We start from the raw sequence: 288,358 nt of genomic DNA on the forward strand, positions 1-288,358 counted from the left end.
TTTTTTTGAAGCCTGAATGCATGTGTGTGTGTAAGACTGTGGGGATGGAGAGGGACATGGACCCCTGCTGAAGTCACCAAGAAGTCTTGCCATGTGAGGAAAGGAGGTGAACGGTAGTGGGAACCATTTGGTCAACCAGAAAAACTTAGCTTTGCTGTGATTCTTAAACTGATGCTCATGAGTTTTAGATGCTAAACAGATTTGCCACTGCATAGGGCATTGCTGATTTAAAAGAAGAATATGGCAAAGCTTTAGACCTATCTAGGTGAAGGTTCACCCTGAGCACTGTTTCTTGGCATCTATGAGCAGTATGCTTTTTTGGAAGTGATGTGTTCCAGATGTCACTGGTGATTTTGCACATCTGGGAAGGAGCACGCTCCAGGGCTGGACATCTGCCCTGTCAGCCCTGGAGCAGGGTTTTGCCTTCAGAGTATAACCTCGAAGACTGTAGAGAATCTTAGGCTACACAGATGGGTACAAAAACCTGTTAAATGGGGATTGTACAGTAGGTTGTGGTGCCATGTTTGGTTCCCTAAGCATGAGTCCCTGCATGCAGGTCCCCAGCTCAGGAGGTCATTCCCTATGGAAGAGCCTGCCCTAGGGCTCACCAAGTCACAGAACCTCCTCCTCCAGCTCATCCTGGCCCTGCCCACACTGGTCACCCATAGCACCCAGAGGAGGCAGCCTGAGAGGGAGACCCCAAGCACTGTGACCCCTGCTTTTGCTCCCTCCTCGCCCCATGCCCCAGGCACAGCACCACTGGGCAGGGTCCACCAACTCCCTGGAGACCAGCTTGGGACATGCCAGGGTGGTCATCCACACAAGCCCTCTCCATCCGTTTTTCAACCCTAGACACTTCCCTTTCCTCATTAGTTCTCTAGTCTCTGTTTTCGCCTCCCCTTTTCTCATCCCCTGAGGGCTTAGGAGTTGGATAGGAGGGCGTGAGACCCTTGAAGGGCCATGGCAGAAGATCTGTGCAGATTGCCAGAGTAAAGCTTTTGGTCTCATTAAAATCACATCTGAATCACAAGTGTGCTTTCTGCTTGAGGATGAATTTTCCCTCTTTCCTCCTTTCCCAGCCCCTACCTGTGAAATAGGATGCTCGACTCCTCTGCTTTTCAGTACTGCTGTAGGACCATCAAGACTTTTTTATTACCCATAACCTTCCCCCTGCCCCACTCCACATGTCCTGGAGAGCCTCAGACCACCGCTATACCACCGTGGCTTCAAGTCGTGCTGTTTCCCTCACCCTCCGCTGCCTGGCTGGCTGTGAAGGCATATTAGTGACTCCCACAGCCTCCGAGTGCAGCAGGATGGGCAGAGCTACCGGCAAAGTTTGCCTTCAGCTCTCCGGGCTGAAGTGGTTGACAGATGTTTGGAGGATTTCTTGTCTCCGGACCAGCGCTTCGTCTGTTCTGAGTTATTCAAAACACAAACAGTGGGTTGGCAGGAATGAAATATGCTCAGAACTGGGACGTCAAAACAGAAATATATTTTTAAAAAGACAAGTGTCAAAAAAAAAAAAAGGTGTTCATGCAGTTTATAGCAAGATAGTTGAGATCATCTTCTTTTAACCCCTTGGGCTCCCACCTCCTGACATGCTATTCTGCTGTATCTATAGTAGTTTTCATGCTTAAAAGCTATCAAGGGCAATTTGGGTCCTTGGTTCCTGCTCTGCTGATGGATAGATTGGCCCCATTTCCAAGGTGTTTGGAGTACTAGCTAACAATGTAATTTGGGACTATCCTGTCAAGCTGTTGTAAAACTGTAGTGTGATCCCACAAATATAGTGACTTATACTGTTGAACAGAGTGGTGGAGGGAGCATTTAGTGAGAAATAAAATTACTCAAAAACCAGAAAGGACTGGGGGAGAGAGAGGGAGGAGAGGATGGCAGAAGTTAAAGGCTTGGATTTAGAGAAGAGAGGCAGTTCCGCATATTTTAAAAAAAGTAATCGGTATAGGAAGAAGAGTTTCAGGGTCCTGCAGCAGATACAACTTGCCTGCAGCCTCCTTTGGCTGCATGTGCATAGTAAGGCAGGGGTGGTAGCTGATAGCAAGATGAATCAGCACCAGAGCCCTCTGAAAAGGGGTGTGCTCCTTTTGGCTGAGTTACTGTCAGCAGGCTGGGTGTTAGTAACTCCAGTCGCAGGTAGAAGAGTAAGTATTCCTCTGTGATCTCTTTGGAAAATAATCCTAATAAAATTCAAGAAAAAACATAGGAAGCAAGTGTTTAAATAAGCAATGGAAACAAAGTCCAAAAACCAAGGATAAAAGTGAAATTATTTCCATTATATTTATGTTTTCTCTTCTTTTTTGAGCGTGATGATTATTTGGAGGGGGAAAAAAAAACACAACAGCATTCCCAGAATGCTGAAAGTTGACATGTCCTATCCAAATGTTATTTGGTCAGCATAAGAGCTGTTTCTGTTAGAATAAGGGTAGCATATGATAAGGACATAGTCCCATTATTGCTCTGCACTAATAAATCGGCAGAGTGCTGCTTTGCTGGCTTTCACCAGTTGCAGAAATAATTCTTTCTTCAGCTATTGATGCTGTTTATGTGGGTATCATCCACATCACTTTCTGTTCTGGTTATAATCCTTGTCATCAGAATCATGCAGTAGTATTACCTGATCTCATGATAAGTCTTTGACCTGCAAATTAATCTGTTGCTGTGCTGTATTTTGAGAACATTTTGGTGACAGTGGATTCTTGCTCTGTTGTCACTGCTCATTGTCATGACAATGTGCTTGGTAGGAACTTTTTTTTTTTTTTTAGAAGCTTTCTGTTCTCATGGCAAATAGTACTGATGCTCTGGCGTTTTCCATTTTTGTTGAGATCTGATGTGAAACTGAAGGCTCCAAATGTACGTGCATGGTGGATTTATGAATTCTAGTTTTGAGCTTGCAGCACTTTTATTACCTTTATAACAGTCTGGACCATGACTGAGTGCCCACTCCTTTTTCTTTCCAATAGATGGATGGCTGTGTGACCAAGGCCCAAGTTAAAAGCGATGGGACTGCTTTTCTTTTTATATTAGCGTAACTCAGCTGACTTCAGCCCAGATGAACTTGACTGATATTGATGTCAGTGAAGAATTGAGCAAAATCTGCCTGCATTCAGTGGATGTTTTGCATATTTCTTTTACATCCAAATTTTTTTTATGTTAATGTAAGCAGATTTTATGAATTCTTACCATCCATAAAGATAGCATGTAGCCAGGGAAGATAGTGCATTTTTTTTCTAAAATGAAAGTGACAGTATTTACCCATGTTAAATTCATAATGAAAGTCAGTTTTGATCTGTTTGTGTGCATTTGGGGGTGGACAATGCTTAAACATTCATACTTAAAGCATTAAAACACTTTGCAAACTATTGTAGCCAAGGGCATAGCCACATCTACCCAGCCAGCTTAAGAATCGGTGAGTGGGTATGGAGAGGGACGGGACAGAAAAAGATTAAAAAGCAAACCTGGGCAATCTGTATTTCACATAATTGGATCCATAGAACGATCTGCCTTTATTCTCACTAACCCCCAGGTTTAAGGTGTAATTGCTTTCTATCATTGGAGGTATTTTGGCTTGGAGTGTTGTAAACCCGATGGAGAGATAGTCTGTAACTGGCCGTGTTGCCTGTCTGCTGGGTGATCCTAGAAGCATCCTGCTGCCTCCGGCCATTCCCACTTGTGTTGCTGGATGGCTTTTGAGGCAGACCCAGCAGGCTGAAGCCTTGATCTGAGTCTGAGTATGGAATGTGAACCCATAATGCTGGGCAGGGGCTTTTAACATGGGAAGTTAGAAGACTTGTTTACTGTGAGAGGACACTTTAGGAGAGCGCAGACACGTAACACCTGCTCTGCCATGGAGCTGGAAGCTGGGGGCGCTTTTAATTTCTGTCTTGGTGGCCAGCAGTACCCAGCTGAAATGTCATGGTCCGCACTTAAAGAGCATTCTGATTTTTTTTTTTTTTGTTCCCTCTTCATTCATCTTTCTTTTAGGAACACTTTATTTTAAATTGATTTTGTTATTAGTGGATCTGCTCAGAGGCAGTGCACCTGTTACATACATTGAGAACCTGACTCCTGACTTTAGCAGGAGCAAGTGACAATGTTTTAAATTAAGCTGCCCTCCCTGCAACTATCCTTCTTTCCTTTATCTCCCCACCCAGCCATAAATAACCAGGCAGCAGAAGGCAGGTAGTGTTATAAATTGCCAGGGTACACAATTGCCTCATGTTCTGCATTCTGTTCTCTTTCCCCACTATCATCCATTTTAAACTAAAAGTTCATCCATTTGTGGTTCTGCCATGAGAGGATGTCAAATAAATTGATATTGTAGTGTTTAAAAAGTATTGAAGAATACAAATATATAACAATACATTGATAATGCTCAGCAACCAAAAAACCTACTACTAACTGGACAGTAGTGCTTTATTACTGTCATTTAAAGACCAAGGGGAGTGAAGTATAATATGGGGAAGAGTGATTATCACTCATAGTCTCTCATTTTAAAAGATGAGTGCTGGTTTCACTCGCTGTAGTGGCCCATGATCTATTAGCCCTCTGTTTCCCTTATACAGTAGGTGTTCTAATAAAGAGCTCGCTGTTTACTTCTAAAACGTCAGTATATCATCCATCCTGGGTCTTCATGGTGGTTCTACTAAATAGTTGCAGGCAGGAATTGTAATGAGATATGGCCCTTTTGCTTTCCTAAATGCTCAGCCAGAAATGCGTGGCACAGTATCTGCCAGGCAGTGGATGCAGCTGGCAGGGGCAGCATCCTTGGCCGGCCCCATCTTGCTTTTGGGTTCGTGCTCCCTCTCCGTTTTTTATCATGGCATTTCAGACTGCCTCACTCTATTCCATTCCCCCTTGGCCAGTGCTTTGCTGTATTTCCAGAGGCGCTATAAGAAGCGTAACCTGTTTTGCATTGCAGTTACTTTCTTAAACACGGCTTCGCTGTCATGTAATGTACGTGGATTCGGTCTGAGTTTAAGAAATGTGTTCACAGTCGTACTTAGAGCTTGTTCCCTACACTGGGGCTGTGAGGCGAGTGTGACCTCCCGGGGCACTGCTCCCCACACCAGGCTGCCACATGCATATAAAAAGGACAATGCCAATTCCTCACGCCTGCCCTAGGTTTCATCTTTATTTATTAAAAAAATGTAAGGGTGTATTTCAGTGCAACTCACAGACTTCTTGAAAGAAAGAGGCAGAACAACAACTACCCCTGTCAGAAAACTTTCCACACTTTCACTGTCCAGACTATGACTGGCATCTTTCATTCATGTCTCAATAAATGCAAGAAGACAAAAAGGGGGTCAGAACCTGCTGTCGACTGTCCGCTGTTTGCGCTAAACAGTCCCTTTCCCTGACACAGCAAATGCACGGCTGAGCCAGCTTATAGGGGAAGGGGACTTAAGGGGGGAAGGTGGGTGGAGTTTTTGGGGGGTTATTTTGTTTGGTTTTCTTTAATCACTAACAGCTTCTAAAATGTCTAGTCATGCATTAGGAAACAAAACGTTTATCTGCTGCCAGTTTCCTCATAGATTTGTCTGAATGTTTCCCATTTTCGATAACCTTCAGGCATTACGCAGAACCCCACAGACTGTATCCTGCTATCAGTTTTAGAGCTGAACTCCCCTCCCATTGCCACTGAAATTTAGATGGAGGGGGGTGGTTTGCATAAAAAGCGATGACACAATATGGTCCATGATCTTGTTTTAACAAAGCAGGCCGACTTGCCAGATGGGTTTCTACTGTTGAGAGCAGACAATGCAACACTTGTTATGTCTGATTTTTGGAACTCTGGGGATGGAGACCAAAAGTGCTGTCCTTGAAAGTAGTCCGGCATTGGTCAACTTCCCTCCCCTTTTCACTCTTCTGAAAATCTTTAGAGCCATGTTTTTGACAGTGAGCATTTTTGCATAAATATTTTGTTATGCAAATTTGAGAATGCAAAAAAAAAAAAGAGAAAAAGAAAAAAAATCTGCTACATACTTGAGCCAAGCTTTCAGGATCTCTTTCATGCCATGCTTTTTTTGTAGTTCCAATCTCAAAAAATTATACAGAGCTAGTGCAAAAAAAAAAGCTGTAATACAGTGCTGCTGCTGCTCTACAAACCAATAACATCTGAGAGAGTGCATGATAAGTTGGGCAGCACGACACTCTTCATGTTTCTCCTTTTCTTATCATTTCAGTGGTTAAATTAAAGCCTTCAGAAGTGACTTTCACAGAAATAGTCACTAATAAAACCAGCTTCAGCAGGAGGATGACAATGAACTTTATTATGTTTGTGCTGCAACTTCCAGGAGAATACAGGACTATTTAAATAGATGCTCTGATTCCATGTAAGGAACCACTGGCCATGAGATATGAATACCAGAATGACAGCAATGATGTACTCCAGGCTGGAGACTAATCAGAAGATTAATATGTGTTTGTCCAGTTCAGTGTTAGTCTTGCTAGTTAAGCTGACTAGTGACAGATATAGATGGGGGTAGGGCAACGGTTTGTTACCCACTATAACAAATCAATCTATAAATAAACATGTGACAGAATAAGCACCATGAGTTGGGAAAACTGATTTTTTTAGAGAGACAAGGATGTCTTACTCTGTCCAAACCTGGAGGCAGTCACACTAATGAGTGGGAGAGGATTGTGAAGATCAGAAACAGGGATTGGAGTTAGTAATAATCTTTGTTTGCTCTGTTTCTTGCTTGCAAGTAGGAAGCTTTCTAAGACGGGAACTCAGTGGCAAAATGTGAGTTGGCCCTGGTAAGTGATGCTAGGGGTGGATCTGGCAGCAGCATGGGATGAGCCTCACACATAATTTGGGGGTGGAAGCGGAGCTGTGAGTGAAATATAATTATGGCTTGCTTCGCTGGTAATGCTGCCTTGAAGTTCCTCTCCTCCCTGTATCATGAAGACATTTTCAGTGCAGCTGGAAATGCTGTTGCTAACCCACATGCGAATGTGAACACTAAGAATATAAAACCACTGGCACTTTTAAAGAGAAAATGTAAAGGCTCTTCATCTAGAAGCTATTTGTACTTGCTAATAGCTTCTGACAGTGATAAACTTGTGGGTAGTATCATTTCACAAATGAGAGGTTAAAAATTCCAAAGGATTTCTCAGACATGAACCCAGGGTGTTTTTAAGGTTCCTGGCAGTGAAGAGGTCTAGCCCAGCCTGCCTTGCCATCCAAAGATGGAATTGTTCATTTCATTGCAGACCTTCTTTTCTGCTGGCTAGGAATGAGGAGAAAAAAAAATAAATGGGAAGCGGTTACATTTCAGGAAAATACATCTTGCTTACAAATAGAGGAAATGCTGTACTAGCCATAATGATGCATCTAGTCAAGCATCCTTAATAAGCTCCTGATGCTCTGCTTCACTTGTGCCAGACAGCAGCCCAACACAGGCATTGGAAATTAAAGTTGCCCTTCAAAGCTGGACCTCTGACGACTGGCATTTCACCTGCGTGTTCTGCCAAACAATCGTGCTGTGCAGGGGCCCACCTCTGCAGAGGAACTGACTTCTTGCTACCCTGCTAGTCTTCAGTGTCACCTCTCCCCTCATGACTTATGGAAACTCATTCTGTGTTACCAAAAGAGGAATGACGAAGGAGACTATTGCAGTATATGGATGTCTGAAGAGCAATGGGAGAGATATGTATTCCTTTTTTTAGCGTTGTTTTCAAGTCCACATTCTTTTAAGAAGAGACAGAAAAGCCTCAAGGTTCCCCCAAATCATCCTTGAAACCATTCAAACATATTTTTCTGAGAGACTGAGAATTAACTAGAATTGAACTAGGTTTGGCTTGAAGTATTTTTTAACTCAGTCAGAATAGCTTCTTTTTGCACGTGTTCCCTTGTGTCAAGCAGAGCACTGTACATGTAAAAGCAGCCAGAACACAGATAAACATATAACAATGATTCAGTCCTGTTTCCTACCAGGCATATTTCAGATGTAACTTTTCTTGTTAATCTCTAATCGTTAGTGCCTCATCCTTTGACCCTTTGGCTTTGCTGGCAGCCTGTATCAGTCAAGCGTTGAGGCCAGCAGCTCTCATTGAGCTCCTGTGCCACACTTGTGCTTCCTACTCCCTCTGCTCGTCTCTGCTGCCTCTTCTCTTCAGCTGGTGCAATTCGACACACTTCCTCCTCCTCCTCCTCCTCGCAGGACTGCAGTGCTCACTAAATCCAGGTCTAAATAGCAATCTGGGATAGCATCGCGGCGCCTGTAGTGAGAGCAACCAAGTGGCCTTTCCCAAAACCTCTGCTGCAGCAGCCTGCCTGCCTGTTTTCTGGGCGAGCTGCTTTGTGAATGGGCCAGTGCAGAGCAGGCAGGCTGGATGGGAGCTCTTCTCCGGCTGTGGGGGTGCATGGGAATGGCCGCTTAGGCACCTGCAAGGGGGCTGTCTGTGCCCTGATCTCTGCTTATTAGGACTTCTTAATTCTTCCTCTTGCTTCAGCAAGGCTCTCGCATCATTCAACAGCATTTTTAGGTACCTGTCTCATGCCCAGCTGCCATCTGATTTTTATTATTTTTTTTTTTTTAGAGAGCAATCTTTTCCGTTTGGGGTGAAAACAAGCTGTTCTCGAGCACTGCTTCACGTCTCTAAAAATAAAAGTTGGCTTTCTAAGTGCACAGCACAACCCTTTTCTTTCTGCCTCTCCGTCTCCCCCTGCTTCCCTCTCTCTGCTTGCTTCTTGATGCTGGAGAGACTGGGAGGGGGGCATTCTTGGCAACTGCAGAAGATGGATCCTAAGTGGTGCACAAGCGCACACACAGCAATTTGGCACACAGCAGGGGCTGGGGGCGGGAGGGATTTTGGATTTGTCAGCTCATCGGCACAGCGAGGTTCTTGTCAAACAGCAGAAGTTGCACGAGTCCCTGGTGGCTGAGATGCAATTGGCAAAGCTGTGTTGGTCCGGAAAAGCAAAGATGTGAGGCCACAGGATCGTTTCTACCCCCGTGCTGCATCACAGTTTACAAATCGGGTCACAATCCGGTGTTACCTCCTCAGCACCTATTCTCTTTCTTGTCTTGCGTGCCCCAAATTTTATGTCAGTTTTGGTATCTATTCTCTGCCTGTGTATCTTCATTTCCCTGCCTTCACATATCAGCAATTCTGTTAATTGTGATTCTGTGATACTAATTGCTAGGAAATTTTAGAGACCTTACTGGTCAGCACAAGCTTGTGCCTGGGAAGGTTTTTGTCAAGCACAGGGATTTCCAAAAAGTGATATATGTACCTTGGGAGTTACATGAGCTGCTGCAAAGCAGTACCCAATACAGGGCTGAACCAGGAGTTGCCTTTGCCAATAATGCTGTTGCCATTGATGCAACCTTGATGACCTGTCAAAAAGTATAGAAAAATTAAAAGTGTATTGCATTCCTGGTCTAGGATCTGAATATACTCCACATAGCATGATATGCCTTACACTTCCCTAAACTCTTTTTCTGAGTTAAAATATTTTTTCACTGTATTTTTGCATGACTCAGAGAGGCCTTTTCTATTTGGGCTTGCAAGCAAAAAGCATTAGAGCTTTTTACCTCTGTGCTGTTTGGGAGATGCGCTTTCATCTGCAGGTAAAATATACAGTGTAGTTTTGAATACGCTTGTCTTCCTTCCATGACTATCAGTTGCTTCAATTCATGCTATATAAATTTCTTTAAGATATCTCAGTAACAGGCCCATGTAACTGTGCGATTCGGTTCCTGCCTTGACCTCTGCTGCTGTAGGAGATGTTGAACCCTAATGAAGGGAGCATGAGGAAGCTGACAGATCCCTGCTTTTGTGTTCACAACTACTACCCCTGGTGCAGCGCTGCACTCTGACAAAGTGAGGGGCTGCTTCTCTGCGAGTAGGTGCAGCAAAGTCCTGAGGAGTTATTTTGGAAACCATTAAGCCAATCTGTCCCATAAGGCTTGGCCTGGAATTAATTTTGTGTTAACTTGATGATCAATCCAGCCTTCCCCAGAGTGGTAGAGATGGCATAATTACAGACTTCTGTGGGAATGGAGCTAGGACATTCTGGAAATCTCACTTCAGGACTCGAGCAGTTCAGAGGAGCTACTGCTCAGCCTTATCTCCCACAACACAGCCCTGCACATCACACAGACCGTTCTGCACACCGGACGGAGAACTGCGTGTATTTTCAGATGAACAGATATACTTAAAAAACTGAAACCGAAAAAACCCTTGAAGATTATTAGTAACCAAAGATGAGAATAGATTCGTGTGCATTAAAACATTCAGGTTTTTGTTTGGGTAAAGGATGGCTGACAGAGAGTTCAAAATTAAGCTTCTAGTCTGGTGATTAAGGCATTCTGCCAAGTTAAAGTCCTGTTGCGGAAATATGTGAATATTTCCTTGTATATACAGACTGGCTGGAAACTTGCATAATGCTTTTGTCTTAATCATAAGAATTTATTCTACCTATTCTACTAAAACAGCAATAGTTTGAAATTGCTGGTGTCTCCCTCGGAGTGCTTTGTAGCTGTAGCTTGGTGGGTAGGGCTTTTTGTTGGGTTCAGTTCCCTTTAGGCAGGGAAGGGAACCTAACTTATTTTTTTCATATATCGGGTCACAGATCTAACCACCAGGTGTTTTGGCAAAAAAAAAAAAAAAAGAGGGGAGAGACATAAGCTGTGACATTGATTGGCCTAATTTTCAATGTAAAATACAGTCCTAGCTGTTTATTGCTCCTGCAATGAAGTATAACCAAGTACATCCAGTTACAGATACTTGGAACAATTGTAGTGAAGACTGGAGGCACCTCTACAACAAGGCAGAAGCCAAGTGTGGCTTTTGAGTGTCCAACTCTTGTGGATCTGATTGTATCTATTTTTGTTGTCTCATATCCTTGGGTGTACGTTTCAAAGTACAGGGGTTGGAAGAGCTGGACTGAAAAATGCTTTTCCTCTCATTATTGTAATATTGATTCTTGTGATAGTGCATAGCAAGATAGGTCGACAACATCGTGGGAGACCATACACTCACTAGAAAATCTGTGATACCATTAAAAAAAATCAACATATATGTGAGAAGACTCAATAGTAGCGTAAAATCTCTTGTGGGAATTGCCTGCAGGCACATCCAGGTCCAACACTAGCATCATGCCAGAGTCTGAGCAGCTTGTTTCATGTTGTAAGTGCTTGCGTAATATTGAGTGATGATACCAGCTGTGCGCAGGTTCTTGAATTACAGCTAGTTGGTGGCCATAAGGGGACACACGGTGCCTGCAGGAATGGTTGGCTTGCTGCTAGACCGAAAAGCAGAGGGCTGGAAGCTGAGACTGAAAAAGAAATAAGTAGTTTCCTGAATCTCTCTGTTGTTTATTATAACTCTCGGAGAGTATGGCTTTGCATGTTAAATTTTTGTTCTGATATGCTTACCTTCTAATGGCATATGCTGGCATATTGTCCCATATATAATACAAGCTTAAAGTGGACAGCTAAATCCCAGTATGCTTAGAGATGAGATAGTCTCTCACCTGCACTTAAATTTTGCAGCTAGATTTGGTCTTCACTTGATCTCGAATTTTTTATGATGAGAAGTCTAAGGACACATGTTTCCTGAAATGGATATGCAACACATGCCTCAGCCACAAACATCCCTCACTAAACTGACGTCTGCTGCTTTCCTCTTTTAAGGAAATCTGTATGTTCTTCCTCAGTAAGTTTAATGCCTTTGACAGAAACCGAACAAAGCAAAGAACTATTAAAGTTACTTGTTTATGTAGGTGGCTGCACATGGGCACTTAACAGATTGTGTCACATCAGGACAAAACAGGCTTCTCATGTTCTGGTTTGGTACATATTATAAGTGTTGGAAGAAGTGGATCTGAATCCAAATTCCTTAAGGGAAATATTCCTTTCTCTAGTGGGCTGGATTACGTAGCTTTCATCACCTGACATCTTTTCTCTGAAAGGCTGTAAAATAAAAAGAGAATTTTCCAAATCTACCAATAATGCTGTTTAAGATTTAAACGTTAAAGATTTGTTTTAAAGATATAGTGTAAAGATAGATGTTCTGGCTAAACTGAGACATTTCTTTTAAACCGAATGACTTGAATGGTTAGTCAGGGAATGAGTAGAGAATATTTGGCTATTGCAGTCTGGCGAGCCCATCTTGATTTGGTCGGATAAACAAACAATACAGCTAGCAGGGAAGGAGAGAACCTGCCCAGGTCTTGGCCTGATCTATACACTGCTATCAAAAGAGAGACTTGGCTGTGGAAATTAGTCAAGTTTCTTTTCCCCAGGGATCAAAGAGGTTACTCAGGATGCAAGGGGAATGTAGGGATTCAGCTGTGTCACACTCGCTCTCTAATTTAGCTGTCTAGGGAGCCTCCCACGTTCTGCAGAAGTGGAAACATCCAGTTTCATCTTTCTCAGACTGCAGCAGCTTTCTTCTTCAGAAACCCAGGTTTCTCTACATTTACTTTCGGTGTTTGTCCCTTTAATTCTCCTACAGTTTCACAAATGCTTCTGGTGTGTTTTTAAATTTTAGCTTATAATCACATTTTTTTAAAAGGCACCATCTGGTCCCTGACATGGTTTAAAATAATGATCCAGCCAGCACGAAGCCAGCAGTGAGACTTTAGACCTTTCATAACCCAGTATGAGAGTTTCCCCACCTGTATTTCTCCACAAACACTGCCACCATCGGGTCCCGTTCCCTCCAGATAGGTCTTGCAGAAAGCAGGGCCTTGCAGCTCTTGCTTTCCATCCCTTTCGTCTTGAACACAGTCTTTTTACGGCAACAAAATGGATGCATCAAAGAAGCTTACAGCTAGGACTGTGGAAGATCTGCTGTACACTGCTTGGTCAGAGAATTTGGAGTTGGAGCTCACGTTTGTATTTAAGCTGCCCTCTGATGCTTATCGCTGCTGCAGTGCATGCCTTCATCGCGTCCCCCGGTGCCTTGAGACCCCCGCAATATCCAGGGAGCGGGGGAAATCGAGCGCTGCAAAAATTCATTTAAAAAAAAAGTGGCCCAGTTCTGTGGGTGTTTTATTTTAAGCGGGACGTTAACATGCTCTGTTATCATTGCAGGTTATGCTGGGCGGGAAGGTTTTCTTGATTTTGGTTTTTATAAGTAACTTATAGCACCAGCTTATTTTACCTTCTTGCTAGATGCAACAGCACTGTCTGTGGTGCTTTCCCAGTAGCTGCAAATCAAAGCATGCCACTAAGTATCGTGCGACCGTCACCCTCGGCACGGCTGAGGCTCAGCCTGGCGTTTCTCTTACGGCTGTTAGAGGACCTGAGGTTGTCAGTGCTGAGATAGCAGAGACAGTAAATACGAATATATCCTTTCCTATTTGCAGCCAGCAATTTTGGAAGGACCAAAACTGCTGGAGAGAAAAGCAGGCTACTGTGGTGAATGGGAAACGACCACATGGGGCTCTGGGACTTCTGTGCAGGTTGTCCATCCGGTGGTGCATTCACTCTTTTTTTTGTTTTCCTTTTAACTAAAGGCCGAGCTGGACAATTGTTTCCCTGCAAGCTGCTCTGTGCCTGGATCACGCTCCCGTCCCCACCGTGCCGGCGAGGCGCGGGTGGTTAATATTAGCTGCACAGCTGATTGTCCCGGTTGGTGCCCTGTGACAGGTGCGGGACGGCCGCTGCGCTGGAATCCCGCCCGGACCGATGCCGGTGCTGGCACCAGCCTTCCCATTATATCAGGAAGGGCCTCGTCCCGTCGCCACGATGCCCCGGCCCCCCGGGGTGGCCCCAGCTGTCCGTGGGACGTGGAGCGGGGTGGCGGGCGCCCAGGGAGTCTGCTGCGGGGAGAAGCAAACCGTGACTCCTCCGGCACGGAAAGACAGGAGGGAGGCTCCTGGATGGGACTACTCCTGCTGTCTGGATGGGGTAAGGAGAAGGTCTTAGCAAAGCCCTGGGCTGGCTGTTTTGCGGCGCTGCTCTTAGAGGAGGGAAACGCACGCAAAAAAATACTAAAAATCAAGTATCAGCACTGTGAAATTAGCAGATACGGGTTGTGTTTGCTCATCTGTTGGCCATTCTTTCTTTACAGCACAGCACTTTGGGTTTGCATTAATTTTAATCGGCGTTCTCTAATTTTAGAATGCTCCTGTGCAAAGTTACTTTCAGTTCCAGTGGTGATTAGATTGTGATGATGTGTTTTAATAATAAACATGGGAGAGATATAGAAAAAGAAATCAAATGTGCTGACTGCACTTGTGGGGAGGGGAGAAGTGCTATTGCTCTGCTCTAAAAGTATCTGATCTGTCTGCTCAGGGGTGGTATCTTAAGGTCTCCCATCTTCTCTTTTTTTTTTTTTCTTTTTTTTTTTTAAAGCCATAATAGCTTCTTTTGGTAAAAACCACAAAATGTCTAGGTAGTGCTTACTTAGCATAGAGGCTGGAGAGAGGAAGGGGGAGCTGAAAGGCTTGTAACACTTCACAGGATCATTTCTAGTGTCCCATTCCCTTTATGTGACCCCTCTCTGTTGACTGTGTGAGGAGAGGCAGGGCCGTCAGGCGGATCAGAAGAGATCTGTGTGCCACAGTGTGACTTCTGCTGAACAACATGTATGTGTGCCTGCATGGTGCCTACGTGCAAGCTAACGGATGGAGTGAGGCAGGTTTGCTTAGGGAGTCGAGCAGGCTCTGTCTGCAGTGTGACAGTCTGCTGTGTGCTGGAAGCCAGACACGACTGCTGCTTCTAAAACAAAGGAAAAAAAGCAAAAATAAAAAAAGAGACTCATGTCTGTAATTCAGCAATTTCTGCTTTGGATTGGTGTACTACCAAGGGCAGAATGTCGGCCTCAGCAGTGCTCCTGGAGACTTAGATTGATGCAAAAGACACTGAAATCAGTGGGAATCCCTCCCTTGACAGCGGTAGGCTTTGGATCAGCACCGTCCTTGCTGTTTCCGTCTACAGGTAGTGGTGAAACGATTTTCTGGGAGTTGTGGAATAAATAAGCGCTATCTGGGCCAAATAAACACAATATGGAACTGATGAGGAAGGTCCAGCTTAGCAAGTGTCAGGTGTCTCTAGGTGCAGCCTAGGTCTACGTTTCTTCCAGGAAAGGTTTTTGGTTGAGGTCATTAAAATTTGAACATGGTCTTGACAAGAAAGAGAGGAAATGCCTTTTCTCAGTGCTACATGTGACAATTGCACGTGGGGCCATGCCTCCAAGCGCATCGGCGGCTCTTCGCTGCAGGAACCGTAACGTCTTGGGGGGGTGCAAGATCCTTCCTGGGTCGGTACCTCTGACTGAGGACACTGTGCTACTGTAACACTATTGCTGTCCTGCTGCTCGTGACCTCTCCACTGCCAGCACAGCGATGGGGACTTGACGTGGTTGTTTGGCAATGAGGACACTATGTAAACTATGATAATCCCATGCACCTTGTAACGCCCTGACTCATGCTTCCAGCCAAACCTTTCTGCAGCTCCCTCTCTGCTTCCCACCACCCATCCACCCCGGTTTCTATTCCTCTTATTTTGATACGTGAAGCAGAATTCCCTGCGCCTCAAACCAGCGCTTCAGCCGGGCCTGAGCGAGAGCTCCCACGTAGGGATGGGCCAGCGCTGAGGGCTGGTGTTTTGCTGAAGGGAGACGTGCCAAGGCACAGGGAAAATACACGGCCATCTCCCTCTGAAAGTCGTTTATTTGTGACTTTGAAAGTGCCTCTCTAAGCAACTCACAGAGAAGCCATTTGCAAATTTGATGCCAGTTTTTAAATACGCGATGAAAGTGGATGTCACTGCCGCTAAACTCGCAGCTGAGAGTCCCTCAGGAGAGGCGCAGCAGTCTGCCTCTCTGGAGAGCCAGATCTGTTGCCTTGCAAAGGATCTTGTGTCCAGGTAGGAAAGCATAAATGAGCATGAGGATCTCCAGCAGTGCTGGGGACAGCACAGAATGTTAATAAAAAGTTTCATTTATTTTTTTACCCATTATGAGAAAATGCTCAGAGTTACAAAATTTTGGGAAGAATAAAATGTTTCTCCCACTTTGTACACAATTTACTGATCTTGGATAGAAGTTACAGGGCATATCCAAATAAGTTTTACAACTGACCTTTCATAACGAACCAGGTCATGCAGTCATTGCTGTATCTGCATTATTTTTTTTTTTAATAGTTAAAATTATGTATTGGTTTCATAGGAAACTGACATTATGGGTTTATGGGCTCCTATATTACTTTATGTAGTATGTCATACTCATAACTTACCTTCCCATCATTCTAGTCATTTCTTGGGCATTTAGCTTGTATTGTCACTGCAACTGACTATGAGAAAATCCAGTTACATTTCTAAGCAGTATGGGAAATCCCCGCTGTTACTGTAAACACATTACCTGGTCAGAGTTATTTTAATTTGCTGTTAAGGAAACGGAAGAATATACTCTAATGATGTACACATCTAGCCAGTGAGGAAGACAATCCCTTTTACTATTACAAACATCTGCCTTTTCCTGTGCCCTAGGAATATATATACATGTATGCATTTGAGAATGATTTCTGTAACATACAAAAGCATGGGCTAGCTACTCAGGATCCTGACAGGGTCGGTTTTATGACTTCACCATTGCTGGTGAAGCTGGTGATAACCAAGCATGCAAGCATGGTATCCCTCGATCATATATTGACAATCCTGAACTTCTGTGAATTTGTAAAGAAACACTTCATTCCCCTTCTGGCACAGAAAATCTGATGATGGCCCGTTCCTTCCTCACCAAGGTCTAGAGACAAAGAGCAAGGGAGAAAGGCTGTTTGGCAGAGAGACTGGGAAGAGAAGACTGGGACAGATTTTCTACCAGGTGCTCCCCAGAGCAAAGGCAATTTCCAGACAAGTTTGTTTACAGCTACAGTTGTGTATTGTTTATAAACTCTCACCTCCTAAAAACCAAAAAAGGGAGGGGAAATTATTGGAAGCACAGAAAAAGAGTGCATGAACAATCTTACTGGAGGCGATAGAGGTACTTAAGTGGACTACTTGACCCATTCTTTGGGGAGGTCTGAGGAGGACATACCCACGTGGAGCTGAGTCTGTTGCTGTCCAGGTGCCTCCTGTTCTTGCCTCACTTGTTATTGATGAACTTCACTGGCAAACTGGGGTAATGTTAACATGTTCTCACTATAAGTGATTACATTTAGATGTCTTTGTCTTCAATTTAGATCTGTCTTAGATCTATCTAACACTGGATTTCCCTTGTTACTTTCTTGGCAAGTTCAGCCATCTCTCCCTTGCTGCTACAATGGCAACTGCACCTTTGCTTACACTCCCACCTCTTCCCTGCAGTGATTAAGAAAGGTTGGGGAAAAATCTATGTATCCCAGTCTTCAGGCTGAAGATGTCTGTATGTGTGCATGGAGGGGAGGGTGGGAAAGCAGCACGGTTATTCACAGGGAAGGAAACCTCCATCCGTATCTTCTTAAAGGAAGAAGGAGGTGAGGTGTTCCCAAAACAGGCAGGTTGACATCTCCTATATTAAGGGGATGTTGGTAGGGAAGGCTCATAAAGAAGGTGCCCTACTGAACCCATAGCAACATGTTGGCAGCTCCAGGCGGGCCAAGTGGTAATGGAAGAGTGACAGAATGGAAAACGGCAGGCCCCCAGCGTCCGCACTGGTGGATCCCCGTGCAGCTCCTGCCCGGAGCAGGAACAGGGTAGGTGACTACCAGTGATGGATGATGTTGAGACCTCAAAGAGAAATGATATAATAAATGGTTGGTCTGACACAGTAGGAAATGTTTGCGTAGAAGTGACGGGTAATAAATAAGATCATGTTGTTATAGATCCTCCAGGCAGTGCCAGAGCAAAAATACTTTCTGATTTTCTTTCTCTAAGGGAAAAAGGTAGGGAGGCAGGGACTTTTATTTGTAATAGCCAGGCATGAATAAAACTGTGTTTGCTGCACACAGTTGGTGTAATCTAAGGCTGATCCAGATCCAAGCCAAGTACTGCTGCAGCTGTAGGTTCTCAGTTGTCACAGCTAAGGTTACAAAACAACTTCCCTTTCGCCTTGTCTAACGTCGCTGTCTGGAGCTGAGGCCCCACTGCTGTATCCATGGTTAAAACGCCGCCTTTTCTTGCACTTGTTATCAGGGCTGCCACGAAGATGGGGACAGTCAGACAGTTTGCCCCAGGCATTGACTCATTATATGTGATACATAGTAATACATAGAGGGCCACAGGCTCAACTTGTGCCCTGGAGTTTCCAAGTGTTCCTGTTTCTCATTTTCTATAGCATTTTACTGTTTTTCCCCGCCATTTTTGAATGAATTTTCCTCTCTTGCTCATTTTTGTTTGAATACCAGAAAACAGACCTCTGTTGCTGCTCCTGCAGTGGTCAATTAGGTAAGCTCTCCATGCTAGTTTTTGCTGGGTAGATAAATATTACCTGGATGCAGCATTACAAAATTAATAAAAACTTTGATTAAGAAATCTATTAATTGATTTAGCAATCTGGAAGGGATTGTTCAAGAAACAGGTTAGTATCTCTTGTGGTTTTTTTTTAAAAAAAAGGAGTGGGGAGAATACACTGGCTATATTTTTAACATTTTGAGGTAGCTTAAGAAGTCTCACCCACAACCCCCTAAAATCAGTGAAACAACGTCCCCTCCTTATTATTTTCCTTATAAACACCTAAGAAGTTTCATACTGAAAACCTTTTTTCAATATATGACTGAATGTTATTGAGCAGCAAGGGAATGAGAGTATTAAAATTATCTGCCTAGACTCAACTTTTAAGGTCTTGTACATTGCATTTCAGAATGCTTTCGTTTTTTTGGTGGCTTTTTTCCCCTCGAGAATCCCACTCCACGTAATGACAGCTATCCAGCTGTCCACATTTGACGGACAGTTATCCTGCAGAAAAAAAAACACCAAAAAAATAAAGCCAAACCTCTTATACAATCAAGCTCCAAAGGTTATGCTGCTAAAACTGTGAGGTTTTGTGAGCCACTGGTAATTAGGATGGATGGTGTTAGTGAATAAGGGAGGAACCAGAAAAGCATTTGATGACCCCTCCCAGATGGGGTGCCGGTGTCTACAGCAGGACTGCTAAGACTGTCCAAGAGAGTTACTGTTCATAAAATCAGCATTGAAGTTAAGTGGCATAGTATGTGTGTTTTCGTACATTTGTAATTTTAGAAGCTTTGTCATTTCAATGCCGCCTTGTGCACCTGATTGCGTATCTCCCATTTTCTTATCCATGGTAAGGGTTTCTGGGACTTAGGACTTGGCAGGGAGGGAGGATTATTTTGGAGCAGGCATGTAGTGACGTATGATTTGACTTACAATATTAGGCAATGGCCCAACAGTTGCTATATAGACCCACTGAGTACCAGCATTTGGAAAGTGAGGTCTGCAAAACTAAACAAAGCATTTTTTCCTGAACATGTCCTGTAATTATGGTAGCTCAATGTAGCTGGATAGATTCTGGCTATTTCCTGTGCTTCTGCAGTACACTAAGCCTAAACTAACTGGATTTTAGGATTACTTGCTGTTCAGTAGAGCACTGGCATCATAGGATTATAATGCAGGACTTTCTAACCATGGGAATATAGAATATTAAATCTTGCAATATAGTTTCCATAGTATTGCATTAAGTTCCCTCCTCATTAATCCGTTGTTCCCTAAGCCCTGTATTTTTAATAATTAAATAATTGTTCTATTACAGATAACCCTAATAGGGCTAAATCTAGTTGGTAAGCAAGACTACCAAGTTTTACATAGAAGAAAAAATAGGGTGGAGGAAATATGAGGGGGGAGTAGATAATTATATACAACATATATTGGTTCCAGCATCATATTTATCTTAATTATAAGGATCTGTTTGAGAGATAAAGAAAGTTTCCCTAGAAGACAGCTAACTGATAGCAGTGGGGTTATCTGGTTTGCTACTGTTCTTTTTATTTCTAGATTTTATAAGCTTTACAGAGTGGTTGTGAATACGGTTATCCCCACTTTACAGATGAGGGATCCAATTTCTTGAAGATCAGAGAAAAAGTTAAAGGGGAGCACCAGGTCTGCTGCCAGGCATGCTATGTCCTCTTTGACTTTCTGAAGAACATTTTTACAGCCACCCATAATACTGCTCCCCATTGCAGGCTCCAAACAGCGCACACGTATCTGGGGGTTGAATTTCAGCCCTACTGCTCTCCTTTTGCTGACAGCGCAGTAATGAGCTGAAATAACAACACGCTATTCCCAGGGCTGCGTGGACATTGCTAATGCCAATGAATAAGTAAAGCTTATTTGTCGTGACAAGGTGATACTTGTATATTATGCCAGATCTTATGCTGTTAAACAAGAAAATCTCTACTGATTCTCATTTCACTTGGAAAAAAATACTGAGGAGGGAAAAAATCAATATTTTCAAACTGAAAATGTATGTTTAGCAGGTTTCTGAGAGAGACTGGAGGCTAAATACAAAGCTTCACATAACAATTAAGTTTGAGGAATTTTGCCTTGAAATTGAAATCCTTTCCCTTTTCACACTTCTAGACACCAAGGGCATAAGAGCAGTGTCAAGCCAATAAGCTGGGGAAGGGCAGGGAGCTGAGTTGATTATTACCCTCCAAACTGTTTGTCAAGCCCTCAGCAACACCCTGAATTTAAAGCCCCATTGGGTATACGAGAAGACGACATGTGGAGGGGCAAGAGCAGTTTCTTTGGTTGGCACCGGTTATTTGTGGTGGTGGTGTTGGCAGGAGACAACGCCAAGTTTCCGGCCGCAGCTCACTGAGATGAGTGAACAGACGTGAAGAGCATCGTTGGCTTCAGTGTGGCCCAGGAGATAAAATCATAATCCCAATGTCCTTTGGTAAGCCAGGCTGCCAAAAGGTGGGAGGTGTGGCTGAGATGATTTTTTAGAGAAGGATGTAAGCTTGTACTAGAAGAAGTCGGTCAGGAAAACTCAGGCTCCCTCTGTGGAGGTTTGAGCTGTGTTTGGTTACAGGAGAGAGGAGCTCTTGGTCTGTTCGAGCTGTGTTTGGTTACAGGAGAGAGGAGGTCTTGGTATGGACCCTGCTTCTCCTTTGCTAGCCCAGGGGATAAAGAAGGGACCCGAGAAACTGCAGTATATCAACCATGAGCCGTTAGAGCCTGAACTGAAGTCCCAGGATCATATAGCATATTTGGATTATTAATATTTCTATTACTATTTTTCCTTTTGTAGCAGTATTTACATCAGGGGGTCCATATGCTTGACAATTTGCAGAAGAGATTGGTATGTCCGTTTTACAGGATGGGGAAACAGGCAAGGCTCCCGCTGGTCACCAAGGCAGCCTACTTAAAGTCTTGCTCTTCTGCATTGCAAGGATGCTTCAGTGAACATCACAGCTGAGATGGGGATGGTTTTAGGTGGCAGGTTATGGGACAAAATCCTCCAGCCAGAGCTTTCATGAGCAACACTAGCCAGAGTAGACATACTTGTGTCTGGCCACTGGAAAGGGAGACAAATCAGTCTTAAATGAGCAATTTTATTGGCAAATAACTCAGTCTGTGATGTGTGAAAGATCTGGTGCTTTTCACCGAGTGAAAGCTGATCTGTGCCGTAGTAGCCAGATGATTCACCACACAGAAAAAAAACAGAAGTCAGAAAATGCCTTCTGACAGATGGTCAAATGCAGCACAGGGCTGATCCCATTGGCGTCCTGGCTGTTCCTCTTTGGGCCATCAACTAGGGTCAGAGGCATCTCTGTACTGCTCAGATTTGGAGCCATCAGCTCTACAGTTCATCCCAATTTTTTCTGTTTGTTATGGATGGTGAGGAGGTGGAAGACTATGTGTTCATCTAGCTTGGGATCCTGGGGAACAGCAGGGACTCTGGGAAAGAAATAAGACATAAGCACAAAAAACTCTTCTCCATGCTACAGCTCCTCGCCTTCAGGCGTTTAGGAGGGGCTTCCTCAACGGTGTGGCATCCCAACCATCCTGATGGTTAGACATGTCTCTCATGAATTTATCTAGTCTCCTTTTAGGCTTATTTTATACTTTTTGGCCTCTGCAGCATCCTGTGGCTGTGAGTCACAACTTAATTACACCTTTGCGAATAGGTTCAATGCCGCGCTGGAACCAGCAATTAGTACTTGCAGTGGTGATGCAAAGAGACATTTTCTGTGTGAAATGTACTTTTCATCAGTGCTACCCCATGAGGGGAGCTGCCTGTTGAAGCTTGCAGGAGATAACGGCTTTGAGGGGGGAAAGGGCTGGTGCCAGCCATCATGTCGCCGATGAGCAAGAGGAGATAGTCAGGTACTGTCAGCGTGGTGCCGCACACCTCGTCCTACCTGGCACTGGAACAATTAAAAAAGCCACATTGCTTGCTGAACGCCAACTGCGTATTTGGTTTACTGTGGCCATGGAAACACCTGACCTATTTACACCTTCAGTGGAGCGAGTAGCAGTTGGTGGAAGTGAGGTGGGAAAAGAGGGAATGCTTTGAATTTGGATTTTGGAGACTTTTAATTAAGATGATGTATATGAATGAGTATGCATGTGTGCTTGTGAGGGAGAGTCGGAGGAATACGGCCCGAGCAGGCCAGGGGTTCCTACAGCAGTGCAGCTGCGGCATCGGGTGCTCCTTGAGCAAACACGATTTCCCCAGGGCCTGTGTTTTGCATACGTAAAATAACATTTACCTTCTTGCCCACCATTTCCAAAGGTTTGTCCATGGCTTTCTCAGGTCTTATGGGAATTCATTCTTCTGTCACTTTGACAGCAAACTACTTCACGCTCTCTCTGTAGCGTTCATCCCTGAAAAGGCTCCTGTACGTGGGAATCAGCTTGCTCTACCCAGGAGGGAATGCAGAGGAGTCTCGTTCTGCACAAGCGTTGCCTGTGCACCTTACAACTCTCATCTGCTCCTTGCCCATCTCTCAGTGCAGCCGGGAAGATGGAAATGAGCAACATAAAGTAATTTGGCCACATGAAATGGAGCAGGAGATCTCATTTAATTGCAGCTGGGGCTTTTACTTAGGCTTGCAGATTCCCGTGACAGGATAACACCGTGTAAGTTGGTGGAGCATGGGCAGAGCAGATGTCAGGCTGAGCTTCCAAATTCTGTTCTTCTGAGGCCACGTATTGATGTAAATGGGCAAATTAGGTTTTAGAATAGCAGTTACCTGAAATGGAGCCCTAGCTAAAAGAGGAGATCTGCTGGAGAGGGGAAGATATTAAACTCTGGCTGTAAAGAAGAACTCTGCAGATACAAGATAATCTTGGTGTGTATTAAGAATGAAAGGAACTCTAAGACTTTAAAGATCTGTTGGGAAATCTTGAGGAAGAAAGGACGTTTGCATTTGATATTAATGAGAGAGAGTTTTTAATATCTCCAAAGCATCTGATTAATAACCATAGCATCAGACCTCAGGAATGCAAATGTGGTAGCTCTTTAAGATGAAAGCTCCCCCTCCGCACACTTTTTTAATTTTTTTTTTTTTTTTTCTGATTGCATGTTTCAAAACCATTCATGTTCTGGCAGGTAAGAGTTTTTTATCCTGAAAGTAAGGGTTGACTGAGGAACAAACTGTGCAAATTCTGTTCTCAAACACCAAAATTAGAGAGAAAATACCATCTGTCTCCTCTCCAGCCTGCTCTCCCTGGTCCCAGTAATGCCTTCTAGTGGAAAAACAGTCATGATGCTGCTAACATGGCACACAGCAATGCACCATCACGCAATGGTTTGTGTGTGCAGAGGGAGTGCTGCTTCTCCCCAGAGGAGGCAGGTGGAAGCGCTGTTCCTGGCTGGATGGGGAAGACGTTCTCGCTGCCCTGTGCTGCTGGGCCCCTGCCTGGGCTTGGTGGGACTCCTCTTCCACAGCAAAGGCTTTCAGGTGGCATTCCTGAGAGCTTTCTCTTTGCCCTGCTACAGCAATCAAATTGACGGAGGAGCTTTGACAGCAGCTGTGACTCATTTCAGGAAGAAATCCACTTGAGTGCTCATTATCACTTCAGCATCATTTACATTTTTCCCAGTTGGGGTGAATATTTTGTCGTGACAGGGCACAGGCTCTTTCCTTTGCCCTGGGAAGCCTGTGCAAATAGGCTTTCTACCTGGAAGCTCCTGCCAGAAGCTTTGCAGCTGGCTGTCTTTTGTTTCTGACTTCTTTTTTTCTTCTTCTTGTCCTTAATGGCTGTCTGGGTTTTGGAGACCAGTTACACAACACTGTTTTTTCCCCTCCTCCAGCATCGCTGAGCAAATTTCAAGGCCGCGGAGGAGGGGGAGGAGAGACTGATGTGCTGAGCCACCTTTGCCCCTCCACTTGTGACTGGGGTATAATAGGTACCGTTGATTTGAGACTGCCAAGAGTTCGCTGCCAAATTGAATTTTTCATAAACTGATTATTGCAAAGTGCTCTTGGCAGAGGAAAGTTTAACACCTTTCTAACAAGCTCAGCCCAGCTAGTAAGAGGGATACTGTAATACTAATCCTCTTCTGGATCCTTGGCCAGGATTTTGGATTTACTGAGAAACTGTTTCCACCCCCATTCCCTCACCCATGAGTAAACCCACTTAAGGTTTTTTTCATAGCTATTATTGGTGCAGGCATAGGAAGACTTCTTCTCTGCTGGTGTAAAGCAGCCTACCTCTATTGATTTCAGTGCCCTGAGTTACTTTAGTACTGTGGGGGTGATCATATGATTCAGACACAGTCGATAAAGTTGATGGTAATCTACCCTCAATAACTTAATCTTAGCATTTTACTCCAAAGAGAGCTATGTAGCCAGGGAAAGGGCCTGGTTGAACCATTCAAATGATTTATCTGACAATTTCTGCCTTGTGTTTTCTGCTTGCAAAATATTCATCCATAAAGTTTTTGGTTTATAAGGTATTTATTCTTCATTTTGTGTCAGTGGGTTATAAAATAGGTAGGTAAATTTGGTTCCTCAAGGTGCAATGTTGTCCTTGTTGCCCGATGACTGTTACCCTACAAGCAGAGAGAGATCACTTCTGAGGAAGCAGAACAACCTCCTACCTACAGATCAGTACTTTTGCGCATTCAGAGACATGTGCTAAGTGGACAGAGTACCCAGAATATGCTTAACTTTCATGAGCATTCGGGAAGGGAAAAACAGAAAACAGATTACAGTTGAAGCAAAGCTGCTATTTGCAATTAGCCCAAATCACATTCAGAGCTCAAAAAATACACACCAGGAGTATTATTTTGGACAAACTACATCCCTTCAGTTTAGCTACTGGAGGCTGTGATCCCACGGTGCAAGCACATCTGCTTGGCAAACATGGCAGAACAGATGTCGGGTGTAAGCGATGCTTTAAAAAAATAATAATTCATCATTTTAAACCCCCACGCTCAGATCACCTTTGTAGCAGGCGCTCCTAGCTTAAAATAAATAGTACCTTAGCAATAGCAACAGGGGGAGAGCATGTCCTTATTTATTATTCTATTTGCTTTGCCTTTCCTTAATATTTATACCATTAAAACATGGCAGGGCTTCACACACACTGGTGACATAGATGCAACAGAAAGCCCACACTACTCCAACGGGGAGATGTTTATGGAAGCGCCAAGGAGCAGAACAAAGGCATAACGTGCTGCTGGGTCCGCCACCAGCAAGCGCTTGTGAGGAATAATCCATACGGTATATGGGACACACACGGACAACGCGGTCACCGTTTAAAACGATACCATCTGTTTAGGAAATCTGAATGTTTTTGATCTGTCCCTGACACAAAAAAAGAAGTAGGAGTACTGGGGCTTTGATTCTCTTTGGTGGTGCAAACAAGCAAGACGTTTCCAAATGTCCAAGCAGACCATCTTCTGCTTGGGAGAGGGCGGCTGTGCTGGTCTGTGGAGCAGGCAGGGGAACTGTTCTCCCATTTACAAGATTTGTGAATTAATTAAGGCAATGTTGATACTTATAATTCAAATGTTTCCACTATAATTTTTTTACAAAGATTGAACAACTTGAAAATGTTTGTGGACCAAAAATCTACAAAGCTAGGGGAAAAAAAATTGCGTGAGGTCAAGTCAGGGTTTCTTTTTGTTTTCATTTTACTCCAGGAAAATTTCTTTTTGCTGTCCATTAGCATCCATTTTGAAATGAAAAGTCATTTTGATTTGAAAAATGAACCTTTGTAATTAAAAGTGAATTTCGGTGACATATTTTAAATGATGTGGGATGTTCACTGAAGATTACCTAAAACCAATGCCAAATCTTCTCAAAAAATGCTTCATCGAGTACTTTCATCCAGCTCTTCTCAGCACATGGACATTATCTATAGCAGTAGGAGTTCTGGTGTTAAAACAGAAAGCGTATATAATGAAAAACTGTCATTTCAGTCAGATAATTCATAAATATTAAGAATAGTTGTTTGACATGATAAATTATATTGAAAATCACTATGTGGTAGGAGGGGAAAAATGGCAGCTGTGAATGTGCTATAGTTACGTGGCCAAAGACTTTGGCAATAAAAATTTATGTATTCACTATTTTAACAAGAAAAACTATGTCTTATTCTGGTTTTAACATTTCAGACATTGAATAATATGCCAGTAATGAAGAGCTTTAAACAAACAAGAAAGCCAGAATAATTAACCACTAATGTTTTTCTGTCATTCCAGGGCCTAAAATATCAGCAAAGATGGGTGAATGTAGGTTTCCTCTTCTGGGGGATGGGAAATTAAAAAAAAAAATCAAAAGCAAGCAGTGTAGGTTTTTTTTACAAAAACATGAAAAAAAGTTCATTTTATTTTGGAAAAAAGTTTTGGATTTTTTTTCCTGATTTTCTCTTACAATCAACTAAGGAGGAGAGGGAGAGAGAAGCTGCAGCTGCAAAGTTTGACAGTTTCATTAAAAAAATAATTAAAAAACCTCTTTCATGTCTTCAAAAAATCTAAGCTACTCCTAAACAGCAGTATATGAAGATGGCCCAGAATAACCAAGCCTTCTGTTGCTTCTTTGCAAAAACACTTGTATCTGCAATGTAGCTTTAGAGAGTTGCATCCGCCTCTTTGAATTGGGAGTCTGTTTCTTTTGGTGAGAGCTGGGCGAGGAAGATTATGGCATGTTTCACTTCTTGTCATACCTTCCTCCTAACCCTTGCGTGCATATATATAAAAAATGCATTTTGAATTGGCCTCCAGGAGCGTGACTTTTAAGACGCAGATGTCAGGATCTGCCCTGCCTGGTAACTACACACCATGCAGTTCTTGCACGGAAGGAGAGGGTAACATCAAAGGCTAAGATGCTCTTTCTCTTCATCTCCAAACCTCCTTACAATGAGTGCACTGCCGGAGCAGAGGAAAACAGGTTTGTGAAAGGGAGTGTGACTGCAGTGGTTTCCATAACCTGTTTTTCATCCTCACTGCTTTCTCCCAGCCTTCTCCCTCTCCCCTTACCGTCTCCAGCAGGACTGGGGACATGGTGCCTGTCCAGAGCCACCCAGGCATAGGTCAGGTGAAGCAGGGACCATATCATTTTGGGTTTTCCCACTCTGCCTCCACTAGGTCTGGGAGAGAAGAAAGAGGGGGATTTGGTTCTTCAGGTTCATTTTGGTCTTTTCACCTTTGTTAACACAGATACCAGATTTGGGGGAAAAAAAAGCTCCACATTTATTTCAGAGAAAAAAGCTGAAGTGTTGTTTCCATTCTGAATTGGGAACAAAAATGCTCTTGACTTTCTCAAGGCACAGAATTCTAAAAATTCACTTAATGTCCTATTTTACTGGCTTTTCAGTTCTGAATTTATTTTCTGTATTCTCGTCTGGTATGTCAATAGCACACAGGGCTGGTTTTCGTCTTTCATTTGGTCTTTTTTGCAATAGCTGAAATACTTATTTTAATTGATTCTTTTTTTAAACCTTAAGAGCAGCTGTTACTTGGTGTTGACTAGCACATCTTAACATTGCTTGTAGATCACAGAGTTTCTTTTTTACATTATAGCTGAAAGTGTTTTCCACTTAGCTTAATCTTTTCTTTAGGTATCTATTTAGATACCATTCAGTTGGATTTATAAAAAAAAAATGAAGCAGGCTCTGTATTTGAATTTGTGTGGCATTATTCTGTTAGACCATATAATCAAGCATCAAACATTTCTTTAGACACATGCCTTGCCTAGTTTCATTCAAAGCATTCCTCTGCTTGGAGGCATCAGGCAGACCCCTTGGGCAATTTGTTTCCAGTCAAGAGATATTAATGCTTCCGTGTGATCAAGTGTTGTTGTTTTCTTCAGTTTCATCTTTCTATGGCATTAAGATTGTAAATGCAACAAGTGTTGATGAACGAGGTGCTTGCAGAGCCAAACAGCAAACCCACATCAGTGAAAACGGAGTGACATGATGTAGAGACAAGAGTCATCTTTTGATCCATTAGTATATACTTTGTGTGTACATATAGGTTGCTGTACAGTGCAGTCTCATTTACTGGCTGGCTGTGTGACAGATGTGGTGCCTGTGTTATCTCTGACCTATGCCTATGGAAAATGAGCTTTTAAAAACATCGTCTTTTATATATACTGCCCAGTTTGCTGCCAGAGGGTGTTGCATATATGTATGGTATCATCACCTGGTAAACAAATTGTTTTTGCAGTTTGGCCAGCATCATTAGTTAATTAGACCCTGGCTGTTTAGGCACCTGGAACAAGCAGTGGGAATTTAAATTCTTCTGATAAAAGGATTTATTTATAATGAGTCTTGCCACGTAATGAGTTCCATCCAGGGGAGACTGACCATTAGCAGATGACTCACAGCATTACCGTAAAGATCAGAGTCACATATTTAATTTTATAAGGCTTACATATACTCAGTGAGAGCACGGATTCTAGAAACAAATCTTTTGGCTCCAGTTTTTCCCACTGTGTTAAATTTGATACAGTCCTCCTATGCCTGAGAGTAAACAGGCGGGACACAGCAGACTATTTATTTTATTTCATTTTTTATTGCTCTTCCTCTCTACAGTTGCAAGAGCTGAGTTTTTAATATTGCGAGAATGCTCAGCCCGTTTCAGCTGGGGGATGTCAGAAGCAGCTGCAGACCTAAATGAAAGGAGCTCATCTCTGAAAATTTGCTATGCTGTAATAAATGCAGAGTTCTGCTGGTGAGCTGCTGATGGCCCTTTAATGTCTTTATGCTGTAGCAGTACTCGGAGGCACTGTGGTTCCTCCCCCTCCCTCCCTGGCCCCAGCAGCTCCCTTCCCCCTCCCTGCCCACCCAGGCTCAGGATTTCACCATGTGAAGGCGAGAGTTCACCGTAACATTCAAGGACTCCACTGAGTTTGAAGACAAGGGCCGTGCCTGGTTTTATCATCCAGCCAGCAGCTTCCCTTCAGCTCAGATTGATTTTCTCCTTTACTGGCATATTTGCTTTAAACATTCGGCTCCCTGAGTTACGTCTGTATACTGCACATTGTTGGTATGCAACACGGGGGTTGTTACCTATTTATTTTATTTAAGTAGCATATGCTATGCAAGGAAGAATATGTTTTCCCAGTATCCTTGTGATGTATTTTCCCAATTAGAGGTACACAGCACATTAGGATGAAACCCAAGAACTACCTCCCAGTCTCCAGGTCTCTGCTCTTTTTGTGCTAATCTGTGAGCATTGGCATCTGCCAGTCTGGAGACTGGCAAAGTGTTAAGAGCATGACAGATTCCCAAAAAACACATTTACAGCTGGGGAGGTGAGGATAGTGTATGCAGAGCTCGGTGAAAGGATCTCAGAGTTTAAAGGAAGCTCTGGGAAACCGTCTGGATGTAGTGTAACTCACAGCGTAGAAACCTTAGAAAGCCTTTTCTCTGAAGTTTGAGAGATGTTGAGTCTAGTTATGCTGTGCTTCATCATGGGGTACATGAGGCGTAGTATTGTGGACTGGTGGGTGAGACCCCAAGGAAAGGGGGAAGCGTGACTGACGGGCAAACCAAACGCTGCCTGGAGCAGCTCTGGCTAACATGGAAGAACTTGGGCTACCAGGCATTTGCAGTGGCCAAGAGGGTCACTTGCATATGCAAATGGGCATATGCAGACAGAGGATAAAACCACAGGATAGTTTAGATTATTTAGAGATTATCACAGCTGAAAGGCAAGAGTACTGTTCACTGCTGGATAGCAATGGGACTAAACACAGCATAAAACCCAAAATCTCTCTGACAGAGGAGGAAGGAGACTAATTGTTGGGATCCTTCTCAGCCTAGCAGAATACAGGGACGTTTCTAGGCATTGATGAAAATATGGTTAGAAAAAGAGCCGTATGTGGTTTATGAGACTGTAATGAAAGTGGCACTTGGAGCCCCGCGGGAGGCACTGAAGCTTGCAGGGCTGTGGTCATGAGCTGTCACTGTGTTCACTAAAGCTCAGTGGATAAAGGCAACAGTCCCAGTTGCAGCAGGATGCTGGTCATTTGGAAAAGTCATGGTTGCAGAGACAGCAAAGGATATGGTACCAAAAGCAATTGTAGATTTACAGCATCAGTTGACCATCTCCATCAGTTGACCTGGCTCGAGATGGCATGAGTGAGAACCTGCACGGTGAGAAGGCATCCCATGTGAAGTCCTGCAGGCCACAGCGCAAAGGAAGTATCAACCCATTTCCTCATAGGAAGTAATGCTCTGGTACCCTCTGACTCTGCAAGTCAGCCCATGCCTGCATGTCAGACCGAGCAACAACTGCTGAAGAAAGAGGTAGTCTCTGGAGTCTGGAGGAAAGGTGGGAAGACTGCCCATGTCCCCATCTCCAGCAGGTGTAAGGCAGTTGGTACCTCATGGAAAAAGATCTCCCGGTAAAAAGCTCATTTTGTTTTATAAGCTCGGAGTCCTCACCTGAGCTTACCCAGCACTCGGCTGGCAGGTGTAGTGCTATAAAGAAAAGAATCGGCAATCATCATTATAATGAAACTTCAGTTTTTCCATAGCTTCAAAATAGCAGTAAAATACTTGCAATAGCACTAAAATACCACCAAAAAGCGAGTTGCTGTGACGGACAAGGAAAGTATTAACACTGGGAAATAATTTTCTGTCTTAAAGTTCCCTTACGCTTTTTATGTCAGATGTTGTTTTTACATTAGTTTGATTTTTTCAGACAAAATAGTCTCTTATATAAGACTTTAGCTGTCCGTTGTCTTCTGAAGTTGCTCATTTGTTCTTCTATTGTAGGAAACCTGTTTGTAGCTAGGATATGCCAAGAAAATAAAATGGTCCTTTTGCTCCTTTTTCCCAGCATGGTACCCAGCTGTCCCAAAATCTCATTGCTCTTTAATACGGAAGACTTCAAGGCAGAGAGAGATAAATAGAAAGAGACTAAAAGTACCTTTATATGGGGCAGTTTGCCATTTGGCACAAGCCTCAGTCTGAGTCAGTGTTTAATTGTGTTTGCTGATCATAGTTCTGGCCCGGATATTTTAAAATAGATATTATCTATTAAAAAAAAAAGAGGAGGAAAACAGAGGAAAATTCACACTGTAAGGTGCCTGAATGCTTTTAAGATTTTATTTTTCCTTTTAAAATAGAGAGGCTGGGAAATTTAAAACATCCACATTACGTTAAATGCAAGTAGAGACTTTGGAGTGCCAGTTTACCAAATATGTGCAAAATCCAGATGTAATTCATCCCTGGTGTTGCAGCCAGGATGAATATATTCCAAGATCTATACAGAAACCTTTAATTCCCTGGTTTGACAAAGACCGGCAAACAGCCAGGCTGTATTAGATGTGCCAAGCATTGTAGGCTGTGGTTACTTTTTGCCTAAAGTGCTCTCAGTGACCGCACTGTTGTCAAGTATTTTCTATGGTATTGTACGCATGAGCAGCCAACGTAGCACCTTCAGCCTAAAATATCATAGCCATTAGCTAATGGTGACATGTCTTGGGGGTTTTTTTGCCTGTTTGTTTCAGGGTTTTTTGTACCCCTTTAGCCTGTGATCCTGCAATGTGAAATTCCCCTGCTAACCACGTTGTGAGAATGGGGTATATGTCTGTAAAGTGGAAGCTGAGCTATAGAAAAAAGAAATCTTTCTGGGGTCTCTTTCTCTATATAGCTTATTAAAGGAGTAATGCAGTATTACTCAACCTGGATGGAAAACAGCCTGCGAGTGAAGAACCGCGGTGGAGTGCAGGAGAACAGGCAGGCTTAGAGGCTGATGCTCCCCCCTCCACGCTGCCCGGATAGCTGGCACAATTCTCCCGAAAGTTTGGCGGGTGAAGCACGGTTCCCAGCAGCCTGAAGTTTCTTACTAGAGCGGTTCGTCTGCTCCCCCGTCGGGGGTCCCATGCAGGTGTATCACACTTGAGCAGAACAAGAATCCAGCTCTTTGCGGCTAAACTGTTTCCAGGTGCAGGCGGCAAACTCTGCGTTTGGCTCCTCATGCTCCACCTCCCCCAGAGCAGCCTGCAGCAGCTGTGGCAACACTGCCAAAGAATAATATTAACAGGGGAAAAAAAAAAAAAAAGCTGTTTTCCATAGCTCGTTTTCTCTCAGAATTAATGACGATTGTAAAAAAAAAAAAAAAGCCCTCCAAACACCATTGGGAATTTGGTGTGGAGCTCGGCACGGTTGTGGGCAGGGAGTGGGGCAGAACATCAGGCTCCATATCATGTGCGTGGGTTTGATCGGACAGCTTTTCTCTGTGAGAGTGATTCCTGGCTTTTTCTTATTTTCAAACTTAGTCTCCAAAGGAAGTACGAGAAATAGAATAGATCACATATAAAATATCCAAGTGGAGTGTTGCTGGTTTAGGTCTTTCATCCTTAAATTGACAAGAATGTTGTGAGTTTCATAAAATCTGAAGGATACATCTGTGTTCCACCGGCAGCGCAATAATAAAATCAGCAAAGGCTGATGCTACTGTGCGGATACATCGCTCACAATAAACATTTGAAAGGCATTACGTCTCTACAGTAAAGGAGGCTGTCAGAGAAGGCCAGTTTCAACAAATCATACTAAATTATGGCATATGAAAAGTATTGCAGATTAGCTACTCTTAGTTCATTCAGCGCTTAATGGCCGGCCTTGGATGGCAGGCAAGAAGAGGGAAGCTGGTAGCATTCAGCGATGCATGAGCTATGTAAACACAGGGGAGAGGTCATGAACCCAATTCTGCTGCCTGCCCTGCACCTTTGAAATGTAAGGGAGCTTCAGCACGTCTCCAAGGAGGTCGGCAGCAAGCGCTGGAGCAGACTCGCGGTGGCTGCAGCACGTTGTGCCACTTACTGCGCTCCCTCTTTGCGGAGACATGTTGAGCGTTTTCCTTTTCCCTGATCTCATTGAAGCCATTCAGGCTGAAAACGTGTTTTGCTCTTTCTGTATCAGTATGACAACCACCATAAATGTCTCTTGACTCTTGGCATTAGCAGCTGACTAGCAGCCACCCACCCCTGCCTGCGCCTCTGCCCCCTCCCCGCTCTGCCACCAGCTCTCCCTGCAGCCTTGGTCAACTCAGCTCCCTCTCTCTGCTTGCAGCACGTACCAAATGGCACTCCCAACACTTGCTTCCATTTGTGTGTGGATCGGATGGATGAAAACCTCAATGGAAAGGAATTATTAGTATTTGTAGAGTGAATTATTAGTATTTATTAGCGCCTCTGGCAAACTCTGCCTTTTTAAAGGAAGTGCCAATAATTAGTTACGATGTTTTAATTAAAGACAGCAATCTGTAATTAACAAAGGGATGCTGTATTTTATAGCTGATTTTTATTATTTTTATTTTTATTAATCAGCAGTACTTCACAGATGTTATATTTTCAGTTACTTGTAATGCTCTTTTGCATATTTTTTCCACTTCAAGGTGGAATAATTGAGCGAAATATTTTTATCACAGTCAGCCTGACAGGGAGACTCTGTTCATGTGGCAGTGTTGTACAAGTTACTTTGGATGCTCTTGAGAGGAAGTAAATTTCAGTTCTTGTTCTTTAAGGTTCAATGCTTTGCTTCTTCTATGGTGTAAATCACCTGCTGAACTTAAAACATATAGGCTATATAGAAACTTAGTTTGCTATCCAGTTTCTTCTCACGTAAGTGGTCATTTCTATTAACTGAGTGATTTAGACACCATTGTGCAATAATTAGTCTGATCAAAATATCTCACGTGTAATTGACCACAGAAAAAATATTCCTCTGTTGTTCTCTTTATTTCTTTTCTGATAAGAAAAAAATCACCTAAAATTTAGCTTTGTAACACTGGTGAACTCGGATATTCTTCACGATGGCAACCATATATCCCAAATGACCAGTTTGAACATGAAATATATTTTGTTCTGGTAAATGGTTGTTCTTTGTGTGGTTTTATATTAGGCTGGATAGCTGAAATTGGCATTAAAGCCTGGTAAGGACCCAGTGATGATACCTGAGCAACTTTCAAAGAGCCTATATTTTTCTGTATTCTGCCTTGGAGACGTATGTATTCAATTGCGAGTGTCTAGCTCAGAATGACCATAGACATTAATTTCCTACAAGATGTACATGACCATTCATCTGTTTGTGTGTACTTTAGAGACAGCAGGAGACACACAATCTTGAGGATCATACACTCCTTAAATAGGTTGCTTTGCTGCAAAAGCTGGCAGAAAATTTCCTGAACAGCTTCACACTGTTGGCATTAGCAGTTAACACCCTTCTTGTGTATGACAGGGCATGTGAAAGAGGTGTATGGCCACCTAAGCTCACTGTGAAAAGCAGAATAAAATGGTTCAGAGCTGTCAGTACTACAAGATTTATATTTGTTCCTTGCTGTTATGTCCTGCACGCACCATGCAACCTCTAAGCTGATAGCCCCCGGATTTTAATTTTCAGGCTGAGTCCCTCGACACTTTTGCAGTCCTCACAGCTTTGGTGGTAGAGCCGTCCCTGCAAAGTGTAGCCTGATGGAGAGGTTGTAGCTGCAGATTTAGTCTGAATGTTAATGGGACGTGGAATTGATACAGATGGGAAGGGGGAGGAAGATATTTTCTTTCCAACCAGAGATGCCTCTAGCCAGGTGAAATTGGTGTGATCCCACCAGACTCCTGCTTAAAAGGCTCCTGCTGGGGCTGGCAGAAACACTGACGTGGCCTCTGTCTTGGAGCACGAGGCACACGTATATGCACTGTGTATCCATCCAGGCTTCACAGTGGGGGCCAAAAAGCCTTTAGCTTTTTTCTGCTGTCTCTCCCTCCTCTTCTGCCTTGCCTCCCTCCCACAACTCTACATCTGGATGTAATTGCTATTGTTTGTTTTGAAATCATTTGGGAAACTTTTAAAACAAAAAAGAGGTTAGCATACCACTATTTTGCATCAGCCTTAATTTCCTTATTTATCCTCAAAGATACCTTTTGAAAGAGTAGCCAGGATTTAGGATCCCTACATCCACTGTAAGCTGAACCTTCTTAGCTATGCTAGTCACCTTCCCTCCTACCTCCCCTCCTACCTAGTGATTCAAAATAAGAGAGACCTTCCTTGAGGGGGGTGCTTACCTGTGCTTAATTAGAGATTTAACTATAGCCTTAAATGCTTTCCCAAATAGAAATCATCAAGTGAATCACAGCCTTGTGAAAATCCCTGGCAGGGAAACGTTAGTTCTGAGGCTTCCAGATGGTTAACCATGCCCTTGTTTTGAGCTTCGCTGAAAAGTGCATGAAAAGACTCACAGCTAGAAATACTAGTGCTTGTATTTATTTATTTATTTTATTTTGGCTATACTCCTGTGCACGCAGGTTCATGATTCTCTGGAAATGAGAGTTAGTGAATGTTGGCATTCACTAAAAAGGAAATGCTTTATTGCGTCAATGTGTGTATAAGCTAATGCAGATTTCTAGGGTAGTGGAGAGAAGGTCCTAGAAGTCCCTCTTACTTATTGTTGCTGAAGGGAACAATGGAACAGTAGAAGGAAGACAGCAACAGATAGAAAGAAGAAAAAAAAAAAGAATTAAGAAGCTAATAGTGGTGAAAGCTCACTGCCCGGGCTATGTCTCTTGCTGCGTTTGAATGATTTTTCTTTGTAGACAGCTTTGTACGGCACTATTTTTAGAATCTCTTTAATAATTGAGCTGTAGCGATTGCGCTCAGCAGTTAGAACAGGCAGGGAAAATAGCATCTCAAAGAAACCGTGCACCAGGGTAATAATTTAAATCAAATCGCATTATACTGCACTCCCCTTTCCCCCCTCCCCCAGAAAGGTGAAATGCTGCAGAACACTGAACACAGGGGGAAAATGAAAATTGGGCAAGTTTACAGCACGCAATAAAATCCATCAAGAGAGTTTATGTTTTAGAGGTGGAGCACAGGAAGAGGAGATCTGGTCAGCTGTTAACGAATTACTGTTACTAGGTGGTTTACGAGGGGAGCGCCTCAACTCCCCACCACTGGCAATGAATTAGGAGAGAGCAGCCTGCCTCCACCTTGCGATGAGAGATTTGTCACAGAAGAAAAACATTTGTCAAACCACGCCAAAACAAGCAGAAAGCAGCTATCCAGCGAAATACAGGAAGGTCCAGTGGTACCATCCCTGTTTGATGAGTTTGCAACCAAGCCCATGGCAGTCACCAGCACAGAGCTCAGCGCCTGCTTAGCTCCTACCAACTGCGCCGTGCAGGCAGGTTTGCCCATACCGATTGCAACATGTTGTCCCTTACATCTCTCCCTACAAGCAGCAAACCCGGGGGTCTCACAGGAGAATGGCTGAGGTGCGGACAATAAATCCAGGATAAATGAATCACTGTCTAACATCTCTTGAAAATACAAGGACAGCAGCTGCTATGGCAATTTGTAGATTAATACCACACTGTTTTGATTTTCAGTGAACTCTGTCCGGCCAAACACTTAACAGCATTTGAAAAGGTCAGCAGTTGTTGAAATTTTCATATCTTAGTGCTATTAGCGTATCATAATACTGTTATTTCAAACACAATTTGATAGTATTTTTATTTTTCATTATATTGTGGTAATATTTTTATTACTGATATGGCCAAGCCTGATGGCATGGTTAAGTCCTCTTTAAGGATTTCAGGCATTTACTTTGCAAGTCCAAGCTGGTTGTCTTGTCTTATATTAATATGCTTCATTACTATACAGACAGAAAACACTTTGAAACAGAAAAAGAATATAAAGTATTATGGTTAGCACTAAGCAGTGGCTGGCTTTACAGATACAAAAATAGGAAAATTTCAGTTGTCTCACAATGTAATATTACAACACAGTAATAATTAGAATCCATTCCTGAACAAAACCATGGGAACTTGTAACGAATTCAGAATTTCAAAAACGAAAATTTTACAAGCTCCTATTCTCTAGAATCTTCTTTTAATGTAAAACTCTTCCTCTTAAGAAGACTGAAATGAAGATACTGAGAATTTCTTATCAACCAAAGAGTCTGAGTGTTGACCTGGTCTGCTCAGGATGTCTGAAAACTGGGTGTAAGCTTGAAAATACACAATGATCCACTGTGTGTGGGAGTAGAACCTTTATAGATGATGACTCTAAAGAAGCTATACCTGCCTCTTAGGAAGTTTGATTTTCCTATCAGCACATGGAAGATTCCCCTCAGCATTCCTTTATTCAAACTTTTTACAAATACTAGAATTTATTCTTTAATATTTGAACTCAGATTCTTCTCTCATAACACCTTCTTCCAGTTCTGTGACAGTTTGTATAAAATAATAATATTGACAGTTTGACAGTGTGATATGAGAAATATCCCTATGATAAGAAGCTGATGTTGAAGTTACTGGGTTCCCTTCAAGTTTCAACAACTTGTCTGTTTTCAAAAACAATTATAACAGCCTAAGTCATAAAGGTCCACTAAAAATATTAGAAGTATAATTATATGGCATTAGCCTTCTCTCCTGTTTTGACCTAATTTGGAAAGGAGTCCCTTCTTTGAAATTCAAGAAGAATATTAAAGTGAATTTACTTCTATGTGTTGTCTTTGTTAGTTGGGCTTTTATTTCCTTATTGAAAAATATCATGCACTTTTTGCCTTGCTTGCAATAAGACTGTTTGTAAAGATATTCATTTGCAACTAAATTTTAAGTTCCTGTTTTTTGACCAAACTGGAGTTGTTGTATCCTAGTTCATGAACTGTATGTTGACCTGGTTCCCAGAATATTTAGTTTAATTTGGGAGCTGTCAAGAAAAACAAAAAGTAAGGAAGGCTACATCTCCAGATAAGTTGCTCTTCAGTACATGTGTAGATAGGGTCCAAATTGTTAGTGCTAAAGTGTCTATTGCCTATCTGCAGGCAAACTAATTTGAAAATTAAAAACAAGAATGTCACATTCATAAATAAGAAAGTAATCCTAGCAGACTTGTGGAAGGGGTTGTGTCAAGAACTGGTAGTTTGTAGACTAGGCTGAGAATGTGATCGCTGGATCCAACTAGTACAGGCTTGCCTGGGCTATCACAAGGCAGGAGGAGGCACTGAAGTAAGACCAATGTGTACTTGAAGACAGATTGCATATTTTCCAGATATCTGTAACTGTCTGATTGCTTTGAGACTGTGATGTGACTGAAGGACTCTTTGTTAAGCCTGTGATCCATACTTTTCTGACACGTAATCATGGGAAGATTAGCCTGACAAAGCCTAAGTCCTGCACCCTGGTGTTTTCTGGAGGCTGGACGTGAGCAAGATGAGGTGCAGAAAATGTCTAGGACGTGTTGCTGCAGCCTAGAGGATCCACACAGAGAAAGCGCATGAGGGGTCTGGGCTGTACTTGACAGATGTCCAAGAGGTCTGGTCCCAGGGCTGAGACCCGTGATCACTGACAGCAGACACAGTAGAACAGCACAGGGGAAAGGCAGAAGTGCACAGGGCCAGTACTCTCATCTTCCCAAGAAGAGATCGGGGTTAGACTATAGCATGTCCCGCCCTTGCAAAATATGAACTAATTTTTTTTTTTTTAATTTAAAAATACTCTATGCTTTCCAACAGCACCTGTGCCAACTCAGAAATGGAAAGATTGAGCCTAAAGTGTTTGGTATTGCAGCAAATTCATTAATACCTGAAGAGCAGAATGGCTTTGCTCTGGATTTCTTCTTTTACCCTCTGTCTACTTGCCTCATCCCCAAAGTGCCCTCTCTGTCCTCTCTGGTGCTCCCAGCAGGTAAGGAAGAGATGTGCTTGGGGCTAGCTGAGAGCATTGCATGCACTGCTCGGCTGCTTGGCCACTACCCAAAAGAACAGACAAGAGCTGACTTTTACCTATGTTTTACTCAACACGAGCGGTGGCTTGGGCTCTACCTACCTGCCCTTGTCTATGAAACTTGTAGGACCTGAAAAGTTTGAGAGCTCTGTCCCAGTGGCCGGGAGGAATTTGTCAGTTCTTTGGGGAGTGGAGGGAAGAAAGGGCATGACACTAGGCAGTGTGCAGGCAACACAATCGCATGCGCAAATTGGTCTCAAAAGTACACTGAAAGATAAATTTGGCTTTCAGTTTTAAAAGAAAACTTTTAAAACTTGTTAATGTCATATATAACAGAATATTTATAGCACTCTCTAAAAGTTAAGCAAAGGGAAGTATCATTGCTAGACAGTGGACTTTTATAACAAAAAAGTTCAACTTTTCTTTGGAGACTTATCAGCTGATCAGGAAAAGTTACCAATGTAGTAACTGAGTGATAGAGGAGTATAAATAGGCAATAAAAAATTAATTGTATTGTTCTCTTTTCAGCCTCATACTTGATTTCATGCTTACTGAATGTTGGCTTCTATTTATTGTGGAGCATAAGTGCTGGAGTTATATCTAAATATAAAATATGTATTTTTTTAAAAAGAGTGGCATGAATTCCTTGGCACAAAAAATTCATTGTTTATGGTTTACAGGTTGGCTGATACGCAAAGAATATGTGTGAGCAACATCTATATGCAGAAAGATAGAAATATACATATATCATTATACTTGCAGGCATTCAGCAGAATGGCAATTTTCAACTTCACAGACTTCCCTAAAGCTCAGCTGCATGAGCCAATTGGACTCATGAAATTGAAAATGAGCTCAGATTGGTTTGGGGGGATTAGAGCTACAAAGAGCATCCACAGAATGGTGAACTTGGCCTCTCTGAATTATCTGAATCCAACCTCAGAAATTCTAGTGGGAAACTTCATTTGATGGAATTTGCAGTGTGCTGGAGAGAGTCAAGTGGACCTGTGGTCCCAGAGTCGGCTTTGTGGCTTAAATGTTGTGAGCTCTCAGCTCAAGTCTGACTCCTCCGAAGCTTGAGCAGATCTATTTAGTATTTGGGGGTATTTAGGTGGATTATATGTCAGCTGGAAATCCCATGAGTCCTAACTGCTCATGTAAGCTTGTAACTCTACTTCTGTTCCTCTTAACCTTCCTTTTCTGAATTATGAGTGATGGGAATTAGTGTTTAATTTATTAATTTTGTTTTCTGTGGAGGGAGAAAAGGAGGAATTTAACATTTAATTTCTCTTAACTTTTTTAAAAAAGAAAGAAACAGAGCTATTAGTCAAATATATGTAAAATCCTTCAGGTTTGACCTTGTTAGCATTTCCAGTGTTCTCCGTGTAAATACAAAGATATCTTCAACCATAGATTTCTAAAGTAACAACAGTAATTGCTACATGCTGGTGTCCCAGCTTTATGGAAATTAAAGTGACAAAATATCTTCAGTAAGAAATATGGTGGCTGAAACACCTCTGTCTTGGTGGCAGAAACAAAAGCTACACGCTCTTGGGAAGGTGCCCATTGTCTTTTATAGCGTATGTCTTTCTCATCTCTTCAGTGTTCAGCCACTAAGGTGTAATGAACTTCTTAAAGTCTGTTCATGGAGACAACTCACAGACACATCATTTAATCTGGTCTTCAGTGTGTTTTTTCAGAAGTGAAAGCCTACCACTCTTCCTACTGAGATCTTTTCTTTGTGCAACTAGCAAAGGCTACTGTTCTAGAGAGAAAAAGAGCTTTTACAGATTTTAGGATCACTTGATGCATGAGTTAGTTTTTAAATTGTGACTCTCAGCAATTGTATCAAAGCAGAAATCTAGTCACAATCTCATTGCACCATGATAAAAGACATGTTCATTTAAGGATATGCTGAAAGTGAAATAGGTAAGAAATTAGGCTCCTATATTCACGGACACTAGACTGCAGTACAGTGCAATGGTGTCTTTGTACCTAATTTCTATACTAAATCCTGTCATCAGTAGTTTTATTTTTATGACAAAGATTAAGTATTAACAATAAAATATATAACAATCTTTTTCACGTGTAGCTGAATATCTATCTCTGTACAGGCTGATGCTTTTTTTTTTTCCCCTCTGGAAGCTTGAGAGAAGCTCCTGTTTTCATAACAGCATCTTTCTGCCATTGTTTTTAATCAGACTGTCCTTAGCTAACATGCAATCTTTATCCTCTTAAGATACCCATTACAAAATGTTCACTGCTTTCTGTGTCCATCTAGAGAGACTGACATTGGTGTTAGTCTGATTTTTAGTGGTCCCATATTGAAAAATAAACCTTTAGAAATGGAGAGTAATGGGAAAAAAAATGACCATTTCATTCTAGCCAAGTAGATACAGCAGAAAGCATCTGAGTGTTAATTATATAGGAAATACAAAGTCTATCCATTGTTATGTTATCAATATCGCTTGGGACAAGGCAACAGGCAATTGTGAGATGTTAAATTTACTGAAGGATCCATTTCAAATTATATTTTAATTTAGAAACTAATTAACAAATTTACTTGTAAACACATGGAAATATCGATTATGTTCTGAAGGTGTAAATGCATCAATATTAGGAGACTGAGCAGTGTTTTTCATACACAGCAATCTAGTTAAATCCGGCTTGAAGTGCAAAAGTCAGTTCAAACATATCAAGGGGACATACACATAATCTATACATATAAATATATATTTGCAGAGTATATACAAATGGATATTCTGGTGCTTTATATGTATTCATTACTCTACTCTCAAATGTGTCTTTGAAATAAGAGGGCTTTATCAGACTAGTTAAGTAATTTAAGACTTTGTATTACATTTGGGCAAATATGTAGTTCTTGATAATTTATTTTCATTAGATACTCAGATGTATAAATGCTTTTACAGCAAACTTGCATAGCTCTCAGGAAGCAAAAATTGCCTCATGTTGAAGAAATTTTATGGTACCATTAAGGCTGACCCTAGATAACTGGTTAGGAAGGTTTTCTGCTATCACTGCACCATTCAAGGTAAAGTGCTAACCCAGCATTTTTAGGGCTTCTGAAGTTAAATGGAGTTCCTGATAGGTCTTTGCAGTTATTTTACAGTTGTTATTCATTAATATGTAATGGTCAGATCTTGTATGCTTTACTATCATTACTTCAAACAGGAACAAAAATAAGGGATTTAAGAGCACTATAAATATCCAGCGCTGACATATTACAGTGCTAATACATTGTGAGCCAAAATTTCAAAAATATTTGACGTTCAGGTTAAATTCTCACATGAGCTAGATCCCAGTTCTGCACTTCAGTCAGACAGCAAAGCTGCAGGGGAAAATCTAGCTCCAGTGACTATTTTGGGGAGAAAACCAAGCATGCTGCTCCGGTGCAGTGACCAGCAGCATCACCTTCCATCCTGGGGAGGAAGGAGAAGCACATGATTATGTAGCACTGAAGTTTCTGAAGTTTGCTGAAGTTTCGTCATTCTGCTAAGATCAGAAGTACCTGCTTACAACCTTCAAGTTTGGAGAGCAAGACTGGATTATTAAGTATTAAATATAATACTAAGTATTAAGGAGCAATTACTTCCTAATTCAGCAAATTCAGGAAGTTTGCAGAAATATGAGGCTTTAGCCCTAACTGTTTTTTTGAAACAAATATATCTTTAGACAGTGCTTGAGATGGATCTGTATATAGATGCAGATCATGAATATGGCAGGATGGAAGCAAGGCTTGTAGAAAGAACTCTAGATCCCTACACTAGATTGTTGTCTATACACATATTCATGGAATATAAAGGGTGCACATGCTTATATTTGCATCATCTTTATCTGATGCATCCTGGGAAGTGTATAGGGACGCTGCCGGGTTGTTTAGGTATGGGGTCAGGAAGGACAAGGCACGACTGGAGCTGAACTTGGCAAAGAATAATAAGAAGGGCTTCTACAGGTATGTCAGCCAAAAAAGGAAGGTCAAAGAAAGCGTACCCCCCCGATGAACAAGACTGGCAAACTGGTAACAATGGGCTAGGAGAAAGCTGAGGTATTCAATAACTTTTTTGCCTCAGTTTTCACTAGCAACCTCTCTTCCCACACCTCTTGAGTGGATGGACCGCAAGATGGGGACTGGGGGAGCAAAGTCTCTCCCACTGTAAGAGAAGATCAGGTTTATGATCACCTGAGGAACCTGAACATACATAAGTCTATGGGACCTGATGAGATGCATCCCAGAGTCCTGAGGGAATTGGCTGATGCAGTTGCCAAGCCACTCTCCATGATTTTTGAAAAGTCACGGCAGTCAGGTGAAGTTCCTGGTGACTGGAAAAAGGGAAACATTGTACCTATTTTTAAAAAGGGTAGAAAGGAGGACCCTGGGAACTACCAACCTGTCAGCCTCACCACTGTGCCTGGGAAGATCACGGAACAGATCCTCCTAGAAGCTATGCCAAGGCATAGCTGGGAGGGCAGGGAGGTGATTCCAGACTGCCAGCATGGCTTCACCAAGGGCAAGCCCTGCCTGGCCAATCTAGGGGCCTTCTATGATGGAATGACTACATCAGTGGACAAGGGAAGAGCTACAGATGTCTTCTATCTGGACTTCTTTCTGTAAGGCCTTTGACACAGTCCCCCACAACATCCTTCTCTCTAAATTGGAGAGATATGGATTTGGTGGATAGACTGTTCAGTGGATGAGGAATTGGTTGGATGATCGCATCCAGAGGGTAGTGGTCAATGGCCAGATGGAGATCAGTGATGAGTGGTGTCCCTCAGGGGTCTATATTGGGATCAGTACTGTTTAATATCTTCATCAACAACATAGACAGTGGGATCGAGTGCAGCCTCTGCAAGTTTGCAGATGACACCAAGCTGAGTGGTGTGGCTGGCACACCTGAGGGACGGGATGCCATCCAGAGGGACCTGGACAAGCTCGAGAAGTGGGTCCATGTGAACCTCATGAAGTTCAACAAGGCCAAGTACAAGGTCCTGCATCTGAGGTGGGGCAATCCCCGGTATCAATATAGGCTGGGGGATGAAGGGATTGAGAGCAGCCCTGCCAAGAAGGACTTGGGGGTACTGGTGGATAAAAAGCTGGACATGAGCCAGCAATGTGCGCTTGCAGCCCAGAAAGCCAACCGTATCCTGGGCTGCACCAAAAGAAGCGTGGCCAGCAGGTCAAGGGAGGTGATTCTGCCCTTTTACTCTGCTCTGCTGAGACCCCACCTGCAGTACTGCGTCCAGCTCTGGCATCCTCAGCACAGGAAAGACATGGACCTGTTGGAGTGGGTCCACAGGAGTGCCACAAAAATGATCAGAGGGCTGGAACACCTCTCCTGTGAGGAAAGGCTGAGAAAGCTGGGGTTGTTCAGCCTGGAAAAGAGAAGGCTCCAGGAAGACCTTATTGCGGCCTTTCAGTACTTAAAGGGGGCTTATAAGAAAGATGGGGACAAACTTTTTAGCAGGGCGTGTCGTGATAGGACAAGGGGTAATGCCTTTAAACTAAAAGAGGGTAGATTCAGACTAGATATAAGGAAGAAATTTTTTACGATGAAGGTGGTGGAACACTGGAACAGGTTGCCCAGAGAGGTGGTAGATGCCCCATTCCTGGAAACATTCAAGGCCATGTGGGACGGGGCTCTGAGCAACCTGATCTAGTTGAAGATGTCCCTGCTTATTGCAAGACGGTTTGGACTGGATGACCTTCAAAGGTCCCTTCCAACTCAAACTATTCTGTGATTCTCTGATGACTAACAGAAAAAAAAAGCCAAAATCAAACTTCCGACATCTGCAACACCTTCTCTAGTACAATCTTCAAAATACCAGCCTAAAACTGTCATAGCATTTCTTCAGAAACCATATCTCTTGTACCATGAGGAAGACAACCCTGAAAGTTTATGAGTGACCACTGTCATCCAGTCAGATACTGCTGTAGGTGGAGCAAGTAGCACAGGTAGACACTACCCTTTAAAATAAACCCAACACCTAAATAAAGCCCTCTCTTATTTCAGTTATTAATAGATCTGCCTAACCCTCTGCAATTCTCTGGATAGAAACCTTCCAAAGTGTATGCTTTGGGCTAAATTTCATTGAAATGTCATCCAATGCCATCGGCTGTTTCTAAGAACAAAGCTAGGCAAAATGCTAGCTGTTTTTCCTTTACTAAAACCAAGCAAACAGAAGAACCACTCTGACAAACTTTCCTGAAAAACCCTATTTCCCCAAAGACCTGAATCAGATCTTTGAAAATAGCAGTTGTTTTGGAGATGTGCATTTTTGCTCTTCCCATGAGCATCTACTAAAATTACAAGTTTTATAACTACTGCTCAGACACGTGTAGTAGAGATCTATTTTAATGCTAGTAGCTGATTTTCCTCATGCTTTCACAACGTTTTGTAAACTAAATCCTCTAAACAATTTAACTGTACAAGGCTGCAGCTATACAGTGAGTTTAAGCAGCCAGTCTTGGCACTGCTGGGGATCTGTTAAGGAAATACCAATGGACTATTGATTTTCTGCCCCTCTCAGTCTTTGGGTCATAATATGCTGCACAGAGGTTTTGGCTCACACTGTTAATGTCTGAAACTATCTGACATGCACAGACCACGTATGCCACATTTTTCATGATGGTCTTTTACATGTCATGGCTTTCTCAAGAATATGATATGTGTGTTTTATCAGCTCTTCAGCATGTGTTGCTGCCTATAACATGTTTAATTATCTGCACAGATTTTCAGTTGGTCTTCAGTTACTTGAAATGGTTGATAAGGCAAGTCACTGACAACCGAACAGCTGTGTTTACTTCTGTTGGTACTTTGTTTGACCAATTTGCTTTGATCCCTCTAACAAAGAAAAAGCCATTTTGATTCTGGTTTTGGCTCAGAAAAATTGAGTTTGGTGTATACAGGCCTCTATTCTAGCTAGAGCTCTGTCCTCCAGGCATATTTCAAATTATGAGGAAGGTGGGTCTCAGGCCCCATCCCACTCAAAAAGGTGTTATGGGAGCTGAGTGGGACTCTCTGGATCACTAGCAGTGACAGAAGGGGAGCCAGTGGGGGTACAGTCTGAGTGACTAGAAATCAGGCTACAGGATAAAGCTGAAAAAGAGATCTGGAGAGAAAGGGAAAAGACCAGGAATAACTATATAAATGGCATTGATCAGTGTACTCTAAGGGGTGTCAGGATAAGCTCGCTACACTTGGGATTTGATGAAGATTAGGATACTAAGGAAGAGGAACGGATCTGTGATAAGTCTTAGGTTTGGAGGCTGTGATTAACTATGCAGGTAGAATGATCGTGGGACAAGGAGTCTAGCTGGATGAGAAGTAAGTCAAGGTCACAATCAGGAGCTTTCAACAAAGCATCACGCTTCAATCAATGCAAATGCACTACTTCCAGAACCCGAAGTGGTTCTTCAAGGACCTTGGATGCAAGCTTTGCTTTTAGAAACTTCTGTGAAGTTCCACCCATCCCAGCAAAGTATGTGTTTAATTCCCTTTCAGTGTTGTTGCACCTGAACAACACTAACCTACTAGATCTCCACTAGGAAATAACAGGATTAGCTTTGCCTGTGTCACTTTAATTAGGCCCTCCCTGCTCTGCACATAAATAATTTACTCTTTGTGAAATAGACTTTAACTGCATGATCAAATTTTTCCATCTGGACTCTGGCTTCTTTTATTGCAAAGAATAGATCCAGTACAGTGACAAATACATATTGTTCAGCAAAGGATGCTCTTTATCTACAGATCTCCTGCCTTATCTGTTGCAGAAATTAGGGATTGTATAGATGAGCTGAAAAAGGAGAAAGAAAATTATCATAGTGAAATGCTTTCCTGAAGGCTTTTTTTCTTGCTTCTGCCATGTTGTTCTGATGCAATATTAATTAAAACAAGAGAAAGGCAGAGAAGCTTTTACAAGTCTCATTTGAATAGTTCCACAAACTGTTGCCTTAAAACAGAAAATGTTGTCCCCTTAACTAAGATTCAGTCACTGGCCATGTGAAAGCTACAGTACTGTTTCACTGGTTGCTTCTGTAATGGATCCAATGAGTCTTTTCTACATTAAACTGAATAGGAGCCAGTAGTGCTCAGGTGGTCACCTACTCTTTCTTAGCTGAAGGCGCAGTAACTTCTGTGTAAGCTGCAGTAACTGGGAGTTGAGAGGCAGTAACATCAGAAAGACTTTCAAATTCAACTGCAACAGCACCTCACTGAAACCAGTCTTTCAATTGGGAGTGAAAGGTCTTCATTTTAACAGAAACCTGAGGGTCTCATCTCTATGAGCATTTGAGGACTCACAGCATCAAATGAAATCAGTGGGAGATGTGCTTTGGACATAAAAGATGCCATTGAATGCTAAGTACACTTAAACTCTCTAAGGAACTTGAACCTCTTCTTTTAAAATCTGAGCCTCAATGCCTGTAATTTAAAATGGAGTTAGTACTGCCTCTTAATCCCACAGACTTTTGAAGAGAAAAATTAGTATTTCCAAAACTGCTTGAATGCTATAGAAAAGAAAGCCCAAGAAAAGTCTGTAAGCAAATTGTTATATTCAGAGCAAGGAGTAAAGTACAAAGCTGAACCGTTAACACTGATGAGAAACGAAATACTGAACAGCTTCTCATAAAGTGAGTACGATCCATCCAGTGTGTTGTATGGTGCAAGAAATCTGCAAAGCAGTAGTATGTGACCATGTGATTAAAAAACTCTTAGCTAATGCATTTTCATAAAGGGAGTAAACTGAAGTTACACAGGCCATTTGAAGCTGCTCAAAAAAGCAGGGGGTTAGGAGTAGCCTTGAAAGTGAAGTGATCAATAAGATGCAGGTGAGCATGCTATTTATAATACTTCTCTGCAGTTTATTACATGGCTGTCATCACTGCACATGCAGACTTACCTGTAATTGCAGAAAACTCTTCCATAAGATCAAGTTTCTTTCCTTATAAGAATGACTGCTATTTGTCTTGTCTATTGGTTTTTGCTAATTGTGACTCTTCATGGAGAGTTTTTAATATGTGCATCCTCTCAGCATCACTCAAAATAATTTTTCTAAATGGAATTTACTGTTATATTTGGAAAAATAATAGTTGTCCAAATTTACCCTTTATTCTGAGCATGAATACTGGAACCTGCTCCATCTCTGCTGTAGGACGTTTTGTAATAAACTGTTTTAATTACAAGTAGTCTTGCCGTCCATGAGAAAATTTCATAATTGTGCTGCATTGTGAGCTGTGACTGATATCTCTGCCTCTTTCTTTCCCTGACTTTTTCCTGCCGTGAACTGCACTTTTGGCAAACATCATGTACTTGTGCTCAGTTGCTTGGACATGCTGAGCAGCTGGTGCTAATGATTAGAAATAGTGAAGTAGTTTATCCGGTGTGTGGGTTTGTTCACGTGATTTTGGAGTTCAATTTGGGGGGTAACACAAAGGAACGTGAGGTACATGAGCAGAAAGAAAATCTCACAACATCACATAAAAGCATAAGAAGGAGCAGATGTGCAAAAGCGGACGTTCTCCCTTACCTCCTATGTCAAGTCAGTGTTAAGGAGGCAGTCTTGAATGGTATGTTACTGGCTGGAGCGCAGCAGAAAAGATTAATAAATTTATGAAGTGCTTTAACTTGCCTCCCAGCCTAAGCTCAAAATCTTGTTTAGCTCCTTTGAACTAGGAAGGGCCTTCTACTTTTATTAAACAACAAAAAACATATTGGTACTCATAGTGTTGGATTCTTATAACCAGATGTGTCCAGATTACTCAATTTATTGAGTAATCTAAAGTTTTTGGTTTCTCGAGGAAACAGTAATCCAAATACAATAGAAAACAGCAGACAAAGTTATTCTGCATTTTTCTGGAGCTCTTCTGAATCCTCTCTTCCTTTTACACAGCTCTAATTTCTTTTGTGGGAATGTGTCAGAACTTAATGAAAAGGCTAGGAGCATTACAATTTTGTTTGTGATCTAGGGAGACAAGCAAAGCAGGGGTTGATATGCCAGGAGTAATAATAGCCTATGCCTTTCAGTGAAAGAGCCTTAAGTAATACTGTCTTTCAAGTGAGATGTAAGTTTGTTTTAATTCCCAGTCAGGATCACCTGCGTATTTTCTGCCACTAGGTCTAGTGATAACAGGGAAAAATAAACAAGGCAATAAGAAACACCAGGCACTGTATTGGTATCATTGGTAAGCCAAAGCTTCCTTTAGGTGTTTTTTTCTCCCCTAATAACTGTCTTTTCTCATGATACAGAAAGCCATCTCTGGTCATATGAAGACTATTTGAGAAGCCAAGTCAAAGAAAAGCAGAGCCAGGGTTTTACAATGAAATTTGTTGACAACTGAAAACACTTAAGAGAAAAAAGGGTCTCACAAGGAATATATAAAAAAGTACTTCTATTAAAGTGTTTTATTTGCAGTTAGCACCTCTTCTGATAAACTATTTCTTTGCATAAGACCTGATTGTGCAGAAGGCTTAGGTATCTGACATGCTCTCTGATGGTCTAGTATTGCCCACAGTACAATTGTTCATTAATATGGTTGCATTTTAATTATGTTTTAAGCGTTCACTGTAATCATAGAATATCTTGAGTTGGAAGGGACCTGTAAGGATCCAACTCCCTGCTCCTCACAGGGCTACCTAAAACTAAACCATATGACTAAGAGCGTCATCCAGATGCTACTTGAACTCTGTAGTACACATTTACGTTGGGACTAAGGAAGAATGCATGCAAAAGACTAGAAGTTACCAGCTTACAAGATACGCTGAATGTTCTTGATTTCTTTCTAGGGAATTTTTGTATCTTAATGATATGAAGATTAGTCAAGTAAAAAAAAAAAACACGAGTTATTTTTCTGTTATAGTTAAATCTCTGAACAATTTAGACAACGAGACCTAGTTTCAGTTAACCTGAATTGTTGAACATCATGACAGAATTCAGCATTCCTCATGAGGAGGTTGCATACTTTCATCGGCAAGTCTAGTTTGAATATGATCTTTCACCCCTTCTATGAGAGACTCCACATGTGGTGGAAGCAGTGCTGTTTAACAGCGAGAATCATGTAATACAAAGGATGTAACAGTATTTGGATTTTCTGTTAAAGGTCTTCAAAAACTAGCCTTTAGCAATGAGTCTTTACAACAACCTCAGGATACTCTAGGACCTCTCGTTTCTCTGACGTCACAGCTCTAGAGATTGCTGTCAACAGCAGACCATAAAATTTGGCTCGTTCCTGCTCCTTTTGAGTTGACCTCCTCTTTTCAGTCAGCCCCAAATTAGACTTCTGTTTGGCAGTACTTAGGGACTCTACTGGAAAATCTAGCCCATATACAACATAGCTTTGGCTTCCCTAGTAGTGCGAGACAGAGCGAGCAATTAGGATCTATCACTGAGTTTCTGTAGGGCTTCCTTGGAAATTGCAGATTGTATTTAGGCAGTCAATGGTGTTCTGCAATGCATGGGGCCATTTTAGATCCAGAACTTATGCGAAACCAGCTTTCACCCTTTTTTTTGTCACAATTCAGGTTAATACGTAACTTTCTTGGACACCCTCTGACACTTGGCAGTGAAATTCATGTGTAGCAAGGTTTTTTCCCCTCTTCTTTTCTGTTGGAACAGCATTCAGGGAGGCTGTTCTTCTGTCCCAGAGCATCTCTAAGGCTTCCTGTCCTCTGGTATCAATACTCCTTTCCCTTGGGGCTTACTTATCTCGGCAAGACTGGTGAGCTACATCAAGTAACCTTCATATCACCATTCAAGACACATCATTTGCTGTTTCTGTCTTTTTTGTTGGGGTTTTGAAAACAGCATACATAATTCATGTAGCAGGTGCAATTTCTTGTTGTCATTGTGCTACAACATGGTGTGTAGTAGTAATCAGCAAATTAAAGAAAACGTTGGAAATGAAGAGGCCATGGTGGGAAGTCAAAATATGTGGATGTTCTTAATAGGTAGGCTGGAAATTAAATGCTGTGGTTGTATGCTACTACTGCCATTCACGATGTTCTCTGTACTTATTTTTCCTGTGTGCCATGCATTGAGAGCCACCTCCATCAATTAGGAGTTTAATTGGAACTGGAAGGATCATGTAATAGAGTTGCAAGCTCAAGTTAGCCACAAATGTAGAGACACATGCTTAAAAGTAAAAACAAAAAAGTTAAAAAATGGATCACAGCTTAAGATGCTTTTCAGTTGCTCAGGGAGGCAAACCAGTTTTACAGTATTAATTAACATTTTAGAGCATGCTATATCTAAATAGCAGGAGACTTTATGTGTGTGGGAGGCATCATTTCACCACAGAAAGATAGAAATAAATAAAAAAAAAGTGGTCATTTTCTGGAAAGTAAGATTTTACTTGTGTGGTACAATAAAAAGGTGAAAAGCATGTTTTTACTATCAAATGAAGAATTTGGGTGTTTTGCCAAATGGCATTAGAAAAGTGCAGCACTAAAACAGTCGAGGAAGAACATGAGGTGTACGTGCATGTGCTCTCTCCTTCTGTTGTTAATTGCCTCTCCGTGTCTCTGGCAATCAAGCTGTCCCTCCTCCATTTCATGTGCAATAAAGATGCCAAGAGAAGTTGCCCGGCCCTTTCCCCCTCACTCCACAGTTACAAACCCTGAAGCCCGTGGTGGGGGTCCTCCTTCGGCACAGCGAGTTTGGGATTCTTAGTGAAGCCTCCCTCACGCAGATCTTTTATCTCCCTGTTCATTGCTGGTGTTTTTTGTGCATTGCTCCCTTGCATCCCAACTGCACGGCCACGGATGCCAACCTCAGGCCCTCCACGCTGAGATCCCTCTTTCCAGTGCCTCCCCCGACGCATGGAACCTACGTAACGGTGGGGTTCACACAACTGATCCCCTCTCTGCTCCTGCCTCTTCCCAGTGTCTTGCTTCATAGATCTCTTCTAGATGCAACATCTATTTTCTGGAAACGTTGCAGATAGATGAAGAAGTATATCTGTGATGGAAAAATACCATGAAATCTTTAAAATACTTAATTACCATTTAGTTATAGTTACCATCTTGCCACATTTGTTTGCATGCCTCTTTTGTGTGTGTGTGTGCTTTTGAGCCCTAAAACTTGCATTTCACTATGCCAGGATAGTGATTTACAACATAAAAAATATTTTGTAGCTGTTCTTAATGGAGAGGCTTGATATTTTAGCATTTGGACATTGTAATGATCCCACTCCGGCAAATAAAAGGAATTTGGCATGAACTGAAAAAAAGCTGTGACTAAGAAAACATCAGTAACAATGAGCAATTGAAAGCAATGGATTGTAAACACCAGGAAGGAAATTTGTCTTGCTGGAAAAAGGAAAAAAAGAAACTAACTTTCTAAGGAATCTTAGGTAAATAATAAAAATAATGCTGGACAGAACAAATACTAAATAAAATGCCTGAGGAGTAATCCTGATATCAGCAGCAATTACACATTTTAATGTGTTATTTGTAAGATAACGGAGATGATTAGGACAGGTGTCCAATTATATATTCTGTTTATAATTAAGCCTTTATTTGATATAATTTTTAAACCAGACAATAACAGAAATTGAAGAACACAGCCACAGTTTTTTGTAGAAGTCTATTCTTTGTGAATCTCTGTGGCCAACTGTGTATTGATGTCTACAGTTCTGTTGTTAAAGAAATCATCAATCAGCCATTATTATACAACGCTGGATGTACTTCAGCCTTACATTCTGACTACTGCAGGCCAAAATATTGATATGATTTATTTTCTAATGTTATGTGTTATAGAAGTTAACTGACAATTCAATAACTCACCAGCCTCCTTGAATACAGCTTCTTTATATTGTCCTGCTCTCATGAAGCAAAATGGAAGGAGAAAAACCCAGCTGAGATGCACAGTTCCAGGTAGCTTTTCTGCATTTTTCAGGAAATACTCCAGTGAAGTGTATTATAAAGTTAAACGATAGAAAATCTCATCAACTTACACTCTTGGCTCTGCCATTGTTTGTGGCAGATTTGGGTATAAAGTGAATTTTCCACCTTCTTGCAATCCTGAAAAAAAAAAAAGAAGAAATAAATATTTTTAGTTTAACTGAAAATGTATGCATATAGCTATCTATTATCTATCTCTGTGGAGGACGGATTATGAAAAAATAGAAGTTTCAAGTCAGATTGCGTGTTTTGAATTCAGAAATCTGAACACATTTTAATTCTGAATAGTACAAGAAATGTTTTTGAGCAAAGATTGTTTAAAGACAAAGCAGTTAATTTAAAAGATATGAAAAACTGTTATAATTATCTTTAACATTTCTGTTGTGTTGGACTTTTTAAGACTGATGAAAGCTAAAGCTCTTGTAAAGTTTTCACAAAAGGTGAATTTTTTCTTTAAAAGATAAATAATAAAGGAGGTGGCTATTAAAAAGCAGGTCCAGAGATACATCCCAGCAGCATGACTCATTCTCCTACAACTCATTCTGTGCCTGATACATCAACATTTGCTACCCTACATAAGCCTGTAGCTTGCTTTCTATTGAAAGAGGAAATAAGACTTTTAAAGCAGGAGATAGGAGACCAGACTTTTGCGACATGTATGGCAAGATTTCCAGCTGATAGCGTCAGCGAAGATTTACCGAGAGTTTAGGAGGACTGCTGCCTGCCTGTTAGCACCGCTCAGCACAGTGTGTTTCTTGTCTCAGAGACGACATTGCACAGCCATGCGTTAGAAGCACCAGCCATGAATAGTAATCCCGGTTCTGTGCTTACTGTGTTCAGGGATCCAGAGAACCAGGGCTTCTTTCTGGATGGAAAAGATAACATAGGGAGGCAGCTGTGCTGTGGTGCCAAACATCTGCATGGTGCCTGGGATGATATGATTAAGCAAGAAAAGGAGCGGGAGTTTGTAACTTGTGTTTGTGCATGTGTTTGTGGGTACGTATTCACACACATTTGTTTACACAAGCCTTTAAATGCACTCCTGTGCCAAAAGATTTGAAAATCAGAAAGTAAACAAAGATGCATTCTTTTATCTAAAACATCATGAGGTTGTTTGAAATACTCTCATTTTGAATCTCTGAACATCTCTTTAGGAGGCTGCAGCCTTCAGACATATCCGTAAGCACTCCACTGAGTTGCTATTCGTATTACTAACTGCTTTTGGTGAAGAATATGTTTCAGCAAATCATAAAAAGGAGAAAATAAATGAGTATAGCTTCACACCAGTTTTTTTTCCTAAGCTGTTTCACATGTTCCTCCAGCCTTAAATGAAGGTTACCTAACATATACACCATGATTATGCACACAAGATTTTAAAATGTCATTTAGCAATAATTAGTTTTCATGAAACAGTTGAAAGCTAGCAGAATTTTCTCAATAACTCTCTGCGGAGACAATCAACTGCTTCACTAGAGCTCAGTCTTTGCTGTGAGTTCGTTTCCCTTTCATCTTGTGTCTCACAGAATGAAACAAAAAATTGAAAAATACAGAAAACTGTAATGTGAAAAAGTTACAAAGTGAAAACTTAGCATACAATAAGATTATATGAAAGGCTATTGGCTTTATGTTAAGAATATCACTGATTTCTAATTATCCAAAGCAAACTGTTTTAAGAAAAGGCCATTTTGACTATTTCACTTAAATTGTGTTTTGTATGAAGGTTAAACTCAAATCTTACTGCATTTTTAACTACCCTGTATTCAACATTAATGTATGTACATGAGTATATAGACAAAGAAAATACTTGTTCCAAATATTTGGGTTGCAATTACAATATATGCCACATAATAAAATAGTAGGAGGTCTGTGAAAGGATCTAAACAACTATTCTTGAAAAAGAAAATTGCATCTTAATGATCTGTTAGTCTTTATGACCAAAGAAAAAGAAACAAAGTGGGATGGCTTTGCTTGATTCAGGCTATGATCCTCTACAGCTGAGCTACTGGTGGCTTCACGGTCCCTAGGAGACTGTGAAGAGCCTAAGGAGAGCATTCAAGCTTTTGTGTGTGGTTTGTGCACACTTTCTCTCATGTTTCTGCCTTGAAATATTTGAGATCCTTGTTTTGAAGTGGAATGTTGAAATCTTGGCAATCTTTCAAAAATTGTCTCTTGTTTACTAGCCAGCCCTTACAGGATTTTTGCATTAACAGTAGATGGGAAAATGGACATCAAAATACAGACTTATTGGCAATGTGCATTTATAGCTAAAAATATTAATTAGGAATGTGATGAATTAGGAGTCATTAGGAATGTGATTGGGAACAGTAAAGGTAAATGTTGATATGTTGCTATGTGACTCATAAATACATTTTCACCTCGAGTAACCTGTATAGAACAGGTCACTTACTCTTAGAGAGGATTCTGTGGTGTTAGAGGGTATTTCAGAAAAGAATGACAGCAATGAATAAAGGCATAGGAAAGCTCTCATATGAAGTGAAATACTTGATTACCTTAGCAATAAGAAGACTCAGAGATGACTTAAAAGTACATAAAGCAGTGAACAGTCGCAAACAGGTAGATGAAGAGCCTCTGTATTGCAATGCTGGTGGAAATTATAAATGGGGATGTTTAACATTAAAAAAGAAATACTCTTCGCCATGACATCAAAGTTCTATGGGGTATTGTTAGCAAAATTTGTACTCTTGAATCTTGGTCATTTATATGGATAAAGAAAAATATCTCAAGTTTAGTGCTAGGAAAGAGCTTGGGAAGAGTTAGTTAAGTATTTCTTTTAGTTCGCTTCAGGATCAGAGGTAGGATTCTGGTAGGATCAGATCCACTATGGTGATTTCTATGCATGTGTTTGTGTGCACATCTCACAATTGCCCCTTCCTTTACAGGAAATATAAGTGCTGCAAAAACAACACAATTTTTCTCCCCCCTAACCCTAGCAGAGTAGACCCCAGGAGACACCTTATTTTTGTAGGCTATTACCTAGAAGAAGAAATTTCTCCATTGAAATTGTTCCTGAAACTAGGATAAAGCATGCTATAGGGACTGAAGTTGCTGGCTGTAGAAAAGGCTGGATGAGAAGAACAGTACAACTTACTCCACTTACGAAATCCTTTAATACTCCTGAGTTGGTAGACCTTGGGAGTATGACTGATAGCATCTACATAACACACAGAACTTGGTCTGAATCTTCACAGACCTTCTATGGCACCTCTGTGGCAGAGAAGTACCTTTTTCTTTCCCTTTTTTTTTTTTTTTGAGGTAGAATGGATCACCTGAAATGACTAAAATAACAAGAAGGCAAAGTCACAGCTAACCAGAGTGGTAGTTTTATGGCTTGATGCTGTGTGTGCGCAGTGTGCCCTGGCATGTGGCATGACAGTACGATGAGTCTGTGGAGCACAATGACAGCTGAGATGGTTTTGGAGCTTTTCACACCACTCAAATTCAGTGCAGTGTAGATTCACGTTCTCCGTCTGGAGCAGGCACGGGCTCCGACACGGATCCTGTAAAAGGAACCCATAGCTGTTTTTTTTCCTAGAGGGAAGCAGTTAATTCACTCCAGGATAAAGCCATCCTTTTTCCAGCCCAGCAGAGAAGGCTTTCCTGGTTTTAGTGGTAGAAATGGAGTATGTTTCCTTCTATTTCACAGTCCCTTTGGACAGGACAACAGAGAGAAAAAAAAAGGAGATGGAAGTTCACAGCAGGCCCTTTGCAAAAAGGAACAGATGGGGGAAAACTTTCTTATGGCAACTGATACCAAATAATAACAACACTTTCAGGAAGGCTTTGGATGCATCAGGAAAATGAACCTGTTTGCTTTCTCAATGAAAATGTACAGTCTGTGTTATATCCCGTGAATATTATGACCTTCTTAGAGTATGAGAAAGGGGAAGGCGAGACACAAATAACTGAATGTTCCTTTTTCTGCAGAATTACATGGAAAACACTAGGATTTCCCACAAGCTGTGACAACAAAAAATATCTTTTTTTTCTATTGTGCATTAATTGCACGGATTGTATTTATATTGTATGCATGACATTCCAACACATTGTTCTTTTTTGTTCTCAAATTGCTTTGTTGTCTCAGCAAAGCTTGGATTGTTAACAGTGACTTCTCTTTCATCTGAAAGTCCTTTCTAACTTCATGAATGGTCTTGTCTGCCTTTGATTAAATTATATTTTAAAACGTACTTTCACTTGGACTTTTGTAATTTTTCCAGCTGCTGTTTCTTGTCTCACCAGCTTGCTGAGGCTATTTCAAGTGTTTTTACTGGAAAATAATTCTCCCAAAACGTATCACATAGCTAAAAAGCAAAACAAAAGAGAATCTAGTTTACCTGAGGGAATAATCCTAGAAGAACACCTACCGCTGAGTATCAAATAATAGTTTAGTAGTACTCCAGAACAACAAATGAATGTATTCCTCTGTTCCTGGGACTCCTATGCACAGGACATCACTTGGAGAGCTGGAACTTGAAGTTTCTGATTCCATCAGAAACTGGGGTTTGTTTGCAAAACAGATAGTTCCTCTAGATAGTTCCTCTGTTGCCAAAATAATATCACCTTCTATTCCTGGTGCAATAAAAGCAGTTGAGTACTGACCTGCAAAAATTAGTTATTGTGCCTCCAAAGTAAGCTGCTATAAAGCAACATTTTTACCTCACAGTCCACCTTCATGGACATAGTGTTTTACTGTTGGAATCGAGCAATTGTTTTGGCCTGTAATCCACTGCTTTGCTTTCTTTTATTTTTCCTTCCGGCTCTCAAAGAGACCAGCAGTAACATCTGCTAGAGTTAAGATACACTGCAATGACTTTTCTGATACTGGAGCCCTGTAGCATATTGGCTATGCAGAAGCAAGAAGATAGGCTTTTCTGTCTACATGATCTACAATACTATGCTGCTAATTCAAGAAGAGTGAACTATTTTTAGAGGTTACCAAATGACTCAGAATAAAGAAGCAATTGTGTAACAGATGCAAACCCGAAGAGTCAGATTATCTGGCTGTTAAAAAACTGGAAGAAATCAACATAATTTCAGTTCAGCTGGAGGGAGTAGGCTTCTTTAACAGCACCCCAAGTTAATTTAAAGCATGTTCCTGAATATAGAACCTTTGCTATCATGAGCTACAGATGCTTTAAAAAACAAACAACCCCTTTCCCCCCTTTCGGATGACAAATATGAATTTTAGTGCAAGAGATTTATGCCAGTGTTTGATGTTGACTGCATTGCACCTAGAGTTTTAAATCCCATTAGAAACTGCTTATCTTATTAAATGAGGAGTTTAATAGCATGCTTGGATAGTCGACAGCCAAAACAAGATTAGCAGTGTTTTCACAGAGTAGGAAAAATGATAAAAATGATGACGAGTGAGTATGTACTAAGTGTCAGCTCTGTCAGGATCATGGGCTTGAGATTTAAGTTTTAATATAGTATTTCTCAAACCTTATTGATTGTCACTACTTAAAATTCACAGGTTCCCCTCACAGTGCTTCAGGAACATTGAAAATGTCACTACAAACTCAACACCTGGAAAGTTTTGCATTTGAGTTAAAAAAATAAAAATGACAGCAATGTTTACTCTTAAAAACTGAGACAACCTAATAGCCTTATATTTCAGCAGTTTTCTATGGCAGTTTATTAGGTGCACTGCATGAGGTTAAGATAGAAGTTTTTCATTACACAACAGGAAATAAGCAATTTTTAAAACTTAGACGATGTTGTATAACACTCCTGAAAAGATGGGTGGTAAAAATTAGGCTCAGGTGAAATCAGTGGCATGATTTCAGCAGGGCTTTGATTTCACCCCAGCTGCCAAAATTCTACTTTCTTCTACCAGATGCTGGCTTTAGAGGAAATACTGGTAGTGAAGTGACTCTTAGTGTATTGTAAGATAGGGTAACCTGATGTGAACATGCTAAGGTGGAATCACAGGATGGAGTCAGCAGTGGTTACCTTTGCATATTCAGCTTTGGGAAAAAAAACACATGCACAGAATGAACTAGAAACACTGGCAGACTGAAGGAGGGCATACCCTATTTTGGCTGAGATGAGGGCTGACAGCAAATTCTTGCTGGTTGAGTAGAGAGGTGGAAATTTTCCTGCTGTGTTGGATTTTTCAGGTTAATATGATGGAGCTCCTTACTGCTTCTGTGCTAGAGGCTAGGTGTTAGAGAAGCTAAAGCTTGCAGGGCTGTGGGAAAGGAACAGAGCTGTGACAGTTACTAGAGCTGATCTCGGTGTGTGTTTCTCGAGTTTGTGATACCTAAGTCCAGAGAAAACTCTGCTGGTGAAAGGGAAACAAATTCAGTTCCACTGCATTTTTTTCTACTTGGCTTTCCAACTCTAATGAATGAAAATTCATCTGGAGAAAAACTAATTGGGTTTGACACCACAAACACAGCAGTAATGGAAGCAGGTTTCTCAGCTAGGGAGTCTGATGATCTAACAAGCTGTCTCAATGAGATTAGCTAGTTTAAGGTCTTGTGACATTATTCATTAGTTTTCTAACACACTAATCTTTACAGTACACTTCCCAATTTGATGTTGTATCTCCTTCTCTAGCTATGGGCTCTGTCCTTTTATACCCAAGATAATGCTTCTCGTTAATTCATTGACAATCAGCAGTAGAAAAAATAGCACTCCCTGGCACTTTACCCTTCTCACAATATCTCTGGGGATGTTCGTTTCACATCGATGTCATTTTATCGTCAGTGGCAAGGTGACCAGATGAGTTGATTAAGAAGGCATCAGTAAGTTTTTATAAATGGGTATCTGTGAAATTTGTCAATGCTGAAATTAGTTTTATGCAAGAGAACTGGTCGAATATTATTGTATTTTCAGGAATGGTGAAAGTGCAGCAGTGTAACAGTTGATTGCCCAGAGGAAGTATCAAAATTCTGTGATTAGCAAGTTCTTTGTTCATGCCAGCACAGGAATCTGAAAAAGGCAAAAGGGTCAGAATGACTGCAATTCCATGCTATGTACATGAGCGTGGCAAGAAAAGAATAACAGAACTAATGTATGTGTCTGTAAATAATACTGGACATGTTTAGGCATCATTAGGATTGCAGCAAAGCATCCTCTGTATATTGTCAGACTTTAAAATCATCTACAATTCTCCTTGTGATTAGTCTTACTGCTTTTTGTGTTAATTCCTTACCAGTGTGAAAAATTCTTATTATTCAAAGTAAGTAAGTTGCTTTCACATCAATCTAAAATAAAACTTAGTTGCTATCATTGAATAACTGCATTTAACTGAAAGGGCAAATACTAGCTTCAGTTGCAGGGACACAGGAGTTGAGAAAATGTGCTGTGCTACTCCTTTGCTCATCACGAAATTGTAATGTGGAAGAAAAAGTGTTTCATATGCATAAATAAAAATCAAAAACCGAAATGCATCTAACACTATTTGTCTTGGCAGTTTCACACATTTCTTCTTTTATAATGAATCATAGTATGAATGTAAATATCAATTCCCAACTTTCAAGAATTAGAAAGTTTCAACCATTATTTTTTGTCATTCACTGTGCAAATGAACACTTTGAGTATCATAGGAAAAGCTGTTCACAAATGGAGCATTTCTCAGTTTGGGAATACTTTGTCCTATACTGTTTTATTTAGGCTATACTTATAAATAGAAATCAGCTGCCTAGAAATGAGTTTACTGTGCTAAATCATGCTATTTTATGTTGCTACCCAGCTAATCCTGGTAAGGCTAAAAAATGGTTAATAGGCAATCTGTAAGATCTTATAAGATGGCATTTGGAAATCCCGCAGTCATATTAGTCATTAGCCATGGCAATATTCTGCCATAAGGCAATGAGTCAGACGATTGATTAGAGAACCTCATCATGATATACCCTCTGGCGTGAATATGGAGAGAGGGAAAAGGAAAAGGAGAAAGGAGAGTGCATGGGACACAGGACAGGAACATGGAGGAATAGAAGGGCAAAGAAAGTCTGAAAGAGCTTAATTTTTAGAGCTAAAGGGTAATGGAGGTAATGGAGAAGAGGCAGACAGCATAACCATGAATCTTGAGGACCAACAAGGCGTGCTACCCTCGTGCTTTGTGAGTGAAGTCCACTATCACTGGAAAACCTAATTCTTCTTGCACTCTTAGCATGGCATCTTGCTCTAGACACAAGGCAGCTGTCAGCTACCTTCCTCAACAGGTGTTCAATAAAAGTTGTGGAGAAGACTGGCATTGAAACATTGTCTGTTTTTAATTCTGCCCATTTTCTCAAATGGATGTGTGGATATATATGACTTTACCAGCTATCATCAAGTTTGCTGAGGAGCATCAGCAAAACAACCAAGAGTACACAGTAGCTGACAAAAGGCCTACAGGAGACACTGGAGAAATGCTCACCCTTGAAAAAATTGCTGGGCACTGCAATTTAAAGGAAAGAGCTCTGCTATTTAGGGATTTGTGATGCTTTCACTGGTGGCCATGCTACGACTCCCCTGCTGCTGTTTTGGAAATAAGCACGCCACTTTTGGCTGTGCTGCTCAGGTATGCAAGGCTGGGTGCCTGCCCCATCCCTGCAGTCAATCTTAAAAGCTGCCAGCTCCTGGTAGGAGAAAGGCAGGACACAGAAAATACAAGTATTGTACAAATAGTAAGAATGATAGAGGCAGGAAGAAATCACTTGTAGAGCTAAGATTTTACTGCAGAACCTATTTTTTCAAAATTCATCTCCCTAATGTGTGCTTTTCTCCATAGCAGGGTGTGATGACTTAAGGACCTTATTTGCATTTTTTCTAAATGTCTGGGTCTATCTTGATTTGTCCTGAATCAAATTCACCTAGGTCCTCAAGTGCTACACAGTTCTATCAAAAATTGGTGAGCTTTGTAATTTTACTCTTGCAGATTAGTACCATTTGTCCAATATACTTGTATTTTAAATAGTCAGAGGCACGTGTGCCTTTAATGCAGGCGAGCTATTAGTAAAATATTCTCCATGAAGGCTCTATCTTTTATGGGGTTCACTGGCTTTCTTGATATGCAAGGCTCATCTCTTTTCTTAGGCATTTCAGGAAAGAGGTTCCCAGTTTTGTTTATGTTTATAGGAAAGTGATTACAGTTATAATACAAGGGAAAGCTGATCTGTTGGGGGGTTTTGGCTTATTTTCTAAGTATTCTGATTTGTATGAAAATACTCTGCCTGGGATAAACACTTACTATAACTACTTTATAAATCAAAATGAATAATTTATTGTTTGGGCTTTTAAAAACTGTGTTAATCAATACCAAACATTTCAAAAGAATACATACAGATGATATTATTGGCAAATGAGATTGCTGCTGAGATCAATGTAAAATTCCCATCATCTTCAATGAGACTTTTCAGACTGGGATGTAGGATGTTACATTTTTACAGACTGCCATTACGTAAACTCATAATGATGGATAGTCCTTTCTGGAGAATTACAATAGCCACAAGAAAGATCAGAAGAAACAACTGTGAAGAATAAACAAAGGCACTAGGAGATGGGGTGAATTGCTCAAAGTTATCCATTAAATAAAGGGCAGAATCAGGATCAGAGCCCTGATATTTGAAGTCAAGACCTGGCTCCTGCTTAATGACATTGCTTCACATGCAGCTTTCTCAGGTGATGCATGGCTCATCTTTCTTGGGCTGTGGAGATCTCATATAGCGTGTAACAACAAAATCAATTGTAAGAACAAGCTTCAGCAGATTACTCCCCACCGCCACTAATTACTTGTCATAGTGGCATCTAGCCTTTCTCTCTACCCTGTCCCCATGCATATGAAGCGCTTCCCCTCTCCATCATTTACTTCTGTGAGCCATGAAGCTCTCCTGACATTGACAGAAAAGGCAAGATAGAGAGAAGGCTTCACGCCTCACATGCTCATGTAAGCAGTGGATCACAGGGCCATGTAATACAGTTACAGATTTGAACATTTGAAATGTTCACCATGCTTATCTCACTTTCAGATTGTTTAATAAATCTTTTCTTTTTCATAAGGAATCTCAGAGGGCCTGTGTCTAACTCCTTTTTGGGGGAATGTTGTGATGTAAACACATTGAATTATCTTAACAAGAATTTCATAACATAAATATTACAATAAACAAAATACTGTTGAAAGCTACATAGCATAAGGATAATGCCATATGTCATTAAAATACATTTATCTTTTAATTGCCATATTAATCAGTGGGCTGTAAACTTACCATAAGTTTGGGCTGCATTAGGAATGGGTCATAAAATTGTAACTGCAAACCCTCATGCCACTTACTAAACTGTGACTAATTTTACCTGTTCTGACATTATTATCAACCTTCTCCAGTTGTTTTAATATCTTTGTATAAAGGTTAGCTCGACTGTTTTATTATGTTTGTGTCTTGCTCTGTGATGTCTCATTTCTTTTGTGTAAGTGCTATTACTAATAGTCAAGTACGTGCAGAAGTCCAAGGACTACACCATTTTGTTTAGGGTACAATTATTCCTGGATAACATTGGAAAATGCATAGGCTTTCCAGATGAATGTGTCTAAACACAGAAACTATTTTACATGGAAACAATCATCAAGATTAATGGCTACTGTGGTTCATTATTCACTGTATTTTAAGGAAGATGGCAACATAAACCAACAACAAATAAAACAGAGGTTAGGGTCATGGTCCAATCTTTCAAGAGCATGTAGGACATCTCTTATGCTGTTCAAAGGACTTCTTGTGTGTGTGCATTCAATTGACTCTCAACAGGATAGTTCTGAAATTTCTTGATGGGCATGTAAATGTGACTGAGGAGTATAATCTGGCCCCTTGTGAAAGCCTGACACTCTCTGCCCAAAATGTCAGGAGGCTTTGAATGTAAACTTACATATCCTATAGATATCTTAGTCCAGTGCTCTTGACCCTAGAGTCAGCAACAAAAGATGAACAACCACAATAGCCACAGAAAGCAGATGAATCTTGAGAAAAATGGATTTCAGGAGCACTCTATCTATTTACACAAAGCAGTTATACAATATCTAAGGGCAAATGGCAAATCCCTGAATCATATGTTGATTAAAGGCGGAATAGCACAGAAGTTGCCAGTTTTTTTGAATGCCGAGCAAAGGAACTTTATTAGAATCCGAAAAGTAATGTTATTCTGAGACGTACTTTCTTTCTGCATCTGTCTCTCTTGCTTCCATTTCTGCTATTTGTTAAATTTCTGCCAAGAGCCTGCCTGCCCTCTAAAGCCTGGCTTCTAGCTACGGATTTAAAGAAATAATAGAAGTGGTTTATACTTTTTGCTTCATAATGTACTCCTAATAACTTTTTTTAAGATACGCAGCACGCAAGACAACACTAAAGAGAATGGAAGGACTGATTTTTCATTCCTTCAAGATTTTTTTTTAAACTACAAGCATGGTGTCCCATGCTTGGTTTAAGTAAATATGCCGTTCATAGCTGGCTATCCAGTGATTCAGTCAGGATCTGATTTTGTCCCATTTGGGACTATATCCCCATTTGGATTATGTATATATTTGCATAGACATTGGCTCCTGCTTTACTAACAGGGGAGAGGCATAAAAGGGAACTTCCTTTGAAATGGCAGGAAATAATTTTTTTATATGCACAGGTTCCCCTTAACCTTAAGGTCAAGTTTACTAGCCAGCAAATGGGGTAAGAGTAGCCATACTTTTTAAGTAACCCATTTTTTTCCCCCCGCGGCTGTCAGTAAATTTACATTTGGCTGCGAGAATCCAATTTCTGTTGGCAGCACAGGCATTGAGACATGTACAGCTTGTGCAGATTGCAGCCTGCATCAGTGCTTAAATACTGAGCTCTGAATTTCATTGCGAGGCTGTTCGGTGCCCCCACAATGTCTTTCAAAGTCTTCTAGGCTCTGGTTTATTGTATTACCTTTGTCAGTCTGAAGTGCAGTAATTTATATTTGTCACGACTGCCCTTCATCTGGTGTGGTGCAACCTTGGGCTTTTTTGTCTTGTCTCTTTATCAGCGGAGGAGTTCGGTATTTTGAATAATTAAAACCACATAAATAGTTGATCTTGGTGATACAAGCATACAATACTAAGATGTCTTATGTAAAAGCCATGTGGTTATACTTCTACTGTCTCATTTGCTTGAACTAGATTAAAAAATTGTTGTCATGAAAAATTAAAGATGATAATAATAGGCATTATTATCCTGTTTACTACATGCTGCTAATATAGAGAGATTTAGATTTCTCCTGAGGAATGGTTTGATGTATATTTGTTTTCAATTAAATTTGCATATGCTGCTTTAAAGAGAAAGATACTCTATTTATCTCTCTATTTGTTTTCACTGAGGAGGGAATAAAAGTTCCATACTTCTCCCCCTTTGCTGCATCACTGCAGGAGAGCCCTGTATTGTGTATCATAAAGAAACTGGGAAGCTGGGTAATTAATCATGAGCTTTTATGTAATAGAAAGTTTAAAATTCATTAGCTTTATATCAGAGTGAGTGTTATGCGGGAGAACATGTTGTGAATGAGAGGGAGAGCCTTATAATTAAGGAAGTGTGTAAATAATAATGAAAGTCATTAGTGCCATTCAGTTTGTAAGAATGTCATAATGTAATTGGAGCATTAAAGTGAAATTTGCGATGACAAACATTAACGATACAAAAGAGAGAAAATGTGGTTATCTTTAGTTTGACAGATAATGCCAGCTTTCTTGCAAGGCCCAGATGGTGCACAGGAAAATGTTATGAACAGTTTTATTTTAATATTTTTATGATGTGATATTTGGGAATACAATGTCAGAAACACACAAGGAGGTTTGCATTTGTGAACCAATAGTGCCTTGCAGAGTACAGAGTCCAGTGCTGGGCGATCGAAGCAATACATAGGGAAAGTCCTGTCATTGATGCAAGATCATTGTTGCAATAAAGATGAGGTGTGGTGTAGCACGGCATTACGAGGCTGTTAAGTCTTCTGCTGTCTCTCTCTGGATAGGCACTTTGAATCTTTCTTTCCTTCAGGAAAAAAAAAAAAAGAAGAGAGGGGGAGGGAGAAAAGGAAGAAAATGATTTAACAATTATAGAGGAAATTATATGATGCTAAAATTGTACCATGTTCTGCTCTTTCAATGAAGGGACTTTCTACAGTATTGCACATTGCAAAGGCTGTAATTTTAGGGCGTGAAAAAATGTAGATTCCAAACAAAGGAAAATTTAAATATGTCTAGTGGATAAGGCAAAGCGAAACAAAAAGAAGGCAGCTGGAGAAAATTTGGGGGAACTATATTATTTTAAGGGCAGTGACTGAGAAATAACTATGCTTAAGACTCTAAGATCTGAAAGGTCCAAGGCCTCAAAGTGCTGGAAGCTTAAGCATCTGTCTTTGCATTCTGTCCGTGAACTACAGCGTTATGGGGTTTCATGCTGCCCTCATCACTTCGAGTTGAATGAACCTAATTTTTACATCAGCAGTCATCCATTCTTTACTGTCTCTTTTCTGTAGCCCACTAGCCAACACAAAAGTTGGTTCCAAAGTGTTCAAGAGAAACACTGCAGATTGCTAAATTGGTGCTAATCAAACTCATATTCTGCTAAGAGTCTTAGGAAATGAACAGTGGTCCCGAATGAGTGAAACTGGAGAGGTGAGGGTGTGCTGGGAAGCAGTATGCTCTGCTCACAGGTACAGGACACCTGCTAAGGTTGTGATGGCAGTCAGACGGGGGAATAAAGAGCCCGTTGGGCTAGTGCAACATAGCAATCGCCACGCATTATTGAATGATTACCTCAGTAGGATTTTAACCCATAGCTCCTTGAAAAACCTCTAAGACTCCCCAATTGCATGACAAAGGCCACATTTTTGCTAGTTTTATCACCACTGACAGAACTTGAGAGGGTTTTCAAATGACACATAGCAGGAATTATTCTCTGCTTACTGTAGAGCTACTGCTACTGTTGGGGTTTTTGGGTAGGACAGTCTAGAGTCACAGTGACTATGCTAAATTATGGTTACATCTGTGCCTTTTCTGGTCATTGTTATAGAGCATAAACAAAACTAATGTGATGATACATAAGCTGTAAAAAGAGGCTGCCAGATATATTACCTCCAGTAGTTTGTAAAGGGCTGGTTTTGGAAAGCATGATTTAGCACAGGTTGGGGTTTTTGTTTTGTTTTGTTTTGGTGGTTTTTTCAGGTTGCTCCTGTTCTTTGGCACATCTGCACACTGTTTTGCACATAAAGCATGATGTGGCCTTAAAGGGGGCAACTACTTCATCTCACATGGATTGTGAGGGGAACTGATCTGCCAGCAAATTATGTCACGCTCTTAACACTGTTGTGAAGGGTCTCCTCATCTACTCTTGGGTTTGAGGCCCATGTTGGGTGCCAAAAAGGACTGTCATGATTTAACCCCAGCCAGCAACTGAGCACCACACAGCCTCTCACTCACTCCCCCCTGGTGGGATGGGGGAGAGAATCAGAAGAGTAAAAGTGAGAAAACCTGTGGGTTGAGATAAAGACAGTTTAATAGGTAAAGCAAAAGCCGCACCCACAAGCAAAGCAAAACAAGGAATTCATTCACTGCTTCCCATGGGCAGGCAGGTGGTCAGCCATCCCCAGGAAAGCAGGGCTCCATCATGCGTAATGGTTACTTGGGAAGACAAACACCATCACTCTGCATGTACTCCCCTTCCTTCTTCTTCCCCAGCTTTATATGCTGAGCATGATGTTATATGGTATGGAATATCCCTTTGGTCAGTTGGGGTCAGCTGTCCTGGCTGTGTCCCCTCCCAACTTCCCGTGCACCCCCAGCCTACTCGCTGGTGGGGCGGTGTGAGAAGCAGCAAAGGCCTTGACTCTGTGCAAGCACTGCTCAGCAGTAACTAAAACATCCCTGCTTTATCAACACTGTTTCCAGCACAAACCCAAAACACAGCCCCTACTAGCTGGTATGAAGAAAATTAACTCTACCTCAGCCAAAACCAGCACAGCAGCATTCATGACCAATGTTTGTTGTTTGTGCTTCTCTAACTGAACGGGTTAATAAAGCTGGGGGCTGGGGGGGGGTAAGCACAGATAGTCACAATTTTACAGAATAGGAACTAGCCTTTCTTTTCTTTACCTTTAGTGCAATTCCAACATTTATACACCAACTTGTGTATAGATTACAGATTTTGAGAATTAGTCTGTGATCTGGCAGGTTCATCCCTGTTTAGGTAAGACATATTTTTTGTAGACTTCTCTTTTAATTATTCCCAGTACAACAGTGTTTAAGATGTGACTATCCACAGTACTGGCGGCCACATCTTGAAGCCATTATACTGTTTTTACCCTGTTAGGCTCAGACAGTATCTCTATTAAGTTGAGTGGGAGTGGCCTTAGCAAAGATAAAGCCCAACCTTCTTCTAGAAATAGACTTTGGATTGGGGATCCTAAAAGAGCAATAATTTCCGAACCTCTTTATGGTGATGTACTGAGCTCCACCACTTCATGTTTATGGTCCTGAGTTACCAACCCAGCCTTGCAGTTGCATCCACATCCATCTGGATGAGGGGATAGAGTGCTCCCTCAGCAAGTTTGCAGACGACACCAAGTTGGGAGGGAGTGTTGATCTGCTTGAGGGTAGGAAGGCTCTGCAGAGGGATCTGGACAGGCTGGATCGATGGGCTGAGGCCAACCGGATGAAGTTCAATAAGGCCAAGTGCCGGGTTCTACACTTCGGCCACAACAACCCCAGGCAACGCTACAGGCTTGGGGATGAGTGGCTGGAAAGCTGCCCAGCGGAAAAGGACCTGGGGGTGTTGATCGACAGCCGGCTGAATATGAGCCAGCAGTGTGCCCAGGTGGCCAAGAAGGCCAACGGCATCCTGGCTTGTATCAGAAATGGTGTGGCCAGCAGGAGCAGGGAGGTGATCGTGCCTCTGTACTCGGCTCTGGTGAGGCCGCACCTCGAATACTGTGTTCAGTTTTGGGCCCCTCACTACAAGAAGGATATTGAGGTGCTGGAGCGTGTCCAGAGAAGGGCGACGAAGCTGGTGAGGGGTCTGGAACACAAGTCTTATGAGGAGCGGCTGAGGGAGCTGGGGTTGTTTAGCCTGGAGAAGAGGAGGCTGAGGGGAGACCTTATCGCTCTCTACAACTACCTGAAAGGGGGTTGCAGAGAGGTGGGTGCTGGTCTCTTCTCCCAAGTGACGAGTGACAGGACTAGAGGAAATGGCCTCAAGTTGCGACAGGGGAGGTTCAGGCTAGACATTAGGAAAAAGTTCTTCACTGAGAGAGTGGTGAAACACTGGAATAGGCTGCCCAGGGAGGTGGTAGAGTCACCCTCCCTGGAGGTATTCAAGGAGCGTGTGGATGTGGCATTGTGGGATGTAGCTTGATGGACATGGTGCTGTGTGGTGTTGGGTGGGTTGTGGCTTGTTATTGTTGTTGTGTGGCGTGGATTTTGTGGTTTGTTTTTTTTTTTTTTCTTTTTCTTTCTTTTCTTTTGTGGGTTTTTTGATGTTGTGTGTTTTTTTTGTGGTTTTTTTTTTTTTTTTTTTTTTTTTTTTCCCCCCAGGTTGGACTCGATGATCTTACAGGTCTTTTCCAACCGTACTGATTCTCTGAAACAGTACGACTGGTATCTCGGTGGTTCTCGACTTTGCCTTTTCTCTCCAATGAGAAAAATTATTTTAATTATTTAAAACCTGTGTTTGCTTTGTCAGTTATTGATGACAATTTCCAAGAAGTTTCCTTGTGTGTAGAGCGCACAAGAGCTTTTTAGGAATCATCTTGGTTTTTGGTGTGTTGTGGTTTGTTGTTGTTGTGTGGTATGGTTTGTTTGGTTTTTTTTGGTGGTGTTTTTTTTTTTTTTTGGTTGGACTTGATGATCTTACAGGTCTTTTCCAACCTTAGTGATTCTGTGATTCTGTGATTCTGTGAGGTCTGAGTTGGGAGCAGCTGTATAGAAGTCAAGGCCAGTGCCACTCTCTCTGGGAGGTCCCCATTGGATTCCTCTATATTATAGTTCAAACACAAGTCAACATTTAGGCATTGTGGGTGGCAGGAAACCTTAAAGTCCCGGGGTTAATATATGTCTGTGTTCTGCTCATTCGTGGCCAGTGCTGTGGCTTCCAGGCCAGTGTGAGCCTCAGAGCATACTGCAGTGAGGTAGGGTGGGCTGCAGGAAAGCAACACATCCAACTTACACAGATGCTGTGGCCAGGATCCCTTCTAGAGATTCTGATGGGAGAGGTTAAACATTATTATTAAAAAAAATTAAAGGAAAACAAAAATGGTGTCTCAGTGAAGAATATCAAGATACTAGTATGGTATCGTTATTTGTGAAAAATATGTGCAAGGTAGATCTGGGCCTCATGTCAATGGGAGTCTTCTCTTAATCTGTTATGTTCAAAATATGCATTTTAGAGAAGGCTAGATGTTTCTTGAAGCAAAATTTAAGAGGGCAACATGTTCAGGGGAATTTCAAAGGGGGAAATTGGCATTTGGTAAGTACTCTGGGTTATGGGGGCTGACTGGCAAGTCTTCTTTTCTTCACCTCCAAATCATTTGCCAACTTCAGTCTCTAAGTTTTCATATGGTATCCAACCTACACAGTGGCACTGCTTATTTAACAGACAATGCATTGGGTTGCATCAGTGTGCCCTGATCGAAACACAGAACAGAGATATGCTGAACATTACCAACACCCAGACTCCTCAGTATATGAAATAAGTAGCTGAATTGAAATACCTCACAGTCTGTTTGATTGTTCTCTGTGTACTTACAGCTGGGATGATGGTCTTCTCTAAAATATACTGGTGTCACTTTTTAATGTTAAACCAAGCCTAAAACTCCGTAACAATGGTTTACTGCTATTCTTAGTATTGCCATGGCAGGATTTCTTGAGGTTTTTTCTTTTTTCCCCTCTCTGTCATTTCCTAGATCCACTTGCTCACTCAAGCAGTGGACTAGTCCCCCTGCTTCCCTTCTGCCAGGATACCTTAAGGACAGATGTAGGTCTAGTGATGGGTTAGCAGAGAGAGAGAGGCACCATGTACTTTTGAAAGCCTGTACTACCCACATCTTACTGTGGTAGCTGAAAATTGTTACCAAAGCTTGTCTGCTCTCTAGGTGTGCTGGGAGGAAACCTATGCTTTTATACTTTGCTTTAGACAAAGGACTGCAAAAAAGGCTTTTCTGAGATCTTGACGGGAAACTGCTTTGTGCTAGTGAAGTTGTTTGTGATTCTTATGGCTCCTATGCCGAGGACTGTAACTACCCTTCTGCAGATGCTCTGTTTGTCGTATGTCTCCTTAGAGCCACTGGTAAGCCAAGCAGTTCCTGGGCTCTTAAGTGACCCTGAGCTGTTGGATTATTAAAGCTCATAAATCCTATTGAAAGACTTCAGAATTTCCTCAGCCCGATTTCTCCCCTACAGTACTCTAATATGTGTAGGTAGTGCACATTCCCCACAATGAATCACGTATCTCAAGATAACCAACTCATTGCTTTCCCTGGGACTCTCCCTCCTCCTCTTTTTCTCACCATTTTCTGTCTGGCCCATTCTAACACCACACCTCACAACATTCTTGCTGACTTTCTCTTCTTACTGCTCTTTCCCTTACTCACCACTGCTTGTTTTGTCTCTTTGCCCTAATGTGCATGCTGCACATATATATTTTAAAAAATACCGCGATGCTAAGTTCCATCAGAGATGTGCTTCTGTCCAGAGCAACTGAGAGCTGCCCGCTGCCTGAATTTCTCAACCTGCCGTAGCTCTTTGAATGTTGCGTGCAATATGGCTGAGTCAGAAGGGTACTGGGCTGAGCCCTCCGTGTGGCCTTTGGCTTACTTTGGATCATCCTTTTTGAGCTGCCAGCTGTGCTTTAGCCCATGAAACAGTCCACTGTCCCTCCAGTGCTGTGACCTGAAAGTCCCCCGGTCCTCCTGCCTGTAAATATAACTTAAGGAAAAGGCTACAACAGGAGAGCCCATTTGCACCAATGCTAGCTGTCAAAGCTAGAGTTCAAGTTCCTGCTCGTTCTCTTTTGAGAGTCGCAGCTGAGCAGGAACTGCAGTTTCTGGTCTTAGGGGAGACCAGATGACTTATTTTTTGCAGGGTGAGGAACTCCACGCTGGAATATCCTTTTCAAGATACACAGATATGGCACATCAAACACTTTGGGATTTCTAAAAGAAACTAAGAGGATATTTGAAATGTCAAACACAAAGAAATGATGCTTAGCTTTTAGTGGGAAAAAAATGCCTTCCTCAGCCCCTCTAGCAACAGATTGTATTTTTAAAGGGTTGCTCATTGATCTTCCTCCAAAGAGAGAGTCTTAAGTACCTGATCTTAATCCTAATGAAGTCCATTGCAAAATTCTCACTGACTTCACTGGGAATAGCATAAAGCTTCATTTTTTTATCAAATCTGAGCTACCAGTACTAGCTGTATGCAAATTGCTTGGTTAATTTTCATTTACTTGTGATGTTGTAGCTGGAATAAATATTTCAGCTCTTCCTGAGAAGTGTTTGAAACTTGAGCAATTTGGCTATATTTATATATTGCCAAGTGCCATTTTAAATAGAAGTGCAGTATTTTTAAGTCCATCTGCAAATTATGCGTGATTAATTTGTTTGTAACATGTAGGACATAAAAATGGAAAAAAAGTTTAAAAACTAAAAAAACCCCTAAGACTGATCTCGTTCACAGACGATTATGATAAAATACATCAACAGTTAGCTTATTGTACTGTTGTGCCTCAGTCTGAATCATTCCAGAACTCCAGAACAGAATAGATTTTATATGCTAGCTTTGTTTCACTGAAAAATGACTAGAGGGGGAAGAAATGTGCAACTAGTCATGCAGCTTTTACTAATGTATTAAGTAACACTGCATGCCTTCTATTACAAGCATCTCCTGCGATTGCAGAACTGCATCAAGCTCTGTATGTCTGTCTGACATCACATACTTCCAATCTGAGCTCGGTTTTTGAGAGCCCACTAAGGTTTTCTTGATTTCTAGGTGAAATCGAGATAACACAGTTAGAAAGTGTGCTCGCAGTGAACAAGTAATATAACCTGTTGTCATGCTTCGAAAATACCTTGAGCTGAAGAGTTTGGTGTTGCCTATTGGAATTGCGTGTACATATAGCGCACATATGCTTCACTGCTGTAGGGTGGTCGTATTGCGCAAGGGCACTTTGCAAGACCAGAGTCCTAGAAAGCATGCACTGGGGGGTTAATTAAATGCTTTACTCAAGAAAGTATTTGGAGAAGTAGGTCTTGTGGGGTTTTTTTCCAATTGTCCCCGAAGTCTGGCTACGCAACAGACAGAAAAAAGGTGTCAGAGGTCTGAAGAATTTAACAAATTCTGCCTCTGTTTAAACACACAGCTTCTGCTGACTTCCACCAGGCTTAAATGGACAGTTATCCCTGTGCATGTTTACAAATCAGCACAGGCAGCAGCAAACCATTGACATGGTTCCCCACCTCTTAGATACTGTGATTGTGCAATGATTGTGATTTTTCTTTCTGCAAAGAAAAGTCCCGAAGAGGGGATGTGGGATGCATATTCCATTAGATTCCTATCTGACCGAGAAGGTCTGAGGTGACTTCTCAACAAAGGGAGGCAATTTCACCTCCTTGCACATGCTGTGTTTGGTGCTGCTCACCATTCTGAGCTGAAATACTAGCTTGCATGATAGTGGGGCGATACTGGTATTTTTTTCTGAGTATCTCCTTTGTTGTTGCTATAGCTGACGTCTTTTAGCATTTGGTATCTTGTCCCAAGCACATCCTGGCACACAGGAGAGAGTGGAATGAACTGCCAGGACTACAGCTTGGATGCGTTTTTATCTACTTACAAATCTGACGTATAGCTTTGACGCTTCCCACTCTGAAGACACTCCAGTATCCCAACGGTTGGGAGACAAGCTGTGGACACGTGGCTGTTTTACAGGTCCATTGTGTCTAGTGACTGGGGTAAGGTTTTGAAGCATTCGCTCCCCTCACCCCCTTTCCTACTCAGGCAGGTGAGTTGCAAGCTGTCTAGTGAGGGCATGAGTGAGTACTGCTTTCATGTCCCGATGCAGCCTGCATTCTCTCCCTTAGCTGGGTAGCCTGCTTGGGAGGGAAGGGATGATGTGCAGCAGCCAGGTGAGGTCCATGGCATTTCAGTGCGTGTTCAAAATAGTTGTGATAGCCATTTTGGAAAATAAACTTTGGTGGAGATGGCTGAACGAAACACTTCAAAAGCAAAGAACTGGTCCTTCCCCCGTTGCCAGCTGTAGCATGCTTCAGTGTAGTGCCTTTTATAGCCTTTCTGCCAGTCTTCCTGCTTTCAGATGCAACTTGTAGCACACAGCATGGGGATATGTTAAGTAATGAAATTAAAAGTAGACAGAGCCACACGCGACCATCCTAGGAGTAAGCCACATCAGGAGGTGCATTAGCAGAACAGGCTTTGGTGTGCCTGGCTGAATGCCTCTCATCACTTGAGGCGTGCACCAGGAGCCTGCTAATGCACACCCTGTTGTGGTTCATTGCTCGCTGTATTCTTCCGGTCCGATTCCAGTCAGCGGTCCCTGGTAAAAGCAGGTGTTGGCTTCTGAGGGGAAAGAGGGATTCCAGGGGTGCCAGCATAATGCCTACTAAAGCAAACGCTTCCCCCCCCAGCCTTCTGTATATTTGTCCGTGTTTGACTGTACACGAGTTCTTCTACATCCGTTAATTGTGGCAAACTATCTTTTGTAACAAGGACTTTCTGAAAGTACACAATGAAAGGAGTACATTTTTAACTGTATATTTTAAATAAGAATTGTCTGTCTGTGGGAGTCGGGTTATTTGTATCGCTGTAGACAGAAATGATCACTGTATTTCACAGGACCTCGCTGCTTTGTACTTATTGACTGTTTATTTTTCATCTATAGGATTACTAATTGCAGCTAGTACCAGACGCTTCTGTCTCCTTTCAGGTTATTGTAGTAGAGGGCATTGTACCAGATGCATGGTTATTCACAGAGCATGCATTTCCAGCAGCTGAATTGCTGGATCTGCTCTAAATGATCTATGGCAATTACATTTGGCGTTGTACAGCTATAATTTTACTGCATATTAATAGCCACCTAGCAAAGAGGTAAATGCCCTTTTCTCGGCTGGGTGCAGAATGAATGCCTGGATGTATTCAACCGGGCGAAACGGGGCTCGGTTTTTAAGTGGATAGCAGGGGTTTTATGCATTGGAAATGCCTGTGCTGGTAAAATGCCCATTTCCCTCTGCCTTGATGGTGTGCAGCGAGGCTCCGGGAGAAATATCATCAAGCCAGATCCTCGATGGAGACATGCTGGGAAGGGGAGGGGAGGGGGAAGGGGATCATGTGCCCCATTTTAAGTGGCTCATCTGCTACCACCCAAAATCTGCTGCAGTCTTTTTTTTTTTTTTTTACCCCTTTCAGCAGCTGGGGTGAGCAGTGTGGATGCTGTCAGGTTTCACGCGCAAAAATAATTAAAACCACCCTCCCCAGGCCCTCCCTAAAGCTGTCCTCTGGTGTCAAGGGCCCGTTCTCTTCTCTCTCGGGGGGGGGGGGGGGGGGGGGGGTTGGGGCCGACGGGGAGTGGGTGGAAGCAAGAAACAATCGGAGGAGATTCATCAGCTTTCTTCTTATTAGCGCTGCTCGGGTGCTTTGTCTCTGCTTCGGGCTGGGGATGGGCTGACGGGGAGGGCTTGGGGCGGGGGGGGCGTGCGGGAAGGCACAGACACGGACGGACGGACGGACGGACGGACAGACAGAGCGGGGCCGGGCAGCTCCTCGCCCCGGCCCGGCCGCAGAGTCAGCGGGCAGCGCGTGTCTGGGCGGGGTGGGGTGGGGTAAGGGGTGGGTGTTGGGCGCGCGCAATGGCGGCGGAGCCAACGGCTCCTGTGAGGCGGCCGTTGGCGCGGCCGAGTCAGCACGAGCCGGAGCGGCGGCGCTGAGCGCAGCGAGCGCGGAGCCGGCGAGGAGCGAGACGAAGCGCGCCGCTGTCTCCGGTCCGAGGCGCGCCACGCTGCGTGGGCGGGGAGAGAGAGAAAGGGAGAGGGAGAGACTCACAGACAGACAGTACAGCCGGGGAGCGCGGCAGATAAAGGACAGAGGACAGGCAGAGAGAGAGAGAGAGAGGAGCGAGCGAGAGGGGACCCAGTCAGGCACCGAGAGGCACCCAGGGAGAGCAGAGGCAGCGCCGGAGGCAGGGCAGGCGACGGCAGCCCGGCGGCGGACCAGGGCGACGCGAGCGGAGCGGGGAGAGGCGAGGCGAGGCGAGGCGAGCCGGCCCGAGGCGGGAGGCGGCCGGCGGGTCGGGCGGCGCCGCCGCGGCCACCGCGCCCGGCCAGCACCGCGCCGCGGCGGATCTCCTCCCGCGGAGGAGGCGGAGGCGGAGGAAGAGACCATGTCTTTCAGGAAGACAGGCACTGTACTGTAACAGCAGCATATCTGCAGCAAAATAAACAAACCAGCCAACCAAAAATACCAAACAAACAAAAAAATAACCCAAGCCACCAAGACGCTGGGGGCAGATCCCGTTTTCAGGCAAGGTAAAAAAAAATGGGAAGAAAAAAAAACCAAAAACCAAACAAAAAACCAAAAAAGCCAAAGCAGAATCTGTAGACATTTGTGTGGCGTGTTCTTTGTTGTTGCGATTTTTTCCTTTTTTTTTTTGTTCTTTTTTTTTTTTCCTTCCAGCATGTGTCTTCTGTCATTTTGTTGGAGTCATTCGCCCCCATTCCCCCCCCCCCCCCCCCCCCCCCCCCCGTGATCTTTTTAATTTTTGAGGTCAGGGCGGCTTGAGCATGTGGAGCGGAGGGACAGGGAAATAGGAGCTGTGCATGGCGCTGGGGCTTGCGTTTGTTACATGCGATGTGCAATTATTTATAGCAGCTGCAGGATTCCGACTCTTAAGATGTGGTATTTACCAGAGGGGGAGGGAAGGAAAAAAAAAAAAAGGAAAAAAGGATATCGTTCCTAGTCTAGTGGGGCAGGATGATATCGGTGCCGAAGCCGGAGCCTCGCACGGGATCTCGGAGCGGCGGGGTGGAGGCGGTGAGAGCCAGGTAGGGCGTGAAGGGCTTTCGCCGCGGTTCCCGGCGGGGTCGGCGGGGCCGCCTGCCCCGGCGGAGGGCGGCGGTGGCGCCTCCGCGAAGTTCCCGCCGTCGGCCGTAGCGCCCAGAGGCGCTGCGGGCGGGAGCCGCGGCCGAGGGGCGCCGCGCCGCCTCCCCCGGCTCTGGGCGCGGAGGGGCGGCGGTGGGTCGGGCTCGGACGCGGAGGTGAGGCGGCCGGAGCTCGGTCCGCGGGTGGCGGCGGTGCCTTCGCCTCGGAGCCGGTGTCCGGGAGCCGGGCTAAGGCTGGGGAGGCGAGCGCCGAGGGGGGATCTGCGGGAGGAGATCTCCCTCCTCCCGACGGCCGTTTTAGCTAAAATGTATCAAACTGTTAAAAACCCCCCAACTTTTACTCGCCGGTTTGCGAACGACGTCGAGGGATGCGCTTTCGAAAGCCGTGCTTTGCTGGACGGAGAGCCTGGGCTGGTTTGACTGGCATTGTTCTTAAGGGTGGCGATGTGCGGGTAACAGATTTACTTGATGCTTCCCCAGCATCTTTTCTTTGCATGCAGTGAAGGAGGATCACAGTCCAGGAGTTAGAGTCGTGTTGTTAGTACCCTAGCAGTCCGTTTTCATAAAAAAATAGTTAATGGTACTCCCCTTGGTGTAATTCTGCTTACTTGTGAGTGCGTTTCAACGATACCGCTTGTAGAACTAACCGAGACGCGCTCATCCAGTGCAGCCATTGCGCAGCCTTGTTTAATTGTTGTCATTTTTTTGCACTCATTTACCGTTTCAGCCAGCGGGGGGAACACGCTCAAATTTCGGGTGCGTTTCTCCGTGCTAGGTGTGTCTTTGCGCCTCCGCTCTCCCTCCCGTCTTTGCGCTTCCAGGTGTGTGCGGTTTTGCTTAAATTCATCCCGCTGTCGTGTGACATTGCTGCCAATGTGCCGGGAGGGGAAACAAAGGCATTAAAGAGCAGCACAAGTGTTTGCTGATCACCTGTTTGACTTCTCCACCATTGCGCTGAGCTAGCCGCGTGCCCGGTGTGCATTCTTCTAAGTGGCATATGTAAATTTTAGGCAAGTACAAAGCAATTGAAGCTGAGGGTGATGGGGAGGGGGGGAAAAAAAATACTGTAAAGTGACCTGCAACTTTTCAGTCGCATAATTTAACTGCACGCTGATTTTTGTTTTAGCAGTCTTCGTCACGGATCGAGGCAAGTTTGTGTGCACAATTAGGCTTGCAAATTGCTAATCTCGCATTGATTCTGCTTCTCAGTTCCCAGCTGGGCATGGTTACCTTGAGAGCACTGTCAGAGCATGCTCCGGTGGGGAGATCGGGTGTGTTCTATTTTTAATACTATTTAATGAAGATGCTTCTCACTCTGCAATATACCAAGCATAATGGAAGAGCAGAGCGATGATTGGTTATGGATACTGGAAAAGGAAAAATGCAAAGGTAAAAATGGTAAATCCCTCAAATATTTCTATTAGGTTAATGAAAGAAAATGCAGCTGTGCAGAAAGGTGATCGATTAGCTGGTTTTAAATCGAACTGGTTTGTGGTGTCGAAGATGATTTAAAAAAAAAATCTTTTTAAAAGTTGTACAAAACAAACTGTAGCTAGGAAATGATTTTGTGCTGTTGATAAATTTGATTGTATTTGGGCATGCTTACTTGAAGAATATTTTAATTCTTTTAAATGTTAAAATGTCTTACAATGGTGCTAAGGAACGTCGTAAAATATTTATTTTTTTTCTTGTACTAACCAGTTCTAACGTTTAACTACTTATATTCTTATTGGTAGCCTCCTGAAGCGGGAGTTTTGAGGTTTTATTCCTTGCAGTTAAAAGTTAATTCCGTTGGTATTAAAAATCATTGTTGCAAGTAATGCTCGCACGATGCAAGCAGCTGTAAATCTCTTGCGATATATGTGTAAAGGAAAATACCTATAGATAACTACAGTGTATGCTGTTACACTGCCTTGTTTAGTTCCATGTATCTATCTGTAGTCAGAAATGCATTTATTAGCTATTTGCAACAATCCATGCACTCAGAATCGTACTTGCCTTGATTAAAGATATCTTCCATAAAACAACTGTATTTTCTCTCTGTTGCCTACAGTTTTACAGGATGGTGGTCTAAGGAATGGCTGAGCACCCCTCCTGCAAAATCCTTTTTCAGGCAATAATTTTTCTGCTATATGCTACTCCTTTTGACTACCCCAGGGCTAAGTGTGCAAGTGAGGGTAGCTCAGACGAGCATTGCACTGCATCGTATCCTTGGAGGAAAAATTACGTAAGGAATGTATAAGGATGATAGAGGAAACATAATGAGATTTTTAACACAGGTGTAATGATAGATCTCAGAGAGAGATTAAGAACAGTGCAACAGTCACTTTGAAACTTTATCCTGCTGGAGTAAAACTGTGGGCCAAATCATGTTTCTGCTGGTGCTGCCTTTCCTTTGGGCTTTACTGGGGTTATTTGCATGATTACAGTAAACTGGACTTGGCCTGATAAGTCACTGTTATTAAACAGAATTTCTGGGAAAAATAAAAAGAAACCTAAGAAGCTTTAGAATCCGCTGCGCTCTTGGCTTCCTCCCAGGTTATGATTTTAACAAGTAAGTTTAAACTTGGAATGAATGGGGGGGGGGGGGGGGGAAGTGCACTAATTCTAGGATGGCTTACTTATAGTCTGCCTTTCCTCCTGTAGGCATCACTCTCACTACAGTCAGTAGGAGCTTTAAATTTGGAAGTGCGTCCAGGATTTGGTTCAATGGTTTTAGTAGTGCTAAAGAGAGACACAGGGACAAATCTTTAGCAGCTGTAAATTGATGTAGTTCCATTGGTTTTAAGAATGGTATAGGTTTACACCAGCTGATGATACGCCCCTCTGCTTGTAACATACAGGATCTGTAACTTGCATTGAGTGGTATTATCAATTTTGATGGCATTAATTTCAGAGTAGGAAAATGACTTTGGTAAATCCTTGTTTATAGGGACTACTCGCAAATGAGTGGCTTGATCCAGTGAGTGCTCCCAGCTCAATTTATTTGCTTGGTTGTAAAGAGAATTTGTAACTTACATGATTATTTAAAGGAAATGCTATTCATGTTAAGTAATCTATTTTCAAAAATATCATTAAAGATTGGCCAGTTGAGAAGTAATGTAACTACAGTGCAATAAACTTGCAAAATGCATTTGTCCCCTGCTCATTCATTTATTAGATTTCAAGTTCTGTATTACTGTTCTCAGCAGGTAGTAAGTCAAACAAATAAGTCACTTTTTCTTCTAGAAGATTGAAACATTCATCAGACAAGTAATACATGGCAAAGACTCTGTACATTCCAGTGGAGAGCATTTGATTCTGAAGACTTGAAAGTACTGTGTATGAACATCTTTGTATCTGTATGGTAACACGCATTTCTAGGGCGCGTTCTGTTTTGATGACAAACTGCAATCCAGGTAAGTAGGATTTTCCCCATTTTGAGGCTGAGTAAATTGAATTGCGGATAAATGATGCAAACCATATGAGGTCACGCATCTGGTTTTTGACAGCCATCAAATGAGACCTTCTCCAGTCTTACGGGGGTCACTCCTGGAGGATAAGGCTCCCTGATTAGTTGCTGGTTTCTGTTTTGTTTTCTAATTTTTCCACTTCATATATGAATTGGTGACTTTCAGAAACATGTAGATGTAAATAAATTTACATGTTTGTTTATAACTATTACAGATACTTCATTTTTACGTAATAATTTAATGATAAACCCTTCTAACAAGGAAATACCTTGCAAGTGCAAGGAATGACTCATGTCTGGTCCTGGTTTTTTGGGTTTTTTGTTTTTGTTTTTTTTAAATATATTAAACATGCCTGTAAATTCAGGTAGATAATACTGGTTGCTCTTTGTGGATAGGATATGTTTTTCTTGGGGTCTTGTTTAAGAAGGAGACTTAAACCCAAATCATAACAGCCGCTATGGTTTGCATGAGTATGCCGGTGTGTGCGCACACACAATTTATTAGAAAAATAAAAAAGACGTTACACTATAAAACTACAATACAAAACTACAATAATTAAAACTCATTTTTTTTGATCAATAACACCAGTGATGGGTTCTTGCCAAGTAAGCCCTCATTTGTCGGTGAAGGTCCAAACCACTTAGTTATAGGACTTAAAATGATGAGCCGTTCAGCTCTTCTCAGATGTTTGAAGTTATTCCAGTTTTAGACTCCACGTTACCTCATATGGTGGTTTTACAGTAGGTAAACTTGATGATGCATTGCCAAGGACCCTATGTAAGAGTGCTCCCTATATAGAGGTCTCTTATGTTTTTCCTTAGCTTGTCTTAATTTATAAGAATACATAAATAATCTATATTAATATGTGGCATATGCAATCCAAAGTTATGAATTGCATTAATTCCAGGGGAAGAGTATTGGAGCTCTCTGTCACCTTTAGGGAAAAAGCCCGGAGCAAACACTTTCATAAAGTCCTACCGCAATTGCCCTCTTCTACTTGTTAATAATGTTGCCAATATTTACTACTGCTTCCTTTTCCCCTGTTGTGGTTTCCAGGCTTTCAGGTGATCCATCATCAGTACACTTCTTTATGGTTCCTTGGAAAAAGGAGTTGTGGAAAAGGTCTCCTTTCATTCAAATGTATCATTTTTTAATCATATGGTGAGATCTTTAAGCCATGTTAGATCATTCCAGATTCCTAAATAAGTAATAAGCTGGTATATGAAAGTGTTGCATCACTTCCCCTTCCCCCCGAGGAACTTAGGAACACCTAAACACCTAGAACTCTAGGAATTTAGGAACACCTTAATTCCCTGTTACTGAGAGGAAGAAGCGGACTAAATATGGGGAGAAATACAGAGAAAGAAGGAGTAAACAAAACAACATATTTTACAGGAGTGAGTTCATGAGGGCTGTTGAGAGGAAGTAATTGCTACTGTAATAAACATGGGGAAAAATACTAAATACTCGACAGCCCACAGGTTTTTCTGTTAATGTTGAAGCTATGAAGTATGAGAGAGGGATAATGTCATACAGCATGACTTAGCTGAAATGCAGAAGGCATAGTTATGCAGTGACAGCTGGGAATTTGAAATTTATGATTTGGATATCCAGTGACTTTCTGAAGCAGGGGGTTTAGAGTGTTTTCTAGTCACTGGCAATATGTGGAGGCAGTAACCACGTAAGACTGTTCTCGGGGTAGACATTCACAGAGCATATGTTGAGGAATGTAAGGTGAGAAGTGCATTTTTATAAGTGAAAGAAAATGTTCACAGAGAAACTGGGACACTTTTATGCTTCTTTCTCCAAATCAGATGTCTGCTCTTGATCTTTTCAGGCCAAGAGTCACAGTTAACAAGAAAAGTACCATGAGAAAGCCAAGTCCTTTGTAAAGTATTCTTGTAATTTAATGCTTTCTAGTATATTTCTCATTTAGTCTTAGGCAATACTATGATTTATTTATGAGCTGTTTATACAGCATCCGTGTTAAAATTATAGAAGCTTAGTAACATCTTCCAACTGATAAAGCTGCATTTTCTTCCTAAATTGAATGCCTTGAAGCTTTTGAGTCAAAGGAAAGCTTAAATGGTCAGCAGGACGGTGTTAAAAAATGGTCAGCAATAAAAAAAAAACAACAAAGCAAACAAAAACTCCCACACGCTTTCCCCCACTGTTAAATACTCTGTTTTTTATTTCTCAAAATTTTTGTCTCCTGTCTGAAACCTATGCTAAAACATAAAAATCAAATATATACGAATCAACTACTTTCAGACTTCTGTTTCATCCCAATTTTTATGGCCACACAGCAGTGATTTTTACTGGATTCATAAAATCATCAGAGCTAGTCTTATATTCTAGGAATTGAATTCTGTCATCAAAAGCATGCCTGAACAGCTAATAGTTTTGTCATTAATTAATCCTGTTTCAGTATTTGTATTTTTATTGCCTCATGAGTTGAAGTCTCCCTGTGCCTTCAATAGAGAAAACATTTTGTAAATTTTCATTATGTAATTAAATATGAGAGTCAGACAGTGGTGCTTTTCTTCGCAGGGAGTGCATGCATCTTGGTTTTGGTGCCTTGCAGAGCTTCTCATGGTGTAATGCTTTATTTACTGTGAAGAAGTTATCACAATTTGTTCCTGAGTAAAAAGGGATGGCAAGGCTTTTTTGGTTGAATGAAGCTAATGCAGATAAACTGCAGTGATTAGAAGCATGTTATAAATACAGTTAAATTGTTGTACAGTTAAACGCTCCAGGCTAATTAATATTGAATTCAATGGGAAGTTTTACAGAGGAGCAGACTTTGGTGCCGATGTTCTCATGTGAAATAGGTACAGCATGATGCGCTTCTGGAGAATATGCCTACTCTGCTCTTTGGGGGTTTGTGCCACTGAACTTAATTTGAAATGCTTTGCCTTCAGTTGCACAAAAGTAAATAGTAAATTGTGGTGGTGCAAACTAAACTTTAAGTTTTTTCCATTTTCAAGTGGCTATTCCATTTCTAAATACATTGCCTTTGGCATAACATTTATAATCGTTTGAATGAGCTTGCTTAATGTATTATAAAGTATTTGTCATGGAGTCAGAAATGTTTATGGTGTCATAAAAGCTTTAGGAGAAACACATCAAATAAATGGGTCCACTCTAAAGGCTCACTACAGATTTTAATGTAAGCCCAGGAAATGTCTGATAGCTTTATAATTTGTGTACTTTATAAGCCATGAAATCTGAAGTGAGGAGGTCTGACTTCCATGCTTTTGTTTTTTGTTCCTTTAAGAAAAATTCAGAGCCTTCTCCTACCAACAAAAAACTGGAAAATTGTGAACACAGGTCTAAAAGGAAAGCATAATGAGTAATTTAGGGCATCTTAAAGTGCCTTATTTCACCATGCATACTGAAAAAGATAACAAAACTATTTTTGATTCAGGTATGATTTTTGGGGAAGCTTTAATTGATAGAAAACAAGTCTGTCTAAATTGGAAAATGCATTGTATTTACCATCTTTATGTATCTCAATACGCTTTTCCACTACGGTACAGCAATCTGTTCTGCATCTGAGCAGCAAAATGGAGTGGTCTCTAGTGACAAGAACTGTGCCAAGCAGCCTAAAAATCCTGTTAGATGCTGAAGACAATGAATTATTACTGATGGATAATGTAACTTTTGTTTAATCTGTGTACTGAAGAAAATGACAGTATTTGAAAGAAGTCCTTGAATGACCCGCTTCTTGAAGTAACCAACTCAAAATTGGAGGCTGAGATAAGGGAGTGGTGGGGTAAGGGGCGTAATGGAGGATTAGCAGCAGTAGTATTGCTTGTAATGTGGAATCAGGTTATGGGGCATCAGAATTAGAAGGACAGCAAAAGAAAGGAGGACTTTCAGGAGATAATCCCTGAAGATGTAGTAATTGGAGTTTTGGATCACCCAGAGAAAATATATACATGTGTAGCCTCTCTTCAATAGAATTTGTTTTCCGATTTAAAAAAAAAAAAAAAAATATATATATATATAGAGTAAGTAATAAAATCCTTATACATGCGCTATGTCTTTGCATGGGGGATCAAGACAAAGTGAGTACTCCGTTGCGATTGCACTTGATCTCAACTCTGAGGTTGTAGGAATTGTAAATGATCTACATCTTCTGAATTTTACTGTTGCTGGATTGCTCCTCTCTGCCACCTACCTGGCGAAACAGAAAGGAAGATAACTAAATTGTTGCCAGGATCTGAGGGCAGCTGCAGGGCAGCATGCAGTAGGGTGATGCTTCTTAGCCTGGGTTAATGTTGGTGCATGAAGCTGGTGGGTGAGTCCTGGGGAGGCATGCAAGATCATGGGCTCTGTAGTATGTAGCCAGTTCTTCGATGAGAATAAATTGGTTTCTATCTTAATAGCTCTTGTCTCGGCACGCCAGCAACCTCTTAAATTAGTCAGGTATTTCCTGAAATAGCATAATGTGCCCTGTGACTACATAAATTCACACCTTTCTGTAAAGGGTTTTGAATGAACGGAGAAGGATTGGTAGAAAAGAGCAGATGGAGACAGAAACCTTGATGCAGTGTTTTGGCTGCCTGCGATTATGCTACCAGTAACCATATAGCCATAGCTGTGGGGCTGTGGTTTCTGCAGACACCCTGTCCAGTCATTCTTTCGTCGTGATCATTTCCGCAATGCGGGAGGAAGATGCGGCAAGCACCTACCTCTTTCAAAGCCCACATGTTTCTTTGATATGTTTGTTACTCCTCAGGGTTTTTGTCAGGAAGGAGAACAGAGAACGTAATTTGTACTCATGAAAGCTAATTATAATTTTTCCTCTGTAGATCATTTCTTAGAGAGCTGTATGTTCAAAGAATTGCTGCTAACTCTTTTCTACATTACAGTTTTATGTTCAATGTCCAGGCAATGAAAGTCAAAATGTAGATTCTTTTGGCACCTATTCCTGTTTGTGTTTAATAACATACACTTGTATCACATCTTTATTTATGTTGTCAGGCACTTCAAAGCCATCTGTAATAAAACTACATCAGTGTAAGAGCGTGTCGGAAACCAAGACAGTAAAATATTGGCACTTCTTAACAAAACATTTTATTGATTAAACAGCACAATTTCGTTATGTGGAAAAATGAAATCAGTTCTGATTACTTCAGTAATTTGAGAGCAACTGCAGTAATACCCGATTCTTTGACTTGCCTAATAAACGACAGCAGACTGAGCAATTCAGTTTTGTATTAGGAGCAAATTCTATGGCACGGGAATGTGTTTGCTAGATTTGCATCAACTTGAGATCATAACAAAGGAGGAACCTAAGTGATCCAAGTACTTCTGATGCACAGTGAAGTGTTCCCCTGGAATGTATCATTTATTACCTACACTGGGTAGTTGGAATGAGGCTTGCAGGTGATGGTGTAACATCCTGATGCACCTCAGAATATCAACTGCAGGTACAAGCAATTTAAATGTCTGTTCACTGTCAGATGGATTATTTTAATAAAAGTAATTCAGAGGCTCCATTGTTGACCTTTGATGGTTTATTTTAGGGCCAGTAATTGAGGTGCTGTTGTTAGTAAGCATTGTAAAGTGGGAAAATGGAGATAATTTCAAGTAGCCTTGCAACTTCAGCAGAGAAGATAAAAAATGTGGAGGGGAGCTAATGTTATTCTTCTGGCAACAGCAGAGTGTGTGAAGTAAAGCACACTGAAGTTAGGAGACTTACTGTGTCCTTAGGTGTAAGATACAAACAAGGGATCTTCCTTAAAACCAGTCCATAGCCCTGACTTAAAGGTTGCTGAAAGCAGAGGAAGTTAAATATTAGAGGAATTCACTGCAGTCCTAATATAAACTCTTTTCTTGTTTTGTTTCTTGACGCATGTATTTCAAGCAGTCTCTAGCATTTATGTCTCTGCCTCTTTCCTGGCTGTTTTCACGCATGCATCATTTGTCTCTTCTGCTCCTCACATTGTCTGACCGTTCTTCATACTGGGCCTTCGCTTTTGTAAGTTGTGCCCCTTGTGTGAACCTCCTTTTGTTAAAATGACCCTTCTGACTTTTCTTGGTTTATCATCATTTGCTGACATTTCTCAGCTTTTGTTTCTTGCCTCTGTCTACATCAGTTGCTTGCCTGTGTTTGAAATGGCTGAAAACTTTGATTTATTCATCATATGATGGTGCACTTTTAAAAATAACGTAATTCGGTAGATATTTGGACAGTTGGTTTATAATAAAATATGTTATATAAAGCGTACTATCATCATTCAAAATATGCCAGTTCCCAGATCTTTTTGACTTAGTTTTGGTATCTCTTAGGGAGGGAGTGCCAAAACAGCTCTGACTGCATCTGTGAAACGGAAGGTTTTGTGGTGTAATCTAGAACACCCTGTGCTTTTGAACTTCTCCACGTATGCAGCTCATATCAATGTGCCTGAGTCCCTTTGGGGCCTCCGTTTGAATTCAGTAGCTCCGTAGAATTGTGTGTGTGTCTGATGCTCCTGGAAAATGTTGTATTCTGAACTATCCGTCTATTTATGTAGGTTGTTTTTTCTTGGATTAGTAATATTTTCAATAAATTTCATCTTTGTCAGTTGCTTAGAAAATAAAGTGTAGTGGAAATGACACAAGATTAAATGCCTTTGACAGTTTGTTGTCAAAGACTTTTTACGTGTTGGCTCTCTGACCTTTCAGATGGACTGCTGTCTGTGGTGTGAGCAGGAGATCCCAACAGCTAGCGTAGCACTTAATGCGTTATATTGGATGCAGTTTACTGTGTTACTGGGTTGTGCAATGAAAAGAGGAGAAATGGGTGGAGTTCTTATATGGAGAATTATTTTGTATTTCATGTCTGTACACTTCTTGAATAAGCTTGGAAACTGCACCAAAAGCTGAAGGTTATATATTCTTCTCATAACTTTTATTATAATGATTGTGTAGCCACAGATCCTGTTCAAAAGTGGAAGAGACTGATTGATTGATTTTAAAGATAGTTACTGTCTAAGATATCTAGCTGTCTACATCTGAGGACCTATACTAAATACATAATCCATTTTTGTGAAACGCTTATATAGAAGCTCTTTGTAAAGGCAGGGAAGTAAAAACTGTTGGCTGGAATTTCTCACTGAAGTGGAAGACTGATGTGTTTGAAGGAGCATGGTTTGCTGCCATCATCTGAAAGCTGAAATTCTGTTTTTCCTGGAAATCTAATCTTTATTTCGTAGATTTTGTTTCTCTTTTTTAACCTCTTTTCATTCACTCTTGCTGAGATACAGCAGGAGAGGCGGCTGTATTCAGCTGCCAATTACAGATTTAATTCAGTTATTTGTTTTTCAGTAATCTGATTGCCATTAGTGCCTAGTTCACTAATTACCCGCTGTACTCTCTCAGTTTATTATGAAAGTAACATTCTGAGTATTCTGAAACCTAATAAAGAAATGATGGCAGCAGTCTGAACAGATGATGTATAGTAGTTTATGAACTGATTTTTTTTTTATGGGTTAATCTTCAGACTGATGGACAGTCAGCTTGGTTATCTCTCACGCAGCATTGAACTGAAGAAATTTCTCACCAGTTTAAAGACAAAATTCTGTGTTGTATGGAGTCATTCCATGTTTTAGAGGGATGTCATACTCACAAGCCGTTTATTCCACAAATGATGATGCCAATAATCTCCTCAATGTACTCACTGATAATTGAATTCTTGAGTTCAGTTGTTTGCTAAGGAGATGATTTGTGATTTTTTTTTTTTAAAAGCATGTGTGTGAATGTCTGTAGTAGCACAGACTTGGAATGGAGTGAGATGGGCTTGTTTTTTCACGTAGCCTAGGTTTAAGTTGACTGAAGGAAAGCTCTTGCTTTTATTGACTTAATTCTCTAGTCTTCATCCTTGCAAATAAAGGCATGAAAATGTTAGTCCATATAATCCTATTGCTGCAACTCGGAGAAATATGCAACTGGATTCTGTTTCTGTAGCAGGAAGCTGGTGTGGCTAGAAGATACTTCCAAAATGTGCATCCACATATTTCGTGGTCTCTTAAGTTTAAGATCCAACATTTATATTTCTGACCAAAACTAAGTTGGGATGTTTCCCAAGTGACTGTATTACCGGTCTGCTGCTAAACTGCCTCTCCGGTGCAGTGGCTAGGAGAACAACTAGATTGCATTTGGAAGATAGACAGGCAAAACACTTGTTTTCAGCTTTCTGCTAAATTCAGACATTGGAACAGGTGGACTCCTCTTATGAGGTAAGGGAAGCTGCTATAAAAGTAACTTTGTGTTGCTTTGTGTTCTTCAGCCCACCAGAATGACTGTAGATGCAAAATGCAGGCTTGACAATCCCCACTCTTCTGGTCACTAATGTCAGCTAAATGAAAAGAAACTTTATTGTTGAAAACTTACTATTTTTGCTGGCATTCCGGTATAGACAAGATGTGGGGAAAAAAAACCAACCAACCAAAAAAAACCCCCAAGCTTAAGACGAGGAGGATGACACTGGTCTAATACTGTTACCATGAATGAGAGCACATGGCTCTGTAGGAGAGCTTCTTCCACTGATGCCGGCAGTGGTCATGGGCCAGTGGAGACCTGTTCCCTCTGCCCTGCACAGGCAATAGGTGATGGGTGTGATAGTCGTAAAATGCCTGTTTATTTCAGGAAAAAAAGACCCTTTTGGCTAACTAGTCTGCCGAGAGAGAGGATGCATTCACTGAGTCACTAGTGGGAAAAAAGGGCTACTGCCTTTTAAAGAGTATTTTGTGGTACAGACAGTGAAATACCATGACAGGTTTTTTTTTTTTTTCAGGAAGGGAACAGATTTTCAGTACTTCCAAATGCCTGTCTGAGGTTATTTGGATAATTTTGGGTTATTCTTTTTCCACTGAAGGCTTTTAAAAAATATTTATGTCTTAAAAAGGGTCCTTTCTGACATTGGGAATAGCTACAAATCTGAATGCTACAGATAGTACCAGTTGGTGAGCTGTATGCTTTACCAATATCCTCACAAAAAACAGCTTTCCCAAAAAATGCATTTTCTGAAAAGCAAAGACAGGTAAATGGGTGTGTTGTGAGCGAGTAACATGAAACAGTTTCAAGAGGGGAATGGTTTACCATGAGACAATAACTCTGAGAAAGATAGTTGAGCAGCAGAAATCTCTATTGTTCAACTTTCATTATTTTTTTTCTTCCTAACATTCTCCAGCACTGAATTTCCCTTCCTCATGCTCAGCTTTAAGAAGTGTGGATGTCCCCTGGGAAGGAGAATAGGCAGCCAGCCATCTCTCATCAGTGTGAAACTTTTTAACAAAGATTAATTTGGGGAGTGAATAGAGGAAGAAAACAAAACAAGAGGAATTGTTTTTAACCAAAAAAATGCACTTTCAGCATCATTTGCACTCCCCAATGAAAAGTAAGCTGTCCAACTGCTAACTGCGGTGATCTGAAGTACGTCTGTACAATATGTTGGCGGTTGTACTGTGTGGTAGATAGCGAGGATAAAACCCGTAGTATAAATGAATATTTCCTGCAAGGCTTTGAAAAGCGCTGGGAGCGAATTCCAACTCGGGTAGTGAAAGCAGACGAAGTGAAATTGAGCTGAGTGTCCTTACTGATTGCCTTGTTCAGTTTGCGTTGATACTCTATAGCGTACTTTGGGTGTGCAGCTGATGTACTCAAGCCTCAAGATACCCCAGAGAAATACTCTTCCCGTGTAAGTGAAATATGAAAAGACGGTTTGAGAAGTGTAGGCACTGCTAATCAGGCTAGTGGAAGAGATATGAAGAATAGTAATCCACTTTCAATATTGCATTTGTTGTAAATAACTAAAATGCCATCACTTCAGTGTTTAGATGCTGATATGACTCCCTGTTTTTCCCTGTGTTTATCGTCATACACAAAGGCAAATACAAACATTCACTTTCCTGTTGCTGCTGTTACTCCCTGCTGTCAGTGTGGGGTCTTACTGCCTTTAGTGATTCTTTTCCAGACTAATCATGTGATAACATGTTTCTGGTAGTTTTAGTAGGTAATAATGTTGAAAAATTTGAACAGATACAAGATAAAGTGAATTTGAAAAATAAAGTCACCATATGTTTAAAAAAAAAAAAGTCACAACCATGTTAAATTTAAAGAATTTTAGTACCTGAGGCAAAGCTTGAAAGATTTGATAGGCTTCTTTCAGCTGGTTTATTTTATATACTAAGCCTAGAAATATGTGCTTATGCGTAGCACGTGTTCAGGGTTAGCCCTTGCTGGGGTAGTTTTTCAAACAACGTGGGTTTTTTTTTTAAACCTGATGATACGTACAAGTAAAAAGAATGCATCCACAAATGCCAGTTTTAAGTGTTGCACACAGCTTTCACGTAAGTAGGTAGATTTTTATTTTGCAGGTCAAAGTTTAATAGACCAAACAGTTTAAAGGGGAAGCTTTTGAAAAAGTTGCAAAGTAGACTTGACCTGTTTTGTTATAGGCATGTGAATTCCCCTCTCTGCTTTGTGTAGTGTTTATAAAAGGTCATCACCCTTTAATAAACAACAATTATTTACAATTCCCTGTGCTAAGTTCCATTCAATATTTCAAAAATACTCGTTTCCCTTAGACAGATGTGATTCTAAAATAGTTACTGTTTATGATTAATTCTTTGCTTATCTGTGTGTTTTATTCTTAGAATGTAAATATTTTTCTAAGCAGCCTTTTAATGTGTATCATGAAAATGTATGACATTGTAATGATTGTGTGGGTATACATAAGAATTTAATTGCCTTTTACATCTCTGTATGGACTTTGTAACTTCTGTCTTGACTCTTACTTTGCATTAGAATCTGTTATTTCTCACTTGACAGGGTTTTTCTGGAGGCTGGCATACAGAAGTGACTTAAAACCAGACGTTGTCTGGTTTGCTGGGCTCTGTTTGTGTGAGAGGTCCTGGCTTTTACCTTTAAAGCTTCCATTGACTTCTATGGTATCACAGTTTCACTCTTGCGTGTGGCCTGGATATCACTGAATTTTGTGTACCGTGAGATAACCAGTTCTCCGTGTCACTGGCTTGTACGCGTAGGTGCTACTTACATCAGTGGCTCTTGGATAAAAATAAAATTTTGCTTTCTTCTTATTAAAGCACTTACTAGTTCTCATATAACTGCTGCATGCCATTAATTTTAGGCTTTTTTACAGTCTTTTTGTGTTGTTGTAGGCTCATTTTGAGGAGTAATTTTGACTGCTGTGCGGCAAGTACCCTCCTTTGTGCATCCCCTGTTTCCCTGCTTATCCAAGGAGGTACCAGCCATGGATGAGCGGCTGGGACAAGTGTGTTAATTGCTTTTCCAATTTTCTTCTTTTCCAGCTGCCCTGGAGCATTGTGTCTCTCCTGGTCTCCAAGTTTTCTCTTACTACTGGAAATCTTACAGTTTTCTGCTTGCTGCAGCTAGCTCCAGCCAGTCTTTCTGTCTTTTAGTAACACCCTGTTTCTCTGACCTTGAGTTCCTTTGAATGTTCTGGTATCGTGAGATTACCCAATTTGCACACCTCTGTGAACCAGGGAACACCCCTGTGCCTGTTCTGTCTTCCCTGTCCAGGGAACACCCCTGTGCCTGTTCTGTCTTCCTTGTCTGTGCACAAGCAGCTTCCCCGTTACACAGAGTTCTTTGTTCACTTCTTTAAGAGTTTCTTATGTTGTTGAAAATGTGTAATGCGTTTTAAATTTTGCAAAAAACCAGATGGCTAGAGGCATAAAGTCTAAAGCCAGATTTGGTAATAAAATAAGCCTGTGGCAGCAGTAAAATGTTAATATATTTAGCATTAATTTGCTCTTTGAAAGGTAAGATTGCCTGATAAAACCTTTTGTATCAGCCAGTAGAGCCAAAAGACAATGTTTTCCTACCATGGTGAAGTATAGATTGAGTTACAGACTATTGTATTGGTTTTCTGATTGTCTGATGAGAATGTATATCCATTGCCTAAGCAATTAAAAGTACCCTTGCATTCAGGAAATTTATACATAGAGTAAGTTAGAAGCATAAATTCTTTCACGTGTGTCACTATTTAGTCTGCATCCGTGTTTCTTTAGGACTCAATGCTGCAAAAGCCTTAGGTCTGATCTGCTAAAACAGTTGCGAATATTTTTGTGTTAAATTATGTGTGTGTGTTAGTGGTTATTATCCATTTGTCCCCAGTAGGATGATACTCCGCTGACATTAGTTTCCACAGAACCATGTGAAAATAGATAGGACTGCAGTCATTGTTCAGTGACTTGTTTTGCCTTGTTTTACTCATGTACAGATTTCTTGTGTATGCATACACACATACAGTGCTCAGCTGTACTTCACTGCAACTAAATTTTTGCATTCACTGTGGTCATGAGCAGTAAAATAGAGCTAAGATAGAAGGAAGGAATAAAAATTACTAGGTTACATTTAACTAGGTAAACTAATGGCACTTCTGGTTCTTAAAAATCACATGTACACACCAGTTACATACACGTGTAATATGGTGTTTGGCGAAAAAAGAAAACAAAAAATCAGTTTAATATCACTTTTCATTTAACAAAGAAGGGCTGTAGTCAGGTTGTTCTTGTTTCTTAATTTTCTAAAGATAGTCAGTCAAAGGCTTTGAAGTATCACATAAGTATTTGGTGATTTCGCCAAACTGGGACAGTAAGAAGTGTCCGCAATCATGCATTTCAGGAGAGAAAGAGGTCTGTAAGTTTTATGGTACATCCTTGAGATTAGACTTCCCCAAGAGACACTCCATAGACGAAAAGCAAATTGACTCCCTTCAGTTCCTGTAGAATCTCTTAAAGGACCAGGAAAACAAAACTGTGGTAGTTGTAAGGCTTTTTACTATCCCCAGTTCACATCTGGAACCAATAATCTATAATATAGGAGCAAACCCAGAAACAATGAAAGAAAGCTCCAACCTGAGATACTCTCCTGGGAGGTAATTTTGAGTTTGGAACATGCTCAGAGAAGTGCTTGGCAGAGGAACTAAAGACCATTGAAAGAAGTTTTATGTTGTGTCTCTTGAAACAGAAATAAATCTAATGTACTTAAATTATCCCTTCAGACCTCAGGCTCTACATTACTGTGTAATTCTTTTCTTTTCTTTTTGTTTTCTTCACACACACACCCACACCCCCCCATTTGCCAGAGATTCCAACTCGGTATATGAAATTCATTCCTGCACAGTACTAGTTCACATACTTGGATTGATATGAATATTTAACGTATTAAGTCAACAAGCCTTTTTCATAAGAGACTATGAAAACTGAAGAAGTGGATGTAAAAGAAAATTATGTGGGCATTTTTACTTTCAGAGAATTTGAAAAAGTTTTTTAAATGCTTTGTCATATCTTGGTAAGTTTTGTCAGGTTGCTTATGCAAACTGTTTAATGTTTGGACTTAAATGAGAAGAGGTTTAACTTCAGTAGAAGGCAGAGTATTTTCAGTATAGAAGAAGGTAAGCTGATCTCAAGGCCCCTAATAAGGTGTACAATACATGGGTGGAATGACAGCCAGCAGCCACACAGGACTGTGGTGTGGGAGGGTTGGAACAGTAGCTGTGCTGAAATACTGCTAATTCTGCTGGGGCAAGGAGTTAATGCAGTCTGATGTTTGAATCAATTGTTACAAGATACTAAATGTTTGCATATTGAGAAAATTACTTCCACTGAAATTGAAACAGGTTTCTCCCGCTGTGTTTGAACCTTTGGCAACCCAAAAGAAGTGGCTATCCAGAAGTTAAACACTTAAGAGATACTTCTTACAGTACAAAGGATAATAGTAAGGCACCTGATAATGAAGGGAAGGGAAAGAATATCCTCTAGAGGAGGGTGTGTGCACTGCCAGCGGTATGCAAGCCATCTTACAATGCTCTGTGAATGATGCTTGGACAGCCAAGTGTTTTGTCCTTCTCCAGGGAGTAGCCTATTAGTTGTTACGATGCCAGTGGTGGTACCCACCAAAAATATGGGAATTGCTTCTCTTAATTATCCCTGCTCTGTATGAGACTTCATCCTTCAGAAGTTTTTGTATTGAGAAGCCCTTTGAGGAGGAGAAAAGTCTTACAAATTGTTTTAGAAGACTGTTTGTAGCCTCCCTAATTGAGTATCTGTAAGTTATATTTTGCAGTTGTGCCTAGAGTTTACAGCCAAGATCAAAGGCTTATTAAACTCTCCCCTTTTTAGTCCCACACACTGAAGAAGGGGTCCTTTATATTGAACAGGCATAGGTGGGAGGCAGATGGAGAAAGAGAGGCAAGGATCCATGTTCGTACAGCCAAACAGAGCATGGGAGGCACATGCATTTGTAGCACCAGTGTTTTTTTTAATGAAGGTAAGTCACATTCTTCCTAACAGTGAGTGAGAAAGCATTTCCCAATGAATGTATGTCTTCAAATTGATACCTTCTGTTATGATATTGATGAACCTAAACTTAGTTAATTGATTTGTGGAAAGTTACAGGAGTAAGAATACCTTTGAAACTCTAGGTTTACTTTGTGTTTTCTTTCCTGGTTTGCTTTTTTAATACTGCCTGATATTCCTGTCAATAATCTTAGTTCTGTACACCATTAAGACGACAAGAGTATTTTTAGGCAGCTATGTAAATTGCAGACTAACGTGTCCTACTTATGCATGTGCAATGTACTGAAATATCAGATATTTCATTTCTTAGGCTGTCCTAAGTATGAAAATGACTATATGCAAGAGCCTCCGGAACAGTAATATTCTTGTCATGCTCTGATTGTAGCCAGAGCATGAGAGATGCAAGATTTTTTGGGTAGAAGACAAGATAGCCAAGAATCGGGCCAATCCTGTTAAGTATGAAAACTTCTCATTGTGGCACTCTGGTCTCACCAGCTTCAAGCAGTGTGGATCGGAATCACACGTGGTAGACAGAATATTTACAAGTGTTGGGCCTCTCCTTCGCTGTTGGTTTTGAAACTACCATTGAAAAGATCCATCATTGCCTTTCTTCTGCCGTGGCTATCCTTTCTTCGATTTTATAAAATTGGTGACAAGCCACTTGCGGTGAAAGAAGCTTGATTCTGTAGATGTTTGTGGATAGGTAGGTAAATATTCTGGGACGTGTTGGTTTTCTGAAAGTAGAAGTTTTATTGCATTTCAGAGAGATGTTGATTTTGGTAGACTAGAACAGGTTTCATTCAGTTGCCCCTCCAATGAGTCCTGCCTTGTTTCATTCTGACTCGTCAAGCAACCAGTGTGGATGCTGGAGGCTGGTTAGTCTGTCTCAGTATTTTTCCACTCTGTCAGTGCATTGGTTGCCTTGGTATTTTGATTTCGTGAGGCCTAAACGTTTCCCAGAACGAAGGTTTCCAAGAAAGGAGAAAGACCCTTTGTTGAACTTGACAGTTGAAATTCGGGCAGTTCTATCAGATAATATCTTTTAGGAGACCATTAATCTTTCAAATTCTAACCTTTGGTTGTATAACAAAAAATGCAACCTTAGGCATAAAGCAAGATGCCAGCAATTAGATTTGGCAGCCTTTGTACCTGTCTTTGGCCACAGCCATATACAAATGTAAAGAGCCTCAGACCTTTTATTCTTAGATCTCCAGTTAGACTAGAGGCAGGCTAAAACTTGTCTGGATTTAAGATGGTAATGATGCGGACAAGGGTTGGGAAAAGTCAGATGAAGAAAAAAAAAATGAAAAAGAGCAGTAAACTGCCTCTCTATTCCTTGCTCTTCAAAGACACTTCTGAAAGAAAATCAGGTCTGTCTTAGCCTTTTGTGGCTTTGAAATTTGAAGTTCCAGAAGGCAATAGCGCATTTGGATATTTTTGTAGGAGAAAACAGACAAGGGAAGACTCTTCCAGTGGCTAGAATTTTCCGTTCTTTAATAATTGCTCTGTGTGTAAATGGGTGGGAAACTCGGGTTTGGGAGAGGAGCTGCAAAACTTACACATAATGTAAAGCTCTTTCTCAAAGAGATGGTGGGGGTTTGGGGAGGTTTACTTGTTTTTTGGGTGCTTTGTTGGTTTTTTGGGGTTTTTTTTTGAGGATGATCTCCAAAGCTGGAAATGATAATTATTAGTATTCAGAATTGTTGTAGTAGTGGGACCTGACCAATCCTTTAAGTACTGATTTAACCGTTGTGCAGTCTCACAGGCTTTGTCTATACTGAGAAGATGAAAAGGGGATGTGAAAATAATAAACATGCTGCTATATGGTGTTTATTCACTTTGCAAGTGTCATAAGAGTTACAAGATAATGTCTTTTCACATGGCTTTTGAGGATAGGTTAGGCCATAGACCTCATAACTCTCTCCTGGGGATAAGGAGAGAGGGAACATTGTTTCCCTTCAGATTGAATTTGTCCATCTTCAGAACTCATTGTCACTTTGTATTATTTTTGGTATCACATTATTGTAGACCAAAGAATTTCTCTTTGAGCAGAGAAGATCTTACTATGACCTCTTAATGGAAAATGTGAAGTCTTGAAGTTGACTGAGAGACATAGGTCTTTTCTTGGCTGGCCGCATAGTAACTGGGATCACGATAAAGGGATCTAACTGTATTGGTGTTAATGCACATTGGACTTGCCATAGCAAAGTAATATATACAAGGCATAGTGGATTCGCCTGCATGGTGTTTTAAAAGTGTATTAGTGTAAGCACTGGTTTTCCTAATACTTGACACTCTCAGCTTTCTTTAAATACCAGTTTTACCATGGACTTAAATAATTGGAACACATAGAAATGGTAGTATTCCTCCTCCTTTTTCTTGCCCTATTTCTCTGTATCTTTTCCTTTCCTTTCCTCCCTCATTTTTGAAACAAACAAGGAGATTAAGTACCAAAATTCCATTAGTACAACACTGCAGTTGAGAATGAAATTATCAGGATAGCTGCTTATGGTTCCCACCACAATCATAACTAGGCTAAATGGCACATATGCATTAAGACACAAAAAATACAATATAGCAATACGGAATATTCCTTATAACACATTATGCATGCTGTGGGAGCCATCACTTTGAAAATCTTGAATTCTGTGTTTTTAAAATCTCTTTTGAAATGTAACATTAATGTATTTTTTCCTTTTGCATGTAAATTTTTTCTGTGCCCACTGGTAATAAAAATCAGGTCATGAATGCCATCTTGGTTTCCCTGTGAACTCTGCCTAGCAACCAGTCCTTCTCTTTTATTTAATGTTTTTGCAATAAAAACTGATACAAGAAATAAATAACAGCATGCAGTGAATTGAAAAGTGCAAAACAGTGAGCTCCCATTACGGCCACATTACATCTCAGTAAGTTCCAAATGATCTCTGATAACTGTTTTTAGAAAACCAGATTAAAATACTACTTTCTTGGCTTACAGGCACATGTAAAGGGACACTTAAATTACATTTCTATTCCTCTGACTGGTAAGCGTTGTACCATTTTCCAATCTAGCCAGCCTTTATTTCTTGTATTGCAGTATTAACAGTTCCCATGCCAAGGCTACGCCATGTAGATGTCAGGGGGTTACTAAAACCCTAAACTGGGCAGAAGTAAACCCGCAGTGATTGCTGAAGCTAACATCACCAAGCTGCTACGGCAGCACAGCGAGCCTTGCTCTGTTCACTAGTCCAGTGGTGGGACTCCTGGGCTGTTGTCATCTCCTTTTAGCCTGCTTCCAGTGTCATCCTTCCTTTAGCCTGTTTGATTTGGTTCTGATGTTTGAATGTTTTAGCTGTCAGCCCAATGAAGACTTTCATATGTAACTTACAGGGCCGGGAAGATTGACCTGAAACTGGTCATGCAAAGGTCTGATTATTTCTGCTCAGTTGAAGAAGATAGCTCCATTTTCACTGTCAGCGTTACTGTCATGCTTCAGGCTTTCTACCATCATCCTCCTCTTACGACTCCCATTGAAATCAAGAGGAGCTTGCATGGAACAGCAGGATAGTTTGTAATCAACAGCAGGGTATTGCATTTACAATGATTTTGTTTAATTTGCTGTAATTGGAGTTGAAGTGCAGAAAGCATGTTTAGTTGTATCTTATTATGCTAAAAAGCTGAAATTTTCATAAGGGTCTGTGATATTTTGGTGTCCAACTTTCCTTGGAGGTTAATGAATGTTTAGGAGTCTTTATTGTCCTAAATTTTGAGCAACTGCAGTTTAACATTGATTAACAGAATGCTGATAAGACTTTTACAGTTTTAATAGATACTTGGTTTTGTCCCTAAACATACATACCACATTCTTGTCTCATTTTGACTGGTGGACTTGTTTTCTGTATTAATGGTAGCTCCAGCAGCTCCTGTCAAAATGTGGAGAGTGCTGGATAAACACAGATTAAAAAGTATTTCCCTCATCAAACAGGATGCAATCAATTTCATTTTGTTATTCTAGTTAGAATGATAAATTAGACTTTAAAATGATGGTGTTATCTGAAATATTTGAAAAGCAGCTACAGCTTTTCATGGTTTCACAGGTGTTATCTTTGCAGCTGCTGATAATTTTGCAGTGGTGTTGGAAGATGTACTGTGAGACAGTAGCTCTGACAGCCACAACTTCAAGGCTCCTTGCTTATACATCAAGATGAAGTTGGCTGTTAATAAAACCAAATATTTTTATGGTCATATACTAGCAGGGAGGTCCTAACTTGTATGTTCATTTTCCGTGAACTGGCTGTCTAACTGAGCAGCTCGCTTCAGGAGAACCAAGATTCACAAGAGGCGTAGAAAGAAAAGAGAAATATTACCGTTCTTTAGGGTTTTATCTATTTAGTTGTTCTCTGATGCAAAAAGTATCCCCTAGATCTCACACTGAGATCATAGGCTTGAGGTGGGTTCAGATCTCCATGCACGCAGGAGTTTCTGAGGATCAGGGTTTTTCTGGCACAATTCTCAACTTGAAATAAACCTAGCTTTGCTGGTGGTGTTTAGTTGAGCCTTTAATGTATTGGACTGCATGCTGCATTTACATGAGTTGCTGGTGGGCCTGTTCTTGGTCCTTCCTAAATTATGGAAATTTCCTGAAGATAAGTTACTTAGATATTTAGAGGACAACCTCTACCGTGCCCACAAGTTTTCTGATGCATGACAGCTATGGACCTACCTAAAAGTAAATTACAGCACTGAACTTACTGCTAGATACTTTTTGTTTTTTGAGGTATGCAACAGTTTTAATAACTTTCTTTTGTGCTGCACTTTTAGGGGGAGAAAATTAAACCTGTCAGGTTATTCTGTATATATTGCACATGCATATAAAAGCCAATGCTCATCTGTAAGAGCTGTGAAAAATCACCTATGCAACATAGAAACCTAGAGAATAGCAAAAGGAAAAAACTTCAACCCAGTTAATCCTTTTCAGCAAAAAGAAATCCAGCTGACCTTCTGGAAGTCTTAATTTTAAGCAGAAGATAGAGAATGTTGCTCAGAGAGACAACTATTTTAACTGAAGTATTTTGGAAAATAAGTAAACTCTCTAAGGCAGCTGAAGCTAATTTAAAATGTATTTTGTAATAAAATTATTTTTTCAAGTCCTCCCTTAAGTTTGTTTTAAAATATTACTGTAACTTTCATACTATCAGGTGATTACTCATTTAGTCACAAAGAGAAATTTCTTATGGTAATAAAAGTCTTGGTATTTTAGACTGGGATTTTTTCATTTCTATAATGGGGTGAAAGATTTCACTCAGTCGTATGGATTTGTTTGAAAGTCATGCATTATTGAAAGTCCAGTGATCCTCTGCAGAGTTGCTAGTGTTATTTACACTTGCTCCTGCTGGTATCTGCTAAAACTGGGAATATTTGTAAGCTTGCTTATAGTCGGCACCTATATATAACAAGTCCCTAGGTGTTTTGACCACATTTTGAAATGGAGCATATTTACTAGGGATTTTTGGGGGGCTGGTGGTGTTGGGGGTTTTTTGTGTGTGTGTGTTGGGGTTTTTTTAATACTTATAAACCAAATTTCATAATTGTTTTGTGTGATTTTTGACATACTGTAGCACTTGTAATACCATTTGTGGAATAATTCCTTTGCTTTATTCTTCTGAATGAAACTGTGATTCTCCCCTCTTTCCCTTTTCTCAGTGTTCCAAATTGTATGGTAGATTCAGGTTTTTAATCGGTATTCGTTCAGAAGATTTGTTTTGCTATAGAGTATGTCATAAATTAAGCAAAACATACAGTAAGCTTTTATTGTCTTTTGCAGAAAGTTCTCAGGCAGATAATTTTTAATGTCAGAAGAAAAGACAAGGGCATAAATTCTTGCCATTGCACTTTGACATGGTACAATAAAACATGCAAAGGATAAGGTCTTTTTTGTTAGGAAGGGTGATTTGCAAGAAGGATCGCAGTTCCTCAGAACTGGACTTAGAGTGACAGGAGTGGTTATTGACATGCCCTTTCTTGTAGTTGTGTCATGTTTCATCAGCTTTTGAAAATCTTGAAGGTATCAAAATAAATCCTGAGGCTGAAATAGCATAGCATTATATATTAAGAAGTATTGACCAAACAGATTTTGTGTCTCACACAAAATGATGATTTCAGTCCTTGCAAGGGGAGGGTCAGCCTAGACTCAAAATATGGTTGAAGAGGTGAAAAATACTTCATTCACAGGTGGACTTTTTAAAATGTTTAGCTGGGGGGAGTCACTGGATTATGTGGTTGAATACCACTAAAATATTCATAACCAGCCAATATGAAATTTTAGTTAAAGAATTTAGGGCAACTGAAGTTCCAAAGTACTCATTAAATTCTGAAATCTTAGAGTTACTTTCTTGAATTTTTATGAAAGCCTTTTGTTTTTCCAAAGACTATTAAATGAAGGTCGCATTTAACAGTCTTGTTTAAGGTTCAGGCTGGGACCCAAGCCTGGAAATACATCTTTACTTTAAGGAATCTGTAGCACAGAGCTGTCTTTGATATATATGAATTTGTCATAGTCTGTTAAATCTTACCACCTCCATTTTTCTTCTTCAAATTTCATAAAATACATTCTCCTCTACCATTTCAGTGTTGTGCTTGATAATCATATTTTTGTTTACTCCATGATACTGAGCAAAGCAATGAAAAAATGTGATGATATGGGCATTCTGCAGTGGAAATTGAATATATTACAGACAATAGAACTTTGGTCTGCACTTCTCTCCTGTAATTTAAATCTCAGTATTTTTAGATCATTGATGTAGTTAGTGGTTTCTAGTGCCAAGCAAGACAGATTGTTTCACAGCAGGTAAACACAATTTTGGATATTATAAAAGTTTTCTTAAAATCATATTTGAACTTGTGCAGACTTCAATCTGTGTAATAAGATTTAAAGTACTCAAAAAAAAAAAAAAACCCCAACAAAACTCCTCACTGTTTTTCTGATTGTTTTTGAATGTTCTTTTTTGATTAAATATATTTTTTTTCTATTTTAAATTTAATAGGACATATTCCTTGGAGATAGTGGCTTGAATATTTGATTTCTGCTGTGTATTCATTGCTCTCTTTTATTAGTTCGTATGTCATGAAGCTCTCTGGCTAGGCGTATGTGGAGTGGCCGATTACTTTTTTAACAAAACCGCTTAGCTCTCTCACATATGTCATAATTTCTTCCCTAAAAACACAGAGAGACATCAAAACACTTTTTCTGCCTCTTCTTTTGTTCACAATATTGCATGGAGCCTGGAATTACCCACTGGAAAAGGCTAACATAATGCAGAAACCACAGGGTTTCTGGCAAGGTATTTTCAGAAGCCAAAGCTGCAAATCTATGAACGGGCACCGCTGGTTCGGGAAACCTGGGTGTCTGCCTTTTCTCTCTTGACTATTGTAACTGCTTTTGAAGAGGATTTCTTCCTCTCACTGAGCATTAGGGTGAAAGTGTAAGATACCTGATTGATATTTTATAGTTGGATTTTTTTGTTTGTTTCTTCAGGGATTGATTGCAATGTCTATTATATTGTACTGGTGCTGCTCATGAGGAAAGGTATATATATTGATGTATATCAGTACATATCTTAAGATGAGTTTTAACATAATGGTGGAACCTCTAATTATTTTTAGAGACGGCAAGGGAATTGACAAAAGATCTAAATGTTTCTTTGTTATTTCTACAAGTGAGCATAAGCTGAGGATATTTGGCACTTAAGTGCTTGGAGCATTGCACAGAAGAGTGTGGTGGTTTCACTGGCTGTTATAACATGCCATTCTAAGTTCTAATTTATATTTATAATTGGCATTTTTCTTTTTTCTTTTGAAACCATGGCAATATAGAGCACTGAATACAATCCATAGCATGCTTAAGGCTTCCTTTTGTAATGTGTGCTATTTACTGCTTAACTGTATTGCCTGAGACCAGGCAAAATGAGACCAACAAAATGGAATTAATGTATTTAGATTTTAATATATGCATATTTGTATTTTATGTAAAGATACATATATTAAATACATAAAATGTACAATTTTTAGATATAAATATCTATATATTTATATCTATTATATGTGTTTATAATTTCTCTCAAGCATTTGTATTCCAATACATTTTTCTGATAAACACGATCAAGAAGAAATTTTAGGAGTGTTCCTATGTTGATAAAGATAAATTAATAAAATAATATATTGAAATCATAAAATAATCTTGTATTGGGAACTCTCAAAGGGTCTAGCCTTTGTTGCCTTTAGTAGAGGAGACAAGCTATAACTATACAAAATGGTTAGAATATGAGCTTGGAAAACTTACTCTGCATTAAAACAAGCTTGATACCAATTGTCTTTGAGTACGGAGAATATAATTGCACAGTTTCTGAGCAGCAAAGTTAAATGGGGGGGAAGTAGCTCATAATGTGTGATGGGTTTTTTCTTTTGTTCTTTTTTTTTAAGCCTTATATAGATTTATAGCTTGCCTTTTTTTTTTTTTTTTTTTTCCTGGGAAGAAGAATTTTTCTTTAGCTGCAGGCTAGTTTTGTTTCAGAAAATGGTATTAGGACAAATAGGGATAGCTACTATGTTTAATTCCAGTAATCAAAAGAGACTTTTGGAGGGAAATAATGTTGGGGTTTTTTTTTCTTCCAGTTATTATGTGAAAGATTTTTGCTGTTTTGCAGTCGGTGTTTGTCCGCTAAGGCAATTCTAGTGGTTAAGTGCGGGTCTGTTTCATCAGCATAATGCTGCTTTGCTGTTAGCAATTATTTTCTTTCAGGGTTTGGCAATTAAGCTAGCGCTAGTGAAAATGCACCTAATTTGTCAAGAAATGGCAGGATGACATATAGGGGCCATTATATAAATTGGGGAAGAAAAAAATCAGGAAAAGCATATGTGAGACACAGTGACACTTGGTCCATTCCTTCTGCATTTTTGTTCTGGTTATGCCTCCATCCACTGGTGATGTTGGAAGACATGTAAAGCAATTGGTCATAAGTTAGGGGCTATCCATGTCCTGAGTATTATGTATTTAAAAAAAATAAAAATAATTTTGCTTTGGGAGAAGATGCCTAGAAAGTTTTGTGCAAAGACTATGTTAGTTTTGTTTAGGGTGGTTTGTTGTTGGTGTTTTTTTGTTTGTGTCCGTGTCCGCCCCCCCCCCCCCCCCCCCCCCCCCCGGACTCAACTGATTTGGGTATGACATAATTGGTTATTAGTGAATGAGGCATGATGGCTTAGCTGGCCACTTGTTTACTACCTGCAGTCTGCTTAGACTGAATTCGTTAAAGGCATGTATGCTCAAAATGCAGACTCATGGTGCTTGGGTTTTCTGGTAAAGTCCTTAAGCTTTAGGATGAACTGCATAGAGAAATAGGTTAAGTTGAACTTACAGTTCCTGTGTGTAAAGCAAAATGGACTTAATCCGTGTTTACCTGAGAGGATAGAAGTGTCAAAGAGAAGGCATTGAAGGAAGAAAGAGCAGGGATAGCTTGACTGAAAGAAACAAAAAATGTTTCGAGAACTCCTGCATTAAACTAAAAATGTATATTTTGTTCCAATTCAAATGAATGCAAGCTATATATTATTTCAGATTTCATCATGTATAACAGTGTATCACAGTGTACCACAAACAGCTTGAATTTTCTCACCTTAGACTGTGCTGGATACCTGTAGTCCCACCACTTCAGCCTAAGATAGCTCCCAGACTCTGCAGTGGCTCTGACTGCTGAGACCCCTCTGTGGGAAACCCGGGCTCATTTATGCTGTGTTGTTGACCAGCGTTTCATACTGAAACGATAGTATTCCTTCTGGGGTATCCTTATGATGCTCACTGTCTTTAAACTGGTTTTAGTGTTTGAAAACAGAGCTGCTCTTGTGCATTCACCACTGTGCGTCAATGGGTGGAGGAACATCTGTCTGCACAGAGTGCAGTCCTGGTGGGGGAAGAGTGTGAGAGAGATGTAAGGGAATGTTGAAGCAGACCATCGATTGATAAAAATTAGACTAGATATAGATAGTAATGGAAATGGTGTATAGCTGTTTAACCAGCAATTAAAAGGAATTGGCTTCTTTACATCACTTCATTATTTGCTGTTAGGTTTACAAGTATTTCCCACAGGAAGAGAGAACTATTGAGAAATCAGGAAAGCTGATTAAAATGAAGAACAACTATTGGCACAAGAAGAAAAATGCACAAACTATTTGATGTATACAATGGGGTAATGAAGGAGGTGTCCTGCCAAGGCAGTGAGGTTCTTGAACATCCTTACAGTAAGATTACTAGAGAATCCTCCCTAGATCCCCTCTGATCTTTATAAAATAAAGTTATCTGTCTCTAAAGAGGACTTTGTAATACAGTTGTCTTTGATAGCCGAGAAATAGACCTGATTATCTGGGAAGATGAGTCTCATCTCACCTTTCCCTTTGAATTGTGTATTTGCTTGTGTTGGCTATTGTTCTCATTATAGGATTTGAGGAAAATGACTTTTGTGTATTGCAAGGAGACTTGTGTGCATTGAAAGGATGGCTGGGAACTGCTCTGTGTCTATGTGTTTGGAGTCATGGGAGCTGTGCTGTCTTCCACCACCTGACAATGAGACCAGTTAGTTTAATGACTTTGATTTTAGGGAAATACGTCAGGCTTATGTCTGTGAATGAGATACAGTTTGGTGTATGTGTTTGAAATCCATGAGGCGGTGTTGAAGGCTGGGCTAAAGCAAACAACTCATTCCAAGGCTGCTGATTTGTACATCTGATTAGCTTGTTAAAAGTTTGGGTGTTACTCGGTTCCTAGTAAACTTGCGTGATTGACATTTATTAGCCAGATTGCTCAAAGCCTCATATCTTTTCATGCTGATCCTGGAAGACTTCAAATGGTCATCGTGACAGATAAAAGAGCTTTTTTTTTTCTTTTTTTTTGAGCCTTTTGTTAAGTATTAAAACAAAACAGGCTCTCCCTATAGGCCATCTATATTTATTTTCCTGGGCAAAGCTTCTAGCTTTGCGGAAATACAACGAGCTAAAGGGAACACCAGCATTATTACTTGGCTGAAGATGATGATATTGACATGAGGTCTTCTGACAGGGGATTGAAGTGGGAAATATTGGTGGTAATCCATTAGGAACAAGAGGATCCCTTTGAAAAAAGGAGTTGGGTGTAAACCACAAAAAATTGCTTTGTTTCTGGTTTGGGTTTTTTTTGGGTTGTTAGATTGTTCTCATTCCTGCTGAAATTTGTAAATACTGGATTTCACGTGCAGGTTGGGAGAAAAGCCAGTGCTATTCCAAGATAGAGGCTTCAACTGGGATGCTGCTCCTTGTATCATCTAGTCATCTCTTTTACAAGGCAACTGGTTGTTGCGTAGGATCTGAAATCTGATCCAATATATTTCAATCCGCCCCGTTTTCGTCAGATTTGACCACTGTTGCCACTGAGGGTTGTTCGCTGCCCTGCTTAAGGTGGGTCAGTGGCCTCTGCGCTGTTGCTTGTGCACAGATGCTCACGTTTCTGTAACTCCTGGAAAAAAAATTGCATCTGCTGACAGTCTCTGTTAAAGTGCCAACAGTAAATGAGTCTAAATAACCTTTTACCCACAAAGGTCTGTGGCACGTAGGAGCAGAAAATGTAGGCAATCACTATATCTGTTTTTGTAGTGATGATGGAGAGGGGACAAAGTGAAGACAAGAGGAGGTGGGAAATAAAATAAGGCTTCATACATTTCCTTTAAAAATATTTTTTGCCCTTGTTTTTTAAGGTTTAGTCTTCAGTCTTTTAACAACCAGTGAACTTGTAGGATTCCATGTATTTCACAGCCTTATTTTATTTTTAGGGCTTTTTTTCACACTAAAGCATTTTGGTGTGAGAGCTGGCATGCATTATTATCCTCCTATGCTAATACGCAGCAGCAAACTTGGCTTCCAAGTGCATACATGTATTAATGTGGGAAAACGGTGAGAAGGAGCACACGGTACCGCCTGTCTAATGATGTAGGTCCTGAGGACTAGGACTGACAACTGAGTAGTAGTGTGTTCAAACTAAAACTCCAGGATTTATTTTACTTACCTTTTTTGGGTTTGGTGGTGGGTTTTTGGTTTGGTTGGGTGTTTTTTTGGTGTTTTTTTTTTTTTTAACAATAGGTTTTACATCCTGAAGATTTTCTTTGAAGAGAAGTTGAAGCTTTTGTTTTCAGTGTGAAACCTGAGATTTTTTATAGATTTGCTTGGTGGTAGGAACTGGAATTGTTAAGTAAATTTCAAGTAACAGGAAATTTATGCTTTAAGCCACGAGAGTTTGGCAACATTGAGGGCTGTGTGTACTAATAATGTTAAGATAATGCCATAGTCCATTTCCAGTGGTTTCCAGGAATCTGATGAATTAGTTAGCAATAATGAGTCAAAGCTATCTTTATAGGTATGTATGAGGTATATATCGCATAGTGGAAATCATGACTGACATCTCTGCTTCCAGCTCATGGGCTCGTACCTGCGAGCCATTCATGTGAGTGGAGAATCGCTATGGGATGAGAAGGATCTTGACGTGTAGGTACGCCAACATCAGCCAGTTTTCAGTTATAGGAGCCATTCAGGCTCAAATGATTTTACCTCTCTGCTTAGCAGCTTTATTTGGAGAAAGAACTCCGGGGTTTCACTCTGGCAGGGTTCAATCCTGCCTGCGGCTGCTGCGTGCTCTTAGTTAAGAGTATGCTGTTTGGCCTTAAAACCTGCTCATCTTCTCTTCTGAGGGAGGACATGTTGATGCTTACTGGGAGCATAAGGATCTCAAAATTCTGGCTTCGGTATGTGACGCCTTTGAGACCATCAAAACATTTCCTGATAAATAATACAGAAAGGGCTTACTCTCCTGTGGTGGGCTCTTAGGGTTTTGTCAGATGTCTCTCTGTTTAATTTCAGTTGATGGTCAGCTGTCAGATGTTCATTGAGGAGGGCTTTCTAGTATCTTTGCTCATTTTTCTGTTCTGTGCTTTTTTGACAGCTCTTCTTCTGGATATAGTTTTTAAACTGTTGCATTAAATTAACTGTATTCCTTCCCACAGACTTTTCTTGGAATCTGCATGGTATGTGTTGTACAAATGTATGTTGCCATATGTGCCTTCTTCCATCCCTTTCTCTTCAAGCTCTGACAGTAGCAGCTCAAGCTTGGTAGTACCCTCAGCTTTTAAAGTGAAAATCCTGTTAATAAAGTAAGCAGTTTAAGAGAAAAACAGCATTTCCATCCCACAGTCTATGCTGATCAGCTGGTGTTTATAAATTCTGTTAAAGTCGTTCTACAAATGGCTTGTTGGGCATCTGTATTTTCTGTTGTGTTGCAGCATGTGATACTCAAGTTGCTTTAAGGAATTAGAGGCTGAAATTTTGCCGCATGCTCCTGTAGACCGCTTCTAAGATCCCAAAACCCCGATGAAATTTTGCTCGCTTGCAAATAAAGAAGGTGGTTTTTGCCTAGCAACAAGCTCGGTGGTTTCTACCTGAGGATCAAAAACACAAGTGCATTTGTTCAGCCTTTTGTGTCACTTCGGTACTGAAGGTTTTGACAGTCAAATCATCGCTGACATTTCTGTTGATGTGCAAGAAAGAGAATAATCCAGTATGTTTTTCTATAGCAGTGCTGTCACTGCAGGACTGACAATAGTAAAAAGTGCATTCATCACTGAATAACCAGATATCCTGGAAACACGCGAGAAGTGGAGACATATTTTCAATCAAAATGTCTCACTCTTAATGGCTATTCTCTGACTAATTCCTTTTTGCTATTTATACTCCCCCTGGAGTATTTTATAGAAACCTGAGTCCCTTTGAAAACCCACCCAAACAACCAGAATTGTATTTTGCGTATTGTACTATGTAAATGATTAGTCATCACTTGTAAATTGCTTAATGGAGGAGGAGGAAATTTATGTTGAAGGAAGGTGAAGAGCTCAATTGTGACTGCTATATGTCTCAGTTCTTCCTGCCTTTTTTTTTCTTTCCCCAGAAGATAATTGTGAAGGATTTTTTTTAAAAAAACATCCTAAGAAACATTGTCATTGCGGGTTTGAAAAATGGGAGTGGCACACTGTAAGCTTATTTTCCACTTGCTTATGTTTTCTTGGGGAATTTTATGGGTTTTTTTTTTGTTGTTGTTGTTTTAATTTAGGATTCTACGGTCTTCTCATGCATTGCCAAAGAAAAATGATGTTGGCATCAGAAGATCTTAAGTGTAACAATAGGGAACTCAGTTTATGAGGAAATATGTCTTTGGTAAAGCATGATAAGATTATGTTGTGCATTTGTGGCACAAGACCAGAAATGCTGTTTATTGGATTCTTGGCAGATCTCTCCCCTTGCTGGATATGATACCCTTTGGTTGTTGTCTGTTTTTTGTTTTGCTCTGTTGTTTGTCTTATGAATAGTTAATTCACAAGACATGGTAACACTGAAGAATCCTGAAATAATTTTTGTGTGTCGTGATTTTGGTACAAATACCTATTTCTCAGTTCGTTTTGGTGGGTTTTGATTGCAATGGTCTATCCCCTGGCTGGCTCTTTTCCAGGTGAAACTGTAATGCACTGTATTTCCTTGGGTTTTTAGGTTTGTGGTTGGTTTTGATATTTTTTTTTCTCTCTCTCTCTCTTTCAGAAGTGTGAGGGAAAGGGTTAATGGAAGATGGTTATGAGGAAAGGTTTTTCAGTCAGTGGTTTATTCACTCTTTTCTCTGAGTATTGGCGCCATGAAATACATTTGCATGTGCTTGAGTGTTTAGGCATAATTTTCCATGTTGTTCCTCCACTTTCATCACAATCCTATAACTATGTTTGTCAATGAGATAAAATATCTGAAAATGTCCTGTGAGAAATACTAAAAAGCGAGTGGGAAGATTTACTTTGTATTACTCTGTACAGATGTACTTTGTATTATTCTGTACAAATTATTAAGTGGTTTGAGGAAAAGAAATGTTTTTATGTGTATAAATTTGCAGGCTGGCAGTGGTAGTTTATAGAACTGCCTGCTGGTCTCCTCTGTCCACTTGAGCTCCCAGAGAGAGCAGGACTTGGATTTTTGTGAAAGGCTAAATTCCATTTCTGGCACATGAAATTCAGCTCTTTTAACGTGGTGAGTTCCAGTGTGTTGCCACATACTGTACAGCAATTGCAACCATGCGCAATTTAAAATGTGCGTCAGAAACAAGTAGTTGAATATTAGAGTGAGATGATTTTCAGCTTTGGGTTCCCCCGCCCCCCTCAGTAGAATGATATGTTTCCTCCTATTTGCTCTTTTTATGTGTTTGCACTAATTGCTTCAACCGTGATTCATATGCAAGCCTTGAGAAGAGGTGCCTGTTGTATCAAGACAGTTTAGCACACGTCCGTGGCTTGTAAATCAGTCCCACTCATCCCAAAATGCTCCTTTTCTGTCAGACCAGCTATTCAGCTGGCAAACACGATCCTTATGAACAGCGTATATTGCATTGCTGAGGTAACTCGTTCTTCAGGTGTATTTTCCAAAGCATAACCTGGAGATCTCCTTTTTTCTCCTCACATAGTGCCTCAAAAGAAAGTTTTTCTGGGGGCCGTTGTCCGGGGAATAGGATTTCTTCCTTCTCCTCCTCCCATTCTTGATCATTTCAACAGTTATTCGGCTTATTAAAAGAACATCTCGATTCACTACCCTTGCACAGGAGGTCCCCTTCTAAAAGCACCGACCTAGCTTCTTTTTCAGTAATGCTTGACGATTGAAATTTTAGTTGGAGCAGAAGCCGTAGTTAAAAAGCAGGCACGTCCTTTTTCCTCGTTGATTTCTGTTGAAGCAAACAGATGAGCTTATATATAAATATGTATATATGCTTTTTTAAATGAAAAGTGCTGGAATTCACTAAAAAAGGTTAAAATTGAAGTGAGTAATCTTCAGTGCATAATGCAATTGTTAATTTTAGCTCCTTGCGTAGGAGCTGTTATGACTTGAACAGCCGGCTCTAGCCTTCATTAGAGAAGAAGCAGGCAGTTTTGAGACAGGTGGAGCTGGATCAAGCTGTGAAAGTGATTTGCTTGAAGCTGGTCATTAGTGTTAGAAATCTGGTCCTATCTATTGCATCTTTACCTTGTACCATGATCGTTACCATTGTTATTATTTACTTTTCGTCTTTTTCCAGGTTGACTATGATCCGTCAAGCTGTCTGAAGGACCAGCATGGAGATTGGCACCCTGAACTGTTAGTGGGGACATGGGACTCATGTTGTCATTGATCATTTGTGTGGACTTAACCAGCGAAGAGCAACAGAAGACGCTAGAAAGACAGTGGGAATTATAGCAGTTTTTCAGGTAAATGGCTTTTATTGGTGCAGCTGATAAACTATGAGTGTCATTGGTTTTGTGAACACCGTGTAAGCACGCAGATGAGCTGCGGGGTAATATGCGCATGAAGAACTTGTGCATGCGCGTGCATTTCTTGATGTAAATCCTTAACAAATTAACGGTTGTTTAACAGACCAGTTTCAGATCTTGCCATTCATTGTGTTTTGAATTTTTAGCAAAGCGCTTCAAGTTTCAGTTGTAACTGCAGAGCAGCCAGTGCCGTGGGACTTCCTGGGGAGGGCGGGGGGAGGAAGGAGAACAACCCAAACCTTGAATTGACTTACTGTGAGCTACATATTCCAGTCGGTTTATTTAGGAACCATGTAGCTTCGTTTCTTGTGAAATCCACAATCCTTCTCAAATGGGAAGATTATGTAGGAAAGGTTTTATTATCTTATTTGCTTACAGTGTCAAACCAAAAGCAAAAATTGGAAGAAGTGAGGTTTTAAAACTCAGTAGGTCTTATTTTTTCCACTTAAAACATAGCTTAAAAAAATGAAGATAATTGTTATCAGATCTGTTGAATGTTAATTACAACCTGTAAAAAGAAACATGGCAAAGTGTGGTTTGGCTTAATAGCCACTGTTTCGTTGCTGAGAAGTGGCAAGGTATTGCAAAAGACCCTTTCTGAAAGAACTCTCTTTCTCAACTGCAGTTGTTTTTCCTGAAGACGCTTCTTAAGCCAAATGGATGGGGAAAGAAAAGTTAAATTATTCATGAGTCTCATTTGACAATTGATCAGTGGGGGAGGCTTCAAGAGGGAGCTGGGAGAGAGAGGAAGAGAGAGAAAATAATAATAGGCTTTAACTTTGAAAAGCCTTTAAAGCTTCTGTACAACAACCCATTGTGAGCTGAGAGTAAATGCAGTTCAGTTAAGATATCTTCATTAGAAATACCTGCCAAGGGCTTCCTGCAGGATTTTCATAGTGCTGGAGAGTGACATCGGGTTTGGGAAGAGGCTTAGGATTTTAATAATGGAGCTGTCAGTTTGATGCCTGAAAACGTTGACCCCAAGAGCTTTATTGCCAAATTTAGATTTCATATTTATATTGAATTAATACCTCTTCAAATACATATTTTTTTTTTCTTTTTAAACTGGTAGTGAGCACCATGGGCTTATGCTATGTACAAAAACCATGGCTGAGTGCTAAAAACAGTGTTGTTGCTCATGCTTGGGTTTTATTTCTGTTTGTTTGGCTATTCTTTTTTATTAAAAAAAAAAAAAGGGGGGGAGTGGAAATCTAGAGAAGGGAAGCACTGAGATGCCAGACACCTGGAAGTCTGAATGGGTCCATCCTGCCTGGTGCTGATGAGCTCTGTGGCGGAGAGTCCCTCACCGTTCCTGCCTGCACCTTGGCAGTCCCAGGCTGGGCTGGGCACTCACAGCACCTTGCTTGTTTAACCTGACACAATTCTGCTATCCAGTATTGTTGATTCAGTACATCTCTTCAGCTGGGACATACATAGCTTTCCTCTCCTGAGCTGAATATTTTGGTTTGCTTATGAAAGGAAATGAAATTATTTACTTGGGAATTAAAAAAAAAAAAAAAAAATTCACCCCAGTGTTTTTTTTGTGTGTTTGTGTTGTGATATGTTGACCTTCCAGGTCACCAAATCTTGTTATTTTAATTTCTGTCTGGAAGAATGTCTGAGCAAGGTAAATTGAACCAGGAGACAGCAGAGGAAGCTGTGAAAGAGCAGGAGACTGCCATCTCCGAAGCGAATCCAGACAACTGTATCCTTAATAAATCTGAAAGCTCGGAAGTGGAGGAGAAGGAGGAGAAGCTGAGCGATGCCAAGACAGAGCTGCAGGTAAGACAGGAATAGTGAATAGGCGCATTAAATATCAATGTGTTACCATTGCCTTTCCATTTCTATGATCTCTTTCATTGCCTATGCTTCCCCTATTTTTTTCTCTCATAATTTTGAGACAGTTTATTTCTTTTTTTTTAGTTTTTTTTTCTTTTGGATCCTTTTATCTTCCTATAAAATAAATGCTGTTATTTGTTATACCTTTCAAGCTCTTTAGGCTGCTGTCCATGTTATTAATTTTTCTGAGAAGTTAATTCCTAGACGTCTGTGTTAAATCTTGGTGAAATATTTGACTGTTTTCCCTCTTTGGGGATTTAGAAAACTACCTTGATCTCATGAATTTACAGGTAATACTAACGAATAATTACTTAATGTGTGGTTTGGTTTGTAGGTGTTACTGCCAACAAAAAGTTGTTATGCAAAGCCTAAGAAGGTAATTTGATAAGAAGACTTTATCGGATGAGGGGGTTTTAATCCTTTTTGCTCAATCGAATATAAAAATAAAGGGGGAGACTACAATTTAAGAGGAATTTGGAGAGGGGGAACATTTACTTAAGTATGCCTTTTCTTACATTTTTATTATATGCAAAATTACAGAACGCTGTGCAGTGTGTTTTTTGTTGTTTCTATCTGTTCTTAAAATGAATAATGTGAGAAGAGATGATTCTTGATTTTTTTTCCTTTTTTTTTTTTTCCCTGCTTTCCAGACTGGGTTTGGGGAAGTTGTTTTTGCAGTCAGCAACAGATTAAAATATTATTTAGGAGTGATTTAATATCTTTCTTTATTGGTAATGCTCTTGTCATGTGCATTTTCCACTGAAGTGATAACTGCTTCTCTTTTTTTGCTATACCCAGAAACGAGGTGCAAATCAGAACCAGCAGAAAAAGAGATCCAAGGTAAGGGTCCATCTCTGTTTGGAATTGCATGCCATGGTAAGGTAAAGAATTTCAATCAAATGTCTGTCTGCGATTGGAATGATGGACCTTTCATCACTTGTGTGGTGGTTGGGGTGGTTTTTGTTTGTGGTTTTTTTCTTTCTTTTTTTGTCCTCCCCCTTACCCCATAATCTTGTTGCAGAAAGGCAGAGGACTTCCTCTAGATAAAATGTGTCAGGCTCCCCTTTATTTATCCATCATGCTTTTATGCTGCTGGGCTCGCTGTGTGCTTGTGTTAGACAGCATGTGTGCTTGTGTGCACCACTGGGGAAGAAAGAAGCTCGTCCCTTTTGCTTTAGTAATTAATGCTTTTGTTTGAATTTTATTTTAATGGACTAATCTTGACATAAAGAAGCAGAGACTTACTAGGTCCCTAAGGGAGGGGGGGGAAAGGAGCTTCTAGGAACATAACAAAAACCCCAAAACCTTATTTTAAACTTCCAAGTGCAGATCCATAAAACTTGAACGTTTTATTGTCGGTGTTCCTTGGATATAATACTAGTAGAAGAAGAGAGGGGAGGGGAAAAAACCCCCACAAACAAACAAAAAAACCCAAAACCAAATGACAGAAGGAACTTTTGAGTTTAACTTTATGTTAAATTACCTTCAGTATTGGATTATCTGTTCTTTGCTATTATGATTTTTGGTGGAAGTGAGTGAACTGTAGCAGAAATTATTAAAAGCAAAAAGAAACCTACCACCTCCCCTGTGTGGCAAATGGCTCGTTGCTTGGAATCCTTTTCTATCCGCATCGAAGGCAGATCCAATTTTGCTGGCTGGGTGGGTAGTAGTTATTTGGGATATTTAGGGACAGCTGTTGTGTGCAGCTTATGTGACTTGGGGTCAGTAGTAGTGTTCTCTGTTTTGTTTTCTCTCTCTCTTATTCAGTCAGGAGCTAAAGGAAAACTCGTCCGGAGTCTTGCTGTGTGTGAAGAGTCATCCCCTCGCCCGGGAGCGGAAAATGTTCATGATAATCAGGTACACTTGCAATCATTGCTGTTAGCTGCATGGTTGACCTCCATGTTCAGTTGCATGATTATGTTACTTAATTGGGCATTTAACAATGTCTTTCTTGGGGGAAAAATTACATCCGACAATGAACATATTTTTATGAAGTTATCTGGTTTAGCGTGAACTTTATTTTGAAATATTAGTTTAATACTATATCACAGGGTGTTGTTTGCTTTTTTTTCCAGACCCCCTGAAAATTTCAGCAAATGGAAAAGAGTTCAAAAGAATTCAGATATTAAAATTAAAAAAAATAGTTACAATCAAAAAGAATATTAATATGTTCTTTTCTCTAAGGCTATCTCTTTCGAGGCTGCACCAGATAAAGTTATGAATATGCTCTGGGTTTTGGTTCCTCTGAGACTCCAGTTCATATCAGTGTGCCCCTTCACATAAAATTCGCAGGTCTTTTGCTCTCTAAAATACCTTGGTAGAGCCAAGGATACCTCCTACTTAGTGGCATACGTTTTCTAAACTCTTGATGTAGATTTTTCCGGTATCAAAAAGCGTGTATTTGAGTTTATCTGTACTGGTAGTGTTGTATTCCCAGCAGCTGGTAGAGTTCTGCCCCTGCACCCCTCACCTCAGACCATAACACTGGTGGCAGTCTTTGTAGACTAACTTCAAAAGATACCCCAAAAAGCAAAAATAAAAACCTTAAATACTCTTTGCTTGCCTGGTAAGAGCAAGGCTTAAAAAAACTCCAAAACCAAAATATCATGAGCGCTGCCTATAATTTATGAGATGTTTATGTGCAAATGAGATCAGCCATTGAGAGAGCTTGAGCAAGTGACTTTTTGTGAGCTTAGCACAAAAACAAAAAAATCACATTTAAGTGTACTTTCTCACCATTTCCTCTATTGACTTGAAACAAAACAAATCCAGCTCTCCTCTTAGTTCATAAGTATGGAGAGGTTTTTTATTTTTTGATTTTTTCTTTTTTTTTTTTAAAGACCAAAAAACAGGTTGTTTAGCAGGGGGACATCTACATGTTCTACTGCTCTACAATGATGCTTATGCAGTAGATGGGCAGGTTATTTTATCAGTTGTTCTGTTGTAGGTATATGCTTTCTGCTTAACTTGCGTTACTCAAGATGCGTGGCTTTTGTTCTGCTTTCATTTGTATTTTCTATTGTTTAATGGAGAATGAAAAGGAGAATAATATAAAGAGATTGTATTAAGCATCACATGGTAGTTTATAATGTACTGCACAGGACCTGTATTAGACATCAGAGAGACTGGCAGGTTTTGAGGTAAAATCCCTGTCCAGATTGCACCCTGATGCCAGGCAGAGGAGGGGTTCCTGTTACACACAGCTTCTGGTCTTACCTGACTTTGACCAGCTGTGGCAACGATTTCTTTCACCATCTCAAAACATTTATGGGAGACAAAATGCCTCCCTGGACCCCAGCATCCATTTCCTAAAGGCACAATTGGCTTGGTGTAATTAATTAGATAGGAATTGCACTTCTGCTATCGCTGACCTTTTACTAATGAATGCGGCTTAGCTTTGCCATGGAAAGCTGGACCTGCAGGCTCCTCCTTGGACTGGCTGAAGGATACAGGGAAGTATTGTGCCAACCGAATTGCTTTGCTTTCACTTTAGAAGAGAAAAAGCTTATTTTCGGTTTGGAATTTTTTTTAAAATTATTATTTTTATCTTAATGGTTTACAAAGCACAGGGAATTAATTACCAGAGAATGTACAGTACATTGCCAGAACTACTGAGTATGGATTGTACTGCAGACTTGATGTTTGTATTTATATTTGAATACTTGCCTTCATTTTCCTGTATAGGGAAAAAACTTGTTTACCTGTATTACTTGATCTTGAACGCTTACCTGATGATTCACTATGTCCTTACTTAAAAGGAGTGTTGCCTTTAATGTTATACTATTGACCAAGAAGTGTATTACTGCAATTTGAAAATTTATTTTGTTGTTCACTATACTTACCTTGTATCAATGTATTTATTAACATTGTATTTTATTATTGAGAAAAATCAATAAAAATCTAAGAAAATATATAGTAGCTTGCTTTCACGACTACAGCCCTTTTGTGTGTTTCTTCTAGTGCAAATATATAACGCTTATGTTACATGTAAGAGAGTATCTACTGTATGTTCATATGTGTGCTTATGTGTAAAGTCTGTCGATTTTCTTTTCACAAGTGCTTTTTAACATCCACTGTGAAGGTTAGGATTAACATCCTGGGAACAGCATGGCCAGTTACATTTTTCTCCTGTTTTGAAAAGCTAGCGGCACAGTTGCTCTGCTCCGGGCAGTGCAGGGGATGAGAGTTATCCTTCAGGGTCTTTTGGCAGTGGTTGATCCAAAGTTTGTTGTTTGAATGAGAAGTCAAACTGCCATGTGAAGTGAAAGCAAGCAGGCATAACATTAGTCTTCTGAGTGCGACTGAGCAGGTTAGCAAACATTTTTCAATGTATCCTTGTCTCAAATGACCAGGAGTTCCCACTCTTTCCCTCTGTATGCTCCGTTTTTCGCCAACACTGTCAGCCAAAACCAAGAGAAGTAGGGATTAAGGACAGTAGTTTAGGTTAAATTTTGGCTCTAGGTCTTTGTTTCTCTTTTACAGTGCTTTTCATTTCAAGTCTTTTGTGCCACATTTGGACTTCACAAAAAGACAATAATGCTTAAGCTGAGAAATTACCCAATTTCTGTCTTACTGTGGCATGTTTATGCTGATACCTTGTTCTGTTAGGATCTTGTCTTACATGTGTTGTGGTGGCTGAATTATAGTTCTTTAAAAAATTCAGAAACCTAAGGTTTGTGATAATTATTGAAAGCATCTTTTGAATTCATAATGGTCTGGTTGCTTAAAAACCCCCACCCCTTAGTTTAAAGTTTTGTATTGATCTTTTGGTAAGCTAGTATTCTTTGAAAAATGGTGGAGGGAGGGATTTCACTAGCATTGAAGAAACTCTGATTTTCTCCAGTATTGGTGAATTTGGTTTTCATTAACATGATGCCAAAAAATTATCAGGCACGCAGGAGTCTTTTCTATTCGAGAAAACTGCATTACCAGGGAGTTTCGTGGCTGCTTAATTCAAATGTGCTTTTTTACACTACTTAAGCATATAGTAGTATTTTGGCCATTTTTTCTTCAAAAGAATATGAACACAGAGGTATGCTTCCTTCAATTTTGTCCAACCAGACTTGTATTTCTTGAAATATATAAATTATGCCATGGTAACTTCAAAAGAAAACAATTTGTGTTTTGTTAAAAACAAAGCCAGTATAAAGCAATGTTGTAAGTGGGAAATAACAAGTTCTTTTAAAGCAAATCGGAAAACGCAAACCAGCTTGAATTCTCAGTTTTAATTAAGTTTTTAAAGCTGAAGCATGCTTTCAAAGGGACTCATAGTCTCTGAAGTACTGAAATTTTGAGGATAAAACTTGTGATGCTTTGGAGAAGTTCACTTACCACAAGTTGTTTGAAAATCGAAGTGCACGTTTCACCCCTTTTGCTAAAGGCGTGTTTGCATATGTCTTTAAATGTAAAGCACCTGATAAGTTAGTAAGCCCTCTTGTATACAACTGAGTTTATAATTTGCTGGCGCTCCTCTCCTATCAGAGCCTGAAGGCTCAGTCTAGCTGATACTGTGCTTGCCCGTGCAAAACAGTTCATATGAACCTGCAGGATTTTTTAGTGAGGGGGGAAAAAGTTATGTTTTTCAGACATATATCCATCCATCATCACTTAATGTGTGTAGTATTGATTAAATTATAGAATTACTTAAGAAAGCCCATATAGAAATGTATTTCACTATTCTAATAAGTCTTAAGTGAGGATTACTAAAATGTGGAATAGTACAGTGCCTTTAATATAGGTAGACTAAAAGTTTATAGTATTCAAATATTAGGGAAGAAATACACTTACCACTAGAATTTGGCCTCTGGGATGTCATTATTCTCCTGGAAAAAAAATCATTTTTTCAAATAGGAAAGAAATGTATCTGGCTTCAGCTTTTCTAGCTACACATAGTTTAACACAAATCTCTGCAGATTGGAAGCCATGGGAAGCTTACTGAATCTGGCCCTAAATTTTTCTTTCTTTCTTTTTTTCCCCAACAGGAATCAATCCAACTACAGCTTTCAAGTTTTCCTAGCTTGCAAGAAGAAGATAAATCTAGTAAAGATGACTCCGAGAAAGAAAAAGAGAAGGATAAAAATAAAGATAAAAACAGTGAAAAAACCAAGATCAGAATGTTATCAAAAGGTGAACTTTAAAAATATTTAAATTGCTATAATTACTGTTATAAGAGGATTGTGTCTTTTTATAAGCATGTGTTTCTTTATTTGTATATATTTGCATATACTTGTTTATACTGTGCACACACAGTAGAAGTGTTTTCATACACTGAGAAAATTCAGAACCTGAAATGTATATGCGTGAGAGTGTTCGTCATACAAACATTGGGCTTTGAAAGTGGAGAAACCTTCCAAACTGAGGTTTGATATTGGAGGTTATTAATTTTCTTTAATGTAAAATCATTCTTCTGAATACTTAACCGTGTTGGTATAAACACATACATATGTAAATATATGTGTGATTATATGATAAGAACAAGTGTAAGACTCTAATACACTTTTTTCTCCGTTAATGATAATATATTGGCATGTGATTTGTGCAATGTAGACAGTAGAGAGTAATCCTCTTAACAATGGTTCCTCTCTCATGGAGAATTTCTCCTAAATGCTGTAAGGAAATCCATCCATGACCTTTAACCTGCATTGCAATCTGCTATTATCACCTACTAAGACTTCTTCAGAAAAGTTTTTGTATCTAAATTTGATATTTTAAAAAAAAAAAACCTATTTATTAATCCACGGTACAAAGTTGCAGTGTAATCTCTTAAAAAATAATCATTGCCTGCCTGGGTGTGGATGCACAGCTGGTGTGAATTGTCAGTTGGCTTCAATGGAGCTCTCGCAGTTCACGCCAGCTTGAGGATCTGTGTGTACTTTTGAGTCAGGTGATATAGCAATGCTGAAAAATTAATTCTGACTAATGTCACGCATCCCTATTACCTGCCCACTCTCAGACGTCACTGGATTTCAGTCTATTAATGCAAATATAATTCCCACTGGCACAATGCCTCATTTTTCGTGTGTACAGTGTTTGTTAAGTGATGCAAAGAGACATTGATGAATAAAACTTCTTTCTTTTTTCTTTTGATTTTATTTAGTAGTTTAAAGGAAGAACTTGGCAGGGTCTTGAGTGGCATTGAAGGTCTCCTGTGATTTTTCAAATGACCAGCATTTTCTGTCAGCGTCTAGTTTTGGTGCTGCGTTCTCAGTAGAATGGTATAGAGGAACTGTGAACGTCCACCCAATGCTTCCGAGTGTAGATCTTTCTTGACTGAACTCCAAATGAACATTTTCTTTCAGAGCATATGCTTTCACATTGTTGCTGGAAAATGGATTTTGATTTACAGCATAGCTTAATCATAACTGTTGAAATGAAGTAATTGGGGTGGTGGTTTTTTTATTTTTCAGATTGCAGTCAAGAGTATACAGACTCAACAGGCATAGATTTGCATGAGTTTCTCATTAACACATTAAAGAATAACCCCAGGTAGGTATTTTCTGCATTAGAGCTGGCACTCCTGAAGTTATAACTGGCGGTCTCTGAGTTCCCGTAACTGTACGCTGCATTTTATTAGTTCTGGAGATGGTTATGAGGGAAAATGTAAAGGAGGTAGGCTGTTAACTGAGCAAAAAGCTATAAAAAGTCATCAACTTCTACTCCCCTGTCCAGTCACCCATTGCTTAATTTCACTTTCAGTGACATCTGGTCTTTGTCCTTACCTTCCTGCATATAGCTCTACATGATTTTAGCAGTAATATATTATAATCTTTGCAGTTGGACATTTGCATATGAATATAAAGTAGCTTTCTTTTGGCAATGCTGTACAAAATGAATCCTGTGCACAGTGCCAAATTCTACTCTCAGTATTCCCATAGTTTTCATTTGGAGCAGCGAGCTCATTTTAACATGAAATTTGCCTCTTTAACGTTAAAATTGCCTAAGGAAGGATCTTGTAACGTTTTTATACATTGTGATTTTCAATATTCATTTCAATTGAATCCGTTAAATAGATCTCATGTAATTCTGCAATTATAGGAGAACTAGGAATAATTGGGTACCTAACAGTTTGCATAACCTCTTGTATAGATAACATCAGGTCCTTGAATTGTTTTATCTGCACAAAATGAGAAAGTTAAAAAGAGCCAAGGAGTGATGGACTCTGTCAAGCTTAGAAAAAATGTATGTGTGGGAATATGCTGGGGAAATTTTTGAATGTTTTTGGCAGGAGGTGGAGGGGTGGGGAGGAACATCTGAGACCTTCCAGTTGAAAACAGAGAATTTTGACTGAGAAATGCTGCAGCATTGCCTCTTGGGAGACACAGTTCAAAGACTTTATTCTCCATTGTGCTCTCTTTAACTAGATTAGATGTGCCCGGTCTTCTCGCCTGCAGATCAATGCCTGGTGGAAGATATGTCTCAGACAAAATGTTGAAAATTTCTGTGGTAGCAGCGCTTCTCGTGAAAGAGCTAGGTTAACTGGAAATCTCATTTTCCATCAAAAGAAGGGTGAAAAAGGACCAAAGCTATCCATAGCAGTCAGAGCCTTTTTGTGCAAGGTGTTGATCACAGCCCTGTGTGGCTGGAAGCCCTCTCAGACCATACTTGAGCTCAAGGAAGGGCTAAATCTGCCACGTGGGTCAGTGATGGTGCAGCAAAGCAGGCTGCAATCTTCTCCAGATGTGCCAGGGCAAAGTATGTTTCATTTTTAGTCGACATGGCTGACAACCCTTACATAATTGCCTTACAAACATTGATACATTCATTTTTTCATCTAAAATGTCTATTGGTAGTTGATGGTACAAATCCTTGCATTTCTTTTTGACAGGGACAGAATGATACTCTTGAAAATGGAACAGGAAATTATTGATTTTATTAGTGACAACAAGTAAGTTGTGTTCCACACTTGGTTATTAAGTCACGTGTGCATGTAGCAATGCGAGCTGTGCGAGGGGTGTGCTCCTATGGACCACAGAGCTCCCGAGTGCTGTTACTGGTAGGCTGCAAGGTCAGGCTTTTATTTCCTGACACATGGTGGTACTGCTTAAAATACAGTAGATGTAAATGTAAACCTTTTGCTTTTCATTGTGTCATAATTGCACTGGTTCTGCTCATTTAGGTCCAAAAATATAAGTAACGCTTTCAGTGCAGAGGGTGATCAAATATGCTACCACGCAGGTTTCCCTGTGTGCTATGTTACTCTAACGCATTGGAAAATAAAGCTGAACTTGGGTGGAGGGATTCTTGCTACCACGTGCTCTTTATAATAAAATGTTTCTGCAGCTTTAAAAAATAGAGAGTCAGAATAGCAGCAGAGGAAGAAATTATGCTGACGGGAAATAAGCATTTTCTCAGTAAGAGAGAAAAAAAGGAGTATTTACCAAACTAGATCTTTCCAGCATCACCCTGCATCTGACCTTTGGGAAAAAGGCGGAAAGCTGTTGCCAGTATCTCAGCAAATCTGCAGGATTGTTTGTGCAGGGAGCGTGAGTGTGTGTGTGGTGTTGGGGGACGAGTTCTTCCCAATATACAGAATACTTAGTCGATACCATAAAGCATGAGCTTTGTTTGTCCCAATGTAGCGCATGGAAATGTGCTTATTAGAAACTCCAAAAATAATTCTTTTTTTCTGCCTTCTTGTAGCAAACATTTATATGTAAATGCACAAAGGAGGAGTTTTCAGTTAGATTTCTGTCCGCTGAATTATCAAATGTATTGCTATTTTCATTTAATTATAGCTCAGAGGGAAATGTAATTATCAGTGCGATCTGTGTTTGTTTGGTTTTTTTCTCCAGTAATCACTATAAAAAGTTCCCTCAGATGTCGTCGTATCAGAGGATGTTAGTGCACAGAGTGGCAGCTTACTTTGGAATGGATCACAATGTGGATCAGACTGGAAAGTCTGTAATTATCAACAAGACCAGCAATACAAGAATGTAAGTAGCAACACTGTTATGTTTTTCCTTGTTCCCTTTCACAAGAGCTGGTTTGTACCATGACTGTGTGGTGTAATTTTTATTTATTTATTTTTAATTTTTGTAGCAAGAGTGAGAGCTGTTTATTGCTTTCTAGGGTTGGAGGGGAGGACAGGACTCGCATTGTGAGGTTATTTAAGGATATAAAGATGCATAAGGAGAAATCAACCCAATTTGTCCCTTGCAAGAAACTTAACGTTCCAAGATACTGTGTTACTTTCCCTGACTCCTTAGTGCCACCACTTTGCTACAGCAATGAGCTCCTTGCTTTACATATCACCTGATACCATACGCTATATCCCTGTATACCATAGGCTATATTCCTAAATAACCCAGATGTATTTGGAAGATTGCACCTTCCCTTGTTCTGGCTCTCCCTGCTTCAAGAGTCATTTTCTGCCCAACCTGATTATTTAGGATTTGGCCCCCCTCCACCACCTGCCACTGTTCATGCCCTTTTCCTCCTCTTCTCCCCTCCTCGTTCCACTTTATTTTCTGTTCAGATCTCATTGTTTCACCACACAGTTTTTCTGGGATAAAAATTCCTTCTGATGATTCAAATGCATTGCAGAATTCCTGGCAGGTTAAACTTGTGCTGGCATGCTTTATGCTCTCCTCCACGAACCTGTATAAAGCTAGCAAAAGCTCGATGCGGAGCTTAGTATCGATTTGCCTAGCTAATTCGGCAAAGATGCAGTCATGTGTCCTTGCCTAATCAGCATCACTTCTTCTGCCAAGTGCCACGTGTGTATTAACCACCATGGAACCGTAGCCTTCCTCTTTACCTATAAACTACATAATGAAGAGGAAGTAATTACAACTGGGTAATGAAGTTTTGGTCTCTGGTATTGGAACTGGAAAGCCCCATTTGAAAATTGTCTACTTCCTGTATTCAATTAGTAGCAGAAATAAAAACATTTATTTTATTTACATATCCAGTAGTTAGGTGATTTACTTAGACTCATTTGCAGAGAGTATTTTTTTTTTTAATGTTATTAGCTTCTCCCGTGGAAGGCTAGAAGGACTACCTAATTTTTCAAGATCAAAACTTGCAGCAAATACGTTGGTATCTGTCATTTCACTGAGTCCTAAAAATCTTCCGTATGTGAAATAAATTTAAGATCACGGACAATTTATTTTAGATTCTTTTTGTGAGCTATCCCTGAGATACTCAGGCATCTGTAAAACAACACTTAGACATCAATGTTTTTAAAGGTTTGACTAAAGCGTGCACTAACAGTCTGATTTTCAGAAGTCAAGAGAATTACAGTAGCTCGATAATACTAACACTCAGGCTGCTAAGGCATAGCCTCAGGGTCTGGGAATACCTGCCCCTGTGCAAGGCCTATGTTTGGGTATGAATAAGAAAAAGCGGGGTGTGCAGCAAACTGGTGTTCATTTTTGAGCTGTAAGTGGAAAAAATTAGTCTCCTCTTAAACAAAACATAATCAATCATATTTGAATGCTTTTTAGGCATTTCTGTCTCTTTATAGTTCCTCCTTTTCCCTTCACATCTCTGTCACCTCTTGCACCAAGTGCTACAGATCTTTCCTCACAGTATTGCCTTCTCCTGGTTGACTTGATAATGTGAGACTATCCCATTAATATCTGATAATGCCTTGCTTGGTTGCGTGGCTGTGCATCACAGAGGTGGGTAGCACTGGGAGTGCCATTGGAAACGCTTGCACAGCGCTTCTGGAGAGGACACGGGAGTCATCTTCGACAGTCAAAACTTTATCCGAGTGCTCTGGTGAAGCTGTGGCTTCTTGCGCGGTGGGAATGAGCGAGCAAGGCTGTTTACCAGGCATGAACTGGCATCCTTGTGGGCAAGCTCAACGGGCAGGACGTTGCAGGGGTATAACAGATCCAATGACCCTTCCAGCTGTGGTCTTGCAAGCTGGAGATGAGGCACAGAGCCTGACAAATTGGTTCTGACACCATTCCTGTGTAGATCTTCTAGAAATAAATACAGGGCTTTGCCCCTCTGTTCGCTGTGAGTACAGCTGTTTTGTAAGCACCATACAAACTGCAGATTTTTTTCCCTTCTGCAGTGATTTGGTGGTAGGTATTGCATCGTGGTGCTTCCAGTGTGTTATTTACGTTATTTTGATACTGCTGTAAAATAAAGCTTTGTAGAAGTAGCTCTTCCTTTTCATAACTGAAGGAGATGGCATGTTTTTTTAAAATGTCCCTGGCTCTGACAGAAAATAGATTGTTATTATCCGGCTTGAATAAGGGCTGATGAGATTTTATTATCTGCAGCAAATATTGTGTAAGTTCCACATCTGAAACCATCCGATGTGGTTTCATGTGTTCTGCATTTCAGTACTCTCAGAGGGAGATAATTTTGTGCAGTTCAGAATCAACACCAAATACTGGAAATGTGTTGACTCTATTAATTACTACTTGGAAAGTATCCAGAATACTGGAGAATCTGGAGAGTGGCTGAAACACTGTTCAACATGGTTATGCTGTGCTGTAAGCCTGAGCCTTGATAGTTTTATGCGAATTTATGGAGAGGCCCCATAGACAGATATTATGAAGATTTGCATTTTGACAGTACATTATCTCTTTATGGCATATGGTTTCCAAAGTACTTTAGCTGCATACTGTGGAGAGGGAAGAATATTCTTGCATACTCAAGAATTCATAGATTCTGCACTGGCTGTGGCTTCTGTGTATGTGTGCCTGTTTGGGAAGAGGGTATGACTCTGCGGAGTCGCCGTGTGCCCTTGAATAAGAACCGTGTGGCTTGAGTGAGGGTTCGTGTTGCACCTCTGCTCACACTTGCCGTGATGTGTTGTTCCCTGGCTCCAGGCAGTGAGGTGTGTTTATTCTGTTCAGCAGAGACCTCCTGTGCTCGCTGCCCGCAGGTGCGTGGAGGCACAAGTGTCAGGAGAGTTAATGGCTTTGAGATGAACGGGCTGGGTGGGAAAATCTGGTAACGCTTCCTTAGAGGTGCCGCGGTATGGAGTAGGGTCTGTCAAACGGGGGACTAGGGCATGAATGGAGTGGATGGGGACATTTAATTTCTTTCATCAATTGGCAGTCTTAGGGCAATGTAAATCCACTTCTGTGTACCTCTGCCTATAAAAGTACCTGCTTTTTGGGGGCTTGGAATTTGAGAAAGTGCTTATTGAAGAGGTTGCAGCTGGAAGGAGGGCTGCGGCTTGTCTGGTCAACCATGCTGCTTTACAGAGAGGGGAAGATGATGGTAAAAGTGCACTAGGACTTGAATCTCTCCAGGATTGCAATCCTGGAGCTTTAGTGAAGTCTTTCTTAAAAGTACAGTCAGACCATAATGACAGTTTTGCTGTCTGAAGACTATTAATGATGAGGAGCTTAATCTAAGGTGCCTTTTAAAAAAAAAATAAAAAATTATTGGAATGTGAACAAGTCATACTGTTTTTGAAGTTTTTTTATGAAATGAAATTTTAAAACTCAGAGACATGACCTCAACTACCCAAATGTTTGTTAACCTTCATAAAGTTAAGTCTTTGTACTCTAGCTCTTGTTACAGAATAGGGGATTTTAAAAACATATTATCTTTCCATATGATTTTTGGAATTAAGACTAGGTTAAAAAAGAACAACTTCGAAAAATAAGTATAATTTTTCATGGTTTTATATCTTACAAAGTCTTTCCTAACTAAATTGTCCAACTTTTTAAATGTTATTCTCAGCAGTATACATGAGAAAAGTTGATCAGAAAATGAGGGAGGGGTTCTTGTTTTGTTTTTATAGTCAAAGAGCTCAAATACTACTTAAAATGGGAAGTCTGCTTTGTTCAGTATGAAACTGCTCTTGTGTCACCATTGTAATGTATATTTGTCTGTCATCCGTGTCTGCCTGTCATCTATCTAAAGATATGCTGAAATGTATGGGGAACTTAAGACAGTGAAATATGATAGAAACAGAAGTTTGGAATTGAGGCAATATGTTGGACAGGGCATCCCAAATTGGAGCCAAAAAAAAATGTGTATGTGCCACCTTCTATTCTATATATTCCTCATAATTCCTATCAAACAACTGGAAGTCCTTCAGAGCTTTTTGCAGAACTGTTCATATTATTATACATATCCGTTCAATCAGATTCATTCATTTGATTATCTGTAGATAGGTGGAGAAAGGTAGGGGAGGCGTGCTTGGTAAATGAAAAGGGTTTTAATTTGGTTGAGATCATCACCGATATGACAAGTATGTCTGTACCACAGCCCACACATGCATTCATGTACGTTTTTATATAAGTGTGAGTGGCAGGGCTCATCAGAATTGAGAAGGGGGGGTGCTTATGATATGTAATGGTTGTATTTAGACATTTTCATACATTCTGAGGGTGTAACATACCTATTACAAACGTTATACCAATACTCACATCTTCAGTTATGACTAATTTTTTTTCAAGGGCATCATGAGTTATGATCCTGGTAATATTTGGGTTTTTTCTTACTCTGTTAATGTAAATGTTAGTATAATACTGGCCTAGTCAGAAGGGTTTTTTGGTGCCATTTGAGATGCATAAAAAACTTTGGGCAATACTAAGATGGTATGTGTATTACAGGGGTTCCTTATAATCTAGGGGTGAACTGTATCAGCAGAAGGAGGTGTAATGTACAGTATGTGCTTCGAATAACCTGCAAGACCTCCGTAGTTATGACATACAATCTGTGTTATTCTGTCCCCTCTGTATAAGGGTGGTTTGAATCACAAGCAGAGAAGAAAAGTTCTCATTAGGTTTCTATTGTGTATACACTGAGTGATCTTGTGGTAGATTACATCTCTGCTAGCAGAGGTGTATTGTGCCAATTCCAACATCTTAAGAACAGAACCTGAACTTTGGTACTGGATCCTACAGACATGTCAGTAAAATGGCATTCATTGAACATTGGCAATTTCAATGAGGAATAGTTTCTAGAAATTGCTTTTACCCTAGGCTGAAGTGCCAGGAAGACTTCCTTGAGATGCCAAATGTTACAGCCTTTGGAGCATGCAGAAAAGTATGCCTTTTCCCTTGACTGAATAAGGTATTCATGGTTGCTCAGTGTAAATGACTTCACTTTCTTTAAGCAGTTGTTTGCTGATGGGAAAGATGGGACATTTTCCACATGCAATTGGTAACGGCTCTTTTTAGTTAGGTATATGGAAGTAGTTACAACTGTGTATGTGAACGCATGTATCTTATTTTTTGTAAAATCTCTGTCAAAGCAATTCAATGTTTGCAAGAGAGTTTGAAGCACAGTTTTGGGTTTTTTTGCCCCGTGGAATAGTTAATCTGGCAAATGGTTTGCTGTATGGTGTTGCATCTACACTTAAGCACCTTATGCTGTTCTTCATTATCATGTATGTACACAGAGTAATGATCTTATGACAGTAGGATCACTTTTATGAGCCACATGATGCAGGAAAACATATGTGAACACCATTCTTTCTGGTTTTATTTTTTTTCCTTGGAGTCTTGCATTACCTTTCTTCAAGGGACTATGGAGTCTGCTCCATTTCTCTGGTTCCTATTGTATTTACCTGTTTCCCATCTTCACTACAGAATATTTGCTCCTTGACTACTAAGAAATAAGTAGAAACTGTCTACACTTTCCCTCTGGCTTACAATTGCTGTTGCCCAATCAGTATATGAGTGTCATATGTTACAAATGTGTGGAGAAATATAAAGGTGCATAGTGGATGTATGCAACTAAAATGGAAAAAAAACTGTATAACTGAGAAATAACACTGTAATTGTCTGAGACGTGACATTTTGTTCCAGTTTAAGCTGAACTAATACATTATGTGACTAAGAATTTAGTAAGAACATAATAAAGCAATAACGTGTAATAATAACTATGAGCTTATGTAGCTACATAGTAACACATGTTGGTTTTCATTGATTTTATTTCTTGAGTTTTTCATACAAAAATAATCTGTTTATTTCAATCTGGGATTAAATTAGGAACGTGATCAGAAAAACCTTTTTTCAGTGCAATAGTAATCATGTTTAGGATGCAAGAGCCCAGTGCCCCAGTAGTCATTGCTGCGATGCTTAGGTTTTAGCCTTTAGCTCCTTCCTGGCCTTTCCCGCTGCAGCGCGGAGCTGGGCAGTGCATCCTTGCATGCCGAGCAGGGAACGGCTTTCACATCCAAGAAGGAATGGGGAACTTTCCAAAAAATGCTTCAGAAAAGCATTAAGAGGAATTAGACGTTTTGCATTGAGGTTCAGGAGATGTCTGCCCCCAGCAGTGGCCTGAGCCTCCTCGTGCACTGCAATGCCTCAGCTTTTTGTTGCAGGAGAGAGCCGCCTGACGCGGAGGAATTGCTTCTTTTATCCAGTCACGCAGTGATTGGAGAAGTAATTCAGGGTGTATGCATGTTAATAACTGGTAGGAATTTTAGAAATATCTTAATATTATGCTACAGGCATTTGTTTCAGACATAAAGTTGCTACTGTTCTGCTAAATGCAGTATTTGAGGTTGTGCACATCCATCATTTCACTGCTTGATGCTCGTCTGGAAGAGATTGAGCTTTTTTTCTCCTAGTTGTAGGGTTGGGGTTTTTTTTAATTATTTATTTTCTTTATTTTAATGATACTTTAATTAGGACAGCCTTTTTTCTGAGCAGGCATTGTCTCATTTTAGTCACATGCCTGTTTTACATGAGTGATACAAAAGGAAAAAAAAAATACTTGGTACTCTTGAGCTTGAGCTGAATATGCCCCTTAAATACTGGCTTCATTCTTACTTTGATCAGTGTAAGGCATATACTGGACCCATGGAAATTACTTTGTAAATGAGATGTTAGGGTTAATGAACCAGTTCTAATAGCTCCAATATTAAATTTTCATCTAATGTAATTTATCAAAACGAAATTGTTTATAATTAAGGTGGACATGTACTTTACAGCTGTTCTATACTGTAATGAAATATTAGTTAAGCATTAATCAAAGGACATCTATGGTATTTTTCTTCTTCTATTTTTTTTTTTTAATCCTTGTAATCAGACCACTGAATAGTATAAGTTTTGATAAACGTGGAAGGTTATCATCACTTGGTCTGTGTGGGCAGATGGGAGGTTACCCAGGAAGAGCAGGCTATGGAATAGCAAGTAGGTAATTTGGTTGAGGGAAGCTCTTCCTTGCATGAGTAATTAACCAATGTCTTTATGCGCTTGTCCAAGCTGTAGCAGGAAAGTGCCCATTAATCAAGCTGCTGTTTGGTCATTTATACTTTCAAATCATTGGAGGCAGATCTGGAAATCTGAAATAGCCCCTGTGCTTTCCTCAGAGGTACTTGTACATCAGTAGTAGGTGAAATAATGTCTGGGCATTTCAGGAATGAGGTGCTGATATATGAGCAAGTGAATTTTAGAGGTGGTCCAAATTGCTTTTACTAATTGCCTTTTAAACTTCTTTTGCCTGCCTCGTGTTTAATGTAGGAAATATGACATGATCACTAGAAATGAAAAAAGTACTGTCAATTTTGAGGAATTTCTGTCTTTAGAAGCGCAGTCAGTTGCTTCTCTTCGCTGTTTCCAAGGGAGCTTTGCAAGGCTGTCTCTGACAGGTTATTAAAAACAGGTGCTCCTTCTTCAGGCCAGTGATTGTTCATGGGATGACTTCTGATCCATGAGTCTTCCTTCTGGAGATGGAAAAAATGCTCATGGCCTGAAGTAGCAGTAAGCACACAAATTTATTATGGTATTAATTGGCATGCATGGGGCATTTCAAGAGGACTAATGGTTTCTTCACTAGACAGTTGGCTTTTGGGGAACCATCTTGCCTTCATTGGGAGTCTTCAAATCCCGAGTTCGCTTCCTTTTTCTTTCTCTCTTCCTTGTTAATTTTTGAACTTCTAAGATAGAAAAATGTAATTTTAAATAGATTGCAGCAGTTATGCAACACTGTGATTTTCAGCCACTTACAGAGTATGCCACATCCTTAAAATCAAATATTAATGAATTCTGTAATAAACTATGCTACCACTTATGAGCCTCTACTAGCTGGAAATAAATGGTCCTGTGCAAGATGTTCAGTCTCGATAGACATCCTGAATATCAAGAACTAAATCCAATCCAGGGGAGTGGGAGCAGGAGAAGCAGTTCCCTTGGGTACAGAAATAATCTTAGTTTGATCGCAGGAGGACAGTGGAGCATTTTGAAGCTCCTAAAATGGTCCCAGCCTGAGAAAGGGTTTTGCGTTTCAGACCCGTGTAGCAGAAGAGCTGGTATTGCAGTGTACCCTTGCCCTGCCAGCTTCTCTCCTAAGTTCAGAGCTAGATTCCCGTGTTCTGGCCCCAAAATACGGGGCCAAATATTGAAGCCTGTACTCAGACAAACTCTCAGGGAGTCAAGATGTACTGTTTTTGCATCCATAGATTAAAACAGGATGACTTTCTGGAACATTAGATCAGGTTCTTTTAAATACTTTATAGTCTGAAAGTCTTCAGGACCTGGCCCTCTGCTTGGTCCTCACCCAGAATAACTTGGCATGGAAAAGATTCAGTTTGCATGTCTCTATCCATCCCGCAGCCTTCAGCTTCACCATTGTTTCCATAATGGGAAACGTTACTGGTGCCAGCCCCACTGAAATTGCGTTGCTGGGGTACTGGGTCTGAGCATCTTGAAGCGTGAGCAAGAGTGACAGAATAAACCTCACACTCGCTGAACAAAAACCCAGGTGGATGTAGCGTCCATGTAGCGTTACCAGCTCCTCATTTCAGTCCTGCCAGATTATCTGCAACGCCAATTAGAAGGAAGAATGCCTGTCAAAATAACTTGTGACTTTCCACATCCTTGTTGTTTAGTAATAAATACAGAACATGTTTAGAGTCCAGATGCTGTTCTGAAAAAAATGTTAAAGAATATACAGTCTTCAACCGGGGATAAAAGTAGCATTTGGTATTTGAGGGTTTTTTCCCCTGTGCTACAGAGAAGGTAGCACCTTGAAGGAACTGGCTTGTACAGGATTGACTTTTTTTTTTGATGGCTTTCAATGTGCTTTTATCATCATAACAGCAGTTCTTAGTGACTCATACCATAAAAGCAGCAATCTGTTAATGAGGCATTTACCTTCAAATGCCTGAAATGCCATCTTGAGTGGTTTTAAGTATCAAGTTGTGATAATATAACTGCACTGTACTTTAACAATTATCTGTATTTAAATTCTGACTCTGACTTTTTGAAGCTGTGTTTTAGCATCCATCAGGCCCTAAATACATGAAACCTATTTGAAGGATGTAATTCCGGGCCCTCATTCCTGAAAAACATTGTTCTGAGAGAATTTAATGAAATAATTTAACCTGTAGGGCTGGAATTCTGCCTTCCGTCATTAAGTTGGCACCTTTTGACAATGATGGTATTTGCTTCCAAGTTCTGTAGAGTCTCGAACTCTCAGAATATATTCCCATGCCTTCATGATCAAAACAGTAATTTGTACTGCAGATAATAGAGTTTGGTCTGCAAAGTAAAGCAAAGAAATAGTAATGCTTATGTAGTTTTACTGTGGTGGTAATGGAGAGCACTAGGAGAGCCTCCAGCATAAAACCAAAAAAAGCACAGCGGGCAGATGTAGTAGATGTTCACAAACTAGCAAGGCAAGTAAGGCCACCGTACTGTGTCACAGCGTGCCCTCAATATAGAGGCCAATGTGCTGTTGGACCGAGCAGTTGGTTTAATTAAAGACAAGTGCAAATAACAAGAAAGCACCGTTAGACCATCAGAATGCTTGCATAAGAGTGCCCTAAATCTTCACAATTTCTGTGCATCCTGTTGGCAGCAGCACTTCTCCCCCGCTCTCACTGTCCCGTTGCTCTCCTGATGGCATGGTAGCGTACGAACGTTTTGTTGGTTATTCGTTTTGTTTGCCAGATGATGATCCTGCGGGTACCCAGGGGTGCTGTTTTGCCAGTTGCTAGCCCCGTTACCCTACCACTCTTTCACTCTGTGCTGCCACTTGTTCAGGAGAGGAGTATTAACATGCTGGCTCCCATTAGGTGCATTAAATGAAAGTCACATTGCAAATGCAAAATTAATTGTTTTAGACTCTTGCACACCGCTGCTATCTCCACTTTTGAACTTGCTTACCTATACTGCCTTCCTACAGACAGCTGCTTCACTATTACCTGTGAGGCATTTGCAGATGACACGCGCTACAGCACTTGCTAGATTTTTACCTACATCATACACTCTACTGGCATACCCATCTTTCCCACACATGGTGAGGTGGTTGCTTCTTTTGAAAGGCATCTTGCGACAGTCTGTGTGCTGCGGTGCTGTCAGAAACATATGCCTCATAATGAAGATTTATGTGCTGTATATAAGTCAGCCCTGACAATCCCAGACTGTTTCTGTGCTCTGCTAATACAGTGACTGAGTCTTCAGAACCATAACGTTCAAAGCTTATGCTTGTGTCTTTCCATTTGTCCTTTTGGTATGGTATCTGTGTTTCCTGTTTCTTAGCCAGTTATTTCAGAGCTAATTAACTCATTTTAAATGAGTGCAGATTCCCCCCCCCGCCCAGTATTTAATTTCTTATTTCCCATGTAAATAGAGGTCTATGAAAGTGCATTAGTTTGCTTCTAAACATGACACATACAAGGAAATGCCTTGTGACTTCCTTAGTCTGTGTATCCTGATAGCTATTGCCACTCTGCAATATGTTTTTAAAATCTGTAGTTTGATTAAATAGTGAATACCTGGTAAAGGTACTTAGGGTTTTGGGTTTTTTTTTTCATTACTACTTACAATGGTTGACTCAAAATCAAAAGCATTAAATGAGAATGTAACGGGGAATTCTCTTTAAAGAGTCCATGTAAAAAATATGCCTGAGGGAGGAACACTGTTTTCTGTCATACTGAGATAAATTGAGAGGAACTCTACTGAAGTGAATGGAAGTAGCTCACATTAAAATCACCACAACAATAGTAGAAAACAATCTTATAATAAATGTTGCTATCAAAATCTTAACTCTTTTTTTCCTTTCTGACACACAGAAATGTTTGGCTGCTTTTTCCAGCTTTACCATTTCCAAAATACAGGCTTCATTGTAAGGAATGAGTCCAGAAAAGTGTCTTTTGTTGGGGCCTTGCTTAAGTAAGGACTACAGATGACTTTTAAGTAACTATAAAATGAGAATAGTCAATGATAATGGCCAATTTGCGAAAGAAAAAGCAAACGCAAAAAACTTCTAAAAGATGTAGTGGTGGAGCTTTGTTCAGCTATAGATTTGTTACTATATATTTCACTCAGTGTTTCGCAAAATGGCAGCACGGTTGAGGTTGGAAGGGACCTGTGGAGGTCAACTTGTCCAACCCCCCCCTGCTCAAGCAGGGTGACCTAGAGCCAATTGCCCAGGATCGTGTCCAGACGGCTTTTGCATATCTCCAAGGATGGAGACTTGACAACCTCCCTGGGCAACCTGTGCCAGTGCTCGGTCACCCTCGCAGTGAAAGTATTCCAGGCACAGAAATAAGAAACTTGACCCATATCTTGAAGTGACCATTACAATCATCTCCCAACACAAAAATGAGGCTGAAAGGGTCAAAATGATCACTGGCTGCATGAGAAGGAGCACAGCCACTAGAAATGGGAAAGCAGTACTGCCCTGAGACTTTGCCGGAATACTCTCCCCAAGTCTGGAAGCGATAGTGCAGTGGAGTATGCAGAAATGCTCCTAACCAGGGAAAAACACCGGGTGGGAGGTTGAAGGATGCCTGTTACATACTGTGTCTGGCAATTGGGTAAGCTGATCACTCACCAAAAACTTATTTCATAATCCATCCTCTCCCTCTTTTCACTGTGAAAGAAAATGGGTTAGGGAAAGGTTTCCAAAGACTTTGAACGATGTGAGCAGACTTTGCAGAAGTCCACAGATGCTCAGGGAGTTTCGGGAAGCTTTTCGTGGTGAAAGGTTTGGGTGCTGGAGGGAAACTGGCACCTACCTGAATAGCATGGTGCTACTTTGGTGGGCAGGGTGGAGAAGAGAGGCTGTCTTGGCTGCTGAAAGGGCCTATGCTTTCTGGCAGATCTGGGGGTGAGAAAGGGGTTGTGCGGCTGCCTAAGGATGCGCAGTACAGAGCACTGACTTGCTCTGAGAAGCAATTTTTCTTTAACAGATTCATAGCAACCTGATGAAAGGCTTTACTGGGAAGGAAGAAATGTGCCGTATGTTTTGTTCTGAAACACGTTGCCAGAAAGATGACTAACTGAGCTACCTGACAACTTTCATGAAATACCAAATGAGTTCACGTGTGACTGTGAAGTTGGTAAAGTTGCATTTTTAGGGCACAGATGTTTTGCTTCCACCCATACTGTCAAGCAATAAAAAGTTGGATGATCAAAAGCTTATATTAAAACAAACAAAAAACCCTCAAAACCCAACCTTTTTTTTTTTTTTTTTTTTTTTAGTCTGTGTGATTCCCCCTTCCTGTGTGTTGGTTTCTGAGCCTTTAAGGTATAATTGGGTCATACTTCCTGGCTTTCTCAGTACAGTCCCAAAATTGCAAAAATCCTATAGGCTTAAAGGGAATTGGCATTTCCTCCTTCAGCTTTTTTGGAGTAGTGGGATTTGAGGTTCTCAAGTGATCCACCGATTCCAGATATGGGGGCTAAATGAAACACTGAATGTCGTACAGGTGGGCAGCACTCTTTGTAAGCATACATTTGCGTGTCTGTTTTCTTGCACGTGGTTGTTAACATGTAGATGGGTGTACTGTCTGACCAGGGTCAACCCATCAATATATGATAGGTATCATATGCTGTTGTTTTGGGGTTTTTTTGCAGAAGATTCCTAAATAGTTAGAGTACTCAAGTTAGCGATAAGGTCTTTAGAAGTACTCAGTAACTCTTCAAAAAAAGCTACGCAAATCCCATTTTTATCACATTGTATTAAACTGAGATGTGGTTAGGGTTTGAAGGAATAAATTAGGTAACCAGTGTGGTAATAGTGAATAAGTTCCTGATTTTTACATGTGTTTGTGATAGTAATTGTAATCTATGCTTTCACTTGACTAGGATCTTAATTTATGCCATTACTGAAAATAAGCTTGATAAATTCACTCCCTTACGTGCATGAACACAATTTGGTATATTGTGCAGACTCTACTACTGACAGTATCAGGGCTAGAAAAGCTTAGAAGAGATGTAAATGTGATTGTTATTAATTTAGGACTCGCATGACATGAATTCACTGTGTCTGCTATATTACTGTAATTATATGCTGTATTAGTATATTGACAGTATACTCCATCTTACTCAAAATTACATATTATTTTCTTCCATTTTCAAGCAGTTGATTCTCCTGGAAATTCATAAACTAATGCAACAGATTTCCCCAGAATAACCACAGTGTATCTGCTTGCTTTTAGTAAATGCATTATACCGTTATAGGGGACTTCAAAGCTGTGAATGTGGAACTTGCACTGGCTTCCATCAGAGGACCAGACCCAAATCTTTGCAGAGTCAACCTCTTCTCTTCCCAAATGATTAAAGCATTTGGTTCCACTTACTGGTTTTAAACTTTTTTTGCTGTCTGTATCCTACTAATAATATATTTTTGCAATAGTTGTTAAAAAAGAAAATGTAGTAAACAGTATTGAAGAAAAAACTCCACAACGCTATATGCAAATATTGCTGGACTCTGATACCTTCTTTAAAATAGTCCTTAGTTTCCATTTCTCTCAATTGAATGTCCTTTTCTGACTTTGAACATTTGAGCACTGACTGAGGAGGCCTGAAGATATTTGTTGCTGTGGTATCCTATTTCTCACTTGACAGTCTTTCCTCAGCCTTTGCATCCTTATTAACTGAGCCGGTCATGCTGTTCGCAGCCTAAGTGGTAACAGTGACCTGGAGCTGCAGTGACAACTGAGAGGGAAGGACCTTCTCATGGTGCTCGTAGTACTGTGGTGCTCCATAGTGCTCTGCACGTTCACCCAGGCAAACTTCTTTTCCACAACTGTGGAGATTAATCATCTCCTGGGCTTGTAGATTAATTTTGTTAACAGGCACATACTGGATGATTAGTTTAAGCTTGTGGCTTGATCTCATGCTTCTCCTATTCTCTTCTGACGAGTAGAAATATTTTATTAATAGTAAATGAAGTGAAAAATGGGATTAACAAATGAAAATAACGCTATGAAGTATGAAAACCATGTTGTTAAAATAAGTTAGTAGTTGGAGGAGACATTTTCCCAAATTGCTTTTCCAAGCTTTTTTCCCTCTCTAATTTTTGATTACTTTTTTTTTTCCTCTGCATGAGGTGGGTGTTGGTCTCTTTTCCCATGTAACTAGTGATAGAACGAGAGGAAATGGCCTCAAGTTGCGCCAAGGGAGGTTTAGACTGGATATTAGGAAAAATTTCTTTACTGAGAGTGGTCAAACATTGGAAGAGGCTGCCCAGGGAGGTGGTGGGGTCACCATCCCTGGAGGTGTTCAAAAAATGTGTAGACGTGGTACTTCGGGTCATGGTTTAGCGGGCATGGTGGTGTTGGGTTGATGGTTGAACTTGATGATCTTAAAGGTCTTTTCCAACCTTAAAGATTCTGTGATTCAAATCCTAGTTATATATTATGCTCGGTACATAGTTTATTAGATGCTCAGCAGATAGTTTACAACCATAAATTTTACACTGATAGTACAATTGTAGAAGCTTTGTTTGTGTGTTAAAGTGCAAAACCAGAAAAATAACATTCCTCAGCTGGTCTTGTCAAAGCAGACTATTTGAGGGAATGAGTCTTCGTTCCTGGCTGTGCAGGCACATTGCTTGTTAATGGGAGCAAAGGCAGAACAACCCACCTAGCAATTCATTAATTGGACTTTCTGTGTATAAGCAAATATCACTAATGACCCATTAGGTTAGAAGACTCTGCAGAGAGCCATGCTTCTCTGGGCTTGCCAAAAAGGCGGCTAGTACGGCATCCAGAGAATCTGCTAACTTTCATCTGTTGGGCCCTTTATCTGTTAGTGCTAGCACTTACAGCCGATGGACAAAGGTTTCTTGAGTTGTCAAAAGCTGGGGAAATCAGGCCAGTTTTGTTGCTTTGTCACAAAAATACAAAGTGTGAATAGAAGTGGGAGTCCTTTAAAATTCATAGACAAAGTGAGGCAGGAGAGCTGCTGTCTCATAATACTGTATTTCTAACAGTTCGTTACAAATGTTTCCTGCACATCTGACAATGAATTGTAATGGGCTGTAATTATGGCATGAATATGTGCTGTATTTTGATTTGAAATCCATTGCTAATTAGTTAAGTGGAAATCTGAATGCTGTAAGAACAAAATGGTGGCTGGTTTATGCATTTAGCTTTATTTTCCATTCTGAAATAAGATGAAGCTGAGGTTTTTATTTTATAGTTTGTAGAGGACTTTTATTTGCAAAGTCACTGACTTCTGTAAATTACACCTTTTTGATTTCTTCACAATTGGTCCATTACTGTCAGTGGAAGCTTCGTGTCTCCTTTATGTAGCTCTCTAGACATGAGCATCTCCTACCAGTACTGCTGTTAGCAGCCTCCTCAGCGCAGAGTACAGGGTTTGCGTTCCCTGATAGAAACCTCACGGCGTGACACAGCGTATTACTGTTTTTAAAAACCAGCTTGTGCGTTAGCAGCGCCTCAGTTGGGTGACAGCAGCGTGTGAATTCCTGCTCAGTTCTCGAGGCCATTGGTCGCCCTATTGACGTCAGTGGGGCTTAAAACGTTACGGGTTTGGGTCTGGGAGTGGTGCAGGCTGCAGGGTTATTTATTGACAGCTATGAGGCGTTGGCAGTGGCACGAGATGCTTTTTAAAATTTGCTTTTTGTGCAAGGTGAGGTGATAGGAGATGCTGCTTTTTGTTCAAGGTGAGAACGTGGAACAGCATCCTCCCAGCTTACAAACCTGAAAATGTTGAGCTTTTAAGCAGTGGTGTTTGGCTTTTAAAAAAAAAAAAAAAAATATCTGGATGGGTTGAAATCTGTGATCTAATTGATACTCTCTGATTGTTCTGAAGTATTTTTCCCACTTAATGGTGATGAGATAATATTTTGTTTAAGGAAAACACCATCAGTCCCTCCCATTACTGGTCTTGTTTATTAGGAGTGAGGAAATTCTTGGTTTTGTTTTTAAGATTTCTGTCAGGTTTTCCTTACTTTTAAAGGTGGATAGTCTTCACTAAGCAGCAGTGTTGCCGGAGGTCACAGCTACTGAAGGAAGCAAATTAACATACAGTATGTTAATTTGTTTTCCCTGTCCCTCATCACAGTGAGGAGAGTCTAAATATTTCAGTGACTGAGACTTTAGATTCCCGCTCCTTGCTACACAACAACAACAAAAGCTATTTATAGCAATAACAGTTAGCAGCAATACAGCAGCCTCAGACAGCTATAGGCAGCGTCTCACCATGACCACAAATGTTAACTGCTTTTGCACTGAATGCCTCTGTGAAAACAAAGAGCACTAAGAAATAAAGATCAAAGCAAAACCAAAAGAAAGATTTTTTTATTGCTATGTTTTACTTTGCTGGCAGACCAGAGCAAAGGTTTTCTGAACATTTAAAAGATGAAAAAGGTGAAGAATCCCAGAAGCGATTTATCTTGAAGCGAGATAACTCTAGTATTGATAAAGAAGACAATCAGGTTGGTTCTCGGTTCGAGAGTTGCTGAAATTTGTTCTGTTTTTGAAGGTGGGCTGACTGATGTTATTGTTGTTCTTTTGTTGTTGCTCTCCTCCTCCTCCTCCTCCTCCTCCCCTGCCCTCCTGCCCCCTCCCCGCCTCCTCTGGCGTACGTACCACCGTGGGTAGCATCGAGCCCCGGCGTGGCCGCTTCAGCCGTGGCAGTGTGTGGGTTTGCATGGGTGGTTTGCTTGGCGCAGGACTTGCTGCATGCCTGCGGGAGGGGGAATGCCGGCGGCTCCGGGCTGCGTGGAAGGCTGTTTCAGTCGCATTTCTCAATGTCTCGCCTAACTATGGCAGTTGTTCCGCTTCCTACAGCTTCCTCCTTCCATTGTACCCATTCAGAGCTGGATTTCAGTATGGACTGATGATAAACTGTTGTAGCCCAAAAAGGAGAGAGGGGAAAAAAAAAAAAATAGAAAAAAAAAAAATGCCCCAAACATACATGTGATGGTGAGGCCAGGTTGATTTTTTTTTTTTGTTTTAAAACCATCCTGAATTAAGTTTTGACCAAAATCAAATAAGTTTCATCTTTTAGTTCCCTCCCTCTTCCTGTGCCCTCACCACCTTTTACTGTCTGTGTAACTTACTTGCTTGTCGTGCATGTACTGTGGCAGACGTTCCCCCTCTGTGTTGCCTGTGCCATAACACTACCTTACCTTAGGTGAGCCCAATGAGTAGGGGAGCGCCAGGGAAATGTGTGTGTTTGTGTTGCCTTTAAAAAGCGGGTGTTGTGCTGTTTCAATCCAGTGCAAGCTGTGTATGTGGAATATATTAACAAAAAAAAAAAATCAAAAAGGGTTCTGACGTGAATTGCTTGTATGAGAAAATTCTCCCAGGTAAGAAGACAGAGTATGCTTTCTTTGCTTAGGTTATATTTGTTGAGGTACCTGCCAGTGAGTCTCTCATTGCCACTTTCCTTCATGTTTTCAGTAAAGGATGGTTTTTCCCTTTCATTTTTTCTTTTTCCCTTTTTTCCTTGACTTTCAGTTGTACATAGCAGCCTTGCCAGTTATGCTGCATCTGAGTTGGCTTCGAAAACAAACCCCAAGCACTTTCAGGGTGTGGTAAACATGGGGATCAGCCAAAGGAAAGCAGCATGACCTATCTCACCAGGTGCTGGGGTGCAGGGGGAGCAGGAGCAGCGCTTGAAACCCAATTGCCAATGAAGCATTTCTTGCTGGGGGTCCTCTTCTCTCCTCCCTCCCATGGCACAGCCATTTCCCGCACTGTGATTTACTGAGAGGCACAAATGACCGTTCTTTTCCCAGCAAAACTGAAGTGGAGGGTTCCTTTATGGTGTGGAAATGGTTAAAACTGTCGTGCCGAATATTTGGGACTTCTCCTCATACACATAGACTTCGGTGGGTTTCTTCTAGGGTTTGCAGCTTAGCTCTTACTGCCTAGTTTCCCTCTTTTCTTCCTCGATTTCATAGGCGGCGCAGTGCTGCCTACCCTCCTGCTGCTTGCAGCTGGTAGGAGAGTCAAGAGGTCTTAGCAGTTGAGATCAATGGCACTTAGGCTTGGGGTGAGAACACCTGATGGTGGGTCCGCAAAAGCTGTGCAGAAAGCCTTGTTTTGGCCACTCGCTCTACGAACCCGTGCGCAGTCTCTAACTGGAAACTCTTGGGTGCCCAGCCTTGCCGGGCGCTTCGTGCAGGAATGACAGCTATCGTTTTCATGCTTCGTTTGTTTAAGTGAACATTTATTATTCTCAGCTGACAGTTACTTAATGGCAGTTTTTAACAGCTCAACTTATATAACCCTCCTGGTTTTCTTTCTGCTCAGCAAAACAGAATTCTTCCATTTAGAGATGACAGACGAAGTAAATCAATTGAAGAGAGAGAAGAGGAGTATCAGAGAGTGAGGGAGAGAATATTTGCACAAGATGTGAGTAGTTGTTTTAATTGCCTCTTTAGTGCCATACCTTCACCGGTAGTCAGACAGTCTTGCTCCCCTCCGACACGAACACCGCAGCTGGACCTGCCCTGTGGAGCTGGAGGCGGCAGGGAAGGGCGATTGGCGCGGAGGGTCCGAGAGGAGCTGGAGAGGTGCAGAGGTTGGCTTCTGGAGAAGGAGGTGACGAGAGTTGCAGGGAGAAGGGTAGAGGAGAGATCAGGCCCAGCATGTTGTCTGGGGAGTGCTTACCCCGTTTCTTTGAATGTTCGTGTGGTCTAGGTTTCCTTCTTTTTTCTTTCTCTTTTGCCAACCAAAGAGCAGTGATTTAAATGGACACTCTCAATTTCAAATAGCTGTGTTATTTCAGATGTGTTTCGAGCTGGATCAAGTTTTGTCAGTGTCCTTCTGCAGAGCCTCCTCATGGTTTTGTTTCTTTGGACCAGTGCTGTAGCACTAAGAACAAAGAAAAGCCGGAGTTTAAACATGGAGTTGCACGGGTTTTTTGAAATGACTGATTAAGAAACTGTATTTCTGCCATCAGAAAGAGTCAGTCACATTGTTGATGGTTTTATTCTGAAATGAATAACGTGAAACAGGCATTATAATTCCTGCCTTAGCAAAAAATCAGAACTTGCACAGCGAGCTACGCTGCTAGAGGAAAACATTTAAATATGAAACATCTGTGAGCAATACCTCATGTTCCTGAAAAAGGAATAAAATCATAATTTGCTATAATACCATAATGACAGGGTCCTAAAAGGAAAAAAAGAAAACAGTCAACATTTTATTTTTGTATCTCGCATCTCAGTGGGAGCTCTGCCACTCGGAGGAATATGGGAGTGAACCCAATTAAAACTATTACTGAAAATCATACTTGGCAGTGTCCTTTTAAATTAAAACTGTTCATAGGTTGCAGGGCTGATAGTATTATTTTAGATACCCTTTTATTTTGCTCGGGTTTTGGAGTTGCACACATCCAAGTTGCTTTTCTTTAGCAGAACACATCGTATAGTTTTAAGGTGTGTGTTGTCTCATTTGTGATGAGTAATTTTGCTTGTTTATAAGTAGCTTGCCACATCTAAATGTTTTTAGCCTGGCTTTTTCTTTCTTGACTGAGACAATTCCAGTAAAAGCAGAGGCCTTTTGGTTTACGTTTTGCTTTCAGCATTTGGGTCTGATGTAAATACTGTCACAGTATATACCCTGGAGTTAGAGTTGTTCAAGGGCTGCAAAAGCCTCTTTGCAACCTGTCTCCTATATGAAAGTTGCTGTTTCTGGCTTATTACAAAGGAGCTTGTACAAAACAAAAAAACCATTGGGATTTGAAGCAGACTTCAAATGAGGCAAAATGTTGTTTAAAAATACCATATGGAAGGTTGTTGCCAAAATAATGCAGTTCCTACCACAAGCAGCAGCTAGAAGTGCCAGGCTGGGAAACGGCGGTGGCTGGGAAAGTGTGCTGAAACTAGCTGCACAATGCGCTGCTGCGTTTGTCTCTAGATACCTGTGTTTTGAAGACAGGCAAGCAGTGAGCATTTTAATTGCTCGCAGCAGGAGGTTGTCGTGGTCCGTTGGGTTAGCATCTCCGAGCAGCAAGACCTAAGTAACTGTGGTTTGTGGCAGGCATTTTCAATGGATTGGGAGTGAGCGTTTTTTAAAGATCAGCAATGTTAGATATCTCTCCCTCTCTCTCTCATATCCACTCATTTGCTCTCTCTCCCTGCTATTGCAGGTGTCAGTGAGCATCATAGTGCAGTGAATTCAGCAAGCTGTACTAATAATATTAACAGGAATACATGTCTTAGCTGAGCTTTTTTGAGTGGAGCACTCCTCACAGATACGAGGTGTTTTTAGGATGATGTCAGTGGTTGCGGTGGTGGACAATGTAATTTTCTTTCAATTTGAGGAAAGAGAGCAATGGTTTCCTACTGTAGGTAGCCACTTACTGCCTGTAAGACTTCATAGTTTTAAAGCCCTCTGCAGTCGTTAATTAATCCAGTTCTCCCCCGGTTTCTCTGAGGTAGGTACCTAAGCCTTGTCATCCTCCAAATTATAGATGGAGAAAGAGAGACAGGGAGGGATTAATCATGTGGTATTTTTATTATCTCTATACTGTTTACACTGCTGTAGTCAAGCCTTTATCAGTGCCTTGCTTATGAACCTTAGCGAATGGATTATAGATACTTCACTTCTAATTAGAGTACACATGAAGAGAGCTTGCATGAGAGGTCTCCAAAGGACAGCCAGGAAGGTCAAGAGTACTGCCATAACTTGTTGCACCTAGCACCCCTCTCTAAACTTGTTTGGTGTACCCAAAACACTTTGGATAACGTTATCAGCCCAAGAGTCAGAACTTTGAACAAAATTTAGGAGGAAAAGGCAGTCTGGTTACAGGGGCAAAAAATTTTGTGCATGTTTCAAATGCTGTGAAAAATGTCTTAGCCTGGACTCCACATGCCAGCCAAGAGACAGTTTGCTTGCCCTTCCTTTGATTTTGCAGCACTGTAGTGCGCCAGATATCTTCATTTCCAAGTGGGAAGGTTTTAACAAAATAAGTACGTTCATGAATAATGCCATCATTATGATAGTCCTTATGATGATTAATCTGATATTAGTCAGTTTAAATTATACTTTCTGGCAAGTTTTCCATCTGCTGTGTTGGCTATCATAAATTTTGACAAGGGGAGCTGGAGGTTTTAATGACTCCTATCATGTGTAGAGTCATAGCAAGTAGCAGGGATTGAGAAGCACGTTAATGTGATATCTTAATAACAGGATTGGTGAAGAAATAAATAGTTAATAAATGTGATCATTCCAGCTCACTCAAATAATAACTACAAATTTCACCTCAAATTTTTCAGGCTGCTAACAGTAAAACAGTGCTGCATGAGCTCTGTTACACTCAAAGCTATTTTAAAGGTTATTTTTTAATGGCAAAGCCTACAACCTTCCTTTTTAAAACATGTTTTTATTGGAAACTTAGTTTTAGAACAATTAGTGAATTTTACAACCAAGTGCACTGGAGCAGAGGACCTGGAGTATCTGGGTTTTGCAAAGAAGTAGTTTCTTGTCTGAACTGCTTTAGGTGCTTTTAGCAGGTTGAAAAGTAATTGTCCAAGAAAGACAACGATCTAAAAGAATAAAAAAAAGTATATGTTGTTTTTTCCCTGTGCATTAATTCCAAGTGTAGATTTAACTGAGAATCCCAAATGCATGCATAAATGGTACACTACGTTTGGCTTTTAAGCATGCAGAAAATTGATTCTAAAGACTAGCAATCAAATTACATAGAGGAAATTTCATTCTTCGAGGTTAATGCAATGTATAACCTCATGAGCCAGAATCACGTAAGGACCATCCATTGTTCATAAATGTATTCTCTAGTAATCATTGTGTATTCACTGAAAAATGTAGATGTTTTATTACTTACACAAATGCTAGAATTGCCCATGGTGCACATGGAACTTATTAAATGAAATACACATGCTTTTTCTTTTTTGTTGTTAATTGTAATGGCTATTTTTGACTAAGGAGTGTATTCTGAAGAGCCAGATCCTTTAGATAAAATAAATCATGATTCCTCTACTTAAGAAAACACTGAGGATCTTTATCACTCTCTGATAAAAGAGAGTCACGAAAGAAATATTTGAAAAGGTGGCTTCAGCCTGTCCTATCTTTTCCTACTGGAAGGATTAGAAAGAAGAGGGTTTAAAATTAATAAAAACAAAACAAAGACACGCCTTGTGTTGGCTACCATAAACCCGTAGGTACTAAAACTCCCGTACTGCTGTACAGAGCCTTTGTTTGTGGCTGCAGATCAAGCAATAAGCATGAGTTGGAAGCCCGACATCTATCATGTCTTGTTAACTGACGTGAAAATGATTACCTGATGGTATTCACTGCAGGATATTGCTGAATGTTAATAGTTATCTATGTTGGCTAACGTAATTAAAAAGAAGAGCAGCAACCCCCAATATAGGTAGTGCACTGACAGAGCTGATGCGTGTTTTCCAGTTGAGACTTTAAAAGGTTCTGGGAAATTGGAAGAGTGAAATACTCGTTTCATAAATGACAATTAGTCATACAGAGCACCCTAATGGAAATCTTGCATGCGGAGGTCTCTGAGGAGGCAAATTTGTAGGTAATCTTGCATATCTTTTTTCCTTTTGCAGATTTGTTGTCAGTGTCTTTAAGTATACAAGAGCCAAGTGTTTTATGAATGTTTTTGGCAACAGCTGTGCCATGTATTTAAGCTTTCCTGGTGCTTTAAATTGAGCATTATTGATGCTATAGATCAGGAAAGTAAATCCTGACCTTGTAGTAGCTAGACTGCTATCCAGAGCTGCTTAGCCGTCTGACTTTTGACAGTAAGAATAACATAATAAAAAAGTGCCTGTCTTCTCTGCCTCTCAGCCTCGCACCTGTACTGAAAAATAGTTTCCAGGGATTGGTGGCCCTGTGCCAGCATCGTCAGCCAGGAAGATGAATGGCGTTATTACAAATGCTGTCTTTAAGTCTATAATGCAGTTGATAGTGGTTCCCATCAAAACACTGAAAAGGGAGCAGACCTCTCCACTTGCTTGATAAAATATAAATCCCAGGTATTTTTTCTGCTTTATGCCCCAGTCTCTTTAAAAACTTGAAAAAAATAAAATTAACTTAAAAAAAGTATTCTAGGCAGGTAAGTGTCCCTTTGCTTTTGTAACTTTGGGGACACAGACCAGTACTCTGGTCTAAGCAAAGGTTTTTACTTGCTTGTTCTGGAAGAGTAGCTATAGCACTGCTTCGGAAATGTGACTGCAGTGAAGTCAATGCACAAATGCCTAGTGTGAACCTCAAAGTGAAGACATAGCCCCACAGCTGAGGTTATACAAGCCCACAGGGTGATTTCACTGTGCTCGTAGGTAGTTAGACTATGCTGAAGTCTGCACAGCCACATTCGTTAATGAAACCTTGTCAGTAAGGTACATAAAATGAGAGAAGAGGCAGTGTTGTAGTTGAACAAAAGGTGCCAGTGGTTTTGGGTGCAACAGTTTGTGTCTCCTCTTGGCCTGGGGTGAAACCCTAGGTCTGCTGTAGCTGGTGGGAATTTGGTCCCTGGTAATGGAGAACTTGGTCCTGATATCCTGAGGCTTTGTGCTAAGGAGAGACACGCTTGCCACCAATGCAGCCCAGAGCTTTGCATGGTTAGTTGGAGTGCAGGGTGGGAGCTCACCTGGGAAGGCCACGGAGCTGTCGGATGTTCCCTGATGTGGACACTGGGTGGGCAAATTACAGCTTTAACGAGAAACTGCATTGCCTTCTCAGGGCTAAATTCATTCCTTGTGTAACTTGATGGGATGGCACTGGCTGGGTTGCCAAGGGAAAACTTTGCCCATGCATCTGCTGGAGCACTGGGAATGAGCAGGGTGTTGCTTGTGGTGTTGGCCAGCGCTCTTTGAGTAGGTCATTAGCTCAAAACAGCAACATTCCAAATCTGTGAATATCCCATACCATTAAAATTTGACACAGCTAATGATGGCATTGCATTATTCTTAGAGCTGAGTCCCGTTGTTACAGAAGTAATGGGCAGGATCTCTGGTGCCCTCCTCCCTTTGCCTGCCTTTTGTTTAAATTCAGTGAAAGTACTAACTGTCCTTTCTTCTGTACCTCATGGAGATATAATCCAATGACAGCTACGAGGCACTTTGTGTAGTGAACATGAAATAGGAGGGAAATGAAAAAATCAAAGAGGGAGTATTATTCATGGGAAATGGAGCACAGCTTCATTTCTCTGCATAAAAAATTAAGTAATGCTAAAAGAATTACACACTTGCCCATAGGATTTATTTCTTCCGAGCCCTTCACCTCTCTTGGGATCTAAGTCCTGTAGCAGAGAGCCTTTTTGCAATAGACTATTATTGTTGTTAATATTATTATTAAGATGATTACCATCATTTTATATCTCAATGTGGGTATGACTGTTTCGTCTCCAATTGTAAAACGTGAAATCACATAATATTTCTAAGTATTGCAGTATCTTCTCTCCCTTTGAAAAACTTTGTCAATTCTGCATGCTTTCCTCCTGTTTGTCCTTCCTACCTGCAATTCTGTGCTATTCTGCAATCTTAATCTGAGGTGGTAGGGCAGACGAGTGGAACCTTATATTATGTAGGAAAAACATTTTTCCCTTTTGAATTGCCAGTATTTTACACATAACCGCCACCTTCTGATCTCAGGACTGAGAAGTTTCAGTTTGTTTCCAAACTGAGACCCCTTGTTGGCACTATGTTGTAATGCATGGAATTTATTTTACTGGCCTGACCTTATTGTTGACCTTTTTTCCCTCTTGTCTTCTGCAAATGCAAATGGTGCATGAATTGAAATCCCCTTAAGCCTGCACAGGGGAGATAATTCTAAAATCAAGGAAGGAATTGGAACAGCAGAGCATATCTAGAACGTCTGATACAATGCCTTTTTTATTTTTCAGTCAGTTTGCTCCCAGGAAAACCTTTTTGTGGAAAACAGGTAAAAAATAGCTTTTTTTTTTCCTTTTTTTTTTTTTTTTGGTGGTAAACTTAGCTGTTTCTCTCTCTTATTTGTTTATCTATAGTTCTATAGTTGTTTATCCTAATGTGGAGGCTGTTGAGCAAATTTGTAATCCATATTATCTGCAGTGTTTTTCTGCTTTAAGAGGGTGGAAAAGAGATTGCCTTGCAGTATTGTATCTGAGCAGATAAGGTATTACTGTTGCTTTCCCAAGACTTGGCATTTCAGTTTAAAAAGCAGACTGGGTTGCGGGGGGGAACCCACCTAATGTTTCATTCCAAATGCTCAACCTGTCTCTGGAGTGCCTTTAGAATTGATCTTTAAAAAGCGCTCCAACAGTGGCTTTTTTTTTTAATGAAACACCACACTTGTGTTTCTGTTGTTTAACCTGCTGTCCTGTGGGGCTGAGCGGCAGCACTGACTTCACTTCTTGCTTGCGAAGGCTCACAAGTCCCCCAGACCAGACCTGCTTTACTGCTGCATTGTAGTAATGAAATGGGGATATCTGAGCCAACTGTTACTTTGCGTTACTGTGTGATAGTTTTTATGGATGTTTGTTTTATCATAATAAATGCATTTAAAGCAAAGGGAAGAAGAAACTGTCCTTAATTAAGATCTACAAAATACAAGTGTTAGCTCCGTAGCAGCCATAAATTAGCTTAGCTGTGCTGAAGATCTTAGAAATTGTGCACCTTTGTGGCAGATAAGGATTTTAACCAAAATGCTGAGAATTTCACTGGTGAGTGTTTGAGCAGTGCTAGCCCAAGTCTGTCCTGTTTAAAACTGTTTATCATCCCCTTGAAGAAGGGGAGGTTGTCTTTCACAGTATTTCTGTCCATCTTTACATCTGTCAGATGCATTTATGGGTAAGGCTGTTCCCATAGAAAATGACTGCACAGTAATGGTACAAACCAGCTTTTCTGATGGACAATCCTGAAAGTGGAATGAGGGACGTCCCTCAGGAGGTAATGGCCACTGTCACCTAACCAGCTCGTATTCTGAGAGCCGAGGATATTTCCTCAGCTGCTTCTATCATGACTGTGGAGATATGTTTTATCAAAATAAAGAAAAAATGCAACAGAGGAACCCAAAAAGCAAAAAGAAAATCCTCCCATAAACCTGCTTTTCCCTTTCTGGAGAGAATGGGACAATAAACATGATGTAGTTGTTCACGTTCCCAAGTCAGTACGGAAAGTGCTCAGACACTGCGCTGCTGAGGGTAGGGTGGGGACCCTTATGGGATAAGCCATGAACTTCATAGCCAGGCCTCCATTGGTTTATGCATTCAATCTCACACCTGCATGCAGAAGAACACGGCCAGTTCTGGTGTTAGCACTTGGTTCACTTTGCTCAGACGCGTGAGCTGGCTGACTGGCTTTCCTGGTGTGAGGATGCATACCCAAGTGGAGACCAGTAAAAGGCCAGGTTGGAAACTGGGTTTCTGGTCCTGCCTGCACTGTTGTCAGGAGGGAGGCTTCAGCTGCATTCCTCAGAACACTGCTTTTTCTTGCTGCATGCCTTACAGCTTTTGATCAGGTGAAGCACTTAAACTCGTACTTAGCTGCTTGCACATGAGGAACCTTGTTGATTTGCTGTGTTGAAAGTTAGGTATGTGTTTAAGTGTTTTGCCTTTCTTTTTCGTCAGAGAACCTGAGCATTTCTCTGAGCTGCAGAGATTTCCAAGCAACTTAGCAAGTGCTTAAAATTATATATGCAGTATTTTGCTGGCTTGCATTTTTTTATGTTCTTTTATTATGTGATATTTTTATGAATTTTCTTTTGGATGTAAATATATGGTTCCTTGGCTTCTGAGAATTACCTTGCTCTGTAACAGGAAATGTTAAATGGCCTTCAGCCTCCCTGGCTGACATTTCTTATGTTCAGTTGACTGTGCACAGTTATGGGAGAGGGAGGGGGGCAATTTTAGCCTTGTTTTTTTAAACTATGACTCTAGCGCAAGTTGGAAGATGTTGCTAGAAATCAAATATAGCTTTACAGATAAGAGAAATTCAAATTACCATGTCTGTTACCATAATCTTTCTTTTCATTTTTCAGTAGGCTGTTGGAAGACAATAGTATATGCAGTGATACCCATAAGAAAAGACAGCTGTTTAGGTTTGTATGACTTCATTTAATATTCATTTCCCAGTACCTCTCACTTGTGATTCTATCCAAGCCCTTGCCGAGGGAGACCTTGACGGGTGTGGGTATGTCATTTTTCTGGTTGGAAAGGAGCATGGAGAACAGAGTTCTTACCCCGCGCATCCCACGCTCTCTGAATGGGGAGGTCACAACAGGACCCTTTCCTTTGGTTTTACGGATCATTGGCTCAGGAACCGTATCACATTTTCAGCTGCCCAGCTGCTTGGACTGCCACAATTTGGGGGTGGCTGTGACTGGTGGAAGTTCATTATGCTCTTGTATATGTGACAGGCACGTTTCACAGACTAGTGCCCAGACTGACCGTTTTTCCTTTCGTTGGTTTATTAAAAACTGAAGTAAAAGTATGATGAGGTGAAACTGATTGAAGTTCCCTTATCTAAAGCAGCAATGTTTTGAAACTTTTTCTCTGTGACCTTTGTCTTCCAAACTCCAATTCCTTCTGCCCAGAGAACATTTAGATGTATCCCAAATCGCGTCCCAAGCCACAGGGAATCAGTAGGAGTCAGTCCATATTTTCATGGAGAACTCTTTCATTAGTTGACACACTGGATCAGTGGAAGACCCAACCTGGTGGTGACAGCATTCCTCTGTGAGGCTTAGAAAGGCTCTCTTCCTGCATCATGAGCTCCCACAGGTTCAGCTCAAATCAACCGGAGTGTGCCAAGCTGCTTTTAAAGTCAGTCAGCTGCCACAAGTCTTAAGCAGAGCAGTCAGAAGTAACGGATGCTTTCAGAAGCATGTCCTTCGAACAGTAAGGCACGTGGATAGCTAGGCAGAAGTAGGGTGATCACTAGATGTCTGCATGCATTTGGGTTTGCATATGTAGCAATGATAGTTTGTGTCTCTTCAAACCTGTATCACCTATATTACCTAAGTTTTACTGAGAGGAGAAAAGGATGCGGGATTATTTGACATGTGGTTGCTGACTGTGCATGTCAGCGCAGCAGCCATGGAGGAGGTAAGGAGCAGTGCTGGAGCATCTGGAGCTGCGTCCCATGGCCACAGGCAGCAGGCAGAAAAACTTTCCTTCATGCTTTGGGCTAGCCTTGATGACCTGAGAGTCTTGGATTGGGCATGCAGGAGGAAGGAGGCATCTCACACACAGAGACTTTTAATAACTAATATCTGTTTGAGTTTGAGGAACAAAAAGGAATTCTGTGTAACCCAAACCCACAGATAACTGGGATACAAAAGCATTCTGTTTCTCTTCCTCTTTTCCACTAGAATGTAAATATAAGAGAAATGTGAATTTCTAAGCACAAGAATACAAAAATATTTGTAAATAATATACTTTGCTTTTCTCTTTACAATTAAATCATAAGGACAATTTCTTTTTAAAATCTTTTTCCTTTTTTTATGTTGTTGCTTCTGTGCTGTTTCTCTTCATGCTTTCCCGGTGTCTGGGTCTAGCAAAGGTCAACAGGTTAATACTGCTAATCACATCTGTGAGAGGCTCTGATCACAGGCAAGGAACGCACCAGCCTGATCCCGTCTTTGACACGCTGCTCCTTCACGTCCTGTGTGGCACAGCTCGCCAGGTTCTCCAAATAAAAAGCAGGAGCCACGTTCGCAAGGAGAAAGGGGACAAAAAAAAAAAATAGATACAGTCCCATCCTTTTGATATGTAGAAAGCGCTTTGAGCCTGCAAGGTATTATACTGTAAAATAAGACAGAGGGGTGGCAAATGTCTTCTAAAAGCCTTCCAAAAGCCAGTATTGCTAGCATCGCTTGGGATAATGGTCATGGTGCACTAAGCTATAGAAGGCATGCTGGTGTTGTCATTTTAGCAGCACGTTGTAAGCTGTTCACTATAAATAAGCCAAATTCTCTTCCAGATTGTGTTCACAGTTTACTGTGTTGTCACTCACAATACACTGGCTGCTCTGTGGCCGTCCAAGGGCAGGCAGTTTCTACCCCTAGATGTTTGCAATTGCTGTATGCAGAGGGAAAAAACAAATGAACCCCAACTGGTGGGTCCCTAAGTAGAGCGTTAGCACTAAAGAGTTTGGGGTCACGCTGGGAGGACACGTGTTTAGGCGAAGGCTTTGGGTGACACTGCAGAGCAGAAGAAGAGGCAGACGAGTGGGGACAAGGTGCAATAGAAATAAGGAGGATGGATATGAAGACAAAGGTAGAAGGTGAAGTCAGTGAGAGAAACCTTACAGGTGATGGACATCAAAGGGAGAAGTAGTGAGGGGTTTGCTGAGGGAAGAGACCGGTCAACAGGCAACAGAAATGCTACGTCAGCGCTGCGTAATATTGCTGCATCAGCCCCATTCGGTGAAGTGCTCTTAGGATATATGCAAAAGGGGAGCAGTGGTAAGTGGTGTGCATGTAAAAGGGTATAGCAGTGTTTACTTGCTGAAGGCAGATGAGTATTGGGGTCAAATCCCCTGTTTCAGGCATGCTTTCATAAGTGCAGAGTATTTCCTTTTTCATTATTAGGCTCGCTGCAGGGTACCCAAAGATAGACTCTGCCCTGACATGGTTTTGTTTGTGTATAAATCTTTGTTTCCTGATGTCCGTAGGGGTAACAGAGACAGCACCGGGAAGGCGTCTGGCAGTCGGCAGAGCAGTACGGAGAACGAATTGAAGTGGACAGACCACCAGAGGCCATGGAGCAGCACAGACTCGGACAGCTCAAATCGAAATTTGAAGCCAGCCATAACAAAGACAGCCAGTTTTGGTGGGATAACCGTCCTGACAAGAGGAGATAGCTCATCAAGTAACAGAAGTACCGGCAAACTGTCTAAAACAGGTAGCTAGTACTGTATTGGGTTCACAGTACTTCTTGTTGTGCAGTAATAAATGGCTGTACTGGTGCTTGTGTGAGTATGGTATATCACAGAATGGTTTGGGTTGGAGATCATCTAGTCCAAAACCCCCACGGTTGGACTATGTGGTGAATTCCAGGAACAGTTGTATTTCCTGTGCAAAGCAGATGTGTATGTCCATCTCTGTATGCTATTATCTGGGTACCTGGTATTGAGTTTTTAGGAATCAAGAAGAAAACCTGGTGCCTGAGGTCTGCAAATCATAGGTGAGATAGGCTTTTCCTGGAGTAGACTATGTGCATGTCCTGTTTGAACACTGCATTTGTAGCCTGTAAAGGTGGTAGTCTTTTCAGACAAAGCACAGATTTTACCTTTTTATTCATCTTGCTTTTCTTGAATCATGAAGAATTAAATGTCGTGTATCTGATGAGAAATCCAGGAACATTTTGTTGTCGTTGCTAAAATGCAGACCATCTGTATCTTGGAGTACAGCCTCTCCGTTGCTGCTGGCAGATGAGGCAGTGTGCTGTGGTGGAAGCAGGCAGAAGCGCTGGATTCACAGAGGTCCTGCAGTCTCTCCATTTTCTTGTTTAGTTCCCATTAAATGAAAGCATCGTTTAAGGGGACTATGAACCTGGTGGGAAATCTGCATTTATTTGCATTAACTTCACGAGTACATTAACATCTGAGTGAGTCACAGGGTCTGGATCTAAGTAATTTCAAGCCATGCCATTAAGCTACTCTATTATATTTTTGTGTAAAAGTGCATAATAAATAATGAGCCCATCAGATGATTCCATCAGTTTGGTTCATTTGATAAATATAGTACAGGACAAGTGGTAATCAATATTTAGCACTTAGTGCTTGTTCAGTTTGAGTGTGTTTTATGGACAGTACTTAATTTAAACCCAGTTTATCAAACCTGGGTTGGTCAGATTTCCCTCTTATTCCCAAAATTGTACGGTAGCCTCTGCTGTGATTCAAGATGCTGGGGAATGGACTTTTCAGAGTAATTCGAGAAAACTTTTGACTTTGTAACTATGTTCTGGACCTCTGGATCTTGAATATAGTTAAAAATTTTGTTGTATTTCATAGCTGGAAAGGAACCCGGCTGGTTGGAAAGCTGTTCTTTCAAACTCTGCTGGTCATAAAGCTGCTGGGAGCTTTTGGAATATCCTGCTTTTTTTTCTTAATGCTTCTATTTTATGTTTCTTTTGAGACCCTAGACAAATATTGGGTTTTTTCTCTTAAGATTCATAGAATCATAGAATATCTCAAGTTGGAAAGGAACCGTAAGGATCCCTTCCTAAGAGAAGATTCTCCTTCAGTTTTACTCCATCCTTATGTATGTAAAATTCTATGGAAATAAGACATGAATTTGACTTTGAAAATTAGTACAGTATAGTTGTTTACATCTGGCTTGTTCCTGAGCATGAGCATATGCAACATAGCAAAACCAGTGCATATGTAGTTTTGAAACTACACTCCTGTGTTTTTTTATTTGTATAAAGGCTGAATAGGCTATACAGTGGGGCCTGAAGTACAGAGTAGACAATGGTTTTGCCCCTAGATTTCTTTGCCTCCTGCGAATATTTTAGTTGCATCAGAATTCAATTTGGTATGTACGGGTTAGGGAGGAGGCACAGGTTTCTGGTATACTTTTGTCATATCATTCACCTTCAGTAGAGTGCAGGTAAATTTGTTTCTCTGCAGCATTGTATTGCAGAGGTGCAGAGCATTTAAAATGGTGTAAGGGAAATCAAGTTTGGAGGGTTGAGACATGTAATTGCAGAAGAATAGTACTTTTAAGTAGCCATTTTAGTGTTAAAATCAAGCATATTAAAGGGGGTGCACTTAAAAAATGTATTAAAGGAGAGAGCTCTGAAGCATGCCAATACTTGTAAATGCATCTGCACTCCATATGCACCAAACCCAAAACTGCTTTCAAATGAAAGCCCTTATAATACATTTTTAAAACATCAGTGATATTAAAATTCCATGTTCTTTGCAGAGCAATTACATGTGATAACTGCTTTGACTTTTTTTTAAGCAAAGTGTTTAAATTTGAAAGCTAGTTGAGGCACAGAAAGAGTAAAAAAGAAACAAAATAAAAGGAAGAGATGGGGAAAAAGAGCAGGGCTGGATGTCAAAACAAACTTACACCTTCAAAGCCAGGACACAAAGTCAAACTGTCAGTCAGCCTTAGGAAAGCCATAGGAAATAATATCTGAATCACTATTTCTATCCTGCTCTCTAAAATGTTATTGAATGGCATTAAAGCAGAAAAGCATGACTGGTCAAAAAATAATAGGGAAATATGCCTTGATAAAGTGTTTTCCCTTCACCAAAAAATGCTGAGTGCATTCCTACAGCTCGCATATGTTTTCTAAGGTACGTTAGGTACCAAGCGACACTTCATTGTGCACGTTTTGCATTAGATCGTCATTACTCTGTACTTCAGTCATAGGCAGCGCTGGGTGTTCTGTAGCTCATTATACATTTAAAGCTCGATCATGTTTTTATTTTGGGGGATTTTGTTTATTTTCTGTTATCTTTACTACAGTGATTGAAATGGGGTTGCAGAGGTGTAGCTACAAACATTAGGCACGCTGCCCCGGTAGTGTGTCAGAGCCTGATGGGCACCAATTCTGTCCTGGTTCTCCTCTGCAGAAGGTGCTAATCTGTTCTCTGAAGTACTTTATGATTCACTGTAATAAATTTAAAGCATTTTTCTCCTGCATATAGTATATATGAAATCAGTCTGAAGTCAGCAGTAGGTCAAAGTGTTCTTCATTGGCTAAATGATGGAAAATGTTTGTGACCATTTTACATGTGAAAATTATTCTGCATATCTGACATTCATCCAGAAGCATTGTCAAACATGTGTCTTGAGCATGGAAATACTAAAACTTCAAGGATTTTCACTGATGGCTCACAGCTGCATTTGAGAGCATATATACTGATGCAATGTTAGCCTCCCCTCTAGATCATAGAACGTGCTGTACTCCGCAGTAGAGTCCAGTAGTGTCAATTAGTCTTAGACTTTAATTGCATTCAGTTGCATAGGAATTAGAGCTTAGCAAAGGAATTATGTTACTTGATTCTTGCAAACTTCACAAAAGGGGCTGTTTGAAACCCGTTACATGGTTATCTTACTGGTTCTGATGGTTATTTTCATGCACTTGTTGATTGTTTAGAAAGCCCTGTTCCACTAAAAAGCACAGATTGTATATTGCAAATAAAATTCCTGTTCTGTTATTCTGAAGCTTAGTAGATATATAGAGATGTATTAAGCTATGATTCAGTATTGAGTGGGGAGTTAGTAATTTAACAAATTGCAATCAGATTGCATTCCTGTGACTTAGGACATCATACAGAACCTTGGTTATTGTACATTTCTGGTAATATAATGGATTTTCCAGGATTGACTAAGTATGTAGAGTCCTAAGTGAAATAGATGTCCCTGTAGGCATCAAAGATGTACCTATTCAGTCTATAATATATACATGAAAAGAAAATCTAGCTTATCAACTACCATGTTGTTTTCACTGACACATTGCAACAAGTTTTAATATACATTATTAGGAGGGAAGACGAGGTGTGTTTCGAAGAAATGTCCTCCGTGTATCTACATATCTGTTTAAATAATTGTTGGAAGACTTAAAAGATGTAACTATTGCATCTTTAGCTTCTCTTAATGCATTTTCCATTTGGCGGAATGCACATCTGTTGGAGTGTATTTCTTTCCCTCCTATTTACGAAAAGCTGGCTGCATTGGGGTATCAGCTGTGTTGATATAGATCTTAGGGATCGTTAACTTCCTTGGCGGGGCTCCAGGTAGTCTGAGCCACATTCTAATCTCTCCTGTTAGGTGTTCATTGCTATCCTTGTTGGGAAAAGACAATTATACTGGAGGCATTTCAATACAATAGCTTTTTTTAATATAAAGTATCCTGTAAATTATACTTTTGTCTCTGAGTTTTGGAACTGGATTTCTGCTTCTTTACAATTTTCTTAAATTGGGCATTAGCCTGATGGATCTTGTGAGTCCAAGAGAAACTGTAGGAATGTTGATGTATGGGCAATAAATCATGAGCCAACTGCTTCCAGTCATGTGCTTCCCGCCAACTGACTGTGCTGAAACATCAGTCTTATTTTTAGAAGTGCAACTTCCAGAGGAATAATTGCGTTCACATGAGCACGTACCATTATTATTAAAAAAAACCCCAAAACTTTGTAATGTACGGAAATGCTAGTGACTTATAAAAGTAGCAAATAAATATTCCTAAGCCAAGAAACTTTATCCAAGACAAAAATACTTCCAGAGGTGATCAGCACTGTACTGCTCCTAAAAAATTGACTGGAGCAAGTAGTGGGTAGATCTTGAGAGTCCAGTTGATAAGAAAGAAAAAATTTACCTCAGACTTGGAAGGTGGGATGAACAGAGGTGTTCAAAGTCATCAGATACTGAATGCCGACCCAAAGAAAATAGAGTAAGATGTGTTGCATCGCCCACTAGCACTCAGGATATTGGAAGATTAATGGTACCTCTGTGCTGTCCCTCCGCAAACCCCCATAGCTATTAAGACTTTGTGGTGATCTTCTGTCTCTTTTTCTTTTACCACTCTTTGAACTGCTGTATCTCTCAGAATACTTAAAAAAATATATTAATGGAAAGTGATGAGAATATGAAGGTTATTATTATGTCAGCTGTGAAGCAGCAAGAAAATTATAGAAGATTCTAGAAGAAGTAGCCATCATTACATACTGAAAAAAAGAGGTTGGATTGTGTAATGGGGGCAGAAATCTCATTTAGTCAAAGTTCCTTTCAGAAGTCTTCAGCAAGACATCTCTTAATGTGAATATGAATAAAGTCAGATAGTTCATTTTTTATTTTTTTTTCATATGCTACGGTACTGAATTCATTATGTGGTGATTTCTTATTCCAAATTTAGACACCGTGAAAACAGCTAATCAGAGCTACAAAGACAAGATTAATTGGTGTTAATTTCCAAACATTAGGGTTGGAATTTACTTGGCTTAATATGTCTAGACTTAAAATGATAGGAAATAAGTTGTAGTGAGGGGAAAAAAGTTAAAAAGATCATTCTTATACAAGATAAATGGGGGCCAAATCGGTTAAGTAGACATTTCTGGCTTTTTTTTTTTTAATATTCAGAAAATTGCTGAAATGGTTTTATGTCTTATTTGTGTTCTTTCAAAATCACCAACTTGATCTACTGACATAGGAAAGCAGATCTCTGATCTTTTAAGGCAGACGTTTCAAAGCTATCATCTTGGCCAATGTGTGGTGATAGCTCCAGAGGTTGTTCCACTGCTTCTGCCTACCATTTGATGAGTACATCTGAGTTCATTGTAGTCCTTTGGCTTTTATAACGTTCAGAAGCTGGTAAAGATCAGTCTGTGATTCTGCCATAAAAACAGCTGAAAAGGGGGGGAAAAACCCAACCCCACCCCACCCCCCTCCCCAATTGAATGTCAGAGTTGCAATCTTCCTTTACCCTAAGGGTGTTTCTTTAGAATAGCACAAAACGGGGAGAGAGAGGTCTTGAACTCCGGCTTGGTACTACTTACATGCTTAGAAATAATACTGGGGGGTTTATGAAATCTGATCATCGCTCCTGCATCTCCAGGTAGCTTTCTAACCTGCTGAATTCAACAGGTGATGGAAAAGAGGAGAAAGTAAAGCAAGAACTCGAAGCAACAATGTTAAGTGCACGTAGAAGGGCCAGAGAAATGCAGGAAAGGACCCGGTAACTGTTGTAGAAAGAAAACGAAAACTCATGCAGTTGCATTTATCTTAGGGAGGAAGATGCCAAATACAGCTTGCAGCTTGATGAGGATGACCTCCAGGAGTAGATCTGTAATTTGTAGAAACACCGAAACCTGAAATGATCCAATAAATCAAACTATCCCTGCAGGAATAATCTTTCTAAATTTCTAACCTCAGTCTACAAGGAGGGGAAAAATACAGCAACTAATAAAACTTTGAAGTGTATTTATAGAAATTAAAAATATCTTCTGAAATCTCTATTACTTTCTCGACTAGATACTGAAGAAGCAGATTTAGGGTCCTGCTAATGGCAAATAGTGCCCAGTTCATAAAGAGGACTGTCTTTCTAGTAGCTGCCGTATGGATATGAAGTTTGAAGATGATGGCTAAAAATGTGTTTTACACAGCAATCCACAGTAATCTGTGGAAAAGACCCTCTATTTGTTAAGTAGCAGCATGTTGGTGTGATTTCTTCAGAGGAAACCTGTTTTGCTCTAATTATGAGGAAATAAATTAATTCCAATATGGATTTGACTGAAAATGAATCTGAGGCTTTAAGCAGTCTACTGCAGGGTCCTCCTGTAGTATCCCAAATATGAAGGGATGTAATTTTTCCTCTAAGAAAGAAGTTTGCTAAAAGCTAAGTCTGAGTTCTGTCTTTTCTTTTAATCTATACCTGTGGGAGGGCACTGAGGAGGTTAGTAATTAATGTCAGATGCATAGACAGTGCACAGAAGAAGTAAAATAAAAGAAGTTGCAATTCAAATATACCTTTTACTTTCGGGAGGAAGCATCCATAAGAGACATTTGCTTTCACACCTCCCTTGTATTTGCCTTAACACCCTGCTTTAAGGAAGCCGTTCATCTGAGCCTGACATTCTCAAAGAGATTTTTGTAATTTTTGGATGAAGCAAATTGAAATCTAATCAAGTAAAATCTTTTGAAGTTTGGAAATTATATTTGGTTTTTAAAATAATGTGTCTTCCCATCCTTCCAGGCACAAATGTGTTCTAGTACATTTGGTTTAGCTTGATTGATCAATTCTAATAGGCTAGGTGCTGAAAAGTCAAAGTGGCAAAAGTCTTAGGTAGCGTTTTAGGTAGCTTTAAGTTAATACCACGGATGGCACAGCTACCTTGTTACTTGACTGACAACTCAGTTGCTGTTTGGTTTTTTTCCTTACGGAAAATATTTGGTGGTTTTTTTTGTGTTGGTCTTTTTCATTTACAAACACTGTGTTTAGTTTTTATACCTTATGAACCAATACTTTGGCATTATAAATACATGCTAAGTATTTTGTGTTCTGTTTGATAAAGCTATTTACTGGCTGGGGGGAAGCAGACGTTGCAGGAGGAAAGTGGCCTTTTGAATTGTAGAAATGCCATTGGATACTGAGCTCAGCAGGGAGTGAAAACCCCACTCCTACTAGCTGGGCATAGACTAGTGCTTGCCTTTGCAGTCTGTGAAGGCTGTCCTTGCGTACGCGCCGTGCACGGTGGGGACTGGGGTCCCTTGTAACCCCCCGCTGCGGTTGTGTCTCTCCGTTAGGCTCAGAGTCTTCCAGCAGTGCTGGCTCCTCAGGATCCCTGTCGCGAATACATCAGCCTCTCCAAAGTGCATCTCTTGTCCCCGGGGTGACGGCCAGCTCTTCAGGCAACGTGTCCTACCCTGAGAACGGGATGAGTGGCCAGGTGGCCCCCAGCAACACCAGCTATATCATTCTTCCACTTGAAGCTGCAGGGATACCTCCTGGCAGTATCCTTCTCAACCCCCACACAGGTCAGTACGATGCTCTCCTGCCCGGTACTGCCCTTCAGTGTTTCCAGTGTCTTCTGGGGAATTGGCAAATTTCATGTTTCTAGAGATATTTTCCTTGAGGCACTTTTATGAGGAAGCAAGCAGCAAATATACGTAGAAATGACATTTGGCAGGTTGTTTTTTCGAATCTGCAGGCAAAGCTGGATTGGCTTTCTGAGGCTGTTGTAAAGTCCTGGCACTCCCTGGCTGTGAATCCTCTGAGATCCCGTTACCTTCAGTAAGGACAGACGCTCTTCCATATCAAGCATGCTGAGATACAGTGCAACTGAAATAGGATGCTCAAAGCTTTAGAGATTGTGCTTAACAGCAGAAGAATTTCAAAAGGCTTAGAAGCTGCATTTGAATTAGCACTTCAGAATTAATTTCCTCATGTGATTAGCAATTGTATTTAAATTGGAAGTTTTGTGATAAGAGAAAGAATGGCCCTGCAGTGCTTGAACAAGGCATTCGCAGTCACCCAAGAGCTGTGGACACTTCAGAAACCACTCAGCTTGAACTTGAGTGCTTGCTGAAAGTTTAAGGCAATTTGTTACCTCCTTGGTCCAGATGAAGTCCAGATAATGTTATGCTATTACTCCCCACAGTATTGTTCTGACAGCATTAAAAAGGTTCAGGGAGGTTGAGACTGTGATGCTTCTTCAGTGATTTGGACTATTTCAGTGACCATGACTAGCTGTGCTGTCAACCTTAGCTGAGTTATTCTGGGTTTAAAATAACAAAGCCTACAGTGCAATGTATTTTCCATTATACTGGGAGCTGAGAGTTGAACTCCAAAATATTTTTTTAAACTCCTTAATAGAGCATTCAGGAGCTTTTTATTTGGGGATTTTTATTTATAATCAGTGTCTTATGTATATTACACCCCTGTGTGCTAATATTTTGGTGCAAATGTGTAAAGCTTGTTTGTGAGTCCACTGCTAAAAATATTTTTTTTTGTCAGAATTCAGTCAACAAAAACTGAAAGTTGCATCATTTAAGAAAAACACAGCCTTGACAAACTATTAAACCAAGCTTTCCACAGACGTTTAGAGATAGTAGTATCTGGGGCTGATCAATATATATCAGCGTAAATAACATCAGGGAGGAGTTCTTGTTTGTTTAGATTCAAATGGGAGAAGTTCTTTCCAGAGAGACGACATAGAAAAGTACATGTTTGTGCAAGTTATGAAAACCTTTACTATTTCTGTGTACTTCTTACCAAGCTATTGCGTTATTGACATGAGAGCCTAATACTGTCAGAATAAATGAGGATTTTAGTTATTTCTTAAAATGACTCCTGGGAGAGGATAGAATGGGAGGTGGGCATAAGACAAAACCCATCATTATTAATTTACTCATTTCTGTTGTGGTGGTAGCTGACAGTTCTGTCTGTAACACTGAAATTTCTTGGTCAATACAGAAGAAGGCATTTTGTGTGCTATGTGGTCTACTCCCGTACAAAACTCCACAGGCCTAGGCAGAAGTCCATCCATAATTCAGGCGATAGGACTGAGAGAAACAAATGAAAGGAATCGTTGCTGCTTCAAGCCCACCAAGAGCTGAGAGGTTGTGTTCACTCCTGGCCACGGCAAGGACAGAGGCTGCAGCTCACCACACTTGCAAGCCAGAAGAGCTGATTAAGAGGAACATCTACATCTGTTTTGTTAATTTAGCAATCTGCAGCAGCTAGCTCATATTTTTCCCTGGTACCGAGGGAGTCTTTCTCTGCTATAGGTATAATGCCTTTCAGTACTGTCACTAGACCAGAATACCTGGTCTTCCCTCCTGGTGTGCCTCATTGTCTGCAGAGGCATCATCAAGAGCTCCATGTGTGTTAGTACGTTTAATATTCAGGGAGCAAGTGTTTTTTGTGTACAAATAATTTTGCGTTTCTTTCAAACCGCGTGTTTTGTTTCTGTAGCTCCCTTGTAAATACATACATAATAAAGAAAATGGAGGGAGCAGGTTCTTCTAAAGACTGAAATTCTTGTCTCAGATGTATAGCTTCACGTTGCTACCTGTGCTGGAAGTCAAGCTATACTGTAGTGTCTACTGTGTTTTTAACATGCAGCAAAATACATGCTGCAAATTTGCCACTCTTTGGGCTCAGAATCTTTGCATCTTATTAGGGTAATTTTACAAAAGAAGCTCCGTAGGGAGGAGACTTAGATTGCTGGATGCTGTGATCTGCTATCAAAGTGATGGATGCTGTCAGAAACAGAGATGAAGAGAAGACAGTTTTAAAGAAAAGGAAAAAGGAGCTTTGTTTCCTCTAATGAATAGATTTTCTTTCCCTGTGTAACACCATTCTTTAGCTCTTTCTTCTCCTCTTGCAGAGTGGCTACTTCCAATCTTTTCCTCTCTTTTGATCATAACACCATGTCTTTTAAAGATCTTTTCTTCCTTTCACACTACATAGTCACTGACTGTGTAAGCCTCTAATGACATCCACAGATGCTGTCAGTATCTCCTTGCTCTGATTATACCTCTCAGCGCCTTCTCAGGTGTTGGCAATCCACGCTTTCTTTTCCATATTTGCAGTTTCCTTTGTTTCTTCTCCTTCTCCAGATAGAGAAGCTTCTTGCTTGTTTTGGAAAAGGAACATTTACGTGGCTATGTTGTTTTACTCTCCATTGCACCCGCTTCACCAGTCCGTTTTACCCTTTAAAGGATTCCTCTTGACATGTTCTGACTTAACCCCTTTGACAATTTAAGAGCATTTACGTTTCAGTCTTACTCCTTTAAATGACGTGGCCATTTTTGCCCTTCTAGCAGGGCCACAGTTCATAAATTACAAATGTCTTCCCTGTTACCATCTGATCTCTCCTTTTCATTTCTTATTTCAAGATTTCTTCATGAAAGGTCTTTTTTTGCATCTTTACAAGCACTGCTGGACGTTTTCTCTTTCAGTTCTGCCATCCTTCACTGAGCCAAGGGAAATGCTCTTTACGGCTTCCCTTGAGCGTCTGCTGCAGGCTTCGGGACCCTGTTGTCCCGCTTACCCAGTCTGTTTTCCCCAGGCTCCTCAAGTACTTCTGGAGCCTGAGACTCCCAAATCTAGGAAGTCTGTGCCATTGTCACCCAGTGTGTTCACAGCAAGAAGCAGGAAATCAGCTAGTGGACAGAACTGCCCCTTGCTTCTCTTCCACTCATTCTAATCATGACCTTTCTCACTGTGAGTGTAAGACATGCCCAGTATAATACGGTGACTTCATCCAGAAAGTCTTCGTGCTTTTAAGAGAGAAGGCAAGGTTTCTTTATCTGGTGCTCCTCAAACATTTCTGACCATGGTTAATAAGAGGGAGGAACTGAAAGGCTCAGGAGTAGATAGAACAGGTAGAAACACTTGTGGTATACAAATCAGAAGTTCATTATTTCACTATTGCTCTCAGTCACCGATTTCCTCCAGATCGCCCTTTTTATCTCAGATATTCATACTCACTTTAGTTACCTATTTTAAATGTTATCACTTCATCGCTAAAATTCATTTTTCTCATGGAAACATCTGTGATTTCCTTTGATTTATGAATTTATGAAGGAAGTGAAAAGAGAACTGAGACCATGGAAAACATTTTCCCTACAGAGAAACATTATTTCTTTTTTGTTTGAGAGAAAATGACTTGGGTAAACTTTTTATTTTTTTTTTTTTTAAACAAACGTTGCTTTTGCAAGGTTACTTCCCCCAGCTAAAATACCTGAAGCAAAAAGAGTTTAGCAACTTAGTAGAACTTTGGACAGAAGTTGTCCTGTATATGAGAGATTTTCAAAGACATCTTAAGTGTTTCTTCCTTGATAACTTCCAGTGCTGCCTCCTCTAATTACATAGGGCACAGCTCTCAAAAGTACAGCACTATGTTATTAGAATGTGTAAATAAATTAGTAACAAGGGTGGGGTTGTTTTTTTTTCCTTTCCATACAAACTACTGTGTGTCGTTAAGTAGTTGTGTACATTTGACTTCTATTGTGTGGCAATAAAATGTACATGAATATTTTCTACCTCCAGTCTTTGCTCCAGAGCTCAATTTTTGTATTAATTGATTCATTATTGAATGACTTCAAGTAACCATAGCACCTGAATCATCTTATAGCCATGGTAACCTTCCACCCATTCCTTGGAAAGTCATACTGCCAAAACAAATATCTGCTGTCTGCCTTGCCTGCAAAAAAAAAAAAAAAACATAGATGGCTGATACTGTAATGAGGCATTGAGAGGGACGAGCACTTTACTGTTGTAGCAGGTCAGCTAAAGAGCGATCAGTTAAAGCAAGGTTGTATGATTTCGTGCAGAAAAAACTACATTCTTAAAAGTGTTCAGCAAAGACAGGGTGTTTTGTTTCAGGTCAACCATTTGTAAATCCTGATGGGACTCCGGCAATATACAATCCTCCCAGTGGCCAGCAGACGATGAGGAGCCAGATGGTGGGACAGTCGCAGCAGCAGCCTTCGTCCCAGCAGCCTCAGCAGGTTCAACAGCCACAGCAGCAAATGGCAAGTCACCTTGTCACACAGGTAGGTGTGGTGGCCATTGGAAAAAGAGAAGCAGCTCTCAGGGATATGAAGGATGACCTAAAGGGTAGGAGGGAAGGATGTAGCTAGACGAAATATCAGGATGTTCTTTTCTTTTGAAACAAATCTGTGTTTTCAAGATGGATGAAACAGATGGAGAGGGAAGATTCCTTTTTCAATTCCATCTAAAGGATGGTTTCATTTTGAAAAGGACTGTTAAGCGAGCTAGTGTATGTCTACGTAAATTTGTTTTGTAAAAATCACCCGTAAGTGAAAGCTGAAGCATTCATCCTCAAACTAGTGCAGTCTGTAATTCTCGCCAAAGAGCCGGGGACCTTTCCCTGTCGCTTTTGACAGCAGTGGGGTTGAGTCAAAGAATCAAGTACAACACAGGGCTCTACAAACTCCTCCATGTCTGGTTATATCAGGCCCGAGCTGCGGGTGGCCCGCTCTCCAAGCACCCCTGCCCCAGACCGTGGGTCTTCTGCCTGTGCCCCGTCTTCTGGCCGTGACCCTGTTCTGAGCTAGAAGCTCTGGAGCCACAGCAGGAGAGGGGAAGAGCAGCGCAGTTTGGGGACAGTGCCACGGTATGTTGGCTCGCTGGCCGTGGCGTGTGGCCAGCTGTGGGCAGCATGGGCAGCAGGGTTTGGGTCTGGTTCAAACTTAATTTTGTGGATTGTGTCCCTGCTCTCCCAGAGTAGAGCAGGCGGAGGAAACTACTCAAGCAAGAATCCTACATCCTGCTTACTTGCAGAGCAGCCAAGATCTACTATGGTTCTTGTGTGGCTTTATAATTGGGCACAGTTTCATCCCCGGTTACCCAGAAATACAATGTTTAAATTCAGTGAAGTTGCTTTGGTTTTACTGGGACTTACGTGTTTGTGGCTCTTATTTCTTGATTTGGTCTTAACAGTTTTAGAAGGCGGACGTAGTACCAAACCTGTGTAAGACTCAAGTTAAATGAGAGATTAACACGAAAGGAATAGTAAAGCTATTCCAAGGTAATAGTGCTGTAGAAAATTGTTCTTTCACTTAGATAAACATCTGCTCCAAGCTGACAGGCCTGTCTCTGTTGTTAATTCACAGCCTGTTCTTTGTCAATTTTTTTTAGCTATTGTGTTCTGCCAGAGCAGCTTTAAAATCATTGTTCCTTTGCCTATGACACACTCGGAGTTAAATCAGTCATTATCAGCAAAATTCAAATATACACTTACACTGTGCTGCTCTTCCATTTTATCTCTGTAAATTAAATGTAGAATCATAATTTGGCTTTGCCTCACATCAGCAATAAGAAGGTGTAGCTGTGGCTTTATTTAATCTAACAGCCATCAAATATATGAAAATAGGCAGAAAAATCTGTAATAAAGAATTGTTTGGTATAAGGCTAAAATGAAGGCTAAAATCGCAGTACCTGACCTCCTGTATCTGGGCTGGCAATGAGTAACCTGCATTTTCAGAGCTGTGTTTGTGATCTTTGTTCTCAGTAATGGAATTTGTTGTTATTGTTATCTATCTCTAAGGAGGTTGTATCTGTTGTCTTCCACTGTGTTTATTTTGCAGCCTGTTCAGGCAATGCAGCCATCTTCTCAGTCAGTCCAATATCCAGCAGTTTCTTATCCTCCCCAGCATCTCCTGCCAGTCTCTCCAACGCAGCAGTTTTCTGTGGTACTAAAGATTTTCTTTTTTTCCTTTCCTTGAAGTTGTGTGTGTGAGCATGAGCATGCCCAAGAGTCCCTGGGGAGCACTGCGAGTGGTGTCCCACATGACAGCCCCATCTAAATCCCCCTTTGCCTTAACACTTTTGGCACTGACAAGCATTTTGTAAGAGCATTCTCACTGATTCTGGTTATCTAATGTGGAGGATGATGTTAGGAGAAGGGCACTCTACCTGGTTAGCAGAGCCTCCAGAAAAATGTTTTGTTGTGCCTGTGATAGGAGCTTGTGTCTCCCCACTTCGTGTCAAGGGAGCTTATATTGCTAACTTAGGAATTTGAGATTTGGGTTTTTCCCCCTTTTATGTCCACAAAGACTGGAGAAGACACCTCTAGAAATCATTATTTTTAATTTTATATTATTTTATCAGTATACTAAACCCACTGCCTGGATTTGTTCCCTGATGATAACAGAGCACTTGGAAAACATAGTAGCGGTGAACCAGCTGCAGAAGGTGTGGTACGCTATGCATCATGACAAAGCACCCATGGACACGTATAATAAAAATAAATAGAGTGCTCTTCTGGAGTTTGAATCTGGCTTGGTGCTTACAGGGCTACGATTATACTGTTGTAAAATGAAGCTGGCATTTTAAGAGGCACTACAAGATTTTTTTTCTGTTATTTTTCTCTCTTGCTCTGGTAATCTTGCTTATGACTTTTTTTTTTTTCCCCAAGGTAGGGGTGTCACATAGTTATAGTAAGAGATGGAAACAAAGCTGAACGGATCCTTGCAGCTAAAATAATGTTATTAGTGCCTGGTAGATGAGCGGTACCATTTAAAGGACAATGAAAAATATTCCGTGCTGAACAGAAGTTGCGTGTGTCAGTGCTAATTCTCTTGAAAAGTGTCTTGCAGGCCTCTCAGGTTGTTCTGGTGATAGTCATAGGAAGGCTGATATTTTTAGTGGACAATTTAATAGTGAAACTGCACCTGAATTAATGTCTTCAATGTACATTACATTATACACACAATGTACAAATTACAGGGTTTTGAAGCTCTTGGTCTCTATTGTGCAAATCCAGAGACATTCCAGGCTCAATGAAGTTTTTCGTAGAATCTCTTTGCAGTCATTTGCCATCCAGGTAACAAATATCCTAGCTTTTTAAAGAAAAAACTTCAGACAGACAACTTATGTGCCTGACTATGGATGTAGGATGATGGTAAAGTTAATAGCATTACTTCCTTACACCACCTGAAGATGTGCTAGGTGTTTTTAAAACGTTGGCCCATGTTATCTGCTCACAGAGTGGGAGGGTGAGTCTCTGTGCACTCTCTGGCAGTGCTTTCCACAAACAAACATTTTTTTTTTTTCTGTTTTGAAGTTTCCTGCCAATAAATACATTGTGCAGGATGGTTTTGGAGAATGAACACCATAGGGGTGCAAACAAAATCAAAGAGGCTCCTTTTAAAAAATAGCATGGATGTTCGAAGTGAAAGACATCTTTATAGTGCTTATTCCCTATCCGTGAGGGGGTATTAAGGAAGGGACCGTAATCTGCATATTACACATGATGGAGTTTTATGCTGGATTTATTGCCTTGTAGAGTACATTTTAATGTTGAGTATTTAAAAGTCTTATGATATGGGCACAAATGAAGATACATAGAACCACATTTGTAAATCTTTGACCTTCACAGAACAAACTTGAGGCGTTGATTAGTATTGATCTTGTTGCAAGACTGAACAGATACTCTCTAGAATCCTTGTATCATTACCACCATGTAATGAGGCTTAGGTCCATTGACTTTATTTGGTACGTTCATCCTACCATAGTTGGTTTTTTTCCCTCTCCAGTCAAATAAAGTACTTGTTTCTTTCCAACACTGAATAAAAAGCCTTGAAATAGCAACTGAAGACTTAGGGGGTTTTTACATGCTCTATGTTTACAACCTTGGATTTTCAAAATAATCCAAAAAGGAAAAGGTCTGCACCTGAATCCTACTGAATTCCTCTTGGGATCATTTTGAAACACAGATGAAATTACCAGCATGTGTTTGGCTGAGGAATTATGTGTTTGGGCGAAGAGGTATTCATAACATTATTTTCATGCCCTTTACGGTGTTCAAAAGACGACATTTTAAATATAAAGTTTACTTGTCATTTTGGAATAAAAGGGGGGGCAGGGTAAAAGCCAAAATAATTGGCTTTTGTGCCAAACAATGCCATTCACCTTGCAGTCTGGAAGTCTTTGTCAAAGCATTTATAGTGATTTTTCATTTCAATTGCCTTGTTTTTGTAGATATCCATGCAAAGTTTGGCACGTATTTGAGCTGAGTGATTCCTTTCCCCCTCATGCTCTGTTTGAACCTATTTTGTTTCGCTAATTTGCGTGTCTACCGCAGACATAATGACTACATCATTTTCTACTGCCTTTTGCCCTGCAGCGAGATGACATGACAACGCAGTTTAACCAGATGAGCTTAAGTCGTCAATCATCAGGAGACAACCCCGAATCACCTTCTGGTCCTGTCTACCCATCGCCTATCTTGCAGCAGCCTGCCCAGCAGACGGGTTACATTATGGCTTCCCCAAGTCAGCAGCTTCCCCCAGGAGGCTTTACAGGTTCAGGTCCACCAGTATCCCAGCAAGTGCTGCAGCCGCCGCCGCCACCCCAGGGCTTTGTGCAGCAACCACCGCCACCTGCTCAGGTAGGCAAAACCTTCCTTTGGCATGGTGCTCGTTATAACATCAGCTAGAGAATATAAAAAAATTATCCAGATTCTAGATATTTATTTTTTTCCCCCACTGGTAAAAGCTTAGCAGATTTTTTAGGCAGCAGGAAACTTGCAAAGCCTCTATCGTTTCCTGGGTTTTAGCAGTTTCTTCCCTATCCTGAAACCATTTTCTGAACATATGTTCGTACTCCAGGACACATCTGCACAGGAATATGAAGGAGGAGGGTGAGTAAATATCCGTAGTCCTTTTTCCCTGTACATATACACCAAAAGATCAACATGCACATCAGCTCAGGTAGACGTTAATCATATTTAATTGACTTGAACATGTGAGATGTCACAGATCAGTAATTTTTACTGTCTTCCTGAAGACTGATTATGTTTTACTGTTCACTACCAAACATCTCTACTTGTCTCCTGGGTGCCTTTACAGAATATTGAAAGTGATTACTGTCAAGAAGTAAAATGCACAGATGACTTCTGGCCCATTTTCAAGGCAGACACTTTAAAAAGCCAAATTTCTTTATCCAATTATAGATAACTTCATTTAAACTCTTTAAAATGGTATTAATAGTATTTCTCCTGTTTTCATTTTATCCTTTGGAAGAAAATATTTTAAAAATAAAGTAAAAAACCTTCACTATTTCTTTTAATGTAAAAGTAGTGTAAACCCTATTGGTTTTTTTTGTTTGCTGCTTCTTACTGAGAACCTCCAATTGTGTTTGTTACTGGGATGCTGTATTGCCCCAGTCATGAAGAATTTATACTGTTATAATGCTTTAAGTGGGCTAGATTAACTAATTAACTAGATTGACTAGATTACCTAATTAACAATAAAACAAATCTGAAGGCTACTGGATGCTCACATCCCACAGAGGACTGTGACATCCATAGTTCCTCTAGTTAGAAACTCTGCAGGCATTTTTTTCTGAGAAGAGAAGGCTTGCAAAAAATAATTTTTAAGGAGCTGAAGTTCAATATAATGTGATCTTTTTTTTTTTTAATTGAAAATATTGCTAGGAAAAGATTTCACTGTTTGCCAAATGTAGCATTTTAAAAAAATTTTGGGAGGAAAAAATGACCTGAAGCGCAGAATCCCCTGATGAATCCATCTCCCCATCTAGACTGTGTCTCCTGAGTGAGTGAGCAGAGGCTGTCCAGGCTTCTCTCCTCATGTACAACCCCCCGGTGCCCTCAGTGTTTTCAAGCGTCGTTTAATCAAACCTCACGACACTTCTAGTGAACCAGATAAACGTGAGCACCTCCATTTCACAAGCTGTCACCGCAGCAGGTGAAGCGCCGTGTTTCCCAGCCCTGCCAGCCGGGGGTTGCTGCAGGAGCTAAGGGGGTGGCAGCATCCTGCTGCCCGCTGTGGCGGGGGACCCCGTGCCGCTGCCTCCTCTCCCCCCTCGGGTGAGACCAGCTTTGCAGCCCACCCTGGGCTCTCTCTAGACCCCTCCTTGGTTGACTCTGCAGAGGCTGCTTCTGCTCCTGCCTGCCTGCGGCTGAGCCTTCATCACCTGGGGCGGGAGCGTTGGCTTTCACCCTTGCGTGTGCAGCGGGGTGCAGGGTTTTCGCTCGGTCTGGTGTAGTGTTACTTTGTGAAGCTGTTTTCCCTCATTAATACTTACTCTGCTGCTGCTGGAGAGGCAGATAAACTTCTTCAGAGGACAAGTGATGAGGAGGTGCCTTTTCATACATAGGCTGCTGTAAGCCCAGTACCGTACCGGTGTGTCTTACGGCCACTGTGTCTCTGTCCGTAGCCCAAATACAGCACCTACGGGTGCTTTCCTCCTATGTTCTAATAAAGTGGAAAGTTACTGAGGGCAGAAAAATATCTTTTGGGTTTGCACAACTTCAGGTTTTTCCCTGGGGAATGGCTTGTCCTTGGGGGGTGTAGAAAGGTGAGAAATTTGGCGCTGCCAGCTTCCTCTGCATCCACTGCACTGTGCGAACCGTTCGTCTCCAGCTTGCCGCTATTCCGAAAAATCCTTGTCTCATCCAGATACTTGTGTGGAAGAGGGTGTGGGGTGGGGGGTATCAGTCCCTGCTGCCCGTGTGAAAGCTCAGCCACCTCAGTCTGCCGGGAGGGAGAGGGGGGCAACAGCTCTCTGCATCCGCGTGTGCAAATGAGAACTTCTGATCGACGTTTCAAGTTTTGATTCATTCTCTTCAGCCCTAGAAAGTGGTACAGTGGTTTGGATACTACTTGTAGCACAGGTACTGCAATAGAGGATCCCTCTTAGATAAGTGAGGCCTTGGGAAATAGTAGTTCCACTGCTCTAACAGCTCAGCTTTCTGTGCAGGGCAGCTAGACCCCGACTCCCTGTCCTGCCCATGGCAAAACTTCACTGTGGCAGTGGCTATGGGCAATCTGAATCACCCGTCACTCTTTTGGGCTTAGATGCAATAGTAAAGCTGCTCTCAAATGCCAAAGCAGGTGGTCTGAGACAGGCTTAAAAAAAAAAAGTTAATAAAAATGGTAATGCGTGCAAAACATTATGCGATGCATTAATCAATGCAATGCAATCAATGTAAAAGCACTTTTATATCTTAAATGTTGCTATTGAATTTATACCAGCAAAAAAGAGGCTTGACTCTAATGGCTAATTAGTTCCTGTAAATGCATTGCTGATAAGGTTCTAGTGGGTTGCCTATGGGGCTCTGTATGCTGTTGGAAAATATCAGAGCAAGGAAGACTTGGGTGGAGGTCCTGTGAGTATGATCATTTCCATTGGGAGCTGAAAGGAGGAGAAAGAAATGCTCTCCAAGCCTACAAACCCGAAGGTACTGCGTTTAAGGTATTAGCTTTTGTATTAAAGTTCAATTAAATGTGGCTCTACAGCTGCTCTCCAAGGTTCGCTCTCCCAGTCTGTATCACAGAAGCAGACCGAGTTTGAAATGACACGCCTAAGAAGTGGTGAGAGGACCCCTTGCATTATTTTTGCTGCTTCTTTCATCACAGCTGTTCCCCAGCTTGACAACAGAGTCATGATTTAATAACCTGAAAATAATGACCTGCCTTTTTTCAGCCAATTGGGGAAAAAAAGAACCAAACCCAACAATTAGTCTGGGTTTGCTGAAAGGGACTTTTAGCAGCAAATTCCTGTTTGCTTTTTGTATCACAAACAGCAAACATATATCTTTACTTTCACTGTTTTTTTCTATTTTCAATTTTTTTCTCTTTCTGATGGTTCTTCTATAGCAGTTATGGGCCCAGGCACTTCAACAAGGGTCCACATTTGGTTTTTGCAGTGCTCTGTCATTGGTGCTTGTCATTGCTCTGCCTCCGCGAATGAAGAAGTGGGAAAACTGCGAGTACTATGCCAATGGGAAAGCATACACTCCCTTTAAAGTTATTTGCACCTCTGACTCGTTCTTCGCGGAAGCTGTACTGGCAAAATAATGTCCAAAAAAGAGATGGCATGAATTCTTGGAGAGTCTGAGAGAAGTAATGCACATGTTGAAGGATTTTTCACCCAAATTAATTTTCCGTCATCATTAATTTTAGCTGTCTCTTTGCAGAAGCCCCCTCCTAGAGAGTCCACAGCTACCATAAGATAAAATCTTTATTCATAGCATGTCACCTCTAGGAAACTTGTTATGAAAAAGGTTGGGGAGTCACTGCAAGTGAGTGGGTCTTTCCTTGATGATCTCAGAAGATGAAATTGGAGGACATGCCTGCAGCTGTTGTACACAAGCCGTTATTTTTTGTTACTGTTATTGTAATTATTATGGAGGATTGGGGTGGAAGAGAAAAAGCCTTGAAGAATGATTAATCCCAGTCGGTTAGATACTGGGAAGAAATAGTACCTCCATGTGTCCATACATTACTGTGGTTTCTGTTGTCTTCACTCCTATTTATGCAACTGTAGCTGCCATTAGCAATAGTGTCAGCATCACTAATCAGCTGGATGAAGGTGTTACTCTAAACCTAACTGGATATCAGCGATGTTAAAAGAAGGTAGAATACCTGTCCGATGGCAGAATCGAGCTGTAAGTCAGTAGAGACATAGCTTAGGAAAGTAAAATCATCCTGAAAGATGTGTGAAATCCTGTTCCCACCATGAGGAAATAAACAACATACCTGTGAATTTAAGGGATGCTGTTAGAGAGCAGTCCAAGGGAGACCCAGCCTGGTAATGGGTTTTGAACTGTATGTGGACATACAGTTGTATGTACAGAATGAAGCAGAAAGCCAATGCTCTATTGAGTCTCTGCCCATCATCTAGAGACAAAGCACATCAAAAGGAGGAAAAAGTAATGCCTATTAATGCCATTTCATGAGTGTCTCTGAAGTGATGTGCTTAGTCTGGTTACAGTTTAAGTTAAAGAAAATGTTGTGTATGAGAGAAAAAATAGAGATGCGTTGGAATGGTCAGAATACAAACAAGGAGGGTATATACCTTCAAAATAAGAATATCCACGGGGGTAAGGGTCATCTGTCAACTATTTTCCTGGTAATTGTTAAAAAGAGGGCATTTTTCACAGTGTCAAGGATTAAGATCAAGAAATAATGCCTTTAGACTAAAGACAGAAGGTCTTTTTTTTTTTTTTTTTGTTTTGTTTTGGGGGTTTTTTGATAACCATATAGCTGTGTTGGCATGCTTGTTAGTGTAATGCAGACTTCCTGGTTCTGTAAATGAAATATGTTATACTTGCAAAAGGTCTGAGGTTAGATGGTACATTCGCATGGGAAAGCAATTCAAATATAATTTTGCATGTCAGTAGGCTGCTACAGAAATGTAATGTTTTTTGTTGAAGAGCATATAAGCAGAGGTGTTAGTAACACTGATGTAATGAGAAACTAAAAAATTCAAGAGGGTCAGAGTAGACAGTGTAAGTGATACTTGTTATCTCTGATCCCTCTAATTCCACTGTTCACTAAAGTAATATCAGAAAGGATAAATAACATGTTTCAACTACTGACATAGAGATGTACTCAAGATAAATGAAAATGGATCCTTCCAAACCACTCAACCATGAAAGACTTATTTTATCCATGTCTGTATTTTACACCAAGCCCTTCTTTTAATGTCTGGTCTCTTAAAAACAACAACAACAACAACAACAAAACCCCCAAACCAAACCTTTTCTTTGCAAGTCATGTGTGCATGATTACTAGAAAATTCATCCATTAATCTTTCTAAATGAAATTATTTAATTTTTTTCACCAATACTCCTACTCCTAACATTTTTCAGGCTGATAGATTGCACTCTGATAAGCTTCTAAATGGGGCATATAACAAATGTATTCCAATAAATTGAGAAAATAAGAGAAAGGGAGAATACCCTTTGGTTAACTCTGAGGTATTTTCTGTGTGACTAAAAATAAATACGTGTTTCCAAATTATTCTGAATGCTTCAGTGTATGTATATGTTCTTGTGCTAAGCATGTTCAACTCTAAACCTCACTTCAAAACCTGTAGTCTTTAGGCTATATTTTAAAGTTAATACCTACAGAATCTTTCCACAAGAGATAATTCACATTGTTCTTATATGCTTGTATATTTTCAAATATCTAGGGGCTTGTCTGCACAAGGGAAATAATGAAGTTGAGGGTAAATCAAATGAATTTAAATCCTTTAAGTTAGATTAAGCTTCAGCCAGGAGAAGTGAGGGTATTTCCACAGGGGTTTAATATTCTTTAATTTGTAGAATATGGTAATAGAAAATAAAAAATATTTGAGAGGATGTCTACTCTGTGCCCCTGCACCAAGGCAGGATCAACTATTTGTGTGATTTTACTTAGGCTGAGTCTTATCGCTTCTTTCAAGTCTCCTATTGTAGAGTCTTCTTGAGAGCAGTCAGGTTTCCACAAGGTGAATTTATCACACTAAACTTTCCTGATCCCTTATTTACACTGCCATGCTGTTTGAAGAGTGATTTTGCACCTGAAATGTCTGGGTCAACTTTCCTATACCTTGTGGCTTTTCTTTGCAGAGAAACAAATTCTGTATGGTTTTGTCCATTTTACAAAGACATTTTGCTTTTGTTACTTTGGTGTAACAAAACAAATGACTCGGGGGCAGGCTTGTAGCCATTAGGTGTCACTTAGTATTGTCTGGAGGGAGGATAGCTTACAACATTTTTCCAATCAAGATGTTCATGGTTTTCTGGTACTGGTTTGAATCTGGCTGATATTATTGGGAGGGGGAGGGGGAAAAAGAAGATTTCCGTGGATTGAAGAGAAAATGAATAGACCTTGAAGAATGAAAGGGTATTCAGCCTTTTGATTGACAGGTGATATTGACTGTCAGTTGGTCTGGGGATTTCACTTCACCAACAAGTCCAGCTTTGTTGTACTTTTCCCACCACAGTGACTCATTAAGTAGTCTTCGACTTGCCCAATTAGCCATCCATACCCTCTTCTTGCCCTCTTCTTTTGTATCTGTGCCTGTTCTTTCTCATCTGATATCATCTGTAGGAAAATTTCTGATCTCTGCTATGATGTCCTAGCAGTATACAAAAGGATGCAGTTACCTTTACTCTGCTAATACTTTATGGGTGATCAAGTTGAATGAGCTGTTCCAGGAACGTTTCCTCCATGCAAATACAAGTGGCAAAAATAGTTCTTATTTTTGCATGAAAAATCCAAAAGCATTTGGTATGACTCTGTGTATATGTCTGAGTAGGATAAATGCTACATACAGAGGGGAAAAAAACCCAGTTGTATGATTTATAAAGAAATGCTGACAGATGTGGCAGAAGTCACGAGAGAAGCAACGTTCTCCCAAGCCTGTGTCCCTCTGCAGTTTATCGATACCATATGCTGCCAAACGCTGTCAAGTACCGACAGCATCCACTGCAGCTGCAAATGAAAAATTCTGAGTGCTTTGAATTTGCCAAGGGTCATTTGAAAACTGTTTAACTCAAATGTCTCAGTAATGGTGCTATAGCATGTATAGGAAAAATCTTTAGCTCCAAGTCACCCTCAAACTTCCACATTCACCTGCGTGATAAGGTGATGTAGTACATGTTGCTCTATAATGACAATAATAATAGGAAAAAGAAGCCCACCTAGCAGAACTTGCTGACTCAATGCTTCCCCTCAGCTCCTGCAAGAAAACAACCATGATTGGTTTTTGAACTGTAATTGTATTCACACCAAGTGTGAGAGAGGCTTTACAGGGAAACGTTCATGTAATGAAGGATGTAGCTTCTAAACAAAAGTGTGAATTTAATAATAATTTCTTACAAGTGTTAAGGGTGCACACACTCCATCTTTCCCTCTATCTCACTTCTATATATTTTTATTCCAGGCCATTCTTTGTTTGCTTCAAATTGACCATTTTCTCCAGAGTTCACTTAATGGTTCAACATGCTGTCTATATGTATTATGTTGATATGGAAGGTGTTGTTTGCATCCATTTTTCTGCAGGATTTGATATTTTACTGTGATTTTTTTGGTATGTACATGTAGCTTTTTATGCATCCTGTATGTTTTTGTCTCTTTCAATTAAAATACTTCTGTTTCTTAAAGTATCTGAGAATAAATTTGGGCACTGATAGCCCTTTTCCTAGCAAAGCTGAAAGCAAGCAGCAGTTCTTGAAGAGACACAATGCAAGCCTTTCTTCTTGATTACTGTTATCACTAATATGCTTGACTTGAACTCTTGATCCCCTTCCATTTTTGTTTTATTTTGTGAATCTTTGCGCTTTAGAGTCCGTAGTTAGCTGCTGTTCTCTTTCTTTGCAGATGCCAGTGTATTATTACCCATCTGGTCAGTACCCTACCTCAACAACTCAGCAGTACAGACCCATTGCCTCAGTTCAGTACAATGCACAGCGGAGTCAACAGATCCCACAGACTGCACAGCAAGCAGGTATTTACATCTGTTACTCCTTTCTTCAGCTGCTTGCAGTGCCTTTGCTGGTGAAACCTATTGGTTGTGTTTTAATTTTGAACTTGAGCAGCGGGTGAGAAAGCTGGTTGCTGTTCTGTTTGGAAATACGGTGAAAATTACAAATTGAGAAACCCTTTGCTTGGAGATAGCAAGTGCTGGAAGAGCAGAGGTTGCATTCTCCACCACTGCTGTCCTGCACACAGTGCTGTGTCCTTGGTGTCCATGCTCCATGCGATGGGGCACAGAGAGAGCCGGGAAAGAACCGGTGTGAGCAGTCACATTGCATGTTCAAGGCAACTGTTGCGGTTTGTCTTTCATCATGTGAACTCCCCAAACATTTGTAAGACTCTACACAGTGGACAGGTTTGCAATGATGCAGAAGGGCCGGTCGTGCTCCATCATCTTCTGCTCTCCCGGAGCCCAAGGAGTGGCGAGGTGGTCCGTGTGGTTGGTGCTCGTTGGGACCAGCTCCCTGCAGCGACGTGCAGCTGGAAGGGGGGCCGTTACACTGTAAGAGAGTGAGTAGCAGGTCTCACAGTGAACCGGTCTCTTTTCCTGCTGTGTCATGCCACTCCTGATGACACCAGAGTAAGAAGGACGTAGGCAGAGCTGGGCTGGTGCGTGTTGGGGAAGGGCAGGGTTTGTGCTCATGAAAGGGTCCTTGCATTTCAAGGGAATAAACAGTTCTGGTTTTGGAGATTTTTTTTTTTTAAGTTGTTGATTGTGTGTTTCTTTAGTGCACATCTCCTCTCATAGGGTATCTCAAACAGTAACTCCAAGGTGTGAGGGGAGCGTTGTTTCCCAGGAGGGCTTGCAATTACAGACATGCCAGGTAGGACAAAGCATTCCTCTTTCTGTCTGGGCTTGGCAGAAATCCTTCTGAATGGCAAAGCAGGTTCACTGCAAAGGCATTGACATGAAAGTCTTTTAAGATGCAAGTCAAGAGCCCTGATGTGAGACGTGAAGAAGACTTAGGGGGTCATGCAGTCCATCAACCTGTCTCTGTAATGCGACTGCTGGCAATTTTGTTCGCGCTCTCTCAGGCACTCAGGGAAACAAAGACACAGCAAACACAGCTATAACTAAGCAATTAATTAATTTTTCTTTTTTTTTTTAAGCTGCTATATGTTCTAATAAAATGAGTGTTGTTTTGGTTAGTGTCAGCGGTGGCTGGCTGTGTCTGCTTTCATAACTTTGTATTTATACTTTCCTCAGAGAGAAAGGGGTGAGATATTGCACAACGGTCATCTGTCTCTTCTGACTTCTCCTGCCTGACAGTCTGGTACCATATTTATTGTCTCTATATAGTGGGTCTTTGAACCTAAGTGCAAATCAACTTAGATGACATTATCTGGGTATACTGTGTTGTTATAAAACCATATTTATCAGTTTAATGCTACATCCATAGCATAGTGGAGATTATGGTAAATCAAGTGCACGAGAGATGGTCTGAAGCACTTGAGTGATCTTCTGGAGCAGATCCAGCTATTTGCTCTTGAGGAAATCCTAGTTTTAAAAACACATGGTAGCACAGGAGCTGTTACGTTTGAGTACATACAAGGCAGAGGTGCAAATGCTAATTTTGTTTCTGTGTTTACTGCGTCATTTTCCTTACATGTTTGGAAAACATGAGTCAAGGAGTTTGTGTAAAATCTCTAGTATATCAGTCTTTTCCTGCAATTTGCTCTTTCAGCTGCCTGCTCAGTTGGAAACATTATTCTTATCTCTTGTTTAAAAATGAAAACATTGTGACTACGGTTTAGGCTTCCTGCTGTGGCGATGATTTTAAGCATTTAGCTATTCTCAGATCTTGAGACTTGGCTGAGAACAGATTCCTCAAGCTGGTTCATCCCTTTGGGCTCAGATAATTCCTTTCCCATAGTCGTCATCCGAGTGTGTGATAGGTATGCTAGGAAGCAGCTTGCAGTTTCCTACAGATCTTTTCCTGGAGATGGTGTAAGGTTCATTTGAATTTATGTTCCACTACATCCCTTGGTGTTTAATGACTACCTTTCCAAAATGTCACATAATATGTACTAAAATAAACAAGAAAGTAAAGTATAGGAAAGTATATTATTTATGCTATGGATTTATTGCAGGAGGTTCGCTATAAGCACTGAGACACCAAAAAATCAAATGATTTGGTGATGGTTTCAGATGGTTTCATGTCCAGTGTCGTTGCATCTGCTTTTCTTCCCGTCAGCCTGCCCACACACATGCATTTTGCTCCTCATGTGCCTCAGCCCACCTGCAAAATCCTCATCTCTTTTGGCTCCTCTTCGATGCCCAGTAGCTGCTCGCTGGGCAGGAGACGATGTTTTGGCACCGCAGCAGATTGACTGGTGGCACCTGAAGGGAGCAAATAACGGCCAGCTCGTGGTGCAGCCTTTTGATAGTAGGGCAGGTGAGCTGGGGTGCACCTCTCCTCTTTCAAGCCACTGATTTTTATGAAACTTCCGAAGTGTCATGTCTTTGCAGCTTCCGTCTCCATTTCAAACGTGATAGAAATTAGGTGATGAGCTCAAAAAGTTACTCTGAGGGAAGACTGGCAGAGTAATCACACACATTTTTCCTTCAGAAACCAGTTCTAGAAAAAAACAAAAAAACCCAAAAATAACTTCTAAACCTGCCTAGAAACTTGTATGTGACTGGAAAAGAGCAATCAACAAGCAAGTGTTTCAGACTGCAATTTCCCTTCCCCTGCAGACTTAGCTTTGGATCAGCACGTGAGCAGGTTGTGCGGAGCCAGGGATAACTAGGCGCAGGAAAATGAAGACGTGAAGGAGAATAGCGCTGGCGAAACAGAGTGCAGGTCAGGAATATTGAGGATGGGAAAGGGGAACAGATGGGAAGGAGGGAGATGAAAAGATGATTTCTGAAGCAGTTTCCCCGAAGACCTCCCAACACTTGCTGCTGCTTTGGAGAGAGGACGGCTGCAGTGCAGGCAGGCCCATGGGATCCCAGGCTGTCTGCCCGTACCTGCCGGCTGGCTCATATGGTAGCGTGAACAGTCTCAGCCTGGCAGCTCAGAAAATGTCTTATTAAAATAAAAAAGTTTGCCTGCTTGGAGGAGCTTTTGGAAGCTTTCAAAGCAGCAGCAAGGAGTTCAGATGTTACTTTCCCCATTTGGGCTGCAGAGGTCAAAGTTTGATCTAATGCCAGCAATTTGTTTTCATTTTTCTTAGAAAAGGTCTCTTCAGGAACGAAGGGATATTGATGGCTTTTACAGCAAACAGCTAAAGTAAAATGTCAGTATAGCATCTGTGGTGGCTAAGGGATCCTGTACTCTCTCGTGGCTCTGGAAGGAGAGCAATATTAACTTAAAATGGCTCCAGGGCAGAAAAAAAAAGATGAGTTCACCTAAAGTTAGATTAGAGCTCTGGCAGAAATAAATCACTTGGAGAGAAGGATAAGAACTTTTTTTTGTGTTTATTTACCTTTTTTATTTTTATTTTTTGTCCTTAAGTGCTGGTTTCTGTGAGAACATAAGTGACCCATTTCTGGCAGGAGCCTGGTACAAAAACAGTTGTCCATGAAGATTTTATAGAAACCTCTGCCATTTGCATTACATTTTTTTCTGTTAAAGCCAAAATGCAGTATCTGACGGCATGGTAGCATGGTCTGTAAACAGAAATATTTTTCTTTCAGTCAGATACATGCCATTGTTGCTCTTCTTCGTTATGCTCCATTCTTGCGTCCAGTCCTGTGCAATGCAAAGTTTTTCGAAGTGTTGCCATTGACTGAGTGGGGACAAGGTCAAGCCGGTGTCTGTCACACCATGGCATGCATAGGACATGGTAGGTGGATTCTGAGACCATGTTCAGGCAGCTGTTCTCAAAAACAGTATGCTCATTTTTCAAACTATTTGGGTATGTTGCTATTACTTATCTCTGCACTCTGTAACAAATGATACTTAAGATAATGTGAAATGCCCAGTAAGCACACAGAAGAAAATATTATTTCTCATCTAGCAGTACTCTATAAATTGCATGTCTAGCATCACCAGTATTTCATTCTTCAGTAATTATCTCTATATTGATAGTTTTGAAAGCTTTCAATCCTAGTTATTTTGTTTGAACAGAAAAATAGAGATATATTGATGATAAATCAGTAATGATTTGTATTTTATCATGATAGAAGAAATCAACAATGTGTTATTTTATTTCTGTGTCTCTGTATTTGCTTTCATTATAGCAAGTGCTGTGCACTTTGAGGATTTTTCATTTTTCAAGTGCTTCATAAACATGAGCTGGATAAGTATAGGAGTATAACTTTGGGACACGCAACTGTTCTTATTGCCGTTTACAAATTAACAAGCTGCAACAAATCACATTACTTTTTCCTACTTTGGTTCATTGTTGTACGTCTGCCTCATGTGTTCCAGATAAAATTTCTCTGGTGCTATGAAATTATGGATAAAATACTATTTAGATTCTGGTTTGGGCCATAGTTGTAAAAGGCAGTTAGCTTGGTTGATCACACAGTTGTAAAGTAAAAATCTGTGGTGTGTATTTTGCATCAGTAATGAAGATCATCTTTTGAGGAGATTTAAGCTAAGAAATACAGTATTTGGTTGAAAAATCTTCCAGTCAAAAGTTTACGCTGTAATATTTCCAGAGACATTAAGATGGTATTTGGCATAATTGGATGGTCTTTAACTCCTGCAATTAATGTAATGATTTTTGGATTTCTCACACATTTGAGAATCAACAAATGTTGCCATTATAACTTGTTTCAGTGCCCAGATAGCATGGGAAGGCTCAGATTGCATAGCAAATCTCTGCTTTTTCCTAGATGCAGAATAGTTGGTAGTGTGCAGTAGCACCTTTAGTAAAAGGAAGTCGTTATGTGAGGAAAGTGTATATCTGAACACTGCCTGGATGTAGAGTCCTTTCTTAATAAATGTACATGGATGTTCTGTAAACAGCAAATGTTTGTCTTGAAGGAAAGGTAATATTTCTGATGGAGTACCGTATCATTAGCCTTTACAGCTTCCAGTAAGGAAAAAGAGGTCATTGTCTTTTTAATGCATCTGTGAAACAAATTTTAAGCAAAGACAAAATGCACCTTAACAGAGTCCATAAATTTGCCTAGCTGAAACTCAGAGTCAAATTAACAATGAAATACTGAAATTTTGCTTAATTTAATCATTTAGGTGTCAGCATAATTGAAGAGTGTTATCTCCAAGTCTCTTTCATCCTCTTTGTCTTCTGAAAGCATTTGTCACTATAAACTGATACTGAGAGGAAACAAAATGGGGGAAGGGAAATGTGCAGCACTAAAAAAAAAATTGGTTTGTTATCATGGTCATTAGAGAACCTTATAAAGAAAGATTGCAGCTTTCTACCTTCATTAGCAACATGACAGGAGCTCATGGTCCATGATAGATTTGTTTGCATAATTCCATCTATAATTTCTGTGCTTATATAAACATAAACAACTTCAATTTTTAAGTATCTAATTATCTGAAGAAACTATTTCTCCTACAGTAATTGCCTACTGCGCTATTGAAACAGATTTGTTCTGAAGGTGTCCATCTGTGTTTAATGCTGTATTATTTTTTTTCAGCAGATACTGCTGCTCCTGAAAAGCATTGCAGTGGGGGTGTCTCTCATTTTTACGGGGGCTTGACAGGAACAGGATGGACAGAGCCCTACTGTATTAGATACTTAAGCGTGGTGCGACATTCATTGATGTTGATGTAAGGCTTTGAGATTTAAAAGCATTTTATGAAATAGTGGAGCCAGATAAAGAAGTTTGCAGCAATTGCAGTAGGAGGACTAAGTTCAAAATCGTGATCTTGAAGTGAACTACACTGACATTATTAGTTTCTGTCCAAGTATTTTATGTTTAAGTTGCCCAGAAACTTAAAGTTTTAACTACAAGCACTTCCATTTTGACAGTACTGAGTGTCTCAGACCAGGAGCAACTGTAAGGCAGAGCTAAGCGCTCCTCCTGCCAGCTGCCTTAGAGACTTCTGATGGCTGTGCCATGGAAGTGCCTGTAGCAAACCTAGGGGACTGCTCTTCAGGCTTGTTCTTTTATCCCCCCCAAATCACATCTAAAGAAGAAGGAGCCCTTGTTGGGTTGTTTTTTTTTTTTTAATTTAATTTTATGGTCTGGTTCCAACTTCAGGCATTTCCATGGTATGAGAAACCCAGGTGCCTTGGCCAGAGACGGTCTTAACCCATGTGGTGCACTGCGGAGGAAATGCTCACCCGGATCTCTGCTCTTCAGGGATGTTCCCCATCTTTCTTACAGTGCTTTCCTTAAAGGTGTGAAGGAACACAGAATTAAGTGCATGAAAAAGAAAGGCATAAAGCAAGAAACTCGCTTAGTTCTGATTATGTATTTTATGTTCTTTTTTTTTTTTCAAGTTTAAAGTCTTGCTTTTATAGTATTTCACTATTGTATATGGTGTGTGGTTAAGATTAGCTCCAAGAAACATCCACCTCCTCAGAGTTTCCTACCTAGAGTTTTGCACCTATATTTCATTTCCTTACTGCTAGAGGAGGATTTTGTGACTGAATATTGCATTCAAGACTTCTCAGAAGCTTGCTGGGTTACCCTGGACTAAGGCTTAAAAGTTTTTAAATTTCTAGTCTTAGAAACACTAAATCCTGTTGTCCTTCTGACATTAAGCAATAGTGCTGCACCAGTACTGAACCAGCATTCAGCTTTACAGAATATCTGTAATTTAATAGCAGAATTAATACTATCACACTCCCTGTAGCATACTTCATTCTGAAAATTAAAAGGCGAAATCACTTTTGTCAAAAAGCTTTGTTCTTCCTCAAATGACTTGTTTAATTATTCAGCATTCACACCAAGAGAGAGCAAATATTGAGGGAAGAGAACACCGCTAGGCTCAACAGCCATACGAGTCTTAAGGCAGGCATTTATTTGTGGTTTTCTTTCAAGGCTTCTCAAGTTTTGTTCAACTTCTCTAGCACTAATTAAAATCTAAGCCATTTCTGACAGTGTTCCTAGGGTTTCACGCTAAAATACAGATTAATTTTTTTAAAATGTTTTTTCTTTAGAGAATTAGTATGTGTTAATCTCATGTCAGTTGATGTACAGGAGCAAGCACAGAGAAAAAAGATTTCTAACAGCATTGTGCAGTGGATAGGACTTCAAAATAGCCTCTGTAAAAATTGCAGAGACCATACTAAGATGTAGGGAATGCTCTAAGGTATTCAACAATGTCTACAAAGAATCTTTATATTTCTGTCTTTTCTTTGCCAAAAAGAGTCATACAGGATGCAGAAGTGGAGGAGGGCTTTTGGGTCTCAGCTAATTATTGAAGAAATACTCCGAACGTACACCAGAGATCTGCACTGTGGTGGAGGGGGGCTTTTGCCTTACAGTTGCTATTGATTGAGGATTTAAGAATCAAAGCACACTTTGTAGTTGTAAAACTTAATAGAACAGGACACTTATTTAGATTGGGACGTGGCAGAAGAAATGCATGTGCGTATGAGCTGCCTGGAAGATGGGCCACAGCATGTGTTGAGTGTTAGGGCAGAGGAACTCAAGAATGATGTCCCAGTAACTGAAGCGGTGTTCTGCTGACCAGCCCGGATAGGTAAAAAGGTCCCAGTGCCTTTACCTGAATTTTGTTCAACCTTTGTTACAGACAGTCATTGTTTGCCTAAACCATCCGCCACAACAGCATGCCTCTACAATTGTAAGGACATTTTCATTTTGACTCACCAATGTTAGCTATATAGAATGTATGCATTTATATAGCAAGTGAACAATTGTCTTAATTTCTCTTTTGTTTTTTTTACAAGTGAAATAAGGCTGTTAGTGTGGGTGCGTGAAGGAGGCAGCCCTTGAGTCTTCCCAAAGAAAGGGGCTGGTTTCCTTAGCAACAGGCGAGGATGCCTGATACCTCTCCAAATAGTTCTTCACCTCTTCCCCAGGTCCTGCTCTCGGTTGCAGCTCACTCATTATGCGCCAGAGCAGATAGCATTCCTGCAGCATGAGCTAATTGTAATGCGGGATCGCTGGTAGCTGTCATTGGTGTTGGACAGAAAATTTAAAAAAATTTAATTTGCTGTCTGAGTGTCTGGTTCTAACAACAGCTTGATTATTTCTGTTATTACTAGTGATACATAGTCCCTGCTGGGGTTTCACTTCCAGTGGGTATCGCTGGCATTTATCATTATGAACGATAAGAATAAACACAGGTTTTCTTGCTGCAGAGTCTGGTGAGGGTTCCCTCATGGCTGATAGGATGTAGACTGAGAAGGGAAAGAGGTGATTCTTTACTCAGCCTTTGCTGCCAGTCTAAAGACCTAGTTGTAAATGCGAGTCATTTTACGTTAATTCACTCTAGAACTGACAAATAGACGTTGGCTAATAGTATTCAGAGCTTCTGTTTCTGCATCTGTTTATGCATTGGTGGCAAGATGTGACTATATCCTCATCAGGATTGTTATTTTCAGGATGGAGAGACAAATAAGGACACTACCCAATACGTTGAATTGAAATTCCTTTTTACCTAATGTTTTTTTTAGAGGTTTGAATCCCTAACCTAACCATACCTGAATAATGGGAAGTCAGATAAGCTTTTACTCCAGTTTATCTGGAAGGAGCTGAGATTAGAAGTATTTTAACACAAATCTTCCTTCTGTATTTTTACATACTGAATTTAATTTTTACTTTCAGTGCAGTTCCCAGGATCCTAATGTTTTAGTAACAAATACCGTCTTTTGACTACTGTCATATAAGCACTTAAGAACAAGGAAAGAAAAAGAGGCCAATCTGTGCAATAACGATTTTTGTACTAAAGCCATACCAATGAGCTACAGCTAGCCTTGAGAGCCCTCTGTGCTAAGAACTGTATATATAAAAGTGAAGAGATTTTCTTTTTTCACTCCTGAGACCCAGCATAGAACTTGCATCAGGGCTGGAAGAATATTAAGGTAGGCACTGTGGTGGCCATCCAATTCAGGACTGTTGTCCATCTCTAAAAAGTTCTTTAGACAGCTTAGATAAATCAGAAAAAGAAAGAAAAAGCTTTTACTGTGGCAGCTGTTCATTCATTCACTACCTGTAAAACTTCGGGCACTGGAAGTTGCCACTAAGTGCTGAAAACAGTAAGTAGCTTTTGGGATCATACATGTAGGATCCCTAAGTGTGCTTTCCTAAATATTACTGTTTGGAATAATTATGGTTTTGCAAGTGTTTGAATTTCTCACTGTCTTCAGTCTTGGTGTTCCTTATATTTGCTTATACAATGACAACCCACAACCATCATGAGAAGTGAGTAGTGGACTTTGCTTGTAAATAACAGTAGTCTTTTGCATGTTGCAAATAATTTCTTTCTGAAAGACCTTAGCCCTGTGGCATTACTTAAGGAAAAAAAAAAAAAAGGAGCCATTTCTGAGCAAGGAAATATTTAGAAGAGATATATATATAGATATATATCTATATCTTCTTGCTCTTTTTGTCAGCCTGTGTTATCAAAGCAATTTATTATATGCTTCAGCACTGTCCTCAGGGCTTCCAAGTAGCACGCTGGTAAAACAGAACATCAGAACATCTTCAATAGCATCTGCTCAACAATGCTGCATTTCCAGTTTGCTCTTTGTTGAGAGCTACCTTTCATCAGGTACTGAGTCTGCAGGAGTGCAAAAGACTGGATTTGTACAGGTCCTACAAAGGAACCTCCACAAATTAAATTTTTAAGGTTGCCAAGTACCGCTTTATAGAATAAGCAAAAGAGGGGAAATGTATTAAATTATAAGAAGCAATGTGCTACTTCAAAATGATTGCTGTGTTAATAGTTTGTATCAAATGGCAATTTTAATTCCATCTCTATTGGAGAAATAGAAAGCAATTAATCTTTTGTAGCACATTGTGAAAAATAAGGGCTTAAACAGGATCTCAGTGAGTCTGTTCCTTCAGTTAACCTTGAGCTAGGCAATAAATAATTATAAATGCAGCTACATTGCAAGGCAAAAGTAATTTGGTGAAATAGAATTATCCTGTAATGCAGGAATTAGAAATATGAATTCAGTTTCCTGATGTCCTTTGTTCCAGAAAAGTATGAATTTGCCTGTGATTTGTGTGTAAAAGAGTGGAGCTGGGTTTTACAAAGCACCTTTTCTACCTGAGCTGTCAGCAAATGATGAATTATATATTTGTATTGCAGTGCTGGCATAGGCAAATGCTCTTGCACTCTCTCAGCTATAACTCGTGTAGAGCCTTTGACAATAGGGCTTGTTTTATGGAGGGAGAAGTTGATGTCCAAGGTGCAGGGGTGCCTCAACGCCTTTCGAATAATTTCCTGCTCTTCACTCAGGACATCACATCATCAGTGCTGCCTTCCACAAAATTTTCAGTGGTACCGCATCATATAAACTTTCCACTCCACTGTGGTGAGCTGCTGAGGAGACTAAAGATACAAGTCAGAGCTGCTTTACCTTGAGCCTCTCTCTCCTGCCCATGCAGCTCCAGGGGACCCCTTTCCCCTCAGTGCCACACTGTTGTTCCTTACAGTTCCCATGCATGCCTTGCGGATCCCAAAGCAGTGTTGCTAACCTCGCTTCACCTTGGGGCTTTTTAGCCAACTCAGTGGCAGCTGGTCAGTGAAAGGATCAATGAAGTATATATGATATGGGTCATCAGTTCGTATCATAGAGCTGTGTGCAGGATGCTCTGATAAGGAGAGGCAAAGGTGGGGGGAACCAAACAGGTATTTTTCTGCTCCAGAACTGTGCCTCAACACACTGGCTGACTGGAGCAATAGGCAGGAGCCATTCAAGCCCCTGGCTAGCTCCCTAAAAATGGCAAGCCATGAGTTTGTTATGTCAAGGTCGTGCCAAGGGAGAAAACATTCCTAAGTAAGATAATACAATTATTATTCTGCTTTTCTTTGAATTGATCATCTCTGTCTCCAGAAATATGGCCTTGTGATATAGGGAGCAAGAAACTTGTTGCTAGGAAACATATATAGCAATAGCAGTGGGTTTGTAGGGCATTGTCCAAAGTCCTGTTGAGTTTGCACACTGGTCGCACTAATTTCAGGGAGATACTGTATGTCTGCAGTGAGCCATATTTATAATTCCATGGTGGAAACATCACAATGATAAAGACTCATCTGCTTTTATCTGTTTTGTCCATGTGTCAATAGTGAGCTATGGAGTGTTTACAAACTAAACTGAGGAGATTTCTTAGTTTTATAAAATGTAAAAACGTAATGTGTAATTGTGCACACACTCCTCGTTTCTTCTATGCAAATTTGAGACTAACCAAATGGCTACAAAAGCTGACATGGTGTGCTTCAATATAAAAGGAAGTGTAGCTTGTACTTTTTTTCCCCCTTTTTATCCCCCTTTGATGTATTTACTTGTTACATTATAAGAAGGAAAGTGGAAGTGTGGAGCTAGTAATTTTTATTAAGAGTTGTAGTCAGGTAAGCAGCATGTGGTAGGACTGAGTCTTTTTAGTCCTCAAACAAATCAGTTTTCTGTCCAATTTGAAGCCTGGAGGAGGGCACAGTTAGTTCAATTTCTGTCTGCTCCTTCTACTCGGTCCTGATTAATATGTTACATGACTTTACAGTGGTGGTTGAAATGCATTAGGCAGCTCATTTGTGCTATAATGTGGCCCATTGTGTAAATATAGAATGGTATGATTTATTGGAGAAACAGGTGTGGGCACGTGGAAATACAATTTTGCCTTGGAGAGTTGGTTCTAATTGACTAGTAAAATGCTGTTTCCGAGTAGGCCATAATTAATCAGCAAGAACTCTCTTCCTGAGTTTCCTCCTGTAAATGAACAGACTCAGCACATCCATGAAGTAGAAACTGAGAAAATGAGAGGGGAAAAAGCCTGAGTCTTCAGTGAGCAAAGTGGTTGTATTTCCGTGAAGCAATCCCAGCAGGGCGCTTTGCTGAGTGATTGCAACATTGGCTTTGAAAAGAAATCCTAAATTTCTCATTTATTGTAGGTTTGTTAAAGTTTTAATACACTTGTGGTGGCTACTGCATGCCAACAAGGTGGCTGAGGTGGGTCAAGAACAACAATGGCTCAAAAGATGGGCTGGTAAACCAAAACCTTTCTCTGACCCTCCCTTAAGTGGTCTCACACATTTTCTCTCATCTTCTTTTCATTACGTTGTAGTGTACAAGTACATCAGTAGTTAATGTAATAGCTCTAATCATGCTGAGCTCACTAAGCACAAAAGCAAATGTCAAAAACTTGTGTTGAATACCCATTTTACAGCAGCATTGTTAACAGTGTTTTCAAAATCTTTGGGTCTGGAGATATTTAATCTGGAGGTGAAACAAGTGATAACCTAGTTTTTATAATATGTTGTAGTAATTTGAAAATCTCAGTAAGTCTTGATCATCAGAAATGTCATCTAGCTTGATTTTTGTATGTATTGTGTTGGTGACAGACCTGTGACACTGAGAGGTAGGACTTCACCACGCCCACTATGCTGGTTATGGAACAGGGGTGGATGTTGGTAGATCTGTTGTGCAGGTGGTTGATTTCAGACTCTCCTTTAGTAGGTTGAAGAATATCTCATTTATCTTTGTTCAGCAATTTGGGAATGAGATTTATTTTTTAATACCTGGAAGTCAAAGGACTCCCAGCTATCCATTGTTTAGTGCAAGGTCCATAGGGCTTCCTGGTTAGAGAAGGATCTTTGCAGGGAAGGCAGGGCTTCCTGGGTGTGGAAAAGTGGGAAATGTTTGGGTGTCCATTACAGGAATCATCCCTCAGAAAACCACTAACTTAATTTGCAAGAGTTGACTTCTCTTCAAAACTCCTAAGAACTAGCTTGTTGGAGTGAAACCCAGAAGTCCAACAGTTAGGTGGGGTCGTGTGTAATTCCATAGTTGGGTTGTGCTGTAAATGAGTAAAAGCCATAATGTTCCAAATTGTTGTTCAATTCCTTAGGTCAAGGTCATGTGTCATGTCTTTCCAGTGGTTTTGAAACTAGGGATAATTTTATATTCGTTTTCCAAGAATGCCCATGAGTTGTGTAAGAAACTGCCTTAGTCTTGCTGCACAGTGAAGGTACTAAAAGCGGTCTTTTAGGATTCAGTATATCAGCTGAATTTTTACCTTTGCTCAAGAAGTGGCTAACCAAGCATTTTCTATTGCTTTCTAGTGTCTAAAGAAGGGCAGAACTATGATACTGAATCTGTGCTTTTTAAAACCTTCCTTCTCTAAACATCTGCAATTTCTACAACTCACTGTATCTATCATACTAGAAACACAGCCTGCAGGTCACTGGTGTCCTTGGGAAGAATTGTGTTGGCCCCGAGAGCTGCCCCTTGTTGCATGAATGTTGGGGACTTCCTAGTACCCACAGCTCAATCTTGTTTAAAAAGTACTTAAGATTTATTTTTTTTTCTTGGAAACAATTTTGTGAGGTTAAGAACAGTCACTGTATGATAGAAGGAAAGGTGAAATAGGCAAGGCTTATTGAAATCCTTCCCCCAATTTGACAGCTTTCATGTGAAAACCAGCTGACTCTTGACTTGTCCTTTTTTCCCCTGCAGTGGAGCTGTGGCCACTGAAGTGCATACTTGCATCCATTCCTGTTCAGGTAATCATTTCAGGGATATGAGCCCCATCTTGCTCAGTAGGACTTGCTTACGTGTTTAAAATGCTTTCCTATATAAGGATTTTTTTTTTTCCTTATCTGAAGCAAAAGCATGAGCCAAACTGAGCAATGCCGCTTCCTAAGGGACAGCGGATTCTGTTCTGATCCCAATTGACCAACAGCTGATTTCTTAACATCTTCAACACCTATGCTTTGGGATGACCCCAAGACCAGATAAGTTTGTGTGGAGTTTTTTTTGCCATTTATTTTTCAGTATGCTTTGTGTCAATCTCTCTCTCTCTCTCCAAAGAGGAACATCCTTTATACGATTAACAAAAGCCCCACATGTATGGCTTCCGAGTATGAGGAGAACATGTGTAGGCAGGTACATTCTTCCTCGTATGATTAAACAAGGAGGAAAGAAAACTTCTGGCTTCAAGTGCCAACTCTCCCCAGGGCAGGAGGTTAACATTTGATAAGATGACTGCCCTTTTGAGGTGTCCCAGCAAAAGCAGATGCAGATTTCATCAAGGCTTGATCTTTTGAAATTCACTTTGCCTACTCAGCGTACTTCTCACAGGATTTTTCCCGCAGCTCACAAAGGAACCATCTGGAGAAAATTGCCAGCAATGTATACAGATCCATCTGTGTGTTTGAATGTCTAGACCTGTGTAAGGGCTGAGGTAAAGTCTTCATAAGCTGTCATGCTCAAAACCATTTTGAAGTCCTCCTGTGGTTCACAACATAGGAAATACAAAGGTTAGGAATTCTGCCGGGCGGCACTTCAGCAAAATTGCCCTACAAAAGTAGGGCAAATTCTGTTGCAATATATATGATTATTAGGTAATTAAATACTGCAACTCATTCATATATGCCTAAGCTGCTGGAATTAAGGTTGTAGGGGCTACTTTTGCATTGCCTTTTCTGGATTTCTGACTATTTAACCGTGCCACCCCGGTGCTCTCTGAGGCTGTATGGACATGAATGCATCAACGTGTGTTCCTCTTTTAAAAAACTAGAAGTGTGACCCCTTAAGGCAATTCAGCTGTAGCCAAGCAATGACAAATTTCTCACAGTTTTCAGTGCCTGACTTTCATTTCAGGGACGTGCTTGTCTCTGTACAGATGTCTATGTGTGGTTTGCTCCAGATTTATTTCTCAAGCGTTTTCTTACAGTTCGTGCATCCCTAGCTTTAGGAACAACTCTAGCTCCTGCTGGAGGGTCCTTTGGTAGTGAAACTGCTGTGATTGCGCTGTGGAAGAGCGGGGCTGGCGTGAAAGGAGCTTGGGGGTGGGTATGGGACTTCTCTTTACTTCAGATCTTAACTTTCTGTTGGGGTGAGCTGACATTTGGGACATGAGCATCTGCACAGACCATCCTGCACCATCAGATTTCTTATTTGTGTGCAGGGCTTGGGAGAGAATGGTGGTGCATGACTAAACGGTATGTAGGTTTTCCATCCTGGGCACTTCAGCCTTTGGTCTGAAAAGCAGATTATCATCTGCTGAGTTAGAATTGTATTTCTATTTTGGCGGTACATGAAAATAGAGCCTTAACAAAGGGGTACCATTTGTCCTTGCTTGAGCAATAATATTGATCCCAAGAAGACGGAAAAGCTTTTGTCGTCTTGTTACAAAAGATTGTTATATTGACATAACAGAAACTGAAAAATTAAATGTAATATGGGGGGAGTTTTCCTTTCATTTGAAGGGCAACACTGCCAAAAGATGCTTTACAGTTTTTAGGCTGTAAAAGCAGGTGGTAAAATACTCTTGGCTTTTATACAGTATTTACCTTTTATGGCAGCTTTCCAGGACCACTGTCTTAGGCCTGGGAATCCTGCTACTGTTTTCCTCAGAGACCTAACACACCTGACATGTGTGGAGCATTTCCAGTTTTCATGTTAACTTGTTTGGGTTGCCATAGTTGCTAGAGCCCCTGAGTAGAGCTGTGGCTAGGTATGATTGAACACCTAGTAAAAAAGGAAGAGAGGAAAAAAAATAAAAATCTCTGCCTTAGCAAGTTTCTGAGCAGTATGGAGAAAATGAGGAAAGCGAGACAGAGCGAGGAGCAGATGGCAAGAGCAGAAACTGTGTTCTTTCCTTTCCTTCCATTTCCTTTCAATGGTGCTCTCTGTTTACCCTTTTCCTTGCAAAGAGAGTCATGAAATCATAAGTCCATCACGCTCACTGTGTTATAAGATGCTGGATTTTGTTCTGTAATGAGATCTCGGAGGACCAGGAGACTATCCTTGTTTTCCCTTTGGAAGAAAAATGAAGTGCTGCTGCAGCAGCTAGGCTGGCTGCTGTGGCCAGAGAGCCCATGCAGTGCGGAGAACCTGCGAAGCTGTCAGAGGAGATGGAGACAGAGCAATAATTTTCCAGTAAATTGGGCTCTTCAGACAAAGTAACATTTGCGCCCACACAGAGAAGTTAGCCTTCCAGGGGAAATGTCCCGAAAGACATTTCAAAGACTGCAACATAGAAATGGGTGTTTGGGAAGGAGAGAGATTTGGAACCTATTTAAGAGTGAAGCTTTCCAGGGAACAGGGGATAAAGTGAATGTTTTTTGGGTTAGAGGGTGTGGAAGGAATAGAAATAAACATTTTCTGATCACTTTTACTGCCCCGATTACTGGAATGCTGTGAGGGTTATTTCATTGCTTCAGGATGATGAGCACGGGCAGGTGATGGGGTAGGAAAGGGTTTTTTTATTTCCTCTGTTGTTGAAACCAAGTCAGGGGCTATGGCGATTACTACTGTCTCTTGCCTAATTTGCAGTAGAGAGGGGAAAATCCCTCCCCTGCTCAGAGGTAAAGTTTAGCAGAAGATTTCTGGTCTCTTGGAAAGGTAGAAGTTGAAGGATGCTGCAAACACTCTCCTTTATTTAAGTAGTGAATGTAAATCTGAAGGGTAAAGACAAGAAAAAGACAGTGGAGGAGTGACTTCCTTGTTACAGCTTTGATATTCAAGTTGTTGATACTGAAGAAACAAAAATGCTCCCTTATTTGAAGAAATCTATTTCTGCCTTGTACTTCTATTAAGTGCTGTAAAAAAAAAAAAAAATCATAATTACAGTGTACTGAACTAATTCTTTTATACTGCGTTGAGCTTAAAATAATGTTGAATCCATATTTCCATTAGCTAGCAATGAAAAAACTATTAAGAATAACACTTAACATACAATCAATTCAACTCCTGGAGGTATTTCTAAAGAGGGATGGTGCTGCAGAGCTGTAAATAAATGGAAGCGATAGCCTGCACTGTGCTGTAATATCTGTACTACCCAGAATTTCAATTCAAGGAAAGAATGTTCTTTCTTCTAATCATTGGATTAGAGCTACAAAAATAGATAAAGGGGCAGGTTCGAAAAGCTGCTGAGCTCTTCTTTCCCATATGCTTTAGGGAAATTAGGAAAATAACTACGAAGTTTTGCCACTTTTGAATCTTCTCCAAGTTTCCATATGTGTTTGGCTAGCTTACTTTTCAAGTATCAATCTGTATATAGGTGTTTTATATCAGCGTTACTGCGGCATTTTTCAGACAGAGACCATAAATACAGAAACATGATTCTTTCAGGTATTTATTGGCATAAACTCAAGAAATGGCCAACTTCCTCTAAAAAGTTACACAAACTCATTCTATAAGTATGCAGTATGTCTAGAGGTCCTCAGGTTATATGATAATGGGTATCACAGAAATAGATAGATATTCATTATCGCTTCCCAAGGGAGTGTTTTGGATTAAATAGAAGTTAAAAATGCCCACCAGAAACAAACTCTTTGTTAAACGTGCTTTATCTTTTGGATATGAGCCAATTACAGTATAATTGCTGACAAACTTCTTTTGATTCACAGCAAGATGTAACTGCTTTGACCAAGTCATTAATTTCTCTTGTTGCTCTTAATTTAGGAGCTGTGAAGACACAAAGATGTGTTTCCTAGTGTGTCAGAATGGGAATACTGTAATAATTGGAGGCAGATGCAATTTGTTAAACTTTCCCTGGTAGTACAAGGAAAAGAGTCTGCTGCGTGGCTCTCTGTGGCACTGTCCAGAGACATGTTCTCCTCAAAGGACACCCTCTGAAGTCCAGGTTGACTGTGAAGTCAATCTTGGTCTATGCTAGTACGCGTCTCTCTCTACACTTACCTGAAAGGGGATTGCAAAGGGATGGGTGTTGGTCTCTTCTCCCGTGTAACTAGCGACAGGACAAGAGGAAATGGCCTCAAGTTGCACCAGGGGAGGTTTAGGCTGGATGTTAGGGAAAATTTCTTTACTGAGAGAGTGGTGGAGCACTGGAACAGGCTGCCCAGGGAGGTGGTGGAGTCACCATCATTGGAGGCGTTCAAGGAATGTGTGGACGTGGCATTGTGGGACATGGTTTCATGGGCATGGTGGCATTGGGTTGATGGTTGGACTTGATCTTACAGATCTTTTCCAAACTTAGTGATTCTGTGTGATTCTATGTGTGTGTCAGAGGGTAGAATTTAGCCCAAAGTGTTGTAAAACCCCCCAATTTTTCAGTATTTTTACAGTAGTAAAACCTTGCTGTGGGAGGAGACTTTGCCATCATGCTTTTTCTATGTTCCTTTTCCAGCACTACTCTGAGCCATGGGAAGAGCCTGGCTCTTACTGCAGGTTTGAACTGGTGTGACCAGTGAACAAGTATGCGCAGTAACTTGCTTCCTTCACAGAAGTGAGGACACAGCTGTCAGCATGGCCGTGGTGACTGCCATATGGCCAAGTCCCCATCCCATTCTGGATATTAGCACAGCTAAACCATGGCAGCACTTGTATCACTTGACCAGTCCTGTCGAAGCCGTGCAGCAGGCAGGTGCAGGGAAGGTCTACGGTAGGTTTACAGCCTGTAGGTCTGCAGCCCGTGGCTTGCTTCAGTGCCTACAACCTGGAAGCAAGAGGCAGTTATTTTCCAGGTTCCACCTAAAAGGTAGAGTCTAAACTGTGACCTTCTGTGCCAGACTTTGTTCCAGAGCCAATTTGTAAACGCTTTGTATGTCAACTTTAACTGGGAAGTCCCAGCCACTCTCACTGTTGTAACGTTATCTTCCAGAAAGCCAACGAAAATACAGCTTTGATGTGTTTCTCTAGGTGCTCAGATGCTGTTGCATGTGAGGTATTATCATGAAAACCACATTATCACAGTAATTCAGGGCCTTTGGGCATCTGATGTTGCCAATTGCCTTCACTTCTTGCTGGTATGTAATTTATCACTGGCGTGGCCTACCCTGCTAAAATGCGCCCTTTGTGGGCAGAGGCGAAGCTAATATACTTTCACAGTGTATTTGAATTGCTTCAATAAATCACTGCTGTCACTGGGAGCAGTTTTATCACTTGCCAGAACAATATGTTATCTTCATACTTTATAGCCTTGATACTATTCTGGACTTTTATTTCTGTAAATTGTAATGCATTGTAACTTATTTTATCAAATGAATTTGAGCAGCCCTGATTTTTTTACTTTATTTTTTTTTAAATGCAAACTTTGCCTTGATCTGTAAAGAGGACAGCACTTTTATGGGATGTGTTTTATAGTAGTAATTCTTTTTTGTTATTAATTAGCTCTAAGAACACTTGCCGTTTGTTTTCAATTTGTTAATTTTTGTTCTTTTAAGCGGTTCATGCAGCTGGGGTAGCTTTGTTTTGTAGCTCGTTTCCTCTCCTGCTCTGCTGTGTAGCAGGAAGAGCAGCTACACAGCCATCCAGGGCCCTGGAGTCTCTGCAGTGAGTAGGACAGCGGGGGGATGCAGGAGCCTCCCTGCCTCATAGAGTTCATTTGCTATCTGCGCAGAATATCCACCAAAGTAATCAAGTGTGTGGATTTAGAATAAAAACCCTCCTCAAATACAGAAAGCAGTTGCAGACAAGCCTTCCTACCTGACACCTGCAGGATAGCATAACAGGGAAGTCACAAGAAGTGAACTGTGCTTAAGGCATAATTAATTCCCTCATCTGGGAGTCCTTCCCCTGAATCACAGAAAACACCCGGGAGCACGAGCAGCCTGAGGGCTGTCAGAGCTGCGATGTGGAGCCCAGGCTCAGGCATGGGCTGGGAAGAGGGAAAGCTGTGTCTCAGCAGCCAGACCCACTCTCCTGGGCAAGGACCAACCGTGCTCACGCCGTCTGCCTGCTCTCTCCCTCTCCCAGGTGTGTTGGATGGGACTGCTCCCATCTGCCAGCTCAGCCGCCCCGCCAGGCAGGCTCCTGGTAACGTCACTGTAAGCTCTAGACAGACACAAGTTCATCCATTGTATTTTTCTTCTCCTGCCACAGTGGTAGATCTGTTTATGAGTGTGACCTGTGGACTCTTCAGGACCTTGCTGTTACTTGGAAGCTCCTTGGAACAAGAGCCTCTCCTCAGCTTTCCTTTCTGAGGGATGCTCTGACATTAAATGCACTGTTTCCAGGACAGCCAGTAAAATGTCGTCTTTTTATGGCCATGCCTAAAATACCAGTGAATATTTATGAAACAATTTGCCATGGCTTCCCCTATGATGGGGAAGAAAGTGGTTTTCTTTTAATTAATGCAATAGCTCATTCCAGAATAGGAGAAAAAGGTCTATAAAGTAGTCAGTTTTTATAATTAGAAAATTATTTATTTGCAGCAGATATATTTGCTAAAATGTGAAGATTTGTATTTTTTTAGTTTGAGGAAGTTATGCTAATTGTTTAAAATTGAAAAATAGCTCTACTGTAAGGAAAATTTATAGGTGTAGATTGAGTTCCATGTCATGAGGAGTAGTCTAAAAGTATGACTTACATTTGTCCTTTTTCAATTACAGAAGTTAGTGTTTATTCTCAAGGTTTGCACTCCAAATGATCAGAAGCTGCTAAAGAACATTTTGCAGATGTCTTTGCAGATCCTGTGATTTTTCTCTTTTCAAAAATTTTAGCTACACAGACATTTTCGGCAGATTGGCTAGGCACATCAGCTACCACTTCAGAAATGCATGTTGTAAATTTTACATAGAGGCACATTTCTGGCAGCTGCTTTGCAGTTTGACTTTGAGCAGCCCCAGAAGTATATGAATTCAGTTACCCCATCCAGACCACGTAAGCAAGAAACAAGTTTTTTAGCCTAAGGTCGATTTGGATGGTGGCGCTGCATTAAATTCAGTGATTGCATGTATAGGAATGCATGTATTCCCCTGCCCACATGCATAGGTCATTTCATAGGATCAGAGTAGCTAAGGATGGAGGATACTCATGTTTCTGTGAAAAACCACTAAGAAACCTGCTCTTCCCCCAGAAGACATCTCTCCCACCTCAGCTGAGCCTGGGGAGCTGGCAGTTGCCTTTTAGCAAGCATTGCAAAGCCTTTGCAAAGCCTCTGCAAATGCTTCCAGGTTAATTTCAAAATGCCCATTCACATTGGTTTGCTGGCAAATCTCTGATTTGCAGAGACCTGTACTTAAGACTTGTGCTCTGGCAAATGACTCTTACTATACCCTCTTCCTCACCTTCCTGCCAGTATTGGCAGATGTTGGGCTCTGGGAATTCTGCCCTACCCTTGCAAGTGCTGAAGGAAGAAAAACCATCTTTTTTGGATCAAAGTAGGGTTCTTCATCCAACTGAAAATTTTGCAAAGCTTTATATGTAACTCTTAGCAAATTCAGCAGTCAAATGCCTCTTCATATTATATATCGTATTGGAGATGAGTTGTTTTTCCACTGACTTTATCAATTGAGTATATAGCACTTCTCAGCACTGCTGGATTTCAAAATGTCTCATGAAGAAGTCACCCCTCAAAACCTTATTTTACAGATGAGAAAACTAATATGCAGAAAGGAGAAGGAATGCACTCAGGGTGTACTATGTCCCAGGCGAGCAAAAAGCTATCAATATTTATGATGTGTGCAAGGAAAAGGTTCTGCTGCTGGCTCTCCAATCTACCTTGACCACACACCCAGGCTGATCTTCAGTATTTGTGCTGAGTTGAAGAGTCCTCACATTTATGGTCTTTATTGTGCATTTTCCATAGCTCTGAATGCTTAGCTAGCATTGCTCATGAGTTCAGACTTTGCAAATACCTTTGGCCGTGAAGACTGTAAACACAGCTTTGCTGGGGTTGCAAACTATTAAAAGTGTGCCATGTGGCAGCAAATGTTCTGTGGCAGCTCTGCCCCAGTGATTTCTGAGGGCAGACGTCGCCCTGGAGAGACCCACAGGAGACAAAGCAGAAATATTCAGGAGGCTTTCCTGCATTTAAATTTGTGCTATGCTTCAGTTTTTTGCTAATGAAAGTAAATTTTGCATCATTTACAGTTGCAGATAACCTTGAGGGGAGATAAGGGGATCAGGACTGATCCTATGGGTTTCGCAGTGCAAGTTGGCATACGATGCTTTTGCGTGACAGATCAGCCTTCTCAGGCTGTTGCACTAGTTGGGTTAACCAAAATATCCTTGTGCGGCGGTAATGCTGGACCAGCTATAGCGGGAGTTTTCCAACTAACGTGCTCTGCAGTGAAAGCTGGGGATAAGCAAGGGTAAGGAGAGGTTTATTTCCATGTAGCTGGATTAAACCATGCTCTGGCTGAACATTTTGACATCTGTTGACCACAGGCCTGATTCCAGGATTGCTCGAGCCGACAGAAAAACTGCCGCTAGCGTGAGCGAGGGAGGGGCTGGCAGAGTGATGTCTGCCCATGTCCCAGGCACTGCTGTCAGCCTGTTGGCCAACTCGGCAGAGATTTGGGAATCAGTGTAGAAACTAAGCAGTCTCTTCTGAAGCCGCCTCCGTCTTCCCTCTCCCTTTTCTCTTTCTCCCGCTCTCCTTGAGCCAAGATTTCTTGGCGCAGCTGTGCAGAAGAGCTTGCTGCTGACAGTGTCGTATCTATTAATTTATTTTGTGTGTCTCCAGGTGTTAAACCTCATGCTTTCAAAAGTGCCACTAAACCCTTTTTAGAAAAGGCCAAGGTGAAAGTTTACATTCACAGTGCATTCCCCCTTTTTTTTTTAAATGTTCATATTATTCTGCCCACCTAACGCAAGAGTTGAAAATACATTTGCCTGTGATGTGGAGATAGGCATGCTTTGCAGATTTAGCTGCCTGATTTATCAAAAGAGTTTATAAAACTGTATGAACAAGTTATTTTGCAGATTCCTTGGCCAATTAAAACAAAAAATACCCTCAAATTCCTGTGAAATGAAAATAATTTTTAAATGTAAAACAAAATTTTTGAAGTTTTAGAAATTGGTAGTGCTCTGTTTGGAATGTCAAAAGGGAATTTTTTTACTTTTTCAGACATTTTTGGCTTTTACTCACTTATTCCCTCCTTTATAAGAGGAATAATTCGGCCACAGGTGAAGCTAACTAGGCACTGTGGTGACTACATCTGTAGATTTCGCTGTTCACCTCCTTCCAAGAAAAAAACTTTAGCTGGAAGATACAGCCCAGTTTAAGTGCATCAATCTGGTGTATTGCTTTTGTACCTGTGGCAGAATTGCAATCGGTGTTTGTATTTGTGCAGTGATACAGAATGGAGTGGATGCCTAGAACAGAGACTGATACAAAGTACATGTAGGTATTTAGCAGGTCTTTTGCCTTGTACTTCAAGGGGTAATGGGAATGGAGGGTCTTAATGATAACAATTGCTTTAGTGGCAGAAAAGGCCTAACCCAATTTCTTTAACAGCTTTAATTAAGACAGAGAAGAGAGGTAAACTAGGGTCTACTAGTAAACGAGAAGGGTTTTTAATTGCAAGGTAAACACAACTGGGAGCACTCTGCCTGTGCTACAGAAGCAAAGTAGGTTAGACTCGTCCCTGGTTGCCATTTGATTTATTATTTGCCAGTATCTCTTGGTACATAGCCAATGCTTAGTCTAATGGCACTTTCATATAGGTACATATATGTGCATTGGGCCATGTGTGAATGCAGGCTCAGTCCCCTCTTACCCCGCTTTCCAGCTTGTGGATTAAGCAGTGGCTGTACCAAAGGAGAGTTGAGAAATGATTTGGTTTCATATATTGTAGAACTGAATTTTATTGGAATGAAGTCCGTTTTTCCTTAGGTTGATTGCTACCTGCCTGGTCAAGTTTCTCAGAAGCCTTTTTAAAGCATGCTAAAGAATAAATGTGAATAAATGTGTCAGTATCTCTTCCATTGGAGATCCCCTCCTTCAAGGGGCTGAGTTCCCTGGCCTCAGTCCAAAAGTGTACTCAAGCCTGTAAATCATTGCTCTGAAATCAAGAAATTGGCTCATATGCGTAAAAGTTAAGCAAATGCTTAAGGGCTCTGCTGTATAGGGGCCAGAGTAATCGCTCTGTTGCAGGCGAGTGCTCCTAATATGCTGCAAAGCTGGTTAAAGTTGATTGCTAACCCCAATAGTCTTTGGATTACATTCTGCATGGGTGCACTTGGAAAAGATGTGACTTTTACAGTTGGACCCATATGGGCAGACATATGCTCCATCAAAGTCCTGTTGGCTTCAGTATCATCCTTACGTCTGTTTGCATCTAGCTGGGGGATGTAGCCCATAACTTGCTGTGCCCTTATGTTATAGGTAAATAAACAAATACAAGTCCTTTTGCTCAGTGATTTGGTACATTAACCTATAGGTGTACGCAGAAGCAGTGGGCAGGAAGAGTGCCATCCGGCAGTAGCCATACCTTTGTTGCAGATGGTATTTACAGTTGGTGTTGTGTTTATGAAAACTCTTCTTGAGGCTGAGCCACAAAACAAAGCCCAGCTTGCGAGGGTGAAAAGCAGAGATCGTTAGAATTTATGGTGCTAGCAGTTATTTACTCCGTTCTGCCCTCAGTAAAATGCAACACAGTACGGTGAACCGTGCATCACCAGCACACTACAGCCTTCTTCTAATACACCGATGTGGGCAGGAACCTGTATCTGAGGCTGCATGGAAGCAAACAGCGTGGCAGAAGCAGCAAGAGCACATGGACCATCATCTCCGTGACGGTGCTGGTGAGCAGCAGCCTGCCCGAGCATTCCCTGCTCGGCATGGGGCTCTAAGCACTAGTGCTCTCTGAGGCAGTGCACAGAGATTTTGGTGTATTTTCCAGAGAAGTTTTGTGCAGTTCTGCTGGTTTTCTCTGGCCAAGTTATTTCTTCTGGGTGCTTATTTTTCCGGCTCCAGCTGTCTTGTCTATTCAGGAATGCGCCATCTTCACTGCAGGGACTGCAGCTATTCCTTGAAGTTTGCACGCTAGCTGGCATGGTGGAGGTTCACCCTGGGCTTGTGCTTGTAGATACTTCAGCAATACCAAGAGCTAAGTTATAGATCAATACATGGAGGATCAACAGTTTTTTTGCTCAGACCTGCTGTTATTTATTTGGCGGCAATCCAGAAAATCAAACTAGCGTAATGTAGAGATGAACTTGCTGAAATTCAGGGTATCTGTGGGTTCACAGCTTGCATGGAAAGTCTGATCCTGCTGGTTTTGCATTTGTTCTTTCTTGGGATCATGCTTAATTTTGCTGGGGTGGCTCGCTGTCCCATTGCACACAGTTCTTATGGATCTGCTAACAAAAACAGTGGATATTGCAAGTAATTGTTATACTATGGCCAGGAACTGTTTTATATAACAGAATGCAAACACGGGCACAGGTATATATAGGGGGTATTACACAGGGTACTGTTCATCTAATGAGCTACGTTGACTTGACCATACGTTCTTCCAGCCTGCTGTATGCGCGAAGGCTTAACCCACCTCCCGCTTTGCTTTGCATTCAGCAGAGAGAGCAGTTGTGCACAGTGAAGTTGCGTAGCCGAGCTGATGATCAGTAACTTAGACATTTATTGTTATCTTCCACTGTAAATCTTAGCTTTAAAGAAAATTCAGTTTTTCTGCAAGAACGTATGGACGCTTTGCCTCTGAATTCAGCAGAATCCTGAACATAACATTATATAGTCATTCTAAATTAAGATCCTCTATAACATTTTGCTGGCAAGGCCATCTCCCTAGATGCCACTTTTCAATATGAGGCAAGACCTACAGCACGTCATATGCCAAAAGAATCTTACTAACATCACTAACGAGTTTTTATATCATTATTTTAGTTGTATATTAGCTATTCAAAAACCCCATAAAGAGGAATTGCAGCAGACTACAGCAGTATAATGGTCTATGGCCATAGTAAGGGATATGACTAGGTTTGCATCTGTTTTGCGTCTTTAAGCAGTAAAGCTCACTTAAGAGCAACCTACAAATTCTCCAGAATGATCTATTGACCTGCCCATGGGTCTGTGTTAACTTTTGTTAACGTCAGCCGGATTGGCAGGCAGGTGCTGAGAGCAGGATTATGCTTGGTTTTTCCCTAGCGCTATTCGGGACCTCCCTGATGTCACAAGAACCGCGCACCAGCTTGCAATATGTGCCTTCAGCGGCTTAGCTCTGTGGGGATGAGAAGGCTTCACCCCTCTCAGAATAAGGTTTTCCAGGTCCTGCAGTACCCTCCATGCAGGCACCTCAGCTGGCTTTGGGCGTCTGCACTGCTGCAGTGTAAACCCTTGCTCATCGTGTGGCCAAAGGGAAACGCTTTCCAAAGCCCATCTCCCCAAAGCTGTCGAGCCTGTTCACGTGACTCCATGGATTAACTTAGTTCAAAAGCATGAAATACTTTCCTTCTCTCTCTATGTATCACCTGTGTCATTTGCTGGCTGAGTGACTTTTTTTTTCTTTTTGGTCTCCAATAAAATGCAGAAGCCTCAGATTACCAAAACAGCTGCACATGCTTTGTCTGGGTTAATGCATTTAAGTCAGGCTCCAGGGTCTGGGTAAGTGCCAAGATCCTGGATCAGCTGCTTTACCGGAATTATGCTGTGGTAATGGAGCCCTGCATTATTGTGTTGCAATTATTTTGGCTTGCAGCTGGCTGTTCCCTCTATATTTTTACTGAAGTGAGATAAAAGGATTTGGTCTTAAAAATAGAGTTTTCTTTTCTGAATCTTACAGAAGCTTTGAGTTACATACCACGTCTGTAAGAGGTGTCCCTCTGTTTACCTTCAGATTTATCTTCAAGGAGAAGAGCAAATAAATTTTGTCATAGTTTTTGAAGAAGAGGAACAGTGCGAAACGGTCTCAAAACATAAAAGTGTATTGAAAAGGGAGTAAAATAAGTGATTAAAGTGTCCTATAATAACATGGTTTTAGGTTCTCAGCAAGAACAGGTTTATTTTCAGCATCAAGCAACTTACTAGTAGCAAGTTGTTCTTAAAGCTGTCTCTATAATTTGGAAATCCTTTGTGTGGAGAAGTAAAAGAGTAGATCCAGATTTTAAACTGAAGAAAAACATTTCCCCAACCTTGAATCTCTTATATTTGTATCCGTTCATGATCTTTTTGATGCCTATTTCTATACACTTTTTTTTTTTCCAAATAACAGCTCTCCCAGGTTCTCCAGTTGATAGCAAAAAGTAAACTGAATGCAATCATTTATCTTTGAACTGTTCAACTGTGCCCTTCTTCGTGTTCTTGTTAATAATGCTAGGTCTCCCAGGAGCGCTCTCACGCAATTTTATCACATAAGCTTTTTGTTTGACCTTACCTGCTGTTCCCCTGGAACACTGTGGCGGGGGGGTGGGGGGAAGCCAAAATGCCAGCCTGCCTTAATTAAAATTTTAGTCTCAGAAGATGTTACAGTATGTGATTTCATTAGGTATATAATGAAAGTATTTAATCATACCTCTTATCTGTCTGGGCCTTTTTTTTGGTAGTGAGGTCACCGAGTTTTAGAACAACTCTTGTAAGGTGTGGAAAAGTAACTGAGTGGTGGGTGTGCATCTTAAAGTGATTCATAAATTCATTGTATCCATGATTTTGCATGTTTGCCCTAAAGGTAGTTGCTTGGATGATGGAGTAGAAGGCTCTAAGTACCGGTTCAGTGCTCTTTGCGAAAACGTTTTTCCCCCACGGGACAGCGAGCATGCATATAAATAGTTTTTAAAAGATAATGCTATTCCTTGTCTCCAGCAGTTGGAACTTGGCATCATAGAAAAAGCATAAAAGAAAACGTAATGGATATTTCTTTTACGTGTAAGAAGCTCTAAATCTCACATGTCACATGCAGTGTTACTTTCATCATTTCTCATTGGCATAATCTAAACCACCGTAACAGGAGGCTTTCTACCACCCAGATGAGGCCATTTGTTTTATGTAGTGACTATTCTTGAGGAAAAGTCTGTGCACAAAGCACTCTCTCTTAGCTTTTGAAAAGATTGTACCTTATCCACTTTACATGGGACAAGTAGAGTTAAAAAATAGATTTATGAGGTCCAGATCCTGCAAATCTTTTCAGCTGGGAGGGTTTGCATTGCTAGGGGAGTCGTATTATTCCCCTGTTTTTTTTCCCATTTCATTAGCAGCCAAGAAGTGTCCCCAGTTGGCTGTGTTGTCTCGAGTAGCACATGAAACCATCCATGCTTCGGATGCTCTGTGCTTTGGGTTTCTTCCAGCCCCCGAGGTTGCAAAACAAGTAAAACCAGGATTTCGCATAGCTTTTTGAGGAAGAATAAATGAAGAGGACAAGGAGGGGCAGTTCAGCTAGATAAGACAGATCCTGCTCTAGCGGTTGGACAGCACTAGCCAGATCGGGGCTTTCAGAGCTGTTATCCACAAAAAAATTTCATGTGTATCAGCAGTTTTTACCAAATCCAACAAATAGGTCGCTCTGGAATAATGCAAAATGGCAGCAAATTTCAAATTTGATTTCTTCTTCTTTTGAAGCTGGATGAGGATATTTTTGCACCGTTGATTTTGTGGCATTTGTAGCTTTGTAAACCAGAGAGAGAAAGAGGGGTGGGGAAGACAGACAAGCTGTCTTCTAACCAGTATTTTTCTTCTTTCTCTTGTGATAATAAATCTTACTGTCTCATATCTCTGATGCATATACATCTTGCTGAGTTCCTTAATGCAGCTGAATACGGCTCTTTCTCTGTGGGTCTGCCAACATATGTGGCTGTTGATCTGTTACCAGGTTTGGGAAGTATGAATGTGCTCTTAGAAAAGCTACAGTCAATTTAGGGACCAGGGAGCTACGATTCTGGTAGCAATTATGTATCGAGACTCTAAGTTCAAAATCCTGCAGTTTTATAACCCCAGCTGTGCAGAGAATTATTCGAGTCGCTGTCATTGTAATCAGTTTAGGACTATATTTACCGAACTATGTGTTTTCAGTGAATGTAACTGGAGTGCTATTAGCTAAAAATTGTTTTGATCTCGCACTACTTGAAAGAATCGATGTCATTAGTTCTAAATTTTGACAACTAGCGTAATACCCCACGCTTTCCCCTGCAAGCTGTACTGCTGGAATGGGACATGCTTTTACCTGAAATGAAAGAAGCCAACTGTAAGTCACTTATATGAAAAGGCTTCTCTTGTTTTTGAGGGTCTGAGCCTGCGGAGTGCCGTGGGAAAAGGAGTCTGTGTTCTGCTGTGGTTTTTGGCACGTGTGCTGTTTTATGTATGTTATAAGCCACTTCATACCTCCAAGTTATCTGTTGCTTCTTAAGACTCCTTTATTTCAGGCATAGGTATTCCTGGTTTTTCCTTTGTATCTGTGCGAAAACTAAATAAAATAATTGCATGGTCTTATGTTTTGAGGGGAAAGGTAATGCTATTTTTAGCATTAAGTTACTGCGTATTTGTCCTTCTAGCTCGCATGGTATCCAGTTCACACCCATAAATTATCTGTGATGTCTGCAAGCGGAAAACAAAGCCCAAATATCTTCCTAGGTCAAGACATTTTTATGTGTATTGCAGAGAGAAAGCAGACACAGTAGGAGTGGATTGATCAACTGCAGCAGATTTGGTTTGCAGCATGCCTTGGATTTTAGATCCAAGCTTAAACTACAAAATCGTTTACAAAGTGTTTTGGATTCCAGCTGCACAAGATGCAGTTTAAATCTTCAGACTCACTCAGAAAATGACACACCAGCAGGGAGACATTAATTAGTGTGTCTTCTGTGGGACTCTTCTAAACTGCAGATTCTTTGGGGTGAGGCTAAAATCAAAATCAGCTTAAATTTAATTTTATGTTTTCCATGAGACTTTTAGTCCATCATTTGCCATGAAACTGGCCAGGTAATGACCAACTGCACAATGAAAAAAACCTCTCTGATTTTTTCAGTAGCCACCAAATCTAACGCGTAACGCCTGGACTTGAGAAGCCAGTCTGAGCACAATGCCTTGGAGCAGCATTCCTCTAGAGCAAGCAGTATGCGGGGAGATTTTGTAGCTGGTAATTACGATGTTGATGTAGGAGGTGAAACATCTGGTTGCAATCCAGTACTTGAGTATCTCACGCGAGGTAAGGGGTGTCAGCAGGAGGGACTGATGGACCCCTGTAGCAGGGAGGGCTTTGTTCTGGCTGCTAGAAACCCCTTGCCTCAAATTCCTGCTCTCAGTTGTGCTGGGAAGGGATTTCAGTATGCACCTTCCACAGCTTGGCTAACTGTCCTAAATGTGAGGATCCCCAACCTGGCTTCCTTTCCTTGTATTTTCAGATAACATTTAGGGTCTGTTTGAGAATCAAAAAGTGCTTTGTGTCAAGACATAGTGTTTGGTCTTGCCGAACTGCTTGCTTCGTTTTTTTTCTTCCTTCCAGTTTTGCAAGTACTTTGGGATGGACCAGCTCAGAGCTTTTGGCAAATAAGTGAGTTGCCAAAAACTTTACCAAACTTACTGATGTGTGCACGACTGAATTGTAGTTTTACAAGGACATTTTTTTTTTCTCCGATTAGTAACTTATCATGGGCGTTGTAAGTTTTTATGATTATAGAGTAAAAGCTACATCCAGCCACTTTAATATTTTATCCATAGCTTATTTTAAAAAGTAAAGGAAAATATAGCCTAGCAAAACTGTGGGAATAGATACTGATCATATTCTTCAGTCTACAAAACCTACTGAGCACTACTCCAGACAGAGCAAAGTAAACTAAAGTAGGCCAGAAATAGCCCTTAGAATATCCACTGAACACAGGTGAACTCTCTGCTTGTGGAGTGAATTGGGTGGCATTGCCAGTGTGTGATCAAAGGGAGGAGAAACTGGGAAGAGGATCCTGTCTCGCATGCAAAAGATTAGTCCTTTTCCTTGGAAGACAGGAGAAGTGTAAAGAGCTAACTGGCTGACATTTTTGTAAGTATTTCAAGTCTGGAACATGTAATTTAATGCTCTGAATAGTACTGGACATAGAGCTCACTCTAATCGTATCTTTATTCCCAGAACTTCTTATTAAACTGATGAATACCTTCTAGCAAGCTGTCCATCCTCATTTTACAGGTTTTGGGTGACAGCAAATGTACTTCCTTTCTGGGTAAATTGCCCTCTTGTTAATTACAGGGTCTGTTGAATCTTTGAATTTTATTTCTAATCTGAACAGTTCTAGGTTTATCTTCTAGCCATGTAATTTTATTATACTGTTTTTTATTCTGTTAAAGAACTATCTACCAGCAGATACCTCTTCATCTTTTGAATAAATTGAGCAGAGAGAGCTCATTAGATCTCCCAGGAAGAGGTGCACTTTCTGACCTCAGATCATTTTTGTAGCTCTCTTCTCAGCCCTTATCAGTTTTGGGGAGTCTTCTGCAAATGTAAGACCCTGTGGTGAGCACAGCACTTGGGACTGGGTGCAGAATCTGCTGTTACACTGTTTTCAGTACATCGCAGGGTATTCCCTTGTGTCCGCACCCAGAGGTGGTGCTCACTCCCCTTTGGCTTTTCCATGGGAGCTCAAATTGAATCTCTTCCCGGTGCTCCTGGTGGCGGTTGCAGCAGAGGCTGAGCTGGTCTATACTGGGGTGGGGAGGGGACATAGGGCACCAGAAAGGCACTGCAGTAGTTTCAGAGTGGCCAAGAACATGACCGGATCTGTGTAGCATTGCACCCAGCCCAGTTAGCCCTGCTGAGGTTTCCCTTTTGAATTTCTTTTGGGCTTTGCTTGCCTAAGCCGCTGCGGTGTGTTGCCAAGGTACATGCATTTGGGGTTTGCTGGTGGCAACGGCTTGGCTTCTCCCAGCACTACACTGACTGAAGTGGAAAGGGAGCAGATGAGCTCTCAAATCACTTCACAGCAAAACCACTGTGAATTTATGCATTTGCATCGGATGGGCTTAGATGCAAGGAATCTATCTGTTCAAATGGTAAGAGTACAGTAAGAGTACAATAAGATTTGCAGTTCAGGTACTCATGCCAGACTGCAGCACTCTTCAGCTGAAGTGCAGATTACTCTTTACCCAGAGTGCTGATACACATATTACAAAGCTATCTTGCTAATACATGCTTCAAATCTAAGATGAGCAATGAAACAGTCCCCCCAAACATGGATGTGCCTGCCGTTCATGAAGGATGTACGCTGGGGCCGGCAGAGCACCAAACTTGTTTTAATTACAGCTCTGGGTGACATTACTGGCAGAGGTGTAAGACCACTGCGTTTTGTCTTCTGAGCTCCGTAGCCTCATTAAGGAATTAAGCCATTTGTGGGTCTTTCATGCAGTCTTTCTCCCCCTGGGATGTTTAAGTTAGCTGACTGTCAGCATGGTGATGCAGGCTGTGAAGGCTCAGAGAATTACCTTGATGGTATGATGGCCTCTTCCATTTCGACTGCAATCCAAGGCTCATTTTTCCTCTGAGGCATTCATTGAAATTCCATGCACGATGTGTTCCTCTGGTTGTTTAACAATGTCTGTCGTGTTTGCCCTGATTTAAAAAATCCTCCTTTGTAGCAGAGATAACATAGAGCAGGATGATATAATTGCAGTAAAGAGGCCCTGGAGCTTGCAGTAATAGGATGGTTCATCTCATGTGTACTGCCATTAGAAAATAAGCCACGTATGTATGTTCTCAGGGGACAGTAAAGAGGCTTTTAAGGATTACACTTTATGTAGTATGAAAGCTAATGAGCAAAAGAGCAAGTATGAAGAAAACTATTGCTGCAGAAAGTGTGGTGCCACTTCCTGTTCTCACTTGTTTCCTGACACCTGCATAGCTTGAAAACATCCGTCTCTGCCCAGCAATGCATGGCTTTTCATGCACTGCAGTCGGTTCCCAAGGCTTTTGAGAACACTGTTTTATTTTCATTTCATTGAAAAATAAATAGCATGTCATAAGCATGGCAGAGCTGAGTTGAGGACTGAAACTGCTGTGTGTGTACAAAATAAATAATTTTTGGGGAACAGTGATCCCTGATAATCTGTACCCTAAAAAAAAAAATATTTCCTAGAATTATAGAGTTTCATGAACATTGCTGAAAGGTTGATATATTAAGACTATCAGTTATGCGGAGTCTTAATTCTCCCATCTCCATTTTTTTCCTGGCCAGTGTGCAAAAACATATGAAGACATCAACACACAGTAAACACTGAAGGATACGTTTCAAATGTTACATGGCATGCAGAGTCAGAGTTGCAGAATTTGGGCTGCAGAAGTAGGAAATTCAGAGCAGCTGGTTTCTGGTATTAACAACTTCTTGTTCAAATGGATTGCCACGTAGAGTGCCAATTCCTTCCCCTTGCATTTGTACTGAAACAGAAGAAGGGACTTGGGCTTCTTTGTTTTTTCACAGCGTTTTCCTCTTGCTTATAGAGCTTGTTGTAGATAAAGAAATTAATTCACCTTTTAATACTCTGTACCCCCGCTGCACTGTTGGAGTACATTTTTGTACCTTGTCAGGTTTTTATGTTCAATGGAATGGAAGAATGTTTGTCTGTCTTCATATTTTTAACATAGTAAAGGGTCAGACTTTGCTATGAGGTAAAGTGAAATGGCTTCACTTGACTTGCAGAGCCTTGAAGAGGATGCTGGATTTTGACCAAATGCTGTACTGGGGTTCTGCAGCAAGGTCTGACATCCATAACTTCATTGTATTCCAAAGGGTACTGATCATATAAAAGAAGTCCATGAATATTAAGTGAGGGAGAGATGACAGACAGCATCTTTGCAAGGATACAAGCAGGCCTGTAACCTTAAACATCCTTGTTCCCACCCACAAGTCAAAGGAGCAAATGGTCAAGAGACCACAGTACCTCCTCCTGGGCCAAAGAAGTGACTTAATTTCCCTTAACAGCAAAGAAGGTTTAGGAGGCAACGTGATCAGATTCTTACATTGCCACCTCTTTGCTCCTATCTAATCACATTGGAAGTGTGTTAGAGTGTACGGGAAGTATTTTTCTGCTTGTACTGAGGCCCCTCTCTGTGGTCAGTGTTGTAAAGGGCTCACAGAGGGAGTAGGAAAGAGGCCTTCTCCTGACTCTCGGCATGTAAGCAGGACTCTGCATGTTGGGACAGGGATGAGGGGTGCACATGTCCTATAGGCAGGAGAAATTACTGAAGTCCTTGAAGAGTAATAAGAGTGTTAAAATAATCATCCATAGCCTAGTGGACCTCAGCTCTTAACCTGTCCCCTTTTTATATTCCTGCACCCAAAACATGGAGTGGTTGTGCCATGTACTAAGCAGTGTTTGCTCATACAGAGGAGATTTTCAGGGCAGACGTACATGTTGTTGTAATACCCCCATAAGATGATGCCTACGTGTTCAGCATAAGGGTAGATACTTAGTTATTTCCATAACTTTTTGTTTCAGTTTGATAGTCATGTCTGTATTGGGCAATAAATTTGTTGTATTTGGAGAATATGGAACACAAAGCTGAGGTGAAGAGACCAGCTGTATGTTCAAACATACAGTGGAGTATCAGCAGTAGTCTGACTAAAGTAATGGTAATGCAATTTTATTTACTAGAGATAACAGAAAGGCTTCTCTCTATTTGACCCCAGTGGTGTCTGTCTGTCTCTGCAGAGCACCAGTCCACCACCCTGTGCCAGTGCATTACAGTCCAACTCTTTGAGCCCAGATCCGATGTTTGATTGCATTCCCCAACTTAGTGCCACTTAATCCCTGGTCCACCACCCATCTGTCGTTCATTGCAACATCTGGGACTTACTTTAACAGCCGCAAGCGACATGGGATGAATTATCTGTTGCTGCTTCCACTGTTAGTTGACTCCTCTCTGCTTAAACTTCCAGTCTTGCAAATACTAGAATAGTAGTGTTAAATTTTTTATTTCTGTGCTTTTTCCCCCTTCCCCACCCCCCCATAACTGGTATACGGGAGCAGAATAGGGCTTGCAATTTTATTATTGCTGTATAAGCCTTCTGTAAACTCAGTTACAGCACTTCTCACGTTGGTAATTTTTGTGACTAAAAAATATGCTGACACTGTGTTTGTGCATAGGAAAAGAGCAAATTTGAATGTATAATAATCTGGTGCATTTGGGAGATGTTTGATGCTATATCCCAGCCAAGTTAATCATTCATGGAATTAATTTTTTTTTATTTTGCTCAGTTGACTGGAGACTTTAATCTCATATCTGTGGAAAGGCATCTTTAATGCCAAAAAATTGATCAGAGATACCCTACATTTCTCCAGCATCAGAAAAGATTTTGAAGGAAAGCTGTCAGTTGACAATAGCCTGGCAGAAACAGAGACATTCGTTACTTTATTTTCTTACAGAATGAAGAAATACCCAGGTGATGATTTCCAATTCGTGAAGTACATTGAACCATGTACTGTATTCATGAATATAAATTGAGCAGACGTGACACACATTTTTCATATAAAAATAACACACCGTTGCTCCTTCTGATAATTCTTCTTTGCCTGAAATACGCTTATTCTGAGAATATCACTACAGAGTTAATAGTGCACTGCATAACCGCATGTTAAAAAATAAGAGTGCTAAAGGACACAGAGTGTCTTAAGGAGAAATTATTCATAGATTTATAATGACTGTGGCTGGCTGCATTTTTCAAGGACAGGATCTTTCTGCATCTTCCTTTCCTTTCCCACTTTTTCTGCAAAATCCTTCATCTCTAAATAGTAGCATCACCCAGCCAGCCCACTTCCACCCGGCAAGGCTCATTCTCAGGCTGGATCACGTTGCTGCCAAGCAGCGCACTACTCGCACTTCGCTTCCTATCCACGCTTCTGCCTCATTAGCTGCTTGCCCTCCAGATCATCCAGGCTTTGCCCATTTCTCAATTAGTCCTAGAGGAGCTGTCCCAGCAGAAAATGTGCAATGTTGTCATGACTTTGAACACAGAGCCAATCGCAGGTTGAAACAAAAGCATCGACTTCTCATCCTTGTGTAGTCACTTGTGTGTCAGTAGTGTTCCACCGAGCAACGGGGAGGACCGGACACTCCCTAATTTACGATTTTCCTCTTTTGCCAAACACAAAACTAGTAGAGTGGAATATGACTCTTAATATGCTCTAATCGTATAAAACGCCTTGCAAGTAGGAGCCAGTGTGTGTATACAGATGTTCTTCTTGATTAAATAAAGCTTTCTCTGTTTACATCATGCTAGGGAGCTGCATTACAAGAAAGGTAAGAGGGTAAGATAAGAAATGTGACCTGAAAGAAAACTACCACATTAGACTGTAAAAGCCAAATACTAGTGTCCTTGAAGCCGGTGGGAGTTTTGCCTCTGAGAAAGTAGTCAGGAGCCAGTATCACCCTGTGTCTGTTCAGGGCTTTATACTCACAGAATCACTAAGGTTAGAAAAGAATCCTGCGACTCAGTCAGGCATCGCTCAAGGTGGTCTCTGCCGCGAGGTTGAAGAGCATGAGGAAAGTGTGCTGCTCGCTCACATTAGCCTGCCAGGGCTGTCAACTCACAGCATTTGTTTATTCCTCTTCAGTTTTCACTTCCAGTAATGCTTCTCTAGAAATAGAGCAACTTTTTGACGAATGCGGGGGGAAATGATGGGATCATTTGCTGTTCCTTAGAACAGTTTTAATTTTGCCCCTACAAGCAACAGGGTATTTGAAGACATCTTTCTTCTTCCAGGGTACCAGCCTGTCCTGCCAAACCAGCAGCAGGGGTTCCAGGGTCTCATGGGAATGCAGCAGCCACCCCAAAGCCAGAACCTGATGAATAATCAACAGGGAAATCAGGTGCAAGGCATGATGGTGCAGTATCCAGCCATGTCGTCTTATCAGGTACTTGGGAGCTGTAAAGAAAGACTTTTTCTCGAAGAGTGCTTAATTGAATTAAGTTTTCATGTTGCAGAATGGTCTTTACTGCTTCATTAGGACAGTGTATGGCAGGAGGCCCCCTGATAAATACGCTTCAAAGTAAAATTGGTTTCTTTGCTTCCTGTTTACGCGTTCTTAGTGCTCCCAATTTTAATTCTGAATTGGGAATACTTCAAATGAACTATTTATTACAGCCTGCAGTGTGGGTAAAATGTCACAAAGGATGAAGAAGTTATACTGCGAAGAAAATGAATTTAAATAATAAAAGACAGAATGTTGTTCTTCTTGGGTTTGTTTGGTTTCATTTTGTTTGGGTTGGGTTTTTTGTGCCGGTACGGTATTGTTTCCTGTGATGAAGTTGAGGGCTTTGCCTGATCCAGTTAAAAATTACTCATCTGTGGAGACTCCTGCCAAGGATCTCACCACATCTTCTGTAACAAGCTGTAGCCAGGTAGATTTTTGTTTATTGGCTTTTGGGGAGAGGGAAGGCAGTGGCTTGATTTTTAGCAAGTCCGTAAGTTACCCAGGCTTATTTCCCCAACTTCATACCTGGTTTCTGGGAGATATGCCAAGAACCTGGGAGAGGTGGCCTGTGCTTACGTTTCCTGCTGGTCCCTCCAGAAAGTAAAGAAACTTAAATGACATCTAATTCATTTTATAGATTGCACTGATTGAGCAGCCATTCACCTCTTTCCTCGGCTTCTCTGAAAACACTACAGCAACTCAGATGGAAATGGGGGAATTGCTTGTGGGTAAAATTTTCCCCTTACATCTTCAGAATTATGATATTGAAAATGTTTTTTAAAGGTTGGTGATCAAGTTAAAGGTTTAGACCTTTTAGGTGGCCTAGATATACCAGGGTCGAGTCTTCTGTTTGCACTGATCCCAGAAATTCATATTAAGCTGGATCATGACAGAGCCACTTACTAGACCCGGGAGCAGAGGGATTTCTCTTTAACCCCTCTCTAACAAAGAAAATTCTCAGGGATGAAAACAGTTCTGAGCAGCAGAAAACAACGCATTTTGGCAGAACATGTTGTATACTCAGAATTTAGCTAGAAGGAAGATACAGATACTTGCAATCTACTTTAATTTGTTTACTAATTACTATTTTTTTCCTACGTCTTTCCGTATTCCTACATAGGTGCCAATGACCCAGGGTTCTCAAGGATTGCCGCAACAATCATATCAACAACCAATCATGCTACCTAATCAATCAGGTCAAGGAACGCTTACAGCCACTGGAATGCCTGTCTACTGTAATGTCATACCTCCTGCCCCACAGAACAACCTACGGTTGATTGCCCCACACTGCCCCTCCAATAACGTTCCAGTTATTTCTGCCAGCTGCAGGACAAACTGTGCAAGCATTAACAATGCAGGGTGGCAGGTCAAGTACTGACACTGTGGCTTAGTGTGGATATACGAGGATAGCGGTGCATTATTTGGCAAATAACTCATGGCCTTCAAGTGAAGAGGAACACAACAGGATAATCAGTTGAGGACATAAGTACTGACTATGCTCAAGTGATTTGCTGCTGGAAAAAATCTGTAAAAAAATAAAAATAAAATAAATTTTGAAAAAAAAATGTTTGCTGGTTAATGGTGCATATTTTTGTCATGTCTGCTAGGTATGCCTTTATAGCTTAGCTAGTGACATGAATTCACTGAGGTAAGATTTTTTCCTACCACTGAACACCACTGTGTAGATTGTAATATCCCCGATTCGGATTAGTTTTGTACTTTGTGTTGAGTTTGTGAAGCTAAAAGTATTTAAAAATATAATAAAATCACATTGTACCAAAGCTGTAATGGAAATGAAAAAACGAGAACAAAAAAAAGAATTACTGAATGGAAGGAATAATTTATATACACTATAGAGGTTTTTTTATGGATATATACTGTATTGTAGTGCTTAATCACAATAAAGCTATTCGACCTCATGGAGAAAGGTCATGTTTCTACCACCTGCTTGGTCTCCTCTCTGTTTCTGAGTGAGTGAACTTCCCTTTGTTTCTGCATTGTCTTGTTTCAGGTGAGGCTAAGGGGAGAATGATGCTTAATGGGTTTGGGGGAGTCTGATGAAAAGGCAATGTACCCATGTCTTAGCATGCAGTACCATAACAGCTAAGACCACTTAGAAATAATAGCGTGGACACCAGAAAGTGTTCAATGAATGATGCACCAGATCATGTTAAACTAAGCTTGTGCTTTTCCAAGCTCTAGGACAAGTAATGTCACAAACAAAATTTGCCACAGCTACAAGCCTCTATCGACTAACTTATACCTGTTCAAGAGGCCAACCAACAGCTGAATATAAGAAGACATAGATGTTCCGCGATATCCCATCCACTGTCTGGAAGATCAGTTGCTATTGAGATAGCAACCACAGTACCCAGCAATTATTCTGCTCTGTAGAGATACTTTACCCAATTATTGATACTCTAGCTATAAAGCTATTTTGCAACAAAAAGATGACAACCCAAGAATTTCGTCCATCGTGTTCTAGTAGTGGGGATGAACAATATATTTGGGGTTTTGGCTCTTAAAACATGCAGCACAGGGGTTTGCGAGAAATTTTTAGAACCTTTTTTTTTTTAATTTCTGTGGTGTTCCTCATTATTACATCCATGTTCACTCAAATTCCCAGCTTGTTCTGATAAGTTAGTCTTCATTTATAAATGCTGCATGGAGTTCCTCATTCTGCTTCAGTGATGATAATATTCAAGTAGCAAATGTGTTTGCCAGACAAAAGCCTGTGTTGTTTTTCACTTAAGCTGCATTTCTGATCAGTTTTGAACATCTTTAAAATAGGTAGGTGTTGAGCCCCCCCAGAATTATACATATGCATCATGAAAAAGCCTGAGATCCTTCTGTGCATAAAATCTGCATGTGTCATAGTATGATTTTAGGTACACTCAAGAGGACAGCAGCCTACAAGGCCCTTGGCCATTTTTAATCTGAATGTGAAACAGCTTTTATTTTCCCTTTAAGAGGGGCAGCATTTCCTTTGCACACTTCAGCTGTGGAAGCAGGAACTGGAAGGGCTACAACCTGTATTTAAAACAAATATTTTTCTTTTCTATACAATAAATAGATATCTTTCATGGTTCGGTCTTTTTTTACATACCTGTCTTAAAGTGTGTAATTTCTACTGAATCCAGTCGTATGGGATCATAAGAAAGCCAAACACTGAATTTTGTGTAGCGTAATCATGATTCATTTGCTGAGAGACAGTCAAGAACATGAGCAGGTGAGTAAACACAATTCACTCTTCAATTAGAGGTGAAATGCCTTGGGAGAGCATACTGATTGATTTTTTTTTTCTTTTTTAAATCAAGATACTGCATTTGAATTTTGCCTGTGACCCTGAGCTGTCATTTCAGATGCCCTGCATTGTATGGCTTATTTCCTTTTAATGTTTTATGTGCTATGGAGGTTTCTCTCCTAGCATTATTATAATTGCACATAATTGGATTTGCTGCTGCTGAGTGACTGGCAGCTGAATGAATGGCTGTCCTTCTCTGTTGAGGCTCCATAGTCCAGCAGGAAAGACCTTGTGCAGGATAGGTGGTGTGTAGCCAGGCTGAGCAGGGAGGGGGGACGAATATCTCTGCATGCAGTGTCTGGAGTGAAGAGACCCTTTGGTAATCACTATATTTACGTCCTGTTTCTTCTCTTCTCTGAAGCACTGTTGTTACCTTATTGATTTTCCTTCTTGCCAGAGAACTATGAATGAATTGCTTGGTAAAAAAAAATCCACCCTCAACATCATAGATAGATGGCAAGCTGGGCTGTAGATGTGCTTAGTAGCGATGGGCAAGGGAGTCGAAAAGCAAAGCCTAGGCATCTTGCTTCTGTAAAGATACTATTTCCTCATGACTCCTGGTCATGTCCCATTGGCAAACAGCACATTCCGTGATTGACCGTGGCCATGAGTTCCCATCATTTGCCTGTCTCTGCCCGTTCCAGGACCAGCTCGTGTAAAACGTTAGATAGCTGTGGGAGCAGGGCTCTCACTGTCTGACTTCTCTCAGCCTTGTGGGAGCAGCACCTAGCTGCACATTCATGCACCTTCCTGCTGAAATGAGCTTTCAACTTTTTGTGTAAAATTGAGTAGTTTCAGGAGGAGGTCACAGCCACCCACCCCAAAATGGCCTACCTCCTCTGATTGTCTCGCTCTTCAAAGAGTTTGAATGTCCTTAAGCATAAGAGGAAACTGAATTTGATCTCCCTCAGCTATGGAAAATGCCCTAATTATTAAGGTATATACATGGGGGGAGACATCTCGCATGGTGGTGCACATACTTGCTTTACTCTGGAAGAATTTACATTTGAAGGCAATGAAGTCTTTCTGTTTCTATATCAACTTAAGCACATGTTTAATCTTTAATTTTATTTATTTATTATACAATTTTTTGAAGTCTTTCTCCTAAACTTTTTGTTCATTAATAAAAATATTCCGAGCTGGATTGCTTAGCAGCTGTCTGCTATTAAACTAGAGATGTTTCAGTATTAAGGCATTGTCAGAAGGTTAGGAGGAAAAAGAAGTGACATGCAAATAAATGTAACCAAAATGCATAGGTGAAGCTCAGCACTTTTTTCTCAGTCCTTTAAAATATTTTTGTAGGCAAACTCCTGGACAAACTTAGTTCAAGCAACTCAGCAATTCATCACCTTGAATTCAGAGTCCAGCTTGTAGTAGTGAAATTATTTACAGGACGTTCTCCTCTCCTGTGGGGTTGCTCTGTCACAGTGGGCTTGTTTTTCTCCAGTCTTCCCTGGGAATTTGGCAGGCTTGGGCAGCTACTCTGTGGCAGCCCTGTTGTGGTGCTAAGGGCTATTCATTGCATTTTCCCTTTACCTACTGCATACCTGCTTTGGTAGTTGTGTTTTGCTTTGTCCTTCTTTTTTATTTTCTGAAGCTGATGGAAAGTTCTCCCAAGGCCTCGTACATATTTAATTTGCCACTGTTTTTTTAATTTATATTGCACTGAGAAACCAACGAGGCATATCCTGAATGAAGCTGACTGCACCAGGCGACACTGATCAGCCTTTTGGATAGGTCTAATTCATCTGGGCTGTAATTTGGAGAGGCAGTAGGTCCTAATGGAAGCCAGATAGCATTTGCTATTGTTTTGCCCTTTGTGCTGCCCAAGAAGTCAATGATTTCCTTCTAAAACTGTGTTCCCTCATGTTTCTGTTTAACTCTGTGGGAACAGCTTCCTGTACTGAAGGAAGATTGCATAAATTATCCCAGCAGCAAGGAATGGAAATGCACAGGGAGGCTGTAGCGTGCCCAGAGCATCTCGCGCTCTGCCCCGTTAGCCGCTGTGTAGCATGGCGACCCACCCTGGTACAGCCGTTGAGCGCTTCAATGCAATTGTTTCACTGGCATTCCCAAAAGCAATGCAAAATGTGCACTGGTCAGTGTCCTTTCAGCCCTCCTGTTGGGCTAACTGCAGAGAAACCCAGGTTTCTCTGAGTTGTAGCTCATGTTGCCTAAAACCACATTTCTGGTGCGGGACATCAACTTCTAGCCTTAGGCAGTGGCCAGCTTAGGGCAAACACTGAGACAAGCTCTGGCTAGTGCTTCGACAGCAATCCTATGAGTCTCATGCCTGCACGGCAGGCAATAGAAATGCCTTGAGTGTTTTGGAGGGGAAGAAGCCTCACTGCGTGCATGTCGCCTGTGCCCACCATAATACGGGTGATACAGCAGTTTCAGGGATGCCTGCTCCCAAAACAGGGCAAAAGATGCCCATTTCTGATTGAATTTCTGCCCCTGGTTTGCTGTAAGAATTTACTCTCTTTCCTGCTGGTTCCTTTCATTCTTCAGAAAAGTGGATATAATGAGCCTTTGAGGCAGTGGACTGATGGTTAAATAATTAATGCCACACAGTATTTCTGAGGATGGTTGGCCCAGCATTCAGTGAGTGGCATGAAGTATTGCTATACTGCTGTATGTTTTGCAGTTAGGCTTTGGGTGGAATACTTTTCAAAATACTGCTAAAAATACTGCTTTCCAATGCATGTTAGAGGGGGAAATCAAACCTCACTCCTCTGGCTTTTTTTACAATATCCCACCAACTGTGGAAGGGGATGACTCCTCATTACCTCTCCTGATATAAGGACAAGGGGACATAAGAGAAAAAAAATATTGCTTATTAAAACAGCAGTCTCCAAACAAAGGAAAAAGGAGAAGAGCTCTTTTTTGCCCCATGGATTTTATAGACAACCTGTGGCATTCCTTGCTGCAGGACATGAGGTGTGGTTTCAGAAATGGGTGGACAAGTTCAGAGAAGAAAGTTGTACTGAAGGCTGCTACATACAGCCAGCCAGTGTCTAGCTCACAGAGGCAGAGAACAGCCTAAGAAATGTCGCTGCATCATTGCCCCATTCTTAAACCTTTCCCCAGACACTATTAGATATGAGAATTGGACTGGGAATGAACCTCTGACCTGACCGAATATGGCGGTTCCATAAAGTAATATGTTACCCAATCTTAGTAAGCAAATTAAAAAATAATCACCTGACAGACTCCATCCTTTAACAAAACTTCTAAGGATCAGGAAGAGATGAGGCTAATTTTCTCCAGTTTGTTTAGTGTCAAATGCCCCTGACTGCATGAGTAACTACAACTGGCCTTACACAGCTGCTTGTCCTGCTATTCACAGTAGGATGTAATACCATGTTGAGGATGAAATAAACCTGCCAGTGGGAAGCGTCTCATGATCTTTTCATCATCTTTAATTTCTGCTTTGTAGCATATAATTATTCATTATTGTTGTAAAGGTTAATCATGCACAAGCAATGCCTTTGTGCTAAGAGTTTTTTACTTTAGTTGATAATTAAATATTTTTTTTTCAGGTGGCTTTTGGTATATAATCCATTACTTCATGTCAAAAGTTCTTGCTTTTCTGAGCATCAGCTGTAGTTGTTACTAAGAGTGTTTTTTACAGTATTTTGTCACTGACTTAAGAGAGGTTAATTGATGTAGGAATTACAGAAATAAACTGCAAGAGAGCACCTGGGATGAGCTTTCAAGCTGAAGAATAGCAGGTGTTCTGGGTAAACTTACGGATGGCTTGTTGAAAAGCAGTATTGAATCCTTCCCTGGTTTTCATCTGGAGAGATCAGCTGCAAACCTACACATGCTTAATCACAGAATCACAGAATCACTAAGGTTGGAAATGACCTGTAAGATCATCAAGTCCAGCCATCAACCAACACCACCATGCCCATTAAACCATGTCCCACAATGCCTCGTCCACACCTTTGATGTACAAAATTTCATACAGTTACTTGCACAACAAATGATCTTATCTAAGAACAAAGGAGGGAAAAAATTGACATTGAGATCAAACCTTAAATGGTAAATCTGGACAAATTCTGCCATTGAGATAAAAACTTCTCAAATACATTGGAGAAGATGTCCACAGGGAAAAAAAACCAAATTACTTTCAAGGCCTTAGACTGTGCCACCCATTGTAAATCCAGAAGATCAAACCTTAAAGCAAAGTGCTGGATATTTGTAAGCTTCCTGTAAGCAACAGTTTCACAGAATCACAGAATCACTATGGTTGGAAAAGACCTGTAAGATCATCAAGTCCAGCCATCAACCAACACCACCATGCCCATTACACAATGCCTTGTCCACACGTTTCTTGAATACCTCCAGTGATAGTGACTCCACCACTTCCCTGGGCAGCTTATTCCAGTGTTTCACCACTCTCTCAGTAAAGAACTTTTTCCTAATATCTAGCCTGAACCTCCCCTGGTGCAACTTGAGGCCATTTCCTCTTGTCCTGTCACTCGTCACTTGGGAGAAGAGGCCAACACCCACCTCTCTGCAACCCCCTTTCAGGTAGTTGTAGAGAGCGATGAGGTCTCCCCTCAGCCTCCTCTTCTCCAGACTGAACAACCCCAGTTCCCTCAGCCGCTCCTCATCAGACTTGTGCTCCAGACCCCTCACCAGCTTCGTCACCCTTCTCTGGACATGCTCCAGCACCTCAATGTCCTTCTTGTAGTGAGGGGCCCAAAACTGAACACAGGATTCGAGGTGCGGCCTCACCAGTGCTGAGTACAGGGCCACAATCACCTCCCTACTCCTGCTGGCCACACTGTTTCTGATACAGGCCAGGATGGCGTTGGCCGCCTTGGCCACCTGGGCACACTGCTGGCTCATCTTCAGCCGGCTGTCAATCAACACCCCCAGGTCCTTTTCTGCAGGGCAGCTTTCCAGCCACTCGTCCCCAAGCCTGTAGCGTTGCATGGGGTTGTTGTGACCCAAGTGCAGGACCCGGCACTTGGCCTTGTCGAACCTCATACAATTGGCCTCAGCCCATCCATCCAGCCTGTCCAGATCCCTCTGCAGAGCCTTCCTGCCCTCGAGCAGATCAACACTCCCGCCCAGCTTGGTGTCATCTGCAAACTTGCTGAGGGAGCACTCAGTCCCCTCATCCAGATAGTCAATAAAGATATTAAACAAGACCAGCCCCAAAACTGGACTGGGACTCCACTTGTGACTGGCCGCCAACTGGATTTCACCCCATTCACCACAACTCTCTGGGCTCGGCAGTCCAGCCAGTTTTTTACCCAGCAAAGAGTGCACCTGTCTAAGCCACGAGTCGCCAGCTTCTCCAGGAGAATACTGTGGGACACAGTGTTGAAGGCTTTACTGAAGTCCAGGCAGACAACATCCACAGCCTTTCCCTCACCCACTAAGCGGGTCACCTGGTCATAGAAGGAGATCAGGTTGGTCAAGCAGGACCTGCCTTTCATGAACCCGTGCTGGCTGCGCCTGATCCCTTGGTTATCCTGCACGTGCCTGTGAGTGCCCTCAAGATGAACCTCTCCATAATCTTCCCTGGCACTGAGGTCAGGCTGACAGGCCTGAGGTTCCCCAGATCCTCCTTCCGGCCCTTCTTGTAGATGGGCGTCACGTTTAGAGCAATTCACATGGACACTCTCAGTTAATCACATTAATAGTAAGTAAAATGGAGGCCAACCAGCATCCAGAATCTCCCTGACCGAAATTTTCAGTGAGGGTCAAGTCTTGACTACACTTAAGCTTGAGGTGAGGTTTCTCTCATGTAGAGCAAGCAGGAATGCATTTGCATGAAGCTCACATGTGACACTTGACCCAAGCTCCTGTGTGTGCTAATGGCCACTCTTTCATTTTGTTTCATCTGTACAGCTGAAACACTGAGACATATAGCATGCTGTAATTCAGAACCGCTTCAGGCATCCACAGTCCTGCTTCCTACCGGGTGCATAAGCCTGTGGGGCAACATATTCCCACGGCTATGGGCTATGCACAGCTTGATGGTTCTTTTACTGGCATGGATATCAGAAAACCACACGTCATGGGGCTCACTGCCATCTTCCACTAGGCTGAAATTATCAGGGAGTGTTTCAGAAACTACAAAGGGGTCCAAATTATTGGGAAGACACCCAGGTAAATCTGGATGCTTGGATAAATCTGAATCCTTCCTGCTGTCCTTGGGATGGAAAGGGGGAATAAAGGTCTATTTTAAGTATTTCTTGAACAGATTTTATCTTCCCAGTCCATTGGGACTTGAAGATTATATGTAGTTGGCATGTGGTGGAAGGAGTTACTGCTGATGTGTGAATAAAGATGTTGCAGACATCAGAGCTGTCACACAGCAGTGGAATGAGCTCTGGACATGAAGCATTCATACAGCATAGGAAAAATTTTGATCTGAGAGTTGTTCTATTATTTATTCATGTGCTTCTATGCTCCCCTGGACTGGGGCTATATTTTTTAGAAAGCTGCCTTGCTCTACAGTTCTGTCGTACAGAACTAGAAACATTTCCCCTCTTTGCTTAAGAAATAATTGGATTTTGGATCAATCTTTTTTTGAGGGGGAAGGCTAATTGTCTGAACAGATGTATGTATCTGTTTAGCAAAAATGTTTGTTAGTGAGAGTAACTAACATTGTCCAAGTACAAGTGTGTAAAAGGAAGCTGCAATTTTTTTAAACCACTCATCCAACACAGGACCCTTCTGGTATAACTGTAATTTACGACCATTCTTCTCATCAATAAAGCATGGTTTTTTTTTTAAAATGGGGGTGAGATTTAACTACAAAGGTACCAGTGGCTCTTTTAAAACATTTTTCTGCAAAGAAATACACCTATTTTGTGAGAAACTGAAAATGTCTTCTGCATTCAAAAGCAGCAGAAATACCTGAAAGCAAGCTGCAGTGGCAAGGCATTTTTTCTCAGTTCTGCTGTGATGAGCTCTGTGAATGCTGCAGAACAGTTACAAGTGGCTAAAAGAGACATTTTACTGCATTTTTTTCCCTTTTCCCTTCCTCTTTGTGCTGCCCAGTTTTGTTCCACGTAAATAAGCCTGTACTGCTGGGAGCTGGGGTTGAAGGGGCTCTGAAATGTCATACACAGAAAACAGCTTGCAGATTCAGTGAGAGCGGTGTGATGGTGGCTAGTCTTTGGGAGCACATGAGGAGGTTCAGAGCAGATAACATGCTGTTGTATGCATGAGGCTTGTGTGCTGAGCCCCTGGAGATTAGCATGGCAAAGTCTCTGAAGCTGCTGGCTAAAGCGAGAAGCCTGCACTTGTGCTAGCTTGTGAAGGTTTGCCAGCACCAGCGGCAGAGACGTGTGTGACCTGATACTAATGTGGCTTGCAAATGAAGTCATACCCTGGCTGCCTGTTCTCTGTGCCTATTATAGACAGTGTTGTAGTGCTCTTTGTACAGCAGAAGCATGAAAAAGCCAGCTGTGGCTATACACAAGGTGCCAGGGAGGGCATTTCTAATATCAGCAATATATATAAGATCAGTAGAAAAAGGATGCCTACCTCTTTGGTACCCATGAGATCTGGAAGGGATGAAAGAGATGCTAATAACCACAGTATGGGACTGGTTCTCTGGGAGAGGACCGATCTTTTGAGCTCACACAGAAACACAGGCAAAAAGTCACCATTAGAGCCATTCTCAACCTGTGCTGCTGAGAAGAGTATTTCCCTTTGCTGCTGCTGCTTTCATTAGAAGAGCTATTATCCTCAGTTTTTCATGACAAAGACATATCCTTTATAGAGATCTGTGAGGATGCAATATTCTAGGGTGGAATGAATCACTCTGTGCAAGTCCCCATTCCTCTCTCTATTAACAATAGGGGAGCCGAGACAATTAGTGCAGCTTGACGTCTAACTTCTAGACGGAGAGAAGTGGGATAAATGATACCCAGGACACAGAAATCATTCCACGTAGACCAATGACAGCTACTGGATTACCAACGCCCTGTGCCGACTATCGTTAAAATGCACACCCACCCCCCAATATTTTACCAAAGTTGAGCACAGCCTTTTCAAAATGAATCAGTGCAATGTGTCTCATGGGTAGTAGTTGGAGAAAAGGCCTGAAGGTCTGGGATGCTCTCTCACAGAATGACTTATTTCTTCAGAATTAGTAAAATCTTGAGCTGTGGAAAGACCAAGGAGAATAGCTGGCATGTGATCTTTGCTGCTGACAGGTAACAGAGCAAAGACTTTCAATTCAGTGCACTGTGCCTGTGAATCCCAGAAAACCAACGGTCACAACCGTTCTGTTTTTCAGCCTGTTACCCACTGTATTTCTTCTCAACATTCATTTATCTGTGTGTGGCTTCTTGGTTGGTCCATTTCAGAGTGAAATGTTGGCTGGCAGCTTGTAAGAGAATCTGGGTCCCACACCAGCCTACGCAGGAGTTAAGACCCTGACAGCAGAGACCCATGTTGTCAGTGGCTTTGAGTTAGCAACGAATGTCATCTGTGGGCCCAACTGCCTCAACAGATGCACATTCCTGTCACTCAGCTTTGGTTCACATCCACACTTACCTTGCAAATAGTGCCTGATGCCGATGGCCCTAGACATGCAGCTATGTGACCTTCTGGTCACTTGTGTGGACTGAGCCATCCTGGCATCTGTGAAGCTCAGAGTCATGATAAAGCAGGCGTCCCGCTCAGTAATCTGCTGCGACACTTAATCCTGCATTTGTTTCTTGCTTACTTACAGCAGCCGAACAAGGCATTAAGAGCCATCTCCCCCACCCCCCCACCCCCCCGCCCGCCCCCCCCCCCCCCCCCCGCCCCCCACGTTCCCCGTTCCTGCAGCGCTGGAATCTGGAGCTGCGCTTCAACAGGCGGCATTGCCTCCTCCCAGCCAGCACTGATAACTGCTTGGCAAAGTCCAGTGCAGAAGTAAACTGATATGGCCAGTATAAATATTGCACGTGCTCGGCTTTTAGAAGAAGCAGAGCTCTCTAGGGAATGGACAGAACAACTTTGCCGGGGTTATTTTTCCAATCTCGGTCAGAACAGACATGTTATGCCCAAAGATGTGTGCTCTCCTGCAAACCAGAGCAGTGTCCTGATGGGTCCAGCTCAGCCAGGGGAGTGGTGGCAAGGCAGGCCTGAGAGGCTCCTGCACAGGCATGCTGCTGGGCTCTGGTCATGCCTCTCTTCTTTGCTTTTATACATAAGCTCACTCCACTGTTCAGAGAATGCTAACTTTAGCTCCTCTCAGAAATATTAGACTGCAAGCTAGGGGAGTGAGAGCGGCACTGGGACATACTTGTGTTTAAAGCATTGGATGCTACTGTATAAGGTAGCAGCATTTTTTTTGACCCTTATCCGTCGTGGTTCTATAGAAAGAGGTAGGACACGTATAGAGTTGTTTTACACCGACATTAAGTTCTTCTGAAAACCTAACTAATTGAAATTGTGTTACGTTCCAGTTTTGCTATGTCTCTGCTATCAGTGCACATAAGATAGTGGCAAACAGCAAAACCAACAAGGGCAAGTGTAAATAACTAGCTAATTTAGTATTGTACTTGAATGCTTTTTATTTATTCACTCATTTTTATTTCCTCCTTCTTACGTGTGCTTTCTCAGCTGTGCATTTTTCTTAAAATGCCATTGCCCATTGAACATCACCCCAATTAGAAGAGAGGGGAAGAGTTATTTTTCAAGCATTGTCAACATCTCTGAATTTTCCCCTGAAATTTGTAGATTTTAAATTCACAATTTCCTAAACTTAAAATGTTTTCTTTAAAACAATCATCATAGCTACAAAATGTTCTTGGAAACAGAATGTGGTATTAAAAGTACAAAAGCAGTCCATACACTGGAAAATATATTTTCCCCCTAAGAAAGTTATCTTACATGCTCTTGGCACTCAGGCTAGCTAATAAGCTTGTGGCTAAAATACATGAGATACCAAATGTGACTTTAGTTGGCATGTCCCTTTGAAAGAGCATTCTGGTTGAATGTGTGCAGTAGAGCTGTCCGTTACAAAACATGGATGGGCAGGAAAACTGCCATCTCAGGGACTAGATTTACAAAGTCCTTACAATTCCCTGTTTTACACAGTGTAGTACTAGTGTGAGCTAGAGCTGTGAACTTGCATTAAGGCATCACATGTTTGCACATCTGTGGCTGTCTACATGCACAGATTCAACTTCTAGTGTGTGCTGCTATCTAGAAATAGCAGTAGTGGTGTTGACATACAGGAAAATGAATATAGTTTTGGGTGTTGATACTGTGGAGCTTCATGACTGAAATCTGCTTTTTCCTGCTAATTCCTGTTCTCTTTTACTAAAAGTCTTAAAATTTCTACCCTCTTTCAGGGGAACTGCTGAACATATTGGAAAACCCTCTCCAATAGCACCAAACTTAATAATAATTTTCCCCAGATGTTTCATAGTATACTCCTTATAAGTAGGCTAGCCTTCATCATCACTTAGCAGATGGAGTCACTTGAGTGAAGGGGTTTGACCAAGATCATGCAGCAAGTTAGAAGGCAACAAAAAAACAGAAAACAAAGAGTGCAAGAGTGCAAGCAAAATACAAAGTTCCTCCATGTAGCTGCTGTTAAAATTAGGAGACATCAGCATGGTAACGCTCAAGGCTGTAATGAATTCCTGGTCCCCAGTGTTGCAAAGGAGGGTGCACGATGAATCCCAGAGGTAGGATTCATGCCTTGCTCATTCAGAACAGCTTAACTTCAAAGGCAAGGAGCAAAACCTGTGTGTTTCCACCCCTCCATTCTCTTACTGTACTTTCTTGCTCAATTCATTTTTTCCTCTAAGAGGTGGATAACAGGGTTGGTGATATATTGGCAACAGGAGAAATCCAACTCAGCCAGCTTACAGAACCCAACTTTTCAAGATGTCAAGTTTTTTTTAAATATATATAAATATATATGCTTGTTCTTTTGGTTATCACTGAAATAAAGTTGTCCAAAGTTTGGAGTGTAGTAGAGCCTGAGAGAGCTGAGAAAGCTCAAAAAAGATGGACAGATGTGGGGTTTTTTTTAAACTACCACAGCTCTAGTGAAACAAATCAAATACATCTTTAAAACTTCCCTGCTTGAACTTCTCCTCTTCCCCTTCCCTCTCCCTGGGGTTTCTGTTTTAGAGCTCTTGAACTGATTTGTTGAGACAGATCAAAGTATAAAGTATTTCTCAGCTGGTCTTATTTCTCTCACTGGATTGTAGTAGCGGGAGACAGGCAGCTCATTACAACTGGGGGAGAGCTCCTGTGAAACCAACTGCATTTCAGCTGGTAAGAAAAATAAGATTCTGCTGGAGCCATAGTTCAGTCTCACCATCACAGAAGTAAATTATTTTAGAATGAATAAATAATGTCACACTGCTTTTCATTAGGGTATGAGGCTGAGTATTAATATGACATTAAATACATCTGAACCGTACTGTTTCTGTCTGGTACTGGGAAGCCTTTGAAGTGCATCTTGGGTTTGTCGGATTTCAAGCATGTTTCCCCTGTGCTTGTTCCTCTTCGCTCTTCAACAGTGCTTTAGTGAACACAGAGGATGGGGAGAGGGTTATGCACCTCAACAGCTTGTGAACCTTTTCCAGGTGCTGACTGTATTTTGTCACCAGAAAGTATTGGGTCTGGGTATGTTTGCAGGGTGCTAATGAACACGGTTATTTGAACCCAGCTGTGGCTCCTTACTTTTTCCAAGAGTGCATCATGGAGGCATCCATGATAGCACTTGCTTCTTGGAAGTTCAAAATTTTGGCTTTTTTTTCCAAGCAATATAGTGTTCTGTTTGGGAGCATTTCTGACTAATTCTCAGGTGTTTAGTATAAAACAGGAAACTCAAAACCAGGCAGAGTCCAGGCCTGCGAGCAGCTGAGAGCAGGCAGGTTAAGTACGTTGCTTCTTGCTGCAGACCATGTGTGTAAGCAGTCTTTTTACAATCTCCTGTCAGACAAGGGGCAGGACAAGCTTTCTCCCTTTGCCCCCTGCCCTTGTCCTTCCTGCAGCACAAGCCCTTAGCAGTACCAAAACCAGAAAAAACCCTCCATGTTTTTTTAACCAGGGTCAATGCCATGATTTGCTCATAGCTAAGCAGACTTTATGGGTAAGGCAGTGGGAGTCATGGCTCCATTCAACAGCAGAGCTGGGCTGTGAAATTATCCCCTGGAAGAATTTTAGTCTCAAAAAAATGGGAAGAGAAGAAAGAGAAGGGAAATGACCCAACTAAGGCCACAGTTCAGTGGCAGTGATAGGAAGAGATTTCAGGTCTCCTGACTCCCATGAAATCATGCCCAATTCTGAAATAGGTATGAGGTGCACATGGCTTTACAGGTAAATTGAGACACAGCATGTAGGAAGCAGAATGGAATTGCCTTTAATTGGAAAGGGACTCTCCTCCTGAGGGTTTGTGCTGATGTTTCTACTTAAATGTAGCATGATACATGTTGTGGGCTCTTTTCCTCTCCTTTTCCTTCATGTGAAACAGAAAAGAACCAGAGAAAGGTATGTCTCCGCAGGGAAATGTAACTATATTACATGTCAGCTGGTGATAACTTTTTGAGTTGCAGGACTGGGCATTTTGGACAGGTATGGTTAGAACACAGGAGATATCCTGAGAAATAAGGCAACAGGTACTGATGCTGGCAGAGGAGCTAATCTGGCTTAGGTGGGCATGTGGCTCCATTTAAAGCCAGCACAGCTGTCCTGCCTTCCCAAATGTTAAACTTTTCTCAGGCTCTGCTGCAACCTCCCTCGCCGAGTAAGTCAAGATGCGGGATGGAAGCAAGGTCAGATCCAGAGTTCACCTGCTAAAGGAAAAGGTTGAGTGTGGACAAGAGAAGGTAAAGGGGTTAAGAGAGATTTCCAAAGCTGGGCTTGCTGCCCCTTGAATGGCTGCCAGGGAACAGGAGGAGAAGGTTGGTGGAGCCAGGTCCATCACGCAATAAGTTTTTCTCTGTATGCCCCGTGCTCGTCTCGGCGGCAGCAGCCTGGTTTCCTAGACTTGTGGTGTAGAAAAAGCAGACAGTCACTTACAGGACAGAATACGAGACATGGCTTTCAGCTTTACCCATGCCATCCTGTATGCTGAGATTTTAGTAAGTGTACCATAAAATGGGGCAATTTTTGTCTAGGTTCTTGCAAGACAAAGCAAAATAAGGCTGTGTCTTGTGAACCCAGACGTACTGCACTCCTAGGTCCCCTGGAAATGAATGACCAACAAAGATGTGACATGAATGTACACTCCTGAAGAAGGGCTGAAAAACGTCAGGTTCCCTCTCTACTGTTGTCTCAGCAGGCCTACTATGAAATTAAATTTCCCCAACAAGGCAAGGTTTGAAGAACATTGTATTGGGTTTGCGTGGCAAGGTTTTGGTAGCCAGGGAGGCTGTAGGGGTTGTTTCTGTGAAAAGCTGCTAGAAGCTTCCCTATGCCCAATGGAGCCAATCCTAGCTGGTTCCAAGATGGACCCGCTGCTGGCCAAGCCCAAGCCCATCAGCAATGGTGGTAGCACCTCTGTGATAACATATTTAAGAAGGGGGTGGTGGTGGTGGAGGAAACATGCAGAACAACAGCTGGGGGCGGGGGGGGGGAGGTGGAGAAAACATGCAGTACAACAGCTGGAGAGAGGAGTGAGAATACGTGAGAGAAACAGCCTTGCAGACCCCAAGGTCAGTGAAGAAGGAGGGGGAGGAGGCGCTCCAAGTGCAGAGCAGAGATTCCCCTGCAGCCCCTGGTGAAGACCATGGTGAGGCAGGCTGTGCCCTGCAGCACATGGAGGTCCACGGTGGAGCAGATATCCACCTGCAGCCCGTGGAGGACCCCACGCTGGAGCAGGTGGATGCCCAAAGGAGACTGTGACCCCATGGGAAGCCTGCGCTGGAGCAGGCTCCTGGCAGGACCTGAGAACTTGTAGGGAGAGGATCCCACGCTGGAGCAGGTTTGCTGTCAGAACTTGCGACCCCGTGGGGGACCCACGCTGGAGCAGTCTGTCCCTGAAGGACTGCAGCCCACGGAAGGGACCCATGCTGGAGCAGTTCATGAAGAACTGTAGCCCATGGGAAGGACTCATGTTGGAGAAGTTCGTGGAGAACTGTCTCCTGTGGGAGGGAACCCGTGCTGGAGCAGGGAAAGAGTGTGAGGAGGAAGGAGTGGCAGAAACAACGTGTGATGAACTGACCGCAACCCCCATTCCCCGTCCCCCCCCTGCCACTTACAGGGAGGAGTTAGGGAATTCGGGAGTAAAGTTAGGCCCAGGAAGAAGAGAGGGATGGGGGAAAGGTGTTTTAAGATTTGTTTTTATTTTCTTATTACCCTACTCTGATTTGATTGGCAATAAATTACATTAATTTTCCCCAAGTTGAATTTGTTTTGTCCATGATGGTAATTGCTGTGATCTCCCTGTCCTTATCCCGACCCATGAGCCTTTCATTAATTTTCTCTCCCCTGTCCAGCTGAGGAAAGGCAGTGATAGAGAGGCTTTGGTGGGCACCTGGCATCCAGCCAGGGTCAACCCACCACAAACACAAAGCACATGAAGTCTCCTGGGGAGGTTGTATTTGAAAACCGTGTTCTCGGTTTGCTGTAGTTTAACAGCATGAGAGTGGGCTCATTGGGATTTCCTGTAGACTGATGTCACTCTTTGATAGCTCATTCATCTCACCTTTCCACGATGCTCCCACATAGACACATACATCAAGGGTTTCTGTGGGGCCCGTGACCAAAGTCAATGTCCTTGTGGGTACGTTTTAAGCATGTGGAAGAGCTAAGCAGAAATAAAAGCATCATGAAGGTCAGTGGTATTTTGTGTAAATACAAACCTAAGTGTGAAAACAGAGGAAATATAGAGCCTGAAAGAGACCTTCTGTGTCAAGGAATCCTGTCCAAAGCACTGTGTCACCCTGTTGCTTTCATCCATGGATGACTATAAAACCATACAGACATTTTTTTCTCCCTGCCCCTGTGTGCATGGTTTGGAGCCATGCCCATTCACTGCTTTGAGACCTCCTGATCTCCAAACATCTGGCAAGATTTTCTGAGGTGGCTGTAGCATAGAGAGATTTGAGCTGGTATTAAACATGGATGGTGGGGCCTCCGTAGGAACAGGGGTTGATCCAAATCTCTGTTTTCCTGACTGTGTTTCATAGTTGGTGTTCAGCTGCCTGGAGGACACCATTTTAAGTAAATGAGCTGGGCAGTTTGAGGCTTGAAAAGCTATGTCAGGAGCCTGTACCCATTTAATGCATTTTTGCTTGTCCACAACCACTTTCCCAAGCTGAGGATTGACCTGTATGCAGCACCCTGTTGTTTCCTTAGCAGTTCCTGCTCCACAAGCACTTCTACAAGGGGCTGAGGAAGGCAACAAAGATTTAACTAGCAGCAAATGTGTTAGTGTCCTTACACACCACCACTCCAGTCTTACAGGAATGCTCAAAAATCAGAAAGAGATGGAGGACATCTTTGTCATGCTTTTGCTCATGAACTAAAACTTTGATCAAATATACCTCACAGATGAACTCTAAGAAGCACAGACAAACTTTCTATTCCACAAACATCCTTAAGAGTTTTGCTATTATTTCAAGGGGATTTGGACTTGATACTCTTTGATTAAGTCTTGGCTTTGTTAGGCAGCAGCTGTGGATTACTTACAGCCATTGGTGGTGGTGATGGGGCAGCTGTGTATAATTGATCTTCCTGATGGCCTCTATTTTTTTCTCTGGAAGGAAGAAAAAGGAGGGTCTGAGCAGAGTAATGGGAGTCAGTCCTGGTGAGTACTAATTCTAGTTGCTACTGTATTCTGTAATTTTAGTATGTGAGAGGCTGTGATTGTTTTGCATTGGTTTCTGTGTTGATACAACAGAGATAATATTTTTGTACTGTAGTGAATAGGAGTACTGTATCAATCAATTGGTTAATATTGTGAAATGCTTTGAAGGATATAATGTGTCTGCTGGGGAGATCAAACTGTGAGCAGTGGTACAAAGTTCCTGCATATTCCAAAGCCCTTCCCTGCATCTCCTTGAAGTTGGGTTCTTGTTTTTTTTCCTAGTTCTCCAGTTCTCCTATTACAGCTCTTTGAGCCCTCAATACAAGTATTGCTCTAATCCTACTACTGCATAGCCTGACTTTCAGGTCAATCCCATTTCCTTAGTCCCTGAGTTATTACACACTGAAGTTCCTGCTTCATACAGACTCTACCTGCTTGCTCCCACTTATTTTGCCTTAGTCTAGCTGCTGGGCAGAGCAACCAGCTGTGGAGGGTTGCTGATGTCTGCATAAATGGTAAATACACTGCAGCTGTGATGGACTTGTGGGATTGGCCCCACAGAAGTGTCTGTGCAGGTATTTCTGTAGGATGAGTGCTAAATAAGGACCCATGACTACATCAGCAATATACATGCTTAACATGATGATGCACACTGCCATTTCTAGATATGTTCTCGCAATGGTGACCAGCAAAAAAACTGGTATGATCTCTTTTGTAAGTAATATTTACCGCTTACTAGCAGTATTCTGAAGTTCCTTCCTGCTTGCTGGCTCCCCACAGAGCTACATGGGATTTTTGGTTGTTTGCTTCTCTGTTTTGTTGGGGTTTTTTAATCTTCTGAATACTGGGTGTTTTAAGTTTTTCACTGTAGGGAATGGCCAAAGTAGAACCAGAGCTTTCACTTTTAAGCACATATAATTTTGACTCTTCCCATGATTTTTACTTGTTGCTAGCAGAGATAAGATTAGAGAAGGATATAAAAAGAACATTAAAGCTGGCTTTTTCTAAAAAAAAACATAATAGTAGATATGACTATGCTCTGCCAAAGCTGCATGATTTTTGTTCTTTATTAGGATATGTCAGATTGTAAACAAAAGGAGCTCACAAATGCCACCACCTAGTAGCAGAATCATCTTGCAGGTTATCAGACTCAGGCAGTGTTTTCCAAACTTGCTTTTTTTTTGGGTTTAGGAAGGTGCAGTATCCTGTTCCCCTATCATACAAGCACTAGTGGATGCCCAATTATACCATCAAAAAAGAGTGGTAAGTCTTATAGTTTAGTATGATTAGAGCTAATTGACATGTGTTGGAGGCTAAGGTGGAAGGTGGTAATATTACAGCTTGGTTTTCTAGAAAGGCAAAAGTGGGTGTGAGATTTCTGAGAAGTTGCATTGCTTCCCTTAAGAGCAGCATAGGAAAGAAGCAATACTTTTCTTGAAGTGTAGGAAAGTATGGCTGTGGTGCTTTTTCTCTTTTGCTAGAAAGGTGTTGTGCTGAGGAGTGCTAAGGTAACTACAGGATGTGTTGGTGCTTACCATGCTTTCTGAGTGCCACAGGGGGCTGTATGCACGTAGTACAACCTGCACATGACAATCTGATAGGAGAACATTGGAAAGACTGTCAGGGTCAAATAAGCCTTGTGCTTTTGTTTTCTATCGTCAGTGTTGTCCATAACCAAACACTTTGCTTCCACTGGAAAGTAGGACCTTCTTCATCAGCCCCATCTTCTGTCACCGATAAAGAACTCGCAGTAATCATGCTCTTTGTACCAAGTGCCATCCTGTTACCTGTGCCCTGCTAGCTCATGTGCCTTTGCTGTTGGAGAATTTCAGCTTTTTCTGATAGGTCAAAACTTCTGTACTGAAGCAGTGCAAAGCTAATGTCAAAGATGACAACTGTCCCAGAAACAGCTGAACTAGTATTGCTTGAGACAACTGGCTGCTTCTTGTGTACATTAGATTGCATGAATGATTACAGGTTTGAGACTGCAAATCTATATTCACTTATTTCTCACACGTGGACTATCGTGGCATGGGCTTGTATGTTCTGCTGCTATGTATTTATAGATTATGCAAGTCCTGCATGTTTTGCTGTATCTTACAGGCAACCTGAACTATCAAGAACTGATAAATAGTAGGTATTCTGGCAATGTTTCAGTTAATATTGTCTTTTCTTTCTAATGTTGCAGCTAGTAATTTCTTTACATAGTGCAAAATTCTGTAGGTTCAGTGAGAGGTTGGTAGTATGCAGTTTCTTGTCTAGGAACAATTTTTGGAGGCTCTTTCCTTGTTTATTTCTGTTTTAGTCCAGAAGGCTTGTTTTAAATCATATGAAGTGAAACTGTGGGATTCTTTGCCACATGCTGCCATTGATGACCACAATTTATAGACAAACTTCTGGAAGAAAAATTTGATAATATTTAGACAAAGGTATTGTCTCTGGTTTGAAAAGCCCCCTAAGCTTTAGATCCTGAGAGGCTGGAATAGTATTGTGGGGAAGGAACAGGCTATGTTTTCCAAGCCTTATACTCTTCCTAAGGTGTTTCCTGTTGGGCTCAGTCAGAGACGGAACTAAGTGCTGAATTGACTTTGCTCTTATTCAATACAGCCTGTTTTCTCCTTTGGTCTCTGCAGGTACCATGTTGTTGTTTAACTGGCAGCAAGATCTTTTGTTCTAGGTGAGATAACGTGATATGAATCTTGATATGCACCCCTTTTTGCTAATGTATGATTTTAAGACTTTATTAATGTCATCTTCTGTGCCAGTAGGGCACCTAGTAAAAGATATATGAAACCCCATTTCTGACTAGGCTCTTTCAACAGTTAATATTTATAAGTTCATGAATCTGAAAACGATTCTCCCAATAATACAGAGTATCTTGTTTAGATAAAATAGCCATATGGGTGGTTAATAACTTCACACATCAGTCTGATTAAGGTGGCAGCTGATAAAACAGGACTTGACCTATTTCGGACCTCATTGTATTTTTGCCCTGGGTAGCAAGCAAAAGTAATTTAATTTAAATCATACTGCTTTTTTCAACTTCACTCCTAGACCTTATGTTCTACCCAAATCAATAAAAGGGAGAGTGTCTAAACAAGATCTTGTTAAAACAGTGACCTTAAATTTCAGAGCTATTCAGGTGGGTTTAATAAGTCAAACAATTTTTTCTCTGAGGTGTTTTGCCCCTGTGCAGACAACAGACAGATGCAGTTAGCATGGGGTTCAAAGACTTTTCTCATAGATACCAGTAGCAATCTGAGGAGTCACGTTCATACAAATTTGTACTGGATGAAACTAATATGCAGGAACTTTGTCATTTTGGAGACTTATTTTAAAGCACTCAAAGTAGTTTATGTCAGGTTACCTAAAGTAATATTGAACTTCTGCTGTGCAAGGGCCTGAAGTATATCCAGTCAGATTTCCCAACAGACTGTTCTCACGTTCAAAAATGTCAATTCATCAGAGGTTGAACTAAGTTCTAGTTTGAAAAGAAAAAAAAAAAAAAAAACAATAAAACCCCCAAAACAAACAGCGCCACCCCTGAAACCTGAACAGAGCCCTGTGAAAACAGGGGATTAATTTTGTCTTCAGATACAATTTTCAGTTTGTGGGTTATAATAGAGGAAGTTGAAATCACAACGTTATACTTTACTTTTTTTGAACTGAATAGTGTGGTCTGGATTTTTTGAGGGGGTGGTTGCTTTTCAGGTCATTCCTCATTTTATGGCTTTTTTGGTTTTGCTACTTGTGTTGGTTTTTTCTTTTTTATAATTTAAATCAGAGGGGTTTTGTGGAGCAGAGACAATATGGAGATCCTGGAGTTCCTTTTGTAAAGTAGAACTGTATTTCTGCCTGGGTAAGAGGGATAGCTATCTAGGACATCCAAAAGAGGATGTCACCAAAATAAAGGGCCTTCAGCTGGTTCTTCTCTAGGGGGAAGATTCCCTTGTGCAAGAGAAGCAGTACAGGTGAAGCAGGGACAGATATAGCTCCTATGAGAGTGAAGAAAGAGTGGAGAAGGGGGGAGTATGTAGCTGTGCAGGACATGATTGCACCCCAACCTCCTTTCTTAACGAGGAAATTTGCATCTAGGTGATGCAATTCAAGGACAAACTCTTCTTGTGGTGATTTTTGTAAAACAAGACTGACCTTTGGTGTTTTTCCTTTACAAGGCTACCTGGGGTCCTCCTGGTTGTACCTTTGCATGCCAGGTGGGAACTGGTGTTCCTTGTCATACATCTGTCCTATGAGAACTATTGTTCTCTGTAAATAATCTATGTTATGACCTTAAGTATTCTATACAGTAGCCATAAAGCAGAAAATTATAATCTATTTCTTATCTAACTGCCTGCCTTATAGAAAATAAGTGTCTCTGTAATTGGGCATGAAGTATTTTAAATTGGGCCATCAAACAGACTGCATCTGTTGTTCTCCTCATTATTATTCATTACACATCACAGCCACTGATGTTGTGTTTTCATTAATTTTTCTATTAACTTTTCCCCATCAATGTGATTAAAGATTCATTAATCTGAAACAGGGTAAAACAACCTGCCACCACCCCCCAAACCTGAGACCAGATCAAAACCATCCTGCATATAACATGAGGCAAAAACTGATTCAGCCTTATAAAAATGAGATCTCTGAAAACAGATATGTTAGCAAAGGATTAGCTGTTCAAATGGTCAAGTCAAACAAGATGTAATCAGGGTTAACTTTACACCTCTTCCTCATTTCACTTCTCCATCTGCAATTTCACAACCCTTTAGATGGGAGTTTAACTTAGTACCAATTATCTTGTACCAATTATCTGTGTATTTAATTTGGCCATGTAATTGGCAGACATTTCCAACTTGGCTAATTTTTTATATGCTCTGTATTTAATGTAGCTGAAGGATTTTTTTTTTATTCCCTCTTGTTACGGTCTTCTAAGAAACATATGTGAGCTCTCCTACCTCCTGTCTCTTTCTGGTTGTGTCATGGTTTAACCCCAGCCAGCAACTGAGCACCACACAGCCTCTCACTCACTCCCCCCTGGTGGGATGGGGGAGAGAATCAGAAGAGTAAAAGTGAGAAAACCTGTGGGTTGAGATAAAGACTGTTTAATAGGTAAAGCAAAAGCCGCACCCACAAGCAAAGCAAAACAAGGAATTCATTCACTGCTTCCCATGGGCAGGCAGGTGGTCAGCCATCCCCAGGAAAGCAGGGCTCCATCATGTGTAATGGTTACTTGGGAAGACAAACACCATCACTCTGCATGTACTCCCCTTCCTTCTTCTTCCCCAGCTTTATATGCTGAGCATGATGTTATATGGTATGGAACATCCCTTTGGTCAGTTGGGGTCAACTGTCCCAGCTGTGTCCCCTCCCAACTTCTTGTGCACCCCCAGCCCACTCGCTGGTGGGGTGGTATGAGAAGCAGCAAAGGCCTTGACTCTGTGCAAGCACTGCTCAGCAGTAACTAAAACATCCCTGCTTTATCAACAGTTTCCAGCACAAACCCAAAACATAGCCCCATAAAGCTACTATGAAGAAATTTAATTCTATCCCAGCCCAAACCGGCACAGGCTGTTATAAGCAATGTTGCCTTTAAGTTTGAAAAGTACTGTTTCTAGCAGCTTGTAAAGAACAGGAGAATGATGGAAATAGAAGTTAGAATGCCTCTAGACACAGTGTAGTCATGTGGATTTAGCAAATGTAAATTTTAGGAACCTATTGGTGACTGTAGTTTCATCAGTATTATTTTGTTATATTAAAAAAACCACAGGCATGACTGTTTCTTCAATATAAGCCCTTTTTTACCCCCATAAACTGCTAGTGACTACCCTAATTTTAAGCCACTCTGACAGAAGGGAATACAGCATAATCAGACATGGTGATAGACTCATGTTTAAACCTGCCTTTCCCAAAGTCTTTCTCATTTTCTGTCAAGCTAATTTCAATTTGGTACTTTTAGGGAATTGGTGAAAGGATTCAGATGTGCTAATGTGCTTTCAGGGCCTCCTGGTGCTTGCTGGGCTCCTCCTGTGCTTCAGGAACTGCCTGCCAGTCTCTGCTCAGTTAGATGTTCACTCTCCTTGGCAGCAAAGCTTACAAATGAAGGTAATGCTGATCATAACCTCCCCAATGTGAATTAGCTTTCCTCACGGTAACTGGTATTTAGGTTCTGATTTAACAAAGCACTCAGGCTTACTCTGGACAACCAATGTTACTTCATTTGGTCTTGTGTGCCTTATCTAATGGAGACGGATTAAACTGTATACGTTGGAAATTAGATCACAGTCCAATTTCCCAGCTTTCCTTCATAGCTGGGAAGAACTATAGAAACTGCTCTCCGTAGAGGAATTTGGGCAGGGATGCTAAAGACACTTGGCCCAAAGGCTGTTGGCAATGCTCTACCTGTTTTATGTGCTTTTCCAAAATGTGAATGTGTTAAGTGACCTATTTCACCCTGTACAGAACATGGGGTGTATATGTGGGTTGTCTTTCTGTCTGAGACCCATGAGAGTGCAATATTTCTTAACATTAATTTCTTCCGGGAAGCATGTCAGAAATGAGGCCATACATATAATGCATCAACCTGAAATGTAATGTGGTGGGAAAAAGAAAGTTTGTTTGGGCCATAGCTGCATAAGAAAGCAAAAAGGAAGAAACTGCCTCAAGGTTGCACTGAATCAGTGAATTAGTCCATCTAGGTGTTGTATGGCACCTGCGCCCTAGCTTTGAGCTTTGCTCCACCCAGATACTTTGTATGTGTGTAATGGTAATTGATGTGCTTTCAGAAAGGGAAAAAAAAGCTAGCCAGGTCTTATTACAGATGTGCTTCTCCTTGAGCTTCCAGACTTTGCAGAGTCCACTTCTGAAGCTGGGATTTCCAAAGTGTCCTGAATTCAGTGGAGTTGCTAAAAGGACTCTAGTCACAACCTGCTGCTACTAATAATGGCCTGGCTAATACCATCCTCCCATACCAATTTCCAGACAGCTCCGTGCACAAATTAATGCTAAGTAGTCAGCAACTGATCAGTGAATGGGGTGCCCTTGATGCCTCTGAAACATCTGTGAATGGTAAATTCAGTCTCTGTATGGACACCCCTCCCTGGGAACACAGACTTCAGGTCCTGTGGTTGGTACCAGCCCATTTGAAACAACATTTTAATAGATCAACATCGTGGTTCTAGAGAAGAATAAATGTAATTTACTGTAAGGCAAAATTGACACAACTTAGGTCTACAGGCAGAAACAAGTGAGACAACAGTGGTTTTTATAGCAATGTATTCTGCAAGTTGTCTTTAGTTTTGCCCATCTAAAAAGCTCTGTGGTTGGGATCCATGTCTCTTGCAAAACTTCGGATATTGTTTTAGATATTGTGTTCATCAACCAGGGTTGGGGAGAAGTCTCTGCTGTTTTCTCCTTGGAGAGGCCTTCAGCTTTCAGTTTGTAATTCATAAAGACAATATTTAATTAAGGCATCAGGAGGAGCTAAGTGAGGGAACTTCTTGTTTCTTGCACTTTTTGTCCCCAGGTGTGCTTATTGTCCCTGCTTAATTTTGCAAGAAGAAAAATGCTGTTGTCCTCTGGACATGGCTGTATAGGGCCATCTTCTGGTCAGGCAATAAATAAAACTCTACTGAGTGTTAATGCAGCCTTATGACTGGTTGGGTGATAACTTGGCAGTAAACACTGTTTTATACAGATAAATGAGACCAGTGCATGCTCCCTGTTCCTCTCTTAATAGAGGATACATATAATGGTGGTCCAACAGCTTTGAGGTGACAAGTTCTGCATGGGAATTCTTTAGGGGGGGTGATTTTTAGAGATGCAGCAGTTCTGACATTTTGGAGGCAAACTTGTCTGGATATCAAATAAACCAAGCCACAAAAAAACCCCCTCCACACTAGTGGAAACTTTTGGTTCTTGGATATTTGAAAGGCTGTTAGAACCAATAGTTTTAAACCAATGTTGGCTGAGAACATACTCTGTTCACTTTGTTGTATATTTTAAAAATGCTACTCTTCTCTTAAGATCCTATTCATATATACTTTAAGTGAGGTCTGGGGTTGCATTTTTATACATGTATTTTTATTCCAGTTTTTTGAGAAAAACATGATACACACATACTGGGAGTACGCAACTGAAGTTTATTCAGTCTAGTTGAGACAGTTAAGCACAGCAGACTTGGAGGAAAGATAAATAGTTTTATCTGAATTTACACTGTACTGCTAATGGTGAAGGAGAAGAATTGTCTGGAAACTTCTTAGTTTCATCATAATTGAATACTGGAGGAAAGGCTATGTGGACTAGCTCTGGCCAACTGGAAATGCCAGAGAAGTTGATTTTATTTATATGTATATTCAAGGTTTTAGTTGATCTGATGCATGTGGGTACATTTGGCACACAAGCAGAACACTTTAAAGTGATGTGCTATTTAACTGGAAAGAACAACAGTTTAAGACAGAATTGAAGAGATGAGATGCAAATGAAATTGTTTACAGCTCTCAGGAAACATCTAACATTTGGATGATGAAAAGTGAAATCGCAAATTTTAGGAGGAAATATAGCAGTCAACAGAGATATTGGTTCCCCTGGAGACAAATCAGTAGGAGTTACCTGTATTACCCTTCAGAGATGATGTCTTTTTAGTCTCTTTTGATCTTTATGATGGAAATGCACTATCTGAAAATCACGTGTCCAACTGTGACCCTTTTAACAAGACTATTTGCCAGAAGTGATGTGCTGTCTAAACCCTGGCTGGACCATTTAAGATTCAGGCTGCTCATATTCTAAGTATGTAAATGCTATGTGGTACAAGATGGCTGCATCAGAGTTTAATACACAGCCTTGCAGGGAAGGAGTCCATCTCATGGAGCAAAGAGGCAAGGAGGGCAGCCCAGTCTGTTGCGAGAGGCACGTCAATGAGGCATGTGGTGTATGGTGAAGCCTGGAAGTACATGCTGACTAGAAATGATCTTGTCTTCAAATTAAGGGTTTTGAAATCAGCATCCAATTGTGCTGTGCATAATTTTGCTTGGATTGATTGCTTTTTATGTGGAGCTGCAAATGAAAAATGCTGGTACCTGACTTACTGCAGTGTTTTAACAGATAGTGAAAGACAATCTGGAAAATGCTGCACCTTTCATGTCCATAAACTCACCTCCACTACCCCATGCTTATCCACCTCCTTCTTAGAGTTTCAGCAATCCAATAACTAAACAATTATGTAACTTGTAAGTGCAGCATAAATTATCTATTTTACAGCTTATAAGGAGGAGCACAAAATAACTCATGAATTCACAAAGATTATTTTTTGTAATTTCATCAATTGAAAGCAAATTGATGAAACAGTTTATCCAACTCATTAAGTTAACTGACCCCTGAAGGTTAATGTAGAGTTTCTGAAAGTGCCAAAGCAATGAAGGAGGGAGAGCAGTATCACAGTGACTATGGCATGTGCAACAACTTACCGCCTCCATGCAGAGAAGGCTGTGGGGTGGGATTCAGTGGAATGACTTCTTTGTTTTGCCAGCACTTCCTGAATAACAGAATAGCTTGTGCTCCAAAATATACCCTGGTGGTAGTAAGCAGCTTCTCTCACGTGTTCTCCAAAGAGCCATAGACCTGAAATATGAGGAATGATACTCATTACAGGGAAATGCATCATTCGGTGAACGCAGAAGAAAAAAGCACACCACATATGAAATAATAGCTGTTAACTACATGTGGTTAACAGGTCAATGGCAGCATACAATGAGTCTTTCTTCTCCTAGCTATATCAGTTTTACAGTGGTGCAATTTTACTATCTGCATAAACTTAACTGATTTATCCAAATAAGAGGATTAGCAAGCCAATGCCACTAACAGCATGTGCCACATGGTGGATATTTCATGACATGCCCAACAAAATAACTTTCTATGCAGTAGATACTTCATTCAGTTTGAAGTTGCCTGACTCGTCTGACATAAGATAACAATTATCATCTGCCATTCACCTGGGAAGTCCATTGGTAGAGAAGTATGCTACGCACTTGTTCCTCTAGCCCTGGTATCCCTAAAAATACTTCTGGATCTTCCATTTGCAGAAAGGAAGAGGTAGAGAGAGTGTTAACTGTTCAGGTGCAGCACCTGCTTGAAAGGTTGCTGCCTCAATTCAGTTCGCAGAGAGCAGGGGGTGGTGTGGGAGCAGAGAGAAGCAGCTGGGAGCAGGAAGAAGGCAATGTCTCCAGCTGGTTGAAGAATTCCTGCCATCAAGAGTATACCTGAGGTCTGAAGATAGGCTTTGTAAAGTGCACTTCATGTTGATCTGTTTCACTTAGGCTGATGTTCAATGCTGACAACAAGCTGTTCTGTAGTAGCTCTTGTTATTTTCCCAGACAGCACCCTTAGGACTGTATAAATGGCAGCAACAGGAAAAAATATTGAGAACATCATTATTCTCTAAGTCAGTTTCTGTTGTTGTTACAGAACTTGGAGAGTCAGGAGCACTGGGACTCATAAAAGTGTCTTTGATTATTAGTTCTTAGGATTTCATCTTTTTTGTTATGTTGGAAATGAGCTGGGATCCTGAATGAAACATGCATTTAAGATGACGGTATTTGCTGGAGTTTATGGAACACATGCTACAACATGATGAATTGGTATAATGTGTTTATCTTGAGTGTTCATAAGATAGAAATACTCACTTACTCCATAGTTACATAAATAAAATTAGAGGTAGTTAGAATCAAATCTAATTCCTAGACAAAAGGGCTCAAAGTAAGGAAAAATGTTGAAGAAAGGCTTTTTTTTTTTTCTTAAAACCACTGAAAAAACATGGCACTATGTTTATTTTTCCCCCCTCCCAGGTTTAGAAATATACTAACATTCTCTTCCATGCAAAATCCAAATGTAAAAAGTACTTGTTAATGCATCTACCTGCTTATGTTTCCAAATGTCACAGGTATAGTTTAAGCTAGCTTTTGATTATGTACTTATTGACCAATTATAACTGATAGCATCAGCACAACTGGCTTGAGAATTTTATTTTCTGCTTGCAAAGGATTTAGGTAAGGCTCATAATGCTGAGCAAGCCACCAAAACTGTTCCTGAAGACAGAGAGCTATTTTAACTTAATTGCATGGAGATGGAGCAAGTTCTACGGAGTGAAGGAGCTGCCCTGTGTGACATGGGACTGGCCCCGCTCATGGGCAACTCACACAGTCCGTAACACCTCAAGATACCAGATGATATCTGGGCTCTGACTAAACATTAATGAGTACAGCATGAGTTATAACTAAGCTGCAACTTTCTGTACGTGCACTCCTGGTCACCAGGAAATATGAGGTAATTTGCTGTTGCCTAACTTACAACGGAGGAGTATATAGTTGAACTGTATTACCTTGCTTCCCCTGTGAGCTAATAGCGCTAAGGTAGCTTATCAGATCTTGGTAAGAAACAGGTTTTTCACTTCTTAAGAATTATCTAGGCCCTTTTTAATGCAAAACATGGAAAATGTGTCTTGAGATTTTCCTGTCTTCCTCACAGGTCTTAGAGCACCTTGTTATCTGATTGTGCTTTTACAGGTTCATTGATGTTATACTTAGGAATGTAGTTAAATAATTATACAAACTCTTCCTGAGGCAAAAGAACAGACTTGTCAGGTCTGACAGATGCTCTTAGGCTCTTCCTCCACAAGGAGTTTTGGGCAGGCAAATCTTTTGCTGTGTGTTATTCCCATGTCAAATGAGGCTCTGCATGTGCTGCTGTCCCTTCTCATGGGGCCTTGCACAGAAAGGGGCCCAGATCTAGACCACTGGGCATGCTATTGTAGTCTAGTCATATGAACTGCCAGCTCATTTTTGTCATGTGAGCAGGTGACTGGACTGACAGTGTGAAGATAATATTACTTGGTTATAACCAACCTGGTACTTTGTTAGTCTCAATCTCCTCTTGCATGTTAAACTTCTTCAGAAAAGATGTTGGCCTAGCTGTGTATTTATTTTCAGCCCTCATCATGCCAATTATTCAGGCTTTGTCGTTAAAATCCTGTCTGTAACTGAAAAAAGTCCTGCAGAAAAATCTCTTCAGGGCCTGCTTATGGAAAGGAAAGCAGTTCACAGATTCCTGCTCTTGTACCAGAAGGGATGGGTCTGAAACCAAAACTGGCATAACTACACCCCTAACAGGCAGTTAATTGTCTAGGGCATAGAACTAGTCTGCTGTGCTTCTGAGACTCATATGACTGCCTGCAAAAAAGCAGTGGTCAGGTTTGCGAGAGCCAGCCTGAAGAGCTTTTGTAGCATGTTACAGGCATATGTGTAAAGGCAGGTCCATCTCCCTATCACAGGAACAAATTGCTGGAAATCTGTGGAAAAAATGCAAAGAAACATTATAGCTGTGATTTGGGGTTGTACCAGAAGTTACTTCCCCATAAATTTGGTGTAAAGCTGTAAAACTTAGTTGCTATCTGCCACCATAGCTTGCTAAAATGGCTCTGTCTTCCTTTAGGATGGCTGCATAAAGAGTACTGATTGAGCTGTGGGTTTACTTGTGGTCTATGTATCCTAAGCTCATGTAGTCCTTGCAATATTTCCATGGAAACAAGCTCTTAATGGTCAGCAGCGAATTATTGCAGGAGGGGTTCATAATCAAGTCAGCAGAACCGTAGCTCCATACTGGAGGAGTAATGGATGTTCTGACTCCCACGTTTCAGTGAGGTACCCAGCAGAATGAAAGCTACTGACATATAGTACTGGTGAGTATGTTAATCATGATGACATAGAAAAGGTGGCCGACTGATTGCAAATCTTATCACAAAGTATGGTGACTGCCATTTCTGTAGATGTATAGAAGGTGTCTGAAGTGCTGTAAGTGACTAGTCCACATGCTGTTAAGTACTCCATGTTTAAATGGACATATAAGAGAGGGAACTTGTTTTTTTGTTATTTTCCTTGGTCAAACATGTCATCTTGCTGTCTGCTGCAAAGGAAATGGGTAGATAAGGTATAGTAGAGGATGGGCAGGAGTTGCCTTTTATGATGAGGTGACTGAAGGTCAAGGCAATATTTCTGCAGGAGTTAATTAGAATAAAGGGTTTAGTAAGATGATACTTCTTGAAATTCCTCTAGCTGAGAAAGGCCAGTTGATAGGGGAGTGATAAAGTGGATATGCTTGGTTGTATATGTTTGAGGGGAGAAACAACACAACAGGAATTTCTCAGAAAAGGGAAACTAGAACTACAGCATTAAGCAAATGAGTAAGCCAGACTCTGGCATCTGCTACAGGTTTGTTCCCAGAGAAAGTCTCAAGGGTGCTAACAAAATCAATGTTAAGCCCTGGGGTGGGGGTGCAAAGCAATCTTTCTTGACAGATTAATACCAACCTGAAAATAGCAAATATTTTAAGAAATGGGGCTGTAGGTCCTCAGACAATTGTCCCGCTAGGCTTAGGGTAACAAGGTGGCTGCTGTGCGAAGATCCCTTTGAATGGCTGCCCTCTTGACTTAGTGCCATTAAGCCATAGTATAAGAATTAGATCATGCCACCACTGAAGTGGCAGGGTAGAAGGTGATGCAATGTGGTGCTGGTTGGGCTTCAAGCTCGGAGCAGAGAAGCACTGTGGTGGCAGTTCCACCTGGAAACCCCATGGAGGACATGAGGTGTTAGAGCAGAAGAAATATAACCGAGGCAGCTCCCTTCCTTGTAGGGGATTTAGTATGACTGGCAGTGCTTGGTGAGCATGGTTGGTGTCTGTAGCCCACCACAGAAAAGACACTCACAGGTGATGACAGGGAAGGCTTTGTGCAGTCTTTGCCATCTTTGAGTGCCCAGCTCCCGCTTGACCTCACGGAGAGGGCTATGGGGTCCAGTGTAGTCCTGGTGTTTGTTCATGTGCTTTAGGTGCTGTGCTGCAACTTTGGTGGGTGGAAATCAGGCTCTGCTGCGGTGCCACATAATTTTTTTGAAGTGGTCCTCCATGAAAAGCCTTTTCTTGCAGCTTATCAAAAGTATAGTGAATCTTTCCTAAGTTGAAAGCTGCAAGTCTCCATTTGAAGAGGACCTAAATGAGAGCTGGGTTCTGTGAAAGCCTGTTCCTTCTTTTGGATGTTTTGAGATTTTTTTTTTTCTTCAAGCCATGTGTAGCCATAAAGAAGCATGTGGACAGGGTAGATTACCCATGTCTATTTCCTTACTTTTCTTATTAGGAAGATGCAAGATCAGAGATCTGATCAGTGATTCTTCTTTATCTTATTATCAACATTTTTGTTTTGCATTGACTATGATTACAATATTAAGATTTCCCACTGCACTCCAGAAAAAACCAAGTAGTCTGCTGCAAGCTTGGGAAAGCTGAGTTCTTTCTCTCAACACTGACCGCAAGCCCAAGCTGTTCTTGTAATCCACTATTATGAAGAAAGCCTGGAGTTGTCTGGTTACTTTATTGTTCTGCTGTGAAATGAAAGATAGTTAACCATTTTCTGTTTAAAGGAGCAACATTCTTCATACACTTTTTGTTTGCTTTTCAAAGACTAAGTCTCATCTATTTTCACCCTGATACATCAAGATAGTAACTCCAGCTCAGCCAGTTACTAACATGGGGAAAAGGGCTGCCTCTTCCTTGGCTGTGGTTGTCTACAAAGTGGTATATGTCACTTCCAATTTTACACCAGCTGAAAATCTTCGGTGTTTTTTTGTGTTGCAGTTATTCCCAGGGAGGGAATCCTTGTTCCTGTATATTTACATCTTGATTGGTAGCAGGAGAGGTTGGCTTGTTATGTTGCTAGTGAGCAAATGAGGGTAAGAATGCGATCATTACTAAACAAGGCTCAACACCTTCCCTTCCAAGCCTTTTGATGTGCTTCTTTCCTCCCCATGTCAGGATTCCTACACTTGACTACATTAACTGTGGGTTTTTTTAAGCTGGTGACTGATTTATTGACATTACAATCAAATAATCCCCAGGAGAATCAGCATAGTGTACTTCAGCAGAAACAGTGTTTAATATGTCAGTTTTTATTAAGCAAGACTTATTATGTAGTTAAATACTCGAGTAAAGCTTTCCATGTAGGACTGAGGCCAGCGTGCTTTCACAGAAAGCATGCTAGTGCCTCAATGAATGGATTTAAAAGGTTAAAGTGAATGTAAAAAAATTAGGAACAGCCTCATGCTGCCAAAGAGGAAGAAGAGAACAATTCTACTTGGGAGGTATAGAGGGCTTCCTGCAAGCAAGTCTCCTTGGTCGCCTATAAAGTAAAACTTGTGCCGTGCATGGGCTGGGTGCTGGCTCTGTGCCCAGGCTGGAATTTCATGAACAGTGTGAAATTCCTACCAAGAGCAGTGCCCAGGGAGGCATATAAAACATGTGGGAGTGAGCAATGACAGCATTGTTGGAAAGAAAATGAAATAAAAGGTTTAATGGGATAACATCCAACAAAACTAACAAAAATAAGTCACATAGTTTAGCTAAATTAGGTTCCAGCTCTGAATCAACATTTGGAGGAGTCTCTCAGTCTCCACTCATGATAGTGGGAAACTAGGGAGACTAGGTGGCCAGAATGGTGATTTTTTTTGTTATTATTTTTTTTTCCCCTGTCCCACATTGGGAAGAGTTACAAAAAGGTGAAACTGGGATTACTCCATCACAGTAAAAACTCTGAAGGATATTGCCACTTGGAGCACACTAAAAAACAGAGACATTTTTAACGTCTGGACACAACTATGGAATCAAACTAATGTTTCCTCTCTGGCAGGCTCCATGCTTGCTGGATTTCAGCATCTCCATGGAAACACGCTGAGGTTCAGATGTGGCTTTAGGCGTTCTTCATATGCATAGAGTCTCCTTTACTCTGCCTCCTTGTGTTCCATCTGCTATGGGATGAACACTGTCAAAAGGCAGATCTACAGTCACTTAAAGGTCAGGAGCTTTGGATGGTCAGGCCCAGAAGACCCAAACAGTTTGACTCTTCAAGCCACTGGATCATACTCTGTGTCAGAGCAAAGCTCTCTTCTAATTTTCATAGTGATGATGGTGTATTATCTTTTTAAAACGCTGAAGAAAAGCCTAAAACACCCGAACTTTGTACTATCACTTTTGAGTTCATAGATTGTCAAGATGCAGGAAGTCTTTAATCACCTTTTCTCCTACTAAAGCAAAATCCTCTCTTTGAAGACAGCCAAAGAGAGCCAAAGTTCAGCATTTCATCTTTTACTAAAAATAGGAATGATGATCATCTTTCTGAAATCTCCTCAACTGAGAAACCAAGCTCCTATTTCTGGGATGGATGGTAGGATCCAGTGTTTCTGTGTACAGTAACCAATGTTGAACTGGTGTTCTTTCCAGCATCACTTCTGGGAATCCCATGGCTGCTACAACAACTCCAGCTATCGAACCAGTCTCTTAGGTAATCAGCCTCTCCCTTATATCATGTGCTGAGTTTCTTTTTAATTAGAAAAAATGCTGTTTCTTACAAGCAAGAGGCTTCTGTCATTAGCACTGTGTATCTGTCTGGGCATTTGGTCCCAGATTAATTTAGAAGCTGAAGCAGGAGCAGTCTCATGAGCAAATTGAGGTTTTTCCCCTGTCATCATGAAAGATCAGTACTGCTCTAAAACACTTTCAGGAAGGTCCCACTTTGAAATGGCCTTTAATACCAGTGATTTCTAATGGGATGCTGAAATATGACAGCAGAAATGTGTGCAATGAGTTCCGAAAGTCTAATGACAGTAACACTTCTCTTGGGTTGCTAATCTCTTCTGCTGCCAGGAGATTAGTTTTCAATATGCCAAAATAAAAGCTCATTCACCCTTTCAGGTCCCAACACTATACAATTGGAATGTAGGTTCTGCTTGCTCTTTTCTTCCTCTAGGTACCTTAACCTGAACCTTACTAAGTGTTTTGCTTTCTGTGCTGTTTTTCTGCCACGTTTGTTCCCCTGCTCTCTTTTTCACATGGCAAATTGCTATGGATCCATCTCAGCTTGCTACCTCCCAGTTTCCAGCTTGTTTTGATGTTTCCTGTTATACCTGCCCCTATTTCTGTGTGGTCCTACTTTTCTATGGTAAAATCTATCCCACTCTCCAGCTCTTGTCCCATGCTGACCACCAGCAGATGCCCCTTAAGCAGCATTTTGTCCAGGACCCACTGCAGCTCCAAATATTGCATCAGTGTATTTGAGAAATGCGGCCTTTTGCTTGCTGCTCATCTGACCATGTGTGGTGGGTTGACCTTGGCTGGATGCCAGGTGCCACCAAGCTGCTCTATCACTCTCCTCAGCAGGACATGGGGGAGAAAATAAGAAAAAAAAAAAACAAAACACCTAAAAACTCATGGGTCAAGATTAAGGCAGTTTAATATAGTAAAAGCAAAGGCTGCACACAGAAGCAAAGGAAACCCAAAGATTTATTCTCTACTTCCCATCAGCAAACAATGTCCAGCCGCTTCCTGGGAAGCAGGGCTTCTGTACACCTAACGGTTGCTCCAGAAGACAAATGTCATAAATAAAGAATGCCCCCCTACCCCCTTTCTAGGTGTTATCAACACCTTTCTAGCTACCCATACAAAGCACCGCACTATGAGGGCTGCTCTGGGGAAAATAAGCTCCATCTCAGCCAGACCCAATACACCATGCTTGTACCTTCCTGCCTCTCAGGGAATTCAAGTGGAAAGAGGTTAAGCTGCAGCTACAGTGGCATTACAGCCTGTATTGCATAAGATTGGCTCTACAAACCCGTGTTATGCCATGATTAAAATGACAGTACTACTTGGTTGAGGAGACTAACAACAATGTGCTTTGCATGCAGCTCAGATTCTTTGACATGTTCTCCATTTAGATTTTTCCTGCAATATTGTCTTCTGATGTTTGGTTTCATTTGTGTCAATTGGCATAGATTAATGACACTGCAGCTCTGAATAATTTTATTACCTACTACTGTGTATTGATGCTAATGAATTATGTTATTTCTGCACTGTTGTGTGTTATCATTCTTTAGTACAACTAAGACACAATGTATTGGTACTTGAAAGATGTCCTGTTTTACAACTTGAACTGTATTTTATTTCCATGGGTTTAGATCTTAAACTTCCCTTGATTTATATGGCTCATCTAATGGTACATTTTTTAAGTCCCTGAGTGACTGCCTAGGACTCTTTCTTTCAGGAAAAAATACAGATTATGAAACATTTAAGACACTGTCCAGACTTCCCCAATGTATTTCCATCAACTCAGTGATGAAGAAATGCACTCATTCTCAGAAATGTTTTTTAGAACAATGCACTAGATATATTTGGAGACATACACTAGAGGTGGTGTGCAAGGGTATGTGTGTTAGGCACCAGGAAGTCAATTGAATTATCCAATTGAAAGATCCTAGGGGATCATCTAGATATTTAAAAAACTGAGAGTTAACCAAGTTCTTTCACCTCAAGTGTGACCTTGTTTTTCAATTTAGATGTCCTGTACATTCACTTGCTGCTTATTGTGGAATATGGTAACAGCTTTTTGCTTGTTCAGTAAACTGGTACTTAAGTTAAACATCAGTTATTGGGCACCTTTTGTCAGGTATGACTCCTCTTATACTGTGAACCACATTCTGTTCGTGGTCTGTGTTTACAACAAAAGGTCTTCATTCTGCATTTACATTGGTATGAAGAAATGGAATTAATCCATGGGCATATAAAAATCACTTAACATCTGCAGTCATACTGGTCTGTAATAAAAAGAATCTGTTATTTTTACTGGGGAGGATGGGGAGAACAGTAAATAAATTACACTGCTGCTGTAATAACTGTCTTGATTTGTTTTGTTGTTGTTTAGTGTCCTTCAGAACCGTATCATTTGAGCAATATTGCTAGTAAGAAATCAATGTGCTCAGACAATTACCAAAACAGGGCAGTCCCATAAGATTTGTTGTGTTGGTAGTCATAAATAGAATGAAATCCTATCTGTAAAGGCAATAAAACACTGCTATGAAAAGCCTGGCTAATTATGTTTCCCTGCAATTTTAGTTGATAACACCACCTCAATAGGTATTAGATGTCAGAATGAGTAAAGTAATTTGGGCAAGGGAGATGAAGTCAACAGAATTTACTAGGTTATGAGGTCATGTAGGGCTTGTATTAATTTTAGGAAAGGTCTACTGTCACGTGGAGCATCAGCCAATGTAGAAGGTGTTTCCTTAAGTGAGTGTAAATTATCTTGTTCAAGTTGACAAAATTTTTATTTAAAGAGGTGAACCAGGTAGATCACTAGCTCAACTGTCAAGCTTCCATAAATGCATCCCTACTTGAGATCCTAGACTGTGTACTAGTAATAAGGTTTGGTTTTTGGTTTTTTTTAGGACAGCTGATATCTTATTCTAGATGTTTTGCAGTATAACTTGAAGTGGTAGGTTTCTTTCCAGAACCAAAACAAACATGGTAATGTTAGGTACTGGGGTAGGCATCTGGGAGATAAGTTGTGAACTGCCTTTTAGCTGCCTGTTCCCTCCTAGCTGGGGTCTGCAAAGGGCTTTTCCTCGGAACTTGGAATCTGCAGCATCAAACTTCCCTGAAAATTTGCAGCTTAGAGAGATGTGTGTCCTAATTCCTGACACTTTGAAACTCATCTGAACTTGCAGGAGTAGTGTACCCACATGCTATTTCTACCAGACTCTTCATCTGTGAGGAAGTATCAGGCAGCTTCATCTAAACTCCTGTAGTTCTTGAGAACACTGCAAGTTCTTTTTATTAAAGCTACTGCACTCCTGAGTACAGAGCTGGAAACAAAGATATGAAAGAATTTTTTAAAAAAGCAACACAAAAATTCTTAATATTCTATGACATCTTAATATTCTATGACAATAATTAACAGTAGTTACTCTCATGTGTGCCAGCATCCTAACTTTCTTACTTTAGACTTTGAAGAAATAATTAACCTGTTAAGCAAGACTTTTAGTTCTTTTAGCCACCATCTGTCTGACACTTCCCAGAAGTCAACCCTAAACTAACTGACTATCTAGCACCCCTGACTAATCACAGCAGCAACCTTCTGAAGTCCATACTTTTTTCAAGACAGCTCACTTTCTCTTCCCTTTGTTTTACTTACTTGCTTCCTGGTGCTTTCATCCAACAAAGTATAGTTTTATTGACTTTAGAAACTGATTATGATGACTTTTCCTCCTTTTCCCAGAAGCAGAATTTACTTGTTTCCTTGCCCTGGTGCCAGTTGGTTTGTTTCTGGGTATGTTACAGGATTTTTTTTAAATGATTGCAGGATTTAAATGATTGGTGAAGATTTTCAACAAGATTATAATGACCTTAGGAAATCAGTTGATGCAGCTGAAATGCACATTGCAGTGCATAGATGTTTGTCTTTGAACATGTCGCTCCCTTTGTGATGTATCTTCCCAACACCTAGATATGCTTAATCTAGGCTTCAGTGAGAATTGTTCTCCTTTCCAAGAAACACTTGAAAGGCTGAAGGAGGTGCAAAGTGAAATGAATGGTTTTAAGGAGTTATTTGTTCTAGTGCAACAGAAACCTGGTGCTTTATGCCCAAGCTGTACGCCGGTGCAACGATTAAAACATTTGTCAGCACCTGACAAGGTGTGCTGCTCCAACCATTTGATCATATCTACTTATCCTTCTAGCTGCACCTTTACTGGTTTTCAGGAGAGAAAGTTACACTGGCTTCACACAGCAGCATGATTCTTTAAAACTTACATTGTGTTCCCATGTATCCTGCTGTGAAATGGAGGGGGTTGGAAGAGTAAGGAGGTATAAACATATTATCCCCTTGGCCTTTTGCGTGCTTCTATAATCTATGCTGATCACACTATATTACAGCAATCTCTAAAACAGTATTACCACTGAAATACCATCATGTTAAAATGGGGGTTACATTCACAGCTGTGAGCTCATATGTTTTTTTTAAATTCTCTGAAAGCATCAAGCAAACTGTACACTAGAACAGAATACTAGAACTTCTAATTTTGTACTGGAAGTGGTTATTACATAGTTTAATCCTAAATGCAAGCATAAGGAAATATGCAGTGAATTACATAATGTCAGGACTACATAAATCAATAGAACACTGCAGCACTTAAATAACTGTGCTTAGTTGTGTTCATTTTGTTCTTCTCCTAGCCAGACTCTGCTTTGGTTTCTTAGTGAACGTATCTGAATGTGCACGGAGTAAACTGAATTTGCTTTTTCCAGGGACATCAGATTCTTATCCCTTTTCAGTTTTTCAGCATTATGTGCCTCCTTGATATTTTTTTTTCTCCTCTTCTGTCCTGTCTTCTGAGCACAATAGCAATGAAGGTAAAGTTTGAATTTAAATAGGAAAAATACCTTACACTGCTCTTATATGTACCTGTCTGTCAGGGATAAGTTTGTTGACAGGGTGGTATGTCTGCTCTTTTTTGAGCATTGTCTGTTCAGTTTCAGCAGGAAAAAGAAACAGACATTATTTTAAATCTACAAATAAAAGGAATGAGAAAGCAAGGAGGGTGGATTTATTACATACACAAGGGAAATGCTATTAAGAGAACTTCTAGGGTATATATCAAAAATAGCTTCCTGTCAGAAAGAGATATGGACATAAAATAGGGAGCTGGTTAAAAAAACCCCATGATAATGGGATGTCTAGATACAAACACATTATCAAAATCTGATTTTAAAAGCCTTGTCTGTGATAATGCTGCACTGATCTGGCCAGATGGATCATCGAGCTACCTAGAGGGTTAGACATTTCTAGCCTTTATTTAAACGGTTTTGAACTCTGTTACTACTAAAAGCAATAGGCGAGCCTGCAGAGATGTCTTATATGTGAGTAAAGGTGGCTGACTCTGGAAGATAGGGCTGGGGGAGAGAGAGCAAAATTCAGGGTGCAATGCAGTGTTGGCAATTGCAAAGTCCAAGACCTTGTATGGCAGTTCCCTACCCCCTCAGCTGTGCTGGTACCACTGTTTGTCGGGTCATGCTGTGAATCAGGTGATGAAATTGGACGTCTTGCTTGCATCACTTTGGCTGTTCACTTCCTAGAGCAGTGCTAGACACAATTGCAGGGCAAAAAATTGCAACATGGGAAGTAGAAAAAGCAGCAGGGAAAGATGGGAATTGTGGAAGTTGGCTCTATCACCAAAGGCAGCCACACTCAATGGAGTGGAAAAATGGAAGGGGTGGGGAGAGAAGTGGTATTTAGAGGGGGTGAGATGAATGGGTGGATGGATGTTTAAGACGACAAAGATGGGAAGATAACCAGAGAGAATTTTTTTTTTTAGAAAGGAACTTGAGGAGACCACAGTGCGTGGATATGAAGCAGGTGAATAGATAAAAGAATGTCCATGGACTTAGGAGAATTCTGGTCAGAGCCAAAATGCAACAGCAAAATTAAATTACAGAAGGGATTCTGGAAGTTGTTGGAATAAGTTATATGTACTAGTGCAAATACGCACACATATATACATTACATGCACTACTAGTTATGAACATGAAAGTGTTTAAAAGTCCTTTCTTCTCTAACTGGTGCCTCTTTTACCGAAGGCTGGATTGCGGAGAAGATTCTGAATCCCTCTTTCCTTTCTAATCAGCTCTTTTAGACTATCTGTTCTTTGTTCTGCTCTAAGTTTCAGCATTAAATGACACTCTTAGCTCCAAATCCTTTTCATTTGATGTGGTCATCTGTGAAGTTCTGACTTGTGGCTTTAAGGTTTTCATATCAAGCTATTTTATGAAAGACTTTCTCCTTATATATCAAAACTATCAACGCTTCTAGGAAATTCTGTAAAGTCTAATGTTTGTGACCACTTACTGGTGGAAAAAGTACTGCCTAGAACTTTCCTCTCCATGTATTTGGTATCTACTTCTCCCTGGTGATCTTCATCCTTAGTAATGTCCATGGATAAAGTATTGTAACTGTCCAGGCAAAAGGGAGTTTATGTTGAAGCAGTCATAATACACTGGCCATGTTGACTTGAGTGCTGTAATCAGGAAATTGAATCAGTACGTGACTTCTAGCTCACCATGAAAATCTCATTGCAAATGCAGTAGCAGAAATGCCTAATAGGTTGGAATCGGCTCACATAAACTTTGAATACTAAAATCTTAAAATTAGAAGCATGTGCATCATCCAGACAAAAAAAGCAAAGTAAGTCTGGGTCTTTTGGTGTTTTTTCTTTTTTTAGAGATGGTAGTATCAGCCATTCCGTGTGGCTTTGATAGACACAGAGGATAAATGTAAAAATACTGTCCAAGTACTGGCATCACAGATTCAATGGCCGCCTGTGAAAACCTGCACACTTAAAAAATCTGTGCCTTGGTTAAAAACAACTTCTCAGATCAGACCACAAATCTTTCACGTGACCTTTGTCTTCAGTCACCCATTGCAGCGTCTGGAGACTTCTTGCGTTGAGTGCCTCCGGCATTCCCGGTGTATTCAAGCCTGTGTTGGCTAGGCGACAAGTCATCGGCAAGCTCCGGGCCCGCAGCACCCTCCTCCAGGCTCACAGGGCTGTTTCTCTCACTTTCCCCCCTCATTCTGCCAGGCAGGGTTTTGCCCTTTTTAAAACACGCTCTCCCAGAGGTGCCGCCATCGTGGCTGAGGGGCTCAGCTGCGCCCGGCGGTGGGGCCAGTGGAGCCGGCTGGAACCGGCCGTGTCCGGCACGGGGCAGCCCCGGCCTCTCCTCAGAGGCCCCTGCAGCCCCCCCGCCCGCTCCTCGCCACCGGCACCCAACACAGGGCTCCAAAAATGTCCTGTACTGATTTCCCCCGTAACAATTTCTTTGTGCTGGCGCACTGTCCCGCGTCACCTGTATAACACTGAGAAAGACTAAAGAAAATAATCAGCAAGATGAGTGTTCCCGGCCCAAGTAAGAACCTGCTACTGTCCCCTCCTTGCCCTCTTTTTCTTGCTTCTCCTGGTTTATCTATCTTTTCTCCTCCTGTCCCCGCTCTGGCAGTGCTGCTGAACGGCAGTGACACAACTGGTCGGATGAAAGCAGGAGTACCTGCACCACCCCTCTTTTTTGGGGGATGTTTTTTAAGTGACCTGCCTCATAAGTTTCTTTGTTGTGATAAATCATTGTTGTGGTAGTGGCTGTAGGTTATTTGTAATTTGTCTGTTTGGTGGCATTGAATATTATTTTTAATCTTAACAAAGGTTGCTCAGAGCATGTAGAAGAGTTCCTGTGGCAAGCAGTATAGAAAACCAACATAAATATAGGTTCTTGCGTACTCAGTATTAAGGCAACTTAGTTTTTGTAAAATGGATTTTCCAAGCACGTATATAATTCCATGGTTAACACTAAACTGAAAAGATTTAAAATATAAACAAGAAGCCAGCCTAATGCATTTTAAAGCAAATGGGGCCAAAAGGTCATTTGACCTAGTGACACATCTGTGTTTAACAGCAGGGCTGGTCTGGACTGTTTAGCTATCTGCTCAATGCCGGCAGCTGAAGAAAAGACTGGGCTGAACAGCCCCTTAATTAGTGTGACTACACTGCTGGATATCGTGCTATGACATGGCTGTGATTGGGGCTTGTCAGCTGAAACAGCTCCAGGAAACTGCTGCCTTTTATGAACTGAATGTCTTTTTTTTTTTTTTTTTTGTCACCACTGTTATGATAGAGAGTTGTAGAGTAACTTTTATGCTTGGCCTGATAGGTTTTCATGACAGTTTTGCAAGGTTAACTTAGGCCTGTAGCTGTAATGAATAAAGCAGCACTTGGAAAAGAGCCTTCTCTCTCTGAAGCTTCTCTTCTGTTGGGTTGTTTTGTTACCTCTGCCAGCAGGTCACTGTCATCTCTGATGTAACATAACTTTGACAGCTGAATCCTTGACTGCAGAATGCCTCCCAAAACCAGCTGTGCTTTTCCTAGTAAAGGCATGATAGAAGTGGTCATTTTCTTTTGTACAAAATATAAGTGTAAAATAGCTGCAATAGCATTTGCTTCTTCAATAGTCTGAATCCTTGTCTCTTAGTAAATACTCTGCCAATATCAAGTATTACATTTTTATAATCTAGGTGTAGTTGTGATGTTGCAGCAGATGCCCACAGTTAGAGTTCTGCTTGACTCCATCTGTGAGATGCAATACATTATTTGAATCTCAGAAGAACCTTTCCTCCTGTCTCAGGAGTTTAAAATCCAAGAATTATTTTAGATTGACCTAATCAGAATGAAATACCTTGAATACCCTCACAATTACATTGTATCAAGGATGTGTACACAAGCAGTAGGACAATGCAGGATTAGTCACCAGCTACTCCATGTTTATAAAGCAATAATAGGCTGCTTCCTGACAGTGAAAGAGGGCTTGGTTTCCTTGTTTTTGCTGCAACCATGTTATGTTAATCTCACTGCTGGGAGTGCAGATAGGAAAGCACAGAGACCTCACCATGAAGGGGATTGTGCATTACAGCAGGCAGCGCCAACAAAATCCCCTCTCCTTCTTCCCTGCTGTGAACATATGAGGTCAACTCAGATTCAGGACTGTCATGGATTGGGGTAAATATGGTAGTTTTAACAAGTGCTGTGTACTGCACTGAGAGCAGTGGTATTTATGGGCTGGACTTCACCAAAAACACAGCCAGCAAATATCGCCTAGTTCATTTTCTTTACATAGCTGCAGAAATAAATCACCAGAGGCAGAGAGCATGCTACAGCCCTTGTCCAAGCAGCAGAATTCGGATAAATTGATTATCTGGGCACAGCAGCATTATGCCGTCTTTCATTGGCATCTTTTTCAGGTGTACACAGTGGCAGATGTAGCTGAATTTTGCTCTGTGCAGCAATATATACATTGAAAGGGTTAGTGGGCAGATGCTTACCTGGTATAAATTGATGCAGCTTCATTAACTTCAGTGAGACCATGCTGATTTAGAGCCGCAGAGGAGATGGCTCTGTGAAGCAGTCAAATTTATAAATGACTGCATAATCTACTAGAAAGTCAAGTCAGGCCAACCTCTGTGCTATGACATTTCCTCTGAAACTCACTTTAATAAGGTAATATTTTCTTCCAGTTCCATAAATGCAAATCAGCTAAACTGCACTTCGCATACTTTCTCATTTAATTAGAAACTCTTAGTTCAACTATACTGCAACTGCAGGTGAAAGTGAATTATTCTAACAATTTTTCATTTTAATTACCTTGATTAGCTTTTCCTTCTTTGCAATTTTATTATATCTCATTTCAGAAATGTCCTTTAATTTAAGACAATAAATAAACTTTTATTTAGCAAGCTGGGGAAACTAGAGGATATGATGCAAAGAAGATTCAACTCATTAAGCATTAATGTTACTAATATTCTTACACTAATTATTCATTAAGTTGATTGTCTTAGCAGAAAAGTAGGCTTGGCTTCTCTTGTGGATCATCACATTTTATTTGCATATGCCACAAAAAAGATAGAAATAGCAAAGCTTACCAACGTTAATGCTAAATGCTTCAGAGGATGTAATGCACTTAATGAATTTCTCACCACTAGATGTATTTAAGGGCTCCCATTTGGTTTTTAGCTGGAAAACTCTGGATATGTCCTTTCACACACTTTTAGAGGAAGTGATGTCTATTCCTTCAAAGTTTCTTTATTTCTGACAAAAAAGGCACTTACAAAGGGAGGAAAAAGTCACCAAAAATACATGCAATCTCCCCTTCCAGCTTCTTGAAAATCCTATCATAAACAGAATTTCTACTATCTAAAAAAACCCCACCAAACCTGGAGGTTGTTACTGTATCCGCTAAGGATTTTGTTCCTATATATTTTACAGGGGTAGTAGTGTGTGTCTCTTTCCCCAGTAAATCCGTGTATTTTAAATTTTCAAATACTGCTGCAAGAATGGGGCACAGGAAAGATGATTAAACCTCAAGTCAGCCTGTTTATGTAATCCAGGAGGAAAGTTAAGGAATGACTTGGTCATGGAGCCTATAAAGTCTCTAGCTGCTAAAATGCCTGATACACAATGTATGTGGAATTCGTATCTCTGCATCTAAACCTGCACTCTTACAAAACCTCCTCTTAGCTGCTATAGTGCCTGTGTTTCACAGATACTTTCCCTGTTTGGATTCGAAGCTCTCCACAGGACTGGAGACCAGAATTGTCTCTCTCTCGGTAAAAGAACTGTGCCTAGCCTCTGTCTTGGCCTGACTAACATCCTCGACATCTGATCTCCCCTGTATCTGTGCCCCAGGGACCTCATTGAGGAGAGCCATAAGAATGACTGATGAAAGTACCCGGCATTGGGCTCCATGTTAAATGCAGGGAGGTTCGTGTTAGAGTACTGTGCACCTGCCTGGGAAGTGCAGGACTGAAGTTTACTGTGATCTCATTTCCTAGGACAGTGCCATAACTACAAGGCTATCTTGAGAGGTTTCTGGTGGCAGGTAGCACTCTTTACGCTGTTCCTGAAATTGTGCCACTCTGCAGGAAACCATTCAAGAATTGAGAGGCCAGGGAGTGAGAAAAGAAAATGGAATATAGGTCTCCAAATATACCAGAGTTGGGCACATTTTTTGAAAAAGAAAATGGTGATGTGAATCTGAACTTCCTCTGCTCTCTGATCTGAGGATGGATTTAAACTTGAGTTTTCAGATTCCCAGGCGAGTGCTCTGTCAATGAGCTGATCTAAAAGGCAGTCACCACCACTCTTGCATACATTTTGAAAGAAGGTTGAATCCTCCATAGCTCTTCCACAGAAAAGACATTGACCGTTCTTTACCTTTGGGGGCATGATTCTGCCCTGGTGTGTGGGGGGGTGATGGCTCTTCAAAAGCCAGAGGTGATTAATTCCCAGTTATCAGAGATGCAGATGTAGCTCTGTCCTAGATATTTCCTCCTGACTAGCTTTCTGCTGCATACCAGCAGTTCGTATCATTTTGGGACAAGAGTCTATCCCTACCCATTGTGTAATGCATCTTACTCCCAATTACGGATTTTACTCTGGGAATGATCAAGTTTTGCAACCTTTTTGTGGTTTGACCCACAACAGATTAAATAAGGAAGAGTTTTCTGAAAGATAGGCCAAAGACTGAAATATAAAGTTAGTCAATTATCAGTAGCAAATAATGACACAACAGTTTCTGTGAAGACATGTAACTGCTGGAACAATTTGTGATGCTGTAGTGGTATGTCTGTGACAGAAGGTCTTTAAATTTAGCATTGGGAGTCTTCCTAGGTGATCTATCTATCTGAAATGATATGTTGTGGGTGACAAGTTCTTGGCTTCTGGAAAAACCTCATATCAGATCTACTATGGATGTCTTTATTGGTTTCTGCACAATTTTATGCTGTCAGGCTTTTGAAATTGAGGTTTCTGGCCCTCAGTAGAAAAAAGGCGAATCAGAATTGTACTCTTATGCAGTGTTGTGTAAGGTCCTATTCATGTGGTGCTGCTTATTGTGTCAGGGAAACAGATGAAATCAAATAACAAAGACTACAATCTACTCTTTGAATCTATTTTCCGTTCTTGTTCTGTAGGACTGGACTCTTTTAGGACTTCAAGCTTGGTCCCTGAATTACAATACAAGGTCTGGATTATCTGGCAAAAGTTTCAAAACTCTAATCTAGCTATGGTAGGTGTGCATAAAAGGCCCTTATCCTATTCCAGGGACAGAGTGAGATGGTAAAGATGCAGAAGGAGAACCTGACTCAGTCTACCTTGGACAAATATCTTTAGAGGAGTTGTTCTTGAAAACCAAGAGAGACTCTAGAAAACCGTCTTGATAAGAAAAAGGGTGTTTGGCTCAGTTTAAGACTGGAAAAGAGATGCACATAGAGAGATTCATAGGAGAGTTTCTGTTCAGTAGCTGATGTTTCAGTCACTTTTACCTTTGACTCAGCATGACTTTGTCCACAATGCCGAAGAACCCCGACATGTGTGAAACCCACATTTTGAAAAACGCTTTTCATTAATTTTCTATTTTTATAAAACAAGGTAAAGTGGAAATTAGATAATTAATGAAACTTGCACTCTGACACACAATTTTCAAACAGTGAAAATTAAATTCACTTTCCATAGTAAATCTTTCAACTCTTCTAAGCAACCCATGCTCATGAAATTCTATCACGGATTGATGAAACTGGGCCAATCTGAGAAAGAAGCATGCCAGTCTTTTACGTTTTCTCCCAGCTCTGCTACTTGCCATTGCTGGAAACAATCCCAGGCTACTAGTTAGACTTTTCTTTGGTCTCTGTAAGACTATTTGTTTTCCCAGCTGTTGTTGGAACTAACACACATGAGGTCACTCAATGTTTCAAATGCCTGGCCTGTGTGATTGATAAGAAAGGTACGTGGGACCAAGCTGGCACCTACTCTCTGTTCTTTGATTAATGATTTATTGAGAAAAACAAGTTTTCACAGTGACAAAATTTTTGTGCTAGTAGCCTATCAATATTCACCTCAATCCAAAGTTTGTAAGACAAGTGAGTAGAGCTGTTAAGAATACATGATGACAGGCAGTCTTCTGCTTTTTTTTCCACAAAACTTTGCACTCTCAAAGAGAAGAGTCTTGAGACCACAAGTATAACCACAGCTGGAGAGGAGATAAGATCTCAAAGGGACAGCAATATAAGAAATGGTGAAAATGTGATAAACTGAAGTACACTAGTGTGAGCAGAAAATAATCTATACTGCAATTAATTTTTCTCCTGTCTTAGAATAAGTCAGCTTGCAGAAATAAAATCCTCTAAGGAAAAGTTGACTTCCAGTAGCATTGAAGGTGGTAGGAAAGTTTTTAAGAGGTTCTTGTAGCGGATAACACTGACCCCATTAGGAGCTCTGGGTGTGGCTGGCCCTGCCCTCTGAGGAACTGGCCCAAGGGCATCCACTGTAGAAATGGGTTAAATAAAGTCCTGAGCAGGAGGCATATTTCCCTGAGAGCAGCTTTCTGGGTAGAGGGGAATCTCTCTTGGGTGGAGGAGGGTTCTCTCTTTGGTCCTTAGGTGTTTGAAGAGCACTGATGTCTCACCTGTGTTATGCTACTGGCTTCTTGAATCACATGGCCTGGGTCACATGTTGCTTTTGTCTTTGAATTCGAATAATCCATGTCTGAGAGAGCTTTTAAAAACCAAAATGGCTTTGCTTTCTGTGGAAGGATGGAGAGAACAGCTAACAGTCCTATTTAGAAATATTAATTGCTGGTTTGTGTAGTTTCAACTTCTGTGCTTGTCTTTGCCTGTTAGTCCTCTTCCTTTTGACCTTGCTACTGATCTCTTTTCTTCATCCATCTCCTTTACAGCCTTCATCACTGCAGTGAGAAGGTGGCTGGAAGGAGCATGTCTTGGACCATTTTTGCTACACATGCCTGCCTGTGGAAGAGGACTGGCAGCCCCATCTTCTCTTCATCCCTCTTCACCTTCATCTGATCAATTCTTGTTTAGAACCAATTGCCAGTGAGAAGGTGGGAGCAGGGCTCAGGAGAAGCACATTTCTCACACAAATTCGTTCACTGAGATGTAGCTCTCTTCTTGTTTTCATATTTGACCTGGTTTTATATCATGAATTATTTCCGGAGCCATGAGGCAGCTGTTTCATTTGGTTAAAGTCATGAAGGATCCCACTACACTAGGAGTCTAAACAGTAATTTATTTACTGTTAAATTTCACTTAAATACCTGCTATATTAATTTCTCAGAAATGTCTTAAGTGTAGGTTTTACTGCCTTGTGTTCCTTGTGGTTCTCCAAGGCTCTTCTTTTAAAGGTTGTGTTAAACCTAGGCTGTAGGTTTCTTTGAGAAAAGACCAGGAATATCTATGTGTCGTGGGTATGTTTAGCTCTACCTGTGTTGGGAAGCTCTCTTCCGTGGTTGCTGTGGGCTTAGTTCTGTGTTGGGACATCTCAGCCTGGCATTAACTTTGTACCGACTGGAAAGAAAACTTTAGTTCCAGACATACTCTTGCTTTCGGGAAGACCATATCTGACAGGTTGGATCCATCCAGCTATAAATATTAACAGCTGCCAAATGTCAGGTTTAGAGTAGTGCTATGGAGCTGTCCAAGGCAGCAATTACTTGTATTTTAGCTAGTGCTGCACAGACTGTGGATACATTAGCTTTAGTGGAGATTATTTAGAGGCTCAGTAGCTTAAAAGCAGAAATCACTTCCATTCATATTGGATATTATTACAGATTCAGGAGAGTTGGCCATAAAAACACTTAGCTTCCTGTAACAAAAGGACTCCTAGCCAAGCAAGTAAAATGTTAATGAGACAGCAAGCACTCATTTTCGTGTCTGTAGCCTTTCCCTCCAAGGTTTTGCTGCTTCATACTGAGGTTCATTAGAGTGGAAATGGTTGACTTTAAAAAAGAAACACCAGCTAAATTGCTAGGGTGTAGAATTTCCTTTCAGATCATAATTATAGGTGATCAACGGAGTGTGTAATTAGTAAGTTGGGTGAAGGATATTTCCAGAACAATCAGCAGCAATTTCCTCCCTGCTGTTCCTTTCTCTGCTCTGAGGACCTTTTGTCTGCTTTGGTAGGTGTGGCTTTTTTAAGCCCAGAAAACAAAAAATATAAAAACTTATGCCAGATGAGTGACACAATAAATAATAATAAAATAAAAAAAAAAGCCCTGCAACAGGATATTCTGCCTTCACTGTAATAGGCCTTACTGATTTTCACTATGTTTCCAGCACCTGAGCACAGACAGTTGTCCAGAGGAAAACAGACAGGCTCATTTCTGGCCTCCCTTAACAAACCTGTGAGACTCTTGCTGGAGCCTGGATTTGCAGTTGCACAGCAAAAATATGAGAAGCTGTCATTGTCTTCAAATATCATAGGAATGCCCAGGCTGTTTCTTGGTACTATGAATAATTCATGGAATAATTCAATGAATCTGTCCAGCATGGCTAAAAATAGCTGTGTAAACTGAGTGCTTTTGACCTTAAGAAACAAAATCTGTCTCAAATTTAAAATAAATAAATGAAAATCCGTAGAAAAGTCCTGTGGAAACAAAGATGCTAGTTTGTAAAATACATTTGGTATTGTATCCTGGCATAAAATACGGCTCATCTTTTCCCTCTTAAAAAGAGACTTTCATCTATTTTCTTCTCGCAGTTGTTTGTTTAGAAAAATGATAATTTCTCATAATTAGGATGGGTGAAGGCTTTTGGTCATATCTCTCTATCCCTGCAGTTAACAGGCAAACTGTCAGGGCATGGCTTTGCTGTGTCTCTGACTAACAGCTGTCTCCTCCTCCCTTGTTGATCCTCAGCGATGAGTGCTGCAGGAATGATGGTTGTGAAAAGGTCAGGGATGGCATCCAGTGCAAAGACCTCAGCCGCAGCCTGAGCAGTTCCTGCATATGATAATGTGGAGCGCAAGGCCCTTAGTGCTGCTGTCTGGGGTCAGGACAGGGTCAGGATGCATCCAACCTGCCTCCTTGCTTCTGACAGCAACCACTGTTGCAGCGTTGTACACAGGGCAACTCTAGTGATCCTTCTGTTGTCAGAGATGTCCTGCCACTAAGGCACTGAGGGTTTTTCCTCATTCACTTCTACCAGTTGTATTTTAGAAGCCATGGATGGGCTTGTTCCTCATGGAATTATTTTGTCCTCCAGCCTGTTCTGGCACTCTCCATAGTATGTGACAAGGCCACAAATTAATTTGGTGTTGTGGTAATAATAATATCACAACGCTTCCTTTAGTTAAGCTTTTATTCCTTCTATCTAGTCACTTCACCAGGTAGTCTTTCATGGCACCTGCTGTTGCTTTTGTAGTATGGAAATATCTTCCCTTGACACAAAGAGCTGGGCCTATATTTGGATGTTGTATTCAGTCAGTCTCAGTCTTCCTTTTGATCAGAATATATCCCGAGCTGCTATTTAGTGTTGCCAGACTCCCACAACAAGCTCTTGCAAACCCTGCAGTTTCTGGAAACTGAATACTGTGGTCCTAACTAATCTGGCTTATGCAGTGCACAGAAGCAGACAGCCAGCTTGAAAAACTGCCCTGGACTTGCATTAGGAGGGCCAGACACAGGTCTCCAGAACTAAATGGTACAACATCTTCAAATAGCTGGTTTTAAACTCTCTTTAGAGGGGGAAATCTCAACCTTGATGATCAGGTTGTTAATGTCCTCTAGATGAGAATACATTCCCTCAAAAATATTTTTCTGTCTATTTTAAATATGAGCACAATTCCTGGAAATAGTATTTTGCTATTCTAATCAATGCTGAATGGTAATTCATGGTAGAAAGTGAGGCTGAATGTAAAGACTCTAGATTTTGCATTTCTGTATTGATACAATGGTCAAATTAAGCTTTAGCACCAGCTGATACAGGGAGCGGAAAAAACTCCGTATCTGATTCTTCTGATGTGTCAGACTACTTGCATAGGTCCTTGTATGGGTTACAGGAAAAGAGCCGGTACTCTCCTGCTCCTATCTGTTCCCCTCCCACTGTATACCGAGTACACAGCGCTCAGATCAATCATTGGTTATGAACAACCATAATGATGGGTTTCTTCTAATGTCTTGAAATAGCAAGAAAGGAAGCGGTTTGGGCATGGCTGCTATACTATGCAACCGGACTGTCCAGCTTCAAATGTGAACACGCTGTACTGGGACAGCACCCTTCATCTGGCAGAGATAGTCAGAATTCTTCTCTTCAAACACTTGTTCAATAAAAATAAGACTCCATAGAAAATGCGTGCTCTTTCTTTACAAAAGCATTTCTTGGGCTTTCATTGAAAACCTAGATTCAACAAAATCTGAAAGTGTAGACTTGACTGGGGGGAGAATCATGCTTTCTGTGTAGATGTTTTGTTTTGACATTGAAAGTTGTCAGCACACTTTTAATCTGCTGAAGAAAACATGAATAAATGATAATTTCTATTGGCATGGTAACTCTTTGGCAGGGGGAAGATGGAGCAGGGAGGGAATAGATGTACTTGGGTCACCCACTCTAATCTTTGTACTTCAACACAAGGTTTTTAGTGTGAGGCAAACAGATAAGTAGAGCTGCATGTTCACCCTGTGGGGCTTCCAAGCGAGAGATGTTGAATATGTTTTAAATAAATGGCACCTTCATTATTTATTCATAACTAGCTTGCTAACTGAAAAATGAAAACAGCTACACTAGTTATTTCAATAAAGCTTTGGCTGATTTCAAGTACAATTCTTGTCAGTAGAAAAATAGGACCTAATAATTTTGACCACTTCAAAGTTTTACCCAAATGATCTGTTTATTCAGTGACTGGTATTGTTTCTAGATATAGGTGGGTTTTTTAATGCATTTTATAAAATTTTTTTAATTTTCATTAATAGTTAAAACTGTACTGGGACATGGCTGACTCAGCAGCATAAATTATATACGTAGCAGCTACTGATCTCTTTATGCAACATGGGATCATGAGTCATGTTTTCCTGTTCTGAGCTCACTGTGAGCCTCAGTCCCTTTGCCACTTTGAATAAAAATTTCTTCTTTCCCAAGGAGTATGTGTTTTACCTGTTTCCCTTGAACTAGAACTTGAGCACCTAACAGTGACAGGGCTTGACTGCATTTGTGACTACTTTGTGGAGCTCACAGGGAAAATGTTAAAGTTACTGAAACTGAGACCCAGACTGTGTCACTTAACATTTTCCTAAACGTCAGGGCTAGGGGGGTAACATGAACAAATGTGAAAGATTTTTGGAGGGATCTGCCACTCAGATTCAGTCTCTTTGGGTCAGAAATTGCCATGTGGAGACTCAGGCCGCAAAAATTCTCTGAAATATGGCATATGCTTTGAGAAGGAAATGTTTGATTATCCTGCTAGGGCTCAGAGATGAAGCTCTTGGACGGAGTCCGTGTGAATGTGGCATTATGGCATTAGTAACAGGGACTCTGGAGATGCAAGTTTTGTTTCTGCTGTTGTCCTGGGCTTGCTTTGTGGCCTTGGACAAGGCACATCATCTCCACAGCCCTGGGATCCTTTAAGTAATGAAGATAAAGACTGCCCTCTCAAATAGGGCCTGTCCAATACACCCATTTTCATGCAGTGAACTTAAGGTTGACTCTGGCTTACCTTTACATTGCGGATGAGGGAGTACACGCTCCCATTCTGCACTCATAGGGTTATGCTTTCCTGCTCCCTGGCCCCAGGTGCATCGTAGAGATGATAGCCTGATCTGCAGTGCAGCAGGCAGTGACACTGGCATCAGAGTGCCTCAAAACAGAGGGGCTGCAGGAGATCTACTGCGTGGCTTTATTGCCTTTCCTCTGTTTCTTTTGCATCAACACCAGACACAACTTCTAGCACATGACCTGATGTTGCTTTTTTTCTCCAGGCCAGGACATTAAACACTTGAGAGGCTTTCTTCAGGGTGGGCTACGCGTCAAAAACTATGGCATGAATGGCCAAGTCCTATCTCCTCCTTCCTTCGTAAGCCCTAAAGACTTTCAGGATGCAGAGTGTCATTTCCCTGATTCCATCCTGATGAAATCTGGAGTCCAATACCTGGGTTCTCCATAGGCGGCCCACCTGGATTCAAGATAGAGGTGATCAGCTAGAGCAATGTGTGTTTACCATAGTTGATAAATGACAATCTGCCCGGTGAGCAGGTGTCTTACCTAAGGCTAGGTAGCATGCAGAGCCCTCTTAGTGAGCTCAAAGCCTAGAGGGAGGGGAGAAGAAAAAGCCTGTGTGTCCCACAGTAGAAGATTGCTACTCCAGCAGAGCTCAAAGTCTGCTCAGAGGGATGGTGCATTTTTTTAAATGGCTTTTCTGTGAATGCATGCCTAGTGTAAAAGCAGTTCTGCATTGCAACCTGAAAAAAAATCATCATTTAACAAAGAAGTGGTGTCTACTTAAATTCCTGAAGCCACCATTAGTCCTCTTTCCTCTTTTGCTTCTGGTAAAGTAGTACACATAAAATATGTTGCTCCCTAAAAATAAAATTGCTGCCTCTTGCTCAGGGGAGAGCTGAGAACCTCCAGAGTGTCACATTGTGCTTGCAATGGGCTGAGGCTGTGGACAGAATGGGGGGCCGACGCCCTCTATTGTTGGGAAGGAAAAAAAAAATCTGCAGCACAGCTAATAGTGTTCTTTCTCTGTCCTTTCTTTTATTTATTTTTTTTTCTTTTCTTTTTCTTCCCTCCGTTTTAATTTTTACCTTTTCACGCAGTGGCTGGCTGTGGCCTTGCAGCTAACAGATGGCCGGTTTCATCTGGCGACCTGAGGGTCTCTGTCGCCAAGTAAATTCTTGTCACACGTGGTCAGCAGTGCAAGGCTGCTCGTCTCTGCTGTCCTCGCCAAAGCATGAAGCAGAAAATTAGCCATGCAAATCTTTGTGCATTTTATTTCCAGCATCAGTGCGTGCTGACAGAGTTCCAGATGGCTGAGGCACACGTCCTCTGGCTTGCCAGCACCTAAAGGGCAGCATTGCCACCTGCTCTGTGAAACACAGGTTGGCCCATAAAGTCTGGTTTGCAGAGATTACCCTTTATGCAATGTATAGTATGATAATGACCTTGTACATTCGCCTCTCAACAAATGTTTTGTAGTAGTTATTTACTGGTTTCATTGTAGTTGGTGACAATTTCTTTTTCTTTTCCCCTCCTGCAGCTTATTTGCAGAAAGCTCTTTTGCAGCTTCACGTCATGAAGCCTCACCTGCTCTTGCTTTTATTCTGAACACAAAGCCTTGCACTTCATCAGCATTAACTGATCCTGATGCATCCCAGACAATGAAATGATGGCTGTTGGGGCTATTAAGGAGAAGCCTCCCTGGGCTGCTAGCTGCAGAATTTATAGAGTCTGTCTTTAACCTTTTGGAAAATGGAGAAATGTCTCATTATCTAAAATGATAGCCTTGTACACTGGAGAGTTTAGCTATTTGAACTACTTAACCAACTCTACTTCTAAGGTTTTTTTTAAAAATATTTAAAAATCTGATGCTGCAAGAATTGTTATTCCTGTAGGTAAGAACATTTTCACCACACTTACAGGAGAGGGCTATACCCGTGTGTATTCTGGTCTGTCACTCAAAGTGATCTGCTCTCTTGCTCCATTGCATACGCCTGCTCTTAATAGCAGCTCTTTCAAAATCTCACCTGCAGAATAATAATCTTTAGATATTGTAGGTTTCACCTGATGGAACTGAATGATCCATCTTCTACCCAGGAAGAGGCATAGATAATCAACAAGGGGTTTATATGATCTTGTTACAGGATTGATTTAAGGAGTACACTGTCACTTTGCAGGAGTTTCGTGGACTGTCAGTTTGGTGCTGTGCATGCTCTGAGGCAGCAGTAGTCATGGAGATCAGGTCTGCATGCTGCCTGCCCAGCTTTTGGACAGAGAAAGAAAGTGCCAATAATCACAATAGAGGATAAAACTAAAGCCATAAAGTGATTTACCTAAAATCTCACAGGGAGAATGTGAGCTAGGAATTATAGCTCAAGCTGTTGAATCTTAGGTCAGTGTCTTGGACAAAAGCTCATCATTCCTGTGGGAAGAGCAAAATACATTGCAGTATGATCAAAATGGGAGAGGTGGTGTGAGTCCCTGGGACCAGACCCCGAGTCCGGCATGCTCTGGAGACACTGGAGAAAAGCTGGTTTGACCTCAAGTGCAGTGATGTCAGAGTGAGGTGCTCAGCTTGACATCTGCCTATTCTGCCTTGACATAGGCTGTGCCACACAGGACATAGACCACTTTCTCCTGCAGAGCACAGGTTGGTAATGCAGCTCTATGTGCTCCTCCTGGAAACACTAATACGCAGTGCAGCTGCAGCCCTTTTCTTTCTCACCTCCTTTGATTTATCCCTGACTAGCCTTTTTATGGCCTTGGTATCTTCAAAGAGGGACATCAAAATTATGTGAAAACCCAATACCTCCACAGAAAGGTGTCCAGACAGACCGTACTGCTATTGTAAACAGGCTTAATTTTATATATTCTTTTGCTTTATGTGCTGGAATGATTTTTGTTTTGAAGGACTTCTCATACAGCTGTTTGTTTTATTGTAGCGTTTATTCTTAGAGGAAACTGTTAAGGGCAGCAAAAACATTTTCCTTTTCCTTTAATCCACTATAAAGCCAGCCCTTGAAACTGATTTGCTCCCAGAGACCTTGCACAGTGGTATTTGGATTGAGACTGGCTCCCATTGTGAAGCCATCCTGCTAGTCCTGTAATATCTGAAATGGCACAGGAAGAAGGTAGGCAGCACTTGTCAAGATCCTCCTTTTCAGTCCTATAAGAATAGGTAATTGCTGATAAATTGCTGTTGTGCTGCTTTGATTTCCTTGCTGAGGAGCTCTTAGCGGAGAAGACTGATACTTAAAGTGAAAAGAAAGAGAGGAGTGATGTTACTTTCTGCAGTGGAATACAGTCAACCAATACTGCAGTTTTACAGGTGGCTGGTCAAAACTGCTGGGGTTTCACACGTTTTCAGAGGCCACCTACTTGACAAATGCTCCCTACAGATCTACCAGCCTCATGCTGTCTGCTGGGCATTTGAAAATAGCTGATAGTGTTTTTTACCTTCCCAGGCTATGAAATAAATAGTATAACTATTTTCAGTGTCAAAGTCTGAATGCACTGTGTGATATATCAGAATTACAAACCTCCCAGCTCTGCAGAGCTGAATTTTTATCATGCTAACTCCTCCAATGTGAAATAATAGCCCAGCAACCGCACTGAACTCCAGTTGTTGTAACAAGCAGGTACAGAACAGGCTCATGTTGCATCCAATATATACATGAGCCCACACTACATACAGAACTTTAGTATGAGTGCTCGAAGTGTGTGAGCAGGATTTCAGCCCACATAACTCTCAGGAGCAGTTGGGAAAGCTGGCGCTTGTCCAGCAAGCAGATACACTTCCTCAAGAAGAGGGTATGATCTCCCAGCAGGGTGGTACTTGGTTTCCAGCATGCAAGTGCAAGTAGTGCACCACTTGCTCCTCTTGAAAGATTTAAGATGCTCAGCATAAGTTATCTTGCCTTTGCCAGCAGGCTGATGGAGTGTTACAGAATGACTGGCATGTCTCCATCTCCATTGCAATTTATGGACAAATAAATTCAGCCTTTAGGATCCTTTTTCTTTCTGCCATCCTCTGTAGTACTCAGACTTCTCCCATTCATAAGTCAGATGCCTTCTATTTGAATGCTATGTGACAGATGTTATCCTGGTGTAGGTTAAATGCCTATATAAAGGCATCCAGGGAGGCTGTAAAAGGCAATGATAAAGTAGCAAAGGGAGCTACTCAATGGCTATGAAACCTTTCACTGTGATCCTGCAAGTCAAGTATCTGCTGGGGTTTGTGGGTAGGTGTGAACTGGAGGAAGCCCTAGGCTTGGTCCCACACACTTAGAGAAAGTTGTATTTACTCTTACGTTTGTTTAATAACCGGACAAAAATGTGGTGAAGTACAGACAAAAAATAGCTATTTCTTATGAATAGACTTCAACGAAATCCTATTTGTGTAAATTTACTTCTGTCAATGTTTGAAACATAGGTTCTTGGTTGTTATCTAATGCTCTGGAAGTATATATGTTTTACAGGTACCAGGGGAGTGCAGGGGTCATGCTGGATGGGAATAGGAGTCACAATTCCATGCAAGCCCCTGCGTTACAAAGCATGAGGAATCCAATGGCTTCACAGCACAGATAGGAATATGAGGAAGCTGGAGTTTTCTGTCTCTCTTTGTATTTGCATTGCAGCCTTACAGACCAACAAACTGCTTTGTTCAGGTGGAAGGGTACAGCTTTAAAATTTCTTGATGGATTTGAAAGGGATTACCTGAATCCTTCTTTTATTGCTCAGTTGATGTGCCATTCTGTAATACACACTTGAATCCCTTTGTTCCTTTAGCGCAACCTCACTTTCCTATCAGTGTCTTGAATTCTGCGTGTGGCTTAGCTCTCACCTTCCCACTCATGGAAGTAGACTGTCCATTAGCCTTGCCCTTAAATGCTTACTTCATCTTCCCTGCCAGAGCTATGCATAGAAGCTCCTTTCTGCCATCCTGAATGGGCAGAAGGAGGACTTCTCCACTGCTCTCCCTGATAGGATAAGTCCTCTCATGCAGATGAATTGGTAGAAGAATGAAATGATGCTGTCCGGTGTGGCTTCTGTATCTGTCTTGTCACTAACAAATACAACACAGGCTGCTTGGTGGGCAACAGAGCTGTCCCTGCTTGCTGCTTTAAAAGATTGTGTCCTGGAATCTGATTAAATCACATGTCACAGCTGATTTTAGTGGTTTTGCCCCTTGGTAGTCTCACAGGTGGTTGTAGTCTTCCAAGTAATGATTCACAAGAATTTGTGTAGTGTCTCTCTGTGGAGGGTACATCCTTTCAAAGACGTATCTCCCATACAGTTCAGTTTGTGTCAGGGCATGCAGTGCAGCAGAAGATGGAATGAGAATATATCTTTCTGTTGGGAAGAGTAAAAATATTGCACTCTAGTTTCCTAACTATTTTTGCTTGGCTGCAAGGGAAAAGTTTGCCATAAAGTTCATGGCAAAACTCCTACTGACTTCTAAGTATTCAGTGGGATAACTGTGTCACTGGAGAGACTGGAAAAGCACACAAGATTGGCCATATTATGGAGTAAAAGTTTTAAATGGTGAACAAAGCCCTGCAGTACAGGATGTAGGACAGATTTATGTTCCAACCATATAAGAGTTTTTTAGGGGGAGCTGAGAACATCCTACACCATCATTTCAGATGGTGGTTTGACAAATAGGAACATCTTTCTCTTAGCACTTACCTGAATTTTTTTCCTAATGCTCCATCCCAGCAATATAAAAGGGGTATTTAAAAGTGTATGTAAGAGGGTTTAATTTTGTAGACATAAGCTTGAACTTTATTTTCTCTTCGCAGAAACTCTAAAACAGCAGCTGTGGAGTGGGTTTCTTTTCTTCATCTTTTTTAAATGAGGATTTTGAGAACTTCCTTACGCAGAACAGCAGATGGCGCTATTTCCTAGCACGAAATGTATTTTGCAGTTTAGTTAAGCACTAGCAATGTTGCATGTTGTCCTTGATCCAGTTCTTATGTTACCATGATTGCAGTCCCCCTCTAATCCCTCTCTACCCCCGAAAACAGCCTCTTTTTTAAAGCTCAGTAGTAGTTGTCAGCACACTGGGGTTACATTTTGTTCACAATCTGGGTTTGTGATTACTGGAATCAATAACCAGCAATCCTTTGCTTATGTCGCTGGGGTAAGCATCTCTCAGAGGTGACAGCTGCTTGTTTTGAGGTGAAAGAAAGGTTATTTGTAAGGCTCACACTTGTGTGCCCATTTCAGCTGCCAGGCAAAACATGAATTACTCTTGCAATCCTTTTCTGTTTTGTTTCTAGTCTCCTCTTCCATGAGGTCATGTATTTATTCTCAGGTATCTAAATTAAATGTAACTATTTCTTTGGTGCCCTAAGGAAATGAGGCTTTTGGGGTCATGTTCCATGTGTATGTGTGTCTGTCAGACTATTGCAATTAACTTCTGAACCACTGGTCAATTCTAGTGGCATTTGGCAGACGGGCAGAGTTCTTAAAAACAATTACATTCCTGTAAATGGCACAGAAATTGACAGCTGGGTGATGGAGAAAAACCCTGTTAACAGTCTTATAGAGGGGAAACTGTCAGCATGCATCTGTTACCAAACATGAGAAAATCCCCTTAGAAATACACATCTCTTGTAATACTGACTTCAATGGTTTTGCTGCTCCTGGAATGCTTTTTGTTTGTTTATTTTCACTGAAGGGGTGTTAATAAAAAGTGAAGTAAATACATTTTATTTTTATACGAAGAGGTGTAAGGCTGTTCTGGGAGAAAAAGCTGAAACAGACTCAATGGTTAGTTTGGGTTTTGTTTGTTCGTTTGCTTGGAAGATGTGCCAAAGAACGAAATCATGCTCTCCACTTCCTGGTTCTGGCAGGAAATAGAAACAGAATAGGATAAAGAGAAAATGTAATTTCCGGACTACCTAGATGCAGGAATGCCTAAGAAGTAAAAGCATCTATTAACACAGAGCTATCCTATCCCATCTCTCTTATTTCTAGGAACAAACGCACAAACCCTGAAGTGATTTGGTAGGTTATCTCTCTCCCTTCTTCCAAAGCATATGTGGGCTACCTGATCTATGAACAGAAGAACAGCAATGTCTAGCACGTTCTTATTTTCCTTTTCTCAGTGGTGTTGTGCTGTACTGCAGGGTACTCATTCTTTTCAGACATGGAGATGTCTCTTGGCATCACTACTATCACTGTAACTACTATCCGAAGTCATGTTGCAAAAAGCGTGATACTGGTGCCTGCCCTGAGCACACTTTTGCTCAGTAATGCAAAGACCTGTAGGTTTGTGGAATTTGAGATACGGTCAAAGGAAATGCCCCGGGTAGGCAGATTTCTCCATCTGCGAGGAAAGATCAGGCTTGTTAGGCAAGGAAGAGTCCTGCCTCCCCTCCCTGGAGAGCTGAGCTAGGTGATAAGAAAGGAGGTATTAGTGTACTTCACATGGGTGTGTGGTAGAATAGAAAGCAGAAAATGCCCAGTAGTTCAATGTAATTAATCTTTTTTCCATTGTGCAATTCATTGTTTGGTTGCTCTTTTTTGCTCTTTCCACGTGGTTGGCTCATCTATGAGGTTAGGAAATGCTGTGTTTCTTTGGATGTGCCTTTCCTCCTTGCCTATTAACATGGAGACATGTCCCAGCCCTTGATAATTTCACACAGGCTGCCTGACCCACCATTGTGTCTGTTCAGCACCATTCTCAAATGTATCTTCTGCCATTAACTGATTCTGCCTACAATACTCCCAAACATTGGACAAATGCAACGAGTAGTTCACATCTCATCTACAGTAATAAGAAGCAGTCTTTTCATATCCTATAAACTTCAGTGTCATTAAATTAAAGACCAGTCTACAAGTATTACTAGATGCTTTCTTATTTAATTTGTGGTGGGGACAAGGGATATTTTTGTATGGAGTTTGGCACTATGCAGACTTTTTCTAAAATACTGACATAATATAACTAGACCAATGTTTGTTTATCCTGAGCCTGAATAACTACCTTTTCAAATGTCTGGTTCATATCAATTCAAAATGAATTTAATGAAAAATGCACCATATGCATAAAAAAGAGCTAGAGGAAAAGGACAGTCCAGGAAAAACATTGCTGGGCTTGAAGAAATATTGGTTTGGGTTGTAGTACAAATAGCCATCAGATTTTGGGAAGTCCTTTCACTAATTTCCTTCTCTTGTTTATATTGTTAGATAGCAAATTTTCTTGTGGAGGGACTGTGTCTAAATTGTCTGTTTTATAAAGGAACCAGCCTTACTTGCTGTCCTCTTTGCACGTTGTAATGATACCATATTTCTGGTGAATTATTATGGAGTTGCGCTTGCTTACAGGAATTCACTGTTCAAACAGGGAGTGTGCAGGTTGCTGACCCACCCTCACATGTTGCTGCAATGCAAGACAGTGTGGCTGGACCTGAATTAGCTCCTGCCTTCCACGCTCACCTTTGATGCAAATGTGGGGACATTGCCCCTCGTCTGTCACCATCACCTGGGGCTCTCAACCCATCTTTGCCTTGAGCAGACGGCTCCCACTGCTCCCTGGTGCTGAGCTTGTACTGAGCCTCAGCCAGCCTGGCTGTGACAGGGCTCACCCAAGCTGATGGGTGTGGTGCAGGCTTACTGCCCAAGATCGTTACTAGCTCCACATTCATGGCACTTTTAAGGTTGTATTTTTTCAGAGATAAGTGTACGAAATCTACACAGCTATGGATCTTGTGTTTACCATGGGTTTGGGGGTTTGTTGTTTTGTTGGGGTTTTTATGACTTGAGTTAATGAGGCGTTAACTTGGGAAGCAGTCCTAAAAATGTGTGGGTCATTTAAAAAAAAAAAGCCACCCCAAAATCTATTTGAGTAGCAGAGCATGCACAGTTTCAGCATTATTCATTAGAGTTAGTTCAGTTAACTGTGAAGAATTTTTGAAGACACGATGAATACATGTTTTCTTGTGAACTCAGTAGTTTTTACATAATAAGAGCAAGCAGCAAAGAGAATACAAGCCATAGTTTTCTCTCAGAGAAGTGTTTTCAGTCCTTGCTTCCACCAGTAAAGATGCTGACAAATGCACTTATTTTTTTTTTAAATACTCACCAGGTATTTTGACATACTCTGATACATGAAATCCTAGTAAGTGATATCATATACTAGGAGATAGAGTATGTACTTACAGGATATTTTGAGGTCACCTGTTTCTATTTCCAGATTGTAGGGGGAAAGAATATCTTAGCCAGAATAGCTAAGACCTTGTTGATCGTCCATGTTACCAAAAGTGAAGGTCTCCAACTTTCTTGCCTGCTCTGCGAATGTAAAAAAATGTCTGATTAAGAACAGAGCTCTTTCCTGCTGCTACCATACTGCGTAAGAGCAGATATACATTAGAAACAGTCTGAACTCCTACGACGGGCACAGAAAAAAGGAGGGAGCAGGTGTTCACATGTGTTCTGGAAGCAGAGGACAGAAAACGCTGCCAGGGTGATTGTATTGTAGCTGGGGAAGGAAGATCCGAAAGCTGGCAGATATGGAAACTGTCAAATTTGGGCTGTTCTGTCTTACTCCAGTTTTTTCTTAGCCAGATCCTCTTTTTGATCAGAGATTTTTGTTTTGCAAATACTTTATTTCTCAGGACAGCTGAACTGTATGACACAGGGATTGATGATAGACAGAGGTCTACTTGTGCTAAGGAAGTAAAAGGCTCTGCCTAAAATAAGAGGAGAGATCATAGCTCTCCAAGAGGCTGCCTGTTTTCCCTGAGATAATTTTTCTCCCTGGATCTTAGAGATGTCTGGCTAAAGTACAGAAGCTCCATGTTTTATTAGAGTTAGGGTCTTAATGTGGACACGAGAGTATGAGTGAGATGATGCAGATTCCCTTGCCTCATGCTCTCAGCCTAAATAGTTTCCCACAAAAGCTTGGTTCTGGTATGTTTTCTTGATTCTTTAAAGCAGAATAACTTGTCTTCCAGTGTGATGGTAAATCTGCCACCACGCCAGACATGTAGCCTTTAATCAGTGACCTAACCACAGCCCAAAATGAAAACTGGTTTGAGTAATTTCTGAAATCAAACTGATATTTTAAGTCGTGAACTCAAATGGGCCAAAATATTAAAACTTCACAGCTGTGCTGTAACTGAACCTAAAATGCATGAGGTTGGCTCCCTGACTGAAATGTTCATCTGCCCTGGCTGCTGGGGGACTGCATGGTCTTCCAAGCTTCAATGTACCTAGCTCTAGCATACGGCAAATTTAATGTTCTTACCTTCTCATCAACAAGGTCAGCAAGTCCCCTGCCATTAAACATTTTCACCATGTGAAAGCACTGGCACACAGTGATCAAATTACTTCTCAGTCTTCGCTTTGATAAACTGAATAGGTTAAGCTTCTTAATCAATAAAGTAGCACTTCTGCAGTCCTCTTTTGATCTCTTTCACATTTCTATGGCCTTCTCTCATGTGGACACCAAACCAAAATAATCTAGTGGTGTGTACAGAAGCCAACCCTCTTCCTTTTTGAAAGTGTGAAATAGAGTAAGATACCAGAATATGGTACTGGATTTGAGTTTGTATGTTTGAGCCATGCTATTTGGGATAAATTTTCTGTTTAAAAACCAAGCTATATGAAAATGAAATTCACTGGATGAATGTGTTCCTCAAAAACAGGTCAGTGCAAAGATACAGCAAAGGAGGAAGAACAACAAATGCAACCAACAGGTTTAAATGCAAATTTAATTTTTAATAATAAAATTGGTACCTGTAAAATGTTCAAGTATATTCCCTAGTGGTCCCTTAGAATGGCAGTGGTGCTCTATGGGGCTTAGTATTGCCTCTGTACTCAAATAATCAATAATAAGAAATGTTATTTTGTTTAGGATCTGTGGATTCTGATTCTTAAAATAAATGTTGTGTTACTTAATCCTTATTTCGAAAACATTTACTGTGAGTTGATGTTTCTCTCCTCGAAGAAAGATCAACAGAGGTTTTTACTGCATGCTTCAAACAAATTCATAGTTTATTATAGCATTTTTTTGTTATTTCATTGTATATGCGAGACACCCTAGTAGAGTAGTGTTAAGTTCTGCCAAGCAGTGTATAAGCTTGAGCTAATATCTATTTTTATGTCTTCTGATACTACATTTCACGTTATTTTTTCCTGAAGGGTCACAGTGAAGGAAGAGGTTACTGTTTCAAATTAATAACTCTGTATTCAAATATGGTATACATCTTCCAAGTCTCTGCCACTTGAATCAAACTACCTCCTCAGCAGATTTCTGTACTGCTTCCACCTACTCACAAACTAAATTAGGCTGTGCTTCCTCTTGTTATTAATTAAACGTCCTCTCCTTTTCAGATTAACTGTCTTTTATGCTTATCATCATGTCTGGGTTCCTACCCCCCAAATTTTTTATAACATCTGTTTTATAATTACTGTCTCATTTGGTAGTAAAATAGCTGTTAGTATAGGTATCACTATTCCCTGGCTGATAGTTATCGTCATGGCTTTTCCTGCTATCTGTCACAGCCACAAATATTTAATTAGTTAGTGGTTTCCTCTCTCCCCCCCCCCCAATTATATAGGAACTGTCAGTCACACAGCAAATGAATGCTGCAGGAAATCCACACTGCTTTCTCGTATAATTCAGCACTATAATTTCCTCATCTAAATCTAGTACTGTTAAAAAAACAAGCACTACCTAGTGTTCTCAAGCCTGTGTTTTATTCTCGTGGCTAGCCTGAGAGAGCTTTTCACTGTAGAACGATTTACTGCCTGGTGCTATGATTTAATCTGAGCGGCTTTCACAGGGAGAGACTGTGGCTCTGAGACTTAAAGGAAGTTGAAAGTTCACAAAAAAAGGCTCTGGGAGGATGCAGAAGAGGCTATGTGCATCCTTTGTCTTAGCATATGTTGAGAAATGAGAAGGAGAGGTTTTACAGAACGCAAGGGCTATTCAGTGTCTAATTTGAAGGTAGCTGAGTCAGGAGGGAGTCTTTTGAGGCTTTCTGTTGAGCAAAAGATAAACCCACTTGATATTTGCAAGATCTCTTCAGATACTGAGTAAATATGCTTCCAGAAAGCAAATGGACTATAGTCAGCTGGATAGTTTTCTTCTATTACACATCAGCATGTCAAAGCCAGTTAACAGTAATCGGCTTTGAATTTAAAGATCTTCACTTCCAGTGTGGATGGGGTGGTGTGTAACAGTTCTTTCCTTCCTTAGTAGGGACTGTCATTTGACTATTGCAGCACACCCTCCTTGCATGGATGTCTGTTAGGGAGGTGAGCTTGCTTCTGAATAAACAGTTGCTTTCCTCTGACGCTGCAGAAAATCAGTTTAGCTCACGTGAAACACGAGAGGATGCATTCCTGAGCTGTGAGTGCATTTGGAATTATTTGTCTTCATTAGTGGAATACTCTGTAATTACCTTTTTCCCAATGCCAGCATTTGACTAGCAGTATTTCAAATTTCAGTCTCCCCTGCAGCCTTCTGCAAAACCCTTAGAGTTGATTCTCTGACATCTAATAAGTGTGTGTGTGGTGGGGTAATATGTACAGGTCTTTCCCACTGTGGATGCACCAGTGGTATCTCTGACTTCCAAAGGACCACCTATCTTCATTAAAGCAGTAGGAGTCTATCTTTGAGAATTCTACAGGGTGATCATACCACAGAGCTAGTTAAAACTACCAGGCTAAACCACATTTTTCACCCGTTTGTTTCTTAATATTTGCTCTCTTGCTCTTGAAAGATGCTAGTAATGAAACCAGACAGACTGATGTGTTCAGAGGAGAGCTGCATGGATGTGCAGGAGAGGAAGGAGCTGCACTGCCCGATGAAAACTACTCAGGCTTCACATTCATTAGTGATTTTCCTCTTTCCCACTCAAGCGAGAGTTTTAGGGATTAGTAACCTCAGTAAGTACCTGGGACATGAAACACTGTGATGTTAGCCCATTAACTGGCAATGTGCGTTGTGTGGTAGGTGAGGAAAGAGACTCTTGCTTTGGTGTCTGTCCAGTTCTCCCACAATGTGCCAGACATGTAGTTGACTTCATGCTCTTGCTATACCTGCAGACAAAGAGCAAAGGGAAACGCTATAGGATTTGTCCTGCAGAAGAGCAAGTTTGCAACACTTTCAGGTTGTAAATTGTTATGTTTCCTCATTTCCTAAGATTGAGCTATTGCTAATAAAGACTCATCCTATCCCTAATTACATGTGGAGAAACAAATACTAACTGCTTTGGTAATGAACACAACTGAATCATGTTATGTCTTAAAGAACTTGCACTGTTACCAGACATTTCTCTGCCACGATTATTCTAACTAGAATTATCCTAATAGCAGATTGGCTGTCTCATTAAGTTGCTAATTAGTACATATTTATGTTAAAAGGACATATTAGTGTTGCATTCTTCATTTTCCCATGTTCTTAAGGCTTGAATGAAAATTTTAATGCTTTTTCTATAAAAAGATCCTTAATTAGGTTACACTGAGAGTGCCAATTAGTAATGATTTGAAAGTAAGTTCCCAGAGTATTCCTTGCACTGCTGTCATCGTCACAACTGAAGTAGACAATGATAATCACACGTTTGCATCATGTGGGCACCATGTAGCAGATGATATATTGGGGTTTGAACAGCAGCTCATTTCCTTTTTATGATTCCTGATATGCCTTTGCTAACAGTATGAGATTAAATCTATTTCTTTGGTCAGCGTCTTACAGCTATAGAGAACATGTTTCCACCTGAGAAGTAATCCTTGTGGAGAGACAGCTAATGTTTTCTCTCAGAGCTGTTCATGAAATAAACCTGATCCTCAGACTGCCTGAAGGCTATTGGTGCTCTGGGAAGCAGCATACTCCAGATCCTGGTCAAGGATGCATAAGGGTGAGGGTCTGTCTGTGACTACGTATTTCACACAAAAATAATGCACAAAAAAAATCCCCAATGTTTTCAGACAACAAGCAGAGACATTTTGTGTAGTGGAATTGCTTGAGTGTGTACAAGTGCCATATGGATATGAAACCTAGCATTCACATGCAGAATAATGATCTCTGTCCACCATGACCTTGAGCGAACCATGATATTTAGCAAAAACAGAGTTCCAGTTCTATTGTTCAGAGATTTGATTTTTTTCCCCCACCCCCCTCCCAACAGGGCAACTCTACCAGGGATCATTGGTATAACTGTGGCATTGGGGTAGCCCAGATACTTGCGGCAGTCCTTAAAAGCACAACTTTTAGCTGGATGCTAACCTATGGATTTAAGGGAGAGGCTGGAACTATTATACAGAAGTTAAAATATATATGTGTGCATACACACAAACGTGTAAGTATTATTGTTAGAGTTGTATTCAACAGTCAGTTGAAATCACCTAGGCGTAATTGTTATTGCCTTTGCTCTTTCCACTGAATTTATTTTGTGCTAGCATTGGTCAGTCCTGTGACATTTATGGTAGAAAAATGTAATGGGGAACTGTGATATCATGTGTTGTAGCTCGTGTTTTGTTTTGGGGTGTGGTGTGTGGTTCCCTTCAAAAATGATGCTGCTCCTCACAGTAACTTGGATGGGCTTTTTGAGGAGAAAATGTTCTTTGTTCTCTTTCTTTCCTGCCTCTTTCCCTTCAGTAGCACTCAAATCAAAGCCAGAGGCAGGAGTGTAGAAAAATAGCTGCTACTGAAAAAAACAGTGTGATTAGTGTGCCGGATGCTTTCCTGTCAGTGTGGAGTGAGAAACAAACTTGTTAGCAGAGCTCAGGCTTTCAGGCCAGCTGCCTGTTATCTATCCTGGGTATTCACAGGCAGAAGACATGGATGCATGTTGCCTTCCAAAAACGAACAAATATCAGCATCCATTTGTAGCTTCAAGATTATAAATCTTAACTAAAACAAGAAAACTTGTCACTAAAACTAAGTAGTTCACATTATTTAACTGAACTAGCAAAATTAGTAATAAATAATAGTGAAATACTATCTGTGTCAAAATCAACAAAGTAAGCAAATTAGTTTCAGTGCTTCATTAGTTAAATCACCACGCTAATACTGCAGAATAATCAATCTTTACTGTCCATTGGGTATAAATCTCACTAGGGAACCTTATTACAGTCAGTCAAACCTCTAATTGGAATCTAGTGAAGTATCTTCTATCTTCAAAGGAGCTGGCGTGATCTTGTCAGGATCGGATATCTTAAATTATGTAATAGCCTTAGAAAAAAAAATCCAATTTAAGATAACTATAAAAACATCTGAAAAAATATGTTTGCATAATAAAAACGCTTGCTCAATGTTCATTCAACTGTAAACTAAAAAAACCCTTCAGATTGTAGTATGTGTTAGCTATTCTGCTGTATACTAAAGACAACGTTCTCACTGATTTTGGCAAACGAGGAAATTAAGAATAGTGTATTTTTGAACAGTAAGACAGACACCTTTAAATCTTGATAGAGAACATTTATGTATTAAACATGGCAAGATTAAACCAATAAGTACTAAAAAGTGTTCAATTTTGTAGCTTTGTATGCTACCTATTTTCCTCACAGCAGACAGTTTTGTTTACAATTGTAAAATATGTTGTCATTTTCTTTTGGCTTTTTAGAAAAATAATATCTAGGTATTTAGTATCTCACTATGTCTTGTATTCCTGGCAAACCAGGACTTTTATTTTTCCTCCTCAGACCCTTCCTTTAACACGGGAAATTAAAATACTCTCATTGTCTAAAATTATATAAGTATGTTAAATAGTAATTATGAAACACTACTTTTACAGTTTTAATATCTGTTGGACAATTCAAAAGAAGAAACACATTCATACAACCTTCAACAGGAGGTTCAAATGCTTTTCCTTAAGTATGACATAAACCAACAGATTTAATGTGGAGAACCTGCATACTAAGTATTAGTTGTTCTTTGCATTTTGGGGGAGGGTTCCTGTGAAATAAGTGCTTATATCACAGTATATTGTTATGCTATAACTATAGCTATGAATTAGATCCAAGTTAGCTGAGCAATGATTGCAAACACCTGGCAAATCTGTTGAGAACCAATTGGTCATGTACTGAACATGTAGTGACAATCATATTACTGTACTACAGACTTTTCCAGTGATATGAAAGTTTTTTGACAGGTGAAGTTCTACTGTTTCTCAAAAGCAAGTAGAGCTGGCTATACCTCCATTTTATGCAGGCAAGAGCTGTCAATGGAGTTATTACTGGTTCAGCAGAGGGTTATAGTCAAGAAAATCTTACTGAAGCCTGGGGTCTCCAGATTCACTGAATGAGAGATTTGATTTATCCTGTATTTACCCCTTCCCTCCGTGAGCAGTGCAATCATTTGCAATTTTGAAAATTGGGTGTAAAATAGGTATGAGAAGAATTCCATTTTGAGGGCATTTTGCACACGCTTGTTCACAAGTGTAATCTCAGAAAAGTTCTGGGCTGCTGAATTGCAGCAGCAAGCAGAATGAAAAAATACTTCTTCCTGTTTCCTCAAAAATACCATGTGTGAGAAATCATAGTGGTGGAAAAATAGCTGCAACAAAATGTTACAATATTTTCGTCAGACATATTGCATTTGTTCTGCATGTATTCTCTAATTATAAAATTATGCAAAGTGCCTGTGTGACAGCATTATTTCTTGTTTAATGTAAAGAATTTGGTAAAGACTAGGTATTTTCTTTCTTGTATTATCTTACAGCTGGAGGCACAAAGATATCAGAAGTGACTGCTAGACATCAGTACTAATGGACTAGGGATGGAACTCTTGTTCCTTAAATTCTAGTTTCCTAGAAGGACTGGAATTTGTTTAATTTCATAATTTAAAAGGAACCCAAAATTTATTTTACTTGAAATAATATTGAGGAATTGTCATACTTAGATCAACTGGAATGAAGCATTATTTGGATTTTGACCTTTCATCATATTCCATTACGGGAATATGCTGTGGGAGTTTTGGTTTAGTTTTCCAGAAACTTTGAATTTACTGATAATTGTGGAGGTTGTGGGTAGAAGTGGAGGACTTTTGATAAGGAATTTTTGATAATATCTAGCCTTACTTTTTTTTTCACCTGTCGATTTCAAATTTATGTCACTTCTAGTGCAACCCTGATGCTCTCCCCTGTCAAAGGAGTATGAGGAGTGAACTTAAATTAAATGAGTGATGTGCACCAAGAGGAGCAGACCCCTCAGGTAGGTGTAACATGCACCTTTTTTACTTTCTATATGCCTGCGTATGCTGACCCACAATTACATCCTGATGTGCCTGACTAGCCTTTGAAAGTGATAGATAATTTAGGAAGGCAGTAGGAGAGGAAGGAGGGGGACAGTCCCTAAACCAGCATAAACCTGCATTAACTCATTCATCATAACTCATTGATTTCACTACCATGACATCAATTTATCTAGTTGAGTATCTAAGCGTTTCTTAAAAAAATTACACTGTCTTTAGCGAAGCTGTGATGATTTATGCCTACTTAAAATCTGCCCTCTGCAACAATTACATGCCGAATCTTATCTTAATATACACAGAGAAACTTGTTTGAAAAGGAGTTAGAGCTGCTGCTATACACTTGATTTGTGTCAAGCAACTGCAGAAAATTGAGAAATAGCAAGTAAGCCACAACCCAGTATCTCAGTACATAACCTCTTCTATCCATAAATGCATTTTTCTCAACTACAGCTCTGACAGTACACCTCTGCCCAGACTCAGCCCTCTTTTACACATAACTTCTGTCAGATTTTCCCCTTTCCTCACAATCAATGCTAGTTGTGGAGGATTAGAATAATAACTGATTGTATTGGCCCAGTGTGAAGAACAGCATTGAAGGTGGTGTACTGAGATTGTGTGACTGGATTTTTATAGGAGTGGAGGGCTGACCAGACCTTATTCAGCCTTGGTTCACTCAGCACAGCCCTACCTTTCCTTTCTGCCTCCCTCCATCATTAATGGGGCCTGAGTACGCCTGCTCTTGACTTACTAGTTGCACTGGTGTGGACTGAAACCAGGCAGTCATAAAGTGGAATTGTATTTATCCTTCACCAACATTCATGCCTTGAACATGCGGAGCTTGATTTCAGTTCTCTCTTGAGTCACAGCTAATAACAACCTAAGCCCAATTGTTTAAAAACACTGCACATTGTAACTAGGTATAAAGCTTCCTGTCATAAAACTACTGCAAACAGGCTATGACCTTGGACAGTTCTGGCGTGCCCTTGGCTGGAACTGTGGTCTTAAAGGAGGAATGTTTAACACAGGAGCCAACTGTAAGGGGTACAATGCTTTCTACCTCCATATTATTCTATTATGTTGTAATTTGGAGAAGTGAAAAGAAACCATGTGACTATCAAATTATTGATGCCTTTCAGAAAGTCTAGGATTGCTGAATGTGTTTGGTGCTCCTTGATTGTTTAGATAGACAGTATAGATTTGTGGTCAATATTTTTTTTCTTCGTAGTATAAGTAATGATGCTAAGCAAATGATGTGAATTATTTTCTGTCAAAATTGGGTTTTTTCTCTTTAGTATTTTTTCCAATGTAATTTGTAATCATTTGTCTGGAAATACAGCATTGCACTGGTATCTTGTCTTATCTCTTTTCCACTGTTTCTTCAAGAACAATTGGTTTTAAGTTATATTCATTATTTTTCAGCATGTTTTATAAACTCTCACTGTACTCCTTCAAGTCTGAAAATCCCCTAAACCTTTCTTTTGTACCTCAGAAGTTAGCTGGCATGTGTCTTATTCATTCAGTGATAGAACAAGCAATATAAATTAAAATTAGGCATACATTGAATGTTACTTAGCAAGTGTCACTTTCCTTCTCAGAATAAGCTTCATCCTGACGTAGTCTGCATAACTATATCACATTTGACTTCTTTGAGAGTGCGGGTTTGTATTAAGTTAGAAATACAAAGTTGGGCACAAGATACGTGTGAAATCTGAACACACTGAAGAAGTAGATTCTTCTGTGACTTTGAGATCTAACTGAAATTCTCTATCAGAATGGAGAAACTCTTGGTTTAACTGCTTGTACTTGGTGTTTGATGGCTCAGATATGAGCATTAGGGAATAATTTCTATGAACAAGCGGGCAGAACTGTTTTCACTAGGTCTCTCAACTGTGTATATAGACAAACATGGGTGAGTGTTCTTCAGATGACCCATTTTCTTGTGGTAAGAGAGGGAACAACTCTGGAAAAAAGTTTAAAGAATTGAAGCTTGAGATATGAGCTGAACTCCTCACTTTCCTTAAGGTCCTGATTATACTGCGCTACAGAGGCTGTATTTTATGACCCTCCGTTGCAGCCCCTGATGGATTTATAGACACACACGCATCATCTATTGAGTCATACAAGCTTTCCTTATCAAAACAGCCTCAGCAACAAATACTTGTATATAGCTTTAATAGGGAGAAACAGATCCATTTTGTCAAGGAGGGAATGGGCCTCAGTATTCAAAAATCACTAAAGATGAGCTTCTGTTGGGTGTAGCCCCCCTCCATGTCGAGGTGGAGTGGCTAAGCATTTCTCAGGATCACGGCGATAGTCATCAGTGATAACAGGCTACATGAAAGCTAGATGCAGATTATCTCTTTTTGAAAAAGCCTAGATTTTTTTTTATAACAGTTGTATTCTCTTCCACAATAAAACATAATCAACATACATTTACATATTTCATGTAATCAGGACAAGTGGAGGTGCGTGCTAAAAGCGGGATATTATGGTTAGTGTGTACAGCTTCATCTTGGTATAATGCAACTATTTACAAAAAGCCAACTGCAAAAATTTACAAAAAGCTTAACCTGTGCATCCTTGTTTATTCACTTGTACTTGCATCAGTAAGAGTATTCTTTTATAGCGCAGTCCTTCTAGAAACAGTGACTTTGGAAAAATAGCAAATTCTTGCTGGAAAGACAGGCTTTCACAATGCATTGCCAGCTCTAGTAATGAAAATAATGCTTACTGATTTTTACTTTGTTCAGCTCTGTGTAACAGTTCAGACAAGAGACTAAGCTGAATTCCGGTTCATGTCATGAATTATCATCTAAGCACTTAAAAATGATTAATTGAAATTTATTTTTTTTTTATCCTTTTGAAGGAAATGTGCTAGGACAGATGCTGTCCAGGACGTAACTAGAATACAACAGGATTGCACATTTGTAACTGATGATTTAGTTTACCTTCTAGGAACTATTCTACCACTGAGAAATATGAAAGGCAAAGAACACATTTGGCTTTCTCCAAAAGGACAAATAATCCAGGTGTCTAAATCCTGACAGCTCTCAAATCGATGAACACAACAATCCATTTCAGAGATTTGAGAGAAACACAGGGTTTCTAATAGAAAAATACATGTGAGGAGAACTCTTGTACCTCTCTGGATGCTTGCCTATGCAAAGCTGTTTTATTTAACTA

At 40.9% G+C, this 288,358-nt stretch overlaps 1 protein-coding gene across 5 annotated transcripts; it reads left to right on the forward strand.

Annotated features, from left to right (window-relative positions):
• Window positions 1-13,809: 13,809 nt before the first annotated feature.
• ARPP21 (cAMP regulated phosphoprotein 21) lies at window positions 13,810-215,887 on the forward strand. 5 transcript variants are annotated; one of them, XM_059819130.1, is made up of 22 exons: window positions 13,810-13,886; window positions 110,994-111,162; window positions 112,802-113,007; window positions 113,399-113,440; window positions 113,863-113,904; window positions 114,832-114,921; window positions 119,046-119,190; window positions 120,471-120,549; window positions 121,889-121,948; window positions 122,856-122,996; window positions 139,524-139,632; window positions 141,458-141,559; window positions 148,038-148,075; window positions 150,152-150,211; window positions 152,788-153,020; window positions 160,376-160,606; window positions 164,964-165,133; window positions 166,691-166,795; window positions 169,231-169,494; window positions 177,221-177,347; window positions 213,755-213,906; window positions 215,087-215,887. In XM_059819130.1, the coding sequence occupies exons 3-22, from the start codon at window positions 112,840-112,842 to the stop codon at window positions 215,342-215,344; spliced, it is 2,616 nt and encodes an 871-aa protein (XP_059675113.1). In that variant the 5' UTR covers window positions 13,810-13,886; window positions 110,994-111,162; window positions 112,802-112,839; the 3' UTR covers window positions 215,345-215,887. The 5 variants fall into 5 exon arrangements, with proteins under 5 accessions (XP_059675113.1, XP_059675115.1, XP_059675116.1 ...); XM_059819132.1 differs by lacking the exons at window positions 113,399-113,440; window positions 141,458-141,559; XM_059819133.1 differs by lacking the exons at window positions 113,399-113,440; window positions 141,458-141,559 and having other exon boundaries at window positions 152,788-153,017.
• The last annotated feature ends 72,471 nt before the right edge of the window (window positions 215,888-288,358 follow it).

This window comes from Gavia stellata, chromosome 6 (genome assembly GCF_030936135.1).
Source record: "Gavia stellata isolate bGavSte3 chromosome 6, bGavSte3.hap2, whole genome shotgun sequence".
NCBI classification, from domain to species: Eukaryota; Metazoa; Chordata; class Aves; order Gaviiformes; family Gaviidae; genus Gavia; species Gavia stellata.

Excerpts from the sequence above, each read along its gene's own strand:
- ARPP21 (XM_059819130.1), top strand. The coding sequence starts at position 112,840 with ATGTCTGAGCAAGGTAAATTGAACCAGGAGACAGCAGAGGAAGCTGTG. Across the intron at positions 122,997-139,523 it reads AAGACCAGCAATACAAGAAT|ACCAGAGCAAAGGTTTTCTG; the intron begins GTAAGTAGCAAC and ends CTTTGCTGGCAG. Across the intron at positions 153,021-160,375 it reads CAAACTGTCTAAAACAGGTA|GCTCAGAGTCTTCCAGCAGT; the intron begins GCTAGTACTGTA and ends TCTCTCCGTTAG.